The 288358-nt window shown below is 37.5% G+C and overlaps 7 protein-coding genes, 1 long non-coding RNA gene and 1 pseudogene across 29 annotated transcripts; 2 read left to right on the forward strand and 7 right to left on the reverse strand.

The window, feature by feature from the left end:
• Positions 1–16394: 16394 nt before the first annotated feature.
• On the reverse strand, positions 16395–105446 carry PMS1 (PMS1 homolog 1, mismatch repair system component). Of its 10 annotated transcripts, XM_010370275.2 has the most exons (14): positions 104948–105083; positions 104073–104198; positions 97576–97727; positions 93621–93803; positions 84810–84912; positions 72450–72613; positions 48737–48853; positions 40042–40164; positions 38700–38843; positions 37654–38543; positions 28499–28981; positions 24483–24613; positions 18761–18921; positions 16395–16762 (listed from the first exon to the last, which is right to left on the reverse strand). In XM_010370275.2, exons 3-14 carry the CDS (start codon positions 97705–97707, stop codon positions 16598–16600), a joined length of 2796 nt encoding a protein of 931 aa, XP_010368577.1. In that variant the 5' UTR covers positions 97708–97727; positions 104073–104198; positions 104948–105083; the 3' UTR covers positions 16395–16597. The 10 variants fall into 10 exon arrangements, 9 of the variants coding, with proteins under 9 accessions (XP_010368577.1, XP_010368576.1, XP_030771949.1 ...); XM_010370274.2 differs by lacking the exon at positions 104073–104198 and having other exon boundaries at positions 104948–105446; XR_004053097.1 differs by lacking the exons at positions 24483–24613; positions 104073–104198 and having other exon boundaries at positions 104948–105064.
• LOC115893239 lies at positions 67804–68330 on the reverse strand (annotated as a pseudogene).
• Positions 104243–106309, reverse strand: LOC104667733. The gene has a single exon (XM_010370273.2). It carries the CDS (start codon positions 105819–105821, stop codon positions 105330–105332), a length of 492 nt encoding a protein of 163 aa, XP_010368575.1. The 5' UTR covers positions 105822–106309; the 3' UTR covers positions 104243–105329.
• On the forward strand, positions 105168–125747 carry ORMDL1 (ORMDL sphingolipid biosynthesis regulator 1). Of its 8 annotated transcripts, none has more exons than XR_004053098.1 (5): positions 105168–105264; positions 106924–107104; positions 113895–114046; positions 117705–117900; positions 122182–125747. XR_004053098.1 is itself a non-coding variant. In XM_030916093.1 (5 exons), exons 2-5 carry the CDS (start codon positions 106931–106933, stop codon positions 122201–122203), a joined length of 477 nt encoding a protein of 158 aa, XP_030771953.1. In that variant the 5' UTR covers positions 105168–105264; positions 106924–106930; the 3' UTR covers positions 122204–125747. The 8 variants fall into 8 exon arrangements, 6 of the variants coding, with proteins under 6 accessions (XP_030771953.1, XP_030771956.1, XP_030771957.1 ...); XM_030916093.1 differs by having other exon boundaries at positions 117705–117833; XM_030916095.1 differs by lacking the exons at positions 105168–105264; positions 122182–125747 and adding exons at positions 105501–105651; positions 106330–106510 and having other exon boundaries at positions 117705–119286.
• Positions 124040–126825, reverse strand: LOC104667736. The gene is made up of 2 exons (XR_748718.1): positions 126612–126825; positions 124040–124746 (listed from the first exon to the last, which is right to left on the reverse strand). It is a non-coding gene; the product is annotated as an uncharacterized LOC104667736 (long non-coding RNA).
• OSGEPL1 (O-sialoglycoprotein endopeptidase like 1) lies at positions 126282–143713 on the forward strand. Of its 3 annotated transcripts, XM_030916091.1 has the most exons (10): positions 126288–126435; positions 126660–126920; positions 127947–128187; positions 134599–134986; positions 135803–136007; positions 136083–136231; positions 137167–137297; positions 137422–137493; positions 139497–139603; positions 143035–143709. In XM_030916091.1, exons 3-9 carry the CDS (start codon positions 127967–127969, stop codon positions 139573–139575), a joined length of 1245 nt encoding a protein of 414 aa, XP_030771951.1. In that variant the 5' UTR covers positions 126288–126435; positions 126660–126920; positions 127947–127966; the 3' UTR covers positions 139576–139603; positions 143035–143709. The 3 variants fall into 3 exon arrangements, with proteins under 3 accessions (XP_030771952.1, XP_030771951.1, XP_030771950.1); XM_030916090.1 differs by lacking the exon at positions 126660–126920 and having other exon boundaries at positions 126408–126435; positions 143035–143713; XM_030916092.1 differs by lacking the exons at positions 126660–126920; positions 139497–139603 and having other exon boundaries at positions 126282–126435.
• Positions 143714–143728: 15 nt separating this feature from the next.
• Positions 143729–215759, reverse strand: ANKAR (ankyrin and armadillo repeat containing). The gene is made up of 23 exons (XM_030916098.1): positions 215497–215759; positions 213196–213831; positions 199992–200429; positions 197258–197421; positions 196504–196607; positions 194252–194432; positions 193041–193260; positions 184130–184331; positions 182213–182421; positions 178159–178263; positions 169739–169980; positions 168747–168915; positions 162676–162917; positions 162353–162506; positions 161626–161787; positions 159826–159932; positions 156856–156978; positions 152342–152500; positions 151499–151616; positions 148753–148862; positions 146880–147079; positions 145556–145602; positions 143729–143993 (listed from the first exon to the last, which is right to left on the reverse strand). Exons 2-23 carry the CDS (start codon positions 213794–213796, stop codon positions 143746–143748), a joined length of 4305 nt encoding a protein of 1434 aa, XP_030771958.1. The 5' UTR covers positions 213797–213831; positions 215497–215759; the 3' UTR covers positions 143729–143745.
• Positions 215760–219511: 3752 nt separating this feature from the next.
• On the reverse strand, positions 219512–229374 carry ASNSD1 (asparagine synthetase domain containing 1). 3 transcript variants are annotated; one of them, XM_030916698.1, is made up of 6 exons: positions 229164–229353; positions 226503–226556; positions 224996–225071; positions 222883–224438; positions 222410–222591; positions 219512–219904 (listed from the first exon to the last, which is right to left on the reverse strand). In XM_030916698.1, exons 4-6 carry the CDS (start codon positions 224344–224346, stop codon positions 219625–219627), a joined length of 1926 nt encoding a protein of 641 aa, XP_030772558.1. In that variant the 5' UTR covers positions 224347–224438; positions 224996–225071; positions 226503–226556; positions 229164–229353; the 3' UTR covers positions 219512–219624. The 3 variants fall into 3 exon arrangements, with proteins under 3 accessions (XP_030772558.1, XP_010368583.1, XP_030772559.1); XM_010370281.2 differs by having other exon boundaries at positions 224996–225025; positions 229164–229319; XM_030916699.1 differs by lacking the exon at positions 226503–226556 and having other exon boundaries at positions 229164–229374.
• On the reverse strand, positions 219512–229374 carry ASDURF (ASNSD1 upstream reading frame). 2 transcript variants are annotated; one of them, XM_010370280.1, is made up of 6 exons: positions 229164–229374; positions 226503–226556; positions 224996–225071; positions 222883–224438; positions 222410–222591; positions 219512–219904 (listed from the first exon to the last, which is right to left on the reverse strand). In XM_010370280.1, exons 1-4 carry the CDS (start codon positions 229251–229253, stop codon positions 224368–224370), a joined length of 291 nt encoding a protein of 96 aa, XP_010368582.2. In that variant the 5' UTR covers positions 229254–229374; the 3' UTR covers positions 219512–219904; positions 222410–222591; positions 222883–224367. The 2 variants fall into 2 exon arrangements, with proteins under 2 accessions (XP_010368582.2, XP_030772560.1); XM_030916700.1 differs by lacking the exons at positions 219512–219904; positions 222410–222591 and having other exon boundaries at positions 224078–224438; positions 224996–225025.
• Positions 229375–288358: the final 58984 nt, after the last annotated feature.

Raw genomic sequence — 288358 nt, forward strand, 5'->3', positions numbered from 1 at the left:
ATATTTTTTAAAGGATAGAAATTGTATCTAGTTAGGGATTTAGATTTGTTTTTCTTTGTTTAAAATTTTCTACCTTTTCTAAAATAAATAGCAACATTTTTGCAATTCACGAATTAATCTAAAACACTAAATGGAAGGCAAACAGTAGAGAACGAAATATAATACTTTTAGAATAACAGAATAAAAAAGAAAGGAGAGGGTAATAGCCAAAGGGGTAATCTACGAGAAAAAAAAAAAAGGCAGACAGTAGTCTCATAGACAACAGAGATAAAAAAGGGCAACAGCCAAATGAAGGAAAAAACACACATGTATGTATGTACATTCATACACTGTTTGGGCCATAGGAAAAAAAATCAAAATTATTACAGAAACAAGTTTGAATCCATTGTCAAAGATCCTCAAGGAGACCATGCAGCAAGAAACAGTGGAGGCTGAACAACCATTTATTATCCCATTTCTGACAAAATGGTTACCAATTATCTCAATGAAAATAATACCAGAGTGGCTTAGGAAACATTAGAGTTAATATATTCCAAGAAATCTATATAAAAGAGAGGAAATCACATAAAGGTAATACAAAACAGAATTACTAAGCTAGCTGATTCATATGAAAATACTTTGCAAACTGCTAAGAGTCACAGCAGTGATATTACCACTAAGCTATAAAAACTGTTACTGAAGTTAGCCCAGAACAATAACTAGCTTATAAAACACAAAGAAGAGGGTGCTTAATCTGTTTAGGGAAATCAAGAAAGAATTCTCAATAAGTAATATTAATTCTGAGTCTTGTAAGATAAACAGAAGTTTGCTGGGTAGCTCTAGAACTGACATGGTGTAGAGGAGGGATTAGGTAGGTGGAAATTGGAGATGTATATTCTAAAGCAAGGAATGTATACTGAAGCAGGAAAGAACAAGGTTTATTTTAGATAAGTTCAAGCAACTTATCATCATCAAGCAATCAAGCAAGCAACATCAAGCATGTTGAAATTCATGCAGAAGATAAAGTATTTGGAAATGAGGCTGAAAATGTATATGGAGGTCAGACTATAAGGGTTTGATATATCATACTAAGAAGTTTGACTATAACAAGGAATACAAGAGTGATTTGATTAGATTTGCATTTGAGAAAAGTTCTTTTGTTGCAATATGGGATATGGACAAGACCCGGGTAGTACTAGAAGAGACTGGTTTGAGGACTTTTAAAATGACTGAGGCCAGAAGTGATTAGAGCTTGAATGAGGGCAGTGGCAGTACAGATTGAGAAGAAGAAAGAGACTCAAAAGCTTTTAAGTAGAACTGACAAGATAATCAGGGAGATGTTAAAATGGTTCCCATGTTCCCAACTTGAGAGCTTAGGTGGACTCTATAATGGTTATTACGTGTATATAGATGCATGTGAACTAAAAGCATATATACACATCCCAAAAGAAGATACGAGTAGAGAGGCATGTGGGCACACTGGAAAATAAAATGAAAAAAGCAATATACAAAATGCAGTACAAATAATGTATGGATGAGAGAAAAGATGACAGTAGGTGGGAAATTATGTTTGTGGGGATGCTTTAAAAAAATTGAAGTCTTTATTTTCATTTGAAATCACCAATAAGCTGTACTTAAAATTCAGGCAATGCCCAGCTCTCTAAATGAGTTTATATAAAGGGCTTAGAATGGTGTCTAGTAAATGGTAAGTTTTCAATGGATGTTAGCTATTATATTATTACCCTGAATCATCCAAAAGCTTTAGTTCCTATTCTCTCACTTTTCTTTTTTTTTGAGACAGGGTCTTGTTCTGTAGCTTGGGCTGGCATAATCATAGTTCTCTGCAGCCTCAACCGCTCAGGGCTCAAGCCAAGTGATGTTCCACCTCAGCCTTCTGCGTACACATATGTGCTATCATGTGAGGCTAATTTTTATATTTTCTGTAGAGATGGGGTTTTCACCATGTTGCTCTGGCTAGTCTCAAACTCCTAGGCTCAAGCGATCCACCGTCTCAGCCTCCCAAAGTGCTGGGACTACAAGTGTGAGCCACTGAGGCCGGCTCTACTCTCATTTTTCTATTTCATTCAATTATAAGTCCTAGGGAGGATTTAGTAAAATGTCTGGGGTACACATAACTTCTAAATTATTCAACACTGCTACCCATTCAGATCATTTTGCTGAAATAAAGATGATTTGTTTATTCAAAACAAAGAGAAGTTGGAATATGATCTTTCATTAATTTGTCCCAAGAAATATATAAAACTTAACCACCCTAAGTAGATATTACAGTGATAGTTTTTCAGATCTACTTTAGAAAGATATTTTATGCCATTGAAAGGTGATGCAAACTATTTCCAAACTAGATTTATAAGAGAAGAATCTAAGAAGAAAGGATAGAGAAATTCAGTAAATTACCAGAGTTGCTTAAAATGGGTCTCCAAAATGTTCTTATTATTGTCTTTGAAGAGCTGTAAAAAATCAGAACAAAAATATTCATATTCTAAAGCAAACTTCATAGAATACATAATATTTTAACTATGTAATTAAAAAGGGGCTCTCTTTCATTAGCTTAATAAAGTTAACTGTAATTTACAGTATCAAATTATTGTCAATATCTAATAATTAAGATGGTACCTAATTCTAAAACACTGTCATGATGAATAGCTTACCAAAAATTGTATATAACGAGTTATACTTAGGTGCACAGAGACAGACTCTGTGTTTTAAAAATGATTTGCTTTTTAATTGTAAAATTCCCTTAAGAAATAGATAAAAAGAGAAAAGAAATGCAAAGTAATATTTGTTGAGTATCTACCATATCCTAAGCATTGCACTAGTTGCTTCATATTTTCTCTCAGTCTTTACAAACTCTTCAGAGTAAACATTATCCCCATGCAACACAGAGGAAGTACATTCATTGAAAAGTCAACAGTCTACAGTAACATAGCTAGTAATGAATAGAGCTGGAATTCAGTTCTGAAGCTATCCTACCTCAAAGTCCACAGTCTTACATCATATTGTATTATTGATTCTGAAATTCAGGACATATAAGTCTTATATTTGAATAAAAGTTAAAATTAAAAAAATTAAATATATTTCACTGACATATGTGCTTCTTTTGAACTACCACTTACAGTTTCTGTTTATCCTTTGGGGAAAGAAAAATGTAATATGAGGACCCATCTTACATGCATATGAAAGTAGGTAATTTTCTCCAAATAGCAAAAATATATCCCTATATTGCCTAAAATTCAATTAATTAGAGCTGATTCAGGGTAATTAATTCCTCTTAAGATCCAAATATTCCAGTCATTCATATTATAGTTTTCTCCCTTTATGACAGAACACATCTTTATATCATTTGCATTGATACAAACCATTTCTATCTGATTCCTGTTCCTTTAACATTTAGCCAAGACCAACCAAATTCAGAAAAGGGGAGGTAATTTGGTAGTTGGGAAGGAACAAATAAGAGATATTCTGGAAATATTTAGGCCCATAGGGAATGCAGGAAAAAGTAGAGACAAGAATAAGTACAAGGAACCTAGAAAGCCATGACACAAGATAACAAAATGTACATTTTCCCTAGGCAAATATAGGAATATTTGCTGTTATGAAAATCAAGATAAAATTAAATTTAAACCATCTTTTTGTCTATGTACGGCATAAACTCAACATTCTTGTTAAGTTCCATCTTTGTCATCCTCCAAAGTCACTAACACATTTTACCGGCAAGTATCAGAACCAGAAAACTGAAAAAATATGTATGCTTTAAAATTTTACTAAGTTTGAATTTAAGTTTAGAAATAATATATTTGTATATCTCAAGAAAGTCAAATTCTTCAAGTTTCTTCTAAAGAAACTTCTATTAATATACTGAAAGAACACAATGAACCTGAGATGACTAAAACATACATAAATGAAATTTTAGCAGTATGATTTTTCTTCTTTTTCTTTTTTTTGAGACAGGGTCTCACTTTGTTGCCCAGGCTGGAGTGCAGTGGCACGATCTTGGCTCACTGCAACCTCTGCCTCCTCAGTTCAAACGATTCTTATGCCTCAGCCTTTGGAATAGCTGGGACTACAGGCATGCACTACCATGACCGGTAATAGCACTACGATTTTCTAAACTGATCTCCCCTCTCTCTTCTTATTCATTCTGATTCATCTTAAACATGCTTTTAAATTAATATTCCTTATGTATAGTTCTGATTGTGTTATCTTCCTATTCAAAAACATTTAGTTGCTCTTTCCAATGTTGAAAACCTTTAGCCTAATATTCAAGTCCCCTCAAGATGTGGTCCCAAATAAAACATTAATCCTATTTCCCATGATGTTTCTCCTTTGGAGAGCATGGGGAGTATGACCAGTATTGGTACATTAATACCTGCAGAGTTGGAACTGGAGAAAAAGAGAGCTAAATAAAATGTTTTATTCAAATATACAAATATTAATAAGACTGCCCTTTGGGTTAGACTCCAGTAGTACTAGAAGAGACTAGTTCGATTATCGCTAGGCGATAAACAGAAGTGAAGCAATATAAGAAAAATCATAATACTTACTGACTTTAATATAAGCACTGAATGAATCGTCAACACAAATGCTAGGGTATAGGAGTTACTTCAGTGTTAAAAATAAAAATAGGAGATTTTGGCCAGCTGGAGTATCCAGGCATTAGGATTACAAACTAGTGCAGAACCTTATAAAATGCAAGTGGAGGAGAAAATGGTGGAAGAAGTTTTGTGGTGATCTTCCTTTCTACTACCTTTCTTCTTCTCTAATCAGACTGTTTTCTTCCACTTTCTCTTTCCTTTGCTCTTTCATTTGAATGTTTTCTTTTATGTTAATGGTTGTGATCTCATTTTATTTCTTCATTAACTGTAACCAGTTGCATGTCCTTTTTGTAAATAGTGTTCAAGTCACTTTTTTATTTGTCTTTTTTTCTTTCATTACTGTTGTTCTTTCAATTGACTAGAATTCAGCACTGAGAAGTTTTAAATATTTAATAATAATATTTAATATACAAAATTCTATATTTGATTCTAAATATTCTAAATTTTAATTGGTACTTTTTAGTTAAGAAGGTTTTTAAGTATGGCCTTTAAATTTTAAAAATATAAATCACAAACATGAATCTTTCCTGATATTTGAAATAAGATATTATGAGAGGCATTTTAAGACACCAAAAACTTTCACATTAAGAAAATGAGACTATTTCAAGCATAAGAAATAATATATTGTTTATATAACATAATGATATTCATTTTTCTATACATTTACAATTAATATTATATAATCCAATAATGTAGCAACAAATAACAATGCTATGTAATACTATATAAGAGGAAAACTAAAAGTGGAAACAGAATTATGTAAATAAAATTTAATTGTCTGATATGGTCATGAGAAGAGAGAGAAAAGATGAGGTGATCCGAAAAGAAACAAGTCAGTCTAAAATTGATTAGGTAGTTTCAAGCATTATTGAAACTCAGTGAGTTCAGTGAGCTTTAGTTCTTGTTTCTAACTCAATCATAAATAAGATTTTATTTGAGGATGCCCAAAAGATGTGGATGCCAATTCTACCTGTGGAAGATATAGATAAAATAGAAAAACAACTTCAGATATCCATTCTATGACAAAGGGGCATATCATCAGGGAGATTAAACTGAATGTTACTTCATAAATGTGTTATAAAGAAAATTATTTTAATCTACTGCCCTTAAGCTGCAAAGTACATTTCTCTTTCAAAGATTCTGTGTATTAAGTATCTGACAGTAGAAGTATTCATTCTGTTCTTCTAAGACATGAATGTCACACTACTTTTTATTTTTAAAAGCAGCATCTAAAGAGATACTTGGTCTATTACCTAATGTACAAAGGATATAAATTTGACAAACACATTTTCTGAGATAATTGTTTTTATTGAACCCAGATTCTTCCACCAGTGTCCATCCGTATAATGTGGTCTTCCCTAATGGTACTATAATTTATGCAGATAGATGCAAATTGAGTCAACTGTAATGCCTATGATGTCTTGAAAATTTATATATACAGTCATCTCTTGGTATGCCCAGGGGATTAGTTCCAGTACCAATCCACATACCAGATACTAATCCACAGATGCTAAAGTCCCTTATAATAAAATGGCAGAGTATTTGCATATAACATATGTATATACCCCCATACAGTTTAAATCATTCCTAGATTACTTATAATGGCTAATACAATGTATACTATGTAGTTTTTATATTTAATTTTTTATTTGTTTTTTTATTGTTGTACTGTTACTTTTTACTGCCTTTTTTCCCCCAAATGTTTTGCTTTGCATTTAGTTGAACTTACAAATGCAGAATCCATGTTGAGAGAGGGCCAGCTGTACATATAAAAGCAAGCACAAGGATGGCTGGCAAGACAGCCGAACAGGAACAGCTCCAGTCTGCAGCTCCTAGCAAGATCAACACAGAAGGCAGGTGATTTCTGCATTTCCACCTGAGGTACCCGGCTCATTTCATTGGGACTGGTTAGAAAGTGGGTGCAGCCTATGGAGGGCGAGCCAAAGCAGGGTGGGGCATTGCCTCACCCAGGAAGCACAAGGGGTCAGGGGACCCCCTCCCCTAGCCAAAGGAAGCCTTGAGGGATTATGCTGTGAGGAACAATGCATTCCGGCCCAGATACTATGCTTTTCCCATGGTTTTCACAAACTGCAGATCAGAAGATTCCCTCATGTGCCTATGCCACCAGGGCCCTGGGTTTCAAGCACAAAGCTGGGTGGCTGTTTGGGTAGACACCGAGCTAGCTGCAGGAGTTTTTTTTTCGTATCCCCAGTGACACCTGGAACGCCAATGAGACAGAACCATTCACTCCCCTGGAAAGGGGGCTGAAGCCAGGGAGCCAAGTGGTCTAGCTCAGGGGATCCCAGCCCCACAGAGCCCAGCAAGCTAAGATCCACTGGTTTGAAATTCTGGCTGCCAGCACAGCAGTCTGAAGTCGACCTGGGACACCTGAACTTGGTGGGGGGAGGGGCGACCGCCATTACTGGTAATTTTCCTCTCACAGTGTAAACAAAGCCACCAGGAAGTTCGAATTAGGCAGAGCCCACCGCAACTCAGCAAAGCCACTGTAGCCAGACTGCCTCTCTAGATTCCTCCTCTCTGGGCAGGGCATCTCTGAAAGAAAGGCAGCAGCCTCAGCCAGGGGCTTAGAGACAAAACTCCCATCTCCCTGGGAGAAGAGGTGGCTCTAGGTGCAGCGTCAGCAGACTTAAACTTTCCTGCCTACCACCTCTGAAGAAAGCAGCGGATCTCCCAGCACAGCACTCTAGCTCTGCTAATGGACAGAATGCCTCCTCAAGTGGGTCTCTGACCCCTGTGCCTCCTGACTACAAGACACCTCCCAGCAGGGGTCAACAGACACGTCACACAGGAGAGCTCTGGCTGCAACTGGCAGGTGTCCCTCTGGGACGAAGCTTCCAGAGGAAGGAACAGGCAGCATTTTTTGCTGTGCTGCAATTTTTGCTGTTCTGCAGCCTCTGCTGGTGATACCCATGCAAACAGGGTCTACAGTGGACCTCCAGCAAATTCCAGCAGACCTGCAGCAGAGGGGCCTGACTGTTAGAAGGAAAACTAACAAACACAAAGGAATAGCATCAACATCAACAAAAAGGATGTCCATACAGAAACCCCACCCGAAAGTCACCAACATCAAAGACCAAAGGTAGATAAATCCACGAAGATGAGAAAAACCCAGCCCCTTGTGGGTAAAAATCCCAAAAACCAAAACACCCCTTCTCCCCTAAAGGATCAGAACTCCTTGCCAGCAAGGGAACTAAACTGGACAGAGAATGAGTTTGACAAATTGACAGAAGTAGGTTTCAGAAGGTGGATAATAATGAAATCCTCTGAGCTAAAGGAGCATGTTCTAATGCAATGCACAGAAGCTAAGAACCTTGAAAAAAGGTTAGAGGAATTGCTAACTAGAAATATCAGTTTAGAGAAGAACATAAAGGACCTCTTCAAGGAGAACTACAAACCACTGCTCAAGGAAATAAGAGAGGACACAAACAAATGGAAAAACATTCCATGCTCATGGATAGGAAGAATCAATATCGTGAAAATGGCCATACTACCCAAAGAAATTTATAGATTCAATGCTATCCCCAACAAGCTACCACTGAGTTTTTTCACAGAATTGGAAAAAAACACTTTAAAGTTCATATGGAACCAAAAAAGAGCCCGCATTGCCAAGACAATCCTAAGCCAAAAGAACAAAGCTGGAGGCATCACACTACCTGACTTCAAACTATACTACAAAGCTACAGTAACCAAAACAGCATGGTACTGTTACCAAAACAGAGATATAGACCAATGGAACAGAACAGAGCCCTCAGCATCTCTTTCTCTACACAGCCTCTTTATCTGGCTAGCTTGTACTGTTTATACAATGGCAGACTCAGGGTAGACTGACTTCTCACATGGTGACTAGCTTCCCCATAGATACCATTTCAAGATAGCCAGGAAGGTTGCAAGGTTTCTATGACTCAGTCTTGGAAGTTGCATAGCATTACACCTGTTATAATCTAATGGGCAAAGTAATCATAAACTAGCCCAGATTCAAGGGAGTGGAGGAACAGATCCCACCTCTTCATGGGGGGTATGCCTGTGTGTACAATAAAGAAATGATGGCAGATCCAGCTACCTCATAACATTTTTGATATATATAAATCTGATTTTCTAAATAAAGAATGATATCCCATGAGAAAACATAAACCTGACTTCCCAAAAGAGAATAGAGAGCCATAAGCAGATTCATTAATCTGATTATTTTATTTTCAGTATATATCTGCATTAAAAATCTATCTGCATTCTATTTCAGGAATCTAGTGCATCAGGATTATGTGCACTCTTGTTAATCCAAGTGTAATCCCTGAACCAGCAGCATCAGCATCACCAGGGAACTTTCCAGGAACGCAGAATATCAGACTCTACCCCAGACCTACTTAATCAGACAAGCCCAGAGAGATTTATATGCATATTAAAGTTGGAGAAGTCCCATACTCATATACTAGCATAAACAGAGTATCCTCAAACTCATAATAAAGAAACCTAAAAAACACGAAGTACTGTCCTGTCAACTTTAGGGGCGGAGGATCGGACATTTTATTTTGTTTTTAAAGGGGAAATACAGCTAAAACTGAATTGCTTCAGTAGTCTTTGACAATTTAAAAGCTGAATGTGTATGTGTGGCTGAGAATCTTGTTTTCATCTGGGATCAAGAATTATTACTATGTATATGAGGAAGTGTTTCTTCTACAACAGCTATTGACTAAGAAAAGTAAGGAGAAAAGACCAAAAAAGAGTGCAAATAACTTCAAAATAGATAACAAGTATCATACGTATTTAGTAATGTACATGTAAAAATGTAGACTTTTTTTGCTATTGTTATTAGTGAATTACTTAAAATATATTTTTGACGGTACAGCATCACTGTCTTGCAAGTTAAGCTGCTGTAATTTACCAGTGTCTCGAGGTAAAATTAAAGCCAGAATAAAAACAAAAATGTCTTTTTAAAGAAATAACATGAAAACATACCATTTTTTCCCCATAAATATGTTCAATCCATTCACAATTTCTTGCCTGTTTCTTAACTCATCTTGCATTTCTATCATCTAAATTACAAAACATAACTAAAATACCTATAAGAAAGTTCTTAAATATCAAATAAGTTCAAAATTAAAGATCATTTTAAATTACCAGTCATTACTTTGTCTTATTAAGCATCTGGGTGTAAATGTTAACTAGAAAATTATATTTGAATATTTAAGTTCTTTATAAATTCAAAAAATATTTAAGAAAGAACTAGAAACTTTAAGTTGGTTTCCAAGAGGGTGCTGCAGACCCATATAGATTAACAATACTACATAAACTCACCAAAACATTTATATTATATTGCTCTTATTTTGTTTCCTCTAGAAGGCAAGGAATGTCTTCTCTCTATATTCTCTGTTCAGTAGTACTGAGTGCTTTAATGATAAATATCACTGAATAAACTAAGAAATGTAGCTATAACTAAAGGAGATAGAGATGAAGGAGTTTGTTATAGTGATTTTGTGTCCAACTAAAGCAAAGTGGAGGAAGTCTACCCCTACCAGCTTTAGTTTAAAAGATTTTATGAAAAAGTGAGCTAGTTCAGAGATATTTAAATATGTTTAATAGTAGACATGAGGGAAAATAGGTTGTTCCAAATCCTGCTGACATTCAAAAAAAAAAAAAAAAAAAAAAAAACCAGGAAGAAACAAAATAACAGAACATTAGAAATGGTTGTGTACTTGGAGATCAAGTTCAGCATCTTAATTCCAGAGATGAAGAAATGGATGTCTATAACAGCATAGTCGGGTTGAGATCTTCTAAGCCCTGGTTTGTTTTTTGTCTGGTAGATTTTAGTAAAAGTCAGTAAGAAATACAGGCTTATAGAAATTGACTTGAGATTGATTGTTAGGGGAACTTTGATACATGAGATAGAGCAGTGGTTCTCCAAGTGTGGCTCTTCGACAAGTAGCATTAGCATCACCTGGAAACTCACTAGAAGTGAAAATTTTCAGTCCCACCCCAGACCATCAAGATTAGGAACTGTGGGCATAGCGTCTAACACTCAGTGGTTAATAAGCTCTCCAGGTGATTCTGATGTATGCTCAAAGTTGATAACCACTGGGACAGAATTTTTAAAAGCTAGAGTAAATATCTCTACGTTAACTTGCAGTGTTTTAAGGAGGAATAAAAATTGTGACCAAAAATCAAGTAAGCAGAGAAAACCTCTGAGAGCAGTTGTGAGAGTCTAATAGTGTGTTGCTAGTGTGGGGAAAAAAAACAAATGAACCTTGGGACCCCCAAAATAAGCAAAGGAAAAAGTCAAGCTGAGAATTGTAATACATCAGACAACCCTGCCTCCCATTTTATTCCTAAATAAGACAGCTACAAAGAGTTTTAAAAGCTATGTATCATATTTTGCCCACAAGGAAATTCCTTGTGGGCCTCAAGATCTTTACCCTGAAACAGTTCTGCTGAATTTCACCCTGGCAATGTAAACTGAAAGCTTATCCTCACAGGTTTCAGACAGAAAGTCATCCTTCTGCTCACCTGTGACAAATGCCTGATTGCTTCCTCTGCCCTACTGTTTATATAAAAATGGAGATTCACTGAGCCAGATTAAACTGTGTCTTCAATGAAAGGCTGATCAAGGACTCAAAAGACTGCAACCTTTGTCTCTTGTCTACCTATGACCTGGAAGCCCCTTGCTTCAAGTTGTCCTGCCTTTCTGGACTGAACCAATGTACATCTTACGCGTATTGATTGATGTCTCATGTCTCCCTAAAATGTATGAAAGCAAGCTGTACCCTCACCACTTTTGGGCACATGTCGTAAGGACCTTCTGAGGCTGTGTCACAAGCGTGTCCTTAACCTAGGCAAAATAAACTTTCTAAATTGATTGAGATATGTTCTCAGATACTTTTGGGTTCATACTAGTTATTACTGGAAACAGTGAAGAAGGCTGTAAAAATAAAACTGATCAAGTTTAGGTGAGATTAAATGAAAGCTCTAGAATAAAGTTGTGAACTCTGAAAATCTGAGACAGGTCTCAGTTAATTTAGAAAGAATGTCACTTTCTGACAGGCCCAGGAGCCCCAAGTTTATGTTGGAACCTCAGAGAGGAATTCATCCAGCTCATAGGTATTTGATGGTACAAATCCATGGCTGGGCTTGGCTTTAAAAAATTTTTATCTGAGATTCCTTCTATGAAACAAAGTTCCATCAAAGCCAATTTAAAAGCCTACATAAAAACAAATAATTATTCTTGCTGCACTGTATACAAATAATCAGAACAAGTATAATAAAGCGAACTCAGTTCTACCATGATTTGTCTTTAATAAAAATGGGAAACTGGAGAAAAATTATGTTTCAAAAACTATAGTACACCTGTTATTAGATTCTAGTCTTGCCTAATGTTTTTCAACTTTTATTATTTTCTACAGTTTGGACAGATTTTTCTATTTTGCAGGCTACAAGACTACAAAATAATGTTTTCAATTTTTTTCCTGCTTTTTCCCCATTTTTCCTAATTTGCAGTCACTGCAAACTAAGCTGTGCTTTCATAAAGCCCTGCGAAGTGAAGCTAGACAACTTAAACTTCAGAAGAAAATAACAGCAACCTACTTACAAACATAAGCCATGTTCATACCTGCGTACAGATGTATGGACTTCAGAGTAATGTGGCCTATATAGATTTTCCAGGATTGTTCTTTTGTTTATTGTTTTTCTGCCTTCCTCCCCTTATTTTATCTTCATAGGACATGAGACTTCACAAACCTGCTAAAAATGAGCTTTCCTAATAACTCAGGATCTACTCATCTAGGAATAAACCATCCCAGCCATGAGAGATCAGAGGAAATCTGAGACCAGAAACTAGTTTTCTTCTAAAAATGTTTTTTCCAAAAGATTTTAAAAATGAAAGGGGGGAAATGTGAAAGGAAAATAAATCTTGGGGCCTGCAAATCACTAAACTAAAGGGAAAAGTCAAGGTGGGAACTGCTTAGAAATAACCTGCCTCCCATTCTCTTCAGTCACCCCTCTGCTTACAGAGATAAATGCATATCTGATTGCCTCCTTTGGAGAACCCTTTGGAGATGCCAATCAGATATGCATTTATTTCAGTGAGCACAGGGGTGACTGAACAGAATGGGAGGCAGGTTGGTCCTAAGCAGTTCCCAACTTGACTTTTCCCTTTAGCTTAGTGATTTAGGGGCCCCAAGATTTATTTTCGTTTCACAAGGTTAACAGTTAACTCTGGATTATCTATGCTTGTAAAGGGAGAAAGCAGGTGACAATCTCAGATCATTTTTTATTTGGCTTTGCAGTAGAATTTGATTTTTTTTCCAGGACTTATCTTTGTTCATGGTAATACAAACATTTAAAGTGGAACTAGTAGAGCACTAGATTAGCTGTGTGTGCTCACGTATGTCATGTAATCACTTTGGGCTTCTACTTTCTCATCTGTAAAATCAGTTGGCCCACCTCAAGATTATTTTTAGCCACTATAAATCCATGAACATTGGCTTGCCCGAAATGCTTCACTCCAAGAACAAGTCTAGTCATTTAAATATCTTAGTATCATTATTGTTATCTTAATTTGCCTGGTAACTTTGGTTAAGTTAGTGATCAACATTTGGGGTCCCCAAATGTGTTATTTCCTTTGCATTAATTAGGTACTGTAAAGAGTGTGAAACAAAAATAAAAACTTGGGATCCAATTCACTATGCTAAAAGGAAAAAATTAAGCTAAAAGCTGAGTCATCCAAGAAACTGCCCTTCCTTTGTTCCTAAGCAGACAGCTACAGATAAAACGTTAAACATCTCCACAGGTAGCTATGTTTACCTTATCTTATGTAAAATGTGAATTTACTGAGCGTCAGACAATACACTGACTATTCCTTTATCTGTTCCTTTTCTTTTGCAACATGTGGATTCAGTAATATGACCATATCCTCCCTTCTTCCCCTCCAGCCTACCTTTCTGCATTAAATATTGAAGCTCTCAAAATCGTCTTTGGAAAAGGCACACAGACCTGTCTCCCGGGTATGTCCTTAATTTTGACAAAATAAACTTCTAAATTTATTGAGACCTATCTCAGATGTTTTTTGGTTTAGAAGAGTTAAACCTATGTTTGGTTTTCAGTGTGGAACCAAGCCCAAGTTTATTTAGTGGCTTCTGCTCCCTCCTGCCCTAAAACACACACACACACACACACACACACACACACCAAAAAATGCTGGAGGAAGCGTGCAAACATAAGAACATAAGATGAAAATAAAACAGGTAGGAATTTGGAGAGGAAAAAATGGCTCTATTTACACTTTTAGTTGAGAAATGCGGGCTGTGCTGGGTTGGGCTGCAATTCCTACAACCTGAGCCACAAAATCTGGATAAAATCACAGAGAATCACGTAGCCAATGAAAGTTAACAAAAATCCGTTCATCTGAATACAGTTCTAACATTTTCAGTAGGTTAAATATCTAAAACCTCCCAGGCCCGGCCAGACCGAAGATGGCTACCTTCCCAGCAAAATGTCCATCCAAGAGGGGCCTGCAGGTCTGACTTACGCACGGCTTTGGGTCAGCCCTGTGGCTATAGCCAAGGCTGGGATCCTAAGCAACATACTTGGGTCTAAAGAGGACTTTAGAACTCGAACCTTAAGAGTTCTTCTCCCAGGCCAAGGGCTCTGGCAACCCAACCTAAAGAGGCAAATGGGTAACTTGGGGTCAAGCTTTCCTTTTCCTTCAGATCTCCTTGCCTCGCCCTTAATTTCGGGTAAGCCTCCCAGGCCGCAGCGGGCGTTACCTCCATTCTGGGAGCCAGCGTTTCCCTGTCGCCGCTCCCAGCTCCAGCATTTGGTCCCCGAGTGGTGCTGGGGCTGTTGCAAGGATTTGTGGATGGGAGCGCAGCGGGAGACTGCCAGGCTTCTGCGTGGTTGCTGGGCTTCCCTTAGCCTGATGAACCAGGATTGGTCCGTGGGGCGACGCTAGACCCTCACCTGCAGCCCATTTCTGTTCTGCAAAAAGCCGATTCACGCCAGTCTGTTACTCCAGTCACCGTTAGGAAAAAGTTGGCGGCCAGGTGCAGTGGGTAATACCAACACTTTGGGAGGCTGAGGCGGGTCAATCGCTTGAGGTCAGGACCTCCAGACCAGCCTGGCCAACATGATGAAATCCCGTCTCTACTAAAAATACAAAATTTAGCTGGACCTGGTGGCAGACGCCTGTAATCCCAGCTACTTGGGGGAGGCTGAGGCAGGAGAATCGTCTGAACCTGGGAGGCGCCCCACTGCACTCTAGCTTGGGCGACAAAGCGAGACTTGTCTCAAAAAAAGTTGCAACCTGAAGTTGATTTACTCCAGCATTCGTTAAAGTGGTGTCAGGGAGTGTTTTATACTCTGTTAACTACCTACGCTTAGTTGACCAAATAACTCTTTAGGGCCCATTTCTCATGGCAGGCAGTATAATGGTAGTTAAGAACAGGAGCTCTGGCATTAGAATCGCAACAGTAACCACAAGTTTAAATTCATTGTGAACATTAAATGAGATCATCCAAGGTAAGTGCTTAGCCTGTCTAGCAAAGAAGTGGTAAATACCTACTGCCATTCCTACCAACCTTTGACACAACTCATAACTGGTAAGAAAAAATGAGTTTCTTCATCTACAAGATAGTTGTAGGACCAATACAGGCTATATTGGCTAAAAAATGTCTACAGTTTTACTTAGCGTGAGTGCAAATGATGCAAATTTCATCTTTGATAGCTTCTGTGAGCCTCTCTTCCCTCAATTTACCCAGTTAATTTAAAAGAATTACTCCCAGAAAGCTCTCCCAGAGCAGGGCCCCACATTTATAAAAGGGGTAATGGAGAGTCAGGGGAAGCATTATTTTGGTTCATGCAAAACAGGATGATGTTGGCAGATAAAAGGCAGAATCCAGGTTTCAGAATTTGTACTTAACACAAGGATCTTGGGAATTTAAAGATGATCTTTGAGAGTTATGGGAGATGGTGTGAGTGTGGAGATACCGTATCCAGTATAACATATCTTATTTTACGCAACAAATATGTTCATTAAAAATCATGTTTCAACTTTTTGTAAAGGTATTTTGGTGCACTGTGGGACCTGGTTTTCAAAGGGGCATATGTACAGTAATTTTCACCTAATGGCCCGGGGCGGTGGCTCATACCTGTAATCCCAGCACTTTGGGAGGCCGAGGTGATCACCTAAGGTCAGGAGTTCGAGACCAGCCTGGCCAACATGGTGAAACCCCCATCTCTACTAAAAATACAAAAATTAGCCAGGTGTGGGGTGGGCAGCCGTAATCCCAGTTACTTGGGAGGCTGAGGCAGGAGAACTGCTTGAACCTGGCAGGTGGAGGTTGCAGTGAACCAAGATGGTGCCACTGCACTCCAGCTTGGGTGACAAGAGTGAGTCTCCAAAAAAAAAAAAAAACAAAACAAAACAAAAAAACAAAAAAAATTCACCTCAGTTTTCTGTTAAAAATCTAGTTCTTCACATGTTCTCTGATAAAAGTTGACCCCCAAATCCAATAATTACCATATAATGAGGAGATAGCAACATCTAATCTGAGGTTAATGGAAGAATTTCTGGTTCTCTTCCTCCTCTGAATTTCATTTTCTCATTTTCTCCCACTGTGTCTCTCCATCACACTTTAAAAAATATTGACACTGTTTGTCAGATATGCTAGTATGTGTGATGTTTGATTTCTCCCTGCAGAGAGGACCTAGTAAATAACCACCCAACAATACTACCTATTTTCCAATTTTGAGCCTCCAACTCATAATTATGACGACGGCTGGTTCTTGAGAATAAAATGAATAGTCTATATTAGTTTTTTATATTTATTTACGTTATCTACAATACATGGAACTTTTTACAATATACAAACAAGTCAGTGAGTCCTCATTTAAAAAATAACCATATGACACATAATACGAAGATAATTTAAAACTGGACTCATGCTGTTTTATGACAGAACCAATTTCAATGGTAACTAATCTTCTTAAACATTATTTAATCATGTAGTTTCTGGAAGATAGGTTAAATGATGAAAAAATGGGCGACCATGAACACACCCTTTAATTTCATTTCCAAATTGGTGCTTCATTCTGTAGATAATGTCTTGGATGTCCTCTTTTGATAAGTACATGGGTAACTGTCTGGATAGACGCACTGCTTCTCCCTGTCCAAAGGGAAAGTCACACATTTTACCATGATATACCCTGAAGCAGAAAACATGTTATCCTGGCAAAAAGGAAAACAGAATATTGATTATTTTCATCTTATTATGAATTCACTCAACAAATATTTGTTAAGTATCAACTACGTTGTCAGCTCTAAGGATGTAGTGGCAAACCAAAAACCAAGACCCTTGCTCTTGTGCAATTTACATTTTAGTGCAGAGAAATAGAAAACAGACAAAAGACAGAATATTTTAGTCAATAAATAATGCACAAAATTAAACTGGGCCACATGACAGAGTGATTGTAGAGCTGGAAAAAGATTACTTGAGGAGATAGCTTTAAGCTTGAATTTAAATAAGGAACAAGGCTGGGAGCGGTGGCTTAGACCTGTAATCTCAACACTTTGGGAGACGAAGGCAGGAGAATTGCTTGCGGCCAGGAGTTCGAGACCAGCCTGGGCAACACTGAGACCCAGTCTCTACGAAAAAAAAAGCTGGGCATGGTGGGGCATGCTTGTAGTCCCAACTACATGGGAGGCTGAGGCAGGAGGATCACTTGAGCCTGAAGGTCAAGACTGCAGTGAGCTGTGATCATGCCACTGCACTCCAGCTTTTGAGCAAGACCTTGTCGCAAATAAACAAAAATAAATAAGAAACCTTAATGGAAAGATCATGGGGAAAGAAAAACATCTCAGGCAGACAGAAGAGAAACAATGTTCAATGTGGGTGCAACATAGTTGTTCAAGAGAGAGGAACAGGAAAAGGAAATTAGGCACCCTCTAGGACAGGGTGAGGAATTGGTGTTTTGATTTACACTTGGACAAATTCTACTAAGCATTGTTGAGTCACAAAACTGTCCTGGCTGGATTCAATACAAATGTTTACTCTTACGAACCCTCAATGACACCTGGAAATCTTATTCCCGTTTATTTAACCTTCTCTTATAGTACCTACAGCTCTTATTTTCAGATCTTTGTTACTGTACTAAAATTACCAATGCCTTCCCATAACCCCTCCACTGTCAGCAGGTAACTTCTACTCTTTCACCACATATATCAACACGACTTCTCTCAAGTTCACCTAAAATTTCATAGGTTCTAATGATTAAGAAAATTTTTTTTAAAAGTTTACATAAAAATTATGGACATTTTAATGTTTATAACCTTCCTTAATCCTTTTTTTTTTTTAACCCACTGTTACATTTCTCTTTTGTGGTGAATACTGTCACAAAGTGGAAAATTTCCACTTATTCAAAGATTCGTATCTTTCACTTCCCTTCCCTTCTACTGCTCTTGATGAGATCAGGACTTAGAATTATATTACAATACTTTTTAGACAAGTATGTGATATAAAGGTAGAATTATTTTAAATCCCTTCTAAGAGGATTATTTATGAAACGTTTTTTAAAACAGAACTTCACTGCAGAATATATCATTTATAAGGTCTTTCCTCAATACGTACCCAAGAAAATGTTATGGTAAGAATCCATGATAGTGTTTATCACAGTCAGTCTATGATGTGAAACTTTCAATGGAGTGTTCTTTTTTATAATAGTGTTCTCCTTGCAATTACATAATACAACTTACAGAAAATATTCTACTATTTGGAAATAATTTACTATTTTAAGAACAAGTATCTTAAAGTCTGGCCAATCTATAATACCTCTCTATATAGAATCAGCAGCAGTACCCAAGCTTTTTGGCACCAGGGACCGGTTTCATGGAAGACAGTTTTTCCACAGTTGGCGGGTGGGGATGGTTTCAGGAAATTGTTCCACAAGAAGTGCACAACCTAGATCCCTCGCATGCACAGTTCACAATAGGGTTTGTGCTTCTATGAGAATCTAATGCTGCCACTGATCTGACAGAAGGTGGAGCTCAGGTGGTGATGCCTGCTGGCAGGCTGCTCACCTCCTGCTGTGTGGCCTGGTTCCTAACTGGCTTGGCCCAGGAGTTGGGACCCCTGTATACACTAACATATATATAAAATAATGCATACCTCTAAATAACTTATCACTTTGCGAGGTCTACATTCATAAACTTCCTTTGCATTTTTGTTTAATATAGCATTAAGAATTTCTTTTAAATCTGCTACTCCATAGAATGGGAGACAACTAGCCATTCCTTCTATTTCCAAGTAATTTTCAGTAATTGAAACTCCTGAAAGAAAACACACACACACACACATAGTTAAGTTTATATTCCAGAACATGTCCATTAAAAACAAAAATTGCTGCTAAAACATTTAGTGAACCCTCATTAGAATTTAATATAGTCAGACAAAGTTTTGTTCCTTAGTTGGAGAACAAATAGTAATTTCCCATAGGATCTCACATTAAGTCATAAGTGCTCATTGACACCACATGTGCTTTACATAATTTAATTTAATCCCAGTTATTGCTGTTCTGTTTCTTACATTTGTTTAGATCATTTCTTGCTTTGGAGAGAAAATGGAGTCCCATGATATTTATGAAAATAAAACTGGTTTAAGTGTTTTAACAACTGCTGCTCTTCAAATTCTACCCTACCATTTTAATATCTAAACGCCTGAATTATTTCTGTGATTTTAAGTTACAAATTATAAAAACAGTCACACAGTAATTTATGGAGACATTATTAATTAGAAGAAAATACTGTTTGTTCAAAATATTTTAATAGGACAAATAAAACTGACATGTTAAATGTTACTTAAATTACTTAGTAATTAAAATAAAACTAAATGGCTGGGCACAGTGGCTCACACCTGCAATCCTAGCACTTTGGGAGGCCGAGGCAGACAGGTCACAACATTAGGAGTTTGAAACCAGCCTGGCCAACATGGTAAGACCCCGTATCTACCAAAAATACAAAAAAAAAAAAAAAAAAAATTAGACAGGTGTGGTGGTACTAGGGAAGCTGAGATGGGAGGATCACTTGATCCTGGGAGGCAGAGGTTGCAGTCAGCTGAGATCGTGCCACTGCACTCCAGCCTGGGTTGAGAGAGTGTGAATCCATCTCAAAAAATAAAATAAAACTAAAAACTAGCTACAGGATTGGATGTATAACTGGGTACATAATCCATAACAGCACATATTTCAAGGCATCGGATTTGGCTTTAGAATGCATGTTTTTGGAAAATAGCAGAGATTTGTCTTCTTTGGCTGTATCTGTGTAACAGTGTTCTTTCATGAAGTCCACATAATGCTACCTGGAATTAAAAGAAAAGAGACAGTCTAATCTTGGATAAGTAGTAGCTATCAATGGATTAATTTTAAAAAAGAGCTGTGATATAACTTGAAGAGTTTCAGATCCTGAGACTTCAATAATCCAATCCCTTACCTGTTCCCAATTACAGACTAGATCCTGGACCTGGTTGGCAGATGCAGTGCTGGTAGACTATACAGACGGACGGTATCCTAACATTTTTCCCAGAGAATAACTGGAGAATAATATATAATATTATATTATCAAGCATTAAGGGATGAGATACAGAGATCAATGAAGTGAGATGCTATGGTTTAGATGTATGTCCCCTCCAAATTTCTTGTCGAAATGTGACCTCTACTGTTAAAGGTGGGCCTAGTGGGAGGTGCATTGGGTCATGGGGCAGATCCATCATGAATGGCTTGGTGCCATCCCCATGGTAATAAGTGAGGTCTCTGTGGTAGTTCACACAAGAGTTGGTTGTTTAAAAGAGCCTGGCATCTCTCTCTTGCTCCCTCTTTTGCCATGTGATATGCTGGCTACTTGTCGCCTTCTGCCATGATTGTAAGCTTCCTGAGACCCTTACCAGAAGCAGATGCTAGCACTATGCTTCATGTACAGCTTGCAGAACTATGAGCCAAATAAACCTCATTTCTTTATACATTACCTAGTCTCAGGTATTCTTTTATAGCAACACAAATGAACTAACACAGAAAATTAGTACTGACGAGTGGGGCACTGCTATAAAGATAACTGAAGATGTAGAAGTGGTTTTAGAGCTGGGTAAGAGGAGAGGTTGGACGAGTTTGAAAGCTCAGAAGATGACAGGAAGATGAGGGAAAGTTTGGAACTTCTTAGAAACTGGTTAAATGGTTGTTACTAAAATGCTGACAGAAATATGGACAGTGAAAGGCTGACAAAGTCTCAGATGATATTGAGGAATTATTGGAAACTGGAGTAAAGGTCACCCTTTTTATGTCCCTGCAAGGATTCTGGCTGCACTGTGTCCATGCCCTAGGGCAAGCTTGTCTAACCTGTGGTCTGTGGGCCACTTGTGGCCCAGAACAGCTTTGAATGCTGCCCAACACAAATTTGTAAATTTTCTTAAAACATGGAGACATTTTTGCAATTTTTTTTTTTTAAAGCTCATGAGCTATTGTTAGTGTTAGTATATTTTATGTGTGGCCCAAGACAGTTCTTCCAATGTGTCCCAAGGAAGCCAAAAGATTGGACACCTTTGCCCTTAGGATCTGTGGAAGTTTGAATTTAAGAGTGATAACCCAGGTCATCACTTTTTCATTTCGCTATCTAGCGAAAGAAGTTTCTAAGCAGAAAATCGTTCAAGAAGTGGCATGGCTATCATCAGATATGGGAGCAAAGAAATGACTTAAACTTGGAACTCATATGTAAAAAGAAAGCAGATGCTGGCACTATGCTTCATGTAGAGCTTGCAGAACTATGAGCCAAATCAACTTCTTTTCTTTATAAAGAAGGCTTGTGGTCATTTCTTTTAGTCTCAGGTCTACCTGAGTCTTACACAGTCTCAGGTATTCCTTTATAGAAACACAGACTAACAGTGGAAATGAAATGAGTTTGAGCAACAGGGGAAACGTAAATGGAACTCAAAACTGTGTGTGGTAGGCAAAAAGTAGTAGCAGAATATTCTAGTTCACATCTCTTTTAACTATTTATATAGATATGAAAATTGCCAAAAATATCAGTCCAAGTGATTTTTTTCACTACTGGTAGTTTTAAATCTTTTACAGTATGATTAGAATGAAAAGTCTAATACTAATTACATTTGCCCTGGAAAATTATACACATTTCACAGAATTCCTAGTGGAAATGGGTAAAAGGTACTTGGCAACAAATAAGGAAATTGAGCAATATTTTAACTTCTGGGTTTGTAAAATTCAGATATGGAAAAGTTAGAGACATTGGAACTATGTAACAATAACCCTTGAAAAGTTTCCATAAAATACTGTGAAATGCTTACCAATTTTCAGGGAAAATACATCAAATGAGTAAGTGGTTTGACAAGTTTTCACTTCCTAAAATATGGAATTCTTATTGATGCAGGACAGAAAGCTATTCCCATTAGCATGCAAAGTTCTTAGAGTCACATTGAGAATCTTGTCTCTCAAAGCCAGATGTATTCCTTCTCTTTCAAATGCTTTTATCCTTATCCAAATGTACTGTGACTACAGGCAAACTGTTGATTCAAAGTTAGTAAAATGCAACAATACTCTCACAAGACAGAACTGTTAAGAAAATACAACCTAATTTAAAAAAATGAAAAAACAAAGAAATGAAAGAAAACATAAATATCTTTAACTTGCTCTGATATTGACAAGGGAAATAATGCTTATGATTATCTAAGTAAAATTAATTCCAATCAAATCAAGTCAGTTTGCAGGTGACTTAATCATTTCTGCATCTTTGATGCTATGGAAAGTATTAGGCATTCAATAAGATTTTAAAAATACTACTTACAAGCTAAGAGCTCAAAGCATCTGTCAGATATAAACTTACTGGGTAACTCAAAAAAAAAAAAAAAAACATGCTCTTGGAATTGAGTGGGAGGTAAGAAAGGACAGTTATCCTTAAAACAACAACCTGCTGTTTAATATCTTTCTTTCTTTTTTTTTTTTTAGATGGAGTCTCAATCTGTTGCGCAGTGGAGAGTGCAGTGGCGCGATCTTGGCTCACTGCAACCTCTGCCTCCTCGGTTCAAGCGATTCTCCTGCCTCAGCCTCCCAAGTAGCTGGGATCATAGGCACCCGCTATCATGCCCGACTAATTTTTGTATTTTGTAGTAGAGATAGGGTTTCGCCATGTTGGCCAGGCTGGTCTTGAACCCCTGACCTCAGGTGATCCACCCGCCTCGGCCTCCCAAAGTGCTAGGATTACAGGCATGAGCCGCCGCGCCCGGCCTGTTTAATATCTTTCATGAAAAAACCGGTACTTGCCACCAACACCACATAGTTAATTAGAAAAACATTAAGTTGAGAATAAAACACATACACCTCCACCCATCCCTTGCTTCAAGTAAATTCACTTCACATAAATTTTAAGATGCCAGGGACCCTGAGGAAGAAATATTTCTAGGAAGACTAAAGGAGATGACTGCAAGCCTGCGAAAGGGGGCTGAAGGATGGTAAGAAAAGAGAATATGTGAGCATCTCCCATTGCCATGTACCATGCTCACTGATTTGTTACCTTGGATAATGCTCACAAATACTTCATGGAATAAATATCTAAATTTTGACAGGAAGGCAATATGATAAATGAGTTAAGAGCTAGGCTTTAAAGGCAGATTGCCTAGGTTCAAATTCTGGTTTTACCAATAACTGTGTCCCCTTGAGCAAACTTAACTTCTGTGCCTCAATTTTTCCATCTGATATAAACATACTGGGTAGCTCAAAAACAAACAAACAAAAAAACATGCTCTTGGAATTGAGTGGGAGGTAAGAAAGGACAGTTATCCTTTCTACATAATAATTATTAGTTGTTATGAATGAAGACACAGTTAGGCCAGGTGACTTTCCCCAAAACACATTCTTTTTAAATGGCAGTGCTGGGATTTGGACTAATAGAATTGAGGTAGGAGGTAAGAAGCTTAGGTTAGGTATCCTTAAAAATCACAAAAATCAAGTAAAATTAGTTTATGTTTGGGACACCAAAGTATTTTCTGCATATACCCAGCTCTATGCTTTTGTACATTGTTTTTACTTATTTTCGTATCTCAGTAAAGCATTCCTTTAAAAATCTTCAAATGTTGTTTTGGGTGAATTCTGTTTTTCTATACTTTGAGTGTGACAAGTTTGGAGGCAGGAAGGGAGACAGTGGAGTCCTTCCTCATGGTTCCACTGTACCCCTTTGATATCAGATGAAGAAAAATTAACAGAAGGTAGGGCAGAAGGCAGTTGAGTATGGAAACTATAAAAGAACAGAGAAGGTACCAGCCAGGAAAACTGAAGCCTCTAGCCAGATGGATTTTCTTTTCTTTTCTTTTTTTTTTTAAATCCACCCAATGAATTTCCATACTGAGCAAAGAGGGTTATCAGTCTTTTAGCAAAGCCATGGAACTGAATCATCCATTCTCCAGATAGCACAACTGCTGATGTTGCACGTCTAACTGGCAAAACAAGCAAATGCTTTTTAAAAAGCAAAGATATCCATTTTTGTTAGGCAATTCCAATGCCCTACATGTTTCTGTTTCATTATCTAAAGGAGTATTTTAATAATTTAAACAAAGCAGGAACTTTGAATATTTTGTCAAAGGATGACAAAAATTACAATAAAACTATCTGATTAGTTATGCAAATGCAAATGCAAATGCAAAGCATCGGACTAAAAGAGATGCCAAACTGGCTTGTTTCAGGCAGAGGTGATGTGTTGAAATAAATGTTTTAACATAGCTGACACTGGTGAGACAAAAATATACCACCATATCTGTAAATCATGAAACCCAAATGTAACTCTTGGAACAAGACTAATTTTTCCACATCAGAAAATATTAAACCACACTATCATACCTGGTATCAATTTTATCTTGAAACCATTCGCTGTAAGACGAGGATCAGACAGGTAAGTTGATCCACTGTATCTTTGGTCATCTGCTGTCATTTTACATAAAACGTCTAAATAATGAGATCCATTAAAAAGACTGAAAAAGAAATTATGGCCCTTTAACTTATTAAAAACACAAAATAAGAGGGTTTATGGGAAAAAGTTAATCCTAGGGCCCTTTGACAAGTGTTATCATCATTAACCAAAATACAAAGGTATAAGTAACTCTATGAGAAACCACTGTTTTACATTTCTGTTAATATTTTATAAAATACTTACTGCACACAGTATACAGAAAGGAGGAACAGAAAGAAGACAGTCTGTCTTCTAGAATGTTACATATTGAATGTGGAAATTTAAAAATGGCTCTCTCTAAATATAATACAAATGAAAACTTTATAAATAATTTCATTTTATTCCTTCAAAACAAACACAATAATACACTGTCAAGTTAGGTGGTCCATCTTTGCCAAATTTTCAATTGCTATTCAAAGTTTCTTCTGTAACAAAAAGATAAACATGTATCTCTTTCTTCTAGGAACTAATAAATTAATCAATTTAGAGTTTGGGAGAGCTTCCTTCAGTCTACTGCAGGTCTGGCATGTTTCCCAAAGGTGGTATATGAAATGATTCTGAGTGGTGTAAAAATTTGAGGAAGCCAAAGGTTATCTAGGGTACAAATCAACTGCACATATTGGTTTTAGGCTTGGTCGGGATGTGTTAGTCATTGCAAAAAGGTGTCTGTTGGGGTTGACATGAATAGTTACCATTTTGCCACTCCTTCAATGAATATTTGAGTGCCCACCCTGTGGCAGATACTGTACTAGGTATGCAAGGCACTGTTCTGTATTCCAGTACACTGATGTCTTTGCTTATCAGCTCTGAATGGCTGAAGACCCCAATGGCTGTGAGAGCTGATATAATAGAGAAGAGCTTTAGCTATATATCACATGTACTCTGCTTCATCTAACCAATATCCTAAAAATCGATCTGAGAGACAGGAGGGATGGTGGTGGTGGTGATGATTATGACACTGTATAGCAATTAATGGTGCAGACTCCACAGTTAAACTGTCTAGACTGTAATCTTGGACATATGGCTTATTTACTGTCTATGTGGGCCTAGGTAAGTTATTTAACTACTACATTTCAGTTTCCTCAGCTATAAAATGTGGATGATATTATCTACCTCATAAAGTTGATGTGAAGATCATGAAAAAACTTTGCCAAGTTCCTATCATATAGTAAATGTTCAATAAATATTAGCCATCATTAAGGTTATCATTATTAAGCCCTTACTTTATACTTGATAGATACCTAAATTATTCCATTCAGAGGTAAGTTACACAAATAGCATTAGAACTCTGGCAAGAAAACTAAGCCCAACCTACAGTTACCCTGTCTACATTGTTGCATTGTGGGATAAATTAGTCTATGACTCAGTTTTGAAAAACTTACATCATTTAACTGTGATGGGGATGCCACATTCCAAAAGAAGGAAAAAAAAACTATTTTGAATTAATCTTTATTCCTGTTTATGCTCAATTAAGAAAGATATTTTTTCAGGCCAATATGGTCCCAAAATAATAGTTTTTAATGTATTCGTTTTTTGAAGAACAGAACATCACATAGAAAAATTTTTTTTTTTTTTTTTTTTGAGACGGAGTCTTGCTCTGCTGCCCAGGCTGGGGTGCAGTGGCCGGATCTCAGCTCACTGCAAGCTCCGCCTCCCGGGTTCATGCCATTCTCCTGTCTCAGCCTCCCGAGTAGCTGGGACTACAGGCGCCCGCCTCGTCGCCCGGCTAGTTTTTTGTATTTTTTAGTAGAGACGGGGTTTCACCGTATTAGCCAGGATGGTCTTGATCTCCTGACCTCGTGATCTGGCTGTCTCGGCCTCCCAAAGTGCTGGGATTACAGGCTTGAGCCACCGTGCCCGGCGACAAAAATATTTTTAAAAACCTGTAATTTGAAAAAGTGCAAAAATATTTTTGAAATTTAAATGAAGCTTACAAATGCCATTCAGAAAAGCAGTCAAGTCTAAAAATTCAGATGTACCTTAGCTCTTTTTTAGGGAAGAGAAAAGCACCATCAGGTGTTTAAACTGTTTGAATGTAGCCTAAAGTACTATTTTCTAATTGTTCCTCTGACAGTTTCCTAAGCCAATCTCAAGAGAATACTATGAAAGATACTGGATTTTGGTTAATGTGGTTGTTGTTTCCTTATTTAAAAAGACAGACTTAACAGATGTTTTTCTGTATTCTGTCCCTGTTTTTTTCTCCTCCAATGATGGCAGTGTCATTAACAAGAGTTTCAACACATTTTATAAATGATTTCTGCTTTATTCTTGGAAGTTCTGAAACAGAGTTATCGATGTGTCCTAGGGAACAAATTATATCTTTTTAAACTTCAGGTTTTTATTATTTTTGTCATGATTCTGTTCCAACCGTGTCTGACAGAAAAAGAAATATTAAGTTAAAAAAGGGAAATGTTAATAGGTTAGTTGTTATTTATTTTTTAATCTTTAAATTTTTTTTTGTCTCCCCAGGCTTTGTCATCCAAGGTTATTTATTTTTACAGAAAGCAATTTAATCATATAAACCAGGAAAAGGAAATACCCTATATTACAACCAATATAAAATTATTTCAGGCAAAAATCATCAATGAATGGCACCATTACATGGAAAGGTTGATGAGAAACTTTCCAGTGAAAGACAGGCTGTCATTAGCTGAACCTAGTGATAGTGCCTTTTGATGTGATGAAATATGAAGCACATAGCCAACCTATTAAGTAGATTCATCAGAAAGTAGAATCTAAATCTATTCAGTCCTCCTGAGCTAACCCCCAATTAAACATGGGGGAGAGAAGCTTAACACCATAAGAAAGCAAATACAGACAACAGAACATTCCACTGAACAAATGACTCAGTACCTACAATAATAGAGTGATTTTTAAGATATATAAACAAGATAACCAAATGCAGTATGTGGATCTTGTTTAGATACAAATTAAATATAAATTTTTTTAAAAACTGGAAAAAAGATATTTTGAGATAATGAGGAACAATTACAAGGAATTATTATTATTTAAGGTATGAAAAAGGTATGGTTAGGTGAGAAAACAGCCATTTTTTAAAGAGATATATTGAAAGATGTAGGAAGGGGAATTGTTCTAAACTACTTTGGCAAAGGAAAGAAAATATACGTTTATATACTGTATAGAAAGGTAAAGCAAATGTGGCAAAGTCTTGGATAATTACTGATAAAGGTATGCATCGTATACTTCTATTTTATTATGTGTTTGAAAATGTTAAAACAATGAGTACATAATGGAATAAAGTCATGGCAATCTAACTTCAAAATTACCCTAGAGAAGTCACTAATGTACAAGAGAAATGAGCTTAATATTTATTAAATGTAGAAGTGAACTATCCAGAGTATTCTAATATTATTTATAAACAATTCCATTAAAGATTAGAAATCAAATATATATATATATATATATATATATTTTAATTTTTATTTATTTTAATTAAAAAAAAATTTTTTTTTTTGAGACAGACTCTTGCTCTGTCACCCAGGCTGGAGTGCGATGGCACCGCCTCAGCTCACTGCAACCTCCACTTCCCAGGTTCAAGCGATTCTCCTGCCTCAGCCTCCCAAGTAGCTGGGACTACAGATGCATGCCAACATACCCGGCTAATTCTTGTATTTTTAGTAGAGACAGGGTTTCACCATGTTGGCCAGGCTGGTCTCGAACTCCTGACCTCGTGATCCACCCACCTCGGCCTCCCAAAGTGCTGGGATTACAGGCGTGAGCCACCGTGCCCGGCCTAGAAATCACATTTTTAAAAGATTAAAATAAATAAATAAATACCACTAATCCTTACTAGGAACCATTCTCAACCTTCTACCTTCAATTTCTAATCTAGTATGAACTATTATAATAAATATTTTTACATTTAAAAAAGATTGTATCATCATACCTCTCTGTTAACATAATTGGCTTTTCCAGTGGCTCTGCAGGAAGTTTATGATTCTCAAGAAGTCTTTTAAATAGCAGGGCTTCTTCTACTCTATATGGATTTAATAACATTACCTCTGTTTTGGATGTCATTAGCCATGCATCAGGAAACCTGAGATTGTGGATCAAGCAAGGTTCATCCTTCTCTTCTAAGTCAACTTTGTTTTGTTTCTCAAAATTTATTTTTAAGTTTTTCATAGAAAAGGGGATCTGTACCATTTTAATATTTTGACTCCTTTTTTCAATTTGGGACTGAAGGAGTTCATCAAGTTTTGGTTGATTAGATAATGAGGTTTTCAACTTGTGCTTCTGGGCCAAATTCCATGCACTGGTGGGTTTTATCTTTTTTCTGCCATCTTTTAATGATATTTGTGACTCCTGTTCAATGGCTCTCTTCATTTGACTATTGTATCGTTCCAAGTCTTTAGTAGCCTTCTCTTCATATCTAAGAACAGAAATAAAATAGAATTAATGAGATCATAATCAGAAATATATTAACCATCTGAATTTTATAAAACTAAAGAACTGGTATTCCAGGTATAATAATGACAAAGGAACATGTATTAGACTAACTCCTCAATATAACTATGATAAACACTGAACAAAATATAAAAATCAGTTATTGGCCAGGCATAGTGATGGTTCACGCCTGTAATCACAGCACTTTGGGAGGCCGAGGCGGGCAGATCACCTGACGTCAGGAGTTTAAGACTAGCCTGGCCAAAATGGTGAAACGTTGTCTCTACTAAAAACACAAATGTTAGCCAGGCATGTTGGTGTGCACCTGTAGTCCCAGCTACTTGGAAGGCTGAGGCATGAGAATTGTTTGAACCCAGGCGGCAGAAGTTGCAATGAACCAAGATCGCGCCACTGCACTCCAACCTGGGCGACAGAGCGAGCCTGTCTCAAAAAAAAAAAAAAAAAAAAGAAAAAGAAAAAAAGAAAACAACAACAAACAAGTACACAAACAAACAAAAAACCCTCAATTATTTAAAGTAGGCACTGAAGAACAGCCAAAAGCAGGAAGAAATTAGAATGGATTCACTCCTCGGGGAGTGAAAAAAGAGACAAGAGTCCCACATTTATAGGACTTCTAACCAGAGGGCAGTGCTCAGTATTAAGGGGGACTAGGGTGGTCAGAACTCAATCAGAAAGTTGCACTCTTATTAGCCTGAGTCACCAGGACATAGAGCTATCTGCTTCCAGAACAACTGAAAATTGAGAAAGGAAATCCCAGAAAATTCCATGTGTGGGAACCCAAAGGAAAACAACCATTAGAAGGCTAAATGAGCTGAACAGAGATTTCAGCTGCTGCCCATTGCAGGGGAAACGTTTGGAATCTGAATTCCACAGTTTCATGGCCTGGTAAACACTTTGGGCTTTCAATTAAAACTGGAAGAGGGCCACATCTTAGGATAAAAAACCTATGTCCTAAACTAAGGAAGTTGCCCTGGGACCAAGAACAAAATTGAAACAGCTTCTCGTTAACAAAGTATAAAACAAAACCTCCATAAGCTCAAGGTGATCTGTTAGTAATTTAAATACCTGGTAGAACAAAAATCAGCACTTTTCAGAAGAGGATAACAGAATCTAGAATTTTAAGCATACCACCCACAATGCCTGCTATACAATCAAAAGTTACCACTCTAACAAATAAAACAAGAAAATGTGAGTCATGGTCAAAAGAAAAAGTGGTCAGTAGAAGCCAACCTCAAGATGACCCAGATGTCAATATTACCAAAAAAAAACACTTAAAAACAGATTTAATAAATGTTTAAGGTATTAAAAGATTATCATGAGAGAATAGAAGGGGGAATCTCAACGGATTAGTGGAAATTATACAAAAAAATACAATGGAAATTCTAGACCTAAAAAATACAGTAACAAATTAAATATTCACTGGGTAGGCTTAACAGCAGATAAAAAGATGACAAAAGAAAGAGTCAGTAAAGCTGAAGACAGATCAATAGAAATGATAAAATGTGTTGTTTTCACAGAAAAGTGAAGACAACTGGAAAAGCATTGCAGTGACCTAAGGCAAAACAAACAATCTAATATATATGTCATGGGAGTCCCAGATAAACAATGGAAAACTGGGAAAGAAAATAAAATGTGAAGAAATTAGGGTTGATAATCAGCAAACTTGGAGAAATACAATTTACAGATGCAAGAAGGTCAGCAAACCTCCCAAGAGAATAAATGCAAAGAAATTCACAGGTAGGTATATTACATTCAACTGCTGAAAACCAAAGGTTAAGATAAAATCCTGAAAATAGGAAAAAAACAGTACAAAGAGGAAACAGCAAAAATAATGGATATCATAAAGAGCAATGCAGAGGCAGATGACAGTGAAATCTTTTTTTTTTTTTTTTTTTTTTTGAGACAGAGTCTCCCTCTGTCCTCTAGGCTAGAGTGCAGTGGCACGACTTCAGCTCACTGCAACCTCTGCCTCCCAGGTTCTAAGCGATTCTCCTGCCTCAGCCTCCAGAGTAGCTGGGATTAGAGGCGTGCACAACCACCCCCAGCTAATTTTGTATTTTTAGTAGAGAGGGGGTTTCACCATGTTGGCCAGGCTGGTCTCAAACTTCTGACTTCAGGCGATCCATCTGCCTCCGCCTCCCAAAGTGCTGGGATTACAGGCATGAGCCACTGCGCCTGGTCAACAGTGAAATCTTTTAAGTGGCAAAAGAACCCAGAATCCAGCTATATCATTAAAAAAAAGTCCTTTAAAAATGAAGATGAAATAGACGTTTTCAGATTAAGATGAGAATTAGTTGCCAGTACGTGTGCACAATTAAGGAGAGTGACACCAAATATAAGTGAAATTATACTTACAGGGTTTTTACATTTTATTAACTCCAAGTAGATTATGATAAGGATGCATAATGTAATCACAAAAGCAAAAAGTAATGGAAACTCAATAAAGAAATTAAAATTAGATAATGAAATATATTCTTTTAACCCTAAAGGGCTCCTCTCCCCCCCAAAAAGGAGGAACAAAAGAACAAAATGGAGATAGGACAAACAGAAAACAAACAGGAAAATGGCAGACCTAAACCCAACCATATCAATTATTATATTACATGGACTAAATATTGCAATTCAAAGGCATAGATTATCAAACTGAATTTAAAAAGTAACACCCAACTTTGTCTACAAGCGTTACATTTTAAATATAAAGATGGGGTAGTCTAAAAGACTGGAAAAAAAGATACACCATGCAAATAGTAAGCATAAGAAGCCAGAGTGGCAGGCAACAGTGTATACTCCTCCCTCAGTAACTGACAGAACTAGAGACCCTCCTCAAAAAAAAAAAAAAAAAAAAAAAAAAATCCTCAAAGCTATAGAAGATTTTAGCAATATTATCAACTACTTAATACTTAACTGACATTTTGGAACACTACCATCTAGCAACTGGAGAATCCTGATTCTTTTTAAGTGAACATGGAACATTTGTTGAGATAGAACATACACTGGGCTTTAATTCTCATTACTTTTCAAAAGATTGAAATCTAACTTAGCATTTTCTCTATCCATGAAACACTTAAATTAGAAATAAAATATCCGGAAAAGCCCCAAATATTCGGAAAGTAAACAACACAATTTTACTCATAATAGCCCCAAACTGGAAACAACCCAAATGTCTATCAACTGGAGACTGAACAAACATATTTTGGTATATTTATACAACTGAATATTACTCTTTGATTTAAAAAAAAAATAAAAAGAAGAACTACACTGGTTGAGAGGTGGCATGAGGAAACATTCTGGGATGATGGAGATGTTCTCTATTTTGTCTGGGGTGATGTTTATGTGTGTGTAGACATGTATGAAAATACATCAAATTACACCGTTAACATCTCTGCAATTCACATTAGGTAAATTTTACCCAGTTTAAAAAAAAAAAATTTTAAGAAAGCGTTGAGCCACAAGCAATCAGAATTTCTAAGAGAGGATGAATAAAGAAATGGATTAATTCCAGATCTGAAGAGTTCCTTATAAATCTGCTTTAACATCAACATAGAATAAACAATTCCCGAATAACACAAAAGAAAATTTATGTATATAATACTTCATTTAGTAACTGCTAGTGAAATTATAGTCACTACAATAACCACAAAACAGAAAGTATGTGATTAGCTAATTGTTAATATTTTTATTCTCATTTTAGTCATCAATGAAAAGATACATTTGGATAAACTAAACACACCCAAACCATCTAATTTAACTCAATTTCAATGGTACAAGATAATGGATGTTTGAAAAATTATACTTGATAGATTCTAAGAACTCAAGAATAAAAAAAAAATTACACTGGGTAGAAAGTTAAGAGATCTTTTTGTCAACAATATGAGAAAAATGAAACTTCCGGGGCCAAAGACCTAGCACAGCGGTTATGTCACCCCTTTTCTTAAAAAGTGATACCTGGATCCCACCCTCAGAGCTTTTAATTCTCTAGGCCTAGCTTGAGATTGGGCAGCTCTGTTTTCACAGAGCTCCACAGGTTATTCCAGTACATACCCAGAATTGGAAACTACTGCTATTTGTTCAGCAAAGTGTGGTGATTAAGCACACAGACTCTGAAGACAGCCTGGCTTGGTTCTGCCACTTAGTAGTTCTGTAAACCTATGAAAATTATTTAATCTTTCATGTCTCATTATGTTCAACTGTAACATATGGATAATCTACATCTACTCAGTTTTGTTGTGAGAAATAAAATGAGTTAAAGCGTGCCAAGTACTTAGAATACTACTTAGCACAGAGTAAATGGTGATAAATGTTTTGCTGTCATTATTTTCTACCAAGAAACAAAAAAATCTCACAATGAAGGGGTGAGTAATGGTTGGAAATTAAGTAACTTTGCTAAAAGATTATTTTTTAAGAATGTTTTAAACTTGGGACTAGAGAATTAAGGTTATCTCTAGTCTCATGCTCTTAAAACACTAACTGAATTTTATTTTATATATATATATAATAATCTCAAGGAAAACTATGGAATGTGAAGAAATAAAAATATTATTGAGAGAACAGTGCTGTTAAAAGTGAGATTTAAAAGACAGGAGATCACAGCATGGCATGTAATTTGTGCTCGGTACCTGTCTGCTGAATGAAGAAATGTTATCTGAATAAGATTATTAAAAAAAGACCTTGTTTCACTGTAAACTACATTAAAAAATGGCTCCTTTGGTTACTTACCATGCCATATTCACAATTTTAAAGTTATTTTCTACTTAGAATCTGAGGTTCTGGAATAGCTATATAAAACACATGATTTTCAATAGTTTACTTTCAACAGGTCCTAGAAATAGTATTTTTAGCTCTTAGACATTCAAATTAAAGATTTTTCCTGTGCGGTGGTAAAATGAGTTGAAAACAAAGGTCACCATTTGTCATTAATTATAATGTGCAAATTTTCACATATGGTACTCATCTTTGGGAAATATAAAAAGTTATGTCCAAAGGAATATTAAGTAAATGTTAAGTACAAGCAGCTGCTACCATTGTACTTAATGTCAAGAAGGGATTTAGTAACTTGAATGGAAAATATCCATCCTGATTTGACCAGAAGTCAATTCAAATAATGTTCTCGTGATTAAACACTGCATTTAGTTATAAAATTTATCATTTTCATAATCCCCTAATTGCAATATTTTTCTTAGTTTAAATAGCAATATATTCATAAATATTGCAAATGAAAAGCTCAAGCCAACATCAACTGAGACCCCAGTGGTAGGGCACATGGCCCAAACCTGGATTTTAATCCACTAGAACAAAGGTGAGGAAGGAAAAAAACAAACAAAAACTCCAGAAAGGAAGAACTAAAACAATGGAAGTAACCCCCTGACTCCAAAATCTGTCCCAAGCTCTCATCAGAATTTTTTTTTTTTTTTTTTTTTGAGACAGAGTCTCACTCTGTCGCCCAGTCCGGAGTGCAGTGGCCTGATCTCGGCTCACTGCAAGCTCCCCCTCCCGGGTTTAAGCCATTCTCCTGCCTCAGCCTCCCGAGTAGCTGGGACTACAGGCGCCCGCCACCTCGCCTGGCTAGATTTTTTGTATTTTTTAGTAGAGACGGGGTTTCACCATGTTAGCCAGGATGGTCTCCATCTCCTGACCTCGGGATCCACCCGTCTCGACCTCCCAAAGTGGAATTTTAATAACTGAACAATCCTGATCCTACTCCTTATTCAAACTCTTTGTTATAGCTTTGAGAATCTTCCATTATCCAGCCCCACCTTCCCCCAACTTTCTTTACACATACTCCTTCATATTCTGTTCCTGTCATAGAATCTTAACTCCTTAATAACACCATGTTCCTTCTAGCTCCTGTTCCTCCAATCCACATACTGTTCCTCCAATCTACACAATTCCCTAAAATCCTTCTGGTTAATTTCTATGCAGGGAAGCATTACCTATCCCACAGATAATATTAAGTCCAACTGCCAAGTTTTTCCCTAACTCCTTATATTTAAAACTTATGTCTCAAAGCTCATCACATTCTTGTTTAACTGAATCTTTCTTACTAGACTACACCATTCATGAGTTGGGAAAGTATGTTTTACTTGTGACTATCTAGAGTACATCAGGCCTTATACACAGAAAACCCTTAATATTTCCTAGTTGAAGGAAGGGAAGGGAAAGGAGGGACAGAGAGAAGAAAGGAAAAGGAAAAAAGGAAGAAAAAAAGAAGGAAGAAAAGAATGGACTGAAGGTCTACAGAAGAGGAGTCTACTCTCATATCCCTTAATATATGTTAGAGAATTTAGTATCATGGAAAGAATGCCAAGATAAAGACAGGGAGAGAACTGGTAGCTAGTATGATTCTTGGGTATTATAAAATTTTTGCTCTACCTTCTCACTAATCATGATACTAGATTCAACTGATCATGGTCCCAGAACCCTGGCTCTGAAAGGTTCTAACACAGCGCTCTGTGACATACAATAGAACTCTGATCCCAAGATACCTATATTTTCTTCATTGGTTTCTATTTCTGGCCTCCAAATTCAATTTAATCTTGCCTCAGCAAATAAAATATGTTCTTCTCAATAGAAAAATTCCCTTTCATAGATTAAAAATTGATCATACTGACATTGTGAGCAATCATTTACTATGTGTTAGTAATTATCCTGTATCATAACACACAATATATTATTTAATCCTCACAACAATCCTTGAGAGACTGTCCACACTTTTTAATAAAAAGCTAACAAAGAACTGTGGTTAGAACCCAGGTGAAGCTTCAGAGGTCTTGACCATCAATGCCTCTTTTGTCTACTTTATGGCAATGTGAGAGAAAGTAAGCTTGATTCCAGAATATTACCTGGAATATTCTGGTAATTGATGGTAAATGGATTTTTAGATGAGGCCTATTAATCATAATCCTAGGAACCTGACACCTTGGGGCCCACAAGGAGAAACAATGCAGACATTCCCCAAAAGGCAAATGGAATTACCTGCTGTTGTGAGGCTGCAAAGGAACAGTCAGCAAGATAAGTTTCCATCATAAGCTTGTACACCGTCCCTATTTCCATGAGAACTTGAAATAACTATGATTTTTTTCTATTCTCAGACAATTCTCAGTTCATTTCCCTGGGCAATGCAATTCAACTTTTGAGGACTTACTGTATTTAAAAGTTAAGTTCCCTCACCTTTAAACTGCATAGTTGTGTCATTTAGGTAAAACTAAAGACAATCACAATTGTGTGAACCTTATTTGCATCATGATTCAAAACAAATCTTTAAAAATCTGACATTTATGAAACAATTATAAATTTGAACACTGAGTATTTGCTATATTAAGGAATCTATACCTTTAAAAAGTTATGACAATTTTATTATGGTTATGTTTAAAATATGAGTATCTTTATCTCTTAGAGATACATACTGAGATGGTATGCCTATTATTTGCTTCAGAATAATAAAGAAAGGGAAAGAAAGTGAATGGAAGTATGGATGAAACAGGACTAACAGGACTGACCATGAGATGATGGGTGGTGAAATGGGGTAATGGCTTTATACTTCAAAATGTCTACTTCTGTGGATATTTCCAAAATAACAAAATACAATAACCATTCCCACTTAAAAAGAAAAGGTGACAAAAAAAGGCTGAAGAGAAAAGCTTTATGGGGGCTTTTCATTTTGGTATTAACGGTGGTCTTTATCATTTTAAATTGATACTGTTTTTATAAGGCTGAATAAGCTAAGGAAAGAATGAAAAAAATTGGTCAAGTATCTAGGGAGTTTATCACCAAAAATAAACTCCAGATGATGAATTACCTTTAAAAATTTTCCCACACATTTGACATAATATTGAGATACTTAGATACCTGTATATGATTGGAGGTATAATTTTACTCTCATTTTCTGCTGGGTTAGATCACCAGAACGTAATATTTTGTGTTTATATTGTGTCCTAGTCAATTAAAAACATTCATCATATTATTTTGGAACATTTATTCAGATAATCTAATTTAAACATGGCAAGTACTATTTTAATCAAAGACAGATCAAATCACCTATTTACATAATAAAAATACCCACTATAGTTTATAAGTTATAATAAATAATACATCTTAGAAGCAAGCCTTAAGTTATACTGAATAGAAACAGTATGAATGAACAACACTAAATTGAATCGCCAATAATACAATATTTTTTGTGTTGTGCTACATATTTTGGAGACCAATTTAAGAAAGGGATTAGTTAAGACATTAAAAACACCAGTTATAACTGTTCCAATGCAAAAGCTTTTTAAAAAAGTTCTACAACAGAAAAGTCATTAAACGTAAAACAAAACAAAAGAACATAATGGTGGTTTGAAATTGAGAAGATGAATGGAAAACCTTTAGCAAAAAACTTAGTAAATAAGAAAACAGTTAAGGCTTATATTAAAACAAACAAACAAACAAAAAACAAAATAAAACAAGCCTCACCCCAACAAAAAACCTAAATTAGCAGAAAAAAAAGTGTTACCAAAAAAGGTACTTTATCCAAGCCAAAGGTATTTTCCAATCTGCTTTTCCATAAATAAGAAGTGAAAAAAATTCTTTTTGAACAGTGAGTCATATAGAATGGAAATAGCTGAACATTCAGGTCACATGCAAGCTCTGGAAACTTACTTCAGTTTTTCGTCTTCACTCAATGTCTTCCACAGTTCTTCCATTTGTAGTGTTGCATCCTCTAAACTAGTCTTGGGATTTTCTATGAGAAACTGAGCACGATGATCTTGAACAAAAAGAGCACTTGCTGACATGGGTTTCTTGATTACTCGATTGCTAAGTAAATCATAAGCTGTAACTTTTCCAGATTTATTATCTATTACATTTGATTTTTTGTTACATAGATCTTCATTAAGATTCGTTTGTTCAGGGCTTGGATGATTATTATTACTTACTTTACATGGTAAACTTTTTTCAGGCACTAAAATTTTCACAGGTTCAATATTCTCTCCCATTGAATTTTTAAGTATATTTCCCCTGCTCCACTCATCTGCAGAAATTTCCAAAGAGTTTTCAAGACCTGCTTCTTCCTCATTTTCCCCACTCTCAGCTATATGGTCTTTATTGTCATTTTCTGACTGGGTGTGCTTAACGGAATCTACAAAACAAGTTTTACTATATGCCGTCTGAGGGTTCTCCCATGATAAATTACTCATTGAAATGTCTTGAAATGCATTCTTAGTGTTTTTATCAGTGTTAGAAATTTCACTACTACAATGACCATAACCAAAGTCACCAGAACTTATCTGGTGATTTAAACAATCATCAGTGTTTTTTCCAGATTCATCATTAGGTATATCATTTTGGAACGGAATGACTGAAGTATCAACATTTGAATAATTCTTTCCAGATGATTCCATTTTATTAAAAAGCACATCTGTTTCTGCTGTTTTACTAAGAACGATGTCAGCTGCGGAAACATCTGTTTCATTATTTTCATAAGAATTTGTACTAGGTAATGGTCCATAACAAGTCGTCATCAGATTTTCAAGAGCAATTAAAACAGATTCCTAAAAATACAAATTAACAAATGTTAGGGGAAATTATGAAAAAATAGACAATATTTTAAATAATAAAAAAGAAAAATATAAACAAATTTTTTAAATATGAAAACAGGAATATATGTTTATAAATAGCGTAACAAAAAATTATCTGAAAAGAGTTACCTTATTTTGTAATAATACTTGACTTTTATCTGGTGTTAAATTTACATCAACATCAGCTGTAGGAACATCGATTTTCAGAAAGAAAATAGGATACAAACGAGTAGATTCCTTTAGGCATTTCAGATTGTAATGATGTCGGATTAACTAGAAATACATGTAATAAATAAAAGAAAAAATAATATGTAAATAAAGAAAATATCACCAAACTTAAAGTACAATAAAAACAAGCAAATTCAACTGAGAAATTGAGTAGATGCAACTGCTTATTAGGAAAAGCATTATCATGGCTGGGCACAGTGGCTCATGCCTGTGATCCCAGCACTTTAGGAAGCCAAGGCAGAGGGATCACTTGAAGTCAGGAGTTCAAGACCAGCCTGGTCAATGTGGTGAAACCCCGTCTCTACTAAAAAGTAGAAAAATTAGCAGGGCACAGTGGCAGGAACCTGTAATCCCAGATACTTGGGAGGATGAGGCAGGAGAATCTCTTGAACCTGGGAGACAGAGGTTGCAATGAGCCAAGATCATGCTACTGCACTCCAGCATGGGCAAAAGAGCAAGTCTGCATCTCAAAAAACAAACAAACAAACAAACCAAAAAAAGTGAAAAACATCTAAGTAGTAATACTCCTTTGGAGGCCTTGAACCTAAATGAAGCACAAACATTCATAACAAGTACAAACATGCAATGAAACTGGCTTAATAATTAAAAATCACAATGTCATGTAAGTTCTGAAGGCTTAGGGTTCAAATCAAAACTCTGGTGTGGTGGCTCTGGCTTGTAATCCCAGCACTTTGGGAGGCCGAGGCGGGCAGATCACTTGAATACAGGAGCTTGAGATCAGCCTGGCCAAATGGTGAAACCCCATCTCTACTAAGACTACAAAAAAAATTAGCTGGGCATGGTGGCGGGTGCCTGTAATACCAGCTACTTGGGAGGCTGAGGCAGGAGAATTGCTTAAACCCAGGAGGCGGAGGTTGCAGTGAGTCAAGATCACGCCACATGCCGTTGCAATCCAGCCTGGAGAGCAAAACTCTGTCTCAGAAAAAAAAAAAAAAAAAAAAAAAAAGGCAAAAAAACTACTAACTCTCCAACTCTTAATTTCCTGGCTATGTGGCCTAAGAGAAACATTGAACATTTGTTTCCTCACTATAAATGGGAATGATAATGCAGTCCAGAATTGCCGTGACGAATAAGAGAGACATCACATGTCTTTTTATCATGCATAATGCTTAATAAATGATATTGTATTTCTTTTTCTTTTAGAGCAAATTCTTGGAAGTAGTCCTTGTTACAATGTGACAAATTTCCAATTCAAATAATTTTTTTTTCTAAAGCATATTACCTTTAAGATATCTTTTTGATGTACTGGTCGACTGTTTATGAAGATGAAACTTCTTTCTGGTGTTGAAAGACTAGTGAAAGAGTGGTCTGCGTCACACTTTGGAAGAAATCCACTGAGATAAATCTATATAATAATTATAGAATATGCAATGTCAACAATGTAGTTCCATGGGTCTAGCTATATACACTTTGAAAGGTATAAAAAAAATTAAAAAACAGATTTTCATCTTAAGGTCTAAAAAGCCATATACTTCCTGATAACCACATCTCAAGTATTAACTTTAAATAAAATAGTAAAGCATGCTACACTGGTGCTGTCTGCCTTTTTTGCAATTATAAGGAAAAACTGGCATTTATAAAATCTTCAAGAATGGTTATACTTTCAGATATTTAACTGTCATGGGATGTACAGCATTCACTCTCTACTCAACCTTTTTCTGTCTTTTAAAAGTTTCTTTCCTCACATTGTGACTTTTCTCTGGCTGTTGTCCTTTTCTCTTTAACCATCTTTTCCTATAAAGAAGTTGCTGTTTCTATCTTCATTCTGAGTATGCTATATAAAGCCAATCTTACTGGGTTTTCATTTCTGAGTTAAAAAAAAAAAATCTTTTACTCTGTATTAACTTCCTCAGAGCTAAATACTGATTGCACTGTTGTACTTTAGCTTCATTTGTGTTTAGAAAACTCTTTCTATAAAAATTTTACTGGTTATTTATATGCTATCTTTCTCTACTTTACAAATGTATAAAGAGGAAAGAGAAAAGGATACTAGAAAAGAATACCAGAGAGAAGAGAAAGATATTGAAGGGATAGGAAGCAGAGAATATGCTCCCACTTTTATCTTTAGTTAACGAACACAGCTAAAGACAACATACTATACTGTTAAGAATATAAGACAGAGCCAGATTGACAAGGTTTGAATCCCAGTTCTACCACTAGCTATGTGATTTTTGTTAAATTATTTAAAATATAGGCTTAAAATCTCTTATCAGCAAAAACTAGAACTAGATGTGTTATTAATCTGTCAAGGAACACTTTAGGTTGAGAAAAACAAGCAAGTCACTGGCGGTACTATTTTCAGTTAAGCAGGAACCGTGGGGCTCCTTATTAACATAGCCTGTAAGCTGCCACCTATGTCTATGACTATCCCTGTCCTTGGAAATAAGTGTTTAAGGAGATGCATTACCAGTTTTAGAACACTAAGTGCATTATTGTCACAATGCCAAATTGTGCCAATTTGAAAAAATAAATTAATCTGTATAATCCATTATAAAATGATACTACTTAATTAACTGCAAAACTTCACAGCATTTAAAAATGGTTGTATAATTTACCAGGTAACATGAGACCCTTCTTAAAGCACCTGCTGGGCATCAGGGAGAGCCTGTTTAAGCCTCTGAAAGACTTATTGGGTTTGTGACTTTAAAAAAAGTCTGCCCTGAAAGGACAAGAATAAAGAATAAAATGAAGAAGAAATATGTAATATTGCTATTGATTTCCTTTCACACCATCGTGGTTGGCCACTGAATAATTACTATTCTAGATCTTGAGCTTTAAAAATGGTTTAGGATAATCTTAAGAACAAACTATGTTTAAGTTACATGGCAAAGTAAAATAAAACAGTAAAGTCTTATAAAATGCTGTAAAAAGTGAAAATCAGGCCAGTTCATGGAAAAATAACTTGAGACACCAAATCAGTGAACAAAATTAAAAATTAAGCAAGACTTTACAAAATTCTGTACCCAAGTATATTACTCAATTTCCTAAAAAGCAAAACAAAAATTGAAGGCAAAATACAACTACCTCTCTTCCTTAATTGCTTCTCAACTAAGGGCCTCTCTTCCCTTCATCTCTAATCCCCTATAAGCAGGCTTCTACTTCAATAACCAACTCCAAGGGACACTACGCAGCCCTTATCTTATTTGACTCCCTGCACCCTCACAATTCTCTCATCTGGGAAGGGTCTCACTGAATGAATGTTTCAACCTTCTTTTGGTCCTTCTGCTTCCTCTCTGATGCCTCCTCTTCATTCTAGTTTGCTGGTTTCTCCCCTTTTCCTTACCTTGTATAAATGATGATGGTACCCAAATTCCATTATCAGGCCCCTTTTTCCTGCTCTCTAGTTACTCTTCCTAATTTCATTCACATCTACTCAACAACTACCCATACACCAGTGATGCCAAGATACAAATGTATATAACTTCTATTTCTTTCACTCCCCAGTGCTTACCATCTTCAACTGGCTGTCACAAAAATATTCTCAATGTCACCACATTCAAAACTTGGTAAAATATTTCATCCTACTTCTATCCTGCTAGCTCCTCCTATACTCCTTTACTATGATAAGGGGCTGTGCCAGGTACCCAGTCTGTCAAACGCATTTCCTCTTCTTAACCCTGATTATACTGATGTAACCCTGGCTGGTCTCCTAACACTAATCCTTCTCCTCTTTCAGTAAATCTCCACAACACCATGAAGTTATACTTTTACAGTAGTAATTTAAGTACTTTTGGTCAGGACAGTGAAACAAGTTCATGTGAAACCCCATTCTCTCCCATTCCAACTGCAAATATATAACAGTGATAGAAAAAATACAAATTTTCAAAAGGCCACCCACAGAAAAGTAGTTAAAGATGTTATGATTGCAAAACATTTAACAGGGAGTGACGGCTAAAGTCAAATGTCCTATGTGGTCTAGGATCAGAAACAAGATGTGTCAGCTGGAAATTAAATTCTGGTATGGAAATAAGGACTGAAAACACCCCATTCCAGACAGGGGACTGAAATCAGTCTTTCCACTTAAAAAAGGGGGCTCATATAGCACCTCTTCTCCAAAAAAAAAAAAAAAAAAAAAAAAAAAAAGTTTAAAAATACTGTGGCCACTGTCTGGAGCTGCTTGCCAGAGTCACAAGAAAGAACAGAGACAACTCCAAACCAAGAACAAGGCTAAGCCAAACTGGCTAAGAAAAGAGGCCTGTAAAATCTTGGCAGGATGAGGCACGAATTACTAATATGATACCTGCTGTTGAATTGGGACCAGCAAGTGAACTATCTGCCCAACTATGGGAAGGAAGTGGAAGTTGGGGAAAGCAAAAACAAAGCAACAAAAACAATAAACCTGCATTCAAGATGATTTTGAAATTAAATTTTCAAAGCATATAAAATATCAGAGAATTAGATAATTTTGTCTCAAGAAAGTAGAAATGACAGAGTAATATGAAAAGGACTTTGAAATTATTAGTATATGCAACATGCTTTTAAAAAAAGAAAAGTAGCATCCACTTAAAAAAAGGTAAAGAAATTAGAATTGGTAGCTATAAATCAAGTTTAGAAGAGAAGAATATGAAAACAAATAAATTGTAAATCCTAGAAACAAAATATATAGTTTTGGGAATTAAAATCAGGCAATGATGAGGAATTTATTCAGAACTTAGCATAAAGTAATGCAGAGATAGAAATGTCAAAGAGAAGACAGATGTCAAAAAGGTAACTTCAGGAGCTCCATCAAGCCCACAAAGTCACGATGGGAAATGCCTCACAAAAGCCACCAGAGCAGCGGCCCTGTTGAGATCACCACCAATAATTAGCTCTTCCCATGTGGGGTCCCTGTAGATGGGGGAGAAAAAAAAAAAGTACCCTCACATTATGGGAAGAGATATATAAAGATTCTCCACATTCAAGGTTCCCATGGCCAAAGGGACTGTCATTCAGACTAGTCAAGAGGCCTTGGTGGCCAAGTTGCACATCTTAAAGGTACATAATGGGGACAGAAGTGAGGTGAGTGAGGACAACCACTAACTAGCAGTGGAAAAGAACTTAAGATTGCTTTTGGCCAGGGATGGAGAAAGGGCTCAAAGGAACTGTGATATAGGACCAGTATCCTTCAACCATAAAAGCCCAGAAAGAATGAAGTGATGATGGGTAGGTGGTGGCAATATAAATACAACACCTTAGACACACAGTGCAACAAGAGAAGAGGGATTTGGTTAGATGATCACTCTCATCAGAGAGTCACTCAAGTTTATCACTCTGGCAGCCTATTGAACTGGAACACTAACACATGCTTACCTAATTCCCTCAATCCACCATGCAAAAATAACCACACAGAGGTGCAGCAAAAATTATCATATCTACTAGGAGTCTTTATGCAATTCTATCTGTGCTTGCCCACTGAAAATAAAACTTCAATGGGCAAGCACAGATCTGGCAACACATCTCAAAACAGATGGGAGGAAAAGATTTCCAAGTATAGGACTGATTCATGTGATAGTCCCATTCACTCATGAAATCATAGCTGACCAAAGTCAAGATCAGTGCTTTTCACACTTGAATGAGCACCCGGGGACCTTGTTAAAATGCAGATTCTGATTCAGTCGATCTGGGATGAAGCCCAGGATTCTTTATTTTCAATAAGCTTCCAGGTGATGCCAACACTGCTAGTCTTCAGACTAAATTATAATAGCTAGAATATCCAGGGCATGATGGTAAAGGTATCAAGTCTAGATCTCCTGCCATAAGCTGTCTGGATTACCACTGTAGGCAACAAAGTACCACGAAGCTACAAGGAATCCAGCAGAATTTAGACAGTAACCTTGCCATCCCAAGTCAGCAACTGTAACCAGTTTGAAGTAGCACTGGAGTGTGTCAAAACTAGAAAACAACTCTTTAGGGAGCTCTGAAAAATAGGATCCATGTCACATCATGGCCAATACTCTAGCTGGCCACAAAGGTTGGCCTGAATTGTTCCCCGGCAAAGAAAATCCCAAGAATTACCTGAGTACAAGCTTCCATCCAAGATTTTAATAAACTGATAAGCAATAATTAAGAACTCAATACTACAAAGAGAATGGGAAGGGACCTAGTAGCAGAAGAGGTTTCAACAAATTATGAAAAAAAAAAAAAATGGAAGAGAAGACAAGAAGCCAACTGCTTAGCACAACTCCAGGAACAGAATTAGGACCTTGATTACTCAACACTAACGTGGAACCTGACAGTCAATAAGCCCAGCTACAAACACCATGTTCCCAATTAGATTTCTTATTCCTGGGGAAAGACAAGAGAATTAGAGGACTGGAGGAAAAAGACCTGACAGGTAAAACAAAACTGACCTCCTAATAAACAGAAATTATTAAAGGAACAAATAATTTAAAAACAAAAATAATTATCTTTAGAGAGACCCAAGTTTTGTATCCATAAAACAGTAAGTATGAAAAAGCAATAAAAAACACTCTTGGAAATTAAACGTAACTTTTAAAATAAAAAAAAAATTCAACAGAAGGTTGAAAAAACAGATTTCTCAAAACTCATGGAAAAAATTAAAGATGGGAAACCTGATAAAATTAACAGGAGGTCTTAATGACAATAGGGAGTTTCATAAAAAAAAAAATAGAAATTATCAAAGTGATAATGGATGGAAGTATATAACCTGGGGCTGAGAAAGAAATGAGCCTTCAGATTCAAAAGATCCACATCAAGTGCTCAGCACAATAAACAAATAATAAAAGACACACAGACACATCCTTGTAAGGATGAAGGACAGATTCTAAGAACTTTCAAAGAGAAGAAAACGTACCATCTAGAAAAAAAGAAATGGGTACTTTGGGGGACCAAGGCGGGTGGATTCTGAGGTCAGGAGTTCAAGACCAGCCTGATCAACACGGTGAAACTCTGCTAAAAATACAAAAACCAGTCAGGTGTGGTGGTGCTCATCTGCAATCCTAGCTACTCAGGAGACTGAGGCGGCAGGACAATCACTTGAACCTGGGAGGCGGAGGTTGCAGTGAGCCAAGATTGCTCCACTGCACTCCAGCCTGGGTGACAGAGCAAGAGTCTGTCTCGAGAAAAACAAACAAACAAAAAAAGAAGTGGAATGCATTGTTTACCGTTAGCAAAAATGGACAGTAAAAAAATACTCAAGATCTCAAAAATTAATTTCAATCAACAAGTCTGTGTCTGCCAGACTATCAACAAGAGAAAGTGCAAGATGAAATCATTCTCAGGCATGAAAATTTTTAGTTATTTTTAAAATGTGTTTGTTTTGAGACAGGATCTCTTTCTGGCCGAGGCTGGAGTGCAGTGGCAAGATCTTGGCTCACTGGAACCTCTGCCTCCCAGGTTCAAGCGATTCTCCCGCCTCAGCCTCCCAAGTAGCTGGGATTACATGCACCTGCCACCATACCTGGCTAATTTTTGTATTTTTAGTAGAGATGGGGTTTTGCCATGTTTTGGCCACGGTGGTCTCAAACTCCTGACCTCAGGTGATCCCCCCGCCTTGGCTTCCCAAACTGCTGGGATTACAGGTGTGAGTCATCACACCGGGCTAATTTTTGTATTTTTGTTTTAGAGACAGGGTCTTACTATGTGCCCAGGCTGGTCTTGAGCTTCTGGCCTCAACCGCCTCAGCCTCCCAAAGTATTGGGACAGGTGTGACCCACCAGGCCCAGCCACAGACATGAAAAATTACCTCTCGTGTCCCCTCTTTCTGTGGAAGTTACTTAAAGATATGCCTCAGAAAAATGAGTATGGGGCCAGATCCAGTGGCTCACACCTGTAATCCTAGCACTTTGGGAGGCCGGAGTGAGTGGATCACTTGAGGTCAGGAGTTTGAGACCAGCCTGGCCAACATGGTAAGATCCCACCTCTATTAAAAATACAAAACTTAGCCAGGTGTTGTGGCTGTAGTCCCAGCTACTCAGGAGGCTGAGGCAGGAGAATCCTTTGAACCTCGGAGGCAGAAGTTGCAGTATGCAAAGACTGCACCACTGCACTTCAGCCTGGGTGACAAAGCGAGACTCCATCTCAAAAACAAAACAAAACAAAAAAAAAGAAAAATGAGTATGAGTGCCAAAAAAGAGGAAGGCATGACATACCAATAATGGAACCAACCATCATTCCTATTAAAAGAAATCTGAAGATGAGAGTTGTGCAGAAGGCCTAAGATATGATCCAAGTAAGAAATAAGTGGGGTCTAAGAACAATGAGTTCAAAAATATGTAATGAAATGGATTACCAACTACAGCTAGGATGACTAAAGAGTTGGATTTTATTGCTAACATGATGAAGAAAACTTTTTCATTAAAAAAAAACTTTTGAAAATCCCAGAAAAAGCGGAAAACTATGTAAGATAGTCTATTTATAAAGCAAAGAAAAACATGATAAATTTTGAGCAACTGATGGGAATACAAGAACAGAGATTCCATTTTATCAGGGTTCTAGGAATATTATCATTTATATGGCATAAGAGATATAACACTGGATCTTTTTTTTTTTTGAGGCGGAGTCTCGATTTGTCGCCTAGGCTGGAGTGCTGTGGCGCCATCTCGGCTCACTGTAAGCTCTGCCTCCCAGGTTCATGCCATTCTCCTGCCTCAGTCTCCTGAGTAGCTGGGACTACAGGCCCCTGCTGCCACGCCCGGCTAATTTTTTTGTATTTTTAGTAGAGACAAGGTTTCACCATGTTAGCCAGGATGGTCTCGATCTCCTGACCTCGTGATCTGCCCGCCGAGGTAAAATGTAGTCCTACTATAATACTGGGCTTTTAACGAAGATTGTTTTATAGTCCATACAAGTTTTCAACTTTTAGAATCAATCTTCAGACAAAAGATAGAACACTTAAAAAATGGCTACATAAGAAAATACGAGGCTAGGTGTGGTGGCTCACGCATATAATCCCAGCACTTTGGGAGGTCATGTAGGCAGATCACCCGAGGTCAGGGGATCGAGACCAGCCTGGGCAATATAGTGAAATGCTGTCTCCACTAAAAATACAAAAATTAGCTGGGTGTGGTGGCATATCCCTGTAATTCTAACTACTAGGGAGGCTAAGGCATGAGAATCACTTGAACCCAGGAGATGGAGGCTGCAGTGGGCTGAGATCCCACCATTGCACTCCAGCCTGGGTGACACAATGAGAGTCTGTCTCAAAAAAAAAAAAAAAAAATTACACATATATAAAAATATATTTTATATATAATTAAACTTGATAATATAAAACTATTGCTGATACGATTCAAAGAGGAAGGAGTAAGAAGAAAAGTTTGAGTTAAGAACGTCATCCAGTATTAGGGAGTAAAAAAGTACTGTCTAAACTGATAGATCAAGAAAAAGTTTAAGTACATATGTGGAATGGGAAAGGGGGAGAAAAACGGTTCTTTTTTTGAGATGGAATCTCACTCTGTCACCCAGGCTGGAGTGCAATGGCACAATCTCGGCTCACTGCAACCTCTGCCTCCTGGGTTCAAGTGATTATCCTGCCTTAGCCTCCCGAGTAGCTGGGATTACAGGCATGTGCCACCACACGGGGCTAATTTTTGTATTTTTATTAGAGACAGGGTCTCACCATGTTGGCCAGGCTGGTCTTGAAGTCCTGACCTCAGGTGATCTGATCCCCTGGACTTCCAAAGTGTTGGAATTACAGGCGTGAGTCACCATGCCTAGTCAACTATTTTTCTTTTATAGTAGAAACAGAAAAGATTCTAAATTGAACATAATTTTTTTGAAAATCATTGTAAGCAATAAACAAGATAAAAAGGGAAAGAGGTTTAACATAAGCTCTGTATTGTCTCTTTTACCTTACACACATATTTGATTAAAATGTTAAAAGACTAACCTCTTTCTACTGCAACTGCCCCAAAGGGAAATATGTGAACAGCTTCGTAAGTAAATCAGAATTATCAGAGAACATTTTTGCAGTATACCTGAGATTCTTCACAGTGGTACTGAAAGGATTCCATATTGTTCATAACAGCAGTCCCCAGAACTGACATGAGAGCCATCTTGTGATCTGATACTCTGGTTTTCTGCCAAATAACTGCCTAGGGACAAAAATGATACAGATAACTTTTAAAACAATTTAGATTTACTGAACTCAAGAAGTCAGTATTTTATTCCTATATTTGGCATTCATCCTCAGCTTAAAATTTCAGTATCACTTAGAAGAGATTAATGAGCTGTGAGGTCTGACAAAAGAAACTCTGGTTCTGAATTTTAGAAGCTGTATATGTTGCAGTGTACAATCTATTTAACTTCCCTTTACCTTGGTTTTCTCCTCTTTACAAGATTTCTCAAAGTTGTTGGAAGATAAAAAATCCATATGTAGACAAGCACATATGCCTGTGCCTGGCATAAAACGGTTTCATTAAATATTGATTCTCTCTCTACTTCTAATCCTCACATTCAAAATATAGACTTTCGTGTATATTTAAAAACAAATTGCTGCTTCAAATAAGGTATTACTATTTTACTGAGGATGATCGGCTATGTTACAGGATTTATATAAACAGTCAACAGGTATAAAAATTTTGGAAAAACCATTCTTAATTAAATCACAATTTAAAATTACCTTTGTACCTTTTAAATAGAGAATTCGCAAAATGTTAACTGAATCTCATAAACATAAAAGCTGAATCATGAGGTTGGAATTTTTTCACTGCAAGTATGCTGGAGATGAGAGAGAAACAATAGGTTGGTTGCAGTGACTCACAACTGTAATCCCAGCACTTTGGGAGGCTGAGGTGGGCGGATCACTTGAGGTCAGGAGTTCGAGACCAGCCTGGCCAATATGGTGAAACCCTGTCTCCACTAAAAATACAAAAAAGCATCTGGGCGTGGTGGCATGCCCCTATAATCCCAGCTACGTGGGAGGCTGAGGCAGGACAATCATTTGAACTGGGGAGGCAGAGGTTGCAGCGAGGCGAGATCACGTCACTGCCCTCCAGCCTGGGTGACAGAACGCACCTCTGTCTTAAAAAATAAAATAAGAATATATACACACACACACACACACACACACACACACACACACACACACATACACATAATACTTTGTATCTGAAAAATGTGAGCCCTTCTAAATTATCAGGCCCAGAGAAGCATTAAAATGAGAGTAATTTTCCCCTTGAGCTAAGTATTTATTGAAAACTGCTTGCTATTGCCACAAGTAGCCACTGACCTAACAATGCCACACACCAGATACCATAACCCATACCCTAGAGCTCAAAGATGTACAGCTAACTACTAATCAAAATTCCTGACAAACAACTCTATCAACTCACTCGTTTCCCTTTTTGCTTTTAAAAACCTGCTTACAACAAAAGCCTAATGGAGCACACCCCAAGATAATTTGGAAGTGTGTCTGAGGCAGCTGTCTTCAACGCTGGTCCAAATAAACTCTCTATATTAATTCTGCTTCAGCTTCTTCCTTTTAGGTCAACATGGGGTAGATTTTAAGAGAATCATGGTCCAGAGAGACTAGACCAAGGTTTGGCTTTGAAGTACATAATCAGATTTGACATACTGCAATTTCTTCAGTTAAACAAGGTCCAATTACAGTCAAATCCCATCATCAGTACAGGTAGAATTCAACGAATTCACTTAGCAATTCCTAAGTCTGGAGGAAACTGTGCAAAGGGCTTGGGAGAAAACATCAATATCAACATTAAAGGGGCAGGCAGAGGAAGAAGAGGAACCTAAAAGGAGTGGTCACAGAGGCAGAAAGAGCAGCAGCAAAGTGCGGTACACAGAATAAGGATGTTTTTGAAAAAAGTAGTCATCATATATTTCCAATGTTGAGCGAGTATGATAGGAACAGACGTGGTTGGCTAAATGGCAATCAAGAGTGTGAGAGAAGTTCTAGAGAAGTAAATGGAACCAATTTGGATAGTGACTGTGGGAAGGATATGAAAAAAAAGAACTTTTCTGAAACAAGTGTTTCAGAAAGTCTGGCTGGGAAATGCAAGCAGACAGGGAAATAACTGGAGGCAGGAATAGGACACATTTGAACAGGAAACTGAAGGGGAAGAATGGGTACACTAGCAAGTAGGTTTGGAGACTCAGTGGCTGGAGGCTGAGAACGTTTCCCTTTGTTCTAAAATACAGAAAGGAGGTCTTTTGTTGAAAGCAAAATGACAGTGATTTAAATATTTGAAGATTATGGAGGAGGTATAAAATAGCAGAATTGTATTACTCAGTTTCATTAGCTTGGTTCACTGAAAAAAGGTTTCAGAGGCAGGTGGGTCACTTGAGGTCAGGAGTTCAAGACCAGCTGGCCAGCATGGTGAAACCCCATCTCTACTAAAAATAAAAAAATCAGCCAGACGTGGTGGCGGGCACCCATAATCCCAGCTCCTCGGGAGGCTAAGGCAGGAGAATCACTTGAACCCAGGAGGCGGAGGTTGCAGTGAGCTGAGATCGTACTACTGCACTCCAACGTGGGCAACAGAGAGAGAGAGACTCTGTCTCAGTGATCGTATTCCTCCAACTCAGAGACTCTCAACTTTTACGAATGACATGCAAAACTGAAAGTTCACATTCAAAAAATATTCCAATAGGTGACCTGAGGACTACGTGTAATTAATTCCTAGTATACTAGCTATCATGCTACAGCTTTCTCTTCCTCTTGCAAAAGTTCAGTGGAATGCAAGTCAGTGAAAGTGACATTGACAGGATTATTCCCTTATTTTGTTTGTTTGTTTGTTTGTTTTTTAAAACAAACCATTTGCAAACTTTGGTACTTTACTAGTATTAATACACTGCAGCTGAGAATTATCGGGCTGTGTTAACAGAACCACCACTCTGGTAGGAGGAAAACAGAAAACAGGGACAGACTAAAGGATACAAAATGGGCTTGATGACTGACTCTATGTGGAGAGGGAATAAAAAGAGAAGAATCACGAATGCCTCCCAGATTTCTGATCTGGGAAACTGGAATGGTGGTAGTAACACTCAACAAGATAAGAAACTCACAAGAGCAGGATTGGTGGCAGGAGATAATGAGTTCAGCTTGTTCAGTGTTGATTGTTGAATCTCTGGTACCAAGAACAGTACCAGACACCTAGTAAAGCCCACTAAATACTTGTTAAAGGAATGAGCAAATAAACACATTTTTTTTCCCCTAGGAAAAAGTAACCCCAGTAGAGTTGAAAACTAGCTCTTTGTTTTTAAAGATAAGGCTGCTAGTTGTCATACCACCATACCTGTTACAATTACACTTTTTGTCTACTACTTGACTTAAGGAAATCCAAACCAATCTTTCCTTTTCTTTCTTTTTAATATAACAGTTTAAGGTATAATTCATACACTCTACAATTCACCCACTTTAAATTTACAATTCAATGGTTTTTGGATGATTTACAGAGCTGTGCAACCAACAGCATGATTTAATCTTTGAACAATTTTATCAGTCCAAAAAGAAATCCTATATCCATCATCAGTGACTCCTATCCCTTTGCAATCACTAATCTAGCTTCTCTCTCTATAAAATTTGCCCACTTAGGATATTTCATATAAATGGAACCATACAATATATGGGCTTTGACTGGCTTCTTTCACTTAGCATAACCTTTTCAAGTTTATTTATATCAATACTTCACTCCTTTTAAATGGCTGAATAATATTCCATTGTAGATAATACATTTGAATTATCCTTTCATGAGTTGATGGGCGTTTGAGTTGTTTCTACTTTTTGGCTTTTATAACTGATGCTGCCATAAACATGCATGTTCATGTTTTTGTGTTGGCATATGTTTTCATTTCTCTTGGGTATAGACCTATGAGTGGAACTGCTGGGTGACATGGTAGCTCCATGTTTTTTGAAGAACTGCCAGACTGTAATCTTTGCGTGCACACGCACTCTAGAAAGGCAAACTACTGGCTTCTGCTATTATGGCTCTAGTTTTAAGCCAGCCAACAGCTAATAATTTAAGGAACAATGTTCAAAATAAAAGTAAGTAGATAAGGTTCTGAATAATCTGCAATTATAGGAAATGAAATGTCCCCTGCTTCATACTTTCCACATCAGAAGTTCCTTATGACAAAGAATCGCTGAACCATAAAAACTTATTCACAAGGCCAAGGTGGGAGGATCACTTGAGGTCCGGAGTTCAACACCAGCCTGGGCAACATAGTGTGACCCTGTTTCTATAAAAAAAAATTTAAAAATTAGCTGGGCATGGTGGCACACACCTGTAGTCCCAGCTACTCAGGAGGCTGAGGTGGGAGTGGCTCACCCTGCACACCAGCTTGGGTGACAGAGCGAGACCCCCCCAAAAATGAAAAAAAAAATCTTATTCACAAAAAGTGTACCTCTTTAAAGGAATGCTAACTCTCTGATATTGACATTTTTAAAATAAAGCATTCAAGGAAATATTTCAAAAAACCAATGTTTTAAAATTCCTGCACTGAATATAGCTAAAAAGCCTGCGGTATTACTAATGTAAACATCATCTTGTTTATTTTAGTTTATATTAGAGTGATGCCTTAGATACAGATATAAATCTTAGCTGCTGATTAATGCAAGGATGCTATTTCACTGCCTGACCTGCTGAATAGTTAGTATACAGAACCGCAGAAAGATCACTTCAGGAAATGGGTCCTAGAAAAAGCTGTGAAACATGAGAACCATGCAATGTGATTTTACTTTAAAGTAAACACGCTAGGAGTCTGGGAGCATTATTTCACACTAGGCAATTATTGCATCAGATCAAGGGGCTAATTTAAGAGCATTTTCTAAACTAGTTACACTTGGGCTAGTAATAAATGATAGTGGTCTGCCAACAAATAAAATCTTCTCATTGGGCAACTAAGATTCATTTTCAAAACAGGATCCATCATTAAAAAACTAAACTATAAAATATGATGAATAAAAACTGGGAATACTGGGAATCCAGAATACAGTTTTCAGTTTGCTTTCTCTACCGTTTCATCAATTCTATGTTATTTTCAAAAACAGAGATTTTCTTTTCACTTCCTGAAGGTTTTTGTAAATCTTGCCCTTAGGCCGAAAGCTTAACATGTGCTAAAAATACACACAAACCTCCATATGTTTTCTATCTAGGTCACACAAAGTTGGAGCACCTGGATGTGCCAACTAAGAATCTGACTCTAGTCAGTATGATGACAGTGCAAAAACACCTCAATCAAAAATATATTATTACATGCACACCATCTTAGGTTTGAAGTTAGTCAAATATATCTTGCCCCTAATTCCTACCTCACTGACATACGCTACTTGAAGAAAATGAAGTTAGATGAGAATATTCAATATTTAATTAGTAAACTTCAATTGTTTGTAAAGGCAATTTGTGATAAAGAGAAATGTGGGCTGCACACAGATTATGCATAATTAAGTGAATAGTACAATGCTAAAACTGCTTGAGCAAAGTCAACTCCTTCTAAATAAAGAGGATACATTATTGGCCTAGACTGCAACCAAAATTCTTGCAAACTGTAGGCACAGATGTACTAAACTCCTGTTTGGATTTTTTTTTTTTTTTCACCAAACAAGAAGCAGCACCAATGAATTTTGTTGTTGTTTGGTTTGGTTTGCTTTTTTTTTTTTTCGAGACAGGGTCTTATTCTGTCACCCAGGCTAGAGTACAGTGGTGTGATCATAGTTGACAGCAGCCTCAGCCTCCTGGACTCAAGGATTCTCCTGCCTCAGCATCCCGAGTAGCTGGGACTACAGGTGCGCACCACCACGCCCAGGTAATTTTGTTGTATGTTTTGAAGAGATAGGGTTTCACCATGTTGCTTAAGCTTGTGTTGAACTCCTGGGCTCAAGCAATCCTCCCACCTTGGGCTCCCAAAGTGCTGAGATTACATGTGTGAGCCACCATACTGAGCCAAATTTCTTAAGTACCATAAGTTTACTTCTAAGATCTTACAAGTTACTATAACTAGATCTGTATCTATTACTATTTACTCCTGTGTATGTACTTGCACTGACTCTGACTCCAAAAAGGACAGAGGCACAAACACAATATTAAAAAGGTTTTTTTTCCCCACATTGGCAACACAGGAACAATATGAGCTATAGCATCTTACCACTAAGACACTGCTAAATGTTTTGAATTCAGTATAAAATTATAGATTATTCCATCACAATATCAATACCATTGTTAAAAGAACAAACCACATTCTACTGACATAATAAACAATATGAATTGATTGTTGCTAAACAGCCTCAAACTTTCAAAAATGATTCTGTCTTGGTAAAATTTATGCAGTACAATTGAGTTCTAAAATCTCTTACTTTTACTCTTATTTAATTTTATATTCTTTTTTGAAAGAACATGCATAATTATTTTTCCTGAAGGTTGCAAAGAAATTAACAGACATTTTACCTACAGAAGGGGCAGTTTATAGGAGCTAGGCAGATGAAAGATGAAGATAAGAATAATTTTTTCATTCTACCTTTTCATACATTTTTGGGTTTTCAACCATGTAAAGGTAGGATCTTTTAAAAAATTAAATAATAAGCTGGGCATGTTGGCTCAGGCCTGTAATTCCAGCACTTTAGGAGGCTGAGGCAGGAGTTCAAGACCAGCCTGGGCAACACAGTGAGACCTTGTCTCTACAAAAAATTAAAAAATTAGCCAGGTATGGTGGCATGCACCTGTGTTCCTTGCTACTCAGAAGGCTGAGGTAAGAGGGTCACTTGCGCCCAGGAATTTGAGGCTGAAGTGAGCTATGATCATGCCTCTGCACTCAAGCCTAGGCAACAGAGCGAGACCCTGTCTCTAAAAATAAAATGAAATAGAATAAAACATTAAATAAAAATGTAAAGGCATAAAGTTAATCTTTGCCTAACTTTCAAAAGGGATATTGTTGAGACTCATTTCTTCGCAGTCTTTAAAAACAAGAAAGATTATTTCCAATTGGTAATCAAATCTTATTTACATCAGAAATATTTTTCTTGCCTAGATCCTCTTCTCCATTCCTTGTGTAACTTCCCAGAAAATGGAATCAGTTGCCACATTCTTAACAATGATGAAACATAATTTAGTCCATCCTCCAACTGCCATGAGAATTATCTTATTTTGTTAGTCTCCTACTGAGATGTCTCATTTAGTTCCCTTTTGGTCACTTCAACAAGAAGTACACATTCCTATGTAAGCTACACAAGGTCCTTCAGAATCTGGCTCCAAGCAACCCTTCTAGCCTCATCTCATTTCTTGGACCAGCTTTCTCTGACCTCTGATGACTCCCTGACATTGCATATGCTGTTCTCCCTGCTCTGAATACCTTTGCCCGCGTAGTCTTTCTGAAGAACCAGTCTTAAGGCCACTTCCTCTAATAATCCTTTTTGAATCTAATCAGATTTTAACAATATTCACATTAATAACAATAGCAATTAACCTTTACTGAGTACTTATGGAGCAGGCACTGTGCTGTGAATGCTTTGTTTCATTTAAAAAACTTACTCTGTAAGGTAGGTACTATTATTACACTTTAAAGAGACAAAGAAATTGAAGCCTAGACATGTAATGTAAACCAGTTAGTGGCAATATGTAAGGTCAGAACTTGAAACTATGCTCCAGAGTCTATTTTATTGATATGTAGTTAAGTAAGTTCTTCCTAAGGATGAAAGGAAGACTGTGGTGGTCTCTGAAAGTTCTATAATTTTCTTCCTCAAAAGTAAAAATCTTGAAGATCTGACACACTTTCTACAACAAATAAAGGAAAAAAAGATTAATTAGAAATTATTCTCATCCATCAAGACAAGTCTCCCACATAGTGCTGCTACATGTATGGTTTCTTTCAGCAGGGAAGTGGGGGCGGGGGTTCCGATTTTAAAAAGAATCATATCATTACAACATTTAAAACCTAATGAAAAAAGCATCAGTTGGTATATATGAAATATTTAATTACTCAAATGAAAATAAATTTACCTTTTTTTTTTTTTTTTTGAGATGGAGTCTCACTCTGTCGCCAGGCTGGAGTGCAATGGTGTGATCTCGGCTCACTGCAATCTCTGCCTCCCAGGTTCAAGCGATTCTCCTGCCTCAGCTCCCTGAGTAGCTGGGACTACAGGTGTGTGCCACCATGCCCAGTTAATTTTTGTATTATTAGTAGAGACAGGGTTTCACCACGTTGGCCAGGATGGTCTCGATCTCTTGACCTCATGATCCACCTGCCTTGGCCTCCCAAAGTGCTGGGATTACAGGCGTAAGCCACTGTGCCAGGCCATAAATTTACTTCTTATATTAACTATATTTAACTAATTAAAAGCAAATGTGTTTCTTATACTAGCTGGCTCAAGCTTTAACTTAAATATAGGTCACTGCAACTACGAGAAAAGGTCAACACTATTCTATGAGAAGCAAATCAACAGTAAGTTTACTCAGATTTCACATAGAAAAGGAAGAAGAAAAAGAAGTTAATGTGTGTTTTTAGATGTTGGAGATGAATTTTAAAACCATACTTTTTAGAACTCTCTTGGCCCACTTACTACATTAAAATGTGTAACATTCTTTCTGTTTTCAAGAACAAAGCTGGCAGAGGGAGATGGCTGGTCTTGACACTAGTAATAATATTCAGGAGCTGTTCAATACAGTAGTATCCATTTTTGTATTTTATTATTTAAAACACATAAAATGTTTTAGGACTAGGAGACTACTATTTAAGTAACAAATATTTCAATAACTGGCCTTCTAAAGTTCACTACCTACCTTTCAAACAGCACTAAAGTTAGGTAAATACGACAACATTTGAAATTCTCTTCTCTGCCGCTGTATTATCTGTACTTCTTAATACTGTTTAAAGAAAACCTGACCAGGTGTGGTGGCTCACGCTGTCAGGAGATCAAGACCATCCTGGCTAATACGGTGAAACCCTGTCTCTACTAAAAATACAAAAAAATAGCTGGGCGTGGTGGCACGCGCCTGTAGTCCCAGCTACTCGTGAGGCTGAAGCAGGAGAATCACTTGAACCCGGGAGGTGGAGGCTGCAGTGAGCCGAGACTGTGCCACTGCACTCCAGCCTGGGCAACAGAGCAAGACTCCATCTCAATTAAAAAAAAAAAAAAAGAAAATCCTTCAGGTCAGCCTTGCTGATCAGTTCTTCAGTCTTTGAACCCTGAGGCAACTGCTCATTTCTAACATATTTCACTTTATGGAAAAGGTTACTTACAAATCAAGCTGCTATTGCTTTGTAAAACAACATAGTAGTATTTGATTTCAGCCTTTACTCTCTATTTTCATTTAATAGGACACCTTATAGATTACATTCTGGTTTCATTCAAAATGAAGCCCTCCCAATCATCTCTTCTGCATTACAACTCCATCCTCTAGATGATTTTTAAGTTGTTCTCCTTCATATTAAGACCAAACGCACAGACGCTGAGCTTATAACACTCCCATCAGCTGGCTCCCTGGTACCCATCCAGTGTTACTTCCCTTCCTATACACCCTATTTTGTTCGGGCAAAGATCTCAACAGTGTGGTTCTTTATTCTACTTCTGGGTCTTTTTCCCCCCTAAAACAAGCAACAAGTTTTAAGAGTAACAAATAACATCCACTGGGAGGCCGAGGTGGGAGGATCATTTGCAGTCAGGGGTTCGAGACCAGCCTGGTCAACGTGGTGAAACTCCATCTCTACTAAAAATACTAAAATTAGCTGGAAATTGCTTGAACCTGGGAGATGGAGGTTGCAGTGAGTTGAGATGGTGCCACTGCACTCCAGCCTGGGCAACAGAGCAAGATTCTGTTTTAACATTTTGTTAAAACAATTTGTTTTAACAAAATTTTGTTTTAACAATTTGTTAAAAAAATTTAACAAATTTTTTTTTAATTTAAAAAATAAATAATACCCAGCCTAGAGTTGATTAGTTTTTCTCTCTGAATTGACTAGTTAACAACTCTCTACTGGTACAGTAACAATTTCACTTTAAAAGTTTTGTTTCTATAAGCTTCTTTTGGGAGTAAAGTCAAAATTATGTCAGTATAATTCATGAAGGCAATACATTATAGGAGCAACTCAGATGGTGTGCATTCAGGGTTTGAAAAAGGATGTAGTATTATCATTTCCTTAGGAATATAAGTTAAATAAATCAGTTATCATCAAACCTCTTCTGGTCCTTTTCTACTCACAGCTAGTCCCATTGATTCTTCCCCGTAACAGCTATAAAAGAAAATAGACATTTTGTGCTTCTCACACCTAATGTGTTTGTCTGCATTCAGGCCCTTAGAGCATACAATTTATAGCAGCTTCCTAAATGTTTATGGTCTCCCTAGCTCCTCCCCGTAGAGTACTGCCAAACTGACTCTCAAAGGTAGCAGCAACTTCTTGATCATGTCAATTCCCTACTTAAAAGCTTTTAATGGCTTCCAGTTTTCTCATTTAAAAAGTTTAAATTATCTTGCTGGATTTTTATCTTCCTCTATTCTCTCATATTAAATACCAACTCATTTAAACAAACTTGTTTACTGCCTCTAAATGTGCTCTCCTGCCTATGTATTTTATGTTTAAACTATTTCTCTACTTAGAATAATCTTGACCATTGTATCCACATAACCAAATTCTGCTGCAACAAAATTTTCCTATAACCCAACTACCTGGGGGTCCTAAATGAAATCTCATTCAGAGGTTGTTCCTACTCCACTGAATGAATAACACCCACCTACCAATTGGCCAGGCTCACCCCTCCCTTTTTGGTGACTTTCTAGAAGTCTCCCAAACAATAGGAGTGGGAAGTGTCTAGAGTATGAGAGCTAATACTTGCTGTTTTGCTCTCTCTCTGTCCAGTTGTTACCTTTAATCTACACTGATACCATCTGCTTCTAGATCTCAGGTGGTTTAAGGCCTACGCTTATAGTCCAGTCGGGCTGGTGCCACTAGCATAATGGAGTGCTCCTGTTCTCAGTCCTTGATCCTGTTGTCAGCCCTCATTCATCTGACATGTTTTCTGAGCACCTACTTGAGGCACTACTATAAGCACTAGGGATACGACAGTGAAAAAGGAGCCAAAGTCCTTTCCTTCAAGGAAATAATATTCTAGAGGAGGAGAGAAAATAAATCAAGATAAATAAAATATATAGTATACTGGATGCTGATAAGTTTAAGAAAAATAAAGCAGGAAAGTAGGGGGCGGGGGGACGGGGGAAATGGTTGCAATTTTAGGAGGGCTAAAGAAAGCCCCATGGAGAAAGTTTAAGTGACGACCTAAAAGATGAGGATTGAACCAGTTACTTGAGGAAAAATGTTCTAGGCAAAGAAACTACAAATGCGACAGTCCTGAGCTGGAAGTATGACTCACAGGTTCCAGAAACAACTGAAGCAAAATGAGCAAAAGGAAAGAGATTAATGAAATCAGAGGTAATGGGGGCATCGGATCTACAGAGGTCAGCAAACTATAGCCCACGGCCTTTCTGTTTTTGTAAATAAAGTATTATCGTCTATGGCTACATTCACACTACAACAGAGCTGAATAGCTGTAAGAGAAACTATATGGCCCTAAAAGCCCTAACATATTTACCATCTGACTCTATACCGAAAAAAATTTACTGACCCCGATAGAGAATTCATAGGCCGCTTATAAAGGCTTTGATTTTACTCTAAATGAGATGGGAACTAATTAAACACGAGTTATATGATCTGACTCACATTTTTACAGAAATACTGGCTGAAAATACACTGAAGAGGGTAAGAAGTAAGCAGGGAGAGTCCATTAGGATACTATTACAAAAATTCAGGTAGATAATGGTGGCTTGGACCACAGTGGTAGTCACAGACATGGTGAAAAGTCGTTAGATTCTAGATATATTTTAAAGTTAGACCTATGGAATTTACTCTGGAATCAGATTACAGTTTGAGAGAATCAGTAGCGGAGAATAACCCTAAGGCTTCTGGTTTGCTAACTGGAAAAACAGGAGTATGACTGTCTGGCAGCATGAAGATTAGTGCTCATGAATTTACAGAGGCACTATTCGGCATGGGTGTTTTCTTCCCCTACATACTGGCTCAGGTACCAAAATGATGACGAGATGGATTTAATCAGGATTTGGTTAGTCAAACAAGTATAATTAAATGAGAAAGGACCAAGAGAACTGACAAAGTGCCCAAGAGAAGGATGACAATGATGGACCACAAAATTTGAGCAAGGTAAGGAGAGAACCAAGGACACCAGAGGACAAGAAACAATTAAAAAGCAGTAGGAACAATGGATCACAGGTCCAACAGTCTAAGGATTGTTGAACAGAGTAAGATGGAGAGGCATCAGGTAGTGATTAGAGAAGGAACACATTAACACTGAAATTATGGAGTAAGTGTGGTTTTTGCAGTGACAAGGTCTATGGTATATTTATCTTATGTTTATACACTTTCACATCTTATCTCCTCATTTACATCGTAAGCTCCTTCAGAGTGCAAGCCATCACTTAACCCTTCTAAAGCACCTACTCAATACTCTGAGTATAGTTGGTAGGAGGAAGTTACAGTAAGGGAGGATGAATGATGCATTAAAAATTAAGATATGTGATCCTCTACTATATTCAATGTTTACGTCATTTAGCAATTCACTAAAACTCTTGCGGTCACACAAAGATAAAAAGTCAGGCGGACGGGATTAAAAACACTATTTGCTAAAAGATTTGAGGCAGGACAAAAAAGATTTTCAGTGGTCTTTTCAGACGTAAAGATCTAAAGATCCCTCTACATCCTCATTTTTTTTTTTCCAGAGATGCATTTTGAGCTGCTTTCTTACAGTGAATCGAACTGTTTACCAATCAGTGAACTCTGTAATCAAGTGTTTAGAACATGCTTTTTAACCATGGTTTTGACCATTGCGACTTATGGCAGAGTTTATATACAAAGGTTGAAAAGCTAAGTTTGGGCATGTTTCTTCAGAGATGCATTGTGAGCTTATTTATTACACTGAATTTAATGTTTACCAGTAAACCCTATAATCTAGTTTTTACATCTAAAGCATGATTTTTAACTAGTTTAATTTTACCATTGTGCCATTGTGAGGAGTTTACATATACAGGTTGAAAAGCTAAATCTGAGAATGTTTCTTCAGAGATACACTGTGAGAGATGCTTTATTACAGTGAAGTATTTACCAGTAAACTCTGCAACTGAGTGTTTAAAACATTTTTGATTTTAAATTTATAATTGACATACAATAATTACACATTTATGAGGTACAGTGTGATGTTTTAGTGCATGTATACATAGTACAATGATTGAATCAGGGCAATTACCCTATCATTTCAAACATTTCTCATTTCTTCGTGATGACAACATTTGAAAGCTCTTCTAGATATATTGAAATACACAATACATTGTTATTTGCTATAGTGTCCCTACGGTGTGACAGAATATAATAATTTATTCTTCCTGGGCCGGATGCAGTAGTTCACGCCTGTAATCCCAGCACTTTGGGAGGCCAAGGTGGGCGGATCACGAGGTCAGGAGATCGAGATCATCCTGGCTAACACGGTGAAACCCCGTCTCCACTAAAAATACAAAAAATTAGCTAGGCGTGGTGGCGGGCGCCTGTAGTCCCAGCTACTAGGGAGGCTGAGGCAGGAGAATGGCGTAAACCCAGGAGGCGGAGCTTGCAGTAAGCGCAGATTGTGCCACTGCACTACAGCCTGGGTGACAGAGCGAGACTCCGTCTCAAAAAAAAAAACCAAACACACACAACACACACACACACACACACACACACACACACACACACACACACACACACAAACTTATTCTTCCTAAGTATAACTTTATCCCCATGGATCAACTCCTCTAGCTTTCCTCCTTCTCCTTCCCCTCCCCAGCTTCTGGTAACACCTATTCTGCTCTCTATTTCTATGAAATCAACTTTCTTAGATTCCACATACAAGTGAGATCATGTAGTATTTGTCTCTCTGTGCCTGGCTCATTTCACTTAACATAATGTCCTCCAAGATCATCCATATTGCTGCAAATGACAGGATTTCATTCTGTTTTATGGCTAAATGGCATTCTATTGTATATATATAATATATACACATGACATTTTCTTTATCCATTCATCATTTGATGGGCATTTAGGTTGAAAATTACTATGTCAAAGAGATCTGCATAACCATGTTTATTGCAGAACTTTCTAACTTTTATTATTTTATGATTTCATATATGAACTCAGTAGAATTTCTAAGTAACAGAAATGTGAAATTCCAATTTTCTAAGAAAGAAATGAAGTACTCAAAATACACATATGTGAACATCCTTAAAAATCAGAGTTTGAGGCCGGGCGCGGTGGCTCAAGCCTGTAATCCCAGCACTTTGGGAGGCCGAGACGGGCGGATCACGAGGTCAGGAGATCGAGACCATCCTGGCTAACACGGTGAAACCCCGTCTCTACTAAAAAATACAAAAAAACTAGCCGGGCGAGGTGGCGGGCGCCTGTAGTCCCAGCTATTCCGGAGGCTGAGGCAGGAGAATAGCGTGAACCCGGGAGGCGGAGCTTGCAGTGAGCTGAGATCCGGCCACTGCACTCCAGCCTGGGCAACAGAGCAAGACTCCGTCTCAAAAAAAAAAAAAAAAAAAAAAAAAAAAAAAAAAAAAAAAAAAAAAAAATCAGAGTTTGAGAGTTAAAAAGGGCCTTAGAGATCATGTCATTGACTTTCACTGGCCTAATCTCAAAAAGCTACATTTGTGCAGGATTATCTGGATATTATTGTTTGGAAGAGAAATCTACAGTGTTGGAATAGAGAAATGTGTGTTAGGATTAACAATAAGTATATAAAATGTATTTGGTTAGAAGATCAGTAAAGGAACAATTATGTTGTCCTATTTGTCTGTTAATAGCAACAAAATACATTAAATTGACAGCTCTTAGAGACTGTCCATCAAGTGCTTCCCCTCAACCGCCCCATCCATGCAGTCTTTATATGATTCCTTATTAGTTCTAAAGAAGATGTATCAGTGACTTAGCTCCCAGGAAGGGCAATGGACTAGAATTGTATATATGAATACAAGTGAAAATATACTCCCTAAATACATAAGAGGTCACCAGGGAATTCAAAAGAATGAATTTTATTAATAAATATTATGAATAAGGGATGAGAGGCCAGAGTGTTTAAAACTAGTGTTTCATACACTTACTGTTTTGGCTTTAACACTACCTAATTAATTTAATATTCCATCCTGCACTATGCACTCAGTATTAAGGGGAATATAGATGAATTAGATGTAGCCTTCCCTCCCATAAAAGTCTGTCAAGTAGATGCAAATCACTGCCAGTGAAGCAAAATGATATAATAGAAATACGTGGAAAACACAATGGGAGCAGTTGAGGAATAAGGTCCTATTGAGGAATAATGGAAGACTTCAGAGACTCCTAATACTGCTTACAAACATAAAACTACACTAAAATTTGACTTACATGTCTTTCATCTTTTCTATCTTTCACAAAATTTAGGTGAAAAGTAAAAGAATCCTTAACAAAAGAAGAAAATGTGAAAACCATTTAATAAATTTAGTCATCATTAATTTGTAAGCAGCAAAAAAAAAAAAAAAAAAAAAAAAAAAAAAAAAAAAACCCAAACCAAACCATATTGATAATCAGCCCCAAGCTAATCTTAAAATATATCTGAAAAGATGCCCGCCTTCTTTAACTAAAAAAGAAACAAAAACAAAACACACCCAAACTTTCCAGATTGGCACTGGAATAATTTCTTCCTAAGGAAGGGGCATTTGAACCACACTCCTGAATTGGAACCTCTTTCTGATTATACTGACTTCACATTCCTGGCTGGGATTGGGGGAGGGGAGCTGACCCTTAACATTGGTCCAAATGTGGCAAAAGACTTTTCCTTGATTCCCCGTAGCACAGGTAAAACAAATCTGGGACATTCAAGATGATCAAGTAAAAGATAAAGAAGGACAAAATGACAATGGAGATATCATGAGTACAGGGGATATATATTATAGGGCATCACTTATTTATCTTCATCTTATAAACCAAATCTTCAGCCACCACTCACTACCAAATCTCCACAGCCAGTTTTTTGGGTCTCTGTTCCTGGTTAAGGGCCTGCCTCTTCCAAGATTAACTGAATTCAGAGATATTCAACCCTTTGGAGCTGACATCATTCTTCCAGACCTCAAAACAAACAAAGAAACAACAACAACAACACAAACAACACAGAAAACCAACATCTCAATAAGCCTTAATGCTCATGTGATACAGAAGTGGGAATAGGAAGGAAAACATTCTTTAATTTCATGTATCTCTTGCATAACAGTTAAAACCGTCTTATATCAGTGACATCCAATTCAGCTTTTGCAATACCAGTGGGCCTCTAATTATCAAAACAAAATTCAATCAAAACAATTTTTACAACCACAAATAATATTTCTGGAAAAGCAAATATACACACAAATCAGCAATTATAACGTATATAGGAGTAGCCCTTATTTGAAATCATACATTTCACATTATGCTTTGAACTAGTGGTCTATGAAATTAAGCACTGTCATATGAAATAGTTAAGAATACTAAACTGGTTTCAGATACTATCATATTGAGAAAAACTTAATTTTGCAAAATAACTACTTTATAAATAAAAATATTTACAGTAGGACCTCACAGGGATTCAGTTATTACAACTAAAGCTGAAAACTGTAGTGCTCATCTAAGGAATGGCTCTAGCAATTCTCCAAATAATATCTACTTTAAATAAACTCACTGAATCCACTTGTAAATTATTTCCCTTTGGCTGTCTCATTATTCACTATGCTTTCAAGGAACACGGTGATGAAAGAAGAAAAATACCTCTCTCTAACATAACCATACTGGCAAGAACATCAACATTATCAGTATTCAAAGAATGTCTTGGCAGGTTAAACCTTCATAAAAAGAAGGAACACTATCTAATCCAAGTTATCAAAATAGCAATAGTACTTCTCGTATTATGTGCAATGATTGTTTGTTTCTAATGCAGAAAAAAATAAAGACAACAATATCGTCAGGTTTAAATTTTAAGCAGACAAAGAAATTCTTTACAAAACAGCATATAAAGAATGATGAAAGTAGGCATGTTTAAAAGAAAAAAGCTAAGAGCAAAGTAGGACTCAACGTTCAAAGAGATTTATAGTAACACGCCATTGCTATTTTGGGAGGTTTAACAATATATTTTGACATTTTAAAGGTGCAATAGCACTATTAAGAAATATAAAAATTTTAAAAATCTACTATGAGAAAAAAGCTTGAACATAAACAGCTTGTTCTAATTCAGTCCATGATTTCTCTGTACAATAGCTAATACGTAATTTTACAAAAAGACTTTTGATGATTTTATATTACTTTCACAGTATAATACTCTCAACATACTCTCCAGGATTTGAACTGCATCTGAAATTACTGAAGGCTATAAAGGAACTTGTGTTTGCTAAATATAAGTTCTAATACAGTGTCCTCCAAAAATAATAAACTGTAGTACACTATAAATACTGCTTCCCAATTTCTTTTTTTGTTCTAACAGAAAACTACTCATCATATGAACAGGTTTAATGTAACATGGAATGCAAAAGATTAGAACCATTAAAATATTTAATTCTTCAACTTTAAAAAATAATTAAAATAAAATAAAAACAGGATAATGACTAGAGTACTGCCATTATAATCACACTAAAAAGTAAAGCGTCCATCAACATTTTATGAATTTGACAAATCCAGTTCAATGTATTTTTTAAGTATTGTATTTCACTCAATTTTGTGATATTCTATTTTTGAAAAACCTTTTAGTCAGAAAAGAGGCTTCAGATACCCATGAAAAGAAAAAAATAAAGGTAGAAACACATATGCTGAGGTTTGCTAATTCACTGTTTAAAAAGTACCTTAGATGTCCCACTATAACTGCTCTTAGATGTTTTTAACAAATAGTTATAATTCACAGATAAGACAAATGGTACTTTTTATCTACATAGGCCTATATAAACTTTTAGTAAAACATTTAAATTGTTTTACTTTTAATCTTGTCAAATAATTTTCATTTCTTCTACTTCTTTAAAAGGCTGACCAGGTTATTTGCCTGTATTGGAATCAACGAATGTTGGACTACACTATGTTTAGTTATAATAACTAATTTATCCAGCCTGACTTAGTATGTGGGAAACGATACATCCCTAAGTGTACTGAGACGTTTCTCTGAAACAAAAAGATTTAATTTTATGCATGTGATAAGAAACAGCCTTATTCGATATATACTTTTTTTTTTTTTTAATGAGCAACACAGATAGCAGACACACAACTCCTTATTACCCATACTCTTGACTACCAAGAAATGAAGCGAAACTTTTGGAAAAATACAATGCAAGAAAAGATTCAAGTTAAAAATATATTCCTTTGGTTAAAAATCATCCCCTTAATTGAACAATGAGAAAACTTGGACACAGGTTGGGGAACATCACACACCGGGGGCTGTCGGGGGGGGGGGGGGGGGGGGGGGGGGGGGGGGGAAGGGATAGCATTAGGAGATACTCCTAATGTAAACGACAAGTTAATGGGTGCAGCACACCAACATGGCACATGTATACATATGTAACAAACCTGCACGTTGTGCACATGTACCCTAGACCTTAAAGTATAATCATAAAAATAAAAAATAAAATCTAAGCAGAAAGCAAAAAAAAAAAAAAAAAAAAAAATCTGTGAGTTTTTTTCAGTCAAATTTTAGGAGTAATGGGGTATTTGTTTTTAAAGATCCAAAGTTTTAAAGGTGACTGCCTAGTTTTAGAGATCGAAACATGAATTATGTACAATGAAATAAAAAAGGAAAAAACATGAAAAAAAATCATCCCGTTTATAATATTCATTTGTAATCTAAATTCACAGCATTTCCCATCAGCCCAAAGTAATCTTGTAAATGTCATTTTACTTGTAGTATTACAATGTTTTTTCAGTCCAGTACTTAGTCACTTGGCTGCAGCAACAAAATATTTTAACTCTAGGAAGAGTGGAGCCTTGTAGCATTAGCTCTTTTAACAATTTTCTTATAAGATTTTTACTTTAGAAACCGACACATGTAGTTTTCTTCAGATACAGTACATCCAAACTTTTTATAGAAACCAACATTTTGTGGTAGACATTCAAAGGTAATCTTGTAACAGTTCAGTTTCTTGCTTAGCAAAGTAAGGGTTGATAATAACAATTAGCCAAGCTGCTTTCCTCTGCATTCATCACTAACCACAACATCTACTCTTCCTCTCTTAGCACAGGAATGGATGAATTTATGTTCTATTATCAGAGTTGCTGTAGCAACAGTCTGTCCTAGAGTCACATCTTCTACAACTGTAACATAATCCTCAGATTTCGTAAACTGTTCAGGGCTGACAACTCCACTCTCTGTCAGCTGACCCAATACCTTAAAAAAAACCCTCTATTTAAGTCAGCAGTACAAACAGGCCTCAAAACCAACCCTTCTCCAGGATGTATTGGGGAAATGGCTGGAGAAAATGTAGCTGTATTCTGACTCTGGTCCACTTCTTTGAGTAGACTTGGGTCAAACATAAGAGTTTCATCAGGTTTCATCTTTCTAGTAAGGTCGGTAGAGGCCCCGCAGTCGATGCTCCTTACCGAGGGGCATTGGACTCTCCCGGACCAGCGTGCACAGCAATGGATCCAGATCCCGCTTCAGCGCCTGCCCCAACTCCTCCTCCAATGCCACGCCACAGTCGGCAACCGCGGCCCACATGTGGCCACGCCAACGCCTCCACCCCGCCTCTGCCCTCTCACACAGGGCCACGCGCAGGCAGGTGTAAGTGGAGGCCGAGGCGCCACCCGCCCCGCCCGGAGAGCGAGTGGCGGGACCCCTGCTTTCCAATTTCTAAAGAAAATACCTACATTGATAATCTTACATTGGTTGGGAAAATGATATAAACCTCTCAAAAAAACTTAGAAGATATATATTTGACTGAAAATAACTCTCATGTCATTTCAAACATTTCTAATATATTCATTTTCATCACACACGAAATGATAATCTTATTTATTTATTTATTTATTTATTTACAGAGTCTCTGTTGCCCAGGCTGGAGTGCAGTGGTGCAATCTCGGCTCACTGCAACCTACGCCTCCTAGGTTCAAGCGATTCTCCTGTCTTAGCCTCCTGAGTAGCTGCGATTACAGGCATCTGCCACCACATCCATCCAATTTTTGTACATGTAGTAGAGATGGGGTTTCACCATGTTGGCCAGGCTCGTCTCCAACTCCTGACCTCAAGTGATCCACCTGCCTCGGCCTCCCAAGGTGCTGGGATTACAGGTGTGAGCCACCAGACCCAGCCTTCACTTAATTATATTTTCTAACTCAAAAGATTTCTACTCACTTTTCTTTTCTTTTCTTTTTTTTTTTTGAGACAGTCTCCCTCTGTAGCCCAGACTGGAGTGCAGTGGCACGATCTCGGCTCACTGCAACCTCCCTGCTTCCCGGGTTCAAGTGATTCTCCTGCCTTAGGATCCTGAGTAGCTGGGACTAAAGGCGCACACCACCACGCCTGGCTAATTTTTGTATTTTTAGTAGAGACGGGGTTTCACTGTGTTAGCCAGGATGGTCTCGATCTCCTGACCTCGTGATCCACCCACCTCAGCCTCCCAAAGTGCTGGGATTATAGGTGTGAGACACCGCGCTCAGCCCACTTTTCTTTTACAAATATATAATTCCTATTTCTCTTTATATTTTACCTTTTTCTGTTTTTCCTTCCTAATTATTATGTTCCTTCTAATGTTGGTCTTTTATTAATTTGGGGACAAACTTTTTATTACTAAATATCCTCTGGATCCAGAGTCATAGAGTTATTTTTATTAGTAGGATGAGCCTCCATCCATCAACATCCTAAGGAATCATAGCATGGTGGTGTTGGAAGGGATCTCAAGGTATCATTTGGCTGAGCTCTATGCCAACAAGAATAGGTTGCTATTCTTATTTTATTTATTTTAAATGATCAAAGATTTTGATCAAAAACATTCTACTATGGCTTTAATAAAGAATCTTCCTGACAATAAGAAAACTGGATCAAAAAAGGTTCTTACCTCAGCATTATTACTGTAAAATATAAAACAATTCCTTTAGTTGCTCTGAGCTTTAAGTTCCCCCATATAAACAGAGATAATGCCTTCTATCTCACAAAGTTATTGTTTAACTGTTCTGAAACCTGGGAAAAAACTATATAAATGCAAAGTAGTATTAAAATAGGAAAAAGGACCAGGCATAGTAGCTCACACACCTGTAATCCCAGCACTTTGGAAAGCCAAGGAGGGTGTATTGCTTGAAAGCTCAGAAGTTTGAGACCAGCCGGGGCAACACAGGGAGACCCTCCATATCTCTACAAAAAAAAAAATTAAAAATGAGCCAGGCATGGTGGTACACATGTGTAGCCCCAGCTACTCAGGAGGCTGGAAGGGATTGCTTGAGCCTGAGGCTGCAGTGAGCTGTGACCATGCCACTGTACTCCAGTCTGGGTGACAGAACGAGACCCTCTCAATTAAAAAAAGAAAGAAAAAAAAGGAAAAGAACATAGTAGAGTGTAAGCACTCTGAAGGCATGTTAAGTTTCAAATCCCATCTCAATTTACTAGTTGCACAACAGTGAGCAAAGTATTAAACCTATCTGAATTCCATTCAGAGAACAACTGCAAAACTGATATAATCCCTACATCACTTGGTTGTTGCTGTGAGGATTACAGAAAATTAATACACCTAGCACAGGTCCTGGCATTGTGTAGGCCCTCAATAAATGTTAATTCCCTATTCCCCATCAGGTTTCCACATTGCTGTGTAGTTCACTTTCCTGCAGGATACCCATGTGAAATTTCATCAGATAAACAGAATAATTAGAAAATATACAAACCTTTCTTTCCTTTAAGATTCACAAGCAACAAGATGACTACCTTCTCTTATCAGCCCTGCTTTGAAAAATGGAAAGAAAGGAGCTGGAGTTTCCCTTAAACTCAAAAGCTTCTGCACAGCAAAAGAAATAATCAACAGAGTCAACGGACAGCCTGCAGAATAGGAGAAAATATTTGCAAACTATGTATCCAACAAAGATAACATCCAGAAGGTATAAGAAGCTCAAAAAACAAAAACAGGAACAAATAATCCCATTAAAAAGTGGGCAAAGGACATGAATTGACATTCCTCAAAAGAAGACAAATGGCCAGCAAGCATATGAAAAAATGCTCTACATTACTAATCACTAGAAAAATGCAAATTTAACCACAATGAGATTATCATCTTGCCTTAGTCAGAATGGCTACGATTAAAAGATGAAAAATAACAGATGTTGGTGAGGATGCAGAGAAAACGGAACCTTTACTCACTGCTGATGGGAATGTAAATTAGCATAACGTCTATGGAAAACAGTACAGAGATTTCTAAAAGAACTACAAATAGAACTACCATTTGACCAAGTAATCTCCCTACTGGGTATCTACCCAAAGGAAATCATTATACCAGAAGGACACCTGTACTTATATGTTTATCACAGCACTATTCACAATAGTAAAGATATAGAATCAACTTAAGTGCCATCAACATATAAATGGATACGGAAAATGTGTATGTACACACAGTGGAATACTATTCAATCATAAAAAAGAATGAAATCACATCTTTTGTAGCAACAAGGATGGAACTGGAAGTCATTATCTTAAGTGAAACTCAGAAAAAGACAAATACAGAAAAAAGACAAAAAACTGCATGTTTTCACTTATAAGTGGAAGCTAAACCACAAGTATGGACATAGTGTGTGGAATGATAGACAATGGAGACTCACAAGAGTGAGACAGGGAGGAGGGTGTATGATGACAAATTATTTAAAAGGTAAAATGTATGTTACTCTGGTGATGGATATACTAAAAGCTCTGACTTCGCCACTACACAACATATCCATGTAACAAAATTATACTTGTATCCTCCCGACACACACACTCTTCCAAAGAATAAACAATGTAGAGGGTAAAAAATGTCACTAAATTGTGAAGTCTTTAAAGGAAAAGAACCAGTCTTACTCGTTTTTCATATTTTCAGAATCTATCATAGCACCTGATAAAAGGAAGCACTCAAGCCATTTCTTAGATGAAAAACATCTGCTGGTGGAATCCCTGATTTTAGAGATCAAGAAATGAAAGGTTCAATCAGATCATATATGTATTAGGCAACCAATTATAGACACTCTTTATGTAATGAAGATAAAACTAGACAAATGTGGGCAAGCATTTTGAAAAAAAGACTCTTCACATGTTGTCTTTGGGCTGCTGTAGCAAAATACCATAGACTAGGTAGCTTATAAGCAATATAAATTTATTTTTCACAATTTGGGAGGCTGAGAAGTCCAAGATCAAGGTACCAGATGACTTGCTGTCTAGTGAGGTCCCACTTTCTGGTTCATAGACGGTGTCTCTGACTATGTAGTGGCCTCCTCACACGGCAGAAGGAAGGCAGCCCTCTGAGGTCTCCTTTATTTTAAGGGCATGAATTTCACTCCTCAAAGGCCCCACTCCCTAATAACATCACACGGTGATTAGGTTTTCAACAAAATTTTGTGAGGGCACACATTTAGTCATAGCCCATATTTAACTGATTTAGAAAGTATACACTGTTCATTTATTTATATCATATACCCAGAAACTTATAAAAATAAAACAATGCTTACCTTGTTATGTACAAAAACAATCCTTAAGTCAGGTTTAAGGATACCATAGCTCATGAGGAGATCTTGGATCTTTTTTATTTCATCTTTACATTTTTTTGCAGTTGAGTAAAACTGCTTTCTTACAGGTAGATTCTTAAATAATCTTAAAGCAGTTACAGTTGTACCTGTTGACAGACAAGAGAAAAGCATATTTAGATTTGGAAGGAACGTCACAGATCTTCAAATCCAAATACAATTTGTAATTAACCCCTTCTATAACTGAAGGTCTTCTCCAATTCTAGAAACCCAAAGGCTCAACTTTGCAAATACTCTGATTCCATGCTAGACTCTTCTATTTGTAACAAGACTGACCGCCTCTATGTGGTCTAAACAAGCATAATCTTACTTCTATCACCACATAGAAACACGGGCTTACAAGAATGCAGTATCATACAAAATCTGCTGGTGTGCAAACTACCTGGGAATGGTGCTTATTCTGGACTTTAAAATATAATCTACAGGAGATACAAGATTACACAGTTTATATAATAACCTTATGTCACTGGAAATTCTTACCTGAAATAATGTCTAGTAACCAAGTTAAATTTACCTGATTTTCAACAACATTCAAAAACACAGGATAATCTAACAGAAGAATTTTTTTAACTTATAGTTTAACTGGAAAGCTCAATAAAGGTGTAAAAATTATACTGCTGAACTATCAGATTAACCACTAGCTTTTACCCAAAAAAACACCACTGCCACATAAAATTAGGACTGAATGTTTGTCATAACCATATACGATGGTACATATTTTTAAAACACTGAAAAATGAAACATTTAAAACATTAAAAAACTACTAGTCAACAGTTAATCTCAGAGTTATGAAATCAATCTCCCCACGTGATTCTTATGAATGTATAGTCAGAGTAGAGAATCATTACACTGAGGAGTAATGAAATAAATTTATAGTGTAGTGCTTCTCAACCTTGGCAGCACTGACATTTGGCCAGGTAATTTGTTGTGGGGGACTGTCCTGTGCATTGTAGAATATTTAGCAGCATCTCTGGCCTCTTACCCACTAGATGCCCGTAGCATCCTCCCTAGTTGTGACAATCAAATATCTCTAGATACTGCCAAATGTTCCCTGGGAAACGAACTTGCCCTGGTTGAGAATCACTGATTTAGTATTTAAAAACTACCATCTTTTTTCTTTTTAACTAAAATAGAATAAAAAGACAGAATAAACTAGAACGGAAAATAGAGTGCATCACCTATAGTTAGGACAAATATTATGTCATGACATTTTTGTTTTGATTAGCTATGTGTGAACTGGGTTGCTATGTAAAATATATATGTATTACTATGTAAAATATATGTATTACCGTGAATCAGTCAAAAAGGCTAAAGTTGCTGCAAAAGGTCAATTTTTGTCCTACTGCTTATAACATAGGGCAAAAACAAAGAAAATGGCAATCATAAGGAACATACAAGACTTTGAAACTGCAGTGTAAAATTTTATGTAGTTTTAAAGTTCCAAGAGGAGAAAATGAAATTACTAGTAGTTTTAAAGTTCCAAAATGAGAAAAAGAAACAAATGGAGATGTAATTAAATAAATACTAGAAGAAAATTTTCGAGTTAAAGGCGTAAGTGTCAATTTCAAGAGCTTACTTCATTACTAGGAGGAATATTTTAGGAAGAAAAAAGAAACTACATTCTACTGGAAATTCTAAATTTTGAGGACAAGAAAAGAATTTTACGAACTTTGTCATACAGAAAGAACAAGTTTCTTACAAGAAAGGACTAACATCAAATTTCTCACCTGTAACACTAGAAGACAAACAATTTACTAACTATTAAGAAGAAATTAAGAAATTGACAGCCAGTTAAGATAGGTATAGGGCAAAATGAAGACATTTTTGGACTTGCAAAGATCCAGAAGTGTATCACCCAAACGTATTTGATGAAAATAAGACAAGATAAACTCTAATCAAATGACTATAATACCAAAATAGAGATTTCACCAGGTGTGGCGGGTTGCACCTATAATCTCAACTACTTGGGAACCTTAGGCAGTAGGATGGTTTGAGCCCAGGAAGTAGAGGCGAGCTGGGCAACACGTGAGACCCCATCTTTAAATATAAAAAAAAATTAGCCTGGCATGTTAGTACATGCCTATAGACCTAGTTACTTAGGAGGCTGTGAGAGGATCCTTTAAGCCCAGGAGTTCAAGGCTGCAGTGAGCTATGACTGTGCCACTGCACTCAGGCCTGGGTGACAGAATAAGACCCTGTTTCTAAGGGGGACAAAAAAGACATTTTATGACAACAAGATGAGAAAATAAATGTGCTGTGCAAAGCATCTTAAAAGTTTGACTGTAAACAGAAGATGCTAATGTGGGTGGCCTCTGCAACATAACTTAAAGTGGGTAATCTGTAAACAAAGGAGGTTTAATTGACTCACAGTTCCACACGGCTGGCAGGCCTCAGGAAATTTACATTCATGGCGGAAAGGGAAGCAGGCACCTTCTTCACAAGGTGGCATGAGAGAGTGTGAGTGCATGAAGGAGGAACTGTCAAACACTTATAAAAACCACTGGATCTCCTGAGAACTCACTATCATGAGAACATCATGGGAGAAAACGCCCTCATGATCCGATCACCACCTTCTCTAGACACATGGGGATTACAGGTCCCTCCCTCAAAACATGGACATTACAATTTGAGATGAGATTTGGGTGGGGACACAGAGCCAAACTATATCAGTAACACTGGTTAACTGGAGAAAAGGGGTGGGAATTAAGAGGTATAAAGCTTACATGGTCCTATACAACCTGGTCCATGGCTATGTTCTCTCCTACGAATGTCCTTCCTTCTGTTCCTACAGCACATCAGACTTGTTTCCACCTCAGACCCTTTGTACATATTCTTCTGTCAACCTTTCCACAGCTAACTCTTTCAGATCTCAGCTTGAGTATCTTTTTTTCTTTTTGAGACGGAGTCTCGCTCTGTCTCCCAGGTTGAAGTGCAGTGGCACGATCTCAGCTCACTGCAAGCTCCGCCTCCCAGGTTCACACCATTATCCTGCCTCAGCCTCCCGAGTAGCTGGGACTACAGGCACCCGCCACTATGCCTGGCTAATTTTTTGTATTTTTTTAGTAGAGACGGGGTTTCACCACGTTAGCCAGGATGGTCTCCATCTCCTGACCTCATGATCTGCCCACCTCAGCCGCCCAAAGTGCTGGGATGACAGGCTTCGGCCACAGTGCCTGGCCCAGAGTATCATATCTTTTGAAAATCCATCCCTAAATGCCCCATCCAAGGCTGCTGCTTCTACAATGGAACTATGTTTTCTTTCTTTTTAGAAAATGTCACTACTTTAAAAAACTTTTGTCTGCCTTGCCTCTTAGAATACAAGTATGAGAGCAAAGGACTACCATGTTTACCATTATATCCCTAGCACCTTAAACAGTGACGAATAATCTGTAGGCATTTAACAAAAAAGTCTTAAATGAATACTTGAAGAAAGAAAATAAGAGAAAGTAATAAAGTTTGTATTTGTCTGAATTATTTATTTATGGAAGACACATAGTACTTGTAATTTTTGAAAGGAAATTTACTATAAGAAAAAAAATAAAACAAGATGGGGGAAAAGATTTTTGTGGAAAAATACTAAAGGAAGTGCAATATTCCTATTTTGCTCATAGTTGATGTTTTTCTGCTTTTTTCTTGATCTGGTGCCTCATCAGCATGTAACATTACTAACGATTGTTTTTTTTGGGGGGGTCTTCCTCTATTTTTATATAGAGCATTTCCTTGGCTTAACTGTAGGCATCACTTCCAAAGGCAGGATTAAATTCCTTGGAACACCATCATATTTCTCACTAGTAACACTTTGGTGCTACTATTCTTTGGCTTAGGAAAGTAAAAAGGTCACTGACAAATTTTGGAGCAGAAGCTGATGGAGATCAAGAAGTGCATGCATTCAGCAGTCAGAGCAGGTATGCATTCTGCCTCTACTGCTAAATGGAAAATACACACACACCAGAATCCATACCAGATCCTATTCACAGACACCTCACTTCATTCTTTGTTCCCCTAGATGTTTCCTCCATTCTCGTGTCTTCAACTACTACCTATATGCCAATGATTCTTTTCATGGAAGTTGTAAGCAGCGCCATACTCTTATGAATCTCTAAAAAAGAAAAAAACACTTCCAATTAAACTATGATACACTGCCTTAACAACAGTCCTGTGTAACACATGAAATGGTCACATCAGCCTCTCATTGCTTTGAAATTTCTTTACTCCCATGAATATGGCAATTTCTTCTGGTGCCATCAATGGCACCAGATGCATCAAATGCATATGCTTTGCATATGACAGCAATCCTTTGGCACTTAACACAGCTTCATTTAGTTGTAACTATTTCCCTTTTTAAGTCTCATAAAGCATTTCTTGCAATAAAATATGAAGTTGTTCATTCCTCCAGTCAACACACGAATTATCAATATTGCACAAAATTCAATTGATACAACAATAAGAACATCCAACACTGCTGCCTTTCCAAAAAGGAGTTTGGGTGGCCATTAATTATAAGCCACAATCTGTTTTCAGGGACGTCAAGTGTGACAAAATGCACATCTTAGAATTGGTTAACTAAGACACATATCTGAGACCTACACGACTCTTTCAAGTTTTATAGACAGATGCTCACTCATTATCTCCACCTGGCTATCCTCAAGGTATATGAAATCAACCACACTCAGGCTGGAACTCATTATCTTCTTCCTTGGGTTTGATACTACACCTAACCTTCCTTTCTCATATAACACCAACATCCAATTGTTTCCAAAGGCAGATACTACAGATAGAATCGATTCTTCCCTCTACTTTTTACTGCAATATTGCATAAGTCTTATAGGTCTATCTGTTCTATCCTAGAAGTCTCTCTCCAATTTATGTCAAGTCCTTTCCCTCCCCTCAAACCCTAGTAGTTGAAGACAGTATCTTAAAGTAAGACAAAATTTATAGTAGAAAATACCAGTTAATCTTGTAAATAACAGAATATTAACCCTAGCACTTAATTTTATAAATAACATGATATCAATCCTCTGCCTAAAATAAATTCCAGTGGCTCATAATGGTAAGGTACAAACTACCTGGTATGATATAAAAGGCCCTTCATAATCTAACACCTACACTACCATTTTCTAAGCTAAACCTCCTGCTTCTACTACTCCAAAATCCTCACACTGAATTCTGCCATGTCATTCTTAGTACTCCATTTTATATGCTTTATTGACTTTTTAGCTATGTAACTTTGTATTGCTTTTAGTGGTTACTCTAGAAAGTATAACATATATTCTTAAATTATCAGTCTACCTTGATTACCGTGAAATAAATTATATTTCACAATGTAACAACTTTATAATAGTGTACCTCATTTACTCTTACCTTTTGTAAAGTTTTTGTCATGCATTTTACTTTTCTGTATGATAAACTCCACAATATACTGGTTTTGTTTTTGTAAAATGAATTTTTAAAATACTCTGTCTTTCCATTTTTTCCACACATTTTCTGTGCTTTTCTTTCCTTCTTGCAGATTCAGGCTGCCATGTAGAATCATTTTCCTTCAGTTTAAAAATCCTGTTAGTATTTTTTCTAGTGCATCATGGGAGATTCTCTGTTTTATTTGTATGAAATTGCCTTCACTTTGTACCCATTCTTTAAAGGGTATTTTTCCTGGTTATAGAAGTCTAAATCAAATTTTGTTTTTTGTTTTGTTTTGTTTGAGACAGAGCCTCATTCTGTCACCCAGGCTGGAGTACAGTGGCGTGGTCTCGGCTAACTGCAACCTCCTCCTGGGTTCAAGCGATTCTCCTGCCTCAGCCTCCCGAGTAGCTGGGAGTACAGGTATGCGCCACTATACCCAGCTAATTTTCATATTTTTAGTAGACATAGGGTTTCGCCATGTTGGCCAGGCTGGTCTTGAACTCCTGACCTCAGGTGATCTGCATGCCTCAGCCTCCCAAAGTGCTGGGATTGCAGGCGTGAGCCACTGCACCTGGCTGAAAAATTTAAATACTTAAAAGATGTCATTCCATTTTCTTTGGACTTCTATATTTCTGATGGGAAGTCAGTTGTCATTATTTTTGTTGTTCCTCTGAATTCAATGTATTTTCTCCTCTGGCTGCTTTTAGTATTTCATGAAAGCTGTAAACAGTACCACACTTTTATGAATCTCTAAAAAAGAAAAAACACTTCCAATTAAAGTATAATACACTGCCTTAACAACACTCCTGTCCAACACATTACTGGTTTTCAGTAATTCAATTATGATGTGGTTAGCTGTGGTTCTCTTTATTTTTATTCCACTTGGTTCTGTTCACTGTCTTTGGTATGTGGCTTTGTATCTTTTCAAAAATCTTGGCACATTCTCAGACATGTTCTTTTTTTAATATTAATTTTGTTATTAGTTCTTTTGGTTGCTGTTGTTGAAGACAGGAGTCTCACTCTGTTGCCCAGGCTAGAGCACATGGCACAATCTTGTCTCACTGCAACCTCTAATTCCTGGGTTCAAGAGATTCTCCTGCCTCAGCCACCTAAGTAGCCAGGATTACAGGCATGAGCCAAAACATAAAAAAATTGGGTAATTTTTGTATTTTTAGTAGAGATGGGGTTTAACCATTTTGGCCAGGCTGGTCTTAAACTCCTGACCTCAACTGATCTGCCCACCTTGGCCTACCAAAGTGCTAGGATTACAGGTGTGAGCCACTGTGCCCAGCTCTGACATTTTTCTTTTTTTTTTTTCAGATTTTGTTCTGCCCCATTCTCTCTCTTGAGATTTCAGTCACATGTATGTTAGACCATTTAATGTTGCCCCACAGGTCTATGACGTTCTTTTCCCATTCTACTTCTGTGCTTCTGTTTGTATATCATTTTTATTGATCTGACTCCAATAAGTCCATCCAATTAATTCTTCAGACATGGGACTTTTTCTGTTCTAGAATTTTTATTTAGTTTTATAGTCTCCATTTCTCTGCTGAAATTTGCTATCTTCTTACCAATTTTGACCATCTTTTCTTCTAAATTCTTTTAAGTTTTTTTTAAGTTTTTGTCTGTTAATTCAAACATCTGGGTTATTGGTGAGTTTATTTACACTATTTTTTCTCTTGATTATGGATCCCATTTTCCTTTCCTCAAGTCTCTCAAAATTTTTATTTTTGCCAAACATTGTGTACAAAAGAACAATAGATACCAAAGAAGGAAATATTTTCTCCCAGAGAAAGTGCTTTGTTTCCTGCCAAGCAGGTAGAGTGAATAAGGTATCTCTTCAAAGATAAACTCTAGGAGTTTATCTGAGTTGAACCTTTTAGTTCCAGTTCAAATGTCTTTGGTTTCAAATGTCTTGAACATGGCATCAGGTCTCTCCTCTGGCTTTAAGATCCTTCTTTCTCTAGCTCAGTCCCAATTTTCTTTATCACTTTTTACTCAACAAAAGTCCTGCTGAGATTCAGTGTGGGGGTCGGACTAGCTCTGTTTGAGGATCCCATACTCTAATCTGTCATGTCAGCCCACAAGGGGATATTAAAAGTTCTGCAGGTTTCTCCGAGTACCATAAAAGATCCCTTATTTATAGAAGGCTTGCTCCTTTATCCACCTATGACTCAGTTAATGCTCCCACCGATGTAAATGGCCACCAGGCACTTCTTTTCTAGGAAGACGTAGTCTTTCTCCCGTGAGCTTTGTCCATTTAAACTTTTCTGTGACACAGTTCTTCAATGAGTTTAAAGACTACAAATTTTTAAAATTATGTTTTTTCCCCCTCATTGCTATGCAGGTAGCAATGGTCTCTTGAAACTCTGTATCCATTATTTTTCTCTTGCCGAAAGGTTACACTCCATGTCTTATCTATCATCTTCAAACTCCTACCATCTTCCAACTCAAACGTCACCTTTTCTGAAAAACTTGCTAACCTTTCTCTAGGCAGTCAGTGGCTTCATTTTGTCATTATTCACTCACCTGTGTTCCCCACTAGTCAGTAAGTTCCTAGATGACAAATATAATGGCATGCACTGTAGCTCTAGACAGAAGGAAGACAGAAATCACGAGGGCAAAATATAAACGTGTATATGAAAGTAAAAAGAGTTATCTGTTGATTTTTAAATATATGTTATGTATCTAAGACCACATTATACCTAATCTGTATATTGATAAATTATTGCTTCAGCACCTAAAAATATCCTCTGAAAGTAAAATGAGAACTATTATTATTATTATTTTGAGATGGAGTTTCACTCTTGTTGCCCAGGCTGGAGTGCAATGGCACAATCTCAGCTCACTGCAACCTCTGCCTCCTGCGATTCTCCTGCCTCAGTGGGATTACAGGCGCCTGCCTCCACGCCTGGCTAATTTTTTGTATTTTTAGTAGAGACAGGGTTTCACCATGTTGGCCAGGCTGCTCTTGAAGTTCTGCCCTCAAGATCTGCCGGCCTTGGCCTCCCAAAGTGCTGGGATTACAGGCGAGAGCCACTGCGCCCAGCCAATTGAGAATTATTAATAAGAACTATATGTCTGAATAAAACACACTTATGGAAAAGTCTTTTCTGATTCTAAATGAACCCTGCCTCAAAAAGCAAAACAAAAACAAAAACAAAAACAAAAACAAAAAAGAAATGTACTTCCTTGAAAGTACCAAGTAATATTGGCCAATAATAGGGAGGAGGCCCCATTATACTATCATGTTTTACAAGAAAATCATTCAGCTCTCACTTTAGCACATCCTACAAACACCAGAATTAAACTGCAGTCTTGTAATATGCTCCCTGTTATATTTTTACATGACCCTATGGTATGCCAATTATTATAATGGCAGCTATTTATATTCCTAATGTAAAGGTATGATCAGTTGAATATATCAGAAAGTTTTCTTCAAATATTTAAGGAATAAAAGTTCCATTCTTAAGATGAAAAGATCTTTTAATACATGCACAATCACACAGTAGGAGTTTACAAAGAACATGATGTTCTGAAACTCTAGGAACAGCAGCAAAATGATCAGAGCCCTTTAAATACTACTTTTGATATATAAGAAATTTCTACGGCAGAGTACTGAGAGATGTTAAAAGAATTTGACCAGGAAGGTAAATCAATTTGGAAAGCTTAATACTGATTATCTAGGGTAAAGGGAATATAGGTGATGACAGAAGATGACAGGACTAAAGCTAATAATTTACTCCATGCTCTTGGTACAATAATTTAAAAGATGGACTTATTTCTCTTTTTAGTTTAAAAAAATGCTTTAAAATGGAAGTGAACAGAAGGTAAGGGCAACTTAGGGTGACATACTGTTAAACACATAAATCATTTTAAATGGCTGAATTAATCCATAAAACAAATACACACCTAGAAAAACCAGAGCTGGAATTTCTAGTAAACTAGTTTAAAACACTGTAAAATACGTTTTTTAGGCTGGGCGCGGTGGCTCACGCCTATAATCCCAGCACTTTGCAAGGCTGAGGAGGGCAGATTTCTTGAGGTCAGGAGTTCGAGACCAGCCTGGTCAACATGGCAAAACCCTGTCTCTACTAAAAAAAATACAAAAATTCGCCAGCCATGGTGACACACACCTGTAATCCCAGCTACTTGGGAGGCCAAGGCACAAGAATTGTTTGAACCTGGGAGGTGGAGGCTGCACTGAGCCAAGATCACACCATTGCACTCTAGCCTGGGCGACAGAGTGAGACTCTGTCTCAAAATAATAATAATAATAAGCCTGGGTGACAGAGTGAGACTCTGTCTTAAAATAATAATAATAATAATAATAATAATAATAATAATAAAATGTTTTTTAAAGGGGTAACAAATTTTCCAATACCTAAATAAAATTTTGTTGTTAAGTTGTTCTTGTACCTACAATTATGCCACCCACAGGTATCATTATATCAGATGACATGAAGAGTAAATGCTAAGCAGGGATGTTCACCTCACAGCAGAAATTAGTCCAAGAACCCTACATGTACAGGTATAAATTAGGATGGTTGAACTGTAATTTTATCTTACACAGAAAATATTTAAATGGAAGCTAAATGACAGCTGGTGAAATGTGAGTATGTGATTCAATCACTCAAAAACTATCAGCACTAAGTCAATATAAATATAAAAGGCTTTTGAACGTGTTTGTAGATATATATAATATGTCCATCTAGGACAACTTAAAATTAAGACTTTGACTTTCTGCTGTTTTCCTAACCAATCAACTATAATTAGGTGCAAAAACTGAGTTATGAAAAGCAATTAGTAGTTTTGCAACTACGGATCTTCTAAGTATTTATTCTTGTTTCTTGAGATAAAAGAAATACACTAAAGAAAGTAAAGTTCATTTGCTGACTACAGAAATTCCTTAATATGCATACCTGGTCTCACTTACTTAAGGTAGAAGACTGAGGTCAGCAGGAAAAGGAAAATCAACAGCAAAAGGGCAAAGATTAGATGGATTCCATATCTAAGGATTGTTATTTCATAGTTCCCATGGAGATGAATAAAGAAAAGCATGAGAAGTATGAGTGATGCAAAACCATTGGCCATCCAGATTAGACCAGTCACTACTAAGATAAAAATAAATTCTTTTAAGTTTTATAAGGCAACTAGATTACTTCAAAGTACTCTACTGGATAGCCACTCAAATATCTCCTAATGGTTTCCTAATTTGAACTCGTAAGAACTGGGGTCAGATTACTTCTAGAGAGGAGCCATATTTTAAAAATGCCTTTTCTCTGTCTTAACCTTTGATATACAGTAAAAGAAGTATAATCTATTATTTTTAATTAAAACCTATATAATATTTGTATTATTCTACATCAAATAAAATAGCTGTTAGACTTCAGCTCATTTTCATTAACTGAATAAATGAGGAAAAAATGTGCGTTGTCTTAGGAGTTTCTATTAACTCTTTCCTTTATGTGGAGCAAAACTATCAATTCCTAATGGGCAAAAGTAATCAGTAATTAAGCTAAGGATTTACAAAATAAGAGAACGAGTGAGAGAATCTGGTACCAGTATTAAAATATAAGAAATTTATATTTTATACATGAAATGAAGACAGAAGTCTTTTGAGAAAAAAAAAAACCACAGAAAATATACAGGATGTACTTTGATAAGTTACTATGAGGCAACACAAAATTAAACATGAATTTACAACGCAAATTGGAGAAGCAGAAGGATAAACAACAACAACAAAACCCACAAGTCCCTTTTCAGATCTAATAATTATTTTGAACATGACTCTAAAGAGGTGATAACTTTAATAGTCTCTTAATCATCCCATTACTAGAAATTACTAAAAAAAGATTAAAGGAAATATGTGAAACTGAAGCCTAAAGAGATCTTTTTTACCCTTGTAAGTAAATAGTTTTTAGAGAAATTTAAAAACTTATCACCTGAACGTAGTGGCTCACATCTGTAATCTCAGCACTCTGGGAGGCCAAGGTAGGTGGATCACTTGGGCTCAGGAGTTCGAGACCAGCCTGGGCAACACAGCAAAACCCTGTCTCTACTAAAAATACAAAAATTAGCCAGCTGTGTAGTATGTACCCGTAGTCCCAGCTACTCAAGGGGCTGAGGTGGGAGGGTCACTTGAGCCTGGGAGGCAGAGACTACAGTGAACCAAGATGACGCCACTGCAGTCCAGCCTGTGTGACAGAGTGAGACCCTGTCTCAGGAAAAATAAAATAAAATAAAGAATAAAAACATAAGATACCAATTAAAATGTAATAATATTACATAAAAGTATATAAAACCCTAACTACAAGTAGAAACAATAATACATGTATTTGCTTCAAATATAGAAAGGAAAGAAATGGGCGAGAGTATTACATGAAAGAACTTTAGCAAGGAGTTGATAAATTATTGAAACTGAGTGATAAGTACAGTAACTTCTTATGCATGTTTGAAGTTTTCTATAAATAAACGTATTTTAAATTATCTATTTAATCATATCTTGATGGTATGGTTTATTACCATTATTACCAAATCAATTATGTTTTATACATTTCAATAAAATACTAATCTTCTTCATATATGAAGATGACACTGGTGATTCAGCACTGGTAAAATAAATACTCTTAGTTTTTACAGAAGAGTAACTAGTCCATGGAAGTGTCCAGTCTCTCATACAGTTCCTTTTGAGAACAATGGTAAACATTTAAGAAATCGGTGGCTAGAATAAAGGGTGAATGTTTACTTGGAAGTTAACTAGTCTTAATCAGGACCAAGCCCAAAGCAATACATTTGTATTCACGGAGTAACTTTTTCCTTTTTTAAAGAAACAATTAAGATAGAAAAGGTAAAGAATGTTTGTATACAAAGCTACTTTCTTACCTTGACCAAGATGTGAAGGTTTCTGAGAAAGTATGTGGCCACTGCCATCTAAAACATACTGGGTGCTAAAATTATCAGCAGCCGTCCTTGTTGTAATTAAAACCTGGGGGAAAAAAAGTCTAATAAAACTAACACTTTAGATATTGCGATGGATTCATTAACAAAGATTTGAAATGATTATTGCATAATATACTTACTCAATATTGTATTTTACCTAATAAACATTTGTGACTAGTTCTTTTGTAATATTCCTTAGAGTTACACCAATAAGCAACAGGCCAGCTTGTATTTTTTTACGTTGCAAATTACTGTTTTGAGTATTTCACTTTCATAAACACTTGTACACAAACAAGTATACCTGAAATGCCATTTGTTCTATGCATTATGTGACTTATGTCTGTAAAAGCAAGTACATCAACTGTATTAAGGGAACTTATTTTTTAACAGACTATTTCCATAAATTTGTTGGTAAATGAATAGTTCTTCAGTAAAGTGATCATTCCCTCCCCCTTCTATATAATGTGTAAAACTGCACTTCTGTATTTCAAGTTTATGGTCCCCAAAAAATTAAATTATATATATATTTACAGATATTTTTTCTTAAAACTGAGCTTTAAACTCATTAAGCATAAATTTCTTATTAATTAAAAAATCTTTAAAACATGTAAGCATAAGTCAAGAAGATATTTCATTCAGTAAGGTTAGTCATAGAAATACAAATTTTAAAGTGTCTGCCCTCTTTTGAGCTAGCTTCATCCTCAGCTTTCTATTTACTTACCCCATGAGGTAGGTATGAAAGTACAACAATAGTAAAATATGCTACTGTTCGAAAAAAAACAAAAAAAAAAAGTAGGGAGTGGGGATGCTGGCAAGGAAAGCATTGGGAAGAAGGTAGCCTCCTCACACATCCGGTGAGCCAACGATGACCCAAAATTGGGAGTAATCGTTCTTGGCCATCTTTATATGAAGAGCTGAATATTCTAAAGTAAATCCATATAATTTAGACACCAGAATAATCCAACCCCACCGCTGGAATTCATCTGAATCCAGGTGGGTCTATATTTGATGGTTCTGTCACCCTGCCCTAACCAAGCAGATTTACTGTAGGGCCTACAGCTCTGTGGAACATGTTGGTACCATGCAGGGAATATCAGAGCAACAAAAAGAAACGGCTTCTCCAGCTCACAATATCATCAGAGGACGTGAGATTCTCTCTGAAAATGAAGTCTATGAAACTGTTACTAGGGGCGCTATGTCAAGCTGCTATTACTGTGATACTATCCCCCAAAAAAGCAGAACCTAAAACAAAGTTATGAGTTTCTGAGTACTCTTAAGGGATCTACTTCTTCCAAAATACATTCCATGGTCCAAAAGCAGTGTAATTTAGAGGACAGAAAGTACTAGAGATTTTCTTTTCTGGGCTAATTATTCCATAATTATCCTTTTAAAGACAATTCTACATTTAACCAACTGCTTTTCCAAAATGCCAAGGTCAACTGAATTCTATTTCTCTTCTCCAAAGAACTAGTCACCTGACCTAAAGTTGGTGTCACTGAGCAAAGGCGGCCCTGGAACTTTGAGTTCCAGTACTAACCCTGCCAGTGGCTTCTAGATGGTCCTGAATAAATGATTCCATAGATCATCTTTAAGGGAAGGGCGATGATAAGATGAAGATGATGCTAATACTTTATAAGGTTACATGGGATTTTGTTTTAACCACTTCAAAGTATCTTACAAGATATTAACTTGCTCATCCTTTAAACATATATACTCTAGTCTAGGCAAACAAACTTAAGTGCTAAAAAGCAAAATAAGACCTTAGTGCTCATAATGTAACATTTACGTTAAAGTAAAAAACAAAAAAACTTGCTATTTTCCAACATTAAAATTTTGTCAAATTACAATTTGTAGAATACTATGAAAATTTATTTAGATAGGAAATGCTTTGCGATTCATGGCTAAGACAGTAAGCATAAAGCAAACACATAAGTGTATCTCATAAATTTATGAAATCCAGTGTGTTTGTTCCACAGAGGAAGGAAAGGGAATTGTATTTCGAGAGTTCGTTTCATCACATGACCCTGTGTCCGGAGCAGGAAACTTCTTTTTGGACCGGGCACAGGTTCAGAATTCATTAGCTGTGCAGGCCCTAGCATGTGAGCCTGCAGTAACTCCACTATCAGGAGCATCTTTAACAGTACACATTACTGGTGATTCTTACTACAGACATTGAGGAATGGTGGCAGAGAGTGAATCTACTGGTGTCAAGAGAAGAAATAAAGAAAACCAGTATTTTAAGTGGAAAAGTTTTACAAGTCCTTAGAGGACCTTGGAGGCTATATTAGTTATCAGTTATTAAAAACTGACTCTCTGGTCCAGTTTACTGAGTTTCAAGAAATTGCAGTATATCATTGCAAAATTAAAATTACATAAAAGCATTTAAACTTTATGTTTAATAAAAAAAGAGTTTTTCTTCAATGTTTAGATAAAAAGTAAAGAAAAAACTTAGAATATATCCTGATAATTCTGGTAAAAATCCTCTTGACAAAAATTCATTTAAGGTAATTATGATAAAGTCTTTTGAGTTTTTGGGGGGCTAATTTTTAGATGAACACTGACACAAAAACGAGTTGAAAACTCAGGGTCTTTATGATTCAGGTGAAATACAGACTTTTGCCTGAATGGTTGAAATGTTTTCTTTTCTGTGTGTGAGTATGCCTGCCTGCCTGTGCAAGTATTGTGCACTAATTAAAGTACTCTGACTGCAGAACTTGTTCTCAGATACCCACTATGGGGAGCCTAACAACAGGGAGATCTTGGCCCTGGCTTTTCTCCTTTCAACAGAGTTCCATCACCTGTGAGGAAGCTGTATTTAGGAAGCAAAATATTACAACTGCTTCAAAACTTCCCAGATATATTTTGACTAAAGCTCTTACATCACAGCTATAAAAAATATAGGAGACAATCCTACACTGTGGAAAAGGAGTCAGGAGTCCTTGGCTTAGAACCATCATAATGACACTAGGGGCTTCCCCTGGCCCTTTTATAGCATGTGGGCCCACAAATAAGTGAGTCCCAACTTCCATCTTCAAAACAGAATGACTCAGCTTCTCATTCTGCTCCTCCAACCCCTGGAGACTTAACGTGATGTGATATAAAAACAAACCTACAGATCCTATATTATCTCATCACAAAATTATGTACAGTTGACCCTTCCACAAGTTTGAACTGTGCAGGTCCACTTAACACACAGATTTTCCACCACCAGAGACAGCAAGACCAATCTCTCCTCTTCTACTGTTTCCTTAGCCTACTTAACACGAACACTTAATGAACAGCTGCACTTAATGAATAGCAAACATATTTTCTCTTATATTTTCTTAATAACATTATTTTCACCAGCTTACTTTATTGTAAGAATACAGTATATAATACATGTAACATACAAAATATGTTATCTTCCAGTCAACAGTAGACCGGTCAACAGTAGTTAAGTTTCAAGAAGTTATGCTTGCCGTTACGATTTTAAAGAAAACCATTACCAGTAAATGTGTCAGTTGCTGATATACTCATCACAGATCATGCAAGCAGTAATTCCATTTTAAAATACCAATAGTTTACTCTGTCAATATAAAAAGAATGCCTGCAGGGCACAGCGGCTCATGCCTACCAGCAATTTGGGTGGCTGAGGTAGGAAGATTGCTTGAGGCCAGGATTTTGAGCCCAGCCTGAACAACAGAGTGAGACCCTATCTCTACGAAAAATTTTAAAAATTAGAAAATAAAACAAAACAAAAATAATGCTTTACTCCTTTGGACTGTTTAAGGTTGGAAGTTATTTTATAATTGACAAATTAGGAAAACTGATCATTCAAGTATATAAAGAACATAGAATTAGATGTATTTTAGATTTCTCCAGTCAATTCTGCTGAAAGTCTAAGTTAATTTTTCTTCTTAATAACATTTTTAAATAAACAGAAAGTAATGTCAACAACTAGAGTTATAGGTGATGGCTGTTTAACAGTGTGCCCAATTACGTATCAATCTACTGAGCCTAGGATGGTTTACAACCCTATGACTTTAAAATTATATGCATCAATTAGTTTGGTAGATAAAATAACCAAATTACTATTTTTTATTGCATTCACTATAATTTTCATCTAAAAAGTTTCAAAATAAGCCAGTCTTGAAAATATATTTTTTCTATATGTGAAACCTCAATTCTTTGAGTGCTAAGGAATATTCATTAAGTTTAAAAAATGAACTCCTTTCTCCCAAAAAGCACCCATTAACTCTTAGTTAAAATATTTATTTTTAAATGTAACTGACTTCAACAAACATCCTGTTTTTCTCAAATACTATTCACAGTCCTCCCATATAAGTTTCAACTCACCTACTCCTAACAACTTATCTATTGAACTTAGCAATGCAGGCCTGGGTATATTTGTAAATAATTTAATATTTAATATGGAGGTATTTTTAAACTTTATAAATACATTTCTAATCATGCTAGTAAAGAGGTAATATAACCTACCATGGAAAACTCACTACTGAAAGGCATGAAATTAGGACTGAATTCTGGGCTTTGCCTTGAACACACTATGTATCCCTGAATAGGTTACAAATTTCTTATTTCACTGTGTACAATTCCTCTGAAATCAACTACCTAGCACAGCACCCTGTGTGCAGTACACAATGAACATTACTTGAGTATGAGAGACAGTGTTTTGAAGTTGAGGTAAGAAGACTTGGCATTTGGCTTCAAAAGACCTCAGTTTCCTCATCAGTACTATGAACAGACTGAAGCACAGAAGACCTACATTTGTAGGCTGGCTAATCCATGAAGCTTTGAGATGCAGATTAGTGAGCGGGCAGTTTATTGGGGGGGTTCTCTGGGATGATCACCAGTGGGCACAGGGCAATGTTGTCCTGAATCAGGACCTTTATAACCCTTCAACCAGTCACTGGATTCATTGGAGGCAGGCTGTCCTGCATGACTTGGGTAAGGCAGCTCTCTTCAGCTGCAGTAAGGGCAAGCTCCAGATGGAGACTCAGGGGTGAGTCACCAACACTCTTGGCAGATGGGGGCTGACTGCTCAGTCCAGAAGTGGGGGATCTAGATAGTGTACTAGGGTCCCCTACTACTATAAAAGTTCCTTCCAGCTAGCTCTGTATTTCCTTTAGTTTTCAGGTACAATCAAACCTAAATCATCATTAAACACTCTGTGCCAAAATAATACATACCATAAGATTTCATTTATATCAAGTTCAAGAACATAAAGAACTAATCTGTGCTGACAGGTCTGAATAGTAGTTACCTCTGAGGAGTACTGACTGGGAGTGGGTATGAGGGAACCTTCTGGGGTTCTGATAACGGTCTAAATCTTGATCAGGAGTATACGTATGTAAAAATTCATTGTGTTGTTAGTGTAGGTGTGTGTGTAAATGCATACACACACACATCTATATGTGGTTTTCCCAAAGACTTGTAAGAAAGGAAACTCCATAAAATACTGTTAATATTTTCTAATATAAATGCTTGGCATTGCAAACATTTTTAAAAAAAACTTTATAGTTCTCCACTATTGTGATACTTTGAAAATTCTTTTGTAATTCTGATGAGCAAAATTATTTTATTTACACTTAAGGCCACTTGAGTGCCTCAAAATAAAACAAAGACAAAATGATAAACTTGCCTATTAAGTGGGTTTAAGTAATCAAATAAGGAAACAAGATAGAAAGTGACCAATGGACAAAAACACAAAAAACTGCCATCTAAACTCAGAACTACAGTGAAGATTTGAATAAATCATACGGCTCATGTAAAACCTATTTCTAAAAACCAAGTATAGTGCTGCCACCTAGCAGGCAAAGCTAATTATGACCAATTTCAGCTCTGAAGGGTTACATGTATCTTGCAGAAAATACAGAAATGCCAAATTATCTTTTTTGACAATAATCTACCAAATAAAGTGTAAAGCCTATCTGTCAAGTCTGAACAACAGTTAAAAAAAAAAAATCAAATACTTATGCTCTAAAACAGAAAAAAAAAAATAATTTCTAAAGTAGTCACTGACAGCTAAAGAATACGGGCAGATTCAGAGGTTCCCTGGTGCAAACCTCATGCAATTTTAAAAACAAACTCTTCGTACAAGATCCAGAGTTGTGGATTCCCATTTACAGTCTTGGGGAGAAAAATGGATAATGTCCAGTTGAACCCTCTAGTCACTCTTCCCCAAAATCTATTTGGAGGCTCTGTGAACTCTAAATAAAGCGAGTGCTGAGGTAAACAGAGAAATACATAGTGTGCTAGATTTTGGACAGCGGTTTTAAGAGTACACGTAACAATTTCCCTTTAATGATGTCTAAACATCTGGATTCTAATAAGCAAGGGCCCCTAGTCCTCTATGCTCCAACAGCAAAATCTCCCACTTAAACTTCATCTCCTTTGCAATTTTTCTGGCCTACTTAAGACATGATGTTACACAGCCAGAAAAGCCCAAAAGTAAAAAAACTGAACACAGATGTTCACCAATTTAACAACAGTGCTACTTAGGATTTTTTGACTTTACAGTGGCGCAGAAGTGATATGCATTCAGTAGAAAGCAGTGGACACGCTAGCAATGCTAAGGCAGTGAGTGAGCCACAGCTCCCAGTCAACCACGTGAAGATGAGGATAAACAACAGATCCTCTCCAGTGTACTATGTTGCCAGGTAATTTTGCCCAGCTGTAGGCCAATGTAAGTGTTCTGAGCATGTTTAAAGTAGGTAAGGCTAAGCTGTGATGCTCAGCAAGTTAAGCATATTAAATGTATTTTCGATTTACAATATTTTCAACTTACAAAGGTTTAATCCGAAATGTAATCCCCTCATAAGTCAAGCAGCATCTGTACTGAGCTGGAACCGTAGCCACAAAAAATGGAGAAAACCTACACTATCTTATGCCAGCACTTCAAAAACAGAAGGGCTGAGGGAAGACCACAATGAACCTAGAGAATACATCATTACTCCTGGTAAGACTGGACTACTGAACAGATGTCCAAAGACCAGAAGGAAAGACAGCAACAATAGCTCATGTCTGTGTCACTTTTCCAGAACAACAGGTATGAAGTCCTATCATTTTACTGTACTGAAACATTCTTGCCTAAATAGGGTCTGCCAGCCTAAGCACAAATGAAGGATTTTACATGGCTACTGGGCAAATTTCAAGAGCTCAAGAGACCCTCACAATCACTCTGTCACCTGGCACATAGATATGTTACACAATAAGAGCCCAACATCCATAGGGTAATAGTATAGTACAAGAAAAGTAGTACAGAGTCATGTAATCAAACACAACTGAGATAACAGAAATGAAGAGATCAAGATTCCAGATGGGCTTTGCCACAAACTAGTTATAAGATCGGGGCAGAGACAGTGTAGTATAATTTGTACTATGCAATTGAGTGTGCCAAGCACTAAACTCAGGAGAACATAGTCACCAAGCACCTAACCCACAGTCAGAAGGTTAAAGTTCTTAGATCCAATCTGCCCTTAACTAGGTAGGGTTTAGACCAAGTCAATTCACATCTCTAGGGCATAATCTCACTAACTGAGATTAGAGTGGTATTTCCAAAGTGTAGTCCACAGAACAAGCAAACAAACAAAAATGATATGCTTTCTCAATAAAAGAATTTCATGGTCAAGTAGGTGTAGGAAAAAGTACCTATATAAACCACCAACCTTAGAAATTTACAATGTGCTTGAATATAGTAAAGACTCTGAGAAGTGCTATAGCTAAATATCCGTTTAATTTTTTTAATACAATTTACAATTTTTAAATGCAAAACACACTTTGCTACTCCTCAAAAAATTAAACACAGCATTATGATATGACATAGCAAGTCTACTTCAGGATATATACCCCAGAGAAGAAAAGCAGGGACTCAAACAGATACTTGTACACCAATGTTCACAGAAACGTTATTCACAACAGCCCAAAGGTGGGTGAAAGTAACCCGGGTGTCCACCGATGGAAGATCAGATAAACAAAATGTGGTATATACACACGATAGAATATTATTTAGCCTTAAAAAGGAAGGAAATCTTGATGCATTTCCCTGAAGACATTATAAGAAAAACAGGCCAGATACAAAAGAACAAATATTTTGAGTCCACTTATATGTGATACCTAGCATAGTCGAATTCATAGAGACAGAAAGTAGAACAGTGAGTACTAGGGGATGGGGGAAAGGGCATTATTGTTTAATGGGTACAGAGTTTGAAATAATGAAAAGGTTGTGGAGATGAATAATGGTGATAGATACATGACAATGTGACTGTAGCTAATGCCACTGCCACTGAATTGTACACTTAAAAATAGTTAAATGATAAATTTTATGTTATGTATATACATACATTTTTTGAGACAGAATCTCGCTCTGTCTTGCCCAGGTTGGAGTGCAGTGGCACAATCTCGGGTCACTGCAGCCTCTGTCTCCCGGGTTCAAGCAATTGTCCTGCCTCAGCCTCCGAAGTAGCTGGGACTACAGATGTGAGCCACCACACCCAGCTAATTTTGTATTTTTAGTAGAGACGGGGTTTCACCATGTGGGCCAGGCTAGTCTCAAACTCCTGACCTCAGGTGATCCACCTGCCTTGGCCTCACAAAGTGATGGGATTGCAGGCGTGAGCCACCTTGCCCGGCTTATGTTATGTATATTTTACCATAATAAAAATAATTAAAACCATACTTCACCAAATACCGGGTTAGTTTTAACTGTAATATTCAGTGAATATGAAATCACTAAAATAACCAATATAATTACCTTACCTCAGCTACACAACAAATTGATCCCAAGGCTTCTCCACGAAAACCGTAAGTTGTCAAATTTTCAAGATCTTCATGACTATTTATTTTTGAAGTGTAGTACTTCATTGCCATTACAGGTGCATCAACAGCCTTGATACCCTCCCCGTTATCTCGCACCTCAATTTTATCAAATCCATAGTTCTCCTGTAAAATGTCAAAAAACACTTTCAGTATGTAAAAGTATTAAACTGTTATCACACTTAGAAGGAAACACAAGTGAAAGAATTTTGACATTTATTTACTTTTATGAAAGCATAGCACTATGGATATAAGACTTTAAATTCTTTAGCTCTACTAATTTCTAGTTATTGTGCAATGGGCAACTCCCTTGTTTTCTCTGGACACAGATTCAACTGTTGAATAAGGAGGTTAGGCTGATTTTTAAGGTTTCTTTTCACTGTTTCATTATCATGGGTATTTACAGTATACAGTAATTTATGTTTAAACTTCACTGAAAAAATTCTTCTGAATTACATACACCTTTTGTATGTATGGTCCCCAAACAAAACAAAACAGAACAGAACTCCATCAGCAACAAAGTAACACAGGTTCTAGTCAGGAAGAACCTAGCAAGTATCATTATTCAACCTGATTTTTATTTATTTATTTTGTTTTTTTGTTTACTTATTTTGCTTTTCTATAGCAGGAATCAACCTGATTTTTAATACTTTCACCCTTACTGTACACATAAAAATCTTTATGTTTACTACATTATAACTTTTTAAATCTTTTTCTGCAAATAGCCATCTAACAGGAAACTGCTGAGAAAACACATCTAATTTGGCAACCACAGTGAGTTTTAATCTGAAAAAAAATCAAGACTTTTTTTTAGATACTTTGTCACTCAGGCGACATACGGTACAGTGGCATGAGCATAGCTCACTGTAGCTTTGAATGCCTGGGCTCAAGTGATCCTCCCACCTCAGCCTCTTGAGGAGCTGGGACTACAGGTGGACGCCACAGGGCCTAGCTACTTTTATTTTTATTTTTTGTACAGGTGGGGTCTCACTTTGTTGTCCAGGCTGATATCAAACTCCTGGCTCCAAGTGATCCTTCTGCCTCAGCTTCCCAAAGTGCTGGAATTACAGGTGTGAGCCATCGTATCAGACAACGAAAATTTTTTCAAAATCTCAATTCATAGCTTAGTTTTATATCCTAATACTAAAAATATGCAAATATAACAAAAACAAAATTTAAATTCCCATAGTGATCATACTTTCTATGAACACCATATTCTAAATTTGGTAGCCAACTTCCATAATAAGCCTGACTTTACTCCACAAAGTCTTACATGCATGACCATAGACGCAAGTTATCAAGGGGGAAAAAAACTTTCTATAATTATAGTGACTCTGGTATTTAAAATAATACCACATCTTTTTAATAACCTAAAGTGATATAATACTGTATATGTCAGCAATTTTTAGATAAATTAGATACACAAAACATTGGAGGGAGATGCTTAACATTTTGTTCCTCACACCTCTCTCAATCTAAAATTAAGTTTGGCTGAGCACAGTGGCTCATGCAAATAATTGCAGCACTTTGGGAGGCCAAGGCAGGCAGATCATTTGGGGTCAGGAGTTCAAGATCAGCCTGGTCAACATGGTGAAACCTTGGTCTCTACTAAAAATACAAAAAATTAGCCAGGCGTGGTGGCACACACCTGTAATCCCAGCTACTTGGGAGGCTGAGGCAGGAGAATCGCTTGAGACCGGGAGACAGAGGTTGCAGTGAGCTGAGATCACACCACTGCACTTCAGCCTGGGCAACACAGTGAAACTATCTCAAAATAAATAAACAAATGAATAAAGTTAAGTTTACATTCTGGGAACAGTCTTTCTTCTTCATTTTAAAGAAAAATCGGGCCAAGTATGGTGACTCACGCCTGTACTCCCAGCAATTTAGAAGGCTGAGATGGGCAGATCACTTGAGGTCAGCAGTTCGAGACCAGCCTGGGCAACATGGTCTCGAAACCCCGTAGTAAGAAGACAAAGATCTGTTTAAATGTTTAAAATTGTATCATCTTGTTTAATTAATTATGAAAACATATCTAGTCAGGATAGCTATTATAGCATAAAACCATAATGAAACAGGTCTTATTATGTAGAGCCACACATTTAAGGTGTGTATCTTAAAATTCTACAACGCAAATACTGGTAAATGTCAAGAGACTAAAATTTACAGGCAGATTAAAATATTTAACTTAGTTTATACAAGACTTCTGTTGGCTTTGTAACACTATTTTAAAAACCAGTTTTTCTTCCAGAAATGTTTAAGAAAAAGACGTTTGCCTGCCAAAGATTCTTAAGTGAAGTCTGTCAAATATAACTATCTAATCCTGTTTAATTATCAATTATACTCTAATCAGACTGAACTGACTACACGAAATGCCTAAGAAAAACAAATTGTCTTTCTTTGGGTTTAATATACTTTTTTTCTTGTTTGTAAAGCTTAGAGTGTATTAAAAACAGAATAGAGGTTTGATAGAGTAGAATGGTTCTCAAAGTGTGTTCCATAACCCACCAGCATCAGCATCGATTAGAAATTTACTAGAATGCAAATTATCAGGTACCACCTAGACTATGAAGTTCTGTGAGTAAGGCCCAGTAACAGTTTTAACAAACATCCTAAGTTATTCTGATGCACCCAAACATCATGAGAACCACTGGCACAGACAAGAACTGGTTTTAGAGTCAGAAAGACCTGGATTCCAGTCTTAGCTCCACTACTTACTAATTATGAGACTTTGGGAAACTTCTCAGAACATGATCTGTAAAATGGGTATAGTATGGCTGGGCGCGGGTGGCTCAGGCCTGTAATCCCAACACTTTGGGAGGCCAAAGTGGGCAGATCACCTGAGGTCAGGAGTTCGAGACCAACCTGGCCAACATGGTGAAACCCCGTCTCTACTAAAAATACAAAAATTAGCCAGGCATAGTAGCACACGGCCTGTAATCCCAGCTACTCAGGATGCTGGGGCAGGAGAATTGCTTGAACTGGGGAGGGGGATTGCAGTAAGCTGAGATTGCGCCACTGCACTCCAGCCTGGGCGAAAGAGCGAGACCCCGTTAAAATAAATAAATAAATAAAATGGGTATAGTAGTTAAGTCACAGTGTTTTATAAGAAGTAATTTATAAGAAGGGATTTTATTTTTACACAAATATACATACATAGAGTATGTCCATCTCATAGAATCTTATCTGGTAGATAAGAAAAGGTTAGGTCCCTTTCGTACAAATATATTTCTATCAGCATTGTTTCTAGTTCTATACCACCAGAAACACCATAAATATCTAATAATTATGAGATTTTTAAAAATGTATTCTTATATTCAATCAGATTTATTTACCTTCCTAGTATGTACTAGGTACTAGCCAGGTATAGAGGACACAAAAATGAATAAAATAGACCATATCTCTATGTGTTAGCAATTTAGAACAGGGGAACTAGTCATGGAAACTAATTGCAATAAATCATAATGAGTGATATAGGCCATATTTACTCAAATGATGTAATATACAGAACTTATATTTTAAAATGTGAAAAAAGTAACAAGAGAAATGGTTTGAAACTAGATTAGACGGAAAAAATAAAATGCAAAAGGAAATATTTAAAACAAGGAAACATGAATAACCAATATTTGTAGAAAATACAAACAACATGTTTTTTGTCTCAAACACATCTCAAAAAAACAAAGAACATGTTTTCTTTTATATTTCCTTTAGTGTTACTATAGTGTTAATTTAAATTAAAATTTATTTTTAAAGATTTACTCTAAAACAAAGGGTCCAATGTCCTAAGAATAATTTACTGGTGTGAAGAAATAAAATAAAGGTAACAGTTTAAAGAGAAAACATCTGTCCAGCCCCTTTTCTTTGTCTTAAAGGTATCTGGGTTCTCAAGGATACTCACCAGTTTAACATCTATGCTTGTGGCACCAGCATCCAAGGAGTTTTCAATAAGCTCTTTTACAACACTGACAACCGAAGTGATGATCTGAGAACTTGAAAGGAGTCTAACTGTTGCCGCAGGCAATTGTTTCATTTTCGCTTTTAACAGAACAGCTAGAAGATAAAAATGCAACTTGTAAGAATTGTTAAACATTCCTGACCAACAGGACAAATGGCAATAATAATGACAGATGATAATAGATCATCTTCACTGAGACTTACTGTATGCTAGGCTCAACTGTTAGCACATACAATATTAAGTGTTCTATTTCTTCCTTTTTTTTTTTTTGAGATGGAATCTCATTGTCACCCAGACTGGAGTGCAGTGCCATGATCTCAACTCACTGCAACCTCTGCCTCCCAGGTTCAGGCACCCCTGCCTCAGCCTCCAGAGTAGCTGGGATTACAGGTGCCTGCCACAACACCTGGCTAGTTTTTATATTTTTAGTAGAGACGGGGTTTTGCCATGTTGGCCAGGCTGGTCTCAAACTCCTGACCTCAAGTGATCCACTTGCCTTGGCCTCCCAAAATATTGGGATTACAGGCATGAGCCACTGCGCCCAGCCATAAGTCTTCTATTTCTTACTATTACCCTTTGAAAACAGGTGCCATTATCACCTCAATTTTATAAAACTACTGAGGCACAAAGAAATTAGAAAACTTGTCCAAGGTCATCCAGTTATTAAGAGGCAGAGCTAAGGCAAGTCCTTCAACATTTCCTCTATTGATATGTAATATATGAATACATATAAATGCCTATGAATAAAAATAACCAAACATGGGTTAAAAAAACCCACAATATTCTGCTACAAGCACCTAAAAAAAAAGTCCACAGTAACATTAGAGGAAGAAATTGCTTTTTTTCTAATTTCTTCCAGGATTTTTGTGTGACTAATTATTATGATCAATTCTGACTTTTCTTGCAAACTTGAACCCTGTATTTCCAACTGCCTGCTTAAATAATCACTAGCTCAAACTCCAGGAATAATTAACCAATCCCTACCCTAAACCCATGAGTTTCCTATAGGAATAATCCATTCACCCTGACTCAAATCTAATCAACTCCTAAATCCTATCAATTCTTTCCTCAGTATTTCTCACATTTAGTTCCCAATATAATTTCCTAATTAGCCTCAATGACTCTTCACCTTTGGTCACCCAGTCTATACCGCTGTTAACTAAAATGATGATTACAATAAGAACAGCAACAACTACATTAAATATATAGTATGCTAAACACTGTGCTAAACACTTTACATATGGGATTGCATTTAAACCTCTGAACTATAAAAAGTAGGTACTATGTATAAAAATTAGACTTATTATTATGGCCATTTAAGAGGCTGAAAGCTGAGTAACTGGGCTCAAGAACTTCTCATTTGAGATTTTTATTTCAAATCTATTTCCTTAAATGTCTATGCCAACTACATCTTGGTCCAAACTCATTACAGTAGATCACTGAAAGCTCACAAATATTGGAATCAAGACATGCATGTTCTAAAAAGATTTCTTAAAAACAAATGCTATGGTAATAACTGAATAATGAGAACAATTGTGCTATAATGAGTGTAATGTTGGCTGAGAATGACCAAGCGATAATATAACTTTGAGAAGTGGATGACAATCAGTTATGTGCCTTACCAACAGTCTCATTTAAACATCATTAGTCATCCATACATTCTGATGAGTTATAATGTCTTTTTCAATCACTGAGCTCCTTTAGAGTTAGGATTACTGTTAATCTGAACTAGTCTCATACCAGACATGTCAGATAACTATCCTCTATATTATTCTGCCTACATTATTTTAATCATGTGGCTCCTCAAAGCCAATATAGAGCTCAAATCTCTAAGCTGGCATTTGAGGTCCTTTATAGATCCAACCTGCAGATCCAAAATCTGTTGGTAACTGGAAATCCTTTGTTCAAACAAACAAAAAATCCAAAAATGTCCTATGGAAATTCCATCTGTAAAGCATGCAGGGAGGGGGGTGCTTTTTGCATCTTATTGCCTAATTTCAGAAAAGATTACAGGAATAAAAGCACAAGCTTGACAACATACAATTCCTCTATAGAATCAAGATTTTACTGGACAAAAAAAATGAGGGCTGGGAGTGGACTCAAGATACTTTATTTCTCATGACTAGTTACATGCTCCCACGATGATTTAATCCTATGCAATCTAGGTGCAAATAAAATAGCAACATCAAAAACAAACACAACAAAAAGTCATCAGTTTAGGATTATTTCTGAGCCAGCATAAGACAAAGACATGGAAAGAAAGATTCAGTAATTGAGCAGGAAATGGAGTACAGGCACTATAACAATTACACAGGAGTTTAAGGAACGCACTTCTGGGAAGAGGCTGACATATTGGGTTCCGAGAGTGCTAACTGATCACAGTTCATAAATACAGTATATTTTGCTATATACAAGGCAAAGGTGATTGGCACAGTGAAAAAATATAACAGACCAGAGCCTATAAAATAAGTATTGGGGGTTCACCTTTATCACACATAAACTCAGCAAATCACTGAAATCCCTCCATAAATCAATTTGTCATCTATAAAAATGAAGCAAATCACTCAAATCCTTCCATAAACCAATTCATCATCTATAAAAACGGAGCTAATACCTCACTGGTTTACTGTGAGGAATCAAATAAGGAAGTATATATAAAGTGTTGTTCTACACATGCTAAGGCCTTAACAAATGTAGAGTATTATAATGAGAGATCATTATGTAAAGGAATGCTGGGAATTCTTTTAAAATACGAACTGCCCTCTAATTAATCTATACATTTGATTTAGTTTTGGGGTACCCAGTTCTCAGGAGAGTTGCTGTGAACAACTACCTTTCAATGGTTGTTTTTGTTGTTCTCAACTGCTGGGAGGCTTTCCTGTCCCAATCAAGCAGGGAAACAGTGGACTACAGGCTACTCCATCGTCATAACATTCACACAAATTAGTGCTGTCACAAGCAAAAGGCACCTCTGCACTCTTCCAAAGCTTCAGAATTACTTCGATCTAAGGAACAGATCCGCACTGTCCAATATGGTAGCCACCAGCCACATGTAGCTTACTGAACACTAGAGCACTAGAAACACAGGTAGTCCAAATTGAGATGTGCTAATACACACTCAATTTTCAACTCAGGATTAATAAAAATCATATAAAATTTTTACATTGATTATAGAATGAAATGATTTTATCCTATTTGGATACATTAGATTACATAAAATATATTAAAACTAACCTTTAAAAAAATCTGTTTAATGTGACTACTAGAAAATTTAAAATGATATATGTGGCTTATAGTTCCATTGAACGGTGCTGGATAGAGCAGTGGTTAAAATGGCAGGCTCTGAAACCACACTACTTTGGTTTTATCCCAGCTCTTACACTAACAGGTATATAACACTGAGGAAATTAAACTCTAAAATGCAATCACCTAATCTATAAAATGGATCTAACAATGATATAATATGATTGTGGTGAGAAGTACATAAGGTAGTATATATAAATAACGTATTACAGTGTTTGGCAAATAAATGCTAAAAACATCCCAGGGTACTGGGACTAAATTGAGCTCCTCTAAACCCCTAAATGAACAATCTCCCCACCTCTAACCCCTACCCCAAAGGGGCTCACACATTAGGCCTGGGTTCATGAACTCTTCTACCTTACCTAGGAAATCCCAAGGATCTAAGAAAAACACTGATCAACAAAACTTTAGGGTATAAACCTAGACTGATTCCTTCTGAGCAGTCTTAATCTCATCATCTTTGTCTCATTCCCTACAATACCTCATCTACTACAATGACAAATCCAAAATCTTTTTTTTTTCAAATCTCTATAATTTCATCCCAATATTCCTCATCCTTCTAGTTTACTAAGATCATGGCAATTCATAGCATGAATTCTATCACACTTTACCCCATCCCATTGTGTCCTCTGGTCTTAAGATGTCTGCATCTCTTTTCATACTCTTCTTCCATGTCATGTCATCTTTCTTCTCTCCTAATTGCCATAGTCTGAATATTTGTTCTCTCCCAAATTCATAAGGATATGATATCTGTATTATCTCCATTTTATAGATTAGTTGATTGAGTTTTTGAAAGTTTAACTTCCTCAGTATTATACAGCTGTTAGTAAGAGCTAGGATAAAACCAAAGTAGTGTGATTTCAGAGCCTGCCATTTTAACCACTACTCTATCCAGCACTGTTCAATAAAACTATAATGTAAGCCATATATATCATTTAAAATTTTCTAGTAGTCACATTAAAAAAGGTAAAAAAGAATAAAAAAGTGAAGTTAATTATGTATTTGGATAATCTAATATATTCAAAATATCAAATATCACTTTATCCTATCATCAATATAAATCAATGTAAAATATTAACTGTAAAGATTAATCAAAATGTATAATTAAACCTACTATACCCCTGTCCTGAATTACAAAACTTTTTTTTCCTGCTGTACAACTTTTGAATGTAGGATGCCAGGCAGAACAATCAAATGCTTCACTCATGGCAAGCCCTTCACTTCATGAATATTAATGAAGGACCACTAAATATAATTTACCAGCATCTTTCCTATGCTAACGCAAACATTAGAAAAAGTATCCTCCTTCCCTTTATATACATAATTTCAACTGGCTTCCATATTATCCTCCAGCTCACCTGTATCTCACACTTTTTTTAGGGCCTTACTTCCAACTACCTTCTAAATATCATCATTTAGATGAGCTGAAGGCAACCTAAACATAACATGTCCCAAAATGACCAGAGAATCTTTCTCTTTCTTTTTTTTTTTTTTTTTTTTGAGACGGAGTTTCAGGTTTTGCGCTTGTTGCCCAGGCTGAAATGCAATGGGCAATCTCGGCTCACTGCAGACTCCACCTCCCGTGTTCAAGTGATTCTCCTGCCTCAGCCTCCCGAGTAGCTGGGATTACAGGTGCCCACCACCACACCTGGCTAACTTTTTGTATTTTTAGTAGTCGAGGTTTCACCATGTTGGCCAGGCTGGTCTTGAACTCCTGACCTCAGGTGATCTGCCTGCCTCGGCCTCCCAAAGTGCTGGGATACAGGCATGAGAAACCAAGACCGAACTCTAATCAGCTTTCTTCCTATATTTCTTGTTTGATAATAAAAATAATAGCCAACATAAGAATTTTATATATATTATCCTATTTAATCCTCAAAACAACTCTATGTATTCTATTAACCTTTATCACCAAATAGGATTTAAAGGCATGGTAACTTGCTCGAGATCACAAAACTATTAAGTGGCAGATGCACACCTTGGCATGTCTGACCACAAAGCCCATGCTCTTAAACACTTTCCATCCAGGCACATAAAGCAAAATTAGAAACCTTGAAGTCTTCCTAGAAATTCTACTCACTCTCTACATCCTGCCACCCAGTCATCTCTCCCCTACTATCTAAATCTCAGTTTCCCAAGCTAGTCCTCTCCTCTTTGTACTGCCTCCATTCAGCCTCTCAACCTTTGTCTCCTGAACTATTGCAATAACCACCTAATTGATATTTTGACTCGAATCTCAACCACTATAGGGTTCTTTCTGTATTTAAATTTCATCATGTTGCTGCCCCACTTAAAATTTTTATAAAAGTTTCCAACTGCCAACCAGGTTAAGTATAAACTTCTTAACAATTGGATTTTTGCCTACTCTCTCAGTCATCCCATCATTGCCCAAATGTGCTCTAGGCGGATCATACTGCACCACTCTTTTTTTTTTTTTGAGACAGTCTCACTCTGTTGCCCAGGCTGGAGTGCAGCAATTTCGGCTCACTGCAACCTGCCTCCCAGGTTCAAGCGATTCTCCTGTCCCAGCCCCACAAGTAGCTGGGATTACTGGAGCGCACCAACACGTGGGCCCGTCTAATTTTTGTATTTTTAGTAGAGACAGGGTTTCACCATGTTGGCCAGGCTGGTCTCGAACTCCTGACGTCAGGTGATCCGCCCGCCTCAGCCTCCCAAAGTGCTGGGAATACAGGCGTGAGCCACCACGCCCAACCAACTCATCTCTCTTAACATGGTGACACTCCTTCCTCAGTTCACATGGTTCGTTCTCTCTCTCTCTCTCTCTCTCTTTCGGCTGACTTCTGACTTCTAATCATCCCTCCAGATTTAGTTCAGTATCAACTCTTCAAGAAAGCCTTTCTTCGCTGCTGCAGCCTCCTTTCCTTCACCTGTCAACAGATTAGGTATTCCTTCCTCTGCAGTTCCTCTTTACCTCATTTCTAATTAACCTCATCACAAGTTATCCTATTAATATGTGTTTCTGACTGTTCCTCCTGACGCAGAGTTCTTTGAGGACAGGGGTTTTATTTTATATCAATCACACATCCCAAGCGTAGCCCCTGGAATATAGCACTCTATACCATATGTGTACCAAATGAATGCTTTTGAAAAAGTGGAAGGGTTTATATCGGGCTTACAAATCACAGCAAAGAATGTCTGGGAATATCAGGATAGTCAGTCTTCCATATTTGCTGAGAGGGAAAAGGAACACTTCTGAAGGAATGTTCATGACCCGGAAAGTCAGTTAAGGACAACAGGTCTGCCTAAAAAAAGAAGTAAAGATCAGAGAACTCACAGACTTTCACTAGAGAGAACACAAAGAAATCATTTATTTAAAGATCAGACTAAATCCAAAACAAGTTCACAAAGCCAACAGAAATGCAAGATACATAGACACACATAGCGAACATTCTCTTAAGTCAATTTCAAAATGTTGAAAGCTATTTAGGCAATAAAAATCACAAACTTTCCGCACTGCCAAGGTGAGGGAAATTACATTTCAAAGGCAATTCCAAAAAATCTAATCAAGACTTTTCTCAGGATCAATTTTTGGTATCCACATTTCCTCAGGATGTAATACAGGTGCCTGTCTTCGGCGTACGGATAAACCCAGAAGGCCACGAGCAAAAATCGTGATTAACTTTGAAGAGTTTAACTTGCACCCCTTGTATGATACCACAGGATACAATACTATAAACCGCCACCCTCACAAGATGAGTTACAGTTGCCATGGGTTAAATTTGCTGCCTGGAAAACAAATTTTAAGTCCTGCACCCAGAAGGGTCTGGGAATTGGCCGCAACAAAGACCAAGCCAGAACACCCCGGAGCCCAGATCTGCTCAGAGAACGCGCTCCACGTGTGCGCGCCTGCAAGCCCGGCTTCGCTTCCCGCCCGCGGGGAGCGCCCTTAGCTGCCCTACAGCGTTTGCGCCCGGACCGGGACGAGTAGAGGGGATGGAGGCCCTCAAGCCCTCGAGAATATAATAAATACCCGTTAGTCACACCACACTACCTTCCTGCTAGCGCGAGGCAGGCAATTACCATCCACCAGCGGCAAGCAGCCAGCGTCTCACCCGGAGCGCAGGCCCGACCCCGCACTCGCCCCCAGCATGCGCGCGCGGCAGAGCGGGTACAGGGAGCGCAGCACTTAGTCCCGCCTCGCCTGGGGTGAACGTAAGATTGGCGCTGCTCGCAGCCAATCCGCTGGCAGCGAGTCTGTCTGTGAACGTTTCCGCAAGCTGCGCAGCGCCCGGCCTGTGGGCGTGTATCCGCGGCCGTAGCAGCCGGGCTGGTCCTGCTGCGAGCCGGCGGCCTGGAGTGGGGCGGCGGGTAAGTGGGCACGAACGCGACGGACGTTGTACAGTCGCCTTCGTCGGTAGGGAACTGCTGGCGGCCTAGGGTCGTCCTGACAGGGAAAAGTGAGGTCCGGCTGCATCTGCGGCGCCCTGCATGGCCGTGCGAGCCGTGGCCTCAGAGGCTCGTCCCCTACGCAAATCTTCGCTCCTCTTGCCGGGTCCTGACGTGACGTGCGGCTGCGAGAAGGAAGGGGCGGGTTGGGGGAGGTGCTGAGGTGGTAGCAGCGGCGGCCTTTGCTGAGTTTTCTCTGTCCCGGAGCGCTCAGGCTGTCGGTCTGGCAGGGGGAACTCCCTTGAGGGGCCGCTGCGGGTCGCCGTCTTCGGAGGCACCGGCGACGGCAGAGCCGACGGCCTCTTCACGGTCTGTAAGGTCATTGTTTGCCAGTCGCGGGGCAGCGCGGCAAACCTGCTGGGGAAAGGTTTTCTGGTTGGAATAGGATGAGTACCGCACCAGCTTTGCCTTCCAGCTGAGATGTAAATTTCAGGCCTCCACCCTGTGGAACGTGGGAAAACTATCTTGAGTGTTGGCATGTTCTAAGTAGTTTAAAATAATGTGTGATAAATGATGTGTGTTTAGACGAAAGATTTACGCATAAAAATTGGAGACTCTAGCGGTCTTAGTGTAACTAACTTTTCGTCCCCTTAACCCTTGATGCCTGTTCTATGGGTCTCTAGAGGGGAAGGAGCATTATACTCTGGAAACACTTGCTGGATGGGGATATGAGAAATTCCTCTCCGTATGCTAACTCCGTAATACAAGCGTTTGTGTATTTTAAAATCACAGCTGTTCCAAATGTAATCTAGCCTCGTTTTCCCCCTCCCTCGGATGATAGGTGTTCTTCAGGACAGTTTTATTTTAAGGAATTCTTAGACCCAAGTAAACACCATCATTAAAAGAACTGGTAACTATTACCAGTTCTTCCTTTGGAGTCCATTTCAATGGAAAGGAGATGGGAAAAACTTTTTTAAAAAGAAGAAAGAAACTGAAGTTTTTTAATTGACTAGAGAAATATTCAGAAAACTCCTTATTTTCACCTAGATGCATCACAAAATTGAGAAACAAACATTATCCCTTGACCATGTAGATTTTACACCACATTATGTCAACGGCGTGTACCTTCCACATTCAGTATTCAGAAAGAAGTGATCTGAACTCTGACTATTCTTTATGGATACATTAAGTCAGATATAAGAGTCTGGCTACTTGACAGACTGGCTGGGTGAGTTCTGCTTTTTCTTTTTAATATAAATTTATTATGTTGGTAAATCTAGCTTTTGGCTTTTCACGTTGCTCTCATGATGTAAGAAAATGTACGTTCTCTTTCAGTTTGAATTTTCGTATTTAGTAAAACAGCATGCTAGAAAACAAACTTTAGGAAAGGCATTTTAACTACTTTTTAAATTAGAACCATGATAATAAGTCTTGTCTTACCATAAAGTCAAATGTTGACGATTCTTTACTGCTGTCAGCAGCATCTCTACAAGTAGCATATTTTGGATGGTGTTTGTGTGCTACTTCAAGATAACTAGGAAAAAATAATCATCGTAACACATGTACCTTGTCATGTCAGAATTGGGGGTGTTTAGGTTGCCAGTTATATCAGTGTTGATTCATTTTATTACTTTCCTACAGAGCAAACATGAATGTTGGAGTTGCCCACAGTGAAGTGAATCCAAATACCCGTGTCATGAACAGCCGGGGTATGTGGCTGACATATGCATTGGGAGTTGGCTTGCTTCATATTGTCTTACTCAGCATTCCCTTCTTCAGTGTTCCTGTTGCTTGGACTTTAACAAATATTATACATAATCTGGTAAGAATTTCACATTATACTGAACACTTAAAAGTTTTAGGTTTAGTGGTTGCCAGAAATTAAGGGGCGGAAGGAATGGAGTTATTGCTTAATGGGTACAGAGTTTTTAGTTTTGCAAGATGAAAAGAGTTGTGGATGTCGATGGTAATGGTGATGATTGCACAACAATTTGAATGTTTTTAATACCACTCAATTATACATTTAAAATCGCAGCACTTTGGGAGGCCAGGGCAGGTGGATCACAAGGTCAGGAGTTCAAGACCAGCCTTGCCAACAAGAGATAAGGTGAAACCTTATCTCTACAAAAAATACAAAAATTAGCTGGGCGTGGCAGCACATGCCTGTAGTCCCAGCTACTCTGGAGGCTGAGGCAGGAGAATCCCTTGAACCTGGGAGGCAGAGGTTGCAATGAGCCAAGATCATGTCACTGCACTCCAGCCTGGGTGACAGAGTGAGACTTTGTCTCAAAGGAAAAAAGCGTCTAAGATGGTAAACTTTATGACATGTGTGTTTAAACACAGTTTTTAAAAAAGCTTAAGGTTTTGTGATATATACAACTTAGTTTTTTTAACAGCTTTTTTGGAGATATAATTCACATGCAATAAAATCCACCCATTTAAAGTGTATAGTGTAGTGGTTTTTAGTATATAAGACTTAATTTTGAAGAATTCTAATCTGGGATAGAATTTTCTTTTTTCTTTCACACTTTATTTCAAAACTGGGCCTTTTTCTAAGTAAGACTTTTTTTTCTCATTGTATAAAATCTAGAAAATAGATCATTTTAGTTTTCATCCTTGTTAACTTATCTATCTAAATTGTATAAGTATTCTTTACTGTTTCAGTATTTAAGTGTTGAACTTAATCATATCTTATGTGATTCACGCTCTTATGGTGCCTTAGCTGCTGCTTGTTGAGTATCACTCTCTTGTATTAGTGCTAACAGAGTAGCAAAGTTTTGATTGACTCTACTGACTGTATTATGCAGCCCTGGAAATTGCCTTTTACAAAAACAAAAAATCCTGACAGCGACTTTTCTAGTTTTAATAGCCTATTAAAGTAACATGAAAAGGAGGAAATACAGTTAGTTGAAAATTTTAATTGAATCCAGTTTAGCAGTACATTTGTTGAAAGATATTTTTTAAAATTAACTTAAAGCATTAAGATAGGAAAACAGGAGAAATTGATTTTTTAAAATTAACATTTATTTTGGCCAGGTGCAGTGGCTCACGCCTGTAATCCCAGTGCTTTGGGAGGCTGAGGCGGGCAGATCACTTGAGGTCAGGATTTCGAGACCAGCCTGGGCAACATGGTGAAACCTGACACCCTGTCTCTACAAAAAATACAAAACCTTAGTCAGTATGGTGGCAGCACATCTGTAGTCCCGGCTACTCGGGAGGCTGAGATGGGAGAATCGGGAGGCTGAGGTGGGAGAATCGCTTGAGCCTGGGAGGCGGAGGTCACAGTGAGTCAAGATTGTGCCACTGCACTCCAGCCTGGGTGACAGTGAGACCCTGTCTCAAATAATAACAATAATAATAATATTTATTTTCTATCTTCTGGAGTATATTTGAAGTTGACTGGAGGAGGACAAGAATGATGTGCTGGTAGACATGATAAATACGTGTCCATTTAGTCCATTTTATGTGATAGACTTTGTAAGGGCAAAAGATATTTTCTTTTAAATAGTGACTTCTCTGAAATATTTTACACTAATCATCTCCCTTTTGTTGAAATTTCCTTTGGCTTCCATAGGATCACTTTCACCGGCATGTATTTCTGACCTTCTCTTTCTTCTTATGGAGTCTTCCTTCTCTTTTCCTCTCTTAAATATTTCTATTCCCAAGGTTCTTTTCTTCATCTCTTCTTATGCTATGTATTCTACCTAGGTTACTTCATCTACCCATATTTTCAGTTTCTACGTGTAGAATAAGGATGCTCCTATTTATTTGTATCACCAGATTACCTTGCACCTTAAACCAAACAAGTATAAATGGAACTTATCTTATTCCTGATTAGTCCCTTACCACCCACAATCTGCTCCTCTGACTTCACTACTAATCTTTTCTAAAGGCCAAGCCGGACAGCTGAATGTTAATGGTAAAGCAATTAATACACAGGTTGAGCATCCCTAATCGGAAACCCAAAATAGAAAATGTTCTAAAATTCTAAACTTTTTTAGCACCAACATGGTGCCACAAGCGGAAAATTCCATACCTGACCTCCTGACAGGTTGCAATTAAAATGCAGTCAAAACTTTATTTCATGCACAAAATTATTAAAGATACCATATAAAATTATCTTTAGGCTGTGTGTGTATGATGTATATGAAACATAAATGAATTTCATATTTAGACTTGGGCCCTGTCCCCAAGATATCTCATTATGTATATACTGATATTCCAAAATCCAAAACAATCCAAAATCTGAAACACTTCTGCTCCGGAGCATTTTGGATAAGGAATACTCAACCTGTAACGTATAGTCCAAATAGACTGTTTAGAGAGTAAAATGGAGCTCTGGTAATAACTACTACAAGAGAATAGGTATAATCAGAACCATCCAATGCAAACAAGAATACAAAGTCACCTAAGTCTTAGGATAACTTCTTTTCCTTTATATTCCATATCCATTTTGCTCAGAGCACTGTCTTCTACTGCTTTACTCTCAATTTGATCCCCATACCCTCATTTTTTCCACAAGTAAATTACTCGGATAAATCAAATGGTCTTCTTGATGCTTCTCTACCCTTCTCCATTCCAACTTGGCAGAGTGATGTTTTAAAAATGCGTGCTTGCTCAAGTCATACTCTTAAGTCTTTCAGTGATTATCCATTGCAGTCATGGTAAAATCCAAGTTTCTTGTGTGACATATAAGACCAGTTGATAACAGTGCAGAAACAAGGAGACTTCACCTTATCTCAACCATCTCTAAATACAGGCTATACACTAGCAATAAAATCATCTGCTCTCATTTTATTGCTTTGGCTTAAGCTATTCTACTATATTTTCTTTTCACCTGGACCAAGTACTCTTGTTTTTAAGAGACTGGCGTGATCATAGCTCCTCCCACCTTAGCTTCTCAAGAAATTTGAGGACTACAGGCACATGCTGCCACATCCGGCTAATTTGTTTTTATTTTAATAGTGATAGGGTCTCACTGTGTTGCCCTGGCTGGTCTTGAACTCCTGGCCTCACACAATCCTTCTGCACCAGCCTCCGAAAGTGCTGGGATTACAGGCATGAGCCACCATGCCCAGCCATTTTGTTTTTTTTACAGAGACAGGGCCTCATTCTGTTACCCAGGCTGGAGTGCAGTGGCATGATCATAGTTCACTGCAGCCTGGAACTCCTGGTCTTAAGTGATCCTCCTGCTTCAGCCTCCCAAGTAGCTAGGACTATAGGTGTGTGCCACCATGCTCATCTGATTGACTGCTTGAGATGGGGATCTTGCTATGTTACCCAATCTTGTCTCAAACTCCTGGCCTCAAGTGATCCTCCTGTCTTAGCCTCCCAAAGCATGAGTGAGCCATGGCACTCAGGGCCTACTTTCATTTTTTTGAGAGGGAGTATCTCTGTGTCATCCAGGCTGGAGTGCAGTGGCACAGTCTTGGCTCACTGCAACCTGCACCTCCCAGGTTCAAGCGATTCTCCTGCCTCAGCCTCCTGAATCAATGGGACTACAGGCATGCACCACTACACCCAGCTAATTTTTGTATTTTTAGTAGAGGTGGGGTTTCACCATGTTGTCTGGGCTGGACTTGAACTCCTGACCTCAGGTGATCCACCTGTCTTGGCCTTCCAAAATGCTGGGATTACAGGTGTGAGCTACGATGCCCAGCCCTCTCTCTAGTATTTTAATACCCCTCCCTGCTTCCTGCTCTCCTACAGCAAAACTGTCCCTCCAGGAATCTACACAACTCCCATGCTGCATCCTTTTATCATGTAGTTGTCACTGTTTTATAATTAGCAGTTTATCTCTTTATGTTTTAATTTTTGTATCTCTAAAAACTTATTTAAATGTTTGCTGAATAAGTTAGTCTTTTTTTTTTTTTTTTTGAGATGGAGTCTCACTGTCAGCTAGGCTGGAGAGCAGTGGCGTGATCTCAGCTCACTGCAACCTCCGCCTCCTGGGTTCAAGTGATTCTCCTGCCTCAGTCTCCTGAGTAGCGGGGATTACAGGTGTGCACCACCACGCCTGGCTAATTTTTGTATTTTTAATAGAGACGTTGTTTCACCATGTTGGTCAGGCTGGTCTCGAACTCCCAGGTGATCTGCCCACCTTGGCCTCCCAAAGTACTGAGCATGAGCCACCACACCTGGCCAAGTTAGTCTTTTCCATTCTCCAATGGCACATGTATTAAATATATTTTAGAAGCCATCCCTGCACCACCACCACCCCCTAACCTTGTTTCAAATTGGTTGACCATGGACAAATGATTGGTAATTACACTGTATAGAAAGCAAACCTCTGATTTATTTGTTATTAGTTCACCACACTAAAAACTTAGCCATAGGAGTTGCAATTACATGACTCCAAATTTAAGTTTCCTTTGAAGATAGCCACAATAAACTAATTAAAAATCTGAAATATATATTGAATGCCTTTAAAAATAAGAAAATGGACCTAATTGTTACACCCAGTTAGAAAAATAGTGTATTTGCCTTTCTGAAAGAAACCTACAGTGGTTGTTTTATTAAGTGCTACCTCATCCTTAAAGGTTATGCTTCACAAGATTCTTGGCCCAGCTTTAAAAATGAATGATTCATTTTGATTCAGTAGGTATTAGTAAGGATTAGCCATGAGCTACATACTTTTGTTCCCTAATTCTTTTAATGTAGGAATAATGATCACAAACATTTTTATATAAAAATAATTTAAAAAATAATACTGGGGCAGAAGATATATGGCCAGATAAAGATTTTATTATTTTTCACTGAAAAGATGTATAAAATAAACGGATGTATAAAATAAACTGTTTCAATATTCTAAACACTAGTTAAGTCTATACAGTTTGAAGGAAATAATGAGAGGATGATTATTCTCTTAGATTCTAATATGTATGTGGTCTGGAATAGATGTTCTTAACTTTTTGGGGGTCCTATACCCCCTGAGAATTTGAAAACATACTTTCTGTTTTATAATTCACTTTAAAGCCCATATGAAAATGGTTTTGTAGTGCTTACAGAATAAATACTCCTTGGCATAATGTCATCTTCCAGTATTTCTAATGTTGGAAGTGTCCAGTGTCTAATGTCTTGCAGGGTCCGGTGCTTACTCCTAGTGTATTCAGGCTAATGGGAAAACAAACATCATTCCAACAACTCTAACACGATATAGTGTACTGTAATCGTATTTTCAATAAAAGTGTATACAACTACATAAACAGGAGATTAATTATTACTAATGAGGTAGGTTTTTCTAAGGAATTGTTATTTGAGCTAAACCTTTAAGAATGAGGTAATTAATGAGGTAGCATCAAGACTTTTGCCACAGCAACAACGAACCTTTCCCTCCCCTGCCATTTGCTGAGTATTCTGATTGTACCTTTGATAGCAATTTCTGCCCTACTTTCTAGCTGTTTATGCATATCTTTTTTTCCTTACCATCTCTTAGAGGATTAAATTTCTCCAAGGCTTGGGTACATCTCATTCAATTTCATATGTGCGTATATGTCCTGAATCTTGTACATATAAGCCACTTATTAAATATTTGGTGGGTTAAATCTAATTGAACATGAGTCCTTTCCTCCATAGCTTACGTGTTATTGCAGCTAAATGACTTCTGAATTGCCTAATGGAAAAACTAGGAAGTAGACTAAGCCTTGAAAGGAAGGGCTTGGTTAACTTGGTATCATATAAAATTTCAAATCCATAATTTTTCTACATAATCATTAAAAGTTGAGGTAAGAAAAATGACATCACATTGTGGCGTCTAGAAGGAAACATTTTGTGTCATGATAATATTTAGGCATTATCCTTTACAGTGTCTCAAGCAGTGATCCTGAATGAAACACTGCCTATCAGTCTAAATGGGTATCATAATCTCAAGGAAACCAGATCTACTCTCTATTGGTTTTACTCTATCCTAACTATTAATAAAACTGTTATATGTTTCATATGATCTGACAGATCTGACAGAATGGCTTTTAGTAATGTTATTTGCTTTGAGTTTTAAAAACTGACTTCAGAAGAAACACTATTGAGGCACAATGGCAATTTGAAAAGGGAATTGAGTGGAACATTATACCTATTATATCAAACTATTTTTGTTGCTTTGGAAGAGAACTATTAAAAAAGCAGTCGTCATATTAAATATCTCAAAACTATTTTTCCCGATAGATTTTAATCATTTTATTGTTTTCTACCAGTTTGTATGTCTTCATCATTTTTTAAGTATCATCAAATTCACTAATATACCCTGAAGAAAAACCTCCTGTACATTGGGGAAGAAGTAATCCTATTTCCTAATAGGAAAAGTGTAGGAAAATCTGAACGTAAAGATACAAAGCTACACTGATACTTATTTTCAATTTAATGAAAAGAAATGCAAACAGGTTACTTTCAGTTGACCTTTTACGAATTCTCATTTAATAATATTTATATACCCCAGAAAGTTCTATTTTATTATAATGAAACTGGCCACAGCCTTTCACTGTTATATCAAAGCACAAAATGAACTCAGTTAAATCTCACACTCTCTCACAAACAGCTTGGAACCTTGTTAATGCTACTGACAAAGACTAATTTTGTATTTAATATTGATCATTTCTGCCCCCTTGCTTGTTTTCCAGGGGATGTATGTATTTTTGCATGCAGTGAAAGGAACACCTTTCGAAACTCCTGACCAGGGTAAAGCAAGGCTCCTAACTCATTGGGAACAACTGGACTATGGAGTACAGTTTACATCTTCACGGAAGTTTTTCACAATTTCTCCAATAATTCTGTAAGTGGCAGAAATGTTTAGGTATGAGGAGGATTGGATAAGAGAAAAATATCCTTTCATCAGATTGAACTGGAATTAGAAACAGCATTTTGTTGAAAACTTCTATCAATAAGTGGCACCTCGGATAGAATATAAATTATAGACAATTTTTAACCAGTTGATAATAAATTAGTTTTCACTTCAGTCAGTACATATGAAGACAATATTACATGCTAATCAGTGCACCTAGACATGTAGGATATACAGGTCAAATGTATTCCAGCTCCCGTTCTTAGGTTTTATATAAGGACACAAAATACATAATCATATTCTATATTGCACTGTCAGATTAATCTCCCTAAGCAATGATTTAGACAATCAGAAGAATTTCACTGGCCACCTAACCTATTAAGATATTCAGACTCCTTGGGAAAGAGTATGGTTTCGAAAAAAAGAGGTCAGGGTTTCATTACAGGACAGACCTAGGTGGGGTCCTATATATATCACTCAGCCAGCTTGGTTTGCTCATATATAAAATTCTAGCTAGTGATACCTAATTCAATGCTAATGCTGTAAGAAATAAATGAGATAATATCTACCTGGATAGCATGTAACCTGTATCTGGTATCTAATTTCTTTCTCTTATCTGATGTTCTGCACCTTCCAGAAAATAGTTCTTACCGCATTTTCCCCTGATGTAAATATTTTATCCCCACCCAACTCCTACCTGGCCTTCTAAGCAGCATTTCTTGAATATTTCATGTGTAGTCCTATTTCTGTCTTTGTTCAAATCATATCTCCTACCTGAAATGCCGCTTCCTTTTTTCCCCAGCTTTATTGAGGTATAATTGACAAATAAAAAAATGTATATATGTTTTATTTTGTCTCTCCAAAGAATTTATCAGTGCATGGATTGCTTTGAATCCCACAGTAAGTACAGTGGCCTACACATAATAGAGGTATTGCTCATATATCTTAATATTCTGCACCATCTAGCTTATAATAATGTCCATGATAGTGTCAACACAGCCTGGCGTAGCACAGAAGACTTCTCGGAGGTGGATGTTGGAAATCCTTATGCTAGAACTTAAGAGAGAATAGGTTTTAGATATTTAAGTAAGGGAAGGCATTTTTCAAGTGAAAGGAATAAACTGATCATAAAATAATGGGGTCCTTTTTCCTTAATTTATAGCCCTTTGAGGAAATTTTGAACTGGTTTAGTCCTATATAAAATTAACCTCAAAGAAAAGTGTCAGTGAGGTCTAATAAAAATAAACGTAAGCTACATGGGAAGCTGAGGCAGGAGATGGTTTGAGACTAGCAGTTGGAGGCTGCAGTGAGCTCTAGTCATATGCTGTACTCCAGTTTGGGCAACAGAGTAAGACCCGATTTATTAAATAAATAAGTGAATGAATGCATGCATGCCTGTAATAACAAAAATATTGGTTATTCAGATGGCCCTGAATTTGGATTTTGGCTCAACCCCTTTGAAGCTCTGACTTTTGGCCATTTTCTTCAAAGGCTCGGTTTTCTCATCTGTAAAACATTGAAGATTGCATCATAATACATGTAAAACGCCTGACATATTCTGAAGTTTTAATCACAGCTGTCACACAAAAGGTCAACTGAGATGTACCTGTGTACAGTGTCCATATTTCTCAAAATATATTTTTGACCAACAGGTATGATTTCAAATATTCTGATTAAATTGCTTACTTAACTGAAGAAATAGCATTAAAGCCATCTATATAGCATTAAGACTTTTCAAAGTGCTTTCACATTTTCTTACTTAACTATTTGTCAGGTAGGTGTGACATGGAATGTTATTCCAGATTTTTTTTTTTTTTGAGACAGAGTCTTGCTCTGTTGCCCAGGCCAGAGTGCAGTGGCGTGACCTCGGCTCACTGCAACCTCCACCTCCCAGGTTCAAGCGATTCTCCTGCCTCAGCCTCCCCAGTAGCTGGGACTACAGGTGTGCGCCACCATGCCCAGCTACTTTTTGTATTTTTAGTAGAGAGAGGGTTTCACCATGTTGACCAGGCTGGTCTTGAACTCCTCACCTTAGGTGATCCGCCTGCCTCGGCCTCCCAAAGTGCTGGGATTACGGGCATGAGCCACCATATTCCAGATGTTTAGGTAAAGAAACAGACTCAAATGCATTATCTTGTTGAAGATCTTGCACCTAGTTGGAGTTAAGAGCTCAGGTTTAAACCCTAAACTACTATCTTGTAATACAGGTCTCTTTCCAATATAGCTGTTGGCAAATAAATGTTACCACACTGATTCCCACCTGGGTTTTGCATACCATCAGAGGGTTGTGTAAGTTTTTGAAAGAGGCAAGTAATTTTCATATAATCTACACACAAAATTCGTTTAAAACACAAAAAGGGGACATATGCTAGGTTATAGTCAAAAGAACCCATTATAAGATTTATTATTTCTAACCTATCCCAGATTGTAGATTAAACCTGTAATGATGGTGGGAAATGAAATGAGTTTGCTAAATGCAAGTGATGTCCTATTTTGTTCAGTAAAGGAAGTATAAATTTAGTCTTCAAGTATATGAAAGCAGGAAGAAAGAATTTCAGAATTGAGGAATATGGTTTATACTCGAGAAATAATTTTCTGACTGTAGTTTGCAAAATAGGTGGAAGATTGTAGGATTTCTCAGTCTAGATGGTTCTAAAAATGTATAAAATTCTCTGACTGTGATTTTTTGTCATACTTGGAAGTAGCTTCTCTCTTCTAGCCATATTACACAAGATACTTATTTTCCCTTATGAGAAACTAATGTCAGTAAAGACTATTAGAATACTTTCCTTGTGTACTGCAAAAATAGACAAACACCTAAATAGAAACTAACTTCTTAGTTATGAACAAATAAGACATGATGTTTTATTCTTTACATCTTATCTGTGTTATTCCATTAGTAATCAGATGATGTGCCTGCACCTTGATATACCTGTAGGTAAAACTAAACATTCTGGACTTTGTGATTTATGGTTTTAAAGGTGCTTTAGGCTTGGGGCTTGTTAAAACAAATTCTCAGTTGGATATCCAAAAACATACATGCATTTGATTATTAAAAAGCAGCTGGAATGGTACAACAGTGTCTTTCAAGTTACCAGTTAAACTGGTTACAGAGCTGCTCCATCAACTACAGTATGAAAATGAGAACATCAAAAGGGCAACCAAATATTTATTTCCTTCAAAGATAGGAATTGTACTAATGCACTAAAACCCCATTTTTTCGGAGCTCTGCAGTAGAGGTTTTTAACCTGTGAGTCATAAAACTTTTTGAGAATAAGATGAATGCTTTGAATCTGGATCTTTCTCAGAAACATACATGGAAATACAGAACCATACCTGTAATTACAGAGGGCGTATGAACCCTAGTTTGAAAGCCTTGCTTTAAAGGATGCAATGTGTTCTATTAAATGTATTTAATACAATTACAGAAATGGAAAATGTGGACCTCCATTAAACAAATTTTTTAGTTCCTAATGAGATAAACGTGGGGCCAAACTAAAATGGTTCCTCTTATTTTAGTGCTCAGAAATAGTTTTATTTTTAGGTATTTATGCTTTAGTGGCCTTTTTTTTCTACCTTTAAAATTGTTTAAGTTCTAAGTAATTTTATTTTTGGATGTTATATATATTCTTAACTTTTATCTCTACAGATATTTTCTGGCAAGTTTCTATACGAAGTATGATCCAACTCACTTCATCCTAAACACAGCTTCTCTCCTGAGTGTGCTAATTCCCAAAATGCCACAGCTACATGGTGTTCGGATCTTTGGAATTAATAAGTATTGAAATGTTTTGAAACTGAACAAAAATTTTTACAGCTGCTGAATTTCTTATAAGAAAGGAGTGGTTAGTAAACTGCACTGTTTCTGTGATAATGTGAAATAAGAAGTATTTACATTGGAGGGCCAATGGCTGGTCCTTCAAGTGCTGTTTTGAAGTGCAGATTTCCATTAAATGATGCCTCTGTTTAATACATCTGGTATATTTCTGAAGAGGGGCTTTATAAGCAGGCTGGGCAGGCCCAGCTTGTAAGTTCAAGGGCATCACAGTGAGGGTGTAGTAGATAAATTCAAAGAAATAAGAGATTTGTAAAAAACTAGGACCAGCTTAACTTATAATGAATGGGCATTGTGTTAAGAAAAGAACACTTCCAATCATTCAGCCATGGTTAGTTAAAGCAGACTTACATGTAAACCGGAATCATCTCTACAAGTTTATTAAAGATTATTTTTATTACCATACATATTTCTCTTGTTTTATGTAAGAGGATGTATATCCTCTTGTTTTATACAAGCCATTTCTCACTTATGAGGGTACTTTTTTGGTTTTGCTGGCTCAATATTGTGTATTGGTCAGTGAGGCCATTTTTACATTTATTACATTACAGAGTTCATGGAGGTTCACCTTTGTGACTGGTGATAGAAAATAGCCAAGTATCTTACAAGCAGCCTCTGAGTCAGTGTTCTAATTTTGGAACAAAGCGGGTTTTACTGCTTTTCCAGACACAAGGCTGCTAAACCAATTAAGAAAATTATTTATTTCTTTCAAGCAACTAAAAAGTAATGGTAATTTAAAGGTGTCTGCTTATTTGGTTGAACAATTTAATTGGCAAAGTTTGTCATCATTTGAAAAAGGAAATACAAAAGGAACAACCATATAGCCAACCTGTGGCAGAAATGATGTCTCTAGCAATATTACCAAAGTAAGTAATGGAGTCTTTTTTGGCAGGTCTGCAGTAAAAGATAACATTTTCTTTTCTTAGTCCTCCTGCTCTCAACCCCCATATTTTGCCCATGAATATTTTGCCTTTGAATACGTGGGTTTTAGTATATATAGCCCAAAATGGTAACTGTCTCCAGAACAGCAACCACATTGAATTCTTGTGACTTAGGAAAGCTTCCTATAGTTGCGGACATTAATTGCAAGAAATAACTATATACTGCTTTGAGAAGTAAACGTAAACATGTCAAAAAAAACAAAGTTCAGATATGGGACAAAATTTAAAAATTCAGTAACATTTATAAACATAATTGAATGAAAAGAGTTATAGACCAACTTAAACATCAATTCGTGTCAGTAAACTGACTTTTGGGGGTAATGATCATTGTTTTGTATTTCAAAAGTATTGAGTTTAGAAATCAGTTGTATGATACTACCTTTGTATGTCTGTCTTTTCCCATGTATTTTTAAATAACTGGTGATCCATAATTTAATAAAATTTTTCCTTGGTGTAAGATTATTTCAAAAGCTCTCCAAATTTAGTCATCAAAATTAAAGTGACATATTTCAAGTTTATTTTTAAGCAACTGAATTTGTAAAATTAAAGTAACAAAAAACATTCATTTTTCTTTATTTTAAAGTTCATCTCAAAAGGCTTACTTTTTTAAACATACTTCAGAGACAGAAGTCTCCCTCTAATACATGCTTTCTTCACTGCTTTCTCCTGTCAATGCTTTAAAAATATTTACTCAGCAGATATTTGAAGGGCCCACTCTGTTACAAGAATTATGTTAGGTACTGAGGATAGTCTGTAAACAAGACAAACCAACTCCCTTCCCTTTGATGGCTACAGTCCAGTTTCAAACAAAATCTATAATGACTATTACTTGGAACAAAATAAATTGCCATGCCATAAATGCTCCTCACTTCAAGTCAGGAGACATAATGGCAGTTTCTAAGGAGTCATGAGCTCAGAAATGCCACTGATTTTAGCATTCATTGGTGGATCTTTCTTGCAGCAATTATTACTGTGGAGTTCTAGTGATGATTTTCTGTTTCCCTTATTCCTTCTATAATTACTTATTGGAATCTTTTATAAGGAAGATTTGTCTCTTCTCCCTCATTTACTTATTTATTAAATCACTTATACTCTGGACTCATGGATATTTCATTCTTTGGGTTATAATCCATTATCATGATTTGTTGCTCAAATTGTCCTCCAGCTTTGACCATTAGGAGCTCTTACAAGTTGACTGCTGTGTCCCTTTGACTTGACCCCATCCTTTTTCTAGGTTTATGGTATTACTGTCTATTGAATTATAAAGATCCTAAGGGACATAATATCTCCTTGACTAATACCTATGTGAATTAGCTTAAAGAGCTATATGAGGCTAAGTTAGAGAAGCCCTTAGACACCATGTAATTCAACCCCCTGCCTTAACTTTTTTTTTTTTTTTGAGATGGCTGGAGCCGGGTTTTTTTGGTCTCCCAGGATGGAGCACAGTGATGTGATCCCAGCTCACTGCAACCTCTGCCTCCCGTGTTAAAGCAATTCTCCTGCCTCAGCCTCCTGAGTAGCTGGGATAATGGGTGTGTGCCACCACACCCAGCTAATTTTGTATTTTTAGTAGAGATGGGATTTCACCATGTTGGTCAGGCTGGTCTCAAACTCCTGACCTCAAGTGATCTGCCCGCTGGGCCCCCTACCTTAGCTTGAATCTTCATTAATTACCACCCTTCTGTTTAGTTCTGTTTTAATAATAATATTAATAGAAGAGGACTTATAAGAAGTATATTCTAGTTTTGTAATGGAATTTACAATTTGTTGTATATTGAGTCAAAAATCTAATCTTTATATAACTCTTCAACTATTTAAAGATAACTTTTAAATTTGTGTCAGCAGCATGGAATAAATATTACTAGAGCCTTCATCATTTTCGATATGATATGGTTTCAGATTTCTCCCACTATCCTAGTAATTCTGCTCTAAGTTCCAGTTTATTCCTTATTATATAGCACAAGAGTTAAATACAAGAGGTGATCAGATATGCTGTGAAAGAGTACCACTTGCCCTGTTCTGGATGCTTTTTTTTAACGCTGCCTAATACCACTTTAGTTTTTTATTTTGACAACTACATATCACTGATTCACTATGTCACTAAAATCTTAAATCTTCAATATATAGTGCTGTTAAATTATGGTTACCCTTCACATATTAAATTGATTTATTAAACCAAACTCTTAAGACATTTTTCCTATAGAACTCTATCTTGTTAGATTTTAGTTTATTGATTCATCTTGTCTAGCTAAAGCTTAATCTTGATTTTCATGCAGTATATTTCTCCTGTGTCTTCTATATTATATATGTCATCAATAAGTATCACCCAAAAATAACCTTATGCTAGTCATGAAGAACACAAATGGAGCAACCCAGTGTCAACCAGTGCAATTTAATAGTCTTTCTAACAGGATAGAAAGAAAAGAGTAATTCCCAAAACAGTAACATGGATAGTACATGTCAATGTGAGAAATGTGAACAAGTTCAGTACTAAAAAGACATGTCTAGGTAAAATACCCTAAAAGGAGGTTTGGAGTAGTGCAAGGCAGGGGAGGGGAAGGTAAGTAGAATAGCAGAGATAAACTCTCTATTGTGTCAGAAAGAAAATAATGAGATGTATCACATTTTACTCCCTAATCTCAGTTCCAGGTAAAAATGATCCAGTGATTTAGCAAGTAGTTTGTTATGTTGGGTTTAAAATTTTTCATATAGCTACAAATGAATGCAAGAGAATTATAAACATCAAAGTCAGAATCCTGAATGTATCAAGTATATAGGACACAGGGCTTCAACTGTATTGGATGATTTTATCTCAAGTTGAATGTTGGCCTCACAGAAGTTGTTTATAGTATTTCCTTTTTTCAAAACCTGAAACATTTCATAATTAGAAAAACAGTAAAAAAAAAAAAATTGGGTTTTCAGTGTAGTACTGTAATTTATTTCATTTCTTGACTAATGATTCAAGCCCTTGATAAATAATGGTTATGGAATGACATGTGTAGCTCTCAAGTTCTAACTAATATTAAGTTTAGCAGATAAAGCAGTTTATCACTGTGTCCGTTCACTCGTACTGCATAAGTATGTGCTGATAAAATAATCTTAAATACAAGGATTTTAGTAAAGAAATAAGCTACTTCATTAACATTGTAAAATAAATAGTTTTAAGATATAAAATATGAAAGGAATTTACAGTGTATAGATTTTCTGACTTTCCAATTATGCAATTATAAATTTTTATTGATAATCTTATTTTGAAAACCCCTGAGTTTTCAAATATTCTGCATTTATGTTGACTATTTCACCAAGATGATAAAACATGCAGTATTTTCCTCATTTTATAATTTTTATAGTGAGAACAGAGAAGCCAGATGATTTATTAGTTATTGCTGGTAAAAATATAGAGATCCTTTGAAACATTTGTCTCTCCTAGAATTCTCATCAAACCATATGCTTCTAACACATTACTTAACAGTCATGGGGAGTATGTGGGAACGACAAGAGACTCACCCTCTCCCTTCCCTGCCAAAACCACACATAGACCCACACACTTGAAAAATAAGGAAATAAGATCATCTAGTATGGAGATTCCTCAAAAATTAAAATTATATCCAGCAGTTCCACTCCTGGGTATATACCAGAAGTGAAAGCAGGAACTTGGACAGATATTTGTACATTTTTGTTCACAGCAGCATTATTCACAATAGCCAGAAGATGGAAGCAATCCAAGTGTCCATCAAGGGATGAATGGTTAAAAGAAATGTGACATATACACACAATGGAATATTATCCAGCCTTAAAAAGGAAGAAAATTCTGATACATATTACATCCTGGATGAATCTTGAAGACATTATGACGTGAAATAAATCACAAAATGACACATACTGTGTAATCTCACTTTTATGAATTCCTAGAGTAATCAAATTCAAAGACAAAGTGGAATGGTGGTTGCTAAGGGTTGGAAGGCAGAAGGAATGGGAGCTTATTGGTTTTTTGGTTTTCTTTTTTGCTTTTTGTTTTTTTTTTGAGATGGAGTCTCCCTCTGTTGCCCAGGCTGGAGTGCAGTGGCACAATCCCTGCTCACTGCAACCTCTGCTTCCCAGGTTCAAGTCAATCTCATGCCTCAGCCTCCCACGTAGCTGGGATTACAGGCATTCATCACCACACCCAGGTAATTTTTGTATTTTTAGTAGAGACGGCCATCATGTTAGCCAGGCTGGTCTCGAACTCCTGACCCCAGGTAATCCGCCCACCTCAGCCTCCCAAAGTGCTGGGGTTACAGGAGCAAGCCACTGTGCCCAGCTGGGAGCTTACTGTTTAATGGGTACAGAATTTCAGTTTGGGAAGAGGAAAAGGTTCTGGAGCTAGATGGTAGTCATGGTTGCATAGCAATGTGAATGTACTTAGTTCCTTTGAACTTAAAACATGGTTAAAATGGTAAATTTTGTTATGTAAATTCTACCGCAATAAAGTTCAGAAAAGTTAATTTGTAAAATAAGCATAATGGCTCAGCAAACAAAACCCAAAATATCTTCCAAAGACCTGATAGTATTATCACTAATGAAAGAATGTTCCACATCAAGAGATACTGGTCAGCAAAGAAAATTTAACAGGAGAAAGGATGGGCTGGCGCAGCGCAGTGGCTCATGCCTGTAATCCTGGCACTTTGGGAGGCCGAGGTGGGTGGATCACGAGGTCAAGAGATGGAGACCATCCTGGCCAACATGATAAAACCCCATCTCTACTAAAAATACAAAAATTAGCTGGGCATGGTGGCGTGCGCCTGTAGTCTCAGCTACTCGGGAGGCTGAGGTAGGAGAATCGCTTGAACCCGGGAGGCAGAGGTTGCAGTGAGCCGAGATCACGCTAGTGCAATCCAGCCTGGCAACAGAGCAAGACCTCGTCTCAAAAAAAAAGAAAGGAGAAAGGAAAATGGCAATGTATTTTTAGCACTAGCCAACTCAAAGAATGTAAGACACATATGTGACTCAAGTGGAAAGGGCTGCATCAGGCTTGAAATATTAGCCATTAAAAGCACCAAACTCATGTCTATTAATAGTTTCCATTCCATATTTACCAAGCAATCTTCTGATTATAATTTGGATTTAGCCTTCATTGTAATTTGGTCAATAGAAGGAAGATAATGACCGGCAAACTCAACTATCCTCGCTCCCCCATAATTGCATTTCTCATAAACAAATACATTAGTATTAATGGCTTTTACACACCATTTTATTAGCAATTTGTGGTGGGTAACTCAGTACTCCCGAGTCCAGTCACTTCCAGACCTGATAAACCAATTTTAAGCCTATAAAATAATCAGATATTGAAACTCAAGTAATCACACTATGGGCCTGCCAGGCTGTGTATACATATCTGTGGCAAGCCAACGTGGCTTTCCCCAAGTAATACGCCTCTCTGAATGCACTTTCCATTCACATTTCCATAATTCTGTATTGCATTTTGTCTTCTGCCTATAGACTCAGATCCTTGAGAACAGAGAATGGACCTTATCTGTATCCTTAATAACTAATAAAGTTCCTAGCACAAAGGAAATAACCCAATAAATATGTAATAAATGAAAATAAAACCTAACCTAGTAGAACATAATTAGGAAATAAATATTGAAAATTAAGATTTGGGCCAGGCGCAGTGGCTCACGCCTGTAATTCCAGCACTTTGGGAAGCCGAGGCAGCTGGATCACAAGGTCAGGAGTTCAAAACCAGCCTAGCCAACATAGTGAAATGTCATCCCTACTAATAATACAAAAATTAGCTGGGCATGGTGGGGGGCACCTGTAGTCCTAGCTACTCGGAAGGCTGAGGCAGGAGAATCGCTTGAACCCAAGAGGTGGAGGTGGCAGTGAGCCGAGATGGCACCACTGCACTCCAGCCTGGCGACATAGTGAGACTCCATCTAAAAAAAAAAGAAAAATAAGATTCTTCTATGTATTAATATATAATATGTATTAATAATACAATTTTCCTCTGAAGGCTACAAATGGAAAGTTAGACACGCAGTATCTGAGACAAAATAAGTATATCTAGATTCAGCTGGAACTCTTGATTTATGTTGAGCTTACATAGGCCGTATTTGTTGAGAATGCCCATGAGTGGCAGCATTCTAGCTGTATCTGCATAAAAGTAGACAGGACTCAGCATACATGCCTTTTCCCCAATAACCCTCTCCTATGTTACAATAAGAACACAGAAAATGTACACCTTTGCTAAATACATGTGACTTGTGTAAGTGTCACTTCACATATATTCGGTCAAGGGAAAGATAAAATTCCTTACTAATGTGCCCTAGAGTTCTCCTGTTTCACATAATACAGCATTTGTACTCAACACTGGCCAAGAGTGCCTAGATGAGGAATCTACCAGTGATAGCACACACAGGATCTTGCTTGTCTTGACAGTACAGAAGAGCATTGGGATACACCTGCTGAACATAATTGGAATTGTAAGAAAAATAATACCTGATGTGAAAGGTTTTATGTTCAAACTGGATTCCAGTGTATAACAGAAATAACCTCTGACCCCTCTAACAGTATGACTAATTTTTCTTAACCTTTAGGTTTTAATTTTTCTTTTTTTTCCTTTTTTAGGCCAACAGTGCACCCTAGAGAAAATGTGAGTTATTTTCTCTTCTAGCAGTTAAGAAAACAGACTCCAGTGCCAGATGGCCTGACTTCTAATCCTAGCTTTGCTTTTCCTAGTTGTGTGACCTCCAAAGCACCCAAACTCTGTGGCCCAGTTGCCTGTAAAATGAGGACAGAAACTACTTCATGGGATTGTGAAAGAAATTAATCTACAACAGGTGCCTGGTACATAGTGCCACTTTATCATTATTGTTATTGTTATACATAAATGAAATTTTTGAAAAACACAAATTCCAACTAAAAAACCTCAACCATATTCTGGTAATTATTTACTTATTTATCTGTATCTACCTCTAGACTGTACTCTGGCTTCCCAACATGTTGTTATGGGTTTTACTCATCTTTTATACCCAGAGCTTCACAACGTGCAAAGTGCAGGTATATATGCCAGCCCTGTACAACAGTGGATTCTAAGGTCCTTGCTTACTAAAATCTTAAACACCAGCGTGGCAGAAGACTGACTCTTGAAATAAATCTGTTCAAACAGTGTTCAAAACAAAGTTCACAAACCAATAAAAGAAAAAAAAAAGAAAAAGCAGGTGCAAGACTCCGAAAACATACCATGCTGAATTTCGTGTACATAGTAAGCAAGGACAATAAAATGCATTATGAGAATAGGATTTTTTAAGGCAACTGAATATTTACCACAGCCATTTTTTTTTTGAGACAGAGTCTCACTCTGTAGATCAGGCTAGAGTGCAGTGGCGCGATCTTGGCTTACTGCTACCTCCGCCTCCCGGGTCCCAGTTCAAGCAGTTCTCCTGCCTCAGTCTCCCGAGTTTTGTTTTGTTTGTTTTTTAATTGTAAAAATAAGCCAGTCCCTTTCTTCCTAGTGAAGTGGGAGAAACGGTTTACACTGTCCGACCAGAAACACTTCCGTTCTCTGGGAATCCGGCTAGGGGGCGCCGCTAGATTCCATCCTGTTTCTCCGATGAAAGTATCAGGTACCTCACCCCTCCCTTTAGATTTGGTGATAATTCCCTTAAAAATAGAATGACGAATAATCTACCCCATCCTTTTCTCACAGTAGCAACCAAATTCCAGCCAAGGGCAAAAAAAAAAAAATTACTTTTTAATGTAGCTTAGTGTTTGGAACTTGATGTTGTGTAGTCAGACAAACCTGTATTCGGTCTCCGCTGGATCAGTCACTAGCTGTGTAATTTTACAGAACTCTCATCACCTGCAAATCTGGGGGAAAATGCAGGCGCGCACAGAGAGCGTTTCGGGCAAAGACGGCCTTTAAGCTTTTCCTCACTAAGCGTGCGGCTCTCTAGTGAAACAGCAGCTAGCTCTGGAAAGGACCTTGCACGGTGTCGATGACATCACTTCCGGGCGCTAGGTTCGGGTTTTCTCCCGCAGCAGTAAGAGCAGTCGACAGTCTTTACTAGGGAAAGGAGAAAAGTGCTGGCTACTACCGCCCAAGAGGAAGGTGGGTGAAATTGCTCACTCTTCACCCCACTGACGCTTTTGCGCACCTGGAAAAGCGGTTCCAGTTTGCGCCCTTCGCCGCCTTAGAGCCTACCGGAGACCAGCGCTACCCAAGTCACGTGGGTTCACACTGCAGCTTTCTTGGCCCGAAAGGGTAGTGCTTCGCATAATCCTCCCTGTCCAGATTTTGTTAATGCAAATCTAATTCCCCTACGTTGTGTCTGTCTGGGCTACACTTCCCGCAACTGCGCTCTGCAAATAGGTCGCTCATCTCTAATCCCTGGGATGCCCTGTGTCCCTTTAGTGTGGTGGAGAATGAACCTGCTTTAACACCCAGAAAGTTTTATAACGGATGATATGGGGGCATGAAATTAGGTACTTCGCAGTGTGAAAATACTAGTGTGCTTTAGTGATGGGCTGCTATTATATTGGGGGAAAAGGATTTGGGAAGATCCTTGTTATGACAAAACCTATAGCAAAAAGTGGAGATTTAATTCCAAAGATTGTAATTAAGGATAAAATAGATGTTAGGTTGCAGTTGGGGTGTGTGTGTGTATGTTAACTCTTGTTTTTGAACCAAATGATCCAGTTTTATTTTGAAAGGTGTTTTTAGGAAATAGAATACATTAACAGTATTTTTATCTGTTCCATCTGCCTTTGTTGTTTGATTCTTGTTAGAAAAATCCATATTTTGTCTTAATTTTAGCTGTCAGAAAATAAATAGCACTTTTCAGAGGACTCTGTCAATTATTGTACTGTATATTAGCTGTCTTAATAATAAGTCTTTTGGTAGGAACAGCATGCAAGTAATAATAATACTAAAAAATTTTATATCTGACCTGTTTTCCCCCTTGGAGAATATTATATTCATTCATAATATTATTTATATTCACATGTTGCTATAGCCTTTACAAAATTTTGGTGAGTTTTTACAAACTGTCCTGTAATTCTATAAAACTATATATTGAAAAATAAGCTGGCTAATGTCAGATGCAAATAATAAGTTGTTTCTGTAATTCTGTTTCAGGAATTATCTATAGAGTAAGTATGCTAATCTTGAATAAGACAGCAGGAGTTTTTTTAAAACCATCAAAAAGGAAAGTTTATGAATTTTTAAGAAGTTTTAATTTTCATCCTGGAACACTATTTCTTCACAAAATAGTATTGGGAATTGAAACCAGTTGTGATGATACAGCAGCTGCTGTGGTGGATGAAACTGGAAATGTGTTGGGAGAAGCAATACATTGCCAAACTGAAGTTCATTTAAAGTAAGTAGACATTATCTTAGTTATTTCCACTTTTTTGGAAAAAGTAAAATCATTCTTTTGTATTTGTCATATATAAAAGTTTTCAGGAGCTACTGTCTTATTCCTTTTTGCAAACACTTTTAATAACTGCTATTTAGAAAACCTCAAACACCTCATCTTGGCTTTTAAGGGTCTTCACAATAAGGTCCCAACCTTAACTAATTCTGTTGCCAAAAGATACTAAGCTCATTCCCAGCTTCAGTATTTATCGATGATTTTCCTTCAGTAATGCATTCCTTCTTTTCTCCACTTCTATGTTTCATGGTCTCAGCTGAAGTCGTAGGAAAACTGTGTTAGTCATTGAAAAAAAAAAAAATCCTGTTCATATTTATACATATAAGTTGTGTTAGTACTTAAATAAATAATAATACACTGTTGTATTAAAGCATAGAATGGTGCAAGGATTGTAAACTGAGATGTTTGTAGAGGACCACTAGGCAGGTTACCTCAATAAATGGACAAGATAAAAAGTGGAAAATGTCTGGAGGAAGTCACCACTCAGCTCTAGCCAGTTGTCATGCGGGAATGCAGGACCTGTGTTATTAGATTATTATAATTTTCAAGAGAAAATGGAAATCCAGATTTTTTGTGTGTGTGTAAGACAGAGTCTCACTCTGTCACCAGGCTGGAGTGCAGTGGCATGATCTCAGCTCACTGCAACCTCCGGCTCCCGCATTCAAGCGATTCCCGTCTCAGCCTGCCAAGTAGCTGGGACTACCTGTGCGCATCACCACGCCCAGCTAATTTTTTGTATTTTAGTAGAGACAGGGTTTCACCATCTTGGCCATGATGGTCTCAATCTCCTGACCTCATGATCCACCTGCCTCGGCCTCTCAAAGTGCGGGGATTACAGGCGTGAGCCACCGTGCCTGGCCGGAAATCCAGATTTTTAATGTTGTATTTCCAGATTTTTAAAATTAGTAGCTAATTTAAAATATATTAAAATACTCTACAGATGAGTATGCCTTTAAGCTATCAATTGACAACATCTGAATAGTGAAAAAGCCTGGTATTTTGGAATCACAGTCCTGTATTTGAATCCTGAATTAAGCACTTGGTATTGGCTCTGTAACTGTAGGCAAGTTCCATATCTTCTCTGATTCTGTTTTCACATTAGTAAAATAGGAAAATTGGCTAGGCGCAGTGGCTAACGCCTGTAATCCCAGCACTTTGGGAGGCCAAGGCGGGCGATCACGAGGTCAGGAGATCGAGACCATTCTGGCTAACATGGTGAAACCTCGTCTCTACTAAAAATACAAAAAAAAAAAATTAGCCAGGCCTGGTGGTTGGCGCCTGTAGTCCCAGCTACTCGGGAGGCTGAGGCAGGAGAATGGCGTGAACCCGGGAGGCGGAGCTTGCAGTGAGCCGAGATCACACCACTGGACTTCAGCCTGGGTGAGAGAGGGAAACGCCATCTCAAAAAATAATAATAAGTAAATAAAATAACATCTGCCTCATAGAATTATGGGAGGGTGGCGTTAGAAATAATATATGCAAAGAGGCAGATTAAGCCTCAAACAATAACTCTGTGAAAGGGACTGTGTTGGATATTAGTAAGGCACTGTGAAATACTGCAAAGTCCTTGTTTTCAGGAAGCTTAACTCGATTATGGAGACATGATGTCTAGACCTACAAGGAGAATTAATAGTGCAAGGCAGCATAAAGTAAAACAAGTGGTGCAGACAGTAACTATTATTACCGTGCCTTCACAGGCTTTTCAGTTTTTCCTGAGTGCACTGAACTTTTGAACATGTAAAAGTTAATGGCACAGAAAGGACTACCCTGACCACTTTATCTAAATTAGGTACTCCCATCCTATTTATTCTGTATCATCGTATCCTGCATGTTTTCTTTTCTTTTCTTTTTTTTTTTTTTGAGACAGAGTCTCGCTCTGTCGCCCAGGCTGGAGTGCAGTGGCCGGATCTCAGCTCACTGCAAGCTCCGCCTCCTGGGTTTACACCATTCTCCTGCCTCAGCCTCCCGAGTAGCTGGGACTACAGGCACCCGCCACCTCGCCCGGCTAGTTTTTTGTATTTTTTAGTAGAGACGGGGTTTCACCGTGTTAGCCAGGATGGTCTCGATCTCCTGACCTCGTGATCCGCCCGTCTCGGCCTCCCAAAGTGCTGGGATTACAGGCTTGAGCCACCGCACCCGGCATCCTGCATATTTTCTTTGTAATATTTTCACAATTTATACATTTGCTTGTGTATGTATAATCTCAGTAGAGTCTAAGTGCCATGGTGACAGGGGCCATGTCTATATTAATCACTATGCTATGCCTAGTGCCCAACACAATGTTTGACACATCACAGGTGTTCAGTGGCCTTTCGTTAGGCCTTCAGTGAATGGAGATGGAAAGAATATTATAAACTGGCTTTGTTAGTTCGTTCTTGCATTGCTATAAAAAAATACCTGAGACTGGGTAATTTATAAAGAAAAGAGGTTTAATTGGTTCATGTTTCCACAGGCTGTGTAGGAAACATGGCAGCATCTGCTTCTGGGGAGGCCCCAGGGAGCTTTTACTCATGACGGAAGGCAAAGTGGGAGTAGGCATCTTACATGGCAGGAGCAGGACCGAAAGAGAGGGGTGAGGTGCTACACACTTTTTTTTTTTCTTTTGAGATGGAGTTTTACTCTTGTTGCCCAGGCCGGAGTGGAATGGTGTGATCTCGGCTCACCGCAACCTCTGCCTCCTGGATTCAAGCGATTCTCCCCCCTCAGCCTCCGGGTAGCTAGGATTATAGGCATGCTCCACCATGACCGGCTAATTTTGTATTTTTAGTAGAGATGAGGTTTCTCCATGTTGGTCAGGTTGGTCTCGAACTCCCGACCTCAAGTCATCCACCCACCTAGGCCTCCCAAAGTCCTGGGATTACAGGCGTGAACCACTGCGCCTGGCCCACGCTTTTAAACAACTAGATCTCATGAGAACTCATTGACTATGGCGACACAGTACCAAGGGGAAAATATGCCCCCATGATGTAGTTGCCTCCCACCAGGCCCCATCTCCAACACTGGGAATTACCGTTCTACATGAAATTTGGGCAGGGACACAGATTCAAACCATATCACTAAGTGAGCATTGTCAGCAAAGGCAAAGAAGTGAGAAAGTACTGGACATTCAGTTTAGCTAGACCATAGGTCACTTAAGGAGACTACTGGGCAAACAGGCTTCAGTGATACCATTCACCTGGCGCATCTCAGCATTTTTTGAATACCTATAGCTGCCAGGCAATACTTGGGGCATTGGGGGTACAAATATAAATGAGACATATGACCCTTGCCTTTGAACAGCTCACCATATAAGTGGGTTAGAGTGTAGGCTTATATTCTGGTTCAGCCATTTACTACATTTGATACTGTGCACAATTTTTTGTGCCTCAGTTTGCTTATCTGTTAAATGATAATAATTACCACTAACTCAAATTAGTGTTGTGAATATTAAGTGTGAATTCCTTTAAAACTTTTGGGGCATTCTTGATGAATAGCAAGGGCTGAATACAAGCTAGTTATTAGTAACAATAGTAGTTCTACTACTACTATCAGTAAAAGTGAAGAAGACAGTAAGCAGACCATTGTGAAACAGAATGGAAAGTGCAGTAATAGAGGATTACTTGGCATGAGGAGTCCCTTTTTCCAAGCCAGAAACCTGAAGGACATCCTTGACTTCTCCCTCACCATTCCACATCCAAATCAGTCATTCATTCATTCATAGTAAATCCATCTCCCAAATATTTTTTGCAACTTTCCTCTGCTTTCTCACTGATTGAGTTCAATCCTTTATTGTCTTTTGCATAGACTCTTGGCTATAGCTTCAAGCCTCAATAGTTTCCCTGCCTGTTTATTAGCTTTTTTCCCTAATCCATACTCCATACTGTCTACAAATCATAGTAAGACAAAAATACATTGTTATTATTAATTCTTTGAGAATAAAGCCATGTTCTTATTTGGCCCTAGTGTTTAGCATAATCCCTGGAAGATAAAATACACAGAAAAGGCATAGAAAGGAAAGAAGGGAGGCAAGCAGAGAAGGAAGGAATGAGTGGCAGGGAGATAATTTAGATTTGATGCCTCCCAAATTCCACAAAACTAAAGGTTTTGAGTAGGGGAATAACAGGGGTAGCACTGTGCTTTAGAGTATTCTCTGGCAGCAATATAGGATGGACTCTAAGGATCAAAGGACGTAGTTAGGAAAGTACAATTAGAAGACTGTTGAATAAATAGACTGAGATGAGGGCTTTTGAGACTTGGCAGTGGGAGTGGTGGTAAACTTAAATGGGGAGAGTGAAGGAGAGAAAGGAAGTAAAGATGAACTTTGAAACCCAAGGGTTCTCTGATGCCACTAACAAAGATGAGGAATATAAGAGAAAAAGTAGCTTTGAAGAATTAAGGAAAATTATATTACAATGTGGATGTGTTGAAATCAGATCATTTCATTTATATCCCCCTCACTGCCTGAAACAATATTTTAATTGCTCAGCAAATATTCATTGAATGCACTTACTGAGGATTTTCATTTCTACGCATAGAACTAGTAGGTCTTGCCTTGGCAGTTATAGAGACTCTGTGTGAAAAAGCACCTCTAGCAGCACCCTCCAAAAGGAGAGAAGAGCCAGCAACTCCTCTTTGGAAATCAAATGAGAAATTTTTATGGAAGAAATTTAACTCAAGTAGTACAGATGAAAACACAACCAATACACAGAGTACTACATAAGTATATAAATGAATTACTGCACCAGTGAACTGCTGCCATCACTGTTTACAGTACTGGATTCCACACTGATTCTATTATCTTGAACACAGTTGTTGACATATATTTTTATTAAATTATTGCTTTAGGATTTTTTTAAAGTCTGAAGTATTATCATGGATCTGTTTTTCTTGATATTTGATTTGATCTTTCAAGAATATGATTGTATTTATAGTATAAACCTCTGTTATGAATTAGAAAAGATCCTAGGTTTGTTAGTAGGAGACCTGGGACATCTTTCTTACTGTATTATGTAATGATGTGACACTTGCCCTGGTGAGCATTGTTTCCCAGTATGAAAGATGAAGGGTCTGAACCAAAACAGCGTGAGTGTCCTTCCAGTTTAAAAAAGCTTTGCTTTGCTCTCCTGATGGCTCATAGGCTGAATCATGTCCGCCCCTCAAATCAGGTGTACACCAATGTGTTTCTTTTTGCTAGCACTTGAGAAAGTTATTAAGTATTTTCTTTTTCCCTGGGTATCATGTTCTATTATTATTTTAGAAAAAAGTCATAACTAGTACTGAATATATGGTATATATGATATTAAAATGATAATTTTGCAACAGCTCAAAGTTAAAAGGTTAATGTTACTCACTTTGCTATGTGAGCTGTGATTACTACCATTAGCCACAGACACCGGTGCCTCTACTTTTTATGTACCTATTGTGATTTAATCAACGTAAATAAAGGTTTGTATAGTATTTTTGAAGTTAAAAAAAAAAAAAGAACTAGTAGGTCTTGCAACATCAAATATTTGAAGATGATTTTTTTTGAAACTAGCAGTGCAATTTGCAGACTCTATTTTATTGCTCTAGTTCTCATATTGTAAATCAATCACATGGTAGCAAATTTATTGCTAGCAAATTTGTCTCTTAGTTCTTTACAGTTGACATTTGGAGTGGCCATCCACCATCCTACATGGACCAAAAATCCAAATTACCAACTCTGAGCACCAGATTCCCAAACTGTATTTCAGTATTGCAAGCCATCTGCTGTCCTGCTGTGACCTCAATTGGAATGTGTTTTAAAATAAACTCATCTTCTTTATAAAACTGTCTTCATGTTTGTCTTTTAGAATTTGTTTTCTCCCAGTCATTCCAGCTGAATAGCTGAACAAGCTTTGATGCCTTAGTCCCCCTGTCCCCTTATATTCAATTAGTTATTACAGTTCTTAAGGTTCTCTGTCCCTTTCTTTCCATTCCCACAATCACCCAGTTTAACATATAATCATTTTACACAAATACTTTCACAGTAATCTCTCTTAAATTCTTCTGTCAGCAAGGAAATTAATTTTCCTTAAATACAATTGTTTCCTGTCCTTCCCATGCTCAAAACTTGTCTGGAATGCTTTGCAAGATTATTTTGGTGATTTCATTTGTCAACAAACAAATCCATGGGAGCTTGTTGTGCATAAGTTGAAAATGTCAGAAACATTATCCCCTTAATTACTGCTTACTGAGTTTTAACCATAGTGTGCTATGTTAGAAGGCACACAATTAGAAAATACTTGACTTACTCAGCTATGTAATGATTAACTTGAAGACATGCCTTTAACTGTAATATATTATCAGTTTTCCTCATTTTTACAATCTTAAAACTACAAAAAGCTGTCTTTCTTTCAGAACAGGTGGGATTGTTCCTGCAGTAGCTCAACAGCTTCACAGAGACAATATTCAACGAATAGTACAAGAAGCTCTTTCTGCCAGTAGAATCTCACCAAGTGACCTCTCAGCAATTGCAACTACCATAAAACCAGGACTTGCTTTAAGCCTGGGAGTGGGCTTATCATTTAGCTTACAGCTGGTAGGACAGTTAAAAAAGCCATTCATTCCCATTCATCATATGGAGGCTCATGCACTTACTATTAGGTTGACCAATAAAGTAGAATTTCCTTTTTTAGTTCTTTTGATTTCTGGAGGTCACTGTCTGTTGGCATTAGTTCAAGGAGTTTCAGATTTTCTGCTTCTTGGAAAGTCTTTGGACATAGCACCAGGTGACATGCTTGACAAGGTAATTATTTAAGAATTAATTTCTCCATTCTTTTTTGTTACGTTGTCCATTTCAACTAAGTAGCAATCAATGTGCTACCACCATTCACCTAAATATTTCTGAATGATATCTTAATAAACTGAAAAAAATTTACAATGGTAAGAAAAAATACAAAGAGTAGTACACAATTGTATAATTCTTAGCCTTTCCTAATAAAATGTTAAGAGGTTCATATCTGTACATAAAGGCTGAAATAGTTTGCAGATACAGTTATGTATTTTGTCAAATAATATATGTGAACCAATGTGCTTTGTAAACTAACATACTGCCAAAAAGGTAAAATAAGAGAATATATATAGATTAACATGACATTAAAGACGCAATGCGCAGAATTAAATCACACAATTGCTGACACCACAGACAGGTAGGGTTCCCCCCCCCAACCCTTTGTTTTAGAACACTACAGAGGCTACTGCCATATATATAAAAACACTGCTTTCCACAGTGAAATAATAGGAAGAAAATATAGGACAAGTTCTTATTATTGACATTCATCATTAAGCAGTCATTGTCAACTTCAAGCCTATTTTCCAACCCCAATAGAAGAGCAAACGTAGATGGGGCAGTGATTGGCTTCTTATTGTTCAGGTCATCATAAGGAGCAGAGTTGTCTGCTTACCTGAATATCAGCTGTAGTCTATATTTGCCAAAGTATAGCATGTTTTATTCCTTCAGGGGGGTTTTGTTTTGTTATTAATTTTCAATTCATTTCCTTTGCATCTTTTCGTTTCAAAGTATTTAATTTTATGACTCTAAAAAAATATAATTTTTTGATAGGTGGCAAGAAGACTTTCTTTAATAAAACATCCAGAGTGCTCCACCATGAGTGGCGGGAAAGCCATAGAACATTTGGCCAAACAAGGAAATAGATTTCATTTTGACATCAAACCTCCCTTGCATCGTGCTAAAAACTGTGATTTTTCTTTTACTGGACTTCAACAAGTTACTAATAAAAGAATAATGAAAAAGGAAAAAGAGGAAGGTATATTTCTAATTAGGAAAGTTGAACAGATAAATGTTCTGGATTGTGCCTAAAAATGCCTGCTCATTTCTGCAGGTATTGAGGAGGGGCAAATCCTGTCTTCAGCTGCAGACATTGCTGCCACAGTACAGCACACAATGGCATGTCATATTGTGAAAAGAACACATCGGGCTATTCTGTTTTGTAAGCAGAGAGACTTGTTACCTCAAAATAATGCAGTACTGGTAAGTTTTATTTCATTTTAAAGTAATAGTTACACTTTGCAATATGTTACTTTTCTCCCAAGACCTTGACCTGGTGTTTAGGATGAACAGATCTTTATGCCCTATGCTAGCCCTGACAGTATGAAATTATGCAGGATAGGAAAGACTAACAGCCATTTCTTGTACTAGTTTGGCAGCTTCATGGGACATCTGTATAGCTTCTATGGCTCATAAGTCTAAGATCGCTTCCTCTTGTTGGATTTAAAAGAGGGCTTACAATAAAGAAAGTAAATGCAGTAACTGCTATCACTATTTTTAGAAAAATAGATGGATTTCTTTCATCATTTGATGAAATTCCTTTGTTTGTTTTTTAATAAGCCAGTCAAATTTAGCAGTGGGAGGTGGTATACCAACTTTCGTGACACTGATGTTGATAAAGTTCTGATAATCCACTTTATTGTACCAGCTGAAATCCCTTTAATTGTGCTTAAAAGCCTTGAGACAAACATCCTGTTTAACTGTATCTTAAACTTTATTCATTTAAAAATTATAAACTAAAGTGGGAAAATGTTTAAATGTTGGTAATTCATAGATGAAATTTTACTTGGATATCAAAGAATAATTTTTTCAGAGTTATGTAGTAAAATGCACAAAATATTTAATAAAAAACTTCAGAGTCTAAAATGGTTCTATGATTGTGATTATATTAAATAAATATTTAGATGAAAGATTGGAAGAAAATATACAAAAATGCTAATAATGTTTGTATGCTATTAGAATTGTTAGTAATTTTTTTCTTTCCAAATTTTTATTATGTAGATATATCATTTGCCCATTACCCATCTCAAAATGGGATAGTTTATTATTGTATAATGCTGATATTTTCCCCAGGTTTAATTAGCAGCTTGGTTCCTATCCATATATGATAGTTATTTTGGTTTTCTCAATTCCTTCAGGTTGCATCTGGTGGTGTTGCAAGTAACTTCTATGTCCGCAGAGCTCTGGAAATTTTAACAAATGCAACACAGTGCACTTTGTTGTGTCCTCCTCCCAGACTGTGCACTGATAATGGCATTATGATTGCATGGTAGGCCACAGGATATATGTGCTTCACTCATAACTATGTAAATATTAATTGCCATTTTATCATACTAAACCTTCTTCCTTCAGATCTTGGAGCTATTGATTTTATTTTAATGATTCTTATTTAGGAACGGTATTGAAAGACTACGTGCTGGCTTGGGCATTTTACATGACATAGAAGGCATCCGCTATGAACCAAAGTATGTGATATCATTCATGATCTTTATGCAAGTTACATTACTTAAGACAAAGCCTGGATTTTGCCTTTATATATGAGGTTTTCATGACATTCTGGTGGTACTTGAAGGAAAGTTACATAAATTTCTTTCATGAACCTAGTTAAGGTTGATACCATATGAGAAATATTTTTGCTGTAGTTTCAAATTATAAAAATCTTGACAAGTTTAGGTGAGTTAGAAACAGGTCATGAATAAGAGTGATGAATTCCCTCCTTTGGAACTCAAATGTAAACTGTGTCCATGGCCTGGACTTTTGCAATGTCAGGAACATCTCAGAACCAGCAAGTATGCTGGGAAATTTAAGGAAAACATGCAGAAAGCATTCAGGTGTGAGAGTGGGTTGCGATTATGCTTTCACACCGGCAGCTGAGAATTGGCCAAAAGATAGCTGTTTCCTGCAAGCCTTATTTCCTCTCCCAAATCAGAGTTCCAGTGAATAGCACAGCTTTTTCTTTTACTTTTTTTTTTTTTTTTAAAGAGTCTCACTGTGTCACCCAGGCTAGAATGCAGTGGTGCATTCTCGGCTTACTGCAACCTCTGCTTCCCACATTCAAGTGACTGTCATGCCTCAGCCTCCTGAGTAGCTGGGATTATAGGTTCACACAGCTGTGCCCAGCTAATTTTTTGTATTTTTAGTTTTTGGGTTTTGTCATGTTGGCCAGGCTGGTCTCAAACTCCAGGCCTCAAGTGATCCACCCACCTCAGCCTCCCAAAATGTTGGGATGACAGGTGTGAGCCACCATGCCTGGCTGGTTTTTCAAATTACTATCAAATTCTGTTATAAGTTAATTCTGGAATAGTAAAAGACAATTATTTTCATGATCTAACATAATTATATTTTAAACACTGTTTCATCTGATGTTTTAACTTGTCAGCATTGGCCAGGCACAGTGGCTCATGCCTGTAATCCCAGCACTTTGGGAGGCTGAGGCGGGCAGATCACCTGAGGTTAGGAATTCAAGACCAGCCTGGCCAACATGGTGAAACCCCATCTCTACTGAAAATACAAAAATTAGCCAGGTGTAGTGGCAGGCGCCTGTAATCGCAGCTACTCTGGAGGCTGAGGCAGGAGAATTGCTTGAATCCTTGAGGCGGAGGTTGCAGTAAGCTGAGGTCATGCCACTGCACTCCAGCCTGGGTGACAGAGCGAGACTCCATCTCAAAAAAAAAAAAAAAAAAACATAACTGTCAGCATTATATTCCGTAACTTGACAGTTGTGCTATACATGAATTACATGTATGCTGATCATGAATGAACTGAATTGAGTTAGTAGTACCGGAAGGCATCCCTTTGATACCTTGTCTCAGATAGAGTATATCCTCTGATTCAGTTGTGCCACCTTGTGGCAGTGTTGAGGCTGGAGATGATGGCTTTTTCCAGGTTGGGATTCAGTCAAAGCAAAGCCTTGTCTTGGACAACATGGTAGAAAAGCAGAAATCTGAAGCAAAAATTAGTTACTGAGGAGGAACAGAAAAAGACAGCAGGAACTAAGACCTCTTTGGCTAGTAATGGCAAAAGATGGTAGAAAAGGGGCAAGGCAGCTTTTGAAACTTCAGAGAAGAACCTATAGAAAGCTAGGACATTTCTAAAATGTGAATGGACACAGGTTTGACTTTAGCTGTATGGCAAAAATGTTTTTACCTTTTTAGCTTTGTAGAGAATTATAAGACATTTTTCATTATTTTTATATTTCATTTTATGTTTTTAACTTATTTACAGTATTTGAGAGCAGTAAAACTGTTTCTTTCAAGAACATCTCAAAATTTAGATTTCTTATTGAGACTAGCTTTCATTATCGTGACTTGAGGTCCCAGTATATTTGTAAGTATTTAAGAATCATCACCACATATGATGAATTAAACATTTGATATTTATATCATCATAATTCTAAGCAAATAGTCTGCAGAACTAGTGATGGATCATGAAGCAAATAAATAATATGATTTGTCTGCTTATGATGTAGATGTCCTCTTGGAGTAGACATATCAAAGGAAGTTGGAGAAGCTGCCATAAAAGTACCACAATTAAAAATTGAGATATGATTTCTGCTGTTCAAAAAAGTCCCTAAAGGTAGTGTTAATGTTAAAATTAAGTTTTTATTATTTTGTGTATCAAATTGTAGAAGATATATAATATTAATTATTCATCAAGAATTCTTATTTCTTTTTTATGTTTGATGTTTTACCTGCTCTTCTGAGATACTGTACTGTATTAAAGCCTTACAAGGGAACATAGCTATTTTTAATTATTAAAAACCAAAATAAAACATCTTTTGAGGAAGGAATGTATTGATGTTGGCAAGTAGAAAGAAAAACTTTGGAAGAAGCACAGTAATTTTGCTGAATTCTGGCCCTGTATCATACAGGCCTAGGACTTTCCCCCGCTTCCGCAAATCAGGATAGGAGGAGCTACTTTTTAACTCCTACTGAAACAAGAACCTGACTTTATAATGAGAGAGCAGTTTTATTTTTTTTTTATCATTATTATTTTTTGGAGATAATCTCCCTCTGTCACCCAGGCTGGAGTGTAGTGGTGTGATCTCAGCTTACTGCATGCAACCTCTACTCTGGGTTCAAGTAATTCTCCTGCCTCAGTCTCCTGAGTAGCTGGGACTACAGGAGCCCACCACCACGCCTGGCTAATTTTTTGTATTTTCAGTAGAGAGAGGGTTTCACCATGTTGCCCAGGGTGGTCTTGAACTCCTGAGCTCAGGCAATCCGCCTGCCTCGGCCTCCCAAAGTGCTGGGATTACAAATGTGCATGAGAAAGCAATTTTAGATCAAAGTCATGTCAAAGCAGACATTTCCAAATCAAGACAAAAGCTGAGTTTCTCTAACATAATATGTTATTAATTTTAAGAGTTCATGATTAGGTATCCTCTCTGGAGTAAACAGGATGTCTATGCATTTTTAAAAATTCATATAATTTGAGGTTTTACAATTTTGACATGTAAGTAATCCCTCAATTATGTATTGTACGCTTTAGTTGTCCATATACTTTCACATCAGTTATTTGAGAAATTGTATATAATCAGATGGAAATAAATGAGGGAGTTTTTTTGGATAATTTTTTTTAATCCAAACTTTGTACTGCAAATATCGTAAGATTATCACTGTTTTTCTGCCTTGATTAAAGTAACTAAATGCACAATTCTTTGAATATAACCCTCTATATCTGGAGACCTTTCTCATGCATAATTTTTTATTTTTATTTTTCTAGATGGCATCTTGCTATGTTGCCTAGGCTGGACTAGAACTCCTAGGCTCATGTAATCCTCCAACTTCAGCCTCCAGGGCCTGACTTCTCACACATCCTTTAAAAAAAACAAAAACTGGGGGGAGGGGGGAGGAGGGAGGGATTGCATTGGGGAGTTATACATGATATAAATGATGAATTGATGGGTGCTGACGAGTTGATGGGTGCAGCACACCAACATGGCATAAGTATACATATGTAACAAACCTGCACGTTATGCACATGTACCCTAGAACTTAAAGTATAATAAAAAAATAAATAAATAAAAATAAAATAAAATAAAATTGCAAACTGAAAAAAAAAAAAAAAAAACTGTGGAGTAATAAAAATAATCTTTTTTTTTTTTTTTTTTGAGACAGAGTCTCACTCTGTTGTCCAGGCTGGAATGCAATGGCTCGATCTCGGCTCACTGCAATCTCCATCTGCCAGGTTCAAGCAATTCTCCTGCCTCAGCCTCCCGAGTAGCTGGGACTACAGGCAAGCACCACTATGCCCAGCTCATTTTTTGTATTTTTAGTAGAGATGGGGTTTCACCATGCCGGCCAGTCTGGTCTCGAACTCCTGACCACGTGATCCACCCACCTCAGCTTCCCAAAGTGCTGGGATTACAGGCGTGAGCCACCATGCCTGGCCAATAAAAATAATCTTTATGGGGGGATTTATAGGAGAAGTAGTATACATTTTAGGAGTGGTAGGATGGTCTGGCTAGGCCAAGATACTCAGGAAATATCTGGAATTGAATGCAAAGGAACTCTGATAACCGGAAAATAGTCCTAAAATACAGTCTTGAGCCTACCTGAAACCAGTTTCAGAGCTCAAAAGTTGCTCTCTAAAGGCTTTTTAAAATATCTACAGAAGCTTAATATTTCCATTGTTGTGAATTCTTATCCTTAATGGTGCTGGATAACACAATTTATTACTTGAATATGTATCCCTTTCTAGTATAAAATAGACCATTTCCCTCCGCATTTCCTATATTTTTAGTCAATCCACCAGAAAGTTGTGACTCAGCACCATTAAGATAATTTAGAATTAAATATGAAGATTAAAGACGTCTCTTATTTTTCAGTGGTTAAGAACACAGGCTTTGCATGGTAGCTCATCTTAGTGCTTTGGGAGGCCAAGGGAGGAGGATCACTTGAGGCCAGGAATTTGGGACCAGCCTGGGCAACACAGCAGAGACCTCAGCCTCCTGAGTAGCTAGGGCTACAGGTCTGTACCACCACACTCAGCATAACAGAGACCAAGGACCTGTAGCCTTAACCACTCAGGAGGCTGAGGTGGGATGATTGCTTTGAACCCAGGAGTTATAGGCTACAGTGAGCTATGATTGCACTACTGCCCTCCAGCCTGAGTAACAGAGCAAGACCCTGTCTCAGACAGACAAATAAATAATCATTCATTCACCCACTCACTCACTCACTGACTTTGGACTCTGGCACATAGAAAGCCCTAAGTACATATCGGGGAAAATAGCTGCTAATTAATATATACTTTCAATGCTTACTGCAGCCCAGGTAGAGAATGGATTACAGCAAGACCCTCAGACTGTATGAAGGCAATTCAGCAAGTGGATGGAGAAAAGGGGAGCTTTAAAGTAAACAGTGAAGCCAGGTGCAGTGGCTCACACCTGTAATCCCAGCACTTTGGGAGGCCAAGGCAGGCAGATCACCTGACGTCAGGAGTTCGAGACCAGCCTGGCCAACATGGTGAAACCTCGTCTCTACTAAAAATACAAAAATTAGCCAGGCGTGGTGGCAGGTGCCTGTAATCCCAGCTACTCAAGAGGCTGAGGCAGAATTGCCTGAACCCAGGAGGCGGAGTGAGCTGAGATCTTGCCACTGCACTCCAGCCTGGGTGACAGAGCGAGACTCCATCTCAAAAAAATAAATAAATAAGTAAAATAAAGTACACAGTGAAGCCAGGTGTTTGTATCATATTTGTCTGCAGCTGTAAAATAGGAGAAGCAGACATTGCTGTTTGAACAAAGACATTATATGATTCTAAGCCACAAAGACTATTACCTTTTCCAGTTGCAAACCAAAGACACTCTATAAATAGAGAGAATGAGCAACACTGTTAGCTACAAAAGCCATACTTATGTACTTGATGGGCAATGATTTCGGATTTTATTTTTAAATAAAACTTTTTTTCCCTTGTAAAAATTTTTATTTTCTTTTTTAATTTTTCTTTTCTGCTTCATCCACTGACTCTCAGACTTTTTTTTTTTTTTTTTTTTGAGACAGGGTCTCACTCTTGGACCTCGGCTAGTAGCAAGAGATCTACAGTAGCAAGATCACAACTCACTGCAACCCTGACTTCCTGAACTCAAGCAATCCTCCTGCCTTAGCCTCTTGAATAGGGACTACAGGTGTGCATGTCCATGCCCAGCCAACTTTATTTCTATTTTTTGTAGAGACAGGCTCTTGCCATGTTGCCCGAGCTGGTCCTGAACTGCTGAGTTCAAGTGATCCTCCCACCTTGGCCTCCAGAAGTGCTGGGATTACAGGTGTGAGCCACCATGCCTAGCCAAAATATTTCTTAAGTATACATTTTGGGTCTTAGAAGACTTATACATTTGTAATATTTATTACTAAATATCTCACAGTATTATAATAAATGTTACCATGTGAGCTACTTTGAATCAGGCCTCTTGCACGGCAATTTAAAAATGTTAACTCTTGATATATACACTAGTTATACCACTCATGTCAGTCGATAAATTTTAAGGTTTAAGTGCAGGCCTTCTTTTACAGAAATCCTACTTATTATTTGAAACCATAACTCTGACCTGATATTAAATTCCCGTAGACATGCTAAGGAAAGTCTGCTTAGTATCGAGATCAAGAACTTCCATTCAAAAAGATTATTCAGTTACGTTATTTGCATATTACCACTATTAAAAATAAAAATTTTTAAAAGATGGCTCAGGAATCCTTTCATACTAAAATGTTTTATTAGCCTTCTGCAGGCTCTGGGTTGGCTTTCTGGACATGTTTCCCAAGTTGGTTCAAACACACTATTCTTGGTCTTGATACATTTGTGATATCTGATGTAATTGTAGATGAAAAAGAAAAAATATTATGGGAATCCTTGGTCTTTTTTGTTGCTTTGAAGAGTCCCATGAAGTTAGTTACAGGAGGTAATAAAGTCAAAGAATCTCTTGGTTGAATTTTAGGTTTTAATTTTCTTCGGTGATCCTTCCCTAAAAATTAGCCACAATTAAATGTCTCTCCTGAGAGCCCTAGGTATAGTCTCATTACTTCTAGTTCTATGTAGTTCTATTTTCTTTACATAACTAAAACATACTAAGAGAACAGATCAGTAGCTTGCTAGCTTGTTTTGTTAAGTTAGCACCAATAAAAGAACAAATACTACTTTAAACATCATTATGTAAAATAAAGAATATTTTAGCACCAAAAGAAAGTGTAAAAGGCATTATCTCAAAATGATGGACTTGACATTGAATGAAATTAATTTTACCAGAAACATGTTACCTTGTCCTTATTTTTTCTGTTACCACAAACCTGTGAAAACTTCATCAGATCATGACTGATAAACAGATTGTTGTTTAGAAACCATTGTTAAAGTGAAGAAAGAGTGAACTGATTTTATTCTTTTGTGTAAATTACTCTTACATTCAAGAAGCTATATAAAAAATGGATGCTCTTCTACCCATGATAGTCTATATATATTTCTATATCGCCTCCCCACATACCTAGCTTCCCTCATATACTTGCTGAATACATGAAATTGTTTCTTCTCCTTTTACTGTCTTTTTAAATTCTCTCCCTTTCTGTTGATGACTCTAGCAAACTGACCTTGACTTCTGAATGTTTCTATCCTTGATTTTCGTAATAGGACAACATATCAAGTAAGACTGATTTTGGTCCTACATGAAAAGGCACTAAGCATGTACGTGAAATTAATAAGTAATTTATATTCCCTATTACATATCTAATAGGAAGGGATAAATAATATGAGATCTGGACTTTGATCTCTGCAGATCTAATCCATTCAAGTGTCATGTACCAACTATGTACAAAACTATATAGAGTATCAATGGAAAAAATGTGGTCTCTGCCCCAAGAATTCAGATAGGTAAGTTGTATATAAAACAGCAATAGCAGGATCATAATTTAAGTCATATTTACAGGTCGTTTAAATAATGACTTATTTCTATGCATGTTTGAGAAAAGCAAAATAAGACAGGAGTCACTTTCAAGTGATACTGGTAGGGAAGGCCTTACAGAAAATGATTAACATGGACTTGTAATTAGGAAGATATTTTAGGCAGATATAATTACAAAAGAAAAGTATGCAGGTAAACTTTTTTTCGGGGGGTACCCTCTACATTTTTTTTTTTTTTTTTTTTTTGAGATGGAGTCTCACTCTGTCACCCAGGTCAGAGTGCAGTGGTGCGATCTCAGCTGACTGCAGCCTCTGCCTTCCAGGTTCAAGTGATTCTCCTGCCTCAGCCTCCCAAGTAGCTGGGATTACAGGCATGCACCACCATGCCTGGCTAATTTTTACTATTATTATTATTACTATTTTTAGTAGAGATGGGGTTTCACCATATTGGCTAGGCTGATCTTGAACTCCTGACCTCAAGTGATCTACCTGCCTTGGCCTCCCAAAGTGCTGGGATTACAGGCATGAGCCACTGTGCTCAGCCTACATTTTGAATTTTTAGAGATGGAATACAGAATTATAAAGTGTCTAGGCTAGAAGGTACTTCATAGATTTAAAAAAAAAAAAATCAATTACCTTTTTTAAAGATAGGAATTATGGATGGTCCTCCATTCTTCTCCAGACTAAAAGGAAAACATTTTTGTCATTATTAAAATAAATGAAGACATAATGCACCCAGAAAAAATATATGAAGAAATATATGAAGAGTTACAGTACCAGGCTTAATGCCTGATGGCCTAATTCATACATGTGCCTCCACTAACTCTGCATGTTACCTGTAAGTATTTTATATTCAGTCACTCATTTATTCACTTATTTACTCCAAACATTTGGAACATTAAATCTTCTTGAAGTGATCAGGGAAAGTGTTACAGAAGAAGAGACACTTCAGCTGGGTTTTGAAGAAGATAGGTCTGAGAAAGGGGTATATTTTTCTAATTTCCACAAAGTCATCACATGGGCTAGCCGTGGGAGTGACTATGTAAAATACTACTTACATTATTTAATTCCTCGAACCAATGAAAATTATTTAGAATTATCAATTACAACAGTTATAATTTAGGTTCCCTGGCTTATCATAAAATTAGGTCACCCAGTTTAGACTTTCAGCTTTTCAAAGAATTAAAGTGGCTCCAAAGGTATACTCATCATTCTCTGTACTTAAAATTGATGTAGAATCTATGTTTGTACATAGATCCTATTCGGATGCATTATTGGATCCTATTCTCTTCCATTTTCATAGAGTTAACGTATCTTGAGTAGTTCTATTTCCTATGTATGAATATCACTACTTGGAGAGAAGACTTATAATTCAGCTACATTTACAGAAGAGGAAATATACCCATAGTAAAGAGATTCTCCTCTCCTCCCCTTTTGGGGGGACTTAAGTTCGTGATGAAACCACAACATGAGTTGAAATCCTCTGAATAAATTCTTGGCAAACTTCACTGTAACTCTAATCACTAAGTCTAATTTAGCCCTGTTTCCACCCTGGGAATTTGGCCTAGCTTTGGATCTGGTCCAGAAGACCCATTTGATGCTAAGGTCGGGGTGGTGGTCTTGTCTTAGAACTCTCAAATGTATCCCTAGTCTGCTGAAAAATGACTTCTTGAATCAGATGTTGTGGTAACCAGTCTCCCCAAAACTTTCTAAAATGTGAATAATCTTGCCCGGAGAGGATCTCCAAGATCTAGGTGTATTCTTATCTGCACCCACAACTCTGGTGCTGAGTTGGAATTAAAACAGGTTTTGGCAATGGTCATTTAGAATGAAGTTTATCCTCTGCTATACGGGAGATATGTTCATATCAAGAATAGTTCCTCTTGTTGGATCTTACTAAACCTCATTAAAGTCTCCTCTCAATGATTTCACTACTGCAACTTCTAACATAGGACCATACCTTAAGGAAGGAAGTCCCACCAGTGTTTGTTGCATTTGAAATTCCTTTAAAAATGCTGGGTTAATACTTGCATCTCTGCTGATATTATTTTTTATGCGAATGAACTGATTAGGTTTATTTCTGCATTCTTTTAATAGGATGCGGAAAGCATTTGCATTGTATGTTAAGTAGCCCAGAGCAGAGGAACAAGCTGCACGAACCTAAATGAAGAAACAATTCTTTCTTAACCAGTGGGCTTTGTTCTTAAAATATCTTAGTGTTCTAATTAGCTACTTCATAGGAAAGTCTCTGTAAGGGAGGGAACAAGTGTAAGCAAATATGTATGCAATCAAGTGGCAATGTATAGATGGAACCTTAACTGCCATATTTTTACAGAGTTGTTCTCAATCTTCACTGCATTTTAGAACCACCTGGAGTGTTTAAAAAAAAAAAAGCCCACCAACTAAATCAGAATCCTTTCAGGGTAGAATCTGGGCGTGTGTGTGCGTGTGTGTGTGTGTGTGCCAGGTAATTCTAATGTGCCACCAAAGAAAGAATCTTTGAGTTTGAACTAAGGCAGTGGAGTGCAACCCTGACAATGCATTGGCATCACTCGTATATCTTTGACAATTATGCCTGGGTTCCATCCCTAGAAACTCTTACTTAATTATTTTGTTTACAGTTCTCAAAGGAGTAGGAGCAGACACTTTGGAGAATAGCTAAGTGGTACACATAGGAAAGCTGAACTCTTGGTAACAGAAATCTTAGAGAAAGCAACTCATTTATTTATTTATTACTTAAAAAAAAATTTTTTTTTTAAACATTCAGATGTTACAAAAGCAACTCACTTTTCCACTGGCATAAACAAAGAAAGAAGCACAAGTATCAGGCCACAGGACTCTAGAAAAAATAGTTCTTTGAAGAAAATACCCTCTGTCTATGACCCATAGGTTAGTCATATGATTAATTAAAGTATGCTCCTGGCCAGTTGTAGGGAATATGATAGTAGCATTAAAAGTTTCATAGAATGAACATATTGGTCTTTATGTTGGCATCCGGTTGCTCTGTATGCTCATATGTCTTCTACATCTTGAACCCTGGACCTGTAGTTCAGCTGCTGGGAAATTGTTCGAAATGCAAATTCTAGGGCCCACCTCAAATGTGTTGGCTCAGAAACTCTAGGAATGGGGCCAAGCAATATAACAGGCCCTCCAAGTGATTCTGATATACCCTAAAGGTGCAGTAAAACTGCTTTAGACCTTAGTGGAAGAGAGTAGGAGAACACTCAGAGGCAAGCCACTGCTGTGACCAGCACGGCCTCTTTTCACACACCCTTACTTCTAACCCTGCTTGACATATAAGGAAAACTATCCTATGGATTCCATTTCCATTAATAACTTAAATCAGAGTCACCAGTTTTCGTTAGATACCTAGCAAAGACTTTAATTATAAATTTATTTGTCATCAACATACTTATAGATTGACTCTTAATTCCAGGATTAAGATGACCTATTTTGTAGGGTTTTGTTTTTGTTTTCTAAATCAGAAACTAATTTGAAAAGGTAGTTCTTTTTAAATCTTTAATCACAGTTGTTTTATACTGCTTTTGTGATTAAAATCCTAGTTTTAAGTCTTAGGGTTAAAACAAATATATATTTTTATAGGAATTAAAATTGTGGATGGCAGATATGTATGACTAATTAGTATTAGAAAAGTCATGTAATTTTGAGTTAGTAACAAGAACTATATTACGTATATAACACAGTCATGTAATTTTGAGTTAGTAATAAGAACTATATAACAGTTAATCAGTGGAAAAATTAGTCCACAGAAAGAGAGGTAAAATATATTTTTAGCATATTTAATTTTAGAATTAGTTTTTGCTTGTTTTTACCTCTTCTGTTCCTGAGTACAAATGATAGCAGAGCCGTTGGATTGTTCCTAATGTGGTAAATGCTTCTGGGATACCAGCTCTAGAATGAGCCAGGCTTGCTATTAAATTCCCTATAAATTAAACAAGAAAAATGCTTGTTATTTAACTGATATAAACTTATAATACTTTCATTAATTGCACATAGCACTGAAAAAGGTTTGTGTCACAAGACATCTCTGTCAATGAAGCAGCACTGAGAAAAAGCATGCATATGTAAATATAGAATAAACTCCCCAAAATTACAGTTTGGTTTTCTGTCATAAATAGTATAAGTTAAATAGGTTTATGTAAGGGTGGAAAAATTTCAAAATTAGAGGTTTCCCTTCTCCCATATCTTCAGAATATATTTTGTTTTGAAGTTTTTAGGGTTTTAAAAATAACTATGAACATAATGATTTAATTATCATAAGAAAATTTAGGCCCGGCGTGGTGGCTCACGCCTGTAATCCCAGCCCTTTGGGAGGCTGAGGTGGGCAGATCACGTGAGTTCGGGAGTTCGAGACCAGCCTGACCAACATGGAGAAACCCCATCTCTATTAAAAATACAAAAATTAGCCGGGTGTGGTGGTACATGCCTGTAATCCCAGCTACTCGGGAGGCTGAGGCAGGAGGATCACTTGTACCTGGGAGGCAGAGGTTGCGGTGAGCAGAGATCATGCCATTGTACTCCAGCCTAGGCAACAAGAGTGAAACTCTGTCTCAAAAAAAAAAAAAAATTAATATGTCCTTTTTGCAGTTGAAATGGCTTTGAGTTAAGCCTTATTCATACTTTAAAATCAAGCAATGTATTGCATATTGAGGTTTGAAATCACTGAAGTTTTTACCATAAAAAAGAAATGTTTTCAGATTTAAAATAATAAAGTGTCCCAATAATTAAATGTGCAGCTAGCAACTGAATATTTTATTTATATTTGTTTGAAGATAAAAATGTATTTTCATATTTGTGTGTGAAGTATGTGGATACTTGATTGAGATATGATGTGAGTTTTTGTTCTCCTTATATTTTTGTCTGGCCTCTATTATAAGCCAAGAAATTCCTTGTGTTTATTGCCTCAGAATGGGGAAAATTGGGTTGTATCTTCTAAAGCAAAAATTGTCTAAAGGTAAGCTCTATTTAAAGTTAAAAAGACCCTTTAAAGATGGGAAGTTAGAAATGGAAACACACCAAGGGAGCAGCTAAGAAAGAGAACTAAGGTTTATAGTTCTCAAAGGAGTAGGAGGAACTCTGAGTAGAGAATAGCTAAGTGGTATACATAGGAAAACTGAATTCTTGGTAACAGAAATCATAGTTTCCTAAAAACTTCTGTGCCTTTGGAGCCTCTTCTGGGAACCATGTCAACTTGACACCAAGCACATCAGCTATTTTACAGTATACCTGAAGCCTGAATATCAGGCTTTGCCTGAGATACCCTGGACATGCATATGACTGGTTGTGGAGTGCAGAGAAAGTCCATTAATTTCTGAGATTCATTTCTCCTCATCCTGGAGAAATTAATTTAATATTTGAAAGCTAATGTAATATGGCATTTATTTCCTATAAGAGTTTGTGGAGGCCAGGTGCGGTGGCTCATACCTGTAATCCCAGCACTTTGGGAGGCCGAGGCGGGCGGATCATGAGGTCAAGAGATCGAGACCATGAAACCCATCTCTACTACAAATACAAAATTAGCTGGCCTTGGTGGTGCACGCCTGTAGTCCCAGCTACTCAGGAGGCTGAGGCAGGAGAATCGCTTGAATCTGGGAGGCGGAAGTTACAGTGAGCCAAGATTGCACCACTGCACTCCAGCCTGACAACAGAGCGAGACTCCGTCTCAAAAAAACAAAACATTGTGGAGTGTAAACCCACTACAGTTGTTTTTCAGAGTCACAGAATTACTATAACATTGAATTAATAATGTTATTTAGATTAAAACATATTTAATAACTTCTTTAAACTTTTTTTCTAGCTAGTTTCCATCAGAAAGTTTTCATTGCTTCATTTTTCCTTCCTTGCCATGCAAATAAACTTCATAAAAATAGAATTCTATGGCATCAAGTGAAGTTTCCTTTAATGATCCATTTTAATTAAAAAACAAATACTTATTTGTTTATATTGTTAGTAGTCACTGCATATTACTCATTCTGACCCTGCCTTATGTTACTTTAAGAGTGGTATAACAAGTCAATTAAATATTACTGATCACCTATTTGTGACTTGTTGGGTTAGGTCTGCCGTAGACGCAGTTACACAATAGCATTAAATGTGTTGAGAACGCTATGGGACCATCTTGCTTTGCTTTATTGCACAGTGATGTAAAGAACTTCTTAGTATTAGCAAAATGTGCACAACTGGACAAAAGGAAACTAGACAGAGGTACATCTGTGTAAATCTGCCACCACTATTATAAATCAGTTTTTTGATTTTGCTGTTGGTAGTTCATAGTTGAATTCACACTTATATCCTGGAAAAAAAGTTAAAGGTTTGAAAAAGTAATTAGGAAAGCAAAAAGTCTGTGCTCAGAGTTACTCAGCTTCTATTTGGGGTACAGAGTAGACATCCATTGTTTCGTGTAGACTTGCTGTGGAGTTCCATGTAGATAAACATAAGTTCATTCTTTAAACTTGTGGCAGAGTATCAGGTGTATTATTTTATTATTATTCAGAGTACCATAAACTGTTTTTGGAAATAGTTTTATGTGGCTAAAATTAACTTCTAGTCATTTCTTACCTGTCAAGACAATAGTAGAAGTCTGAACTGAATACAGACTATCAACTAAAATAGTAACACCTCTTGCAGACAAAGTAATATGGTCCACATCTCTAATGACTTTAGCCAATACAACAATCTGAAAACAGAAAAGAAGCAGAGAATCTGTAGACATTTTCTACTCAGCTTCTCTAATTACACGTTCGTAATTTTTTATTTTTTTAATTCTTTTGATACTTCTTAGAAGGGTAAAGGGAGTGTTTAGAGGATTCAATAGAAGCAGCATGTGGTGGTGGGGAGAGTTAAGAGTATTTGTCCCTGTCTGGTCATAGCAGTGATCATAGGGGGTACTATTATTCTTCCTACAATGTTTGCAACTTTTGCACTCTTTCATATGGGTTCATAGAAAACACTTCTCTTAAAGGGCACAGGATAGAAAATGAAGAGAGAGAATAAAACTTCACAGATACATACAGTTGTTACTAGGTTGAAAGATCAGTGTGATCAACTAAAGATTTGCAGTTAGAAAACCTGTCTTGGATGCTAACATGTTTTTCTACCTGTTTCCTTTTAATATGGGGGTGATGAAAATAGTACTACCTAATTGTCAACCTTACAGGCTTGTTATAAATATCAGATGAGGTATAAAGGCATCAGTAAGTGTCTTGTAACTTGTAAAATTCTATATTAATGAAGAAATCCTCAAGATAATAGAGTTTTTATGAGGTAGAAGGGGCTTATGTGCAAAATACTAAATTTTTACAAATAAACATTTTTCTGGGTCTCCAAATCATTGTAATTTTCAAGTTTTCACAAAATGACATATTTATTAATTTGAGGTGTTAATTAATCTCAATTTTATACCTGAAATGCTGCCATTGCCTTCTCAGTTTCAACTGTTGATTCAAGAAAAGGTTCAAAAATAGATATGGTCATTATTCCACTTTCCAATATTAAGTATTGTTGAAAGCGATTATTGAAGGCAAAAAGTGTTAATGCATAGCCTGCTCTTAAGCAAATATCCTAAAAATAGGAGAAACATGCATTATAATGAACTTCATTTATCATGTTACTCAACATAATAGACTTTGAATTCTTGCTTATTAAAATATATTGCATTCTTATCACTGGGAGTAAAATATGCCATTACTAGGGAAAAGAGATAACAGAGTTACTCCAGAATGTTATAACTTTCAACATTTCAAAGTAGAGTTGATAAATCAAAACTTCCCTTGTATAGCATGTTATCTATTGCATTCCGTACATTGTTGGGTATTCCATATCATCTCTTAAATTCATTCGTAAAATTCCATTGTACTATATTTTAAGGAAGAATAGAAGAAAAATAATGTATTCTGAAGAATCACATTTTAACATTCTGAGGCTAGGCAAATAGCAAAACCTAGTTTCTTCTGTAGAATTAGTCTGCTTGCCAGAGATATATAAGTATGGTAAACCTTCCAGAAAGATTCAAAAGATAAAATCTTATTACTAAATCTTATTTTAATATTAAAATAATTTAATATATTGTATTATTATGTTATTTGAACAATGTAGGACACACAGAAAGAACTCATTAATCTTAGTGAATTTTCTTTTCTTTTTTTTTTTTTTTTTTTTGAGACAAAGTCTCCCTCTGTCACCCAGGCTAGAGTGCAGTGGCGTGATCTTGGCTCACTGCAATTTCCACCTCCCAGGCTCAAGCAGTGCTCCCACTTCAGCCTTCCAGGTAGCTAAGACCAAAGGTGTGTGCCACCACACCTGGCTAATTTTCTATATTTTTTTATAGAGACAGGGTTTTGCTGTGTTGCCCAGTCTGGTATTGAACTCCTGAGCTCAAGGTGTCTGCTCGGCTTGGCCTCCCAAAGTGCTGGGATTACAGACATGAACCACCACACCCAGCCCTGAATTTTCTTCTGCCATTATTAATCATAATATTAAAGTGCTGCATGTACACACTGAAATATTTACAGATAAAATTATATGATGCTTGAAATTTGCATCAAAAATAATTTAGTAGAAGTGAGTGGATGTATAGATGAAATAAGACTGGCCATGAGATGATGACTGCTGAAGCTAGGTGGGAACATTTAGGTTCATTATGCTACCCGGTCATTTTTATATATTTGAAATTTTCCATAATAAAAATCACATACACAAAAAACCCAGTCACCTAGCAATAGGCGAAAAGAAAAGTATTAGGTACAGTCAAAGGCTTGAGAAAGTAGGTCTCAGTCATAGTCAAAGGGTGGATTAACAGACAGCAGAACAGAACCTAGAGCCAAGTAGGAAAGAGTGGCAATGGGAAATGAACCAAAGGGGCATGCTTTGTGTATCAAGGTCAGATAGAGTGAAGTGAAATATGCTAAGACTTGACCAATTTCCATTTCTTTTCCATGTAGGGTTCACTCCTGCAGTATCACTGTGGAAGTCTACAATAAATAGTTTAGATTATAAAGTGGCTATTAATGTTTCAAAACGAATCCCATAGTTGCCAGCTAGTATAAGATACAGGACAAGAACCAAGTTGGCTATTCCCAGTTCAGAGGGCTAAAAATTAATCCTCGAGGAAAGACATATTTTTCCATACTTTTTTCCCCCAATGTCAACTGTCTTAAACTCTTTACGTCATATATATTTTCATTTACCTATCTACCAGGGTGGTTATACCCACTGGTTACTTATTTTCACTTTATACCCACTGATTTATGAATGGGAAAAGAGTACCTATTAATTATGCTCACTAACATCTCTTCAAAAGTATATTCATAATTAGCCCACATATTTGAGTTAGTTAAAAAGATAGAATAATAGTAACTACATTAATGTGACTAATTTTATGTGGCTTGTGAAAATCAATCTCAATGGTCCATTTCATATATTATTCTAGTTTGGTAGCATGAAAATAGTTAAATTCTAATTTTAAAACAACACATAACCTATTGCATCTCCAGGTAGACAATATCAGTATGGCTAGGAGTTACAAGAACCTGGGTTCCTGACTTAATTTTTATTACATTCCTGTCATTATCCATAAGATAGCTATTCATTCAGTGACATATTTAGTTGCTGAACATCCCTCCCTCCCCTTTAACTTCTACAACACGTCTGTGTAATCTGAAGTCCCCCACTATAGGTTTAACGAAGGACCACAGTTGTTTAGTACTCTAAAGCCCTAAGAGCAGTAATTGCCTCGGCAGGATAGGTAGTTTGAGGCAAAATATAGTACAAGAAACCCTAGAGGACTTTTAACTTGCCTTGTGATGATTGTTAGAATTAAAAGCTTTAGCCAAGTCCAGATAAATCCTTTGGTTTATACTTAAACCTTCTAGTTCTCTAAGATTCCCTACCATGTGTAGAACTGATGCACAATAACGTATCTATTATAAGCCAAATGCAGGGTCCAGAGAGTGAAGCAAGTGGTAACAAACTGGGAGGGAAGGCAGAACACTTGAGAGTGGAATGTGTAATAAAAGGGAGAAGAAGGGTGCACATGAGGAGTAAGGTAATGGGAGTAAAATCTAGAAGGAACAGAGCAGAGGGGCAAAAGGTGACTTAGAGAGTCAGTCATTCATTTAGTGTCCTCACCCTATTAGTTTCCATATATATATATTCTTTTTTTTTGAGACAGAGTCTAGCTCTGTTGCCCAGGCTGGACTGCAGTGGTGCAATCTCGGTTCACTGCAACCTCCACATCCCGGGTTCAAGTGATTCTCCTGCCTCAGCCTCCCAAGTAGCTGGGACTACAGGCATGTGCCACCACGCCTGGCTAATTTTTGTCTCTTTAGTAGAGATGGGATTTCACCACATTGGCAAGGCTGGTTTCGAACTCCTGATCTCAAGTGATCTGCCCACCTCGACCTCCCAAAGTATTTCCCATATTTTTATAGCAGCACTTCTCTTTTTGTGTACCACAACAGAGTAAAATTTTATAATAATAAAAAAAAAAAGACTTCATTCCCACCTACCTCCTGACCCTCCTTGATCCCTCTAAAATCTTACGGAACTGAGAGAAACATCGTTGGCAATTTTCTTCCTGGTTTTGAAATGCCCTGTAGAAAATAGCTCTCATTTCATTAGGGTAATGCTATTGAAAGTGTGGCCCGTGGACCACTGACAGTCCACAAAATCATTAACAGTGGGATTACAAAACTGAGAATAAACATTGAAAAGAAACAAATCTTCTTTATAGTTGACTACCAACTAATAAATGCAGAAGGAAGAAGGGAATTTTTTAAATTGCCCTTAGGCAAATGTTACATTTATTATTGTTGCATCAATGGATGCTAAGATTGGTGAGCAAAAGTATGATGCAAAACAAAATATTTGCATAATCTCAAAGTGTCTCACCTTAAGATACTTATTAACTACAAAAGGAAAAACAGTGAGTGAAGAAATATGGCAGACCCCATTTTAACCAAGTAATCAAAGTTAACATTACCCGTAAGATACATCAACATTATATACCTCATGGTATGATGTACTAGGAAGGTGAGTAAAGAAGACCACATCACTTCTGTGAAATTCTTGCCAAAAGGTGTAACTTCAATTTAATTAGGGGAAAACATCATGGTCAAATTGAGGGATATTCTATAAAATAACTGGCCTGGATTCATCAAAAATGTCAAAATCATGAAAAACAAAGAAGGGCTGAGTTTCACAAACTGGAGGCTAAAGAGACAAGACATTTAGATGCAATGTGAGACCCTGGATTAGATTCTGGAACAAAAAGTAGACACTGAAAAAAATAAAAATAATTTTTTAAATTAAAAAAATATAAAAACAAAACCAAAAAAAAGGACATTGCCGAGAAAACTGGCAACATTTAAATAAAGTCTGCAAATTAGTTAATAGTATTGTATCAATGTTAATGTTCTAGTTGACATCTGGGAAAACTAAATGAAGGATATACCAGAATACTGGTTTTACAAATTTTTGGAAAGTCTAAGATTATTTCAAAATTTTTTAAGTTAAAAAAATTATCCTTCCATAATAGATTGCTGGGAAAAAGCTATTTCTTCATCACAAATAGTTTGGGAAGCACCACTTTAGCGTATTGGATAAGTGAATGACTGAGGGCTGAAAGGGCATAAAATTATTTTACGGATTTGATTTGAGACATAAGAGATTTGTTTTTTGACTCATCACCAAACATTAAAATTACTGCATTTCAACGATGAAATGGGACGACTCAGAAAGATATGGAGCTGTATTATTACATCATTACAAACTAATGACCTACAAAGAGATCTTTTTACATGTCTTTTCTTAAATAATACATTGAATATTGTCATGAAGAAGACTTGATGATAATTTGAGGATGTGGTATAAAAACAATTTTTTTCAAAATGAGCCTCAATATTTTGTAAAGGTATTACCTTTTCTGTTGAGTGAAGAAGATAAAGGACATCAGCATACTCAAATCCTTCATTTTCGTGTAAGTCTTTCTGTAACACATCATTCCCTAGGACAATGCATGCCAAGGAAAATGCCACTTCAACCTAAACATGTGGTTTTCAAAAATTACTTTTCAATTATGCTTTATGAAATTACACATTTCATTGTGCAGGCATTTATATAGAATACATTGTGGAAAGACACTATAAAATCTGCTAAAATATAATCCATTGATTCCAGTTCTTACTAGTGAAAGAACTGCACTTACAACTCCCTCATAATTTTTAATAGCTGAGAAAATATCCTTTCTGTGTTCAGGGACCAACCACAGAGCTCCATTTGAGGGCACTGGAGAAGGGAACAAGGGCCAGCAGAGCTTGTAAGGAGGTATTAGCCTAAGTGCATAGTTGTATCCCTTCCATATTTAAAAAAAATGTTCTTTTAATTTTTTGACGTGGATTAAAAAGCTATTTTGAACTGCTTGTTAACTACTGACCATTGAGTTGTAAGGCTTTAATGCAGTACCTTTTTTGTTTTGTTTTTTGTTTGTTTTTTAGATGAAGTCTTTCTCTGTCGCCCAGGCTGCAGTACAATGGCATGATATCAGTTCACTGCAACTTCCACCTCCTGGGTTCAAGCAATTCTCCTGCCCCAGCCTCCCGAGTAGCTGGGATTACAGGCATGCACCACCATACCCAGCTAATCTTTTGTATCTTTAGTAGAGATAGGGCTTTACCATGTTGGCCAAGCTGGTCTCAAACTCCTGACTTCATGATCTACCCACCTCATGGCCTCCTAAAGTGCTGGGATTACAGGTGTGAGCCAAAGCACCCAGCCTGCAGCACTTATTAATTTAAACAAAGCTTGGGGGAGTAGTACTAAGGAATAGTACTACTATTTTTTCCTCCTCTAGTTCTGGAACCATTTAATGTACATTCTGAAGCCCATTAGGAAGATGAACCTTGCATATTATTGGGACTCAGTAGAGAAGTTTTTAAAGTGCTATACTGTGCATTTCTATGAAAAACATCATGAATTTGAAAAGTATGATTATTGAATTATTGTGAAATGTTTTGTCCATTATAGAATCTTTTGAGAAAAAGTATTGAAATGTGTTTATGTTCTATTTAAACAAGTTTCAAAACTCATTGAAAATATATACTGAAATATAGATGGATACATTTTTTATGATAACACACACATTTGTTAAAAGAATGCACCAGATGTGGTGGTTCATGCCTGTAATCCCATCACTTTGGAGGCCAAGGTGGAGGATCTCTTGAGCCCAGGAGTTCAAGAACAGCCTGGGCAAAATGGTGAAACTCCATCTCCAACAAAAATACAAAAAATTAACCAGGCACGGTGGCGCACTCCTTTAGTCACAGCTACTCAGGAGGCTGAGGTAGAGGATCACTGTAGACTGGGAGGCAGAGGCTGCAGTGAGCCAAGATTGCACTACTGCACTCTAGCCTGACTGATAGTGAGAGACCTCATCTCAATTAAAAAAAAAATTAAATAAACAAAGATTAAAAAAATAAACAGCCTGGGTGCAGTGGCTCACACCTGTAATCCCATCACTTTGGAGGCCAAGGTGGAGGATCTCTTGAGCCTGGGAATTCGAGAACAGCCTGGGCAAAATGGTGAAACTTCATCTCCAACAAAAATTTAAAAAATTAACCAGGCATGGTGGTGTACTCCTTTAGTCACAGCTACTCAGGAGGCTGAGGTGGGAGGATCACTGCAGACTGGGAGGCTGAGGCTGCAGTGAGCCAAGATTGCACTACTGCACTCTAGCCTGATTGACAGTGAGAGACCCCATCTCAATTATAAATAAATAAATAAATAAATAAAGATTAAAAAAAGAGACAGCCTGGGTGCAGTGGCTCACACCTACAATCCCAGCACTTTGGGAGGCCGAGGCGGGCAGATCACTTGAGGTCAGGAATTCAAGACCAGCCTGGCCAACATGGTGAAACCCCATCTCTACAAAAATACAAAAATTAGCCAAGCGTTGTGGTGCATACCTATAATCCCAGCTACTCAGGAGACTGAGGCAGGAGAATCACTTGAACCTGGGAGGTTGCAGTGAGCTGAGATGGTGCCACTGTACTACAGCCTGGGCAACAGAGCGAGATTCTGTCTCAAAAAAAAAAAAAAAAAAAGAAAGAAAAGGAAAAGAAAAAAAGAAAGAAACAGTGCTATTTACTGAGATATTTCTATGTTATTTCTATTTTCTCATCTCCAGTAGCATGCATACCAAATTTTGAAAATAAAATTTTTTTTGCTGTTACAATTTCTTGCCTGGCCATCTATAGATGTCCCAAATTTCTAAAGCCTGGGTAAAAGTATTTGAATAGATATAAATGTCATTTTATTAAAGGCATTTTGGTAGAAGTAAACGGAAGACTGAATGACTCTTCAACAACTCACAGTAATTCTTTGTAATGTCCAGCCTTGAGAAAACTATTACCTCCAGCCAACAGAGGCTGCTTGGCAGAAGGCAGGGCTGGTTTGAAGTGTAGTACTGACAAGATTCACTAATATTTGAGAAATATTCCCATATAAGTCACACATTTCCATTATCCCCGCCCAGTTTTAGCAACTGATGTCTGGGGAGGTAGAAAAGAACTTTTGTGAATAAATAATCAAATATCGAAGGAAAAAAACTTACTTGAAGAGTAAAAACATAAGATTTTCTTGTCATATTTGGAGAAACCCTATTTTAACAAAATTTACTAGTATCTTATGGTTTGAAGCAAGCTTTTTGTTTAAAACTTCTAGGATTTTGTTTATTTTTATTTTGGCTTATTTCTCCAAGAAAAATAGGATTTAGTTTAAAAGATTAAACATTTTTATGTTTATGAACTTGAATAAAGACACAAAATTTTCTTAAAATTATATTTCTGTTAATGTTTACCATATCAGAAAACAATGTAAACCTTTATAAATACCTTAATGTTAGGAGAAGGGTGATTTCTTAGTAGTTGGATAAGTACTGGAAAGGCATTTTCATCTACAACAAACTGTTGACTGACAGGATTGCTTGTATGGGCTACACCTGTAAGGGTCCACACCAATGAGGTAATATTTTTTTCCATCTTATAAATGGTAAAGTCAAACATAGCTTGATATTTTTTGGTTGACAAAGTGTTCTAAGGTGATACAGTTAGTAAATTACAAAAGGGTATGCTATATTGACACTATTTTAATAGTCCTGAATTAATTTTTTAAAAGACAAAGTGAATAAACACGGAGAGCTTATTAGAATTGTGAATGACTTCCTAAAAGTCACAAAACAAAGGAAATTAGAAATGTTATACTATCAAGGAATAATAATAGCTATCATTTATTGAAGAAATACTATGTGTGATGTACTTAAGTTCATAGTAATATTGTTTTCTATAAAAAGTTTACTTCTACAAAAATGACTAGAGTAAATCACCAAGTTAAAATTTCTAGGTTTCTTAAATTATACACGCTAACAAGATAATCTTACTATGTCTCTTTATAACATACTACTTTAAATTGCGGATCTAATCTCACCAGAGAAACTCAACTCTCTCTCTCTCTCTCTTTTTTTTCCCCCAATCCTTGCAATTTCCTGTTGAGAAACTCATTTCTTTCTAGTGAACATGGACAAAGAATTTTAATTCTGTTCTTTTGCCAATATTAAATGTCACAATAAATACACAGTGTGTTTATATAAATGGGTTAACTCTAAATAAATGGGTTAAATATAAGATTGAGCCTCTCAGTGAACAATGAAGAGAAGTCACCGACATATTGTATCTAGGGAAGTCTGAAGGAAAAAAGAACACCTTTGTCCTCACAAGCCCCCCCCCCACCCCCACCACACACACACATACACACAAACACACACACACACACAGAGCTGATGTGGACAGCTTTGAAATGAACTAATGAGAAGAAATTTGATAATGTGTGTGTGTGTGTATATCAGGCAACCTTGCATATATATTATCATTTACTAGAACTTTAGAAATAACTATGTCAGAGTCTCTGGCCAAAAAAAGAAACATCTTCTCTGGCTGATTATCTTGGAATTGTGAAGGAGTTTCTGCAAGAAACTTTTGGCAAGCAAAGAGAAAATAATGTGAGAATCAATTACTATTATTCCTCATTCAGCTGGACTAATTTTGAGGAAATTCAGTGATCTAGAAATAAAGATTTTTCCTCTTGTTTGCAAGAAGCAGTCTACAGTCAGCATCCTGCATTCATCAAGGTCAGCAAGAACCCAACTTTTAACTTTTGGAGGGTCACAACTGACAGTTCCACATTTTCTCAGGAACCCCAAAATGTCGATTCCTTTGCAATGAATTCGATGTTATATAAACAAATGATCATTATAGAGACATTCAAGAATGTGCCCCAGCATTAGAAACTCTTCTATATCTTCAAAAACATATAGTTCTTGAGATTCAAAAGAACTATTTTTCTCTTAAACTTAAAAAAGAGATTGCTTTCAGTCAAAATAGCCAAGGCTTATTGTCCTAATTTTCCTCTCTAGCCATTGTTCAAGAGCAAGACTGATATAAAATTCTTAATTACACCACTTGTACTGACCAAGTTCTTACACAAATTTAAAAAGTTGTAATAGTCTTTGATACATTAAATACCATTTAGGGCTCAAACAGTGGGGATATAGAGGAAGAGAGATTAACTTCCATTTCTCTGCCCAACCTGTTCTTGTTCTTACAGATATTTAAGAAATTGAGAATAAGTATACAAACCAATACAAATGGATCCCACTGCTCTGATGACACTGAGAAGTGTGCCTTCAGCAATCGTACTAATTCTTAGTAAGCGAACCAATGGTGCAATTCCATTCCCTTCACATATTTGATTTTGATGCATCCTGCTGTCCTTACTTAGAGCTATGACAGCTTCACCTCCTGATAAAGAAAAGCAAGATACATGTATGATACTCCAGTGCCCTGTTCTACATTACGCAGAGGACACAGTGGTTCACACTTGTAATCCCAGCTACTTGGGAGGCTGAGGCAGGAGGATCACTTGAGCCCAGGGGTTTGAGGCTGCAGTGAGCTATAATTGTGCCACTGAGGCCGGGTGCGGTGGCTCAAGCCTGTAGTCCCAGCACTTTGGGAGGCCGAGACAGGCAGATCACGAGGTCAGGAGATCGAGACCAGCCTGGCTAACACGGTGAAATCCCATCTCTACTAAAAAAATACAAAAAACTAGCCGGGTGAGGTGGCGGGCGCCTGTAATCCCAGCAACTCGGGAGGCTGAGGCAGGAGAATGGTGTAGACCCAGGAGGCGGAGCTTGCAGTGAGCTGAGATCCGGCCACTGCACTCCAGCCTGGGTGACAGAGTGAGACTCCATCTCAAAAAAAAAAAAAAAAAAAAAAAAAAGATATTGTGCCACTGCACGCCAGGCTGTGCAACAGAGCAGGATCCTGTCTCTAAAAAATAAAAATAAAATAAGGAAAAATAACTTACCAACATACTGCATTTTAGCTGATGGTGACAAAAGCATATTAATTATAAAGCTGTATCCAATCTGTTCTGCCATGTATTTTTGTTGTTTTAGTGTTTGTCCTGCCAAGGCCCAAAGTGCAATGGCTCCTTGTTCCTTAACATCTATTTGAAATGCCTATTTTAAAAAATATTTCATTAATTCAGTGAATATTTATTGAACACTTTAGGAATGTGTATTTTATAAAATGTTTATTCTAGAATTGGTTTAGTTTTTCTATTCACTTAACAATTCAAAATAGAATACATCATCTAAGAAAAATGACCAGGAATCATAAAATTCCTACCTTTAGGAGTTTTAAAAGATATTTAGTTAACGATTTTTCCAGAAATGCTTTCTGTATAAGAGGGTTGTGACTTGCAAGTGATTCCACAGCCATTGCACCTTTCATTTGGACACTAATTTGTTTCCCTTTAAAAAGAGCCACCAGAGGAGGAATCGCTCCCTCCATAGCTATAGCATCCTGAATTTCCTTATTGTCACGCCCAACCTCAGCAATTGCAGCAGAAGATACAGCCTTCAACACATCTTTAAATGAATTTAAGAACAAGTTAAATAAACCTTATGAAAAATAAGAATATCAAAGTGCAGCATATCATTAGTTTCCCATATTATAAAATCAAATTTATAAAAAAGCTTAGAGAAAATAAAGAAAAGTAGAAATAAATAAAACTGGGTAGATTTACCATCTAAACACAATCAATCATTTGTCATAATCTCATGTACTATTTCTTATGAAGACAGATTTAGATAGTTATAGATGTATTTGATATAGTTGTATTTTAAAACAATAACCTGCATTTTTACTTACAATTAAAACATTCCTTCCCCACCACCCTTTCTGAGACAAGGTTTGGCTCAATCACCCAGGCTGGAGTCCAGTGGTGTGTGTGATCTCAGCTCACTACAACCTCCGCCATCCTCCCACCTCAGCCTCCTGAGTAGCTGGGACTACAGGTGTGCACCACCATGCCCGGCTAACTTTTGTGTTTTTTGTAGAGGAATTACTGGAATAACTCAGTACATCTCAGTAAACTGCTTATCAAAAATGATAACAGCATCTTAGCCTTCCATAATCAAGAGTTCAAAAGTATCAATGTTACTGTGTTTGAGTATGGGTGTTATCACTAAAAATAAACACATCAACTTTGCTCAAATTTGATAGATAAAAATGCTGCCTCAACTTGTTTTGTACTTTTGGTATTGGTGAGTCTAAACATGTTCCTATATTTTAACAAGTTGCGTTTTCTTAACATATAGAAAAGTTGTAAGAATAAGAGAATTCCTGTATACCTTTACCTGGATTTATAAATTTTTAATATATTGCCATATTGGTTTTTCTATCCATTTATCTATATAATCTGCTTTTCTAAATTTGAGCGTATGTTGCATGCATACATCATGGCCTTTTATCTCTTTAATATTCTAGTGTGTATTTACTAAAAACAAGCCTATCCTTTTATGTAACTACAAGGCAATTAGTAGATGCAATACTTTAATCATATTGTGTTGACCATCCTAGTAATGTCCTTTATCACATTTACTTTCTTCCAATACAGGATCCAGACCAGGACCATGTATTGCACTTAATTATTTCTCTTTAGTGTTCTATTATCTGGAACCTTTTCTCAGGGGTTTTTTTTGGTCTTTTATGACATAGACATTTTTAATGAATATAGGTCATTTAGTTTAGAGAATTTTCCTCAATTTGGGTTTCTTTGATGTTTCCTCATGACTCAAGATATGCACCTCCATCGAGAATATTTTTAAAGTGACATTATGGCTTGGGTGCAGTGGTGCATGCCTGTAATCCCAGCTACACAGGAGGCTAAGGTGGGAGGACTGCTTGAACCCAGGGGTTCAAGATCAGCCCGGCAGCATAGCAACCTCATTTCAAAAAAAAGTGACATTATGTTATAGGGATATCCTCTGTGGAGTTATATAATGTCCATCTATTCCTCGATGGTGATGTTAATTTTGATCATCCAGTTTCTCTACTATATAGTTGCTATTTTCCCTCTTGCAACTAATAAGGAGCAAAACACTTGTAAATATCAAAATTTGCCTCCAAGATTTAGCAACCATTTATAATTTTTGCCTGAACCAATCTTTACTATGCTGTTTGCAAAATACTAATTTTCTAAATCTACCACTCCTTCACATTTGTCAGTTGACATTCTGCTATAAGGAAGAGCCCTACCTTATTCTCTATTTATTTGTTTCCTTGTTTATCCAATTTTCATCAGGATGAGGGCACAGGTTCCTATTTTATTCAATGAGTTATAACCCATTAATTTAATTTAATTTAATTTAATTTATTTTTGAGAAAAGGTCTCATTCTGTCACCCAGGCTAGAATTCAGTGACACGAACTCAGCTCACTGCAACCTCTGCCTCCCAGGCTCAAGCAATCCTCCTACCTCAGCCTCCCAAGTAGCTGGGAATACAGGCATGTGCCACCACGCCCAGCTGATTTTTGCATTTCTAGTAGAGATGAGGTTATGCCATGTTGCCCAGGCTGGTGTTGAACTCATGAGCTCAAGCTATCTGGCCGTCTTGGCCCCGCAAAGTGCTGGGATTATAGGCATGAGCCACTGTGCCTGGTGTATTTTCTTATTTATGTTGTTACTCAAATTGTCTAAGATTTGGCCAGTGGGAGCCCCTTCAGGTTGTCCTTGTGTCCTATAGATATGCCTCCTTTTTTTTAAAAAAAAAAAAAAAAAAAAAGGATTTTATTACTTTTTTTTTTTTTTTTTTTTTTTTTGAGGCGGAGTCTGGCTCTGTCGCCTGGACTGGAGTGCAGTGGCCGGATCTCAGCTCACTGCAAGCTCTGCCTCCTGGGTTTACGCCATTCTCCTGCCTCAGCCTCCCGAGTAGCTGGGACTATAGGCGCCCGCCACCTCGCCTGGCTAGTTTTTTTTTTTTTTTGTATTTTTAGTAGAGACGGGGTTTCACCGTGTTAGCCAGGACGGTCTCGATCTCCTGACCTCATGATCCGCCCGTCTCGGCCTCCCAAAGTGCTGGGATTACAGGCTTGAGCCACCGCGCCCGGCCAGGATTTTATTACTTTGTCACCATATGATGATGTTCCTGACTCGCCATATACCTTCTCTGCCCCTGCCCTGGAATCAACTATTTCTCCAAGAAGCTCTGGTTCCTTTTAATGAGGGATGATATTTAGAAACCAAGATTTGGGTGCTTGGTATGCTCACTGCTACTGGAATATCATTGCTTCTGGATCATATGTATATGTGTATGTGTATATGTATGTGTGTGTGTGTGTATAAATCCAAATATGTATACATATGTATGTATATGTGTATACACACACACTCATACATACACACATACATTTCTGATTCCAATCCAACCCCACAGGGTTCTTTATTGCTTTCCTACATTCTGCACATTTCTTTGCACAGTAAGAACCCAATAATATCAACACATTTATTCATTTCTTCAGTCCTACAGTACTTATCATGTGGGTTCAGAATTGTTCTACCCATATCACTATGACATACAAGCTCACTAAAAAGAACTCAAAATCTGTGTGTAGTTTGTTTTGTGTTTACCCTTAGAAAGAGGGTATATAATGTACTGGGTTTAAAATTATTTGTGTTCATTTTTTATTTTTAAATCTAGTTATATAATTTGTTTATTTCTTTCAGTTTTCATTTCCCCCAGCCTGTACATTTAATTTTTTTATTATGTAGAATATCAATATATTTCCAAAAGCAAAACTAGATAGAAAAGTGTTTGTGCATTCATGTAGCTACCAATATCCTTTAGATGCTCTATAATCCAGCATTTGTTTTTTCATATACTATCAAGGTTAATTATCTCTCTATTAAGGCCTTATTGTTCATACCAACTTCTACACCCACTTTATATCAATTTATGTCAAACACATTAACTATTTTTATTGTTATGAGTATTTTCTTCTGAAATAGAAACTGAAAAAGCATTCTGTATGCTTTTGTTACATATTTGAGTTTCTGTGGTGGTGTCATATAAACTTTTGTTATTAACACAGAACAGGAAAGTTGGGTGCCATATGAAATCAGAAGCATTGTAGGAATGAAAGCATGTATACATGAATACATGTATATAAGAATGTAAATATAAGCAGCTAAATGGGTGAAGGAAAGGCCTAAAACAAACCAAATTTAGCAAGGGTAGGCTTGCTCTGGACATAGAGACTCAGACTAAGGAGATGTTAACAAATCCATCTTTTCAAGAAACTATATGTAAATCTACTTTGGGACCATTTTAATACATGAAATCTTAGAGTAGCTCACATGGTAAAGAAGACACTGGAATTAATAATATGCCTTTTTGATCTCCTATACCTTAACAACCCAGCTAACATCCAAGAGGACTATTTGCTAAAGCACTAAAGTTATATAGAGGGGCTTACCTAAAAAGAAAAAAATATTAAAATTTATTTTAAATTATCTTCATTGGAGTGAGGAGATAATGTAGATTATGGTGTAGGAAAAAATACTTTTATTTCAATAATGTATTTCATACCATAGTTTTCTTTCATGAATGAACTCATTTGTTATTTATTCAAATTGCTGCTACAATTTGTACTTTGTTACAGCATCTGGGATTAAGAAAAGGAAAACAGGAAGAGAAGATCTAGTCCCTATATTTAAATTTTAATTAGTTAGATAAAACACAAACAAAAAAAGAGATAAAGAATGACTATAAATGAGTAAAAATTATAGGTTTAAAATATACATAAAAGCTGACCCTCTTTAATGTTATTCTTTTTTCCTTTTTTTTTTTTTTGAGATGGAGTCTCACTCTGTTGCCCAGGCTGGAGAGCAGTGGTGCAATCTCAACTCACTGCAACCTCCGCCTCCCGAATTCAAGCAATTTTCCTGCCTCAGCCTCCTGAGTAGCTGGGATTACAGGCATGCACCACCATGCCCAGCTAATTTTTGTATTTTAGTAGAGATGGGGTTTCACCATGTTGGCCAGGCTGGTCTCGAACTCCTGACCTCAGTGATCTGCCTCAGCCTCCCAAAATGCTGGGCTCATAGGTGTGAGCCACCGCACCTGACCTCTAATGCTATTCTTAAAGGATAAAGTAAAGCATAGTAAGCAATGGAAGAACACTTGAACAGAGAGATCATAAGAAATTTGTTATGAAAGGAGAGGGCTTTCAAATGATGTCACCACGCGATAGAGGTTCTTAGAAGATGACGCTTAAATTTGAAGTTTTAAAGTAAAGGAAAGATCACTTCTACATTCCCCTTATTCTTAAATCTTAACTTACATTTAACCAATATATTTATTTTGTATTTATTCCTGGTTAACTGGAAGAGGAAGCCAAATGATATACTGAGCAGGAAGAAAAAGGGCAAGTTCTTCTCAATTTTCTCTTCCCCCAAATTTGGGGAAAACCATATATTTGGAGCTTACACTGTTACATCTGCTGACTGGAATGAGATTATTCTTACAGAACCCAGGAGACCATTTGCAGTAGCTGCAGAAACTGCCTCATGGCTTTTGATGTTCTTGGTACTGAGATGCACTTTAGGAACTGATAATTGGCCTAATACTTCCCGATAACCTTGAATTTTGACATCAAATATCTAACAAATCTGAAGCCCTTGTTGTCACTTGCAAAATAGCTACCCATGATCAATATGTGTACTATTCACCCAAGGTAGCATATACTCTCCTAGTCATATTGTATGTATTTTTAAAATCATCCATGCCAGTATTTCCATTGTAAACATGTCTAATTAAACTTTTTAAAAGAATATGCCTTTGACAGTCAATTATTTTTGTAAGCCCAGCAGTTTAAATTTAACTGTTTTCTGCTGGGCATGGTGGCTCACACCTGTAATCCCAGCACTTTGGGAGGCTGTGTCGGGCAGATCACAAGGTCAGGAGTTTGAGACCAGCCTGGCCAACTGGTGAAACCCTGTTTCTACTAACAATACAAAAATTAGCCGGGCGTGGTGATGCATGCCTGTAATCCCAGCTACTCAGGAGGCTGGGACAGAAGAATTGCTTGAACCCGGGAGGCAGATGTTGCAGTGAGCTGAGATCACACCACTGCACTCCAGCCTGGGCAACAGAGCAAGACTCCATCTTGAGAAAAATAAAATAAAACAAAATAAAATAAAATAAAATAAAAATAAATAAACTTAACTGTTATCTACATAGTTTGGCAGTTAGGAAAAATAAATTTGTGTTTTAGATATTAAGGTTATATTACACATGTTTAGATCTATTCAAAGACAGATTCAAGACATCTATTCATATAGGACAAGTCAAATCCCATGTTTGCTTCACTTAATATATCTGGTCATTATAAAATAATACAGAGATAGAAGCTCACCTGAATCAGAACTCAGAAATCTGATAAGATACGGGAGGCCTTTATGTTCTCTGACAGCTCTTTGGTTGTTTTCATTTCCTATACATAATACCCGTATACAGTTCATTACATTTACTAGCACATTTTCTATGTTTAAGTTCAATAGATTTATCAGACTTGGGATTCCATTCTAAAAATAAACAAAAAAAATTACATTTGAATTAGTTTAAGATAAATGTAATCTTTATTTAGAAATACAAGTTGGCTGGACGTGGTGGCTCACACCTGTAATTCCAGCACTTTGGGAGGCCAAGGCAGGCGGATCACAAGGTCAAGAGATCAAGACCATCCTGGCCAACATGGTGAAACCCAGTCTCTACTAAAAATACAAAAATTAGCCGGGCGTGGTGGTGCATGCCTGTAGTTCCAGCTACTTGAGAGGCTGAGGCAGGAGAATCGCTTGAACCTGGGAGGCGGAGGTTGCAGTGAGCCAAGATTGTACTATTGCACCCTAGCCTGGTGACAGAGAAGACTGTCTCAAAAAAAAAAAAAAAAGAAAGAAAGAAAAAGAAACACAAGTCTGTAATCTTTCTTGCTGTAAATAACTATTTAGGAGAGAATGAGTGCCACAAACAAATGTGTCTATTGGTAAGAAACATTATGTGACAGTTAATACAGCTATCTAAGTGAAGTAAATAAGATTGATTGAATATATTGCCCCATTAGGAAATATTTGCCATTGTAGACACTGCACTGGTAATTGGTAAACAGCAAGAAGCAATCGACATATACTAACTTAAGAAAATACTCCCTCATCTACCTCTGGACTGTACTCAAATGCCAACTTTTCAGTGGAGCATTTTTCATCAGGCACGCCCTCTCTCTCCCTCTTCCCTGCTGTATTCTTCCCTGAGAGTTTTGTCATTGAATAGCAACATGGGTTTCTATTTTTGTAACTTCTACATGAGGGAGTTATTGTCAGTCAAAAATAATGGTCTATGAAAAAAACTTACATATTTGGCAATAACATCCTTGTTTTCACATTGAGCAATATCATATAGAATGACAGCACAGCGAGACTGTACTTCAGGCTCATCACAAACCAGTAGGTTGATTAGAGATGGAATGCCTCCCGCTTCTACCAAAGCATGCACTGCTCTTTTGTGGGTTGAGATATTACTCAATAACCCAACAGTTTTGCACTGCAGTTTTATTTTGGAACTTTTTAATAGATTGATTAAGGCAGGAATGGTGCCTGTAATGAAAAGAGCAAAAAAATAAAAAAGCATGAATTATTGGTAACCATTTTAGTCAATTTATCATGGCAATATTTAAATAATATTTATGGGCATTATAATATAAATAATTATGAAATAATTGTATAAAATATTTATAAAATTATCATTTGAAACTATATGAAGAAACCTTCCATCTTGTCTTTGGTATGGGCAGCTCTCATTGTTCATACATTTGATTTTCACAGAGAGTGATCATGCATTTTATATTAGTAACCTTAAGCCACCATTGAAACACTGAATTCTGGCTTAAGATTATTGATAAATAAATTCTTTGTGCTACAACATGGTACAGTTCAGTTTTGGTTATTGCATCAACTTTGTATGGCACTGCTTATGCAATTATTTGAGCATTTTATTATATTTTATCCTTATTTTATACCAGCATGTGAAAAACAAAAAGTGCTGAATCTAGTAAAATGCAACATTAGTCTCATTAATTACAATTGGCTCAAAGATAGAAATCATTGGGCATAGTGAAAATAGAAAATCTGGCTTCAGTTTGATGCCTGTTATACTTACATCAATTCAATGTTAAGCAGAAAGCACCTTATAAGACACACACAAAATGACAGAAAATATAATAGATATAATAAAGACTTTATTTATTTAGCTACCTGAAATTAAACATCCCTCGTCACTTCTTTAAGTCTATAGTTCACCTTTTGGATATAGAGCTTTTTGTACAGATTTTCAGGAACATATTAGGGGACTATCTATGATCAATCAAATTTTAATTTATTCATTTAATATTTATGAAGCATTTCACGTGCATTCAATAACCACATTACGGTAGTGGCTACCATATTGGACATTTTCAAATAGAACATTTTCTTTGTGTGTGTGTGTGTAGATAGATAGATAGATAGATAGATAGATAGATAGATAGATGGAGATATAGATAGACATAAAGACAAAGACAGGGTCTCACTATGTTGCCCAGACTGGTCTCAAACTCCTGGGCTCAAGCTATCCTCCTGCCTTGGCGTCCCAAAGTGCTGGGATTACAGGCACAAGCCACCATGCCCAGCCGAACATTTTCAACATTTCAGAAAGCTATTCTGGACAGTGCTATTCTCAAAACAATCCTATGGGGTAGAGCCATTTTATTTATTTTTTTATTATACTTTAAGTTCTAGGATACATGTGTACAACGTGCAGGCTTGTTACATAGGTACACATTTGCTATGTTTGTTTGCTGCACCCATTAACTCCTCATGTATGTTAGGTGTTTCCCCTAATGCTGTCCCTCCCCCTGACCCCCATCCCTCGACAGGCCCTGGTGTGTGATGTTTCCCACCCTGTGTCCAACTGTTCTCATTGTTCAGTTCCCACCTATGAGTGAGAACATGTGGTGTTTGGTTTCCTGTCCTTGTGATAGTTGCTCAGAATGATGGTTTCTAGTTTCATCCATGTCCCTGCAAAGGACATGAACTCATCCTTTTTTATGGCTGCATAGTATTCCATGGTGTATACATGCCACATTTTCTTAATCCAGTCTATCACTGATGGACATTTGGGTTGGTTCCAAGTTTTTGCTACTGTGTATAGTGCCACAATAAACCTATGTGTGCATGTGTCTTTATAGTAGCATGATTTATAATGCTTTGGGTATATACCCAGTAATGGAATTGCTGGGTCAAATGGTATTTCTAGTTCTAGATCCTTGAGGAAACGCCACACTGTCTTCCACAACGGTTGAACTTGTTTACACTTCAACCAATAGTGTAAAAGCATTACTATTACTCCACATCCTCTCCAGCATCTGTTGTTTCCTGACTTTTTAATGATTGCCATTCTAACAGATGTGAGATGGTATCTCATTGTGGTTTTGATTTGCATTTCTCTGATGACCAGTGATGATGAGCATTTTTTCATGTGTCTGTTGGCTGCACAAATATCTTCTTTGAGAAGTGTCTGTTCATATCCTTTGCCCACTTTTTGATGGGGTTTTTTTTTTTTTTTTTTTTTTCTTACAAATCTATTTACGTTCTCTGTAGATTCTGGATATTAGCCCTTTGTCAGATAGGTAGATTGCAAAAATTTTCTCCCATTCTGTAGGTTGCCCGTTCAATCTGATGGTAGTTTCTTTTGCTGTGCAGAAGTTCTTTAGTTTAATTAGATCCCATTTGTCTATTCTGGCTTTTGTTGCCATTGCTTTTGGTGTTTTAGTCATGAAGTCCTTGTCCATGCCTATGTCCTGAATGGTATTGCCTAGGTTTTCATCAAGGATTTTTATGGTTTTAGGTCTAACATTTAAGTCTTTAATCCATCTTGAATTAATTTTTGTATAAGGTGTAAGGAAGGGATCCAGTTTCAGGTTTCTGCATATGGCTAGCCAGTTTTCCCAGCACCATTTATTAAATAGGGAATCCTTTCCCCGTTTCCTGTTTTTGTCGGGTTTGTCAAAGATCAGATGGTTGTAGATGTGTGGTGATATTTCTGAGGCCTCCGTTCTGTTCCATTGGTCTGTACCACTGTTTTGGTAACAGTATCCTGCTGTTTTGGTTACTGTAGCTTTGTAGTATAGTTTGAAGTCAGGTAGTGTGATGCCTCCAGCTTTGTTCTTTTTGCTTAGGATTGTCTTGGCAATGCAGTCTCTTTTTTGGTTCCATGTGAACTTTAAAGTCGTTTTTTCCAATTCTGTGAAGAAAGTCATCAGTAGCTTGATGGGGATGGCGTTGAATCTATAAATTACCTTGGGCAATAATGGCCATTTTCACAATATTTCAGGAAATCACGGATTTCCTATCCATGAGCATGGAATGTTCTTCCATTTGTTTGTGTCCTCTTTTATTTCATTGAGCAGTGGTTTGAAGTTCTCCTTAAAGAGGTCCTTCACATGCCTTGTAAGTTGGTTTCCTAGGTATTTTATTCTCTTTGTAGCAATTGTGAATGGGAGTTCACTCATGATTTGGCTCTCTGTTAGTCTGTTATTGATGTACAGGAATGCTTGTGATTTTTGCACATTGATTTTGTATCCTGAGACTTTGCTAAAGTTGCTTATCAGCTTAAGGAGATTTTGGGCTGAGATGATGGGGTTTTCTAAATCTACAATCATGTCATCTGCAAACAGGGACAATTCGACTTCCTCTTTTCCTAATTGAATATCCTTTATTTGTTTATCTTGCCTGATTGCCCAGGCCAGAACTTCCAACACTATGTTGAATAGGAGTGGTGAGAGAGGGCATTCCTGTCTTGTGCCAGTTTTCAAAGGGAATGCTTCCAGTTTTTGCCAATTCAGTATGATATTAGCTGTGGGTCTGTCGTAAATAGCTCTTATTATTTTGAGATACATTTCATCAATACCTAGTTTATTGAGAGTTTTTAGCATGAAGGGCTGTTGAATTTTGTCAAAGGCCTTTTCTGCATCTATTGACATAATCATGTAGTTTTTGTCATTAGTTCTGTTTATGTGATGGATTACATTTATTGATTTACAGATGTTGAACAAGCCTTGTATCCCAGGGATGAAGCCGACTTGATCATGGTGGATAAGCTTTATGATGTGCTGCTGGATTCGGTTTGCCAGTATTTTACTGAGGATTTTCGCATCGATGTTCATCAGGGATAGTGATCTAAAATTCTCTTTTTTTGTTGTGTCTCTGCCAGGCTTTGGTATCAGGATGATGCTGGTTTCATAAAATGAGTTAGGGAGGATTCTCTCTTTTTCTGTTAATTGGAATAGTTTCAGAAGGAATGGTACCAGCTCCTCTTTGTATCTCTGGTAGAATTTGGCTATGAATCCATCTGGTCCTTGACTTTTTTTGGTTGGCAGGCTATTATTCCCTCAATTTCAGAGCCTGTTATTGGTCTATTCAGAGATTCAACTTATTTCTGGTTTAGTCTTGGGAGGGTGTATGTGTCCAGGAATTTATCCATTTCTTCTAGATTTTCTAGTTTATTTGTGTAGAGGTGTTTATAGTATTCTCTGATGGTAGTCTGTTTTTCTATGGGGTTGGTGGTGATATCCCCTTTATCATTTTTTATTGCATCTATGTGATTCTTCTCTCTTTTCTTCTTTACTAGTCTTGCTAGTGGTCTATCAGTTTTGTTGATCTTTTCAACAAACAAGTTCCTTGGATTCACTGAATTTTTGAGGGGTTTTTGGTGTCTCTATCTCCTTCAGTTCTGCTGTGATCTTTGTTATTTCTTGCCTTCTGCTAGCTTTTGAATTTATTTGCTCTTGCTTCTCTAGTTCTTTTAATTGTGATATTAGGTGTCAATTTTAGATCTTTCCTGCTTTCTCTCTTTTTTTTTTTTTTTTTTTTTTTTGAGATGGAGTCTCACTCTGTAGCCCAGGCTAGAGTGCAGTGGTGCGATCTCAGCTCACTGCAAGCACCACCTCTGGGGTTCACGCCATTGTCCTGTCTCAGCCTCCCAAGTAGCTGGGATTACAGGTGCCCACCACCAAGTCTGGCTAATTTTTTTGTATTTTTAGTAGAGATGGGGTTTCACCATGTTAGCCAGGATGGTTGCGATATGCCCACCTCAGCCTCCCAAAGTGCTGGAATTACAGGCGTGAGCCACCGCACCCGACCAATTCCTGCTTTCTCTTGTGGGCATTTAGTGCTATAAATTTCCCTCTACACACTGCTTTAAATCTGTCCCAGAGATTCTGGTACATTGTGTCTTTGTTCTCATTGGTTTCAAAGAACATCTTTATTTCTGCCTTCATTTTTTTATTTACCCAGTAGTCATTCAGGAGCAGGTTGGTCAGTTTCCATGTAGTTGTGCGGTTTTGAGTGAGTTTCTTAATCCTGAGTTCTAGTTTGATTGCACTGTGGTCTGAGAGACAGTTTGTTGTGATTTCTGTTATTTTACATTTGCTGAGGAGTGCTTTACTTCCAACTATGTGGTCAATTTTGGAACAAGTGCAGTGTGGTGCTGAGAAGAATGTATATTCTGTTGCTTTGGGGTGGAGAGTTCTGTAGATGTCTATTAGGTCCACTTGGTGCAGAGCTGAGTTCAAGTCCTCGATATCTTTGTTAACTTTCTGTCTCGTTGATCTGTCTAATATTGACAGTGTGGTGTTAAATTCTCCCATTACTATTGTGTGGGAATCTAAGTCTCTTTGTAGGCCTCTAAGGACTTGCTTTATGAATCTGGGTGCTCCTGTATACAGGTGCATATATATTTAGAATAGTTAGCTCTTCTTGTTGAATTGATCCCTTTACCATTATGTAATGGCCTTCTTTGTCTCTTTTGATGTTTGTTGGTTTAAAGTCTGTTTTATCAGAGACTAGAATTGCAACCCCTGCTTTATTTGGCTTTCCATTTGCTTGGTAGATCTTCCTCCATCCCTTTATTTTGAGCCTATGTGTGTCTCTGCATATGAGATGGGTCTCCTGAATACAGCACATGGATGGGTCTTGACTCTTTATCCAATTTGCCAGTCTTTGTCTTTTAATTGGGGCATTTAGCCCATTTACATTTAAAGTTGATATTGTTATGTGTGAATTTTATCCTGTCATTATGATGTTAGCTGGTTATTTTGCCTGTTAGTTGATGCAGTTTCCTCCTAGCATCAATGATCTTCACAATTTGGCATGTTTTTGCATTGGCTGTTACTGGGCGTTCCTTTCCATGTTTAGTACTTCCTTCAGGAGCTCTTGTAAGGCAGGCCTGGTGGTGACAAAATCTCTCAGAATTTGCTTGTCTGTAAAGGATTTTATTTCTCCTTCACTTATGAAGCTTAGTTTGGCTGGATATGAAATTCTGAGTTGAAAATTCTTTTCTTTAAGAATGTTCAATATTGGCCCCCACTCTCTTCTGGCTTGTAGAGTTTCTGCCGAGAGATCCGCTGTTAGTTTGATGGTCTTCCCTTTGTGGGTAACCTGACCTTTCTGTGTAGCTGCCCTTAACATTTTGTCCTTCATTTCAACCTTGGTGAATCTGACAATTATGTGTCTTGGGGTTGGTCTTTTCGAGGAGTATCTTTGTGGTGTTCTCTGTATTTCCTGAATTGAATGTTGGCTTTCCTTGCTAAGTTGGGGAAGTTCTCCTGGATAATATCCTGAAGAGTGTTTTCCAACTTGGTTCCATTCTCCTTTCACTTTCAGGTACACCAATCAGACGTAGATTTGGTCTTTTCGCATAGTCCCATATTTCTTGGAGGCTTTGTTTGTTTCTTTTCCCTGTTTTTTCTTTAAACTTCTCTTCTTGGTTTATTTCATTAATTTGATCTTCAGTCACTGATGCCCTTTTTTCCACTTGATCGAATCAGTTATTGAAGCTTGTGCAAGTGTCATGTATTTCTCGTGCCATGGTTTTCAGCTCCATCAGGTCATTTAAGGTCTTCTCTACACTGTTTATTCTAGTTAGCCATTCATTTAATCTTTTTTCAAGGTTTTTACCTTCCCTGCAATGGGTTTGAACCTCCTCCTTTAGCTCAGAGAAGTTTGTTATTACCGACCTTCTGAAGCCTACTTCTGTCAACTGATCAAAGTCATTCTCTGTCCAGCTTTGTTCCGTTGCTGGTGAGGATCTGTAATCATTTGCAAGAGAAGAGGCACTCTGGTTTTTAGAATTTTAAGCTTTTCTGTTCTGGTTTCTCCCCATCTTTGTGGTTTTATCTACCTTTGGTCTTTGATGTTGGTGACCTATACATGGTGTTTTGGTGTAGATGTCCTTTTTGTTGATGTTGATGCTATTCCTTTCTGTTTGTTAGTTTTCCTTCTAACAGTCAGGTCCCTCAGCTGCAGGTCTGTTGGAGTTTGCTGGAGGTCCACTCCAGACCCTGTTTGCCTGGATATCACCAGCGGTGGCTGCAGAACAGAAAAAATTGCAGAACAGCAAACATTGCTGCCTGATCATTCCTCTGGAAGCTTCGTCCCTGAGGGGCACCCACCTGTATGAGGTATCAGTCGGCCCCTACTGGGAGGTGTCTCTCAGTTAGGCTACAAGGGGGTCAGGGACCCACTTGATGTGGCAATCTGTCCATTCTCAGAGCTCAAACACCATTCTGGGAGAACCACTGCTCTCTTCAGAGCTGTCAGACAGGGACGTTTAAGTCTGCAGAAGTTTCTGCTGCCTTTTGTTTAGCTATGCCCTGCCCCCAGAGGTGGGGTCTACAGAGGCAGCAGGCCTTGGTGAGCTGCAGTGGGTTCTACCCAGTTTGAGCTTCCCGGGCGCTTTGTTTACCTACTAAAGCCTCAGCAATGGCGGATGCCCCTCCCCCTGCCAGACTGCTGCCTTGCAGGTCCATCTCAGATTGCTGCGCTAGCAGTGAGCAAGGCTCCGTGGGTGTGGGACCTGCCGAGCCAGGTGTGGGATGTAATCTCCTGGTGTGCTGTTTGCTAAGATCGTTGGAAAAGCACAGTATTTGGGTGCTAGTGCCCCATTTTTTCAGGTACAGTCTGTCACAGCTTCCCTTGGCTAGGAAAGGGAAATCCCCCAACCCCTTGTGCTTCCCGGGTGAGGCGATGTCTGCCCTGCTTAGGCTCGCCCTTCGTGGGTGGCACCCACTGTCCAACCAGTCCCAGTCGGATGAACCAGGTACCTCAGTTGGAAACGCAGAAATCACCTGTCTTCTGTGCCAGTCACGCTGGGAGCTGCAGACCGGAGCTGTTCCTATTCGGCCATGTTGGAACGGACCCCAGTAGAGCCATTTTATTAGTGAGTAAACTAAACTAAGAGAGGTTAAGCAATTATGTTGGAACGGACCCCAGTAGAGCCATTTTATTAGTGAGTAAACTAAACTAAGAGAGGTTAAGCAATTATCTTAAGTTCTAAATGCAGAGCTAGTTACACAGCAGACCTGACACTAAATCTGCTATTTTTAATTTCAAAAGTAAATTGTGCAAAGTATAGAATAGGAATAATTTCTAAATGAAAGTAAATATAAAAGTAGTGTGGTAAAGTAATTTAAAAGTTAAATTAATACTTAACATCAGTTTTTAAGTTTTTGAGCTTTTAGACAAATAGAATTGATATAGTTTTTTGATCCTGTGCAGCTTCCATGTGGAAAATAAAATATATGGTTGACAGGTAAATGACGTGATCTTAGCAAAAGAAACTTAAAATCTACTAAATTTTTTCCTTTATAATCAAAAATATATTTAAAAATGACTGATGAATAAAATATAGCTCTACATAAAATAGCATTTAAAAAAGATAGTTAATAGAGTTTGCATCACCTGCATCCAAAATACATCTCCAGTATTGATCATTTGCTAAGCAAATTACTTCCAAGGACATGACAGCCATCATCCTTCGTTTATAGCTTTCAGACTGTAACATTTCTGTTTAAAGTGTTCAACAGAAAAACACAGCTGTAATTTATACAAGAGGCAATGAAATGCTTGATTCTGTTTTTTGTGCCAGCTAAGTAAAACCAAGGGTTGAGGTCACCACTATTACCACCAACTGCATGCATTAAATTCCCCTCTGTGCACAGCTCCCTGTGAAGTAGTGACAAATTCCATCAGCCCATGATCTTTGAGGTTTATAGTCTATACAATAAGTGAAAAAATCCTGAAATTTCTTTTTTTCAGATGGGGTCTCAATTTGTTGCCCAGGCTGGAGTGCAATGGCATGATCACAGCTCACTGCAGCCTGAATCTCCCTGGGCTCAGGTGATCTACCATCTCAGCCTCCCTAGTAGCTGAGACGACAGGAGTGCATCACCATGCCCAGCTAATTTTTGTATTTTTTGCAGAAACAGCATTTTGCCATGTGGCCCAGGCTGGTATCAAACTCTTGGGTTCAAGCAATCCACTTGCCTTGGCCTCCCAAAGTGCTAGGATTACAGGCATGAGCTACTATGCCTGGCGGAAATTTTTAATCTTTGGTCTGAGTGACTTAGATTGGGTGGTCACATACTTCAAATTCCCTTGGAAAATAATACATCTCTCTTGGCTAAAATTAGTTGTTAAATAAAATTTGAATGTGAGTTTTCAAGAATAGCAAAGTAATCCACAGTATTGTCAATAAAAATTTAATATCCATTAAATTAGGTATGAGGCTTTATACATTTCCTGAGTATAAAAAAGATACTTTAAATAAAATCTTGGATGAACTTGTACTACAGACAGAAGGTATTACAAATATACATGTCTATTGTGCTAGGAAAAAACACACAGACTATCTTTTCCTCATATCTTTAGCCAGCCACTCTATTACCAAATCTGTCCTAAATCTAGCTTGGCTCTACCATTCCATGGCATTCTCTTTTAAAATTCAGCTTCTACTCCAAGAACTCATCCTGAGACCTCTAATAAACTGATTTCTCTTTTACACATAGTGGAAATGGGTAGTGTGAGGAGGGAGAGCTATTGCAGGGCCCAAGGCAAAACAGCAGTGGCCAGATGCTCACTGTTGTTTGTTCTGTTTGTGTCATTGTCAGGACTTTCCCCACAATGGCTGTAGGAAGCAGCAGCCCTGGTGAATTTTTATGTGCTTTTAGGCCATTCCTGTTAGGGGGCAGAGCTTCCTACTATTAAGGTAGGTTTTTACAATGATTTAGTCTAGTAAAAGTAACAGGATGATCCTCTCACTTCCTCCTAACAAGACTACGAAATGATACAAATGCACACAAATAAACATTGAAAACACTTTCCAACATCTCTTGGGGCTCATATCCAGTATTTGGGATATGTTCCCAGTACCTAGTAAATTCCAACGTCAGGTATTGAGCCAGACTTCTTGAATCAGTAGAATGGGGTTGAAAATCTTAAAAACATATTTTATCCCATCCTAAAATGAGTTGTTGGAAAAAAATCAGTTCTCATTCTCCAATTCATTTCTCTTATTTGGCTTTAGTTTTTTATTTTTATCAAAGTGATGCATGTGCATGATTCAGAGTTAAATGTTACTAAATGGCCTATAACAAAACTTAGTGGTTCCTGGCCCCACCCTCCCAACTTTTCTGTGTTCATCACTCCATATACAATCGGTTTAGACTCTTCCCTATAACCCTCTATGATTTATAAATCTCCTTATTTCTACATATTTATACACATTGCTGTGTTTTGCTACATTGATTTAGACTTCATTGACTTCATGTTATGAAAAATGGGAAATTAACTCTTTCAACATTGCTCTTTCCTCTTCCCTTTCTCCATATTTATAGCTTTTAGTTAAATCAATGTTAAGTGCTTACATGATGTCTATACAATTATTATTCACAGCTGAGCACTGTAATGTACTATGGTTGTGTCTCTTTTTTTTTAAACAGGTAATAATTTCCTTATTTTATTTATTTATTTATTTATTTATTTATTTATTTATTTATTTATGTTGAGACGAAGTCTCACTCTGTCACTAGGATGGACTGTAGTGGCACAGTCTCGGTTCACTGCAACCTTTGCCTTCCAGGTTCAAGTGATTCTCCTGCCTCAGCCTCCCAAGGAGCTAGGACTACAGGTGCATGCCACCACACCCAGCTAATTTTTTGTATTTTTAGCAGAGACAGGTTTTCACCATGTTGGCCAGGATGGTCTCTATCTCTTGACCTCGTGATCCACCTGCCTCGGCCTAATAATTTCCTTATTTTACAATAGTCCCCCCTTATCTGCAGAGGATACATTCCAAAACCCCCAGTGGATACCTGAAACTGAGGATAGTACTGAACCCTGTATATACTATGTTTTTTCCCAGACAGATACTTCTTAACTTATGATGTGGTTATGTCCTGATAAACCCATTGTAAGTTGAAAATATTGTAAATTGAAAAGCATTTATAAACCTAATCTGCCAAACAGCATAGTTTAGCCTAGCTTAACTTAAATGTGCTTAGAATACTTACATTACCCTACAACTTGGCAAAATGATCTAACACAAAGCCTATTTTATAATAGAGCGTTTAATAACTCATATAATTTATTGAATACTGTACTAAAAGTGAAAAACAGAATGGTTGTATGAGGACTGCAAGTACAGTTTCTTCTGAATGTGTTCACTTTTACATAATTATAAAGTCAAAAACCGTAAGTCAAACCAGACTGTCTGAACATACATATCTATAATAAAGTATGTAGGCATAGTAATAGCTTAACAATAACTAATAATAGATTACAACAATATACAATAACAGAAGTTATATGAATGTGCTCTATCCCTCTCTCTCAAAATACCTTATTGTCCTATACTGCAGGTAACCGAAACCACAGAAAGAAAAACTGCTGAGAAGGGGAGACTGCTGTATTTCATCTGCTTAGTTTTCCTTGTACCTACTGATAATTCCTCCCATCTTTTTCCTCTAGACTGGATGCACAGTTCCATTCTGGAACTTCCCCTTGCTGTCTTCCTTGAAATTCCCTATGCTTTACGCTTGGGTAAGGTTCCCAGTTTCCCAGGTCCCTCTCCTTTCTATTTCTTAGGGAGAATTCCAGCCTTGGCATCTTTAGGTCTTTCCTAGTTAGGCTCTGAGGAGAGCACTCCTAATGGGCACTGCCAGTTCTCAAGCCTTTTGAGGATTTATGGTGTGAGTCCAAGAGGTTCTCAGCTTTCCCACTGTTGGCTTGGAATGATTTTCTCTGGCTGGCTAAGTCCTAAGTCTTGCCTATCTGTTTCCATCTTCCAATATTTTATTGCTGTTGCATCCTTTCTTGTTTTCCCTTGAATGCTTGTCTACTGCTGGTGGTATTATTAGTATTGCTTAATCTCCATGTAATTTTAGGGGGAGTCTTGAAAGGGAGTAAAATTAGATATGTCCATATAATGGACCTAGTGACCCTTACCCTTATTTTGGCTAGACTGAATGCAAATTTGAAAAAAAAAAAAAAAAAAAAAACGAAAACAAAATCTCCAGCAGAATTTTTCACAAAACATTCATCACAATATAACAAAAGATTTTGCTAAATTTGTCTCTAAAATTAGGAGGCAAGGAATAAGTTGGAGGGAATATTTTTCACTTAAAATTTCCTATTTCCTTTTTTTTTTTAATGAAGAAGATATTTGAACTTCTGGAGAAAGTTGGAAAATAAAAATAAATATAATTGTGTAACATATAGTCTGTTTGGGTCACAGATCTTTGATTTTAACTTGGAAACAACTATATTTGCATACACAAAAATGCAGATCTTTATTATTTGTATTTTTATTTCTGGTCTTAATAAAATGTTTATTTCATGATTTTTAAATATTTAAAATATAATGCACATATTATTTTGTTTTCTCTCAGAGTATCAATAATTAAACTGAATAATAATCAGAACATGTATTTATAAAGAGATTATACTCTATACTCACCTACCAAAGTTTTCCACACAGGGAGTTCAGGAATATTTAATTTTATTATATATTTGAGAACCTCTGTATGAAATGTTAACACTGATAAATGGATTATATTATTTCCTTTAGTATCTGTTTTTCTCCAGTTAGCACCGATAGAAAACAGGTATTGAATAGTGTCCAGTGCTCCTGAAGTGGCAGCAAGTAACAGTGGAGTGCACTGATTCCTAAAAATTAAGAAACATAACAATTAAACACACATAGAGTGTCAAATTTACTTTTTGTAAAACTATTCAAGCTGCAATTGGAGGCAGTCTGACTTACACCACCACCTTCTGTTCTTAGGAATTCTCATCTTCTGTATTCTACATGTGAATCGATTTGCCTCCCTTGCCATGCCATCCTTACTATGGGTCCCTATCCACCTCCCCAACTTAATTATCATGCCTTATAATTTGTTTGGAGGATGATAATGCACAAAGTTCTTACAATAGACTGTCCTATTTAAGCCTTATAACTACTCCGTAAGTGAAGGAAAAAGCAAGGCAAATATCATCAGCCCATTTTACAAATGATGTAACTGAGGCTCAGGAATTAATTACACCCATTGCTTCATGTCCAGTTTTCAAATCCCAGCTTCCTCACTGTGGCAGAAACTAACAGTTTTGCTCGAAAACTCATTATCTGATTTTTAGATAGTGAAGATACTTTGTTTGGCTATCCAGTGCAATATTACATTTCCCAGATGCTGCTGCTTCTTTTTTGTTGTTGTTGAGATAGAGTCTCACTATGTCACCCAGGCTGTAGTGCAGTGGTGCGACATCAGCTCACTGCAGCCTCTGCCTCTCTGGTTCAAGTGATTCTCGTGCCTCAGCCTCAGGAGTAGCTAGGATTACAGGCATGGACCACCATATCCGGTTAATTTTTGTATTTTTAGTAGAGACGGGTTTTTGCCCAGACTGGACTCAAACTCCTGACCTCAAGTGATCTGCCTGCCTTGGCCTCCCAAAGTGCTGGAATGACAGGCATGAGCCACCGCACCTGGCCTCTTCTTTCTTCTCATGGCCAGACATGATGGTGAAAGCAGGAGTTGCCATCTGAGGGACATCAGCTTCCTCTGGTGGCTTCCACATGTTCAGAGCAACAAGAGGAAGCTGATGTCTCTTATACTGTCAAGCCGTTATACTAGCCCTAAACCACTGAATAATAGTGGAAAGGTTACTCGAAGACCTAGAAAAACCTGAATGAAACTATGCCTAAATCAGGCTCAGAGATCCAAAGTAATGACCTGGCCTTTAGATTTCTAGCCAAGAATGTACCTTCAGGAGAAGTTACACCTTTACCCTAAATGCTAATCCGCAGCTAAACTGTAAAACAAAAGAGTGTTGGGATTTTTTAATTTCCAAGTTATTTTATTCTTTTTAATGTATTTCTCTTCTAGATACTACTAAATATTTCTCCTGTAATCCAAAGCCTGTCCCCTTTGATCTGAAGTCCTAGGGCTGCCTACTGGTTGTGTAGGATCCAGTTTAGAGCAACTCTCTCCTCCCTAGTCTCAGGCTTCTTCCAGGGCACTAAGCAAAGCATTTAACATGAAAAATTAATCTGCAGAACCATATTACTGGAACAAGGTTAGGGAAAACTCCCTAGGGATTAGTCCTTATTCTTCCAGAAAACATGCATAGGTTAATAGAAGCTCCTGTCTTTATAAATTCTAATGATAAGTGGTAGGAGGAGACAGTGAGTAGAAAGGATAGGAAAGTAAGCCTCACATACCTTTCAAATCACCCATGCCTATCGCCTTTTAGTGGCAGTGTGTGCGGCAAGCCATGAAAAGCAGAAATTTATATTCTATTTAATTTTCTTTCTTCTTGTTTTTTTTTTATTATTGCCTAGACATCAACCTCAACCTGATATAAATGCTTAATGACTTACTCAGCTGTTGCCTCAGCTTCTAGCAAACTAGGATCCTTCCTACAGAGAGCAATAATGATGCAAACGTTGTCATAGAAAGCGGCAAAGTGAATCGGCATCCAGCCTCTTTTTTCAGAAAGCGTGTAATCAGCTTTGGAACACAGTAGACAGACTGTTGTCTCTAATGAGCAAGCCTGTGCGGCAAGGTGTAGAGGTGTTGGACCTAGAATGGATGGACAATTACTTCAGTGATCAAAGCACTAACATTCCTAAAAGAAAACCTAAATGCCTTATTGATATCTATCCACAGAGCTTAGTATTGTATGGTATAAAATCTCCAAAGTAAGTATTAAAAAAACAGTTAGACAACCCTATATTCCTTTATTTAACTCAGGATTAAAAATCCCGACCAGTAAAAATCCATACTTAGAAACAAAAAACAAAAATTTTTTTAAATCCCTATTTCTTTATAAGCAAAGAAGAATGAGTAACATTTAAAATACTAAATATTTGAATAAAATAAAATAAAATGTGAAATATTTGAAAATTTAAGTAAATGTGTAAAATAGTCTTATGGTAAATTATTTCTTGTTTATTTTCCATTTTACTTATGTTTTTTAGTTGAAGATAAGATCCTTTGAAATTCAAATATATATATATGTTCACAAAGACCTCTATGTCACTAAATCCAATGGGCATTTTTCTTTTATTTTTTTCCAGTGCACATAGAATATTTATTATTTGGGTAGATTCCCAAAAATGGGCCGAGTACAGTGGCTCATGCCTGTAATCCCAGTACTTTGTAAAGCTGAGGCAGGTGGATCACCTGAGGTCAGGAGTTTGAGACCAGCCTGGCCAACATGGTGAAACCGGGGTCTACTAAAAATACAAAAAAAAAATTCAACTGGGCATGGTGGCGTGTGCCTCTAGTCCTAGTTACTTGGAAGGCTGAGGCAGGAGAATCGCTTGAGCCTGGGAGGCAGAGGTTGTAGTGAGCAGAGATCATGCCATTGTACTCCAGCCTAGGCAACAGAGCGAGACTCTATCTCAAAAAAAAAAAAAAAAAAAAAATCCCAAAAATGGGAGTTGCTGGGTAAAACTGTATAATCATCAACAGTATCATTATTACTGGTAATAGATATTGCCAAATTATTCTCCCAAAGCATAATAGCAATTCATACCTTTACCATGTGATACGGTTTGGCTCTGTGTCCCCACCCAAATCTCATCTCGAATTGTAATCCCCACGTCGAGGGAGAGAGGTAACTGGATCATGAGAGCAGTTCCCCTACGCTGTTCTCATGATAGTGAGTGAATTCTCACTAGAGTACAACTGTCATTTTTCAATTCTCATCTTACTTATTTCTCAATAGTATTTTACACCATTGACCACTTCTTCCTATTTAAAATAATTTCTTCTCTTGGCTTTTGTGGTATCACACTCCCAATTTTTGTCCAGTTTTACTGGTTACTCCTTGGCAGTCTCCTTTGGAACCTTCTCATTGTCCTAATATCCAAATGAACTTTAAGGCTCAATCTTGGGCCGTTTTCTTTTCTTAGTGGCTTTGCTTACCATATACAACTTGATGACTCCAAGGATTATGTCTCTAGATCTGATTTCTTCTGATTTGCAGATCTATATCTTCGACATCTCGTAAAGCATCTTCACACATCCCCTCAAACTTAATATACTCAAAATTGAACTACTATCCTTCCTTCCAAACCTGGTTCTCTTTTACTGCTTCCTAAATCAGTGAGAGATATGATGATCCAGGCAGTTGTACAGACCACAAACCTGGAAGACTCTTGGCACCTCCCTCTTATTTCCTTCTCCATAACCAGCCCATCATCAAGTCTAAAAATCTCTAGAACTCATCTCTACCACCACCACCATCCTAATCCAAGCCATAATCATCTCCCAACTGCTATCCCCATCTTGTTTTGCCCTTATCCAACCCAGTTTTTCAAAACATAAATCTGATCTTTTCATCTCCTTGTTCAATGGCTTCTCAAGGCCATCTGATTATGAGGAACAGTGACAGGATCCACTGGCTCCAACTTAACTTGAAGCACCAGCTACAACTACCTTCTTCACCTACCTCCCAGTAAAACCATGCATACCTTGTTCTCCTCATTCTGGCTTTCTTGTAGCTCCCCAAATGTAGCATAATCACACGCCCCAGGTTACCCAGGAAAGTACTGGTCAAGTACTTCTCCCCCTATACCTTCCCATTACATTATTAAAGGCCTATTTACTATAGTTTCTTTTACCTAGTACATCAAGTTCAGCTATCAAGAAAAATTTAGAAGGCATATTAAAAAAGCAAAAAACATAGTTTAAATAATTATGTGCTAGCATAATTATTAATAGTGCCCTTTCACTTTCAAGTCTCCCTGATATGGATGATGAATTATCTGGTCACCCTGGACTATTCCTGTTCTCTGACACCTTCCTTCTCCCAAACAATTCCTCCCTTACCAGGATCTAGCTAACTCCTAACATTTCTCAGTTTAAAAGATATTTCCTCAGTGAAGCACTGTTTTCATTAAATCTCTGCCATCAGAAACATCCAGTGTCCTCCTACCTGCCTTGATAGTTGGAGCTTGACATTATAGCCTTGATAGTCTATAAAATTTGACCCAAATCTAGTTATTTAAAATTATTGTTTAGTCTTCCAGTTTCTGGTCCAGCATTTAAGGAGCTTAGAAGTCACCACTTCCTCCTAACAACAAGTAAAAAGCTGAACCAACCCTAAATAAATCAACAGCCCTTAAGTTTGTCAGATAAGGGAGGTAATGGGCAAACTGATACCCTCAAAATTGGAGAGACAAGTGGATTCACAGAGTCATAACTTAGTAGAGCAGAAACTTACAAGCAGAAACTTTCTAAGGAATCATTACTGCAATAAGAAAACCTTAACATTAATTCACAATTGCTAGAAGCTCAGTGTGGACAAGTATGAGAGTTAAAAACTCTAGAAGGATCCATCATAGTGGGGCCCCATGCTTTCATGTGTTTTACTTATACGAGTTTTATCAGGTCCTCACGGTGAATATTGAAGAAAAATCCCCTCATTCCAGCCGGAGGACGGAGAAAAGGAACCATTTTGAAATACTCCAGGGCATTCTGTTCTTAACAAGACCTGCTCTCAAGAGAAATTACTTTACCAGAGCCTAACCTATTGGGCTTTTATCAGACCCTAACCTGCTGGGGTTTTATCAGAACCTAACTTACCTAGGGAAGGGAAATGCCCAACTCCAGTCACCTCTAACCATCCTGCATGGCCTAAGGGACGGGGGAGAGGACTGAGAAGCACTGGTGAAGTTCAAAGTATAGGGAGGCAGGCTCACTAAGAGACGAGACATAATCATAAGATGATAGAATGCTTCTCCCCCTATACCTTACCATTACATTATTACAGGCCTATGTACTACAGTTTCTTTTACCTAGTACATCAAGAAAAATTTAGAAGGCATATTAAAAAAGCAAAAACCGTAGTTTAAAGAGACAGAGCAAGCATCAGAACCAGACATGGCAGGGATGTTGGAATGATCAGACAGGGAATTTAAAACAACTATGATTAATACGCTAAGGGTTCTAACGGATAAAGTAGCCTGCAAGAACAGATGGGCAATGTAAACAGAGAGATGGAAATCCTAAGAAAGAACCAAAATGACATGCTACAGATAAAAAACACTATAAAAGAAATGAAGAATGCCATTAATGGGCTTATAAAGAGATTACACACAGCTGAGGAAGGAATCTCTAATCTCGAAGATGTATCAGTAGAAACCTCCAGGCCAAGACACAGTGGCTCACTCCTGTAATCCCAGCACTTTGGGAAGCCAAGGCGGGAGGATTGCTTGAGCCCAAGAGTCTGAAACCAGCCTGGGCAACATAGTGAGACCTCATCTCTATAAAAAATAAACAAAATTAGCCAGGCATGGTGGCACGGGCCTGTAGTCCCAGTTACTTGGGAGGCTGAGGTGAGGGTCACTTGAGCACGGGAGGTAGAGGCTGGAGTAAGCCGCGATCATGCCACCGCCCTCCAGCCTGGGCAACAAATACCCTCTCTCAAAAATAAAAATAAATTGAAAAGTCTAGGGGGAAAAAAAGAACCAAAAGAGAAGAAAGAGAGAAAGGAAAAGAAGAAATATTTAAAACAATAATGATTGAGAATTTTTCCATATTAATGTGATATATCAAACCACAGCTTCAGGAAGCTCAGAGAACACCAAGCCAAATGAATGTCAAAACAAACAAAAAACTACATCAAGGCATATCATTTTCAAATTACAGAAAAACAAAGATAAAGAAAATAATCCTATTTACTGCAGCACTATTCACAATAGCCAAGATTTGGAAGCAACCTAAGTGTCCATCAACAGATGAGTGGATAGAGAAAATTTATCCATTCATGTGGATACACAATGGAGTAGTATTCAGCCATGAAAAATAATGAGATCCTGTCATCTGCAACAACATGGATGGAATTGGAGGTCATTATGTTAAGTGAAATAAGTCAGGCACATAAAGACAAACTTTGCCTGTTCTCACTTATTTGTGGGAGCTAAAAATTAAAGCAATTGAACTCATGGAGATACAGAGTAGAATGATGGTTACCAGAGGCTGGGAAGGGTAGTGGGGGGATGTGGGAATAGTTAATGGGTACAAAATAGAAATAATAGATAAGACCTAGTATTTGCTAGCACAACAGGGTGACTATAGTAAAAAGAAATTAATTGTATATTTTAAAATAACTAAAAGAGTATAATTGGATTATATGTAACATAAAGGATAAATGATTGAGGTGATGGATACTCTACTCTGATGTAATTATTATGCATTGCACGCCTGTATCAAAAAAATCTCATATACTCCAAGTATATATGCCTACTAAGTACATACAGAAATTAAAAATTATTTTAAAAAGAAAACAATCCTAAAAGAAGCCAGAGGAAAACACATTACTAATAGAGAAGCAAAAATAAGAATTACACCCAAGTTCTCCTCAGAAACTATGCAAGCAGGAAGTGAGTGGAGGAAAAAATAAAGTGTTGAGATAATGGAACCACTAATCTAGAATTTTGTAACCTGTAAGATTATCCTTCAAAAATGAATGAGGGATAAAGACTTTCTCAAACAAAAATTGAGGGAATTTGCCACCAGTAGACCTGCCTTGCAACGCATGTTAAAAGAAGTTGTCCAAAGAGAAGAAAAATGATATAGGTCAGAAACTTACATATACATAAAGGAAGGAAGAACATCAGAGAATAAAAAAAAAATGAAGGTCAAGTAAAATGTTCTGTCTTAATTGAGCTAACAGATAACAGTTTGTTCAAAATAACATTATCATGCCCAGTACAGTGGCTCACGTCTGTAATCCCAGCACTTTGGGAGGCCGAGGTGGGTGGATCACTTGAGGTCAGGAGTTGAAGACCAGCCTGGCCAACATGGTGAAACCCTGTCTCTACTAAAAATACAAAATATATAGGGTGTGGTGGTGCACATCTGTGATCCCAGCTACATGGTAGGCTGAGATGAGAGAATTGCTTGAACCCGGGAGATGGAAGTTGCAGTGAGCCAAAATCACACGACTGCACTCCAGCCTGTGCAGCAGAGCAAGATTCCATCTCAAAATAAGTAAATAAATAATAACGCTATCAACAAAGGGTTTGAATATAGATATATATACTTATATGTGCTTATGCATAAGTGAAATGAATGACATTTATGAAATGCATGACATACATATGCTTATGCACAAGTGAAATGAGTAAATGAATGATAGGTGGGAAGACTTAGGAATATTTTGTTATTATAAGGTACTTACACTATCTGTGAAGTGGTTTAGTGTCATCTGAAAGTAGACTTGGAATAACTGTAAATCAATGTTGTAAACTCTAGGGCAATCACTAAAACAAAAATGTAAAAAGAAGTATAATGAATATGCTAAGATAGGAGAAAAAACCCTAAAAAGGAGAAGGAAGCTGATAAGCTGGCTGAGGAGCATTAATCATGAGGGGTCCTTGTGGCAAACTAAGCACTTGTCCTCTATACTGTCCCTCTCCTTGCATCTAATCCGAAAAACTTCGGTTTTCTGTGTAGACTACCTTAGAGCCTTAATTGAAGACATGTTCTGTTTGAAGAGTATTTAAGGTTTCCAATAAAATGTACACCCCTCAAGAAAAGTTTCCTGAGCACCTATGAAGGCCAAGTGTTTTTCTGGGTGTTAGGAAACTGTGGCTAACAAAATAGACCAAATCCTTGTCCTTTATGGAGCTTTATACTCAAGTGAGGGAGACTAACTAAATAAATAAATTTATATAAGGTAGCCATAAGTGATACTTAAAAAAGAAAAAGAGAGCAATAATGTAGGAGGCACACTATTGTTACTTAACTGGAAATTTCTACAGGGTGGATGGGACAGGTAAACTTCCTTTTATCCCACTCCAGGTCCACTCACCTCCTTTACCACTCTAGCTCTCCTGCACCTGCAGAAAAAGCAACCCCTGTCCTTGGCTCCTTGTCAGTATCTGCCAATGGGTAGCCCTGGCAGGAGACTGGAGGAGGAAGAATGAGGTCGGGCTCCCTCTCTGAGGTCATCTCAGGTTTGCTGTGCTCCTCCTCAAATGGAAGATGGCCAGTTTAAGTAACTATCCCCTCCCCCTTGACAATTCAGGTCGTTGAAAGTACTTTCTTTAAAACAAAAGCCTTTCTGAATTCTCTTATACAGAGTGCGAAGGTATAGCCTCTTAAATATAGACACAGAAAGTATAACCTCTTAAAATTTTGTTTTTCTCCATATCCAACATTTAGGTTAAGTCTACTACCTCAGTCAAAAATGACTCATTCCTCAGACCTCATAGATTGTTACTGCCACTAGACTGCAGCATATCTAAATTATATTATAATAACTTTTCTTTTTTTTAAGTTGTAGAAACCACTTTTGGGCCTGAATTCATAAAAAATAGAGGTGACAGCAAATTCCACAGGAAAAAAAAAAAAGAGAAAACTCGCCAAACTGAAGAGGAGTATCAATAAATAACTATGAGTAGAAAGTAATTTATACTTCAATTTGAATACAAAACATCATTATGCAACATTCTGATGCAACAGCATTTTGGAGATTACATACTATAAGAAAAGTTCTAATATATGCAATAGCCTTTTTAAATGCACCAAATATTTTATTTATGTCTTACCATTTCTTTCCTTTTTTACTTCTACTTTGGATGACTCTGTTTTAAAAGGGAATGCACATAGAAGTATGATTATTAATATACAGCGGTTTCCTAAGTTGTTCAAGAAGACTCATGAATAAGAACAAAATGACTATGTAGATGTATCTGGCAAGATTACATCAAACGGTGTTGAGAATAACTTTTGGTCAAGTCATCCAGGCATGTCATACGCACCTGACAACGCATAAAAGCAGACGTGGAAACTCTGCCCCCCCAAAATGGCTGCTTAAAACTCACAGGTTGGACAATTTGTGTTGGTTAAGCAATAATATTGGCAGTAGAGTATTATGTTTTCCACACTTCAAAATCTACCCAATTCTCAGCAAATGGAAACTCAAGCAGTCAAAGGGCGCATGAGAAACTTTTAATTTACCAAAGACTTTTTCCACACTAGAAAAGGCTTAAAGTAATACATCTTTAAATAGTGTTACCTATTGCATTTAAATGTGATTGAATTGTGTCTTATTTTAATTAGGTTCATTACGTATTATGTATTGAATATTTTCAGTAACAGAAGAATCTGAATATCAAAATGTTTTAATCATACTGATAGAGTACAGAATTTATGGATATTCAATATGGTTAAAGCACAACATTTTGTTTTGGTGTTTGCAAAAATTTAACATAGCTTATTAAGATAGCTGACTTCATTAAATATAAAATCACCACTTCTTATTGCTAATATTGTTGCATTGGCCATTCCTGACAATTTACATATATATGTAACCTCAAACTCCTAGGCTCAATCTTCCTGCTTCATCCTCTCAGAGTAGCTAGGACTACAGGTGTGTACCACCAAGCCTGGCTAGGTTTTTTTAAAAAAAATTTTATAGGGGGTTCTCGTTATGCTGCCCAGGCTCATCTTGAAGTCCTAGTCTCAAGTGATCCTCCAGCCTCAGCCTCCCCAAGTGTTGGCATGACAACAGTGAGCTACTACATCTACCCCTGACAATTTATCTGTATTTTCCTTTCCAGTTATGCAGGGCCACCAATTTCATTGTCAACTTTATTTGTTTTTACTCTAGCTAAATTTATTTCAATGACTATAAAATATCCATGCATATTTAATAATCACAAAAATAGCTTTTAAAGTTTAAATGAGGTTAACCTTAACAGGCTATTAATGCTAAACATTATTATTATAAAGAAATTTCTTGTTATTAAATGTAATGTAAATATACGTAATATAAAGAAACTATTCCCTGTTTGAGGATCCTGGAATAAAGAATGATTGTTCTACTGGGACCTGACAGTCATATTTATTGCTGTTCTCTGAATTTCTATAGTATATCAGTGTATATTAATTTTGCCAGCCCTTATCAAATGATATCCTGCCTTCACCCATCCATGCATTAACTCAACAAATACTTTCTGAGCAACCATTAAGCCAAGCTTTCATCTGGACACTAGGATACCAAGGCAAATAAAGTAGGCTAAATCTTTGCCCTCTTTTAGAGCTTATACTCAAATGAAGGAGATGCAATGAACAAATATAAAACTATATAAGATAGTTATAAGTGATACTTAGAAAACTAAAAGGAGCCCTTCTTAGATAAATGAAACAAAAACCTCAACTTTGCTCTAATTAATACCAAATTTTAACCTGCTCTAAAATCGACATGCATTCCTAATGCTGAGTAAGGGTAAATAAAATAACAACATTTTAGGTTAAAAAGCTTTATGGTACCTTGGCCGAACGTAACAAAGCGCCTCTGGTTGACCTTGAAGTTAGCATTGCACAGTTGACATATAATAAAAACTCTGTTGTGCAGGGCAGCATGATGAAAAATAGTATAACCTGCTTCATCTGAAACATTGATTGTTGAGCTTGAGGTTTTACGGCTAAATGTATGGAAAACTGCAGACAACCCTCTTTCAACAGCGGACTTCATACCAAATGGAATACTCTAAAATTAACAAGGCCATCATCAGTTTATCAAAATGCACTTAAAGTTTGGTTTAAGGAAAAAAAGACATGAAATATATTAACAGAATCACATGAATGCTGCTAAAATTATGTAGAATTTTCACAAGATCCACACGTGGAAAGTTTCTTACTGGATAATAATTAAAGTTGTTAGAGCCATAAGCAAATATTAAGAATTTTAAAAATATTTTGGGGAATTTTTCTTCTTATTATTTTAATTTTTTTCTAAAATATTTTAAAAGCAAATGAAGATCACTGGGTTCCTTCTCTGATTTAAGAAAAACCTAATTTAGAAGTCTAGAAACTTGAAATATATAGCTATAGAAATACAGTTTGTCATCAAAAGGTAAAAATGTCACCCTCTTTAGACATTCAGACTAATATTTAAAAATTCAACTAACAAATTTTTGAGTTTTCAATTTGTGGACGTGAAAGCAAATAAATGGAAAGTAAATACCAGTCTAACCTTTGAAGCTGGTGAGCTTCATTGCTCAGTTCCAGAAGCTGTACTTCAAGGCTTGTTGAAACAGATGTGGAGATTTGATTCAGGATGCTAGGTCTGCTCTTTAGGTTTTAGTTCAAGGATTGAAGCCTGGCTCTGCCATTTACTATATGATTTGTGAAAGATCCCTCTCTACACCTCAAGTTTCTCATTTGTATAACAGGAATGATAACAATAGAACTAGTCATACCTTAAAAGAGTTCATTGATTTATAACATTGCCTAACATAAAAAATAAGTAATCAGTAAGTATGAGCCATTGAGATTAATCACAATCCAGTGCATTAATAGGTACTCTGACAGAAATTTATAATCCAGAATTATATAGCCTTTCAGCTACTAAAATGTGGCATTTTATTTCATATTGAAGACTTTAACCTATTATTATCCCTAGGATAAACATCTGAGACACATACTTATCAATAATATATAACTTCGTATACTAAATTATGTGGTAGTCATTGAAATACCTTGCATTTCATAGCTCTTTTGAAACCAAATTTTTTCTTAAATTGTTCGTGTAATTGAGCATCTGTCAGTGGAAGTCTTTTTGGTCTCAGATTGTTCATTATTTCATTTATGGCTCCCCACCACTGTGTCTTATATAGTTGCTGATAGAAAGTTTCAAGTTCAAAATACATCACATAGTAGCTATAAAAAATAAAGAAAAAAAGATGTTTCTCTAACTTTGAAGTGATTTGCTACTTCTCTTTCTATGCTGGCAAAACTTTTATTTTTCTGTAACAATTAAATACAAAATGGTAGTTTAAATTGTACTTAATTGTAAGTATATTAATAACATCATTATCAACTGTTATTAATCAAGTCTTTATATAAAAATACCTTCTTCATATTGTATTGACTCTGTCTTTCCCATGACAGTGATCTGGGGCAATGTCTAAAAGTTCCTGGAAGGCCTAACTCTGGCTGAAGTTCTAGGTCATCTAACTGTCTGCTTACCTACCTCTTATTCTTTTAAGCTAATTATGTCTATATTTGGCTCCTCAAGAGTTTACCTTGAATGTGATCTGGAATGATGCTTTGTGTAATGGCTCCTTGGCTTTTACTCACTGCAGCAGTGGACTAGAGAAACCCCCCTCCTACCAGGTCCCTGGAACATAGGTGGGGCTTGACACAGCCCTGATCCCTATCACTCTGGAATGGAAAATTGATAAAATGTTGAGTTACTCTGTTCCCTGGGTTTGCTTATCATCACAGGTGAGGGAAAACGGCCACCTTCCTACCCTTCCCCCCATGAGGTACCTTCCCCAAGCCCAGATTTCAGCAGTAAATACTTTAGCTGCTGACCTATTTCTGTCAATGGTAAGCCTCTTAATATTACCTGGGTTTCTCCTCCAAATGCAACTATTTATTGCTGTAAATACAGTATTCTATTTTCTTGAGACAAGGTCTTACTCTGTTACCAAGGCTGGAGAGCAGTGGTGCAATCACTGTTCGCTTAAGCCTCGACCTCTCAGGTTCAAGAGATCCTCCCACCTCAGCCTCCTGGGTAGGTGTGACAACAGGTATGTGCCACCTAGCCTGGCTAACTTTTAAATTTTTTGTAGAGATAGGGTCTTATGAATAGGCATGGTGACTTATGCCTGTAATCCCAGTACTTCGGGAGGCTGACGTGAGCAGATCACTTGAGGTCAGGAGTTCGATACCAGCCTGACCAACATGGCAAAACCTCTTCTCTACTAAAAATACAAAAATTAGCCAGGCGTGGTGGCGCATGCTTATAATCCTAGCTACTCAGGAGGCTGAGGCAGGGGAATTACTTGAACCTAGGAGGTATAGGTTGCAGTGAGCCAAGATTGCACCACTGCACTCCAGCCTGGGTGACAGAGCAAGACTCTGTCTCAAAAACAAACAAACAAACAAAAACAAAGATAGGGTCTTACTATGTTGCCCAGTCTGGTCTCGAACTCCTAGGCTCAAGCTATCCTCCCTCGTCAGTTACTATTCTCCAAAGTTCCAGACTTGGTCCTATCCTCTCAACTGCTTGCATGCCTTAAAAGCAAATAAACGAACCAACAAGCAAAACGTCCTTATTTGTTTTTAAATCTTTGCCTCTAATTAAAATGTTTCCTCTGAGCTCTAGTTCCCATATTTCCAAATTTCAGTGTCCAAGATTTAAAAATCCAGGAACACAACACGTCGTCTATTCACATTCTGCCACCAACCAACTGAATGTTAAATCGTAGAAACACTGTGCGACTCAGATGGAAAAGCGGTTGGCGCTCTGTGCAGTGTCCTCTGCCCCTCCTAGCTCTCCTGATGCTTTAATAATGTGGTAGAGCGAGAGGCTGAATACTGCTATTTCAGTGTGTTCTTGTTTTCAGTTCCTGACAAAAAACCTGCTAGAAAAGTATTGAGGTTTAGGGACGACTAAGGATTTCTTTGGTCCCAACTTTTTATTATGAGGATCAAAACCCCAACTGGGATTTGATCCTCATCTCTATCCCTGTTTAACCACTCTGTTAATTATAAGAACTAATTACAAACTCTAAGGATTATTACACTGACTATATCAAACACATGAAGTAATAACTATAACATTTAATACTTTGTTGAGTCCATATGTCATTCATGGTGCTTATTATTCTGGAATTGCCACTGTAAAGGTTTAAATTAACCTTTGCATTTTGTTGTTTTCTTTGTTCTCTACTAACTTTCAACAAACTGTAGCTAGCGTCAGTAATTAGTGAAAGCTCCTTACCTTTTTCCATGAAATTCCATGACTGGTATTGAGTAATATTCTTTATATCCTGAATCTTCTATGAATGTATTAGCAGCACAATCTCGTATTTTTTCTAAATTTTTCTAAAACATGAGTATGTTACTAAAGACATATCCTTAGACACATCTAAACAATTATAAGAATTATTTGTATGAAATAGTATACAAGTAAATGACAAATTTTAAAATACTATTCCAGAAGACCCAGATAGCAGCTGCATATATCTAATCCTTACTTTGAGAATGAGGAAAAAATACTAAAGGACAGACATATAGTATACAGAAGGTAGAAAAGCAATAACAATTGAAATGTAGAATTTTTATACTAAATTCCAGGTGAAGAATTACTGTTCCAAAATTTTAAAGGATCTCTGTTCTAATCCTGATTCTTTGAGGAAAATGGAAGAATGTGTACTGAGTGTCCAGAGATTTCTACTGAACTCTTCGGTTATCTATTCTAGGACAAATATGGTCCATTAGAAGTCTGTAAATTCTGTGAGGATGATAGATGTACCTAGCTTATTTATAATTTTATCTCAGATATCCAACACAGTACCTTACATATATCAGCACTTAATTCATTTATGTTAAAATAATGTATGAAAAAATTATTGAGTTGTGAGAATAATCATTTGGAGAGCTGTCTCGTGCCTGTACCAACAGAGGCTCTTTTTGGTTGGAGAATAGGATAAAAGAGTTGAGAAATGATAAACTGTCTAAGGAATCATTTAAACCTGAAAATCTTCCAAGGCATTCTCAATTGAAGGGGTGCTGATATCAAATTCAATTCCTCCATGAACATGAAAATACTGATTCTCTTTGTAGTGAAAATTCTGGCATTTAAAATCTCTTCCATAAATAAATGGAGGCAATTCTCGCTCTGTCTTGACCTTGTCATCTCAAAAAATGAAAACAAATTTTTATTTAAAAAGTGAACAGCACATAAACAATCATATTTTAAGAGTTCTAACTTCTCATTCATGTAAACAAAGTAGGAAAATTTCAGATGAAATTAAAATCTTGGCAATTATAGTGCATAAAATTATTTATGCTGTTAATGTATATAAATATTTTAACATTAAAATATATTTTTGGGCATGCATAGTGGCTTATGCCTATAATCCCAGCATTTTGAGAGGCTGAGAAAGGCGGATCGCTTGAGCCTAGGAGTTCAAGACCAGTCTGGACAACATGGTGAAACCCCGTCTCTACTAAAAATACAAAAACTAGCTGGATGTGGTGGCACATGCATGTAATCCCAGCTACTTGGGAGGCTGAGGCGGGAGGATCGCTTGAGCCCAGGAGGTAAAACCTGCAGTGAGCTGAGATCATGCCACTCCACTCCAGCCTGGGTGACAGAGTGACACCCTGTCTCAAATATATATATCACAGTGCCAATACTGCCCTCAGTCAATTACCGTATATATATATTATATATACTCAAATATATACATATATGGCTCCTTGGCTTTTACTCACTGCAGCAGTGGACTAGAGAAACCCCCCTCCTACCAGGTCCCTGGAACATAGGTGGGGCTTGACACAGCCCTGATCCCTATCACTCTGGAATGGAAAATTGATAAAATGTTGAGTTACTCTGTTCCCTGGGTTTGCTTATCATCACAGGTGAGGGAAAACGGCCACCTTCCTACCCTTCCCCCCATGAGGTACCTTCCCCAAGCCCAGATTTCAGCAGTAAATACTTTAGCTGCTGACCTATTTTTTTTTGAATTTTTATGAATATATAAAATATATTCATATATATGTATGTATATATAAAGTATATTTACATTTTGAGCACTTTCTGTAGTTTCATTGTACAGACATTTCAAAAGTATGCTCAAAACATTGTTCTAGTTCTCGATTTATCGTGAGCTCAAGATTAATATCTTACTCCCAATTATAAGAAAGGACCAGAAACTCTGTGCCTAAGAGAATCTTTGGTTAAATATACAAAAACTTATCTCAGCTAGTTTAGGTAAAAGGAGACATTATAAAGACATAGATGGGTATATCTCACATACAGAAATAACCATCCTGTATTTCTGGAAGGTAATGAAACTACACAGATAACTTATTTTTTAAAATAATTTTCTCTCCTGGGTGTGGTGGCTCATGCCTGTAATCCTAGCACTTTGGGAGGCCGAAACAGGCGGATCACCTGAGGTCAGGAGTCTGAGACCAGCTTGACCAACATAGTGAAACCTTGTCTCTACTAAAAACAGAAAATTAGCTGGGCATGGTGGCAGGTGGCTGTAATCCCAGCTATTTGGGAGGCTGAGACAGGAGAATTGCTTGAACCTGGGAGGTGGAGGTTGCAGTGAGCCAAGATTATGAAACTGCACTCCAGCCTGTGCGACAGAGCAAGACTCTGCCTCAAAAAAATTTCTTTTCTCAAATTCCAGCAAAGGCTAGGTTTTTTCAATATTTTGACTGGTTAGTAGAATACGATTTCATCAACATAAGGGACATAACGTATTTTGGGAAATACAAAAGGTAAAGAAAAGTACAAACAATAATATACACTATACACTCTGATCTCAGCACCTAGAATTAACTATTAACATTAGTCCTATTTGCTTCCCATAGTTTAAGTAATAAGATATTGCAGATATAGCTAACATTCTCTTTAAGCAAGTCCCTCTCAGTTCTATACATGCTCCCCACCACCCAAGAGCCATGCAGTGTCATGATTCCATTTCTAATAGTTCACAGATATTGATATCTTCAGCACCTGAATTCTCATGATACAAACTTTCACTAAAGAATTTGCAAAATTTCTGCTGAAAAGTTGCCATCTGAATAGAAAGCCCATTATAATAAGCCTACATGCTTGGAAAGCAATGAAAATGTATAAATTGTGTGCTAATCAGTGTAGAATGAAGAGTTTATACTGAAGTCCCATCAAATTCCATTAATTATGGCCTGTTTCAGCTCTCTATTCTCTTACATTGCTCTATTTGTTTATTAAAGTGCCAATACTACCCTCATTTAATTACTGTAGTTTTAATATGTTTCAATCTATATTTCAGAAATGAAAGATCATTAACAACCCCTTGCTGCTCTATATTAATTTTAGAGTAAGTGTGTAAACTTCAGTGAAAAATATGATCAGGATTTTGAATAGAAGTACACTGAATTTATAGAGTAATTTGAATGAGATATGATACATTCACAGTGTTTTCCCATCATGGATATGGCATATTTCCCTATTCATACAGAACTTATTTTAACTTATTTTAAATATTTCAGAAGTCCTTATAATTGGTATAAATATATACAAAGTACTATGTACATATGCTGAGTGTTTTTAATTACATTAGAGACATTAAATTTTGTTTGTTTTCTCTTTCTAACAGGTTATAGCTAGGTTACTGCCTGCACCCATATACTAGAAACAAAATTGCATTTAAACATATATTTAATATATACCTATATTTTATATTTGATTTTTGGTGATACTCTTACCTGAAAAAGGCTGAAGCAGACTACCTAAATATGGAACTTTCATTTTCTTCTTTAAACTCAATAGAAATGGAATCAGAAAACATATTAACTTTAGGTATCCTATCCCTCTTCTGATATCTTTTTTCTTCTCAAAGTGTTTTTGAATAATCTTTTTCTGAAGATATAATCTTTGCTGTAGTCTCTGGTAGGTACAAATATCAAGATAATCCTGATTATATTTTATAGCATTAGTAAGCCAATAGCCTGTTTCAAATATAAAGACATTTTCATACTGTTGAACTTGTGTGGTACTGAATGTTAACTTTAGCATAATATTTTCAGCATATTTCATAAATACAGCTGTTTCTTCAGGGCTATTGGGATCATATGTTGGATCTTCATTCACGTCTTCATCATAGATTTCATTAAAGTCTGGATCCTTTGTAATATCAGTCAAACCTTCATGATAAAAAAGGAAAATTTTAGATAGTGAAAATTTCATATTTGGCTTCTGGATAAATATGGAAGATTGAAAACAGGATTTTATCATGAAATCCTACTAACATGACAGTAAAGGAAAAATTAGATGCTGTAAACCAAATATAAAATTCTAAGCACCCCCCACAACGGACTGAACAGACCCGTTTTGGCCAAGGGGACCCCAGAGAAACCTTAAAAACTAAGTTCTTGGCCATGATGGGATCAGAGGTCAAACATGCCTCATTATACCCCTTTCCTTTTGTGGTTTAGACACAACAACTGACCAGCATTAATATTAAAATACAGATCATAAGACTGACAGAATGGACCCTTTGTGGCAATAAGATACCAAACTATAAACAAAACCTAGGGCCATGCCAGGCAAGGCTGAAGTCACAAACCCCTCTACTTAAAGAATAAACTATGTTCTAACAGTCACAAGGTTTTTCTTTTTTCTCTAACAGTTAAACAAACATTGTCCTCAAGATAAGCAATTTTAAAATAATTACGGCCCATTCACCAACAGATGCTGAATAACTGACCTTCCTGTTCCCCACGCCATAACTAGAGCTTTGATTGGACAAGAGACTGACTTCAGTAACTTTCTCCTCATAAGACTACTGACCATGATGTGGTTCTGGACTGTTTACAGAGGCTGTACACATGAATGCCTTCAAGTCCCTGCTTCACCTTCTGACATATAATAAGGGTCTAATTGTAATGCATTTATATGTTAAGTCTCCACCCCAAAGTGAACATGGATCATCTGTAACGTGCATGTTTGTTCAATATACATGTTAGAACCCACTCCATGCATGTTCATAGCTCTTCTTATAACTTGTTATATATGTATACCTGAATATGTATACTTGGCCAAACAGTTCAGCTTAAATTCCTGTATTGCTCCTCTCTTCCTCGAAGTGCCTGTGAGAATGGCCAGCTTGAAGACTGTAACCCTTTGTAAGAAATATATAGATTCATTGCAATCTATATCAAAATAGCAGTCACTGTTCTTCACAGAAATAGAAAAAATAATCCTAAAATATATATGAAACCATGAAAGATCCAGAATAGCCAGTCATCCTGAGCAAAAAGAACAAAACTGGAGGAATCACATTACCTGACTTCAAAGTATATTGCAGAATGATAGTCACCAAAACTGCATCGTACTGGCATAAAAATAGATGCATAGGCCAAAGGAGGTCAGAGAACTCAGAAACAAATGCAAACTTATACAATGAACTCATTTTCAACAAAGGTGCCAAGAACATATGCTGAGGAAAGAACAGTCTCTTCAATAAATGGCACCAAGAAAACTAGATATTCATACATGGAAGAATAAAACTAGACCCGTCTCTCACCATATACAAACATCAAATAAAAATGGATTAAATACTTAAATCTAAGACCTCAAACTATGAAACTACTAAAAAAAATCGGGTAAACTTTTCAGGATATCAGTCTGGACAAAGATTTCTTGAGTAATACCTCACAATCACATTTTGCAATCCAAGCAAAAATGGACAAATGGGATCACATCAACTTAAAAAGCTTCTACATAGCAAAGGAAACAATCAACAAACTGAAGAGACAACCCACAGAATGGGAGAAAATATTTGCAAACTATCTATCTGACAAGGGCTTAATAACCAGACTATATAAGGAGGTCAAACAATTCTATTGGAAAAAAATCTAATCTGATTAAAAAAATAGGCAAAAGATCTGAATAGACATTTCTCAAAAGGAGACATACACATGGCAAACAGGCATATGAAAAGGTGTTCAACATCTCTGATCATCAGAGCAATGCAAATCAAAACTATAAGATATCATCTTACCCCAGTTAAAATGCCCTTTATCCAAAAGACAGGCAAAAATGAATGCTTGCTGGATGTGGAGAAAAGGGAACCCTAGTACACTGTTGGAGGTAATGTAAACTAGTATAGCCACTAGGGAGAACAGTTTGGAGGTTTCTCGAAAAACTAAAAATATAGCTACCGTATGGTACAGCAATCCCACGGCTGGGTATAAACCCAAAAGAAAGGAAATCGGAATATCAAAGGGTATCTGCACTCCCACGTTTGTTGCAGCACTGTTCATAATAACCAAGATTTGGAAGCAACCTAAGTGTCCATCAACAGATGAACGGATAAAGAAAAAGTGGTACACATACACAACGGAGTACTATTCAGCCATGAGATTCTGTCATCTGCAACAACTTTGATGAAACTGGAGGACATTATGTTAAGTGAAATAAGCCATGCACAGAAAGACAAACTTTGCAAGTTCTCACTTATTTGTGGGAGCTAAAAATTAAAACAATTGACCTCATGGAAATAGAGATGGTTACCAGAACCTGGGAAAGGTGGCAGGGAATGGTGGGGCAGGAGGGGAGTGGGGATAATTAATGGATACAAAAATATAGTTAGATAGAATGAATAAGATCTAGTATTTGACAACACAACAAGGTGACTATAGACAACAATTTATTATACATTTAAAAACACTAGAAGAGTATAATTGGATTGTCTGTAACACAAAGAAAGGATAAATATTTGAGGTGAAGGACACTCCATTTACCCTGATATGATTATTAGGCTTTGTATGCCTGTGTGAAAATATCTCACAAATATATATACCTACTATTTACCCACAAAAATTTTAAATAAAATAATTCAGAAAAAGAAATAGTCTCCATTCTAAATTTATAAATCTCATGATTCTTAAGTTAACAATGCCAATAAAATTGTGTAAGATGAAAGCAGACAGATGAGTAGGTTACTAAGGAGAGTGAAGAGAGATACAACATAAGTCCCAGCTTTGATCACGGAAAATATAGAACAACAAGAAAACGTGATTTTTCTTCAACCAGGGTATCGGCTTCTCACTTGGGCGAAAAACATAGTTTGTTTTTTCAGGCTAGTATTATACATTGCTTTTTTTTTTTTTTTGCCAATAAGAAGCTAGACATACATAATAAACAAAGAACCTGCCAGCTAAGTAATCATCATTTGATAAGAATTAAAACTTGATTTTACTCTATCAAAAAATGACGAATTTCCCGTGCTACATTTTCTTGCCATTTACAAAGAAATTGAGGACTTTCTTCTTGTCAAATAGTCTTTTTAAAATAGTTACATTGGCCGGGCGCGGTGGCTCACGCCTTTAATCCCAGCACTTTGGGAGGCCGAGACGGGCGGATCACGAGGTCAGGAGATGGAGACCATCCTGGCTAACGCGGTGAAACCCCGTCTCTACTAAAAATACAAAAAAAATTAGCTGGGCGTGGTGACGGGCGCCTGTAGTCCCAGCTACTCGGGAGGCTGAGGCAGAAGAATGGCGGGAACCCGGGAAGCGGAGCTTGCAGTGAGTGGAGATCGCGTCACTGCACTCCAGCCTGGGCGACAGAGCGAGACTCCGTCTCAAAAAAAAAAAGTTATATCTACAATGTTACCCTTAATTTAGGCTTGAGAAAACTGCTTGGAGTCATAAGACATGACTGTAGAAAATGTGGCATTTGTTTGCAATATATATGCTCTAAAGTGTAAATGATACGTCAATGTGTCCCCTCCTTTTTCCTTTTTTCTTTCTCAAATCTTTTTTTAAAAAGGGCCAGAATACTCTTGGGTTTTTAAAATGGCCACTATAAATCATCTCTTTTCTGCAAAATAGTTAGATAAATTATAAAGAAATGAGAGGGATTCTGGCAGTTTAAAGAAGTCTAAAAAGCCAGAGGGATTGTTGATAGCACTAAAACCTCATGGCTTGGGGTGGCTGGGAGCCAACAAAAACCACAAGAAGCCTTAGAAATTGAAAGCATTATGTGGAGGCTGTGAAGGACAGGCCATGGTGTAAAAATTTTTTTAAAACAAAAGGTGTAGTGAGACCCCTAATCACCTTCCCCAGATAGCACAGTCCTCCTCCTCTTCCTCACTAAAAGGGTACAAAGCACAGCTGAGGGTTGGGAGGAGCAGCTGTGCTGAAAACTAGTTAAATGAGAGTCTGAGTGCTGAACTGAGATATCCACAGTTCAGCACTTCGCCTCCTTTGGCCCCAGACTCACAGCCCTCCCTCCAAGCAGGAGACTGGAGGAAACAGACCTGCAGATATAACATCTGGGGGACAGGCTTCCCATTGGAATGTCAGGGGTTCCTCCTCATCACTCTGCAGTGAGGTCTACCAGTGTTCCTGCCTCACTCTTAAATGAAAACAAGCAGCAAGGGTCGCCAGGCAGGTGAGGAGAGCCTCTCAGATGAAACAGACACTGGAATTACAGGACCAGGGGCAGGGAGGGGTGCTAAAGGAAAGTGAAGTAGGCTTAAAGCAATGAGTTCTGACAAAAGGAAGGATGAAGTTATCAAGAAAGACATCTCTAAGGAAAAAATGGAACTTCATATCCCATTTTTTATCAAGAAGAGTTCATTTCCCTCCGAAAGACTGGAACTGAATTACTAATAAGTACATGTAAAATTTAGCTACTTGAAAAAAAAAACATGATTGTTCATATCATGAAAAATAATGTTCCCTGATTCAAAGACCAGAAGCAAAAAAAAGAAAAATAAAGTTATTAAAGAAAGGAAATGTTCCAGCCGGGACAACATAGTGACATAGTAAGACCTACAAAAAATAAAAAACAAAAAAATTAGCTGAGCATGGTGGCACATTCCTGTAGTCCCAGTTACTCAGGAGGCTGAGGCGGGAAGATCACTTGAGCCCAGGAGTCTGAGACTGCAATGAGCTGAGCTCATACCACTGCACTCAAGCCTGGGTGACAGAGTAAGAGCTTGTCCCTTAAAAAAAAATAAAAATTAAAAAACAAAGTGCACATTATGTAAATAAGCTGGAAGAAATATGTACAAAGTCATAGGAAAGTAAATAATGAAAAAGAATTTAATAAAAAATTGGATAAAATGAAATTTGGAGGATGAGGGGAATGAGGGGAAAAAAAGTTTCCACAGCTTTAACCTCTTTTTTTTTTTTTTTTTTTTGGAGACAGGGTCTCTGTCACCCAGGCTGGAGTGTAGTGGTATGATCTTGGCTCACTGCAGCAGCCTCAACCTCCTGGGCTCAAGTGATCTTCCCACCTCAGCCTCCCAATCATCTGGGACTACAGGCGTGCACCACTATGCCCGGCTAATTTTTGTATATTTTGTAGAGACGGGGTTTTACCACGTTGGCCAGCCTGGTCTCAAACTCTTAAGCTCAAGCGAACCACCTACCTCAGACTCCTAAAGTGTTGGAATTGCAGGTGTCAGCCACTGTGCCAGACGAATTCCCTTATATTCTATTATTACCCATTTAATTTCTACATGTATTGAAAGTTTACTATATGTCATGCACTGTATAAGGTGCTGAGAATTTAAAATCAAACCAAAAAAGACACAATTTTCTGTGCTCTCAAGAAGGAGCTTAATGTCTAATAAGGAAGAAAGAAATGAAGCCAATAATTTCAATGCAAAATACAAAGTATTTTTCTGTGCACAGGTAAGAGTCCAAATAGAGGAGGCAGTGTCTGAATCAAGTCTCAAAAAATGAGTAGCAATAACCATAGGAAGAATGTGGACGAGTGGTGTGGGGTGAGCAGGAAGAAGGCATTCCAGATAGAGGACAGGGAATGAACAGAGGAAAAAACAACCCAACTCACATTACTCACTTGTGATATTAAATAAGTTCCCATTTTTTCTCAATATTTCTATTAAAAGTTCCCTTCTGCTATTTTGCTATCATGAGATGTTTTCTTCTTTCCTTCCATCCTCCTAGCCTTCTGGAAAGAGTCCAAGAATTTATGAATTAGATGAAGGAATCCACCCTAACTAAAATACCTGCTGAGAAAACTGGGTAACATGACCAGATTTTTGGTGTGCACTATTCTCTACTATTGCTACTGTTTTTAAAGAATGATGTTGCTGGTGGTTTGCACAGTGCAAAGCTAAGTGAGAGGTAAAGGTTAACTTGGCCAAGACTGATTCCCAGCAGTCTGCCCTCCCAAAAAGAGTTGGCTTTCTGCACAACTCCTTGGAAATCCGCTGTGGCACAGTGTTTAAGGTAATCACATGGTCAGCTGCAAGGTGTGAACAGTTTTCCAGTCATGCCAAGAGAGGAGCTGTTGTTTTCCCAAACGTGAATAGTGAAGTAACAACTTACACTGCTGCTAGCTTGACACTGTGTACCTGCAATTACAAAGCTTGGACACCAGCTCTCTGATCATGCCAGTGGAGAGGTGGTACACTCCCTCAATCTCCAACACTAAGCTTAGAAGAAAAGGCTGCAGCCAAGTTTCCATGAGTCACACTGTGTATTAGACATCTTTTGTTCCCTACCTCACATCCTTTCAGACCACATTTTTAAACTGTAGTTTTTGCTCCACACAGACTTGACCTGACTGTACCTCGCCTCAAGTGCACCACAGGATTATTTTTGCCCTGAAGCTTCTCTGCCACTGCTGTTAAGACTCCTGATGGAACCCATCCAGCCATTCTGGTGTAGGAACAAATCTGAAAGCATGAGCGAGTTAACCCTCCATTCAAACTTTGTTTAATGAAAGACAGTAGCCAGTGGATATACTCTTCCCTCATCTATCCTGTCTTAATCATTTAGAGCTACTATAAGAAAATAGCACAGACTGGGCAGCTTATAAAGAATAGAAAATTATTTCTCACAGCTGTAAGGGCTGGGATATCCAAGATCAAGTTAGATGTGGTGTCTGATGAGGACCCATTCCCTAGTTCATGGATGGTACCTTCTTGCTGTATCCGTACAGGGTGGAAGGGACAGGGCAGCTCTCTGGGGCCTCTTTTATAAGGGCATTAATTCCATTCATGAGGGTCTGCCCTCATGAACTAATCACCCTCCAATGGTCCCATGTCCTAATGCCATTAGTGATTAGGTTTCAACATTTGAATTTCAGGAAGTCATAAACATTCAGACCATAGCACATCCCTTAGGCTGGCAATTCTGCAGTGTATTCTATATGACTCCTCAGAATGTCCCAACGAAATAAATCCCAATTGCCCAAATGGTGAAAAAGCTCAACAGCACATTCTTGGGTTGATGCTCCCTCCTTTTCTATTCACTTTTCCTGTCCCTCACTCCTGTTCCTTGGAATCATTTCTCAAAAACTAACTTGACTCATGTCCTTGTTTCTGATGCAATTTGGAGGATAACCTAGGCTAAAACATCTTGCTCTTGTATCCTTTCCTCTGACCTGATGCTTCTTTAATCATGTAGCATAAAAGCCCAAGGGTTCAGGTCCCTTTCTTAGAGTCTGACTATTGGCTCTGTAGGATTTCACAGTGGTACTCCAGGTGTGGTGCATGATGGGGAAACCTGTGCCTATTCCTGCTACTGCCACCATGAGTTTCCCCCTATAAACTACTTCAGTAGGTCTAGTATGTATGCTGGTAGTCATTTACCATTGCTTGCACCACACATTGTTGAAGTTTCTAAAGCAGACACCCAATGTGCAGCGGAGGGAGAAACAAATATTTCTCCTAGGTGTAATGTTCATCTTGTTTTTTTTCCTAAGAGATGGGGGTCTCACTATGTTTCCCAGGCTGCAGAGTAGTGGTTATTCACAGGTGCAAACATAGTACACTATAGCCTCGAATTTCTGGCCTCAAGTAATTTTCCTGCCTCAGCCTCCTGAGTAGCTGGGAATAAAGACAGATTCCACCATGCATGGCTGTGATGCTCATCTTTGATTGTCCAGGAGCCAACAGCATTAAGCACTTTATTGTAAACACAACCAGCACTATCCCCAGGCACAGGATAGTAGACTGACTGAATTTGTTAAGGTTTCCAACCTCATTTATAAACAATTTTAAAAAGGTTTGAGGCAGACAGCAGTGAGAATGCTGTTGCAGTGGAAAAGGGTGTTCTGTACTACAGTGTTGCACAGTGTTGCAGTAGAGATAAGCCAAAGTAGATGATTTTGAGAGATATTTTAAAAGTAGAATCACAAAACTCAAGATGTAAGTTTCCTATCAGGAAAGGACTGATATTTAGCTAATATGCATCAGTAACACCACGTTGTTAAAATACACAACTCTCAACTGGCAAACTGAATTGCTGCAGCCCCAAGCTCATTGAATACCTCCCTCCCCAGGGATCCCCTGAAAAGCTCCATGATCCAGAAAAGGGTAAATATGTCAAGCAGGAGGTCGAGACCCTGCTCCAGCATTATGGCTGACGTCCATTCTGATTGGTCAGTGCCAGTACTGTGCTGGTGGTTAAGTGTTTTGAGTTTCACCCCTGAAAATGTAGGTGTAGAAAACAGACAGCATTAGTCTTTTGGTGCTCTCCCTTTCCACCTACAACTTGACTAGAATGTTCCTATGTGTCTCTGATCCCCTTACCAGGTGCACCACTGCAAGGGAATCCTCATAGAGGGTGGCAGCCTCAGACATGACACACAGCTGGATGAAATAGACCCGATCCTGGGCCATGAAGTGGCTTGATGTAACTAACTTTGTCACCAAGTAAGCAGGAGCCCTCTCTTCCCTTAGTTACACAACAAGACATGTGCTCCTTCCTGCCATGACCAGGTCTCTGTTGGTGCTCTAACTGGATGATCCAAAGGCTCTCGTGGCTTTAACATGTGGATGATTAATCAATATGTATCTAACCTTTATCACTTTCTAGAATTTGACTTCTATACTGAAAGTTTCCATCTAGATATCTGAATCTAAAAAGAGCCTGTTGTTTCTTTACCAGTTTGGCATATGCCCATTCAGAATGATGGCTCATCAGTCCCATGTCCTCTCAAATGAGAGCCTCAGGTAAATTTGTAAAAAGGGAAACAAAAGTAAACACAATTTTTGTCAGAAATGTCAAGGCTCTAACGCTGTTGGAAACCATCACCCACTCTTGCTGATCCTTAACCTCCACGGACCTCAGATCTTCACAAAGCTCTTAGCATCACCTTGATCCAGATAAATTACCTTTAAATTTAAAAAATGGCTTAGCATTCTCCAAGATAGATCATACGACAGGTCACAAAACAAGTCTCAATTAATTTAAGAAAATCAAAATTATATCAAGTATCCTCTCAGACCACAGTGGAATAAACTGGAAATTAACTCCAAAAGGAACCCGCAAAACTATACAAACACATGGAAATTAAATAATCTGCTCCAGAATGACCTTTGGGTCAACAATGAAACCAAGATGGAAATTTAAAAATCTTTGAACCAAACGATAATAGTGATATCAAAACGTCTGGGATTACAGCAAAAGTGGAGCTAAGAGGAAAGTTCATAGCATTAAATGCCTACATTAAAAAGTCTGAAAGAACACAAATAGACAATCTAAGGTTACACCTCAAGGAACTAGAGAAACAGGAACAAACCAAACCCAAACCAAGTAGAAGAAAAGAAATAACAAAGATTAGAGCGGAACTAAATGAAATTGAAACAAGAAAACAATACGAAAGATAAATGAAACAAAAAGCTGGTTTTTTGAAAAGATTAAATTGATACACCATTAGCTAGATTAACCAAGAAAAGAAGAGAGAAGATCCAAATAAGCTCAACTAGAAATGAAACAGGAATCATTACAACCCATACCACAGAAATACAAAAGATCATTCGGGGTTACTATAAACACTTTTATATGCACAAACTAGAAAATCTAGAGGAGATGGATGAATTCCTGGAAATATACAACCCTCCTAGATTAAATCAGGAAGAAACAGAAACTCTGAACAGACCAATAACAAGTAGAGAGCTTGAAACAATAAAAAATTGCCAACAACAAAAAAGTCCAGGACCAGATGGATTCACAGCTGCATTCTATCAGACATTCAAAGAAGAACTGGTATCAATCTTACTGAAATTATTCCAAAAGATAAAGAGGAAATTCTCCCTAAATTATTCTGTGAAGTCAGTATCACCCTAATATCCAAACCAGGAAAGGACATAACAAAAAAAGAAAACTACAGACCAATATCCATGATGAACATGGATGCAAAAATCCTCAAGAAAATACTAACGGAATCTGACAGCATATCAGAAAGATAATACACCATGATCAAGTGGGTTTCATACCAGGGATGAAGGGATGGTTTAACATATGCAAGTCAATATATGTGATACATTATATAGACAGAATCAAAAACAAAAATCATCTCACTAGATGCACTAGATGCAGGAAAAGCATTTGACAAAATCCAGCATTGCTTTATGATTAAAACTCTCAGCAAAATGGCCATAGAAGAGACATACCTCAAGGTAATAAAAGTCCTCTATAACAAACCCACAGTCAACATTATACTGAACAGGAAAAAGTTGAAAGCATTTCCCCTGAGAACTGGAACAAGACAAGGATGCTCACTCTCACCACTTCTATTCAACATAGTACTGGAAGTCCTAGCCAGAAGAATCAGACAAGAGAAATAAATAATGGGCATCCAATTTAGTAAAGAGGAAGTCAAACTGTGGCTGTTTGCCAATGATAAGATCATATGCCTAGAAAACACTAAAGATTCATCCAAAAACCTCCTAGATGCCATAAAGGAATTCAGTAAAGTTTCAGGATACAAAATCAATGAACACAAATCAGTAGCACTGCTATACACCAACAACAACCAAGCTGAGACTCAAATCAAGAACTCAATCCCTTTTACAACAGTTGCAAAAAAACAAAAGAAGTAAAATAACATAACATAAAATAAAATACTTAGGAATATACCTAATCAAGGAGGTTAATAATTTCTATAAGGAAAACTACAAAACACTGCTGAAAGAAATCATTGATGACACAAACAAATGAAAACACATCCCATGCTCATTGATGGGTAGAATCAGTATTGTGAAAATGACCATACTACCAAAAGCAATCTACAGATTCAATGCAATTCTCATAGAAATACTATCATCATTCCTCACAGAACTAGAAAAAACAATCCTAAAAGTCATATAGAACCAAAATGAGTCCACATAGCTAAAGCAAGACTAAGCAAAAAGAACAAATCTGGAGGCATCACATTACCTGCTTCAAACTATACTACAAGGCTATCGTTACCAAAACAGCATGGTACTGGGATAAAAATAGGCACATAGACCAATGGAACAGAATAGAGAACTCGGAAATAAAACCAAGTACTTATGGGCAACTGATCTTTGACAAAGCAAACACAAACGTAAAGTGGGGAAAGGGCACCCTTATTCAACAAATGGTGCTGGGACAATTGGCAAGCCACATGAAGCTGGATCTTCATCTCTCAGCTTATCAAAAATCAACTCGAGATGGATCAAGAACTAAATCTAAGACCTGAAACCATAAAAATTCTAGAAGATAACTTGGGCAAACCCTTCTAGACATTGACTTAGGCAAACAGTTCATGACCAAGAACCCAAAAGCAAATGCAACAAAAACAAACATAAACAGATGTGACCTAATTAAACTAAAAAGCTTTTAAACAGCAAAAGCAACAGAAACTCTACTGAGTAAACAGACAAACCACAGAGTGGGAGAAAATATTTGCTAACTATGCTTCCAACAAAGGACTAATATCCAGAATCTACAAGGAACTCAAACAAATCAGCAAGAAAAAAACAAACATTCCCATCAAAAAGTGGACAAAAGATATGAATAGACAATTCTCAAATGAAGATATACAAAAGGCCAACAAACATATGAAAAATGCTCAACATCACTAATTATCAGAGAAATGCAAATCAAACCACACTGAGATACCATCTTACTCCTGCAAGAATGGCCATAATTTAAAAATCAAAAAATAATAGATGTTTGCATGGCTGTGGTGAAAAGGGAATACTTACACTACTGGTGGGATTGTAATGTAAACTAGTACAGCCACTGTGGAAAACAGTATGGAGATTCTTTAAAGAACTAAATGCAGAACTACCATTTGATCCAGCAATCCCACTACCAGGTATCTACCCAGAGGAAAAGAAGTCACTATATGAAAAAGACACTTGCACACGTATGTTTATAGCAGGACAATTCGCAATTGCAAAAATATGGAACCAGTCTAAATGCCCATCAACCAATGAGTAGATAAAGAAAATGTGGTGGCCGGGTGCGGTGGCTCATGTCTGTAATCCTAGCACTCTAGGAAGTCAAGATGGGAGGATCATTTGAGGCCAGGGGTTCGAGGCCAGCCTGTTCAACATAGGGAGACTCCCCCATTTCCAAAAAAAAAAAAGAAAATATATATACCATGGAATACTACTCAGCCATAAAAATGCATGAAATAATGGCATTCACAGCAACATGGATGGAGTTGGAGACCATTATTTTAAGTGAAGTAACTGAGGAATGGCAAGCCAAGTATTCTATATTCTCCCTTATAAGTGGGAGCTAAGCTATGAGGATGCAAAGGCATAAGAATGATATAATGGACTTTGGGGACTCTAGAGGAAAGGTAGGAGGAGAGTGAGGGATAAAAGTCTATACATGGGGTACGGTGTACACTGCTCGGGTGATCGGTGCACCGAAATCTCAGAAATCACCACTAAAGTACTTAGCCATGTAACCAAAAATCACCTGTTCCCCCCAAAACTATCGAAATAAAATTTAAACATTTAAAAAATGGCTTTGAATAAAAATAATTAAGAAGTAGCCACCTGCAGTGACTCACGCCTGTAATCCCAGCACTTTGGGAGGCCTGGGTGGGTGAATGGCTTGAGCTCAGGAGTTCATGACCACCCTGGGCAACGCAGTAAGACTCCATCTCAAAAAAAAAAAAAAAAAATTTTTTTAAAGAAGTGTTAAATTATCTTACCTGCTGAACTAAACTCTGAAAAAATGTCTTTATTTGTTTGAGGTTTTCCGTCGGCATCAATGTCCATGATGGTACGCCACAATTCAGAGAATCTAGCTCGTTTTTCTTTGGGCATATATATTCCATGCCATAGTGCTTTCAGCATGTAGTCAATATTGATCAGAATTTGCCCAATTCTGGTATCATAATAAGCTGGAGGTAACTGACAAGAAGAACTCTGATCATAATTAGCTTCTAAACTGATGGAAGGGATTTGATTTAGGCAATAAATTCCAATAGCCAACTCTCTTATCATTTGATGGACTTCTCTATAGTCTAAGAGGGCAGTAGGGTCCACGGGAGTCAGTAGGATTGCAGTGGAGAAGCCTACGTTATTCATTTGACTTATAATTCCACACGGGAGGTCTCCTTGAGAGCGAACATCCTCTTTGGCAGACAACCAGCTAACTAGTGCAGTAGTTAGTAACTCCTGTATTTCACTCCGATCATATTTTTCAAAAAAAGCAGATGCATTTCTTTGTATTGCTAAATTTTCCAGGTAGGTTTCTTCATCTTGAACTTGCTCAAATCTAGGTAATCCTTTTTTGGGCAATCTTAACATTTCTAATTAAATCTAGTGTGTCCTTTTTGAAGCTTCTGCAATGAATAAAAAGGAAAAGATTATCAATAAAATCTGACATGGCAACGAAACTGGATTTCTGTAGAAATAAATCTGTATCTTTCAACTACATAAGGTTAATTTTTCATGGTCAACCGTTACAGTTTTCAAATTAAAAATAACTGCAGTACATGAAAGCTGAAATTTGAATTAAAATAATTAAAATTATAAAATCTTTAACATTAACCATGTTCTGCTTTTCAAAGAAGTCAAAAGAGAAGATGCATGTCAAAAAGAAATGTTAAGTTTATGTGTGAGAAGCTACTGTTACATACCTATTTGTTGTTGGAGAGGCATTCTTTTGTGTATGTTTGTGTCTGTTTGTGTTGCTATAAAGTAGTACCTGAGACTGCATAATTTATAAAGAAAAGAGGCTTATTTGGCTCACAAGTCTGCAGGCTATACAAGCATGGCACCAGCATCTGCTCAGCTTCTGGGGAGAGCAAGCTTACAATCATGGTGGAAGGGGAAGGGGAGCCAGTGTGTCACATGGTAAGAGAGGGAACAATAGAGAGAAAGGGGAGGTGTCTACTCTTAAACAACCAGATCTTTCATGAGCTCAGAGGTAGAGTTCACTCTGCCAGGAAAGCACCAAGCCATTCATGAGGGATCCGCCCTCATAATCCAAACACCTCGCACCAAGCCCTACCTCCAACACTGGGGAACCTATTTTAACATGAGATTTGGCGGGGATAAATATCCAAACCACATGGATATTTATTTTGTTTTCAGTTTTTTAAAGCAAGACTATAATGACCTGCATGAAAGAAAAAGAAAGGGCAGGGCGCGGTGGCGCACGCATGTACTCCCAGCATTTTGGGAGGCCGAGGCAGGCAGATCACCTGAGGTCAGGAGTTCGAGACCAGCCTGACAAACATGGAGAAACCCCGTCTCTACTAAAAATACAAAATTAGCCAAACGTGGTGGTATGCCTGTAATCCCAGCTACTCAGGGAGGCTGAGACAGGAGAATCACTTGAACCCGGGAGGCAGAGGTTGCAGTGAGCCAAGATCACGCCATTGCACTCTAGCATGGGTAACAAGTGTGAAACACTGTCTCAAAAAAAAAAAAAAAAAAAAAAAAGAAGAAGAAAAGGAAAGAAGCATCTGCTTAACTTTCAATTTCTGTGCCAATGAATGCCTCTCTGTTCCTGAAATAATAATAACCACAACTACTATTTATTGAGCATCTACTATATGCCAGGCTCTTTACTATATGATGGTTTTATTTATTTCATCTGATTGGTCTCTATTATATAGTGGTTCTCAAAATTTAGCTTGTATCAAAATCACCTGGGGCTTGTTCAAATACAAATCACTGAATCCCACCACTAAGTTTCTGATTCAATGAGCTGCAGTGGGGCCAGGAAATATGCATTTTAGTAAAGTTACAGGAAATGCTGATACTGCTTGTTTGGGCGCCACACCTGAGACCCCAGGTGAGTGAGTCAGACCTTGTTATGCCCACTTTATAGAGGCAGAAACGGAGACCAGGAGGTTGCAGGACATGTCTGAGGTTTTACGCCTTTCAGAAACAGAACCCACGTCTGTCCATACTCAAGCCCGGGACCCACGTCCAAAAGCAGCTCGCGTCAGCCATGGGCACGGGAAACAGGATAGAACAAGGAAAGGGGAGAAACCTACTCTAGAATGACTGTTTTCTTGTCCGGGAGAGGGGCGCTGCGTCCGCGCCGTTCCCGTGGGGCTGGGAACAGTCGTCGCCGCCTTAGATGACTTCTCGCGGGGCCTTGAATCCGCCCTCAGGGGCCCCGCATGGGCCAGCGGGAGGCGCACCGGAAGGAACTGAGAGGAACTTTCAGGGCTTTTCACCCCACGGTGGCTGCCCGGCCCTCCTCGCCTCGCCGGGCAACGCTGCCGTCGCCCGGGCGCGGGTCGAAGCGGTTGGTCCTCCGGGCCCTGGGGTGGCGGGGCCGCTCCTGAGGCGGAGCTTGCAGGCGACAAGGCCTGGTGCGTCCCGCAGCAGCCGCAGCGCCCCCAGGCGGCGCCCGGCCCCTTGGCTGGCTCAGACCCCCCGCGTGCTCATCTTTCCCAAGCCCGCTTTAGCGCTCAGTCCAGCCGCATGCCGTGGGCACTGTGCCGCCCTCACTATCTGCCTCTGCTACAACACCAAAACAGAGTGACAGAGGAGAAAGCGCTGGGCGTTGAGGCAGTCCCGAGTTGGAATGCCACCTCCATCATCATTCTTTCATTCAACAAGCATTTTATGGAACACCTATTATGAGTCAGGCACTGAGCTACAAGCTGGAAACCCTAGAAAACAGGGCAGACACGAAACCCCAAGGAGCTTACAGTTGAACTTGGGGAGCTTACAGTTGAGCAGATAATCTCGCAGCTATATTTAACAGTGTGCCAATATTAGATGGAATGACAGCACTCGAATGAAAGCTAACCTAGCTCAGGGCTAGGAAAGGCTGCCCTCCGGGCCTAGAACTTGAAAAAGAGCTACCCAAGCAAAGAACTGGACAAGTAGCTTTTCAGGAACAGGGAACAGCAGGAGAGAAAGAACTGAAGTGAGAACAAAGTTGAAATGATTGAGAAACCGAGCAAAACCCTGCTTAGGGAACAAGAGAGATGGGGGCACAAACCGAGCTGCAGAGGTGCGCGATCGACAGATCATGCGGGCTGCTGAGTAATGATTTGGAATTTCATTCCAAAGGATTAGCCTAGAGTAGTGGCAGTGGAGGTGGGGCTCAGGGACTGTGGACAGATTTGAAAAATAATGAGGTTGCCTGTTGGTGACAGATTGAATGGGGATATGTTGACAAAGAAGGTTGTGTCCAAGTGAGAGCCACATTTTTGTCAGGAGCAACAGGATATCAGGGCAAGATTAAGAGTTCAGTTGTGTACATAATTGACCTTGAAATACCTGTGAGAGAAACTGAGATGTGAGATATGTTTAGATAAACAGTTCTGGGCTAAGAATGGCAGTAACGGTTAGACGTATAAATTTTGGCAGGTTTATAGTAATTGAAGCCAGGGGTGGGGTTGAAATCACCAAGGGAGAGCTTACAAAATGAGTTGAGAACCAAGGATTAGAGACCTGAGAAATTTAACATTTAAAGGTCAGGTAGAGAGAGTGGAATCAGCAACGAAGACAATGAAAGAACAGCCAAGAAGGCAGGAGGAAAACCAAAATTGGTCACAGAAGCCAAAGTGTGTGGGGGAAAAAAAAAAAAAAAAAAAAAGGAATGTCCAACTTTATTGGATGCTGCTGCTCGGTCAGGGGAGATGAGAACAAACTCTTCCACTGAATGTAGCAACATGGAAGTTCTTGGTGACTGTTTGGGGGAGAATTTCTCTTCCAGTAACCATGTCATTATTTTAGCTACCATGGAAATAAATACTAATTTATGAGAACTATTCCACGGTTTTTTTTTTTTAAAGAGATGTGAATGTTTGCACTTAATATGAACCATATATGTACATTCTCCTACTTCAAGGATTTCCCCCCACCCCCAGGTAGACAAATGGTTTGTTCCATGTGTCTCAAATCTTGGTAAAGAGTTGTCTCCTTTTTTAAAGGATCAACACAGAACTCCATCCCACAGCTAATGGGATTGAATAGCAGAAGGTTGTAAATACCCAGGCCCTCTTGTTCACACACATGCATGTATATCCTCTCTCTCTGTCTCTCTCACAAGTATCCTTCTGGAGCAGATGACCTGGAGATTCCTTATAAAAATTTGACTGATTAATACATTTAAATCTTATAGAGTAGCCCCTGGAATATAGCATTATATAAGTCATAGCTATTTTCAGTATTGAACTGTATTTTTGTTATAATATTCAATTCTAAGCCATGGGGCAAACCTCTTAAGTTTCATCTACTCCCAATATAAGCAATGTCAATTTAGTGCTCAGGTCCAGACACTTGAAATTGTCTGCTTTCAGATTGAGGGATGAAAGCTATGTAGGTAGTATCTAAATTTGGGTTGAACATTGCATCTTCCAGGGAGTAAATTCGGGGCATGTGAAAGCCTTTGCCAGGTTATTGACCTGTTTGTCAGGATCCTAAAATTTCTTTGCTACTATGATTAAAGAATCAAAGGGTGGCCACATCCAGAAATGGTGTCGACCCTAATGGACAGATTTCACAGTGACACTGGTATGGCAGTTAACAGTTGAGTAATGTGGGTGGATGTCAGGTTGGAGTGAATAGACAAAAAGGTGGGGAGAGTGACTGTGGATGAGAGGCAAGACATGGTAAATAGAGGAAGACGTATCCATCCTTGTCTTCAGGTTGACTAGGCTGAGGAGGAGGAGGAGGGGCTGATTTTGCTGTCTCAGGGGTGGCAGAGGCAGAAGAAAATCCAAATATAAGTGGAACTGCACAGTTCCAATGTGTTGTTCAGGGGTCAACTGTAATCTTAAAAAGTTATTGGGGTGGGAAAATGAGCTGCCTAAACAGACGTAATAGAAGTAACAAGTACTGTTCAGGAGGATGAACCTCAAGCAAATTGTTTAACTTCTTTAAACCTGTAGTTCTTTCATCCGTGAAACAGGAGCCTGTCTAAATCATGGTCCCTGAGGAGAGGGAACTGAATCATTTCTGGATGGAAATATCAAAGAGAGTGAGTCTGGGAAAACAAACCCTTTCTCTTCACTCTCACACAACACTTCTGACACCAGATGTGTGGATTTTTTTCTACACCAAGCAATTCTCCAGCTCTCTGAATACCAGCTGGGTATCCTCCAGTTTAATCCTGCCTCTATCTTCCTGAAGTTAGTGTCAGATCCTTCAGCTTCAAGGCTCAGTGCCAAAGGTGTCTCTACTTTAGATGGCAATTTCAAGTCTGGATCTCTGGTACTTCTGATTGACCAGCTACATAAATTGGGTGTTTTCATGACCCCTATTCAGGTTCAATAATTTGCTAGAATGGCTCACAACACTCATAGAAATACTTACGTTTACTGGCTTATGAAATAGGATACATCTCAGGCACAGCCAAATTGAAGATATGCATAAGGCAAAGTATTCAAAAAATATTACAGTGAGAAGGAGCTTCCATGTCCTCTCTGGGCATGCCACACTCCCAGCACCTCCACATGTTCAGCAAACCAGAGGCTCATCAAATCTTGTTCCACAGTTTTTATAGAGTTTAATAGACCTTAACCTTCAGCAACACTCTCCCTCCCAGAGGTTGGTGGGTGGGGATGAAATTCCAACTTTTCTAATCTCTTTTTATTTTTTATTTATTTATTTTTTTAGAGACAGGGTCTCACTGTTGCCCAGCCTGGAGTGCAGTGGTGTGATCCTAGCCTCACTGCAGCCTCCACTTCCTGGGTTCAAGTGGTCCTCCCACCTCTGCCTCCTGAGTAGGGAGGCACATGCTTCCATGCCCAGTTCATTTTCTGCACTTTTTACTTTCTTTTTTTTTTTTTTTGGTAGAGATGGGGTTTCATCATGTTGCCCAGGCTGGTCTCAAACCCCTGGACTCAAGAGATCCCGCTGCCTTGGCCTCCCAAGCTGCAAGTATTAACGGCTATTTAGAGACCTCACTCTAAGTCACTGCATTAGCATAAACTCAGGTGTGATCAAAAGGGGCTTATTACGAATAACAAAAGATACTCCCTATCACTAAGGAAATTCCATGGTTTTAGGAGTTCTGTGACAGGAAAAAATGAAAATTCAACCAAATGAACTTTAAAACTACTATTATTATACAATAATAAAGCAGCAGAGTATCTCACTTTTATATAGTTATATAAAAACATATTTTTATATTGTTACATTGTGAATCACATTACAATTTAGTCTCCTTTTTCAATAGAAAGATTTTCTAAGGAAATGATTTGGAGCCGTCCACATTTATCAGATGCCTTTTCATTATTTTTTTCCATTTTTGCAATTCTTGATCCAAATTGCATGGCCCGTTTGGGCAGAAGAGCAGAGGCTGTAAGACCAAGTTCCACAGCTGCAAGGCGTAAAAGTAGTTTTTCACCAATTCCTCGGGGTAAAGTCAAGTTTGCTTTTTCCCAAATTGGTAGAGAATTTAGAAAGGAGACAACATTTTCATCCAGGAAAGGAAATCTAAAATAAACCGATAAATAATATAACCACTATGTAAAAATAAAATCAACCTGCTTTGATTTATACACAGTTTTATAGCTAAAATTTAATCAAACTAAATGTTTCATAACATATGACATATACTAGAAAACAGTCTAAGTCTCAATAAATAAATTAGGCTTACTGTGTCCAGAAATAGTTTCAAATTGTCTTACAAGGTATCTTTGTGGAGGCCTTGAAAACAAACATGATTTTTTTTTTTTTTCCACCTAGGCGAGCACTACCACACCCAGCTAATCTTTGTATTTTTTGGTAGAGATGAGATTTCGCCACATTGCCAAGGCTGGTCTCGGACTCCTAAATCACTCAAGTGACCCACCTGCTTCGGCCTCCCAAATTGCTGGGAATACAGGTGTGAGCCACTATACCTAGCCTACAAGCATGATCTTAACTAACTATTCAATCTGTGTCTGATCTTTATCACGTCTAAAGAAATGACACTTTAGGGATATGGAACCAATGTAGAAGGGCTCCACAGTCTGAACCTGCAAAACATTTATGGTAAAATTTTGTTAATCAAAATTGTTTAATTATACTTAAGCCAATTAAATGGTGATAAATTACTGTAACAGAACAAAATATTAGATTTTTTTTTTTCCCTAAATTCTGGGATGACCTAGAAACAAAATATTAGATTAAAAAAAATAACTTTCTGCCCTTTTGCTTCCCCAATTTCTACAAAATTCTGTTCTTTTTCTGTTTAAAATACTTTAACACCCACCATCCCACATCTCCAAATGCAATACAGTTACACTAGTGTTTCCATTTTATTACATCTTAGTCTAGGTTAAGAGACTGGAAAAGGCAAAGACATTTGTTATCTGGAATATTACATAAAAATGAATGAGTCGCAAAAGCAAATTTAACTACAGAATCAAATCAACACACTACTGTTAATATGTATGTCAAGATACATAATAAATTATTTAGATCTAGCACTATATTTGTTATATCACAATTCTGTATTAGCTGCTTTAAACATTCTTCATATGCATTTTTATTTGAGCATAATATAATACTTTCATAAGTAAGTGCTTTTACTAGACAAATTCCCTTCTCTATGACCTAGCTGAAATAACAGACTGAATTTCTACCTCTTTCTCTCTCACGTCCTTCAAAGAGAAAACAGTTTAACAGTTTACAGACTTTATTACGGTATTAGTTATCACTTTATAGTGAAATCTGGAAAATTATGATACAATAATGACGTAGTAGCCAAACTTTTACATGGACTAGGACCAGAAACTTAAGAAGGACAACTGTGTAAAGGCAGCTACAAGTCAGTGGAAAGAGGAAAAGACTGAAGTAGAGACAAGAAACAATGAAGTCTGAGAGAGGGAGAGAGAGAAACTGTAGTATGTTTAATTCTCAGGGAGCTTACTTGGACTTCCTATTCTTGGATGCTTGTACCCTTGTAATAAACTACCTACTTGAATCAATTAGCCTACTTGAATGGATTTTTGCTCCTTATAACTAAATGTCACATCTTCCTTTATCCTTACTTAATGTCTTAGAAAGTTTTATTCAAATACTGTACTTGTTCACTACCTTCAGAAATATGATATAGGTAAAAATAAACCTGAAAAGCAAGAATCGATACATGAAAGTGCCTTGGTTTCTCTGAAGGTTTTAGGTAATCTGCAATATGTGACTGAATTGTGTTCAAAAACATGTGGCAGAGGAATATCCAGTGTGAGGACTACCTTCAAATCAGCATGGATCTATACATACAGAAATGTCTACAGAGACAAAGCCAGTTTCTATAACATCGGAGAAGAAGGCTTGCAGGTGGGGCTTATGCCCTTCCTGGGAGCAAAGCAAACGTTAAAAGCTGAACAAAACCCTCTAAATACCTTATCTTAGTATTTCACTATCTCAGTTTTACTTTGATAGTCTTTTATGTGGAAACAGAGTCTCACACTGTCTCCCAGGCTGGAGAGCAGTGGCGTGATCTGGGCTCACTGCAACCTCCACCTCCCGGGTTCAAGCCATTCTCAGCCTCCCGAGTAGCTGAACTACAGGCATGCGGCACCACGATCAGCTCATTTTTTTGTATTTTTAGTAGAGGTGGGGTTTTACCATGTTTACCAGGCTGGTCTTGAACTCCTGTCCTCAGGTGATCGGCCCGCCTTGGCCTCCTAAAGTGCTGGGATGACAGGTATGAGCCACCATGCCTGGCTTACTTCAACAGTCTTTTTCACTATAGTCTTAAAAACAATCCTGTCTTTACGTTACCTTTGAAAATTACTGAAAATACATTTCTTAGAGAATGAGTTCTAGAAAATAACTGCTCTCCTGGCTCTTCCCAGCTCTGTTTCTGACTGTGTTTATAATATAAAGCCAAGTTATTATTGCTGCTGTTATTCATATGAACAGTCTCCAAAGAGAAAACAAACTTAGAAGTCTCCATTTACACTCTGCTGTTTTTATAAAAATACCGAACAACACTCAAATGATTAGAATTACCTTGCTTCTTTTCCATGATCACCAATAACTCTGTCATCACGACCAAGATTTCTAGAAGAAATTCGACCCAGTTCCATCATTATTTCCTTATTCAATCCTTCCAGCCCATGTGACTGAAAGCGGACACGATGACGAGAATAACCTGCAAGTTGCTCATCTGCACCAATTCCAGTGAGAACTACCTATGCAGTTTAAAGAAATCCACATAAAAATGTTATCAACTACAACTACACAGTAAAGAAAACAAGATAAAAGAAAAGCTTAAAAATTGCAAACCTAAAGATAACACTTTAGGAGAAAAACAAGATAAAGACAGAAAATAGTAAAATATATCCAATTCTAAAGAAGTCACATATGTTGTGTTGTAGTTTAAATGCAACTAAAATATGCTATATTCTTACCATCAAAATACTACAAGCTTTAAGGGTCAAAAATAGGTCTCAGAAATTATCAAAAGAAACACTGTGTCATACCTTTGCACTGCTCTGATAGGATTTCACTCCATCTTGGGCCACTAACCGACCAATTCCTCTAGAAGCAAACCAGACTGCACAGCCAATGCTATCATCCAAAACTGTATCCAATGGCCAAATTAAGTGACATATTCGAGTTCTTCTTAATTTCTGCAGTTCTTCCATAGAAACATTAATTTCAACAAAATTCCAAATTCGGGAAGGGCTAACAGCTTGTAGTTCCTTTAGTCCCGCCCTTCCTGTGATTCTATCTGGTACACTGACATGTTTATCAGGACTGTCATCATCAGTAGCAGCAACATCTTTAGAGAATTCTTCAGAAGATATTTCACATTTATTTTTCTTTTTATTTCTTTCTTTGTTAAAGCTAGTTGGCATGGTCTTTTCTTCAGCTATGAAAGCTACATTAAGAAGATCAATTGGTTCATCTAAAGGAATATGACGGTCAGCAAGGGTTGCAATAACCATGGAATCAATGCCCCCAGAAAACAGGATTGCAACATTTGCTTTCCTATCACACATTTTCAAAACTTCATTTGCTGTCAGATTTTCACCCCTAGGTAAACACAAGACACGTTTCTTGACTGCTACACTCAAGACATCAATGAACTGCTGAATTACTTCCTTTATGTGTACATCAGTAAGAAAGACCTGAAGTGTCTCTCTTGTAGGTGGCACATTGGAAATATTACTGCAATGAGTCTCCAATGCAGCTTGTGGCAACATCATATTTAAAGGAACAACAGGTTTTTCAAGATACAGTTTGGCTTCATTTGCTACCACGGATACAAATGCTGGTAAGTCTGCTGAAATTTGACTCAGGCTATTAACATTTTCTTCAATAATATTCTCCCTAGAAATATATTTCCAAGGATACAGTTGTAAAATAATGCATCTGGAAATGGCAGTAGACTTAAGATCAATTCTGAAAAGTCCAGATGCTGGAACTTCTTGCCACCGATTTGCCAATCCAGATGTTTGGGTGCCAACTGAAGAGAGGCAGAAACTCTTGCCCAAATTACTAAAACGCCAAAGCAAGCTACGGCGACCAAAAAAATCCCTACCAAACCATAAATAATGACTAGATGCTTGATAATATATAAATGACCAGGGACCTTGTACTTCTGAGAAGAGTGACAAAATCTCAGATTCATTCTTACAGGAGGAAAGATAATTAAACAAAATTTGAGTATCATTCTCTTCAGCTTCAACCTTTATTCCACTAAAAATTTCTCCATTCCACAGAAACACATTGCCTCTTTCATCTTCCACAGGCTGGGTAGTCAAAACACCCCTCAAGTGTAGGACGTGACCAGAAAATAAACACTGGTAGTTAACATCAGACTTGAACAATTGTTTACTACTATTGGGTCCCCGCTGTTTAAGATTATATAGTAAGTCCTCTTTTACATCTTGACTGAAATGCTCAGCAGAAAAGTTTACAGAACAACAAATGCCACACATTGTTACGTGAAATCAGGTTGACTATTTCTTGATTTTGGTCTTCTCTAAGTTTTCTGTTTCTTGGTATTCTTTTTTCAGTTCATCCAATATACCTATTGCAGGGAAGGAGAATAAATATTAAATAACATAAAAATTCTTGGACTTCTACCTAGCAATTCAGAAGGCAAAACAAGCTGTTTACCAAAATCAAACCATATAAACACACACACTGTGCCAGTGCCAATGATAATTAACAACAGGCTACTAACAAAGAATGTTTATCTTTTGCAAAAATAGCTTCTGTTTTGCCGAGTGCTCATTTTGGCCCAAGCACTTGGCTAAGCACTTTTTATACAGCATCTTGTTTAGATCCCACAATACCTTGGAGGCTTAAAGTATTTTACCCAAAGTCACAAAGGTAGAAAGTGGTAATGGTTTGTCATACTTAGACCTGTTTGAAACTCTAAAGCACATGTTAATAACTATTGCTTTCTAATACATATTATGATATAGATATATATATATATATATTTTTTAACTGTTGACTCATCTTTGGAAGGCTAACTTGAAGAAAACCAAACTGCTGTATTAATCTTTTGATATATATTTTAACATTCAGATGAGTATAATTTAGGCACCCCCCAAAAGCCACAAAAAAGAAAAAACTTACTTTTGCTCTCAGATAGCATTTCTGTTCGGTCTGCAAGAAAGAATATATTGCTGTTCTGTTGCTGCCTATATACTTTCTGGAAAACATAATTTAGGCTAATATCAAATTTTGATCTAAAAAGTAGATGTTAAAATCCTTAACCCTATTATCACTAATTCTTGAACTTCAGTAATATATATTCAGTACCTATACTTTAGCAAACACAGATAAGCAAAAACACAAATAAAAGTCATCCATTGCCCAACTACCAGAAAGTGCTACTACTGAAATGAAACTATTTTCTCTCCATATACCATTTTAACAAAAAATGTTCTTACTGTATCTGCAGATTTATGCTTTTATCAATGAGCAATATATTGAGAACACTTTTTCTTATCAGTAAGTGTTATTTTACAAGAACACAAAAATGGCAAAGCAAGCTATGGTGACCAAATTATACCTACTGCTATATAGGTATAATATATTACAGTTTATTTGCTCTGCTTCAAATACTAAACATTTAAGGTGTTACCAACTCTTTGCTATTGTGAATCAACGTTGTGATGAATATCTTTGTAACTAAATCTTCGTGCATTCCCATGATTCTCTCCTAAGTATCAACTACTATAAATGGAACTGCTGGGTCAAAGTGTTATGGTTTGAGTTGTTGAGACTTTCTGCCAATTTGCCCTCTAGAGAAAGTCTGTATTAATTCTGCCTCAAATTTTTTTTTTTTTTTTTTGAGATGGAGTCCTGCTGTGTCGCCTAGGCTGGAGTGCAGTGATGTGCTCAATTCACTGCAACCTCTGCCTCCCAGGTTCAAGAGATTCTTGTGCCTTGGCCTCCCGAGTAGCTGGGAGTACAGGCATGCGCCCAGCTAATTTTTTCATGTGCTTCAACTTCTAATATTCCATAAGTGACAACATCAGAAATATCTAAACAGTTATTACATAATCTTTAAAATACTTTTAAGAGTTCAAACTAATTTGTTCCTGAATGTTAAAATGTAATTTGACACTGAAACTATACACAAAGCAGTAGCTTGCTTGTTTATATTAATGGAAATGGCATTAAATAACCATGATACACATTTATAAAAATCTATGTAAAAATTTTTTGGAGGGAGGGGAAGCAATGTATCCTTTTTTGTTCAATAATCATCCACATTGATTTAAAAGTTTCTTCTCATTTCAATATAAAGTTTGTTTGTATCAAAAGAAAACACCAAATTCAGGTATAAAATAAACATCATCAGTGATTACAGCTCCAAGATACCAAAATACAACTAGTATCATTTGTTGCAAATGCAATGTGAATAGCATGTGATAGAAAAAAGACATCTTCAACTATGAGATCTATCCATTTAAAAAAAGAATCTAGACACTTGAAATTTAAAAAGATGCTGAAATACTATACATTTTATTAAAGTATGATTAAATCTTATCTATAATTCTTATAACTTTAATATATAGTTAACATAAATAAACCTCCCACATATTTACTATTCAGAATTCCTATAATAACTCACCCTATTCTTCTTAAGGTTAGAAAGTTCATCCACCACAATTTTTTGTTCTTTAATCTATTGAAATAAAGAAAAACTCCTTAAGCTAGATGTTTTCAAAGTATGTTCAATGAGAATCCCTTAAGGGGTTGTTTTAAAATTAGAGATGGGATAAGGGGCTATGATGTACTGGTTTTCCAAATGGGCAGTTCGTGAATATACAGATTATCTTCAACAGCAGTAGGCCAGGCGCGGTGGCTCAAGCCTGTAATTCCAGCACTTTGGAAGGCCAAGACGGGCGAATCACGAGGTCAGGAGATCGAGACCATCCTGGCTAACACAGTGAAACCCCGTCTCTACTAAAAAATACAAAAAACTAGCCAGGCGAGGTGGCGGGCGCCGGTAGTCCCAGCTACTCGGGAGGCTGAGGCAGGAGAATGGCGTAAACCCGGGAGGCGGAGCTTGCACTGAGATCCGGCCACTGCACTCCAGCCCGGGAGACAGAGCGAGACTCCGTCTCAAAAAAAAAAAAAAAAAAAAACAAACCGCAGTCTGTGTGGTGGTACAGTTGGGGAAAAGTTGGAGGAGAAAAAACAGTGATTAGACTTGCAAAATGTTAGGTAACCCATTAAGATCAGACAGGGGATTTGGTGTTCGTAACCAGCAATCATGCCCAAGACTACAGTTACTCAACAAGGTTTATACCTTTTATTAAAAATATATGATATACACCAGGCCCAGCACAGTGGCTCATGCCTGTAATCCCAGCAGTTCGGGAAGCCAAGGCAGGTGGATCACCTGAGGTCAGGAGTTCGAGACCAGCCTGACCAACACGGAAAAACCCCATCTCCACTAAAAATACAAAATTAGCCAAGCATAGTGGCGCATGCCTGTAATCCCAGCTACTCAGGAGGTTGAGGCAGGGGAATTGCTTGAACCTGGGAGGCAGAGGCTGCGGTGAGCCAAGATTGCGCCATTGCACTCTAGCCTGGGCAAGAAGAGTGAAACTCCATCTCAAAAAAAGAAGAAAAAAAAAAATAGGTGTGTGTATATATATATATATACACATACATATACACACCAAAAGGAATTCCAGTCTTTCAATTAAGCTGTGATTTAGATTGGGGAAAAAAAGGCAAATTGAATGAGGGGTGGGTTACTTTTTTCAATATTTTCATGATTTTATGTACTAAGAAGTGCAAACATTCAAATCAAGCAATGCCTTATTTGGGGACAGTAAGACCTGTCATGTTCCATCTTTGTATTTTTCCCTTTTTATCTCAATGACTAGCATAGAGCTGGCACTGTTGAACTGGGTTTCTTTTTTTTTTTTCAAACAGGGTCTTGATCTGTTACTCAGGCTGGAGTGCAATGGCGCGATGACGGCTCACTGCAGCCTCGATTTTCCCGGGGTCAGGCGATTCTCACGCCTTAGCCTCCGAGTATCTGGGACTACAGGCCTGGGCCACCGTGCTAACCTGGGCTTCATTTATTTGTAGGAGAGGGCTCAACTAAGTGAAAACTAAGTTTCTTTTTAACTCTTTATTTATTTTGTAAACACGACTGATTACATAGTATCACAAGAGCCTCTAAAAGCAGCTTTTATAATATTTGTGCTACTTCACACACACCTCAGGGATTTGTATTCACCAGTATGCGTAAGTGGCTTGCTATGGTGGTAATCAGAATGGGCTGTGTGTCTTTTGAAAATTCACCCCCAATTCCCATGAGTATGCACTTTTCTGTCTCCCCAGTTGGCAGAGCTGTAGTAATGAGGTTGAATTCCAAGGCCGAATTTGTAAACATTCTTTGAGACTTAACATTTGTACGGGGCTTTCCCATTTCAGGAATGACAGGTGTACATTTCACTTTACTTCAAAGAAAGTAACTGATACAGAAAGATTAAAGAGACTTGTCCAGATGCCATTGTAAGTTTGGGACAGAACCAAAGTAGAATCTAGGACATGTAATACCTGAAGGGCTACAACCCTCCCCACCCCCATTTATCTTTAAAGGTTTTGTTTGTTTATGGCAGTTAAGGCTTATATTATATTGGCTTCCTCTCTCCCCCTTTTTGGTATAACAGTGACAACCCAATGAGTGTTTTAGGACCATTGCTTTGGTTAACGGAGAAGCAGCAGCTAACAGGTGGATGAGGAGAGACCAGTTAGGAAGCCCTTGCGGGGGGCGGGGGGGACGGTGGTCCCGATGGCAGATGACGGTGGCTTATTTGGGGTGGTAAGAGTGTTCACGGTGATAAAGGGGCATATTTGAAATGAGTTTCAAAGGTAGAACTGATAGGCTTCCATGATGGGCGTCAAGGATGGATCCCGGGTTGCTGGCATGGTTAACTAGATGGAGAATATCTGCGATGGAACAGATTTGGGGTGGGCGGTATTTCCCAAAGTTTAAAAAGACTAGGGAGGAAAACACCCAACCAAAACTCCGCCCCGCTGCCACCTGGGTCGTGTCTCGGGGCAAATTTCAATATCTCCCTTTTCGCAACTGTTTTCAGAAAACAAAAGGACTAACTGTGGCTGTCAAGTGCTAAGAATAAAAAGAGCAAAGTAGCAGGGCAAAGCCGAGGCCCGGGCAGGCCCCACGCTGCCCTCTGCGGATCAACTTTAGGGTCCTGTGGAGCCCAGTCCCGAGTCCAGGAGCCTTTTCATTGCGTCTCACACTCACCTTGCTGCTAAGATCCTCCTTGTGTGGGGTCGAATTGTCGGTGGGGATCAGCACAGGGCTGTCCTCTGGGAGCGTCCCTCGGTTGGGCATTTCCACCCACCGCAAGAAACGCGCTATGCTCAGCCCTGAAGGAGCCTAGAGCATTAGTCACTGCGCATGCGCGCTTCCAGCCGCGCGCACCCTTTCTTTTCCCGCTAGTCTTACCAACAGCGTCTGCGCGCTCACTTGAACGCATGCGCAGGCCGTGTCTGGCCTGGGGAGGAGTTTCGCGCCTGCGCGTGGCTGCTTAGGGCGTGAGTACAGTCCGGTTGCAAAATCTGAAGTTCCTGTACTGGCCTCTAGTGGTTGAGATGCAGAAACGCTCAGGTGGTTTCTTCATGACGTCTTGTCTAGTATACAACGAGTTATGTGCGCCCTCCAGTGGTAAATGTAAAGAATAGCCGTGCAATAGCAATAGCTCTTAATATAAGATTTATTATCTAGGGGAAGATGAAGCTGAGGAACATAGTTAAGAGATACTGTGTTGGCAACAGAACTATACAGACTTGGTAAAGTTTTGGTTAACTTGTGGTTAGGGTTGCCGGATAAAATACAGTATGAATTTCAGGTGAATTCGTAGTTTTTTAGTACGTCTATGTCCCCTGCAATATTTGCAATATCTCATTTCCGTGGAAAAAAATGACTAAAACTTGGAAATAGGCAAAAGAGATTTATTTACTGGATGTTCTTTCAGTGCTGCTCTGAACTTGACTTTATTATATTGACTTGACTTGAGTGGGCTGTTTTACAATTCTCTAGGGGCAAAGGTTAACTTTGGTAGATTTTGGTTTGGTAAAGATGCAAATAATTTTTCTGGTGTACCAGATACCAACACAGGTTATGATGTATTGTTCTGTAACACATTAGTCAGCTTTGTCTCTAACCCTGCAATTGTGTCCTAACATTTCTTTATTAATATATGCCTAGCTTCTCTAATATTCTGTATTGGTTTTAAATTATCGGTTCCCTCACTAACTAATGAGTTGAATAAAACTTTGACATGTATTTGTTTTATGTTCACATTAGAGACATGATTTTAGGTTTTTGAGAATTATACTATATTATTGGAAATCTTAAGGTTCACAGAGATGCCCAAGTGGATTTATGTGATGAGTCAAACTGTCTTGAGACAGAAATGTATATATCATGGGTTGTTTAAGCCCAGGCATGTTTTTTATTTGCTCTTAGAGAAATCCGAAGTGGTTATATATTTTTCCTTCTTAATTGATTTTTAGAATTTTGTTTTTGTTTCTGATTTGTACATTCCTGATAAGTTATTCAGATATAACTTATACATTACTGATGCATTGATAGCAGCAGTGATTGGGAGTTTGGTTTTGTGGTCTAACCATTTGGTGGTATCTGTTGGATGATGGACGTCTAGTCTTTCTTGGTAGAGAGGTAGATAGGTGCAGTGGCTCAAACCTGTCATCTCAACCACTTGGGGCTGAGGTGGGAGAATTGCTTGAGGCCAGGCGTTCAAATAAATAAATAAGAGAGGTGATAGAGACACCAGTTTGTAAGTCTTTTTGTTTATCATTTGTGAGCTCAAATTAATTAATTACTTTTGTGTCCACTGAGAGGGAAGGAGGATAGCTATTTGAGATGTGGGCTGGTGAGGTTTTGTTTGTTTTAACATAAAGGCCGCTCAAGCAGAAGAGCTGGTGAATTTTTGTGGTTTTGTGTTTACTTTTGACCTGAGATTGAAGTTGTAAAACAGAAGCAATAACCTCTCTATGTGTCTGTGTGTGTATAACTTAGAACAGACTTTATGTCTCCCTGGGTGAATATAAAATACTTCCCTACTTCTAAAGTGTATTAATAAATCCCACTATAGTATCTCTAATTAAAGGGACTCTGTTCTGACTAGTTTATAGAGATAAATAAGCACTGATATAATCCCAATATTTTTTAAAGCCCAGAATTTCCAATATTTTAAATGTGCCAGAATTTTAAGGAAAAAAGTTATTACAAAACTGCTAGTTTAGAAACATTTTAAGAATCCACGTTTAGGAAAAAGAGAGCTCCAAAGTGAAGTATCACTTCACCTTGTTGTTGTTGTTGTTGTCGTTGTTGTTGTTTTGAGACAGAGTCTTTCTCTGTTGCCCCGACTGGAGTGCAGTGGTGCAGTCTCTCCTCACTGCAACCTCTGCCTTCTGGATTCAAGCTATTCTCCTGCCTCAGTTTCCCAAGTACCTGGGATTACAAGTGTGTGCCACCAACCCGGCTGATTTTTGTATTTTTGGTAGAGATGGGGTATGGTAGTATGTTGGCCAGGCTGGTCTCAAAAGTCCTGGCTTCCAGCTATCTGCCTGCCTCAGCCTTCCAAGATGCTGGGATTATAGGTGAGCTGCCAGGACTGGCTTCCACTTTGTTTAGAGGTAATAGTGAGGCTTATCTGTAAAGCTGAAGAGACTGAGCGTCCTAGCATATTGGTCTTCTTTGTGCCCCACCTTCTATTGTAGTAGATGGGGGAAGTCAGGTAGGCTGTAGGACCAAGGGGAAGAAGTCAAGGGAGAGGTAATATCACAATCTAAATAGGTGATTTGTATCAATAATTCTGTCAGAAGGTGACAGGACCTGAGATATTGGACTGATGTTTTCCGGCAGGGCTCTAGGATCTGGGAAAGGAACTACTGGATCCTTAACATAAAGTCTTTGCGGGGAGAATGCTTTGTTTGCCTAGTAACAAGGCACACCAGGCTGGTCTTGGTCTCTCAAGGGAAATGGCAGAGTCTCCAAAGTACTGGTCTAGAGATTAGTAAATCCTTTTTACTTGAGATAAGGCTGGTTCTCAAGCTTTGCTTCAAAGCTGTGGAATGTGGACATCAGTCCTCCCTGGCTCTTGCAGCCAACTTCACTTTGGAGCTCTTGTGCAGGGCAGAAACTTAGGATGTGGTGAGTGCGGTAGGGTGCAAACTTGAAGATGCACTGACTCTCAGGGTCCTGCAGTAAGTGCTCTTAAAATTTTCTGCCCAGGCGCCTCACGTACCCCTCATCTAAGCATATTGGTCTTCCTTCCAATCCACTGCTCTCCTGCCAGTTGGATTTGAAGATTTCACTGTTGGTAGTTTTGTTTTACAATCTAGAGGTCAGTGTGGTTTGTGAATGACACCAATGAAAAAGATGCTTTATATGCTGCCCAAGCCTGTTGTATCTTCACGTAGTCTTATTACAGCTACAAGAAAGGTTATTCGAAATTATCTCGGCTTCTTCTAGAACTCTTCCATATGAGTGCCACTGTCTACCTCTTTCCCAAAGACTGAGGACATGCTTGAAACATTTTGGTCTACATTAATGAAGAAACAAAATTAAATGTAATAGTCTGTGATTTAGGTCACAGTACATGGCTGGTCCCATTAAATAAAATAGTTATGAAATGTTTACTATCAGATGAGTTGCAAATAATGATGAAGCATTTATTGTTACTGAATTTGAATTTAGATGCTTTAAAAACATGTGGAAGTATTTCCACCTGAGTGAAGCAATAGGGACAAATAAAGCCTAACTGATATATTAGTGATAATTGTTTATGTATTCAGATGATGTTTTTCTTCATACAATGCCTTCACTATAATGCAGAGCTCTTCACAGCTCAAGTGTTTTTACCCTACTTCTGATCTTTAACAATAATAAAGTTTTACAAAATGATTAATTAATATCTGTTTGTGACCACATGTAACTCTGTGTTGGGGTCTTAACAATTAGGAAAATACTACTGCTACCACAGTGAAAGCAAGCAAGTTAGCTCAGTTCACCCATGTTTGCTTGTAGGTTCAGTTGTTTTGGTTGTAAAACCATTGCCATGCTATAGTTGTTGGCTTGTCCTAGTAAAACAAAACAAAACAACACATGTTTATGTATCTGAGTTTCCAATTATTTTCTAATGGAAGTTGAGATTAAATTCTTAAGGCCATATACTTCCTGCTGGTTTAATGTTATAATCATAGGTGTGGCTGCCACTGTGATTGAAGTCCCTTGAAAGAAAGGGCACAGGATGGCTTTTGCAGAAGGAGGAATGTACAAAGGGAACAGTGGGAGGGGAGGAATTGGAAGGGTAGGAGGGAAGTTGAGCGGTTAGAACTTGGCAGACTATTTTGTTCCAAGAACCAGACAATATTATTGTACCACTGGCACTAATATTTGAACTAGTAGTGATTTTAGTTAAAGTTAGTGAAGACAAAACACATGTAGGTAGAGTTCTTTGTGAATTCAAATCAATAACTGGGTTTTTTTCTACAAGGTATATGGTTTAAAGTATCTAGTTGAACTATTTAGAGAAAGCTTAGTTATCTGGGCTTGAAAATTTTTACCACAAGACTCACAAGACCCTGGATCATTTTTTTTTTTTTCCCATTTATTCCATTCAGGAATTCTATCATTCATAAATTTTATTCTCTTGAAGGTCATAAAATATTTAATGAATTTCCTAAGCATAGTAACCAGACTATTATATCCCTTGTTATACACAAGGAAGATTACCTATTAGAGGAAGAACCAGAAAGGAATCCATAGGAAAGGGATACCCTTGCTAGAAACTAAATCCACCTGAAACCAGCTATCTGAAACCAGTATAATCTTTGTTGCTGTTGTTGCTTTGTGTTTGTTTGTTTGTTTGTTTGTTTGTTTTGAGACGGAGTGTCGCTCCATTGCCCAGGCTGGAGTGCAGTGGTGTGATCTCAGCTCATCGCAACCTCCACCTCCCAGGTTCAAGCTATTCTTGTGCCTCAGCCTCCTGAGTAGCTCGGATTACAGGCGTGTGTCACCACGCCTGGCTAATTTTTTGTATTTTTAATAGAGACAGGGTTTCACCATATTGGCCAGGCTGCTATCGAACTCCTGACCTCAAGTGATCCGCCTGCCCTGGCCTCCTAAAGTGCTGGGATTACAGGTGTGAGTCACCGCTTCTGGCCCAGTATAATCTTTTATAGTCCTTTTTTGGAGTGATAAACTCTCTTAGAATGATAAGGGTTTCTGAACTCTATACTATCTCAATTTTTTCTCTACTGTTTATGCTTTGCTGTTTTTAATTCTAAAATTATAATTTTTTATAAAAAGTGCTCATAAAAAGTTAACCTAATCCCTATTGATAAACAAAAACAAAATGCAACAGTGTCAACAATTATATAACATCCCTTTGATCCCTCTTCAAAGTGGAAGTTATTCCACACCCTAGGATAAGTCAATTCTAGTCTAAAAATGTGGAATTGCAACTTCTAAATCCGAGATAGCCCTAATTCATTGTGTAACTTTGAGCAAGTTCCAGGAACTCTGTGCCTCCATTTTCTTATCTGTAAAATAAGGCTAATAATAACTACCTGAATTATAAGAGTGACATGAAGCTCCCTAAAGGATTACTTAAACATAATTAGGATGAAAGAAGAAACATAAACTAATATTGCATCTCCCTTGGATACGGAATACTCAACCAGAAGTTATTAAACTTCTCTTCTGTAATTAAGGACTCAGGTCATCTCTAAGAACACAGGCTTAAAGGTTGCATAGAAAGATATTTTTTTTTTCCCCAAGTGCTTTAGGTATAAAAGAGTAGTTCTCAAAATCCAATCTGCAGTTGAAATTCTCAACTAGATTCCTAAGCTTCATCCCCCAAAGTTCTAGATTTCCAGGAGGCTTGTTTTTTGCAGTAAGTCCTGTAAGTGATTGTGCAGAGGCATATAGTCATTCAACCACATTTTGAAAAGCATTGCTCCAGTTTGCACCTAAGCTTTAGTTTAGTTTTTTTTTTTCTTAGTGGACATTTAATCTCCTCATTTAATAAAGTTTTTGTTATGTGTTCCCATCACTAAGCTTCAATAATTATAAACTCATGGCCTCTTGTTTCACATATATCTCCAGCCACTCATCTTCCCCCACCACTAGCTTGAAACAAACCCCAGACTTTATATCATTTTGTACGAGTCATTCATTGTGCATCTTTAAAAAAATGGCTCATTTAAAACACATAATCAAGTTATGAAAGGTAAATAATTAAGAATTAAGTAATTCTTTAATATAATCAAATATCCCAATAGTGTTCCAAATTTTCCTGATTATCTTATAAATTTTTTTTATATAGTTTGTTTAAATCAGGATCTACATAAGGTTTATACATTACGGTTGATTTGCCGTGTCCCTTAGTTCTTTAAATCTGTAATTTCTCTCCTTTCCTCACCCTTCTCCAGATTCCTTCCCTCCCCACCCCTTCATAATTTTTTTGTTGAAGAAATGAGGTCATTCTGTAGTACTTAACAATGTCCTCTGTATTTCTTAAAAATAGGTAGTTAAGTCTAGAGGCTTGTTCAGATTCAGGTTTGACTTTTTTTTTTTGGCAAGAATATTCCTAAGTGACATTGTGTTTGTCCATCAGGAGGTGCATAATGCTGTCTGGCTGTCTTTCTTTTTGTGATGTCAGCAGCCATTATTGATAATTGTTTAGAATCATTATTTATTAAGGCTTCCAAAATGGTGATATTCTAATTCTATTATTCCTTCTTTGCTTATTAGTTAATGTACTTCTAAAAAGAGAGACTTGCCCTCACCAACTATTTGGTTATCTCAACGTATAATTTGTATCTGAAAACCGAATAAATACTTGACTCTTTCTGTTTACAGTTTTCAAAATATTTTCCTAGAATCTTCCAAAAGTGACCAAGGCTTTTTTTAAAAATCTACCATTATAACCTCCTGGGTTTAAACATATTTAATGTGTTCTACATCATTGCAGCTAACTTGTTAATGTTCAGATTGTTCCATCTTTGGCAGTGGGAGCATCTTCAAGTTGCCTTCTGAGTCCTTTTGACATGACCCCATAGTCTTTGATAGGCTGATGTGAAAAGATGTTCCAGATTAATCTTGTGCATATTCTGCCCCTGGTCTGGAATCAGCTAATTTTCCAGGAAGCCCTGAATCCCTTAGCTGAAAAATTGCGTTTAGAGACCACAATCTAAGTGCTGGGTAGAGAATGGATCATTGCTACTGGTGGTGGCTTTGTTTCTAGGTTTTTGCACAGCAAAGAGCTAGGACATGAGTTTTTAAAAAGAAAATACAGCATGAAGTCATACCAGTGTTCCCAATTCAGTTAGTGACTATAAGGTTTTCACTTAACCTCATTAATCTTATAATCTTAGAATAAAAATACCAACAGTATGATTTCTTTTTGCCTTTAGGAAATATCTTGCTAAATATTTACAGTTAATTACTGTGCTTTAAAGTAGTTTTGAATAGTTTCTCAATAGATATTTAAGTAGTGCTTTATAAAATTTTAAATCTTATTTTATACTTATGTAAAATATTTACAGTGTTTCAAAGTAAGTTCCAAAACAAATATACAAAACAAAGTCTATTCAGAGAATTTTTGCCTCTATTCCTGTTCCTTCCACCCTATTCCCTACCTTCCCCCTATAGAAATTGTTAATTTTTTAATTTTTAAAAATTAAAGTACAACTTACTTGCAGTAATGGTCACACATTTTAGTGTCCAGGCATATGGTTATACAACCACTTCAATCAGGATATAAAACAGTTTCTCTATTCTAGTAAATTTCATGTGCTCTACCTCTAGCTTCTAGGAGCAACTCACATGTTTTCTGTTCCTATAGTTTCACTTTCTCCAGAATGTCATATAAATGGAATTGTACAGATAAAAGTCCTTTGAGTCTGGCTCCTTTCATTTAGCAAAATGAATTAAGATTAACTTACGCTGTTGTGTGTATCAGTAGATTGATTTTTGTATTGGTGAGTAGTATTCCATTGCATGAATGTAACATCACTTGTTTATACATTCCCAGTTGAGTGACATTTGGGTTATTTCCACTTTTAGGTGATTACAGACACAGCACAGCCTCTGTAAACATTTACAATCAGGTTTTTGTGTAAATATAAGTTTTATTTCACTAGGGTAAATTATGAGTTGTGGGATTGCTAGCTTATGTGGTAACTGTATGCTAACCTTTTTAAGAAACTGTTTTCTGAAATAGCTGTAACATTTTGTATTCCTACTGGCAAGGTATGAGATGTCCAGTTCTTCAGCATTTTTACCAGCATTTGGTGTTGGTCATTTTAGCCACTTATAGATGTGTAGTGGTATCCCATTGTTGTTTAATTTGCATTTCTCTGACTAGTGATGCCAATCTTTTTTTCCATGTGCTTATTTGTCATCCATACATCTTTTGTGGTGATGTGCCTGTTCATATCTTTTGCCTATTTTATATTGGTTGTTCGTTTTCTTTTTTCCTTTCCTTTTTCTTTTTTTCTTTTTTCTTTTTTTTAATGGAGTCTCGCTCTGTTACCCAGGCTGGATTGCAGTGGCATGATCTTGGCTCACTGCAACCTCCGCCTCCCAGGTTCTCATGCCTCAGCCTCCTAAGTAGTTGGGATTACAGGCATCCACCACCATGCCCTGCCAGGATTGTTCATTTTCTTACCTGAGTTTTAAGTGTTCTTTATATATTCTGAATATAAGACCTATGTCCAGTGTAATTTGCAAATGTATTTTCCCTGTCTATGGGTTACCTTTTTATTCTTAACAGTATCTTTCAAAGAGCAGAGGTTTTTAATTTTGATGAAGTTCAATTTATTGATTTTTTCTTTATGGATGTGCTTTTGCTGTCAAATCTAAGAAATCTTTGCCTAACTTAAGATCACAATTTTTTTTTTTCTGTTTTCTTCTAGAAGTGTAATTATTTGAGATTTTGCATTTAGATTTATGGTCTGTTTTGAGTTGATTTTTGTAATAAGTGTGAGGTATGGATCAAACTGCTTTTATTTATTTATTTATTTATTTATTTATTGGCATGTGGATATCCGAATGTCCCAGTATTATTTGTTGAAAAACCATTTATACTGCATTACATTGCCTTTAAAACCTCATCACAAGTCAGTTTGTTCATATCTGCATGGATCTCTTAACAGACTGTCACTACCCGATATAACGTCTATACTTTCTCCAGTGCCAAACTGTCTTGATTACTATAAATCTATAGCAAGACGTGTAACCAGGTAGGATGAATCCTCCAATTTTGTTCTTTATCAAAATTATTGTGGCTATTCTGGATTTTTTGTTTTTCTATATAAATTTTAGAATAATTTGATTTCTACCAAAAATTATACTGGAATTTTTATTGGAATTGCACTGACTATATAGATCAAGATCAAGATTAATAATTGACATCTTAACAATATTGAGTCTTTGAATCCATGAGCACAGTATATATTTCCATTTATTTAGGTCTTTTATATTTATTTCATCCGTATTTGTTTTTTCTTCTCCACATACATAGCTTATACCTATCTGGCAGTACGTTTCTTTGCACCTGTTTATACCTAGGTATTTCATGTTTTGTTATGCTATTGTAAACGGTGGTCTTTGGCTATGATTTTATGTCCCAATTGATATTACTAATATGAAGAAGTACAATTGATTTTGTGGTTGATCTCGATTTTGTGGCCTTGCTAAACTCACTTATTAGGGTTTTTTATTTTTATTTTTATTTTTGGGACAGAGTCTCACTCTGTGATCCAGGCTGGAGTGCAGTGGCACGATCTCTGCTCGCAGCAACCTCCGCCTCCCAGGTTCAAGCGATTCTCCTGCCTCAGCCCCCTGAGTAGCTGGGACTACAGGTGCGCACCACCACACCCAGCTAATTTTTGTATTTTTAATAGAGATGGGATTTTGCCATGCTGACCAGGCAGGTTCTCAAACTCTGGCCTCAAGTGATTTGCCTGCCTTGGCATCCCAAAGTGCTGGGATTACAGCCACCATGCCCAGCCTCCAATTGACTATTGCTAATGTATAGAAATATTATTGATTTTGTAGATTGATCTTGGGCTTTCTGGCCTGACTAACTCATTAGGGGTTTATTGTTTTATTTATTTATTTATTTTTGAGATAGGGTCTTGCTCTGTCACTCAGGCTGGAGAGCAGTGGCACGATCACAGCTCGCTGCAGCCTCGGCCTCCCAAGCTCAAGCAATCCTCCCATCTTAGCCTCCCGAGCAACTGGGACTACAGGTGCATGCCACCACACTCAGCTAATTTTTATATTTTTTGTAGAGATGGGTTTCCACATGTTGCCCAGACTGGTCCTGAATTCCTAGGCTCAGGCAGTCTGCCCACCTCAGCCTCCCAAAATGCTGAGGTTACAGGCATGAAGCACCACACTTAGTTTGAATGACTGTTTTCGTTTTCTGTTTTTTCGAAAATACTTCAGAATTTTCTATGTGGAAAATTATGTTGTTTGTGAATAGACAGTTCTATTTCCCTTCTCCTCCTTCTCATCCTTCTCCTCTCCCTCTTCCTTTTTTGCCTTATTGCATTGGCTACAACCTACGTTATGGTGCTAAATAGTAGAGGTAAGAATAGTCACCTTTACCTTGTTTCTCATATGAAGGGGAAAGCAACCAGCTGTTCACCATTAGGTGTAAATTTCTGTAAATTTATTTTTGTAATGCTCTTTATCACATTGAGAAAGCTGATAGTTTGCTGAGAGGTTTTCTTTAATCATGAGTGGATATTGAATTTTGCCAAATGCTTTCTCTGAGGTGATGTTATGGTATTTCTTTTGCTTGTTGATATGACAAATTAACTTGAATGACTTCTGAATGTAGAACCAGTGTTATATTCCTGGGATATACCCCACTTGGTTAGTTTTTAATATTTCATTAGGTTCAATTTGCTAGTATTTTGTTGAGCATTGTTTCATCTAGCTTCATGAGAGTTGGTGACCTGTAGTTTTATTTTCTTGCAATGTGTATTTTCTGATTTTGGTCTCAGGGTAATGCTGACCTCATAATACCAGTTAGGAAGTGTTCCTTCTTAAAAAAAAAAAAAAAAAAAAAAAAAAAAAACGGAGGCACATTAATATTTTAAAGAGTATTTGAACAAAGAGTGATTCATGAATCCAACAAAACTAAAGTGCAAATGGTTGGGGTCCTGTCAAAGGTGAGTGTAGGAGCTTTTATGAAGGAAATATGGATGCAAGACAGAGAAAATATTTGATTGGTTAAAGCGGATCAGTAGCCTTATTTGGATCATTCCAGTGGAAAATCCCTAGTTAGAGGTTAGTTGTTGGTTTCTGATTGGTTAAGCTAAGTTCTGTTTACCTAGAATATAACCTTTAGCTTTTGGTTTGTTTAGGTAGGCACTCAGCACTAGAGCTGCCTCAGTGTAATGACCTTCTGATTTATTATTTTAATACCTCCTTTCTATGTTTTGGAAGAGTTTTTGTAGAATTAATGTTATTTCTTCTATTAATATTATATAGAATTTTCCAGTGGATTTATCTGTGCCTAAAGTTTTCTTTGTTCAATGGTTTAAAAAAACTATTATTATTATTTTTTTCTTTTTTTATACGTTAAGTTCTGGGGTACATGTGCAGAATGTGCAAGTTTGTTACATAGGTATACATGTGCCATGGTGGTTTGCTGCACCCATCAACCCGTCATCTCCATTAGGTATTTCTCCCCCTAATATTTCCCATCCCTCACCCTCAGACAGGCCCTGGTGTGTGATGTTCCCCTACCTGTGTCCTTGTGTTCTCATTGTTCAACTCCCACTTATGAGTGAGAACATGCAGTGTTTGGTTTTCTGATCTTGTGATAGTTTGCTGAGAATGATGGTTTCCAGCTTCATCCATGTCCCTGCAAAGGACATGAACTCATCCTTTTTTTTTGTGGCTGCATAGTATTCCATGGTGTATATGTGCCACATTTTCTTTGTCCAGTCTATTATTGATGGACATTTGGGTTGGTTCCAAGTCTTTGCTATTGTGAATAGTGCTGCAATAAACATACATGTGCATGTGTCTTTATAGCAGAATGATTTATAATCCATTGGGTATATACCCAGTGATCGGATTGCTGGGTCAAATGGTATTTCTAATTCTAGGTCCTTGAGGAATCGCCACACTGTCTTCCACAATGGTTGAACTAATTTACACTCCCACCAACAGTGTAAAAGTGTTCCTATTTCTCCACATGCCTTCCAGCATCTATTGTTTCCTGACTTTTTAATGATCGCCATTCTAACTGGCGTGAGATGGTATCTCATTGTGGTTTTGATTTGCATTTCTCTAATGACTAGTGACGATGAGCATTAAAAAAATTATTTCCATTTTATATGATATATATGGTTTTATATAATTATTATATATAATTATATTTATAATTTTATATAAATTTATAATATTTATATAAATTATTATATATAATTATATATGATATATAAATATGGTTGCAAATTCCCCTTGTATCTATGGCTCCCAGGGGTTCTGTACTCTCACACAAGCTTACCCCTGACTTTTAGCTATTAATTAAAAACATTAGCTGAATTTTTCTTTCTGAGTTGTTTGACGTCTGGTGGCATATGTTGGCGATAAGGGATCAAAGGCATAAACTCAGGCTCCACACATATCAATACTCACCTTGAATGTAAGCAGGCTAAGTGCCACACTTAAAAGGCACAGAGTGGCAAACTGGATAAAAAAAACCAAGACCCAATGGTATGCTATCTTCAAGAGCCCCATCTGACATGTAATGTGTTCAAGAAAAGCTGTGATTTTGCAGATCATCCTTTGTGTGTGTGTGTGTTTTTGGAAGTGGGAGAGTGATTTTCTTTCTGGCTTTTTATACCTTAAGTAAAAATTTGATGTCTAGTGATCATTTTAAATGTATTATTTTATTTTATTTTATTTTTGAGACGGAGTCTCACTCTGTTGCCCAGGCTGGAGTGCAGTGGCGCTATCTCTGCTCACTGCAACCGCTGCCTCCTGGGTTTAAGCGATTCTCCTGCCTCAGCCTCCCTAGTAGCTGGGATTATAGGCACAGGTCACCATGCCCAGCTAATTGTATTTTAGTAGAGATGAGGTTTCACCATGTTGGCCAGGCTGGTGTTGAACTCCTGCCCTCAAATGATCTGCCTGCCTCGGCCTCCCAAAGTGCTGAGATTACAGGTGTGAGCCACTGTGCCTGGCCATGTATTTATTTATTAATTATTATTTATTTAATTATAATTATTTATAATTACAAAATATCATTTATATTATCTTTCATTTTTACTTCTAAGCAAATGCTTTTATATATATATTCATATAATCCCCTTTCGTTTAGACAAATGACATACTATACATATTTTCTGCCACTTTGACTTTCTTATCAGATATTATATACTGGAGATCATTCCACAGTAATGTATAGTAATATTCTTCATCCCTTTTGACAGCTGCATGGTATTATGTCATGTATTCTATCATTGTTTATTCAAACGCCTTTCTATTTCTGGACATTTGAGTTGTCTCCATTCTTTTAGTGTTACAAGTAGTGCTAAAAACATGATCATGTATTTTTCTTTGTCTCACATGGTAATTCTGCTCTTTAGTTCCTTTTCATATTTTCAATACAATATTTGTTTTTTACATTTATATGGCTGTACTTTCTGGTGCTTAGCATCTAGAGTCGCATTATTCTTTCTTGATGAGTTTGATGCCTAAGCTAGAGTCTCCTAAACTTTTTAGTTCACAGCATTCTTATTGACCCCGTAATTTTTCATGGTCTCTGAAGCCAAAAAACAAACAAAAAATCAAAACAAAAAACCCAAGTAAGTCTTTTTAGTAAGTAGTTAAGTCTAAACAACTTAGTAAGTATTTGTGTTCTAACAACTTAGCCATTAAAAAATACATAAATTGGAATAGAATATAATGTTTTGATTTTATTCTTAAATTAACACAATTACTAATGGGATATGTATGCCTGTTGGATACTGTATAACTTCTCAAACCTTGGAATCAGATTGGACATCATAACCTTAATTTTCTGTTCCTGATTGATTTTCACAAGGTATTTGTACTTTATCCTAGCAACCACCAAAAGTATAGCTTTGCAAAGATATGATATCGTCAAAAGAAATATAACTTGACCTAATGTTGAAGTGGTTGTTTTTATTTCTGTGGGATCAGTAGTAACATTCCCTTCATCATTTACAATTGTGTTTTATTTGGATCATCTCTTTTTTCTTTCTATTAGTCTAGCTAGTTAATTAATTTTCAATAAATTAACTCCTGGATTTGATCTTTCAAATGGTTTTTCATGTTTTGATTTCCTTTAGTTCAGCTCTGATTTTTGTTATTTCTCATCTTCTGCTAGCTTTGAGGTTGATTTGTTCTTGCTTCTTTGATTCTTTCAGTTGTGATGTTAGGTTATTAGAGATCTTTCTAACTTTTTGATTTGGGCATTTAGTGCTATGAATTTCCCTCTCAACATTGCCTTATTTGTGTCCCAGGGATTCTGGTATGTTGTATCTTTGTTCTTGTTATTTTCAAAGAACTTCTTGATTTCTGCCTTAATTTTGTTATTTACCCAAAAGTCATTCAGGAGCATGTTGTTTGATTTCCATGTAATTGCATGCTTTTGAGTGATTTTCATAATTTTGACTCCTATTTTTATTGTGCTATGGTCTAAGAGTGCGTTTGGTATAATTTCAGTTCTTTTACATTTGATGATGTTTGTTTTATGTCCAATTATGTGGTCAATTTTAGAGTATGTGCTATGTGGGGATGAGAAAAATGTATATTCTGTTGGTTTTGGGTGGAGAGTTCTGCAAAGGTCTATCCGATCCATTTGGTCCAATGTTGAGTTTAAGTCCTGAATATCTTTGTTAATTTTCTGCCTTGATGATCTGTCTAATGTTGTCGGTAGGGTGTTAAAATTTCCCACTGTTATTGTGTGGGAGTCTGTGTCTCTTTCTAGGTCTCCAAGAACTTGCTTTATGAATCTGGGTGCTCCTGTGTTGGTTGCATATATTTAGGATAGTTAGGTCTTTTTGTTGAATTGAAACCTTTACCATTATGTAATGCCCTTCTTTGTCTTTTTTGAACTTTATTGGTTTGAAATATGTCTTGTCTGAAGTTAGGATTTCAACTGCTGCTTTTTTTCTGTTTTCCATTTGCTTGGTAGATTTTCCTCCGTTCCTTTATTTTGAGACTATGAGTGTCATTACATGTCAGATGGGGCTCTTGAAGATAGCGTACCATTGGGTCTTGGCTTTTTATCCAGTTTGCCACTCTGTGCCTTTTAAGTGTGGCATTTGGCCTGCTTACTTTCAAGGTGAGTATTGATATGTGTGGATCCTGTCATTGTGCTGTTAGCTGGTTATTATGTGGGCTTATTTGTGTGGTTCCAGCATATACGATTTAACAATTAGCTGGTTTCAGATGTGTCTAGCTGCTGCTGACCCCAAGGCTACATTTTTACTAGAATAATAGAATAGATAAAATTAAAGGATCAAAAGGCATGGGAAGTTTTTGGCTCATGTTTATCTTGTAAGATTGTTGCTACTTGTTAAATGTTGCCTTGTGGTCAATATTGCTCTTGGGTTGATTTCTGTTTATTTATTTGACAAATAAGAATGGTATATATTTATAGAGTATAATGTGGTTTTGATGTATGTATGTATTATGGAATGGCTAAATCACACTGATTAACATATCCACTACCTCACGTTTATTTTTTTATGGTGAGGACACTTAAAATCTACTCTCTTTGCATATTTGAAGTATATAGTACATTGTTACTAACTATAGTTTCATGTTGTGCAACAGATCTCTTGAACTTATTTCTCCTGTCTAACTGAAATTTTGTATCCTCTGACCAACATCTCTTCAAATCCTCCCCACATCCCTTATCCTCTGGTAACTACCATGCTACTCTCAGCTTCTATGAGTTTAACTTTTTTAGATTCTACGTATAAGTCAGATCATGAGATGTTTGTTTTTATGCTTGTCTTCTTTCACTTAACATAATTTCCTCCAGATACTCTTGCCTTGATTTTGATTTAAATATTTGAATGCCTATTGGAGCTTGAAATTGGCTATGGTTGTGTGTCCAGAGTTGGTTTCTTCTGGGGGGTTCTTGGTCTCTCTGACTTCAAGAATGAAGCCACAGACCTTCGTGGTGAGTGTCACAGCTCTTAAAGGTGGCACAAACCCAAAGAGTGAGCAGCAGCAAGATTTATTGTGAAGGGCGAAAGAACAAAGCTTCCACAGCATGGAAGGGGATGTGAGCGGGTTGCTGCTGCTGGCTGGAGTGGCCAGCTTATAGTCCCTTATTTGTCCCTAACCATGTCCTACTGATTGGTCCGTTTTACAGAGCGCTTATTGGTCCATTTTACAGAGTGCTGACTGGTGTGTTTACAATCCTTTAGCTAGACACAGAGCTCTGATTCATGCATTTTTACAGAGTGCTGATTGGTGCATTTATAATCCTTTAGCTAGACACAGAGCACTGGTTGGTGCATTTTTACAGAGTGCTGATTGGTGCATTTACAATCCTTTAGCTAGACACACAGTGCTGATTGGTGCATTTTTATAGAGTGCTGATTGGTGCATTTACAATCCTCTAGCTAGATACAGAGTGCTGATTGGTGCATTTTACAATCCTCTAGCTAGACAGAAAAGTTCTCCAAGTCTCCACTTGACCCAGGAAGTCCAGCTGGCTTCACCTCTCAGTTGGAGTATGTACACTACATAAGCTGACAAATGGGATACATTGGGGCTTCTCCCATTCCTCCTCTCATCGACCTCAAAGATGTCAGTCACTAAGCATTGCCGGTATACCAATATTTGGAATATAATTTAAAAGTGAAACAAAAAGCTATGTGCAAAGAAGTGTTCATAGCAGAATTAATTTTAAATGCAAAAGCTGAAAATACTTTAAATTTTCAATTGTAGGTCAGTACTTATTAACAATTTATGGTTTTATCTGTGAAACACTGTGCATTCATTATAACAAACATAAGATATCTAGACACATGGAATGGTATAGAGATATAAAATAATGTTGAGTAAAACTTATAATTATGTGAAAATTATTTATTTTAAGGGATAAAAATGAGAAATGTCACAGAAAAGTTTAAAAAGTTTAGGTGAAAGCATATGACATCTAGAAATTATTTTAGTTTTGATGATCGCTCATTTAGTTTTATATATGGAACCTAATGTACCTTCTTTAATTGTAAGTAAACTCTTTTGTATTTATATCATGTTATAATGATGTTTTAGAGAGATGAATTGTGGGATTGGAAAACTTTAGTGTTTTTGGTAGAAACGGCATGTAATGACCCTGGAAATGAAAATAATAATAATAATAAAAATGGCTACTTGTAAAACACTTTTCAGTTTACAAGCATTTTAATATGTGTCATTTCATTTAATCTTCAGCAATCCTGTGAGATAGGTATTCTTTTGCTTGTTTAATAGATGAGGATTCTATAGCTCAAAGAAATTAATGACTTATTTAATTCCACACTGCAAGGGAGTATGAGGCTAAGCCTTTTGTTTTCTCCAGTAAAAATTATTTATTTTTTATTTGTAAATATAGGGCATACAATTATGCATTCTACTGTTGTATTCTTATTAGTGACTAAACTCATAGTGTGAGTATATTTTAGGGAACAGAGAAATGTCTACATTGATAGAATAGCATGTTAGATACAGTCCTAAATTAGCGGATGGAAAAGTAGTAATTTCAGGGTAGTAGTATGTCTGACAATTTGGCACAGGAAATGAATGAAGTTTTGGTACCACACATACCTAGGTTTACATCTAGTATCTGGATGACTTAACTTGCTGTGTCAACTTGGGTAAGTTACTTGCCCTCTTTAAACCTAGATTTTCTCCTTTGGAAAATGGGAATAATAACTCTTAATTAATCATGTTTTATTTGATCCCTATCCAGTCTCTAAATGTTGAAAGTAATTGAGACTTAGTTGTAAGCCTTCCTCTCTTCTTAACTCACACTCTGGTCTTAGGCAACTTCATCTCCTTCTGTGGCTTTTAATCTGTTTAAATCCCAAAAGCTCAGCTTGGTCTTGCACCTGCCTTTCTTCTGAGATTTAGGCCTGTTATATCTAAATCCTCATTTGACATTTCAATGTAAATGCCTTACAAACATCTTAAAGTACACATATCCCAAATTGAACTCTGTGTAATCCCCTTGAAAATCTACTTCTCTTTTAATTTTCTCCAGTTCAGTAAATGGTGCCTTCATCCAAAAAGTTGTACATGTCATAACCTTTGAGTCATCTTTAGTTCTTCCCTCTTTCTCATCTCTCTTTTTCAAACTGTCAGAGTTCTTTTATTCTACTTGTAAAATAAAACCCAAACCCGCTGTCTTCTCCATTACATAGGCACCATCCAAGGCCAATTCAGCATCTCTTGCATAAACTATTGCAGTTGCTTTCTCGTATGGAGAGAGGCCTTTCCTGACCTGAATTTAATTAGAAAATCTTCCTTCTCATTTGTAGTAGTTTCTAACTATGTATTTATTTATATTTACTTAACTTACCTCAATGAGGGCAGAGATGATGACTGTTTTGTCTGGCACATAGGTCACTATTAAGTATTTGCCAAATATATGGGTATAGTTTTATTTTCTAACCAGTCAGAATGTTATACTCGTAGCCCTGGGAATTCGGAAAAAAGACTTGGTGGGGGAAATAAAGCATATATTTTTTAAAATTCTAGCCGGGCATGGTGGCTCACGCCTGTAATCCCAGCACTTTGGGAGACAGAGACGGGTGGATCACAAGGTCAAGAGATTGAGACCATCTTGGCCAACACGGTGAAACCCCGTCTCTACTAAAAAAATACAAAAAATTAGCCAGGCGTGGTGGCGGGCGCCTGGTAGTCCCAGCTACTCGGGAAGCTGAAGCAGGAGAATGGTGTGAATCTGGGAGGTGGAGCTTGCAGTGAGCTGAGACTGCGCCACTGCACTCCAGCCCGGGCGACAGAGCGAGACTCCGTCTCAAAAAAAAAAAAAAAAAAAAAAAAAAAAAAAAAAAAAAAATTCCAGAGAGAACCTAGAGCCTCTGAAACAAGTTATTAGGGTATTTTAAAAAATAATCAATGAAAACATTTTCAGGTACAGTTGAATAGATTTGGTATACCAATATGACATCTAGGAAAATAAAACCTAGATTTTAAAAGCAACTTATAGCTTTGGTGTTGCTATAATTAATGTATTTGAATAAAACAACAAGTAGAAGGGATGGAAAAAAAAAGAAGGAATAGACTTGTCCACACAGGTGCAAACATATTTGCCATTTTTATCATACACCTGGAAAACAGTTGAATTCTGGTGTTTCCATACATTTTTTTCTGACCTTATCCTTCCATTACATGGTATTTTTATACTTAATAGCAAAGGATCATATGTATCACTAAGATTTTACTGTCTTCTCTTAGTACAGAGAGAGTAAGATAATATCATTTTGTCAGATATTTCTACTGTTCTTTGGAATTCCTTTTTTTTCTAGTATGAAACTAGTTTCATATTAGAAAAACAACAGATTGAAAAATAATAGGGATACTATTGTTGGAATAGAAAAATATTTACAACCTTTTTTTAAGAATATAATCTTTATTTTCAAGATCAAGTTACCATCTTTTGTTGTTATCTATTTGTTGTTATCTAACCAAATTAAATAATTGGAAATGTAATGTTGTTTAGTGTTAATTTTTCTACTTGGTAAACAAAATATGATAAAACTCTCGAGCAACTATTATAGTTAACTCTGATTCATCTGTTCCAATGAAACCACTCAAAGGCAACCAAAGATAATTAATGATACTACACGATTAAAAGTATGTGCTTTTATACTTGGCACTTGAACATGAATATATGAATAAAAACAGCAGCTAAATTTATTGGAAACTTATTACTACATACCAGGCACTGATTTAATAACTACATATTTTAACTCACTTAATCCTTGTAATAATGTCATAAGGAGCAAGTGCAATTAGTATCATCTCCATGTTACAGATGAGGATGCATAGGAAATGGTTAACTTGCCCAACACTATGCAGTCAGTAAATAGTAAAGGTGGGACATGAATTAAGGCAACCTGGCTCAGGACCTATGCTCCTCATATGGTATTACAGGATTTTTTGCCCATTGTCTTCAGAACTCAACTAAAAACTAGTAATAAAGTGATGTGAGAAAGGCCTAGTTGGGAGGGACTAGGAAGCAGTTAAATTATTTCTTGATGCCGTCTCTCTTCATTCCTTTTTATGTCTTATTGTATTGTAAGAAGAAGGAAAAAATGGTTTTCACATCGTTTCTGGGAAGGTTGCTAAACTTTCTGGGAATGTTACTAAGTGTAATAATGGGATAATTTGTACAAAAAACTTTGTTAAATTGAATATATTTATGGTGAAAACAAATTTTATAACAAATACATAAAGAAAAAGCTTTGAATGTTAACAGTTACTAAAATAAATTCATATCATCTGATATTTAACAAAATGGAGTTATATGTCAACTATGCCATAATTTTTGGAATGAACAAAGAATGAATTGTGTTGGCTTTTGTAGGCACCAGAAAAAAAAAACCAGTAACATATGAGAGCCTGACTTGACATCTTTCACATCACATTTGATTTGCCTAAAATGACCAAAAAGTGCTGATTTTCCAAAAATATTTGCAAACTTCATACTTCATCAGTTTTCCCAAAGTTGAATCTAAGTATTTTGGTATTCAAAACATTCTCTCTTGAAGCACCTACTGTATTAAATGTAAGCCTTCTTGAATTTCTCTTTAGTCGAAGGCTTTTTCAGTAATTCCTGAAACATCACTTCACAGCTTTGTGAGATTTGTAATATCACTTTGAAATAGATTTTCATTTTATTTACACTAAATGTTTCCAACATCCCACAGTTTAGCCAGAAATTAACCCTCCATGATTGGGCATAGATGCCAGTGTTCATGGGGACAAGAAGGGATGGAGATGTCTGAGTGGAGACAAATTTTATAGTGGGTTGATTACTGAATGATTGTGGGATATGAAGATTTTTTTCTTCCCTACCTACCACAATTTCTGTGTGACCTAAGATAGTAAATCACAAATTTAAAAACATGCTTATTGTTTTGTTTTTCTGTCAAACTACAGAGGCAGGCAAGATAAGATTATATTTTGGCAAGAAGTCAAATGACAAAGAAAAGTACAAAGGAAAAAAATGTTATTTTTCCTCTTTTCCCCCTCCCACCTGAGTGTTTAAAACATTATTTGCTTATTTTCAAAACAGGTACATATGAAAACATATGAATTAAAAATTCAAATGAAGAGACTGAAAAAGAGAGCAGCAAGACAAAAACAAGTAGGAACAGATATTTAATCATGATAAATTTTGAAATTGCAAAACATATTTTTAAAGTTTTTGTTTGTTTGTTTGTTTTTGAGACAAGGTCTCACTCTGTCACCCAGGAATGCAGTGACACCATCACAGCTCACTGCAGCCTCCACCTCCCTGGGCTCAGGTGATTCTCCCACATCAGCCTCCAGAGTAGCTGGGACTACCTGCATGTGCCACCATGCCTGGCTAATTTTTTGTTATTTTTTGTAGAGATGGGCTTTCACTATGTTGCCCAGGCTGGTCTCAAACTCCTGGGCTCAAGCGATCTGCCCACCTTAGCTTCCCAAAGTGCTGGGATTACAGGCATGAGCTACCGTGCCTGGCCAAGCCTAGGTTTTTAGAAAAGATTAGTAAGCCTGGTTAACTAAAAAGGAAAAAAAAGTAAAATATATAAATCCAGGAATGAAAAAGGGAATACAAGCACGGTCATGGAAGAATTAAAAAGAAAATCTTTTAAAGAGAAGATTATTTGTAATTCAGTGGTAATTAAATTTGAAACTGCAGATAAAACTGTTTATGACTAAATATGAATGAGCACAAGTTACTCAAGAAAAGGAAGTAAACAGTGAAAGACTAATGAATATAGAAGAAATTGAAAAGATTGTTAGAGAAATACTATTTTAAAACTCGTAAGCCTGAGTGATTTTGACTACTGACATTTTTCTTTTTCTTTTTTTTTTTTTGAGACCGAGTCTCGCTCTGTCGCCCAGGCTGGAGTACGGTGGCGCAATCTCGGCTCACTGCAAGCTCCACCTCTCGGGTTCACGCCATTCTCCTGCCTCAGCCTCCCGAGTAGCTGGGACTACAGGCGCCTGCCACCTCGCCCGGCTAATTTTTGTATTTTTTTAATAGAGACGGGGTTTCACCGTGTTAGCCAGGATGGTCTCCACCTCCTGACCTTGTGATCCGCCCGCCTCAGCCTCCCAAAGTGCTGAGATTACAGGCGTGAGCCACCACGCCCGGCCGACTACTGACATTTTTCTAACCTACAAAGAACTGACAATTTCGTGTATTTGAACTGGTCTAATTCATAGATAATTACGAAAAATTATGGAGAACCTCCAGTTTTTGAAGCCAGAATCGTTTACATACCAAAACTTGATAGAAATAGCCCCCAAAACTTATGAATATAGATGCAAATAATTAACTAAAATATCCTTATATTGAATCCATCACCATACTAGAAGACCCAGAACAAAGTAGAATTAATTCTATAGTTAACAATGATGCATTTCCTTGTTGATGATCTAAACAATAAGTAATTAAGGCCAAGATGATAATAGAAGTTCCTTGATGATCTAAACAATAAGTAATTAAGGCCAAGATGATAATAGAAGAAGAACTAAGCCACAGTGTCCAAAGGTTTAAGGCACGTAATTTTTTTTTTTTTTTTTTTTTTTTTTGAGACAGAGTCTCCCTCTGTCGCCCAGGCTGGAGTGCAGTGGCCGGATCTCATCTCACTGCAAGCTCCACCTCCCGGATTCCAGCCATTCTCCTGCCTCAGCCTCCCGAGTAGCTGGGACTACAGGCGCCCGCCACCTCGCCCGGCTAGTTTTTTGTATTTTTTAGTAGAGACGGGGTTTCACCGTGTTAGCCAGGATGGTCTCGATCTCCTGACCTCGTGATTCGCCCGTCTCGGCCTCCCAAAGTGCTGGGATTACATGCTTGAGCCACCGCGCCCGGCCTAAGGCATGTAATTTAAGTAACTCCTTTACTATTCTTGCAATGAAGAATTACTCTGAATAAAGTGTTATTCCTTTAAATTCACCAAGGATATTTATAAGAGTTGCCTATAATTAAAAACTAAAATTTGCTATTTGGTAACAGAACATTTCTAAACCTCATTACCATAAGTGATATAAATAGATGTCAAAATCTGGTCTTTTAAGGAAAGAGTAAATAGTGTATTTCAGATAATACACTTAAGTTTTGAGCTTTAACTAAAATATAACCAGAAGAAATAAGACCATTTTGGGAAAAAATTTTGATAATGGCTTTAATGTATTTTTTTAAAGTTAAAATTAATTTTTTATTAACATATAATCACATTTTTATGATTTTTTTTCTTTTTTGGCTGGAGCGCAGTGGCATGATCTCGGCTCACTGCAACTTCTGTGCCCCTGGTTCAAGTGATTCTTGTGCCTCAGCCTCCCAAGTAGCTAGGATTACAGGCATACATCATCACACCTGGCTAATTTTTGTATTTTTAGTAGAGATGAGGTTTCATCATGTTCACCAGGCCAGTCTCGAACTCCTGACCTCAAGTGATCCGCTTGCCTTGGCCTCCCAAAGTGCTGGGATTACAGACATGAGCCACCACATCTGGCCACATGTTATGAAAATTTTAACAGCTTTTTTACATTGATGAAATATTCAGTTTAGAGCTTTAAAATTAAGAAACGTGCCCACCTGGACATGGTCATAATTAAATTATCAATATGAGAAAAGTGTGATGAAAGTAGTTTTAGTTTTTCATTTGGAACTCAAGGAAAGTTCCCCAAACATTAAAGTGATAAAACTTAAGCCTTTCAATTACTGTTGGCTAACAAAATGCCTGGCACCTATTAGGCCTTCAAATATTTGTCTAATTCAACTGAAATCAGTTTTGTAGCCACTGAAAACCATTCCACAATTTGTTCACTGAATGCTCCGAGATAAAAGGTCAGTGAGAAAATAGAAGTCCTGAGCCCTGGAATCATCTCTGTACTGATCTATGTGACATTGGACAAATCATTACATTCTTTGGATTATTGATCTGTGACCAATGTATTCTCGATATCCTTTAGGTCATGTGAACCCTCCCCCCCGCTTTTTTTTTTGGTAGGGTGAATGAATTTCTTTACTTATCAATGTTGGATGAGTTTAGGAACTTATGATAAAGGCCTGAAATGTTAGCTAACCAACAAAAATTTGTATGGGATAGACATTATTATTCTGGAACAGAATAGAAAAGAGTCAAAATGTGAGCATCATATGTAATTTTCTAGTAGACACATTAAAAGGGTAAACAGAGACAGGTAAAATGAATTTCAGGAATATATTTTACTTAATGTATCTAAAACATTACCATTTCACCATAAAATCAATATAAAAATTAAGATATTTTACTTTTTTATGCTATTTTCAAAATCTGTTGTGTATTTTACACTTAGAGCACATTTCAGTTCAAACTTGCTAGATTTCAGGGGTTCAACTGCCACATGTGTCAGTGGCTAACTGTATCGGTCAGTACAGGTCTAGGCCTGCTAACTTAATAAAATAATAGAAAAGAGTGTCTGTCATTCTTATGTGAAATCTAGCATGATGGCCAAATAAACCTTAAGATGATTCTCAAGCACATCAATGGGATAGAAGTTTCCCTTTTTTGAGCTGTAAAATGGGTGAATTGGGTAAGATGATCCACAAGCACACTTCCATTTTTAATACTGATGCTGCAGTTCTGTCAAAGTGCTTTACATAGAAGAGGTCGCTTAACATTGCTGTATTAGACGTGTCGATTTTATATATGTGCTCTGTCTCATTCCATAAAAAGCTTAGAAGCAGAAACTGTGGAAAAAGGGAAAAATAGAAAAAAAAGGAGAATGAGGGAGGATGAAAGGAATGAAGAGAGGGAAGAAGTAGGAGAAGAAAGAGAAAGGAATGGAGGGAGGAAAAGGGATAATTGGGTCAAATCTCAAAAATGTCAATCTTCCTTAGGTTAATTGGTAATTATTTATGATATCAAGTGAACTTTCAAACAGAAACCTTAGCTGTTGCATGCAGTGCTCTTTCAAGCTACAAAATGCGTGTAGAAAATAGACTTTGTCCCAAGAACCCCCTTTGACTGAGGACAGACTTGCATGCGGCACAAGTCTAGTAGACCTTGAGCTTCATGATCACAGCCTTGTAAACTGTAAAGTTCACATCACTGCGAGAATGACCACACACAAAATTTACTCGCTGTATTTTCTTGTTTAATGACTTAGAAAAGCATGATATCAATGTAAATATATTTCAACTTGTAAATTGTATTGTTAAGAGTTAACTGGGCCAGGCGCGGTGGCTCACGCCTATAATCCCAACTCTTTGGGAGGCCAAGGCGGGTGGATCTTCTGAGGCCAGGAGTTTGAGATCAGCCTGGCCAACATGGTGAGACCCTGTCTGTACTAAAAATGCAAAAGTTAGTTGGGCGTAGTGGCGCGTGCCTGTAATCTCAGCTACTCGGGAGGCTGAGGCAGGAGAATCGCTTGAACCCAGGAGGCGGAGGTTGCAGTGAGTCGAGATCATGCCACTGCACTCCAGCCTGGGTGACAGAGTGAGACTGTCTCAAAAAAAATATAAAAAGGAAGAGAGTTAACTGAAAGCTCTTAGTGGCTCAAAAGGTACTCTCTGTTGAAGCCTACTTTATTAAAACAAAATGGTGGCTAGTTTGCTTTTAGATGCATTTCTAGTTTTGGGTTGAATTGATTCAATTATCTCCCACTGGGTTCCTCACACATTATGTGGGAATTATGAGAGCTACAATTCAAGATGAGACTTGGGAAAGGACACAAACAAACCGTATCAGGCAAGTATGTTCTGTTAATGAACCACTAATACAATTTCCTGAGCACAGGAAAGAACAGAGAAAGTAGTGGAAAGTACTTTTCCTGAGCACAGAAAAGTACAGGGTAGAACAGAGAAGGGGTATGCCTATAGTGATGAATAATAGGGCTTTTCAGTGTGGTTTTCATGTTAGTTGAACTAAAATTCTGGCCTTGCTCATTTGTGGCTGCATTTGTTGGACTGTGAACCACTTGGCAGTGAATAGGTCTACAGGTACACAAGTTTAGCTCCAGTACCTTCCATAGTAGGTGATTTCATCCATCTCTAATGACTTCCATTTTTATCTATATGCTGACAACTCTCAGTTTGTAACTTGAGTTCAGGTCTTTCTTTTGAGTTCTAAGCCTATTTTACTCAAGATCTGCACCTGGTTGACTCACAGATGTTTCACACTCAATGTGTCCCAGACTGAACTCATTATGTTTCCTCTTCCAGGGTTTCTTATCTCAGCAAATGACATGGCCACCCACCCAGTTACTCAAGTCTGAAACCTTGACTCATGGATTCCTCTACCTTTCACAGTCCACCAATCACTAAGCTCTTCTGAGTTCCTTCAGATAGATTTCTTTTTTTTTTTTTTTTTGAGACGGAGTCTCGCTCTGTCGCCCAGGCTGGAGTGCAGTGGCCGGATCTCAGCTCACTGCAAGCTCCGCCTCCCGGGTTTACGCCATTCTCCTGCCTCAGCCTCCCGAGTAGCTGGGACTACAGGCGCCCGCCACCTCGCCCGGCTAGTTTTTTGTATTTTTTAGTAGAGACGGGGTTTCACCGTGTTAGCCAGGATGGTCTCGATCTCCAGACCTCGTGATCCGCCCGTCTCGGCCTCCCAAAGTGCTGGGATTACAGGCTTGAGCCACCGCGCCCGGCCAGATAGATTTCTTAAATCCATTCACCTTACTCCATCTCTCTGCTGCTATCACTTTAGTCTGTTGTATTTACCCTGACTACTGCAACAGCCTGTTTTCCCTGTACCCACTCAGGCATCTCTGCCCTCCAAGCACTTTGGGGACTTTTAAATATGTAAATAAGATTACTTCAGCCCCTTGCTTAAAGTATTCAGTGGCTCCCCAGTGATCTTAAATTCTAAACTCTCTTACCTGGGCCTAGATGGTAGTTGCTTGTGCCACTATCCCCTTCATTGGCTATTTCCAGTCTTTTTGATCTTATTTCTCTTCCTAGTACTCTCTAAGCTCTTTCTACTTCAGGTTTTTCCAACATGCTGTTTACCTCGCCCTAACATACACGCTTAATTCCAATTAACTTCTTGGGTTTCACCCTACTTGTCACTTGTCACTTCTTCCTACAAGCCTTTCCTGAGCACAGGAGGTTAACACTTTATTTTCTTTATGTGTTCTTGTAGCTCCTTGGATTCCTTTGTGATCCTTATGTTTGTTTTATTGACAGTATGCTTATCTTTCCAATGTGGAATTGGACTGTTTCTCATGTATTGTTGTATCTCTGGTAACTATCACTGGGGCTGATAAATTAGCAGGCATTCAACAATAAATATTAGTCAAAATACCGAGTGAATGGATAAATATACTCCTACCTTTGACTGGATTAACAGCTAGGTTGTTGCTATTCACATGTCTCTTGGCTTGTATATTTTAAAAGACTTTATTATACTCCTGAATATTTTTGTATAGTAGTAATAACTCATACAAATTGCTTAGAATTATTCAGCCTCAGGCTAGGTGCTGGGGCTCATGCCTATAATCCCAGCACTTTGGGAGGCAGAGGCAGGAGGATAACTTGAGCCCAGGAGTTCTAAACCAGCCTGGGCAACATAAGGAGATCCCATCTCTAAAAAAAAATCAAAAAAATTTAAAATAGCTGGGCATGGTGGTGCACACCTGTGGTCTCAGCTTCTTGGGAGTCTGAGGTGGGGGGATCACTTGAGTCTAGGAGGTTGAAGCTGCAGTGAGCTGTGATCAAGCCATTACACTCCAGCCTGGGCAACAGAGCAAGACCTCATCTCAAAAAAACACACAGAGAGAATTACTATTCAACCTCTCTTCTACATAAATGTCAAACACTTAACAAAGATGATATTGAAAAAATGGAATAAAAAGTATGTATATATTTACATATGGTGTGAAATAAATGTCTAGAATTAACACAAATATTTATAAATAATGGAGTTATTAAATCAAAGAATTATTTCAGAGCTGTGAGTCATCTTAAAAATCACCAGTTCACTTTATTTTAACCTCAATTTTATAACAGAATTGGATTAATAAAATTAGAATTCCCAGGGGTGAGTCTAAGGGCAAATGCAGTGAGTATCCATAAAAGAAAACTACTGATATTATCCAACCCTCCCTTTTTGTATAAGTTAAGAAATTGAAGTTCAGAATTCCTAGATGACTTGTTTAAGGAACCACAGCTAGTTCTTATATTAGTGGTTCATTAACAGAACATACTTGCCTGATATGGTTTGTTTGTGTCCTCTCCCAAGTCTCATCTTGAATTGTAGCTCTCATAATTCCCACATATTGTGTGAGGAACCCAGTGGGAGATAATTGAATCATGGTTCCCCCATACTGTTCTCATGGTAGTGAATAAGTCTCATGAGATCTTATGGTATTATAAGGGGTTTCCCCTTTTGCTTGATTCTCATTGTCTTTTTGCCTGTTGCCATGTAAGACGTGCCTTTGTTCTTCCCTCAGCTTCCACCATGATTGTGGGCCTCCCCAGCCACGTGGAATTGTGAGTCCATTAAACCTCTTTTTCCTTATAAATTACCCAGTCTCAGGTATGTCTTTATCAGCAGTGTAAAAATGGACTAATACACTTCCTTATATTAATAGCTAGAAAAATGGAAGTTGATGAGGAGGAATGCTGCCAGGCTCCTGAAATCAATGATTTCCTTCTCCAGGATGCCTATTTTCTGATTGTCAATTGAACCTGAGTATCTTGTCAGCTGAGTTGGTAAAATATTACCCAGTAGCTGAGATCAGTGCTTCCTTAACTCATCTGATCTTAAGAACCACCTGGGATGCTTGTTGATCTCTCCAGTTCCTAGGCCATTATCCTGGATATTCTGATGCAGTAGGTCTGGAGCAGGGCCTGGGAATTGGAATGTTTAATAAGCACACAAGTGATCTTATCCTCAGTTATGTTTGAGAATCATAGGCTCAGATGATGTCATAGTTTCCATTCCCGGAGACACCAGTAAAGAGGCCATAAAGCACAATATCAGAGTGATGATTTAGGTTTACTCCCCAGGAAGAAGGTCAGTGTCAAAGACCATGATACAGAAGTAAGTCAAGGTGTGCTGATAAGAAAAGGAGATCGGAAGTCTTGAAAGCTCAGGGCTGACAAAGGGCCAAAGCTGGAAATGAGTTGACAGGTGTGCTGGTAATAGTGTTTCCAAGTAGCAGTGAACATGAGGTGACCTCATATTGGGTGGAGCCCCAGACATAAAGATAAGATCCGGGTTTAGATTTCTCTGAAGTATACCCTTTATTCCTACAGCAGCAGGAGAATTTTATGGATTCCATTCGTGAGGGCTCACTGAAGACCTTCTCTGAGCATAGTCCATAAGTCTGAGATCCATTACCAACATGCAACAGAATTATAATCCATCTGGGCAAACATGAAACTCCAGCAGATACCAGAGAGTTAAAATTGAGATTCTAGGTGGTATGAGTTAGACAGTCAGGGCTGTGAATATCTTTAAAGGCCTTGATGAGGCTGCAATAGTCAAAATGCTCTCCAGAGGGCCTTCAACTGAGCTAGGCCTAAAAGAGTAGCCAGGATTTTGACACAAAGATGCAGAAAAGGGAGGGCATTGACAAGCGGGGAAGCCATAGGATGAGGGGCTTTAAAAGGCAGTATTCTCCTCAGCAAATATGTACGATAGTGAGGAATTTGGTGCAAAGAGGAGAGAGAACATGGCAAGGGGCAGACAGAGACAGCAGTTGAAGGGCCTGGAATGTCAATTTTGTGAAATTTAAGCATGATGCTTGAGAAAATGAGGATTTATTAGTGGTTTTCCGGCAGGGCAGTAATCTGGTGAATTTAATTATTGTGAAAGATTGGTCTGGCAGCAGGATGCTGAATAAACTGGAGTGCCATACAGCCTTGTGAGGGTCAGGGATACAGTGGAGTTTGTAGGAACAGAAAAGAGAAGCTGAGTGGAAGAGCCATCCATGTTACTTGATGAGGGACTTGGCAGGAAAACCGAGGAAGAGGGAGGAATTAAAACTGGGACCTTATATATTTAAAGTTTGCATTCTTGAAATACATTTTTAGAATAATGTCATTTTTCATTATTTACCCACTCCAGATAGGATTTACCAAAATTCTGTTGCTCTGCATAGAAATACTGTGGCTCAAGGTTTTGGGGGCACAATAGGAGGATTCCTGAGATCGTCTCACAACCCTGTAGAGATGAGATTTGTCTTCATTATTATCTTCTGAAGGTTCTTCTGTGGGCTCTGCCTACAGGTAGTACCTTTGTGGGTGAGAAACCAAGGGAGCGAGGCACAAAACGAAACATCACCTACATTAAAGAAGTGGCAATGCCCAGTCAAGACTATGGGATCAGGCCAGCCATGATGCCTCACACCTGTAATCCTAGCACTCTGGGAGGCTGAGGTGGGTGGATCACCTGAAGTCAGGAGCTTGAGACCAGCCTGAGCAACATGGTGAGGCCCCGTCTCTACTAAACAAAATACAAAATTAGCTAGGTGTGGTGGCAGGACCTGTAATCCAGCTACTTGGGAGGCTGAGGCAGGAAAATCACTTGAACCTGGGAGGCAGAGGTTGCAGTGAGCCAAGTTCATGCCATTGCCCTCCAGCCTGGGCAACAAGAGTGAAACTCCGTCTCAAAACAAAACAAAACAAAAACAAAAACAGAAACATGGGGTTAGCTGAATCTGGGCAGGTTGGATCACCTGGGCCAAGTTGGTTGCATCCCTGAGTTGCCATTTTCTTATCTGTAAAATAGAGGCAATACTATGGGCATGTCTGACAAATTGTCTTGACAAATCAGTAAGACATTTGTAAAGAAAGAGCTCAGTTTGATGCAGTGGCTCTTAACCAGGGGTGGTTTTGCTCCCCAGTCATGGTTGTCGTGACTCAGGATATGCAACTGGCATCTGGTGGGTAGAGAGGTTAGGGATGTGCTAAACATCTCAGAATGCACAGTGCAGCCTCCCACAAGAAAGAATTATCTGGCCCAAAATGTCAATCGTGCTAAGGTTGAGAAATCCTGTTACAGTGCCTGACACAGAAGAGGCACTCAAAAATAATAAAAATACAAGTTTCTTATCTCTTCCTTTTTTCTGAATATGGATAAGCCAAATTGAAGACTTGCTGCGGCTATCATTCCAATGAGAGGTTTCTGAATGGTGACCATAGTGGTAGTTAGTCTCTATCCTTCCTGAGATTCTTGATCAAATGCCGTTATTGTAAAAATTGTAAAAACTATCATTGCCGACTTCCAATCTAGGTTGTGATTTCAGTTGGAAGTGTCAGAAGCTTTTATGCTCTCAAGCTGGGTGTTATTCTTGAAAAACTGGACCAGTTGTATTAATTGGGAAAATAAAGTTTTTAATTTTTCAGCCCTTGTATTTGGCATTAGCAAATGAAACCTAAAAACTATTATTTTTCAGGTTCCTCAAATTTAGCTTGCTGTGATTAGTTGTTAGGAAATGTTGGGAATCTCCAACTTGACTTTTATACTTATAATAATACCTCTTATTAGGTATTCACCTCAACTTCTTGCATTTTTTATTTGTAAAGGGTTTTCACCTATGTAATTAAAGATAGTCTCAAAATACTTAATACTAATCAGTGTTGGCTGGACACAGTGGCTCACGCCTGTAATTCCAGCACTTTGGGAGGCCGAGGCGGGTGGATCACCTGAGGTCAGGAGTTCGAGACCAGCCTGGCCAACACAGTGAAACCCTGTCTCTGCTAAAAATTCAAAAATTAGCTGGGCATGGTGGTGCACACTTGTAGTCTCAGCTACTCAGGAGGCTGAGGTAGGAGAATCACTTGAACCTAGGAGGTGGAGGTTGTGGTGAGCTGAGATTGTGCCACTGCACTCCAGCCTGGGCAACAGAGCGAGACTCTATCTAAAAATATATATATATGTATAATATAATATATAATAATTATATGATTATATATAATATAATTACATAATTATATATTATATTATATATGTATATATAATACCATATATACTATAATATTATATATTATATATGTATATATAATATAATAATTATATAATATAATTATATAGTATAATAATTATGTTATATATTATATAACATAATATATATTATATATAATATATATTAATTGGTGTTATAGTAGGTAATTTGAGAGAATAACAAAACTCTTAAAAACTTAAGCCTAGATGAAGCAACAAGAAATAAACAAATGGAGCTACTTGAGAACAATTTCAAAATGATTCACTATCATAAAAAATGAAATAAATGTGACCAGCCTATTACATGCAAAAGCGATACTGAAAGAGAAAATAAGTTAGGCACATAGGGTCAAGATGTATGGAGACCCTCCACAGTATGTATCTAGGACCCACCAAGTCCAGGGTGAAAATAGGCTGGAGGATGGGCCAAACTGACTAGACCAAGTCCTGGCTAACTGCTTACTAGATAGGTGACCTAGGGTAAGTGACTTCCATCCTCTAAATTTTCACCTTCTCATTTGTGAGATGGGGATAATCATAGTGGCTACTTCATAGGATTGTTATTAAGTGCTTGAAATCCAGGCAGTCTGACTCCAAAACTTGGGCTATAAACCCCCAAGTTGCAGTAGCCTAGTTGTGGTTGTTATTATTTCATTATCATGTAATAACCTGAGTGGAGCAGGGCGAGACTAAAGATAAGAGAACTTTGAGGTTGTTACAGAAATCTAGAAGCAAATGATAAGGACCTCATTAAAGCGGTGGCTTTAAGAGCAAGGATAAAATGTAATAAACTGGGCAAAGGATCAAATCGAAAAGATATTGTATGATACAAATCCAGGGGGTAGTTGGATATTGAGGCTGAAGTGTAGAGAGTGAAATGAAAGATAATAGAATTATGAGCTTAGGTACTTAGAAATTGAGTGATGCCATTGAAAATAATTTAAGAGCTTCCATTTCACTATGGAAAAATCAGTTCATTTTTTGAAATGTTACACAGGTTGAGTATTATCTGAAATGCTTGAGACCGCAGGTATTACGTATTTCAGAGTTTTTTGGATTTTAGACTATTTGCATATACATAATGAGATCTTGGGGATGAGATTCAAGTCTAAACACAAAATTCATTTATGTTTCATATATACCTTATGCACATAGCCTGGAAGTAATTTTATACAATATTTTCAATAAATTTGTGCATGAAACAAAGTTTGTGTACATTCAACCATCAGAAAGCAAAGGTACCAGGTGTGGAATTTTCCATTTGTACTGTCATATCAGCACTGAAAACGTTTTGGATTTTGGAGCATTTCAGGTTTCAGATTTTCTGATTAGGGATGCTCAATCTGTATTTGTATGTCAAAGGTAAATCTAAGCGAAGTCCACCTATAGGTCATCAAAATATGGTCAGTAACAAGTTAGAGACAAGTAGAGATTTTGTTTTACATCATATTCCTATACTGTCACTGGAATAAGGTAAGTAAGTTTGAAGTGTTGCTATTCTCACCACATTCTTAACATATATTCTGGAATCTGGGTGACAAGTTAAGCTTAGTTGTCATCAGTTAGAGTACTTTCACATTTTCTGATTCTGCTTGGATGTATTTTCTGATTTTTAAACTATCCTAGTCTTGTATGCATTGCTGAAATGTTACAAAGGTTGGTAAGCTTATTGCTCAGTAGCCAAGTGATTCTTTCCAAAGTCATCATCCATTTTATCAGCAATAATGCTTTCATTAATGCTTATTAATAATTATCCAGATGTTTTTGAGATTGAATATGATGTTCATTATCATCTACTTGTTTTAGCAGAGTTCAAATTACTACTGATCAAATGTTGAACATGATACCCGGCCCTTCACTTTTCTCAAGATTGATATTTCCCTGAGTTCAGAGTACAACATTTTATAATTATTTTTAGAAGTTGTACATTTCTAGCAGTTGACTCGTGAACCAATTACATTACCCTAAGAACCCATCATAACTTCAATATCATTATAGTAATTTGCAAAAAAAAAAAAAAAATTATAGTTTCTTGAGGTAAAAGGGTTAGGTCACAGTTTTTCAACCTTGGTGCTATTGACATTTAAGGCCAGATAATTCTTTGCTGTGGGATTTGTCGTATGATTTATGGCAGCTGTCCCCAGTCTTCTTGGCACCAGGGAACGGTTTTGTGGAAGACAATTTTTCCACAGACCGGGGGTTGGGGGCAGTGGTTTTGGTATGATTCAAGTGCACTATATTTATCGTGCACTTTGTTTCTATTATTATTACCTTGTAATATATAATGAAATAATTATATAACTCACCATAATGTAGAATCAGTGGGAACCCTGAAATAATTTTACTGCAACTAGATGGCCCCATCTGGGGGTGATGGGAGACAGTGACAAATCATCAGGCATTAGATTCTCAGAGGAAGCATGCACCCTAGATCCCCTGCACGTGCAGTTCACAATAGGGTTTGCACTCCTATGAGAATCTAATGCCACCGCTCATCTGACAGGACGTGGAGCTCAAGTGGTAACTGGAGCACTGGGGAGTGGCTGTAAATACAGATGAAGCTTTGCTTGTTCTCCCGCTGTTCACCTCCGACTGCGTGACTGGGTTCCTAACAGGCTGGTCGATGACCTGGGGGTTGGGGACCCCTACTTTACAGGATGTTTAGCAGCATCCCTGGCCTCTACCCACTAGATGGTAGTAGCAGCCCCATCCTCCAAGTTATAACAACCAAAAATGGTTCCAGACATTGCCAAATGTCCCCTAGGGGGCAAACTCATCCCCAATTAAAACCACTTGCTTATTTAGTTCTTCCACTTATTTACATTTCGAATTTCGAATGTATTTTAAATCTTTAAGGCCATATGAAATACAGCATATTACATACATGTTCTATCACCAAGGATTTAAGAGATTCTTGATTTTTAGGTAAATGTTATTATTGGCTTAGATCTGTATGCTTTTACAGTGTGAGCCACCTTACCCAAAGTGCAGAATGGTATATAGAAAAAAGTACACTAGAAACTTGTTTTTCTTCTCTCTGACAATGTCACTGAATGTTCTTAATCAAGCATTTAAAATATATTCAACATTCAGTCAACTTAGACTTATTAAGTTACTACTATGTGATTGGCACTGTTGCTACCTACTGAAGGTACAAAGATGAGTAAAATGGTCTCTATCCTCAAAGAACTCTCAGCCAAGTGGAGAAGCCAGACAAGGAAACAGCTACACCACAATGTAATAAATATTGTAGCTGAGGAATGGAAATTTGGGAACTCAGAGGAAAGAGTAACGCTACCTGAAGAAATCAGGGAAGACTTTTGAAAGGAAACCAAGCTGGAACAGATGCTTAAGATGAGTAGGAGTTTACTAGGCACAGAGGGAGAACAAGGACTCCAGGCGAAGGAAACAGCCTCTGCAGAGACTCAGAGGCACGGCTTTAGGGGACGATAAACATGGTAGTATGACTGGAATAGGGGAGATGTGGGGTGATTGCTGGAGAGGAGGCTGGGAAGGCGAGTAGGATCCAGCTGCTGTAGGCCTTGAATGCTGGGCTAAGGTCTCTGAATGGTCTCTCCTATAAGCCATGAGAAATGCTTGAAGAATTTATAGGTGGGAGTACCCTATTCTCTAGTTGAAGGATAATTTAGCCAACTGCTGTTTTATTTAGTGGTTACTAATTTGGATATGGAGATGTTTGTTTTATAATTGTGTTTACTGTAACTAATTATGGTTACAGTAAATTTTTAAAAATGAGGGCCAGATGCGGTGGCTCATGCCTGTAATCCCAGCACTTTGGGAGGCTAAGACAGGTAGATCACTTGAGGTCAGGAGTTTAAGCCCATACTGGCCAACATGATGAAACCCCTGTCTCTACTAAAAATACAAAAATTAGCCGAGTGTGGTGGCGTATGCCTGTAGTCTCAGCTACTTGGGAGGCTGAGGCTCTTGAATCACTTGGGCCTAGGAGGTGGAGGTTGCAGTGAGCCAAGATTGTGCCATTGCACTCCAGCCGGGCGACAGACCAAGACCCAGTATAAAAAAAAAAAAAGTTATATAATAAATCCTATAATGAGTAAGTCCTTGTGCTACATGTTAGGGGCAAACAGAGCCATAAAAAAAAAAAAATCTGAAGGAGCCTATAATTTACTAGGGAAGAACGCCTGGTATGTCATAGAAGTCTGTACATAGTGAGTAGGCATCAGAGGAGAGGATGATTAATCCCATCTGAGAGTAAGGGAGTCTAGGAAGGTACCCCAAAACTTTGATGGTGTTTGCTAGCTGGATAAAGGCTAGATGATGGTATCCTCGTTCTAGGAACAGAAAGTCTACTCTTACCTAGGAAGAGTTGCCCTTCACGTTTTGTTTTCAGAAAGTATCACTTCAATCTAAACATTTAGATTATGTGGATACGTTTAAAGACCCATTCAGATCTTGACTCAAATGTAAGTTTTTAATTGAAGAATTTCCTGACCATCGCTTGTTTCATTTTCTCTATTTTGCTTTTATCACCACATGTAACAGACTATGCTGTATATTTTATTAATTTGATCTTCCCCCTCTCAAATGTAAGCTCCATGTGTCAGGTATTTATGTCTATTTTGTCCGTTGTTATATCATTAGTGCCTGCTACAGGGCCTGGTGTGGTAGATTTCAATAAATGATTGTTAAATAGATGAACATAATTTTATTACTACTTATGTTGGATTTAACTAGAATTCAGCTAAATTCACCATATCATTACATGTTAAAGAATTCTATTTTGTTTTTACCAGGTAGGTAAATACTCTCAAAAATGGCTTTGTCTTATTCAGTTTTATTCCATATTTCTCAAAAGAGGAGAGTTCTTTCATTTTTTTTTCTTTTTTTGCTGCCTGGATTCATACTTAAATTCAAAATTCATGGGTAATTTTATGACTGCCTGACTAATGTAATACAATTATTTCAATTGAAGCAGAATTTGTAGTTATGTTCAGTATGGATACATTCTCAATCCCAATAACAAGACTTTACTTTTGAAAGGTCAAAATGTATCAAATCACTCTGAGAACATAACTCAGGTTAATGTGTATTTATTTTACCTCTGTGGAAATGTTTAATATGTTTCTGTTCCCTTTTCCCTCCTTCCCTTCTTCCTTCTTTCCACCTTTCCTCCCTTCCTCCTTTTCTTTCTCCCTCCTTCCTTCTGTATTTTTTGTATTTTAGTAGAGACAGGATTTCTCCATGTTGCCCAGTCTGGTCTCAAACTCCTAACTTTGGGCAATCCACCCACCTTGGGCTCCCAAGGACTTGCAGGTGGGAGCTACCATGCCTGACCTATATGACATAATCCTATTAGTGAAAACTGAATTTCAGAATTTTCCATCTTTCTTTATTTGGCTAAGATCCCAGCTTGGAAAAAGAAAGATTATATATATATATACATATATATATATATATATACACACACACACACACACATATATATACACACACACACACACACACATATATTTCATATTTATATTTTTATATGTATATATTTATATATATATTTTTTCGGCTTGATGTTCAAGAAAAAGTCTAGGTTGAAATCAAGAAGTTGTTTGTTTTATTTTTTTCTCTTGAAGATCAGCCAACTTGTCAAATGTTTTACATCATGAGAGCCACAGTCAGATAGCTTCCTGCTGTCTTAGAATAAGAGTATGTTTTGGAATGCTGTTTTATTCAGTTTGTTTTCATTCTCCTTTTTCTGCTTCCGTCTGTTCTTCCCTGCCCGCAGCCCTTGATGTTGTTTAGCAGTGTATGCTTCCTGTTAGTGTTTTGATTCCTTTTCAGGTTTCAATTACAGAAACAAAAACAAAACAACTCAAACAATAGGAAAAACATAGATGATTCTCTGGAATGAAAATTGAGTTCTCCCTAGCTAACAGGGAGATAGCTTCAAATGACCACGTTTGTTTTAGTAGTTCTCCAGATTTCTGTTGGAGACACAGTCTGTGTATCATTACCCATCCAGAAGGCATGTCTTCTGTTAGCATGGAAGACCACTTTTAATCCAGTGTGCCTTCCCAATTCCTGTGCTGAATGAAGAGATGAGACTGATGCAGTGCTTCCTGTAGACCATACACATATTATTCATTCATCCCACAAGTAAATGTTAGCTTCTACTTTGTTTTAAACTAGGTACTGGGAATATAATAATGAACAAGACAGACAGCTGTCTTTGCCTCAGGTAGCACATGATGTAGTTAGAGAGGCAGAGAACTGAACAGAAAATTACCTTCTGAAGTGATAAATGCTGTGACATGGAAAGTGCAGTTTGCTGTGAGAGCACATAGGAGGAGCCTCAAACCAGAGAGAGGGTGAGGTGAACAGGGAGAGGTCAGGGCAAGCTTCTGGGAAGACTTCAGATGAGACTGGAAGGGATACAAATTAGCTAAGCAAAGGATGAAAGAGTGAATATAAAAGAAAGGGAAGATAAAGATATTTACTCAGAATCGCCATAACCAGTTTTCAATGAAATTTCCGAGTTTTGGAGATATTTGCTGATGTCCTACCTTGATGTTGCACTGCCGGCTATCCTCAGCATCAAAGCTGGATGAACAGCAAGTACTACTGTACCGAAATGGACATGTTGAAGACTGACTAATTTCTACGTGGGCAAGTCACATCTTCTACCGTTTGGTCATGAACGGTTCCTTCCGGAGCTTCAGTATGCTTTTTCAGGAATCCTCAAGCCTAGCATGATGGTGCACGCCCTTCCATGAAGGCCTGTGGCACATTGGCCAGACCTCTGGGAGCACATGAAAATGAGCTCAGCCATGTCCATAATCCAGGAATTTTCTCCCTTTATTTACATGAGTAATGCCTACTTATATATTTAAAAGTTGAGAATAAAGACACACAAAAAGAAGAAAGTAAAAATCAATCACCATCCCACTCCCCCTAACTAGTCTTAACTTCTTGGTGTACTTATTTTTTTTCTATGTGCATTAGTTTTGGTGTTTGTTTTTTCATTAAAAACTCATACATGCCTATTTTTTTAAATGTGGAAAATACAGTAGAAAGAAAAATTTCCTGAGAGTTCCACAACTCAAAGAAAACCAATTTTGATATTTTTCTTTTCCATCTTTATTTAAGGTACAGGCAGTGTTTTCTTTTTTTTCATTTATTTTTTTCTTTGTTGAAATGCTATTTACTTGTACTTCTGAGCTTTGCAACCAAAGTCAAGCTTTTTTTATAGTAGCCTTGTTGAAATATAGTTCACATGCCATAAAATTTACCTTTTAAAGTGTATAAATTGAGTTAATATATTGAAAGAGTTGTATAGCAATCAACAAATATAATTCTAGAACATTCCATCACCTCAACACAAAACCCCCCACCCATTAGCAGCAGTAGTAGTCATTCCCTGTTTTCTCCCAAGGCAGCCACTAATCTATCTGACGTCTCTATGGATTTGCCTGTTCTGGACATTTCATAGAAATAGAATCACATGATATGTGGGCTTTTGTGACTGACTTCTTTCACTTAGTGTAATGTTTTCAAGACTCATCCATGTTGTAGCATGTATCAGTACTCATTTCTTTTTTATTGCCAAATAATATTCTATTGTATGGGTATGCCATATTTTATTTATCCATTTATAAGTTGATGAACATTTTATTGTTTCCACTGTTTGCTTGTTATGAGTAATGCTGCTGTGAAGACTCATGTACAAGTTTTATGTGGACCATTTGTTGAAGAGGAACATTTTAAAGGAAATTTCTTTAGAGGATTATTCTGATGATGGCAGATGAACTGTTAAAATGTAATTGTTTGGAGCCTCAGCTAGATGCTTCTATTTTCTTTCATAATAAATAAAAGAATGTAAAACATTTTTATAACATTAAAACACCAACCTCCCAAAATATGTAGGCCACAGCCACTCCATCCCTAAGCTCCAGCCCATTCATGCATTTTAAATTTTTATTTATTTTATTATTATTATTATTTGAGATGGATTATCACTCTTGTTGCCCAGGCTGGAGTACAATGGTACAATCTCAGCTCACTGCCACCTCTGCCTCCCGGCTTCAAGCAATTCTCCTGCCTCAGCCTCTCAAGTAGCTGGGGTTACAGGTGCCTGCCACCACACCCAGCTAATTTTTGTATTTTTAGTAGAGACAGGGTTTCACCATGTTGGCCAGGCTGGTCTCGAACTCCTGACCTCAGGTGATCCACCTGCCTTGGCCTCCCAAAGTGCTGGGATTACAGGTGTGAGCCACTGCACCTAGCCCTTCATGCATTTTTTATTGGCCCTCTATTAGGTGTGGGATATAGAGCTTATCCTGTGACTCCAGGGAGCCCATTCCCATTGTATTCGATATCAGAGTCATCTATATGAAGTAAAAATGACCCCTGGAATCAAGCAACACTGTGAGCCCTAGGTCTAGGCACAAAATTTTCTTCAACATTTTATTTTACGTGAGAAAGAGCTCCTCATCTCTCCCACTGGTATGCAGCGAATGAGTTTTGTCCTTTTTTTTTTTTTTTTTTTTAGATGGCATCTCGCTCTGTGGCCAGGCTGGAGTGCAGAGGCTTGATCTTGGCTCACTGCAATCTCTGCCTACCGGGTTCAAGCGATTCTCCTGACTCAGCCTCCTGAGTAGCTGGGATGACAAGCGCATGCCACCACACCAAGCTAATGTTTGTATATTTAGTGGAGACAGAGTTTCACCATGTTGGCCAGGATGGTCTCGATCTCCTGACCTCATGATCCACTGCCTCGGCCTCCCAAAGTGCTGGGATTACAGGAATGAGCCACCGTGCCTGGCCTATCCTCCTACTTTTTCATATGAGATAGATCCTGTGAAGGAGAAACACAGTGCAGGAAGCAGAGTAAGATTGGGGAAATCCTTTCTTTACTCCTCTGTTTTAAAACTCTGCCTGATTGCTTCATTTTCTTTGTGTCTCTAGAGATAAGCAAAAACCTAGAGGTCAGGGATGACTTTGATTATATTCCTGGAGGAATCATTCAGCCCTTGATTAGGTGTCTTTGTTCAGTTCATGCCAAACATCACCAGACAAGCAGTCACATCTCCTGAGTTTCCCAGTACCGGATTTTTCACTTATTGGGTAACTCAGCCTTTCTGAACTTAAAAAGTTTCCTTTAAGTTCATCATCAAAAGAACTTAAAAAAATCTTAAAAAAAGAACTTAAAAAAGAACTTGTAGCTCCATCCTCTTGATAGCTTCTTTGCCTTCTTTGACATCCCTTGAAGTCTGTGGCTTTAATCCAGGTGACATGAAGCAAGAGAGTCTAATGGACAGAAAAATGATTAAAAGTAGGCAAGGTTGAGGACCTGCTTGGTATCTCTGACTGCTTTGACTTCAAAGTGTTGAACTGGGGCCCAAGGCAACCTGTGGAAACATTGCTCCAGGGAGCAAGGTGTAGGACTCACCTGTGGTACATGAACTGTGGTTGTCTCTGGAGGAGATCTGTCAGTGCTCCACCCAGAGCATGAAAATCACGTGGTGGTGCCTCAACCTTGATAGTTGAACTGTGTACAGAGGATAATTCCTGCATCTTGTCATCAAGCATGGCCAGAAGGTACATACCAAGGCCATCATCCCCAGAGAGGAGAGAGGGGCATGCCATACCTGACAGTATTTCTATAAACATTATTTTTGTGCTAAAATACTAGGCCATTACACGTTTCCACCAGGATGGTGCCAATATGTTCACAGTGCCTGATGAGGCTCCAGGAGGTGGTGTCCAGATCAGATTGTATGTATGTGGAGCAGATAGGATTGGGGATAACAGGAATATTACCTTTCCTTCCAACCAGCTGGTTCATTCTTTTCACCCCTTTTGTTCTTTCTTCCTCCTTATTTAGTAAAACCCAAACTAATTTCTCACTTTCTGCCTCATTTTCCACTAAGCACAAACAGGTGGCACCATGAACCTTTCCACTATTGATACCCGGGTGATATCTTCATTCAGCAATGATGTCAATTCAGGCACCTTCGGCAGACTCCGTGGGGAGAGGCTTTATTTTCTAAGAGTGCCTACTGCAGAGAGATACTGCTCTGATGTATTTTGAGTTTGCTTCCCAGACAGATTAACACCACAGATATGATGGACCCTTAAGCAAACACACCCTGATCATACATTGTACCCTGGGCCAGCCCACAATCTAACACAGCAATATTGTCCACCACCCAAACTCCCACCCAATGTGTATGCAACTCTGGGTTCAAAGATATTGGAGACCTTCTTTAAAATGCAAAAAAAGCCACAGTATTCAGAATAAATTTTTATGTTCCTGACCCACTACGGAGCTAGGCTTTCTTGGAGTGGAGTTGGCAGCATGGAGAAGAGGTGGGGAGAGCCAGCCCAGGTCAAGAGTCAATTTTATGCCTCAAGCTTAGAATTCAGGTCACACTCTAGTGGTGGAAAGTGACCTAGCACTACATGAAAATACATAGAGATTGCATGTCCTTGTCTTCTTTTGACTCCTGGTCTTTTTTTCCCCCTTCTCTGTCCTCCGTCTGACATAAAGAGGAAAAGGAAACTATAGATATTGCTATACCACTCTCATTCCACCATGAGTACACAAAATCTTATAATCAGGTTACCGTGCATATACATATCAGTGCCTTGCACACTGAGCTCTTTTTACCTTCTCTGAGCTTAGCGAAGTAGGGAAGGTCTGTAACCTGCAAACATAACTATTGGGAATGAGTCACTGTTCACTTGATCCAGGTGGGTGAAAAAGACCCAGCAGCCCCCTGCTGCCTACTCCCTTGGCTACCTACACTGAGCAGGGAGGGTGTACAAACCTACTGTCAACCTCCCTCCCAACCTTTGGTCACCTCTGAGAAGCCAAAGCAGGCACCCAGGAAGAGCTGAAGAGGACTCCGTCCTTCCTCTGAGCTCAAACTTCTGTGATTCCCAAAACAATACTCCAAACACAGTAGAGACCGAAGATAGCACTCAGTTACTAGAAGAACAAATATATTTGGAAAGAATAAATACCCTTGGTTATGAGAAACATAACAGAGACCATGTTTTTCAGAGGATGGGGTAGCGTGTGGCTAATCGTGTTTAATTGCATAGAAACATTTTGTTGATGGAAATTTCCCTCCTCAGAGGAGATGGAAGACTTTCCTGTTGACTATCCCTAAAGACAAAGCCAGGGACAGTGAAGAGGGCAGCCGGAGGAACATCTCCTCTTTCACCCATGCTGGCAGGGCCTGACTGGGGAAATGGACTCCCTGGGGCTCCTGGAATGGGGATAATCTGGACATACTGACTGACCCTTGAATCTGACAATTTTGTGGTGGATGTCCAGAGACATGAAAACCGAATATAATTATCCTACTGGATCGTGTTTTAGATGGGAAAAACTCAGGAACTAAAAACCAAAACCCAAAGCGAAACACAAAAACAAAAAACAACAAAAAGCTAACATTTATGGCGACTTTATTGTACAAATTGCCAAGATTTTAATAAACGCAATAGATACATTTTGTATCAATGTTAAATTTCTTGTATTTTGTGTGTGTACGTAAGGTCATATCTTTTTTATAATACAAAAAACTGTAGTATTTAGGGGTTTGGGGTAAAGGGCTATACGCAACCTACCATTAAATGTTTGAAAAAAAATTTATTTCTCTATCCATCTGGATAGAGAGAAAATGAGAATGTGAGTGAGCAAGAGAGTCCAAGGGACAAATGGTTAAGAGGGTAAATCTGTGTAATGGGTATATACTTATGTAACTTTTTAAAAGGTTTGATATTCCCAAATTCAAACATATTTCTAAGAATCCCCCAGGTTTTTTTTTTTCTGAAAGTAGAAAAGTTAATAAATTTTTCCTTCTTATCTACTGTTCGCTCATTTACCTGTGGGTTTTTGGTTGTTATCATTGTGGAAAATAATTCAAATGTAGGAATTTAAAAGTTATTTTAAGGTATGGGTTGTTGAAGCCTTAAATCTCAGCACCAGTTACATCACTGCAACTAAATTTTAAAGATTGCTAAAGTCAAATACTTGTATATTGTTTCTTAGGGAATTCAGCAGTATGTGCCCTGAGAGCTAAGTTATTCTTAAATCAATATTCTTAAACTGATCTTCTCGCCAGAAGAAACACATTTTACTTAATTTAGTTTTCTTTCACTTAATGATCATTATTTCAGCTTAGGATTTTCAAAGAAAAGAAGAAGAGGAAACTATCACATTTATTGAGCATGTCCTATGTGTTGGATACTGTTATGTGCATGCAGTCATTTAATCTTCAAAACACTTCTGAGCAGTGCATAGTGGTGCACCATTTTACAGATGGTCAAACTGAGGCTCTGACGGCTTAACTAATTTGCTCAAACTCAGCTGCTAAGTGACTGAGCTGAAATTGAGGCCCTATCTGACTTCAAAATTAGTCCAACTCTTTCCATTGAGCTATGCAGTTTCAGAAGTCAGCAAAATAATAATCTAAAATACTCAATTTCAGTTTAACTAATGATACAGCATTTAAGGTGAGGCCCATGATACTGTTCACTTAATGTTCAGTTTACTGCATATATTAGAAAATCAATTGTTTTTGCTACTATTAACTCCGTAATTCAAGCAAATCTTTACCAACTAATTCAAGAAAATTTATTTTCACTCAGATGCTCCCTCATTTTGCCCAAATAACTATCAAGTATGGGATTTATAGAGAAAAATTTTACCATATATGACATTTTATGCCTGAACGGTATTATATTATTTATAATGATCTTACATTTTTTAATCTAGCTTATATCTATTTATTATGGTCTTATATTATTTAATCTGGCTCATATGAAGTTATTTATTATGCCAAGGAAAATATCTGAATATGGGACAGCAAACCCAAGGTAGATAGGTTACCTGAACTGACATGTTTCCACTCAGTTACCTTTTGTGGTAAGAAAAGAGAGTTTGTAGAACCACAATAGTGAGTAGATAATCCCACTTTGAATATATTAATAACAAGAGGAACTTTGGAAGTTGTACAAATACATAAACATTAAATAACATGCTCCTGAATGACCACTGAGTCACGGAAGAAATAACTAAAATGTGTTTCCCTGTCCCCACTACTACTTATCACGAACCCTGTTTATTTCCTTCATAGCACTTACCACAGTCTGTAATTATCTCTTTAATTTCTTTGCTTACTTGTTTATTGTCTGTCTCAGCTACTAGGCTGTAAGGTCCTCAGGACTGAGAACTTGGGTAGTTAGCTCACTAATTATCACCAGCATCTGGAACAGTGTTTGAGAAGATGGAAATAGCATTTATTGGATAAATGGATTAGAAAGTTTTCTGTAGATCCCAAAATGCATTTTCTTCAGTTCCCTTATCTAAGCCTCCTTGCAAAAGCAAGAAAAAAAGACAGATTACTGTTACATTGCATGTGCCCTCAGTAGAAAATTTTGACAGTCTTTTTTCAAACAAAATAATTTTCCTGGAAGCCAGCTTTTGACATGAAATTTTATTTTACTTAACTATAGTAGACTTCCAGCAGTCTTACAGTTTGGTCTCAAATAACTTCTTTACCATCTGCTTTTAATTTTGAAGGGACCCTCCCTTCTCTCAAAAGACATACATTAAAAAACACATTAAAATAGAACTTAGGTCATTTAGAAAGAGAAGCGTAATGTGTTTTTCAAAAAATGTGACTTTAAAGTTTAGACATTAATTATTCAGTACTTTTTAGCAACAAGAAAAACAAAACAAAACAACAGAAAGTCTCATCATTTTGTGATAGCTGCAAATAATGACCAGAAGTTTCCTTCTGAGATACACACATAGTAAAAAAAAAAAATTAGATGCTGTAAAAGATGCTGAAGAAACATCTTGGTGAAGAATACCATAGGCCTGTAACTCCATCAATAATATTTGAGTCTTTGGTTTACTGTGATGTAGCAATTAATAGCAAGGAATTATGTTTTCCATCTTTTCTTTTTTATAACAAAAATATAAACTATTCTCTAGTGGGAAACAATAATTTTTAAAATATGCCTTTTATCATTATTCTTACAAAATGGTTTTCAATTTTTGGGAGACCAGCACAAGTATGGTATTGTAAAAGTTCTTAGGAATGAGCCAGTGCATATTTTATATTTTAATTGTGTTAATGACATGAAATTGAAAAGAAGAATTGGCAAAATCTGCCACAATGTACAGTTTTAATCTATCATGGAAATGTGTTATATGACCATTGGGGAAATCTAATCAATGTAGAATCCTTGCACCACAATAAAATAAAGGAATCCCAGAGGCCATTGAACTCATTTCCTGTGTCAGAGAGCAATATAATAAAACAATTCTAGAAAATAAAAATCCATTCCATTATAATGTCTTGAGAAATATTACTTCCTAAAAATGATTTTATTCTGGGACAATAAAGTTATCATGGCATAATATTGTTGGATTTCTACTGCATTGTCCTTGAATTACAGGACTTTAAAAGACAGAAAATTGGATTTTTAGAAATTTCAAAAACCAAAGAACTGAGAAAGAAAAATGCTTTCTGCTTCAGAAAAAGAACAGCAGCCTAAATAATTAATATGCAGTAAAATTCTTGTGGCATCAGGCACACAGGGTATTTAACCAACCAAAACATTTTAATAAATCCATTTATTCTAGCATGTAACCCACACAAAACTTTTGATGTCCTTCGCTAGTCACAAAGCACCCACTGTGACTTGTCAGCATTGCAAGTATTAATTATGGTTTCTTACTAAAAAACACTTGACAAAGGAACACCTTGTGTGCAGGAAGGCCTCCCCTCTGGTCTCCTGCCACTATGCAGAGACCTCTCCTACCTGTGGTACCCTGGCAGCCACTGTTGCTCTTTCTCCCTGAGTTCTTGCTTTCTGCTGATATTCCTTTCTTAAGAAACATTATGAGAGCTTGAAAATACAATCAAGAGAATTCTTCACATACTCTCCTCATCATAAAGGACAATGTTTAACAATAAGCTCTCGCCCACCATCAAGGATTATTCAGTTGTCTTAGAGGCATGCACCTGTATTTGAGACTAGCTACTTACTATTTGGCCCAAACTTTGGGAAGTTACGTTTTAGTTTATAGATTTGTCTCCAGTAGAGATGCAAATTATTTCTGTCTGGTATAAAAGGGAACTCAGATATTATGGTGATTATGGTTTTATTTTCCTGGAAGATATTTACCAGTTTGTTATTTAATCTAGGAATCTTATTCTAGCATTCTTCCTCAAAATGCTTATCAATATTCAGTTCTTCAAAATGTTCTTTGCACCAGCCATATTGTTTTTCTGGTTCTCACATTAGTTAATAGGTTGAATAAAACCTTTATGCATTTGCATTCTTAATTTGTATGAATCATGTTTTAACTTTTTGAAAACTTTATATCTTCTTTGGAAGCTTCCCATTTGCTGTTTCCAGTGGAGCCACAGAATTCAGGCCCCACCCATCCCCTCATCTTTTATTCTGGTATTGATACAACCAGCCTCCTAGAAATTTTTATAGGTCTATATGCTCCTGAGCCTGTTTTCCAAAATTCTTACACAGTTTTTAAAAGAGAAAGGCTCAGATTTAGGGATTTATCTCACAGATTTTTGTGGATTTATCTCGTAGAGTTAAACCTTTGTTTTGATTCAGCAGGTTAGAAACTCCCTTTTTGTAGAATCCATGAAGGGACATTTCTGAGCTCATTGAGGCCTATAGTGAAAAACCAAATATCCTGCGATAAAAACTAGAAACAAGCTATCTGTGAAAATTTTTTGCGATGTGTGGATTCATGTCACAGAGTTAAACTTTTGTTTTGATTTAGCAGGTTGGAAGAACTCTTTTTTTAGAATATATGAAGGGACATTTCTAGCCCATTGATGCCTATAGTTAAAAACCAAATACACCATGAGAAAACTAAAGGCTTAAGAATCCTTTAGTATCTTGGGCTTTAAAATATTATTAATGTTGTTTCTGGCATATTGTAAGTCAAACTGATTTCCTTTTGGGGTTAGCCAGAGGACTTTAACACACCTATCTTGGCATCTGTGGCAAAATGTAAACAAATTCCAAGCAATCAAGATTGGAGTTTAGGCCGGGCGTGGTGGCTCAAGCCTGTAATCCCAGCACTTTGGGAGGCCGAGACGGGCGGATCACGAGGTCAGGAGATCGAGACCATCCTGGCTAACACGGTGAAACCCCGTCTCTACTAAAAAAATACAAAAAACGAGCCGGGCAAGGTGGCGGGCGCCTGTAGTCCCAGCTACTCGGGAGGCTGAGGCAGGAGAATGGCGTAAACCCGGGAGGCAGAGCTTGCAGTGAGCTGAGATCCGGCCACTGCAATCCAGCCCGGGCGACAGAGCGAGACTCCAGCTCAAAAAAAAAAAAAAAGGATTGGAGTTTAGTAAGATGGTAGATAACTGTTTGCTTTGCCTTCCCAGCATGTTATCTCTCCATCTAGTAACAGTACCCTGATTTTACTTACTTACCTTTAGAGTCTTAGTGGGAGTTTTAGTTAGAATGCTCTTTTATCTCTTAGGCAAGAGATGGGCACATGACCTCAGCCAAGTCAATAGATGATCTGGAATTTGAATCTTAAATGAGTAACATGTTATCTGAAATAATGAGTGTGGTTCTTTCATCCCAAGGACAGGACCCTCAATCAGGGTTAAGTTGTCATCAGTTTAAAGTAATGGGTTATGAGATATTATTTGTAAGCCTCGTGGTAACCTCAATTCAAAAAGCATGCAACAGATACACAAAAAATAAGGATCAAGAAATTAAAATATACCACCACAGAAAATCACCTTCACTTGAAGGAAAACAGAAAGGGGGAAAGGGAAGAGAAGACCACAAAACAACTAGAAAACAAATGACAAAATGGCAGGAGTACATTCTTACTTATCAATAACAACACTGAATGTAAATAAATTCTCCAATCACAAGACGTAGCGTGGCTGAATGGATTAAAAAACACAAGACCCAACAATCTCTTACCTACAAGAAACACACTTCACCCATAAAGACACATAGACTGAAAATAAAGGGATGGAAAAAGATAATCCATGACAATGGAAACCAGAAAAGACCAGGAATAGCTATGCCTATATCAGGCAAAATAGATTTTAAGACAAAATCTACAAAAAGAGACAAAGAAGATCATTAAATAATGATAAAGGAGTCAATTCAGCAAGAGGATATAACAATTGTAAATATGTATGCATTCAACACTGGAGCACCCAGATATATAGATATATAAAGAAAATATTGTTAGAACTAAAGAGAGAGATACACCCCAATACAATAATAGCTAGAGACTTCTACAGCCCACTTTCAACATTGAGCAGATCATCTAGACAAATCAACAAAGAAAGATCAGACTTAATTGGCACTATAGACCAAATGAACCTAGTAGATATGTACAGAACATTTCATCTAACAGCTGCAAAATACACATTCTTCTCCTCAGCACATGGATGTTTCTCAAGGATAGTCCATATGTTAGGCCAAGGACAGGACCCTAAGGGACTGTCAACTGGTTCCTGACATCTAAATATTCATAGCTGTCTTGATCCTGTCCTAATTGGGATCTCATTCTTCAGCTTTTCCTTCTTTTCTGTGAGCTGTCCCATGACTTCCAATTAATTCCTCTTTTGGCTTTTGTTAGCCAGAACTGATTTATGTTGGTATATAAAGAGCCCCAATTGATATATTTGGTGATTATATGTGTTCCATTAAAATGAAATATCAAATATTCTATTTTGTATTAGTTTTAAAAATTAGAATAATAATAATAATAACTAATAAATAACATTTACTAAGTGCCTGCCACTGTTCTAGGTGATTTACCTGGATTAACCCATTTAATCCTCACAGAAATCCTATGACCTGAAGAAACTGAGGATCAAAGAGGTAAAGTAACTTGATCCAGCTTACACACTATTAAGTCAAGGTGCAAAGATTTGAACCCAGGCAGTCTGGAGCCAAATTGCTTCCTTCTCTGCTTTCTTTATATCTCTGTTCTGCCCTCTCTCAGTCGGTTCCATTGAGGATTCAGTCTAATTGAACATAGAGCTGATGGGGGGATGATCACAGTAGACACTGTGATAGGTCAGCATTTCCTTCAATTATCTGCTGATTATGACCTCGTTAGGGTGAACTGTCTGAGCACCAGAATCATTAGGGAGATTTTTACAAACATGCAGATCCCCAGACCTATTCCAGATCTTTTAGGGACAGAATTCAGGAATCTGATCCTGATGTTTTGTTTGGGACACATTGCTGCAAATGAAAGAATTCTGAGATTACTTGGGTTCTTTGAGCCTTACCATGATCATCAATTTCTCTGAGCATTGTCTTTCCAATCTGTAGAATGAAGAAAAAAGGCCAGCTTTGCCCACCTCACAGGTGTTGTGAGGCTGATGCCTGTGAAAATGTTTTGGCAAAATGCTTTACTATTATCATTTTCAAGGAAAGGAAATTTAGAATAGGTGTTTTTATTCTGCCAGGGAAGTGGAGCTTGCAAAGTACAATTGTCACAAACACAAAATTCTTTCAAATGCAGATTGTATGGGATATGTTTGCACAGACTCATTGCCATTGCTGGGCCTGGATCTCAACCTAGTTATAGCACTCAGTCTTGAGAGTAGCACAGGGAATTCTTTGCTGATATCCCCTATCACAATTCCAAGCCTGTACAACAAAGTTCGAAGATGTTTTAACAAAGCAAAAACCTTTCATTCCATGATTAAAGATAAGACTCAAAACATATTTCATGAGGGTAACAGGTTTACTCATGTGTGACCCAATAGTCACACTGACTGAAGCCTTCTTCCTCAGGCCCCATTTGACAGTAGCTTTGGAAAGGCTGCTAAAAGGAAAACAGCAGAACTGATGGCAAGTATTTTTCTACAGTCTTTTTTATTTCCCCCTTTTTATTGCATATAAATACAAATATATATATGCATATGTACATATATATATATCTGCATCTTCTAGAACTCTCATCTTCCCCCTTGCCAATCAAGCCCAAATTCAATGAAATTGTTGTGTAGAAATAGTTAATAAAATCTGTGAGCTAATAATATTAACAGAATTAGAACCCAGATCTTAGTTACTAAATTTGGAAATATTTCAGCTTTAAAGCTGTGAGGAAAAACATTGAGAGAGTGTTTCTCATGCTTGAGTAAAGAACAGACTCCTTTTGTAACTATCACCAAGAATATGTCAAGTCCTTGGTTTAAAACACACTGATTTATGGCATAATTCATGAAAGCATCTTTCAGTTATGAATTATCACTATAAAAGAAAATTTTCATTTATGTAAGAGTAAACAATAGTTTTATTTTATTTATTATTATTTTTTGAGATGATGTCTCTCTGTCACTCAGGCTGGAGTGCAGTGGTCTGATCTTGCAACCTCCACGTCCCAGGCTCAAGTGATCCTTTTGCCACAGCCTCCTGAGTAGCTGGGACTACAGGCTCACACCACCACACCTGCCTGTTTTCTTTTTTTACTTTGTTAAGAGATGGGGTTTCGTCATGTTGCCCCTGGCTAGTCTCGGACTCCTGGACTTAAGTGACCAGCCAGCCTCAGCCTCCCAAAGTGTTGGATTACAGGCATGAGCCACTGCGCCAGTCATAAACAATAATTTTAAATTCCGTCATTGAACTGAAAACAACCACATGCACATGTGTGTACGTGCACGCACACGTGTACACACACACCCCAAAATTCAAAATACAAGGATCTGAGAATGTCTTCAGACCCTTAGATGTCAACAAACCCTTGGGAAACATTATATTTTTACTATACTCCCATTATTCAGGCATCAATAAGAGGATTGAGCTATGCTGTACAATAATAAGTAGACTGTCATTTTTAAGCTTATAATATGCAACCAGACATGAAAATCCATATTCCTGATTTCTAGTTAGCACACAAACTTCCACACTGTATAGCCAAGTTGTTGCAAAGCTTTGCCAAAATGGGTCAGCCTCAGAAGATCAATGTTATGACACCCTCACACAGTGTAAGGCCATTATTATTAGACCTAGTTTCATCCAGGGTGCTTCCTGCTTCCATAAGTATGTTCAACTGGTTGAACAGTCTTAGACCCTTGCTGGCAGATTGATCTCTCCCTTCTTTTCCTCCCCCTCACAGATCTGCCTTGCTCTAGGCTCAGTGTAAATAAACTAGTTAAAACTGGCTATCCATATATCCTATGCTTTAAGAACAATTTCATATAAAGTCGTCCCTCCATGTCCACTAGGGATTGGTTCCAGGACCCTCCTCAGGACTCTGATACCTAAATTTACAGATGCTCAAGTTCTTTATATAAAATGGTATTTCCATTTAACCTACACATACCCTTTTATATACTTCAAAGCATCTCTTGATTACTTAAAACACCTAATACAATGTAAATCCTATGTAAATAGTTATTAAACTGTATTTTTAAAATTTATATTACTTTCATTGTTATACTGTTATTTTTAAATTTGGGGGGAATATTTTCCACGTGTTGTTTGCTGAATCCATACATGCAGAATCCATGGATATGGAGGGCCAGCTGTACAAATCCCAGGATACAACTCACATGATGCGAACTGTCTAAGAACAAATGGGCCCCTTTAAACAGGAATTTCCTTTATCCCAGAGACTGTGCAGCCCACTTTACCAAAGATGTGATTTGGCAGTCTCCCAGGACTTCAGTATGATCCCTCTTTGCACTGCTAGAGACAGAATAATTATGTATGATAAAAATGCATGTGATAACTAAAATAAATGGAGGTAGCAGAGCCTAACTGCACTTCCAACAGGAAAGAGCTAGTCATGAAACCATAAAGGCATGAGTTTTTTTTTAAATAGCAAAATGGGAATTGTAGTTTATATACAGTATGTTTTGAATTGCTTTCTCTGCATTATTAAAGGTTGACTTTCTGACTTAAGGGGCCTTTGCCATCTAAAATGTCTAAACATGCCAGTTTAAATATATGGTGTCAGCAAAAAATGAAAACCAAACTGTATTTTTTTTTCCCTCTCACTAATAAGAGCTGAGCTAGCTATTCTCACGTGCCCACTCTGGCAGGGAAGCTGAAAGCAAGTATATGAGAGGGAAGGAGTGGTATCAAGGCTCACACATGCCTGCAGATGCCATAGCTGCCTTTTGAATTGTGGTGATTCACATATTATTATTATATTGGAACTTCACCAACTGATTTCAACAGAAAAAAAATAGTTTGGGTTATATATGACTTTCACCTCTATCTAGGGAAGATAATGCATATTAAATTAGTCCATATATGATATTTTTTCCCTTGTTGTAAACCTTGGAAGAGGAATTTGCCAAAAAAAAAAGGAAAAAGTATAGCTAATAGGTTTCGTCCTGTCTCTTCCTTCCTTCGTTCTTTCGTTTTTCCTTCTTTCCTTCCTTCCTGTTTTTCCTAGCAAAAAGAAACCTAAACAATGACATTTATTTTCTAAATATCCACACACTGGCTATTAAGTTTAGAAAGAGGAAACTTACAAAACACTTTTTCCTTAATACTGAACTCCAGGCAATGACTGAGTTGTTTTCGGTTTGTAGAGTGTTTGTTTTTGACCAGTATGAGTCTGCAGTCCTTTAAAAGGCTGAAGCTGATATCTGACACACGTCACTGGGAATGTCAGATAGTGAGAGTTCCAAGCTTGTGGAAGGCTGAAGCATGCAAGGTCGTGTCTTCTCTTTGCCTTTTACTACTCAGAGCTCCACTTCCTGCAATTCTTTCATAATGTGCTTCTTTGCCATTTTGCAAGTGTTGATCAAAAATGTCAGGATTGTTTGCTATCTCAAATCCCAAAATATCCATGACCTTGAACAGCATATACATGATTTCTGAAAGGAAAACAGCAGAACTGGTGGCAAGCATTTTTATACAGTCTTTTTTTTATTTTCCTTGGGAATAATAGATACCTTGAAAGAACAATTTTAAAGAAAAACTTTAAAAATGTTATGCTTTATGAGGAGATTGATAATTATAATTTGAATAAGATTCAGTTAACCAATTGACAAATATCAAGTTTACAACTTCTAGGTTAAGTTAAAAATGAGATTTCCCTGCTCTACCTCCTAGACTAACCCATTTAATCCTCACAGCAACCCTATGACACCGTGCTTTATTTTTTCAGTCTCGATGTGTAGAAAGTGAGATTTCTACCTCCTTCCCTCAAATATGAGCCAATTGTAAAATAGAAAACACAAATGCTTGTTTCCTCAAGCAAATCTCAACGATAGTTTAACTTTCCACCAGAAAAGGCAGACAAAACTGATTTGAGAAAGATAAGGCTGCTGCTAATGTAGAAATAAAGCATCTATCCAGGAGCTAACCCTAGACAAGATTTCAAAGTATGCAGATTTTGCCAGGTGCGGTGGCTCACAACTTTAATCCCAGTACTTTGCAAAGTTGAAGCAGCCAGATCACTTGAAGTCAGGAGTTTGCGACCAGCCTGGCCAACATGGTGAAACTCCGTCTCTACTAAAAATACAAAAATTAGCCGGGTGTGGCGGTGGGCGCCTGTAGTCCCAGCTGCTTGGGAGGCTGAGGCAGGAGAATCACTTGAACCCAGGAGGCAGAGGTTTCAGGGAGCCAAGATCGCATGACTGCACTCTAGCCTGGGCAATAGAGAGAGAAACCATCTGAAAATAAGACAAAACAAAGTATACATATTTTGTGAGCATGTTTCTCCAGCATTTCTGATCTGCGTTATGCAAACCACTTGATAATACCCGCTTCCTGGCCCCCAGCTCCTGGGAGGGCTCTACCAGTTTCCTGCACACCAGTCAACCCTTTGCAAAGCTACTGTCAAACAGGGCCTGAGGAAGAAGGCTTCAGTCAACGTGACTATTGGGTCACACATGAGTAAACCTGTTACCCTCATGAAATGTGTTTTGAGTCTTACCTTTAATCATGCAATGAAAGGTTTTTGCTTTGTTAAAACATTGTCAGGCTTTGTTGTACAGGCTTGGAATTGTGATAGGGGATATCAGCAAAGAATTCCCTGTGCTACTCTCAAGACTGAGTGCTATAACTAGGTTGAGATCCAGGCCCAGCAATGGCAATGAGTCTGTGCAAACATATCCCATACAATCTGCATTTGAGAGAATTTTGTGTGTCTGTGACAATTGTACTTTGCAAGCTCCACTTCCCTGGCAGAATAAAAACACCTATATATAAACATATGTATACACACACACACAGAAATACAAAATGACCTCAAGAGTTCCTTCAAATTCAGATTCTATTCTATTCTAAAAGCATCTATTTCATATTTAAAAAAACATACATTACAATTAAATTGTCTGTATGTTGTTATGTAAATTTTTAAATGAACTTATAAAAATGTAAATATTGCCAGTATCATTTGGTATCGAACTTTATATGGGAAGTTTGGTACCTAGCAATAAAATTAATTTTACTGAGTTTCCATAGTAGAAGATATTTTCTCTTTGTGAAATTTTTGGTCATCTGAAAGAAATTTTTTTTTTGGTGGAGGGAAGAAAAAAGGAAGTATATATATTGTTATAATAAGTATATATATTTCTATAGCTAAGAACCCTGTCTGATATAAAAATAATGAATTTGATTTCTAATACATTTGTGATGAGCTGTTTTTAAATTAGATTTCTGTTAGATCCTGGTATCCCTCTATCAGGAAGAAAAAAAAAAAAAAACAACCAAACCAAAAAAAAAGGCCAGACTGACTTTTCTTTTTGTTCAGGCATGGTGGATAATTTCCCTGGAACTGATAATATGTGAAGGTTGGACATTTTAAGAAAGAATATGAAATAGAAGACCTGGATTATAACCCTAAATCATCCTGTATACATACCTGATGGACCTTTTCATGTTTTAAAAATTATTTTTATGTATTTGTTACATTTCCTAAGCAGTCAAGATCTTTTCATGTTTAAGTTATGAAGTAGAGTTCAGGGGGCCACTATGTCTCACTTCACACCTCAGGTAGATCAGGAAGCTGCCAAAACCACAAATATTTACCTCTAGCTCCAAGCTGTGTAGCTTCTCAGAGATGACAGATATACACTCTGGATTTGGGGTGGTTGCGTACACCTTCCCACCCCAGTACTATGTAGAGTGCATATAGTACAGTGGGAGGCTTGAAAGGAGAAGGAAAGGCTGTGTTGCCTCAAATTTAGTAATGGTTGATTTTGCCCTGATTCATTTATACATTTGATTGTTGATTATGGATATTGTGGCTATACAAACAACTTCATATTTAAAAACCTCAATGATTACTATTTGTGGGCAGTAATTAAAATATCAGTTAATATTTCACATATGTGTTTACAGACACGCGCGTTTTAAATATACCAGGCTTTAGAAACAAGGACATATCAAATCATCTCTTTAAATCCTCCATATTGTCCCTTCACCTCTCTCCAAGTATTGGTGATTCTGGTCTCTTTTAAATCTCATCATTTAGAAAGAATTGGAAAAGGAAACTAGCTACTAACAGGCCCCTTTGACCTGCTGACTTGCCAATGCCACCTTGAAGATGAATTATAAATCATGAGGTAGCTAAGAAGGTACTTAGTGTCAAGCCTGTAATCCCAGCACTTTGGGAGGCTGAGACGGGCGGATCACGAGGTCAGGAGATCAAGACCATCCTGGCTAACACGGTGAAACCCCGTCTCTACTAAAAATACAAAAAATTAGCCGGGCTACTCGGGAGGCTGAGGCAGGAGAATGACGTGAACCCGGGAGGCGGAGCTTGCAGTGAGCTGAGATCCGGCCACTGCACTCCAGCCTGAGCGACAGAGCGAGACCCCATCTCAAAAAAAAAAAAAGAAAAGAAGAAGGTACTTAGTGATGCATTTTACTTCTCTTTAACTATCAAACTTAGTTTTTTTGTGGTTGCTAAAGTGCCTGCATCAGGATAGAATAATTATATAAAGAAATAAGTTAAAGTTAATATATCCTATTCATTTCTTGCTTACAAGAAATGGTGGGAACAGCAATCATGTTAGCCACAAAGGAGGAACAAATACACATATTCAAGGCAAACCGTGTAGTAACACTGAGGTCATCCTCTCAAAAGTTTTTATGTGTTCTTGAGAGGCAGGAAAAGGGGTGGAGATATTGCCTATGTTTCTGGGCATGCTTACAAAACTGTGAGGTGCCTGCCAATGCCGTTTTTCTTGTGCTTTAAGGTGAAACAATGGTTAGAAACACTGTTCCAGAAGAGTGGATTTTGAACTTTTTAAGCCGCAGTGTTTTTCTCAAACTACATTTTATACGACCCTAAGACATATAAAATATGTAAAACATACATGCTCTGGTTGCAATCGTGGGGGAGGGGGATAGGAAAGTTACAGAACCCCAATGGCGAGGCTTCTTTTTTGGATATCACTACCCCCAAGAGTCCAGAGGTACCTCTATAGCATCTCAGGGCTGGGAAAACATTGCTATGTAGTTGGCTCTTGTGCAACATGATAATTGCAGTACTAAACAGACTGCAAATATGAGTCAAATATCAGAGCCTGTATGGAGAAATAGCTAAGAGATCACGGTTATTCTCAAACTCTGTGATGGCTCAGTGATCATCAAGTAGAGGAGGAGAGGCTCAGTGGATAGGACTCTGCCCTTTCTCACCCTGTAACCCTATGCACACACACACACACACACACACACACACACACACACACACAGCTACTCTTGTATCTGTTTACACTATTGGGTTTCATAGACAAGTTTTTTTTTTTTCTTAAGAATAGATTCAGCTTCTAAAAAGATTTTTAAAATCTAAAATACCCAACCCAGACATCTTTGTTTAATTTTCTTATTTTATAGGTGAATAACCACACTGAAGCAACTTTTATGGAGAATGTGGTGTTCTAGACTTCTAACAGGGTGATCTGTACGCACTTTGAGCCCTACAAAATAAGGACAAAGGCAGAGGAAGACAGTCACGGGAATGAATCAGAAAATTCAATGACACAAGAATGAAATATTCAGAGATGGTGAAATAAAATTGTTGGCTTTTTGTTTATTATTTTAGAACTGTTTTCCAGTTTTATTTAAATCAAGTGTGTTCTGTTTTTTCCAATAAGCACTGTTTTTGCACTGCCTATCAGATTTTGATGGTTTTTCTGTCAGTTTCTCCTGTGTGTTTCTATAATGTCTATTATTTATGTCAAACCGCAGTATTATCTTCAAGTAGAAGGCCAAATTTGATATTTTTATCTTTGAGGAACCTGCCCTACATTGTTTTATAACTGTTCTAACCTCAAGTGAATTAGCATAAGTAAATTTAAGCTTAATTTCTTTAGGAGAACTTGTCTTTAATTCACCTCAGATACTGGGCATCCAATTTAAAAAATCAGAAAATGATGAATTTCCTGTTAAGTAGTTTTAATTTTTGATTATTATTACTTTAATAAGAACATCATGCAATGTTTTAATATAGATTACAAAGGAGCTTAAATAGTACAACTTTATGAAAAGAAGATAAAAATAACATGGCATGAAGAATCATATTAAAGTGCTTGATGTATGGGTGACATATATTACCAGGAAATCGACGATCCCTAAAGCCTTCTAGACAACCATCTCTAAATCAACCAAGAAGTTCATTGACCTCCAAATTGGTAAATCTGTTTTCTGTCTTAACAAATTATTTCTGTGAATTATATAAAAGAAGGGTTTCCTTTATATTGCCAGAGTTCCAAACTGGATAACTGTGGTATAAGGAGCTTTATGATATGGATAACTGAAATGACTTCCTGTTCCTTTGCCTCAGACGCTTAGTGTTCAGATAACATATGACCAGGTCAAAAGACAAATATTAGCCTATAATAGTCAGAGCTGTTACTAGAAAGACAGTGAATAATTTCAAAAGAAGGGGGTGAACCATCTTTGCTGTTCTGTTGTTGTTTTGGTCATTTTTCTTCCTCTCTGAAGGTGCTATGACTACTTGGAAAGTCAGATTTCTACTTAATAATTTAACTCATCAGTGACCTTTTTATAGAACCCTACAGATTGGTAGAATATATAGATTTCACAAAAATTTAATACTGGAGAGAACTTTGATGATCATCTATTTTTATAGATGGAGAAAATGAGACCCAGAGCAAATAAATGCTGATGTAAATTACTTTATTTACAGCAGGTCTAGAATCCAGATCTCCTGATTCCTGCACCAATGTTCTTTTCAGCATATCATGCTGCTTCCCTTGCATGTCAACT

This window comes from Rhinopithecus roxellana, chromosome 14 (assembly GCF_007565055.1).
Source record: "Rhinopithecus roxellana isolate Shanxi Qingling chromosome 14, ASM756505v1, whole genome shotgun sequence".
NCBI classification, from domain to species: Eukaryota; Metazoa; Chordata; class Mammalia; order Primates; family Cercopithecidae; genus Rhinopithecus; species Rhinopithecus roxellana.

Bases quoted from the DNA above. Each gene is read 5' to 3' on its own strand.
- PMS1 (XM_010370274.2), bottom strand. From the start codon at position 97,707: ATGAAACAATTGCCTGCGGCAACAGTTAGACTCCTTTCAAGTTCTCAG. The intron at 93,804-97,575 runs GTGAGTATCCTT...GACATTTTACAG, and splicing joins CAAGCATAGATGTTAAACTG to GAGAACTATGGATTTGATAA. The intron at 38,844-40,041 runs GTAATATGCTTT...ATGTATTTCTAG, and splicing joins ATCAAAAAGATATCTTAAAG to TTAATCCGACATCATTACAA.
- LOC104667733 (XM_010370273.2), bottom strand. From the start codon at position 105,821: ATGCCAACACTCAAGATAGTTTTCCCACGTTCCACAGGGTGGAGGCCT.
- ORMDL1 (XM_030916093.1), top strand. From the start codon at position 106,931: ATGAATGTTGGAGTTGCCCACAGTGAAGTGAATCCAAATACCCGTGTC. The intron at 107,105-113,894 runs GTAAGAATTTCA...CTTGTTTTCCAG, and splicing joins CAAATATTATACATAATCTG to GGGATGTATGTATTTTTGCA. The intron at 114,047-117,704 runs GTAAGTGGCAGA...TTATCTCTACAG, and splicing joins ACAATTTCTCCAATAATTCT to ATATTTTCTGGCAAGTTTCT.
- OSGEPL1 (XM_030916090.1), top strand. The intron at 128,188-134,598 runs GTAAGTAGACAT...TCTTTCTTTCAG, and splicing joins CAAACTGAAGTTCATTTAAA to AACAGGTGGGATTGTTCCTG. The intron at 134,987-135,802 runs GTAATTATTTAA...ATTTTTTGATAG, and splicing joins CAGGTGACATGCTTGACAAG to GTGGCAAGAAGACTTTCTTT.
- ANKAR (XM_030916098.1), bottom strand. From the start codon at position 213,796: ATGTTAAGATTGCCCAAAAAAGGATTACCTAGATTTGAGCAAGTTCAA. The intron at 159,933-161,625 runs GTTTGTATACTT...GGACCCTTACAG, and splicing joins AGTGGGATCCATTTGTATTG to GTGTAGCCCATACAAGCAAT. The intron at 152,501-156,855 runs GTAATACCTTTA...TCCTATTTTTAG, and splicing joins TTCTTCACTCAACAGAAAAG to GATATTTGCTTAAGAGCAGG.
- ASNSD1 (XM_030916699.1), bottom strand. From the start codon at position 224,346: ATGTGTGGCATTTGTTGTTCTGTAAACTTTTCTGCTGAGCATTTCAGT. The intron at 222,592-222,882 runs GTATGACACAGT...TAAACTGCATAG, and splicing joins CCTATCAGAGCAGTGCAAAG to GTAGTTCTCACTGGAATTGG. The intron at 219,905-222,409 runs GTAATTCTAATC...GGTTTATTTTAG, and splicing joins GATCATGGAAAAGAAGCAAG to ATTTCCTTTCCTGGATGAAA.
- ASDURF (XM_010370280.1), bottom strand. From the start codon at position 229,253: ATGCCCAACCGAGGGACGCTCCCAGAGGACAGCCCTGTGCTGATCCCC. The intron at 226,557-229,163 runs GTGAGTGTGAGA...TTATTTCAATAG, and splicing joins AGGAGGATCTTAGCAGCAAG to ATTAAAGAACAAAAAATTGT. The intron at 224,439-224,995 runs GTAAGTTTTTTC...TCCCTGCAATAG, and splicing joins AATGCTATCTGAGAGCAAAA to GTATATTGGATGAACTGAAA.